At 45.3% G+C, this 286,082-nt stretch overlaps 6 protein-coding genes, 1 long non-coding RNA gene, 1 other non-coding gene and 2 pseudogenes across 24 annotated transcripts; 8 read left to right on the top strand and 2 right to left on the bottom strand.

The window, feature by feature from the left end:
* LOC110295685 (E3 ubiquitin-protein ligase RFWD3 pseudogene) overlaps positions 1 to 1,490 on the top strand; it is a 2,031-nt pseudogene extending 541 nt beyond the window's left edge.
* Positions 1,491 to 54,607: 53,117 nt separating this feature from the next.
* LOC147003926 (katanin p80 WD40 repeat-containing subunit B1-like) lies at positions 54,608 to 61,732 on the top strand (annotated as a pseudogene).
* Positions 61,733 to 70,158: 8,426 nt separating this feature from the next.
* Positions 70,159 to 74,526, top strand: Timcc (TIM double twin CX3C motif chaperone). Its single transcript, XM_085840416.1, has 3 exons — positions 70,159 to 70,322; positions 71,112 to 71,252; positions 73,193 to 74,526. The coding sequence occupies exons 1-3, from the start codon at positions 70,236 to 70,238 to the stop codon at positions 73,379 to 73,381; spliced, it is 417 nt and encodes a 138-aa protein (XP_085696542.1). The 5' UTR covers positions 70,159 to 70,235; the 3' UTR covers positions 73,382 to 74,526.
* Positions 74,527 to 75,975: 1,449 nt separating this feature from the next.
* On the top strand, positions 75,976 to 83,720 carry Snrpg (small nuclear ribonucleoprotein polypeptide G). Its single transcript, XM_021165593.3, has 4 exons — positions 75,976 to 76,113; positions 80,401 to 80,423; positions 81,201 to 81,325; positions 83,547 to 83,720. Exons 1-4 carry the CDS (start codon positions 76,082 to 76,084, stop codon positions 83,595 to 83,597), a joined length of 231 nt encoding a protein of 76 aa, XP_021021252.1. The 5' UTR covers positions 75,976 to 76,081; the 3' UTR covers positions 83,598 to 83,720.
* Positions 83,721 to 91,868: 8,148 nt separating this feature from the next.
* Pcyox1 (prenylcysteine oxidase 1) lies at positions 91,869 to 102,584 on the bottom strand. The gene is made up of 6 exons (XM_085840415.1): positions 102,403 to 102,584; positions 101,346 to 101,552; positions 99,847 to 100,021; positions 97,672 to 97,883; positions 97,209 to 97,361; positions 91,869 to 94,840 (listed from the first exon to the last, which is right to left on the bottom strand). The coding sequence occupies exons 1-6, from the start codon at positions 102,512 to 102,514 to the stop codon at positions 94,182 to 94,184; spliced, it is 1,518 nt and encodes a 505-aa protein (XP_085696541.1). The 5' UTR covers positions 102,515 to 102,584; the 3' UTR covers positions 91,869 to 94,181.
* Positions 102,585 to 110,893: 8,309 nt separating this feature from the next.
* On the top strand, positions 110,894 to 110,964 carry Trnag-ccc (transfer RNA glycine (anticodon CCC)). The gene has a single exon. It is a non-coding gene; the product is annotated as a tRNA-Gly (tRNA).
* Positions 110,965 to 111,209: 245 nt separating this feature from the next.
* Tia1 (TIA1 cytotoxic granule associated RNA binding protein) lies at positions 111,210 to 140,551 on the top strand. 7 transcript variants are annotated; one of them, XM_021164411.3, is made up of 13 exons: positions 111,229 to 111,531; positions 121,080 to 121,176; positions 123,620 to 123,718; positions 126,212 to 126,266; positions 126,435 to 126,467; positions 127,661 to 127,748; positions 131,869 to 131,944; positions 132,475 to 132,583; positions 132,959 to 133,054; positions 133,170 to 133,254; positions 134,024 to 134,147; positions 135,171 to 135,316; positions 137,993 to 140,551. In XM_021164411.3, exons 1-13 carry the CDS (start codon positions 111,506 to 111,508, stop codon positions 138,117 to 138,119), a joined length of 1,161 nt encoding a protein of 386 aa, XP_021020070.2. In that variant the 5' UTR covers positions 111,229 to 111,505; the 3' UTR covers positions 138,120 to 140,551. The 7 variants fall into 7 exon arrangements, 6 of the variants coding, with proteins under 6 accessions (XP_085696540.1, XP_021020070.2, XP_021020072.2 ...); XM_021164413.3 differs by lacking the exon at positions 126,435 to 126,467; XR_015047606.1 differs by lacking the exons at positions 134,024 to 134,147; positions 135,171 to 135,316; positions 137,993 to 140,551 and adding an exon at positions 131,126 to 131,191 and having other exon boundaries at positions 111,210 to 111,531; positions 132,475 to 132,716.
* Positions 140,552 to 146,427: 5,876 nt separating this feature from the next.
* CUNH2orf42 (chromosome unknown C2orf42 homolog) lies at positions 146,428 to 177,810 on the top strand. Of its 8 annotated transcripts, none has more exons than XM_085840406.1 (10): positions 146,428 to 148,562; positions 151,848 to 152,080; positions 153,093 to 153,927; positions 155,306 to 155,416; positions 157,521 to 157,625; positions 161,256 to 161,360; positions 165,657 to 165,764; positions 169,485 to 169,585; positions 172,758 to 172,920; positions 177,175 to 177,810. In XM_085840406.1, exons 3-10 carry the CDS (start codon positions 153,105 to 153,107, stop codon positions 177,381 to 177,383), a joined length of 1,725 nt encoding a protein of 574 aa, XP_085696532.1. In that variant the 5' UTR covers positions 146,428 to 148,562; positions 151,848 to 152,080; positions 153,093 to 153,104; the 3' UTR covers positions 177,384 to 177,810. The 8 variants fall into 8 exon arrangements, with proteins under 8 accessions (XP_085696532.1, XP_085696537.1, XP_085696534.1 ...); XM_085840411.1 differs by having other exon boundaries at positions 151,848 to 152,101; positions 155,336 to 155,416; XM_085840408.1 differs by having other exon boundaries at positions 146,429 to 147,088; positions 151,848 to 152,101.
* A 49,405-nt stretch (positions 177,811 to 227,215) lies between these two features.
* Positions 227,216 to 228,911, bottom strand: Pcbp1 (poly(rC) binding protein 1). The gene has a single exon (XM_021164671.3). It carries the CDS (start codon positions 228,636 to 228,638, stop codon positions 227,568 to 227,570), a length of 1,071 nt encoding a protein of 356 aa, XP_021020330.1. The 5' UTR covers positions 228,639 to 228,911; the 3' UTR covers positions 227,216 to 227,567.
* A 479-nt stretch (positions 228,912 to 229,390) lies between these two features.
* On the top strand, positions 229,391 to 283,924 carry LOC115031344 (uncharacterized). Of its 4 annotated transcripts, none has more exons than XR_015047605.1 (7): positions 229,391 to 230,155; positions 230,613 to 230,692; positions 234,118 to 234,232; positions 266,207 to 266,271; positions 267,044 to 267,198; positions 280,704 to 280,864; positions 283,602 to 283,924. It is a non-coding gene; the product is annotated as an uncharacterized LOC115031344 (long non-coding RNA). The 4 variants fall into 4 exon arrangements; XR_015047604.1 differs by having other exon boundaries at positions 229,391 to 230,250; XR_015047602.1 differs by having other exon boundaries at positions 229,391 to 230,692.
* The last annotated feature ends 2,158 nt before the right edge of the window (positions 283,925 to 286,082 follow it).

The raw sequence follows: 286,082 nt of genomic DNA, 5'->3' as shown, positions 1-286,082 counted from the left end.
CGCTGCTCATGATTCAGAGACCAGGAATCCACCATCAGGTACTGACTCCGACAGCGATGGCTCTGCAGAGGATGAAGAGGTGTTGTCCAGGCAGAAGAACCTGAAGCCAATATTCCAGAACAAGGAGTTATCTCAACAGACCAAGAAGCTACATCTGTCACAGGAGATGATGCAGGCCCTAAAGAGTCTCCCCAGAAGCCCAGCATGCTATCTGCTATGGAAAATGAGGAAGGTGAAACTTGCACAATATGTTTGGAACAGTGGACCAATGCTGGGGACCACCGGATCTCAGCACTACGCTGTGGGCACCTCTTTGGATTTAGATGCATTTCTAAATGGCTCAAAGGACAAACATGAAAATGTCCTCAGTGCAACAAGAAAGTGAAGCACAGTGACATCGTTGTCCTTTATGCCTGATCCCTGCGAGCTTTGGACACTAGTGAACAGGAGCGCATGAAAAGTGACTTACTGAATGAGCAAATGCTCAGGAAGCAGGCTGAGTTCGAGTCTGCACAGTGCCGGCTCCAGCTTCAGGTCCTTATTGATAAATGCACTAAACTCAATAGCCGTGTCCAGGACTTGGAAAAGTTTGCTGTGTGGCATCAGAACTCAGCTGTGCAGCAGTGCAAGTCGCTCGCAAGCACTTTGTGGGAAATGCCTATCCTCCAGCCAGAGCCCAGGCAAATACAGCTCAGAAAAGACCTTCACCATATCTCAGATGGGAAAATGCCGAATCTTGGCCTATTGTGATGGTCTGAGCTGCCTGGTGGCTTCCCAGCCCTCCCCTCAGGCCTCCTTTCTTCCAGGCTTTGGTGTTAAGATGTTGAGTACTGCCAACATGAAGAGCAGTCAGTATATCCCTATGCACAACAAGCAGATTCGTGGATTATCTTTCAGCAGTCAGTCCAAAGGCTTGCTCCTGTCTGCCTCCCTTGACTGCACTATTTAAACTGACCAGCCTAGAAACAAATACTGTGATGCAGACTTACAACACTGGGCGTCCTGTCTGGAGCTGCTGCTGGTGTCTTGACGAAAACAATTACATCTATGCTGGATTAGCCAGTGGTTCAATTCTGATCTATGCCTTACGGAACACAAACACCTATATTCAGGAATTAGTTCCTCAGAAAGCCAGATGTCCTCTGGTATCCCTGTCATATTTACCCAAAGCTGCAGTGGCTGCATTTCCTTATGGCGGGGTGCTGGCTGGAACATTGGAGAATGCCTCCTTCTGGGAGCTAAAAACAGACTTTTCTCATAAGCCTCATGTGCTGTCCTTAGAGCCAGTGGGCTTTGTAGACTTTCAGAGAGCAACACCTGACACTGTCTTGTGACTTACAGACCTGTTGTGGAATGCTGGCAGTGGCTTGTTGCTGCAGAACCTGAAGGCTGATGAACCTGTCCTGGACATCTGCCCATTTGAAACGAATCAGAACAGCTATCTGGCCACCTTAACAGAGAAGACTGTCCATATGTACAAGTGGGAGTGAGCATGATCTTGAGACTTGCAGACACGCCGCTGCTAGTTAACGTTGCATTGATTTAGCACCTAGTACCCCTGAGCAAAGATATCTGTTTACATGCTGGGACTGGAGCGTCTGGATCATGGTTCACTGGGTTAGTGTGGTCACGTATCACTGAGACACCAGGATTGTGTGTGCTGTTGGCACCAAATGAGTACCCTTGGGAATCTTGCCTGGAAATTTTTTTACTTAAATTCTATAGGATCTTACAGCCCTCTCAACTGCTATTTAGGATATGAGTATGCACCAAGCATTTGGGGGTTGTGATAACCAACCAACCTAAATTGTCTTGTCAGTTAGGCTAATTGGCTTAAAAGTGGTACATGAAAGGTCTGTCTTGCTTCTTGGGTGCAAAAGATACGCGAGAGAGTCTTCCACTAAGCATAAAGGGCACCATTAATATCTTGTGTAGAATTTGACCTATTTCCAAGTCTGAATGCTCATAACCTTTCAGTGACTTGATTTCTCCCATACCCCTGCACTGCTGTCTGCCCCCAGTGTCTGGTACTTCTGTGAGGTATGCTTTGTGGCAACAGGTTACATCCCAGGTATCCATGCCTACTAGAATGTTGATAAGTCCAATGATGGAAGTGGCTGACTAGCTGGCCATATGTAAAGGCATAGCTTTAAGCTTTGTGCAGTAAGTTCATTGCATTGTGAGAGGTGAGGAAAGGGAAGAGGTGTTTGGGCAATTGCTAAAGACTTGAGTTTTTCTAGTTAGCTTGAGATACTCAGGGGCCTGGCTTTTACTCCACCTCACCCCCCAAAGTCAATGCTGAAGGATAGATAATTCCCAAGTAAAGACTTTCCCTCCTGTTCTACTTTTTTTCTGAAAATGAAGTGATTATTCTCAAGAAGTTAATAGTGGCTAGAGATCTGTAGGTGACAGAAAGGAAGACACTCAGAAACTTCCATTCTGGTGGTCCCAAATTGTCCAGCATTTAGAGGTATGCTCAGGTTATATTTGTCTACTTTGCCTTAGGCTACTCCACTAAGCCACTGCCCCTAAGACACCTTGTCTCAAGGCATAGGCAACATGTCTGATTCTCTCAGATGTTCTTTGATGAGGCACTTTTTTTTAATAAAAGTTCTTTCATGCCTATCAAACTCAGCTATTTTGGGGACCTTTACTGCCAGCGAGGGATTATTAAGGGAAAATTGTTAATTTTCCCAGGATTCCAAGTTGTGGCTTTATCTGCTTAATGAAACCTATTTGAAGATGTGTAATTTGTTTTGTTTTTAAAACTTAAAATAACCTTTAAAAATGTCAGCTTCCAGCCAGTTGAGGTAATACATGCCTTTGGTCCCAGCACGCTGAAGGCAGAAACTGGTGGATCCCTATGAGTTCAAGGCCACCCTCACTACAGAGTAGGTTTTGGACAGCCAAAAGCTATAACACGGAGAAACCCTGCCTTAAAGGAGGTCGGGGGAGACAAAAGAAAAATGTTAGCTTCCACAGTGTAGAGGAAAGTCGCCTTCTCTCCCTTTCTTCCCCCAGGTGCTTTTGATAGAATGATGCTTAAGAGTAGCTGCCTGGGCCTGGAGCTTCAATTTCAGGATAGGATTCAAATGAAATAGAATTCAATTGACTAAAGCAGATGGCCACAAAAAAAAGCTGTGCGTGTCAGGTTAGTCAGGGGCAGGGTTAGGATATGACTTGCCTTGAAGGACATTTAAGGCTAACTGGGGATTTGCTACCACAGAAGCTAAGCTAAATACCAAGCCTTGCCGTGGCCATTTGCATTTCCACAATAAATTTGGATTGGGGTAGGGGAGTGCCAGGACCTCAACCTAGTTAAGGTTTTTGCTCTACCACTGAGCTGTATTAGAAACCCAAATCTGTGTTTTGGAAGCAGATTCACAGTATGGACCGATTGACCAAAGACAACCTTATTGCAAGAAACTTCATCTCTAAACCTGGGCTCTAGTCTTAGCACCAGCAAGATCTGTTTTGTTTTTAAACCTTGTCATAGGGCATTGGGATTTCTGAATATCTGCTGTCCTGTGTGTGTTTCAATGTTTTAATGTTAACAAAATAAAGAATTTGTAATGTGAAAAAAAAAAAAGAACCTCTACTGCTGGGCAAGGCTATGTGACAAGTTGAGGACCAAGGGGTGTGTCACAGAGTCACTCATAGCGCTGGGCTCCATGTAAGGCTGTAAGTCAGATACCATGTAACAGAAGACGCTCCCACAGAGCCCCAGAATGTTCGCCAAGAGACACATTGTCCTGAAAGATGTACTGGGGAGTCTGAGGGGACCATGCTCTTCCAGGCATGCCACCAGACAGCAGCACCAGAGAGGGACTTCCCTCAGACCCCAGCAACACACAGTATCCCTCACTCAGGAGTGCAGCTCCCTAGTGTGTGTGTGTGTGTGTGTCAGAGAAGTACAGAGAAAGCCACTCACAGCAGCACACCTCAGTAATCCCAGCTCTTAGGAGGGTGAGGCCGGAGGATGGCAAGTTAAAGGCCAGACTGGACTACAAGGTGAGACCCTGACTCAAAACACAAAGGGCACTCCAGAGCATAAGCCACCCTCCTGGCTTCTGCATCTTACTGGTCTTTTCCACAATGGTCCACCCTCCTGTTCACTTCTCCCTGCAGAGTTGTGGACTTCAGCCCTATGGTTCCTCCAAAGGGCAGCCTGACAGAGAGTCTCTGTGCCCACACAGGAAAGCTCTGTGTGTCCCGCTGCCCACCACAGCCTCCGATAAAGCCACACTGGGAAAATCTCTTCCAGGTAACAACCATAGCTGGGAGAGTGTGGTTTGGCCTGGAGTGGTCCCCAGATGGGGAGCCTCGGCCTCCTCCTGCAGCCCACTTCACACGCACAACTTAAATAACCCGCTTTCATGTTGCACTCTGAAGGAAGCCAAGGTCTGGGACGCTCCCAGCTTCTGAGATGAGGCTTTCCTGCTCTGTTCAATGGGTCAGTGTTCAGTGGGTTTGACTGACCCAAAACCATGCTATCAATCAACAAAAACGCATTGAGCACTTAACTGTTTCATTTCTTTGCAATGAAAAAAAAAAAAAAAAAAGCATTCACTTCTACCCAGATACCAGCAAAACTTCAAATAAAAAGAGACAAGAAGGGAAACAGGGACCTGTGACTCCAGACCTGGTGAGTCTGTAATTTAACTTGTTTCAGGGTTATAACCCTGAGACCCAGAAGGTTAGCTTTGGGTAGACCTTCAAACCCTTGAAAGTTGAGATTGGGGCTGTAGAGACAACTCAGTCAGTAAAGGGTTTGCCTTGCAAGGATAAAGATGTGAGCTCAAGCTCGAGAACGCCCTTAATGAAAAACCAGGTGGTGGGCTAGAGCAAAGGACCCTTCCAAAGGACCCCGGTTCGATTCCCAGTGTGTGCACTGGACAGCTCACGAGTGCCTGTCACTCCAACTCAATGGAATCTAACCTCTGGCCTCCACAGATACCTGCTCTCATGCGCACACACGTAATTTTACAGATAAAATACTTTTTTCATTTCTTACATTTTTCTATGAATGAGTGTTTTGCCTGCATGTCACCACATGCATGCCTTGTGTCCATGGAAGCCAGACGGTGTCAGATCCTGTGCTGTCTAGTTCTGTGTCAACCTGACACAAGCCAGTGTCACTGGAAAGTGTCACTTGAGAAAATGCCTCAGAAGACAGGGCTACAGACAGACCTTTTCTTAACTAGTTTTTGGGGGAGGGCCCAGTCTATTGTGGGTGGTATCATCCCTGGGCCGGTGGGTTCTATAAGGAAGCAGGTTGAGCAAGCCATGAGGAACAGGCCAGTAAGCAGAGCCCTCCATGGCCTCTGCATCAGCTCCTGCCTCCAGGTTCCTGCCCTGATTCCAGTTCCTGCCCTGACTTCCTTCAATGAGAAAAAGTGCTGTGGAAGTGTAAGCCACATAATCCCTTTTCTCCCTAACTTGTTTTTGGTCATGGTGTTTCATCACAACAATAACAACTCTAACTAAGACAAGTCCGCTGGGCTGGGGTTGTGAGGGAGGGTCACAAGCCCCCGTGCGGATGCTGAGACTTGAACATGAGTCTTCTGAAAGAGCAGCCAGTACTCAAACCACTGAACTAAAATACACTTTTTTTTTTTTCTTTTTGGTTTTTTGAGACAGGGTTTCTCTGTGTAGCCCTGGCTGTCCTGGAACTCACTCTGTAGACCAGGCTGACCTCGAACTCAGAAATCCACCTGCCTCTGCCTCCACCTCCCAAGTGCTGGGATTAAAGGCATGCGCCACCACGCCCGGCTAAAATACGATTTTTAAAATGGTTTTAATGTATTAATATGTATGTGTGTAGGTGCTTTGCCTGCATGCTGTGCACCACATGCATCCCTGGTACTGTGGCTCAAACCTGAGTCCTCTAGGAGAACAGCCCCTGTTCTTGACCACTGAGCCCTCTAAAATAAAGTGAAGAAGACAAGGAGGAGGAGGCAGGTGAACGTGGTGGCCCATTCCTTTAATCTCAGCACTCAGGAGGCAGAGGAGAGCAGATCTCTGTGAGTTCCAGGCCAGCAGGGCTACACAACTAGACACTACCAAAGTGAAATCAAGTAACAAATGAGAACCAAACCCTTCCCATCCCTGTGCAGGTGGAGAAAGGACAGTTCCTGGGGCTGGCTGGCAAGCCAGTCTAGTCAAATCTGTGAGCTCCAAGTTCAATGACAGAGTCCGTCCCAAAACAGAAGGAAGAGTTCGACTGAGGAAGTCAACTTCTGTCCTCTACATGAACAATATGGGGGTGCATGCACACCCATACCCATACAGAAACACACACACAGGCAAGTACACTGGCAGTGAGAGGGGGAGGGGGAATGAGGGAGGAGAGGGGGAACTGAGCACTGGCACCCATCTCTCTCTACTCCCTAACTGCAATGTCCTTCTCTGTCCTGAGAAACTGCATCTCAGACCTTGAACCAAAATAAGCTCTTCCTCCCTTAAGTTGCTTTGGTCAAATATTTTGTTGAAGCATCAGGAGGAAACTAACTAACTAACTAACTAACTAACACAAATACCTGAAGTCTCTGGGACCACCCATGGGGAACTAGAACAGGGTTCAGGTTCCCAGCATGTAAACAGTCTACTCTCAGCCTCAGAGGTGCCTTCTCCCCAAGAAAGCAAGCCTGCTGGGTCAACCTGCCTCCGTGATGGTCCACAGTTACAAAGGCTGCTTCCTGAGCTCCCCTGCTGCAAGGCTGTGATGAAAGAACAGCCGCCTCCAGCTGCAGTGCCTGGGAATCCATGCAGCATTTGCAAGTTGCATGCTAGGCAAACTATTCTTATGAGCACAAGAGGTTGGCAGCAGGGCCATTTTGCCTTACAAAGGACCCTTTGGGTAAGTACGGATCACCCTCCATCCATCCATCCAAGATATTCTCAAAGCTGTCCCACCACCCAAGGCTGTTCCTGTGCGATTCATTTCTTCCGCTCCCTTACTTTCATTAGCTCAGCGCCACGCTAGGAAGACTCTCTCAAGTACCTACCTATATTTCTCTCTTCCATCTGACCTAGGCTGACATGAGCAGGACCTACCAGGGAGGACCAGATCTCATCCAAAACAACCCAGGCTCCCAGCAGGAAGGACCAGGAGTGGCCTTTGCCGATGGCCCACATTCTAGACGAGATGCTTGAGGAAGGAATTCTCAAACGTCTCTAGAGATAGAGCAAGGCTTTTTTAAATAATAGGGTTTTTTTTTCTGCTTATATGTATATGAAGCACATGCTTGCCTGTGTTTATGGAGGTCAAGAGAGGGCAAGAGGGAATTGGAGAAGCAGGTAGTTGTGAGCCACCGGAACTAGAGATATAATAGGTTGTGAGCCGCCATACTGAAGTGCTGAGAACCAAACTTGGGTCCTCTGCAAGGACAGCAAGAACTCTTACTTACTGCCAGCTCTCCAGCACTGTCAGGCAGCAATCTTAAAACTCAGGCATTCTAACATAGAAACTGAAGACAGGTGAAGACACTTACATGCTGAGGAGCGATGGTAGGGAAATATTAAAAATGTACTTTCCAGAGCCAGTGAGATGGCTCACTGGGTAAAGGTGCTTGCCACCAAGGCTAGGGACATTAGTTCATCATTCCTGGGCAAAAGGTGGAAGAGGACTGGCAAATTGTCTCTTGACCACACATGCTCGCTCCCCCCACACACACACACAGTGATTATAAGTAAGAATTATGTATTTGTCTGGGGATGTCCCTGGGAAGAGATGGGGGAGATATAATCAGATATAATCAAAATACAATGTATAAAATTCTCAAAATAACAAAATTTTTCTGTAATTATAAGCAGTAAATAGTTTCTGGGGAGGGAGGTTCTTCTGTGGGGCTGCCTTCCCTTCTAGCTATGCAGAGAACTCGGATGTATGCAATCTTCTGAGTTGTCACCATGCCAGGGCGTTTTTGATGATGCCACAGCTTGTCCCCTATAAGTAACCCTAGCAAAACAATCAGCTCACTAAGTTATACTTGGACAGATCACTTCTTTGGGCCATCATCAGTGCCTATCTGTGGTAAGTAGACATTTGTTCATGTCTCCCCAGGAGAAGTCACACCTCTGCCTCCCAACTTTAATGCCTGATCCTTTGGCGGAGATTAAAAACCCAAACTATAGCAGTCCTCAGACACTGGCAGGCCTGCACCCAGGGCTTCCCCCAGGAGCCAGCCCTCAACCCAGTTATACAGAATGGACATACACCTCTTGGAAACAGCTCCTTAGACCTGACTGTGCATCGGAATCAGCCGGGAAGCTTTAAACAAATGCTGTGTTTCATCTCCACACAGACCAAGTCAGAGTCCCGGGTGGCCCCGCCATCCCAGGCTTTCAGACTGGCCAGACACTGAGTGCCAATGTCAAGCCCGGCGTCTCGAGCTTTAATGGTGCGAACAGCATCACCAGCCTCTGGAGAGTGTTTTGGGAACAGCCCACCAGCAGTGAGCGAGATGTGGAGAAGCAAGCTGCGGTTAACCTCACCTTTCATTTTTACAGGTGCTCAGCCAAATGACCTCACCTGCAGGCAGACACATTCCCGAAGCTTTCCAGACTGGGCATCCCTGCAGACACAGTCGAGAGAATTCCCAGGATGGGCACCCCTGCCACCACAACTTTCCTTCTATCTCAGGCCAACTCTTGGCAGAGAGAGAGATTCTCACCCTAACTGCCCCTCACTGGCTTAATGGCTTTCACCAGGGACAGTTTCAATGCAGACCCTTCCCTGTAGTGCCAGAGACTCCTTCCTGCAGAATACTGAAAATGAGCCACAAATGGCTTCTTCCCTTCCTTCTCCAAATCAGCAGTTACGAAACTCTTTCCAATACTCTGGCTTTTAACAACAATGATACTAAAGGATAAGGACCCAAGTTTGATCCCCATAGCTCCTGTTTTTAAAAAGCCTGGCATATTGGGGCTGGAGAGAGCTCATGGGTTAAGAGTGCTTATTGCTATCTATAACTCCAGATCTAGGGCATCTGATATCTGTTCTGACTTCCACCCCCCCAGCCCCACCCCCCAACACACACTCCTGCACACACGTGGTCACATGTATATACACTAAGCTACACACACATAAAAATAAAATTAAAAGTGGGGGGCATAAGAGTAAGCGCTTATAAGGGGGCTCTGAGGAGGCAGAAGAGGAGGCCCCCTGGGACTTACAGATTGGCCAATCCCAAAGCTTAATGTGGGGCTGGGGAGACAGCTCAGTTTGCTGCGTCATGGACATGAGGACCTGAGTTCAGGTTCCTAGAAGCTGTATATAAAGCCAGATATAAAACAGGCACCTGTAACGCAGTACTGTGCAGGGAGATAGGAACACCCCTGGGGCTTGCTGGCTGCCAGGCTACCTTCTGGCTCCATGTATGTGATAGCTACTCTTGGTTGTCAACTTGACTACACCTGGAATTAACTAAGCTGTTGAGTATAACTGTGAGGGAGTCTTTCTTAATTAAATCATTGAACTGTGAAGACCCACTTCTAACCCAGATCTTTTGAGGAAAGAAGATCCATCTTTTTTTTTTTTTTTTTTTTTTGGCTTTTCGAGACAGGGTTTCTCTGTATAGCCCTGGCTGTCCTGGAACTCACTTTGTAGACCAGGCTGGCCTCGAACTCAGAAATCCACCTGCCTCTGCCTCCCAAGTGCTGGGATTAAAGGCGTGCGCCACCACCGCCCGGCTAGAAGATCCATCTTTAATCCAGGTCTTTTAAGGTGGGAAGATCCACCTTTAATCTGGACCACACCTCCTGCTGGCAGTCTATGTAATGGACATGAAAGAAGGAAGCTCGAGCCTGCTTGTTCTCCATCTTGCAAGCAAGTCCATTCCTTCACTGGCATTAGAGCCTACTTCTTCGAGATTCTGATGTGTACTGAAGACCAGCTGTGACATGCAGCCTCACGGACTGAACCCTAACCAATATAGTGGAAGACCCTTTCTCAGGGGAATAAGGTAGAGAGTGGCAAAGCAGGACACCTTGATGTCATCCTCTGGCCTTTTTGAACATGCTCCCATGCTACCCCGCCCCACACGCACATATGCATGCACAAACTACAATCCCACACAAATCTACACCCAGAACCAATCATGCTGAAGTGTCTGATGCTAGGCTCACACTCATGCTGTAAACAATTAGTACAAAACAAAACAAAAGATGGCCAGCCTGGTCTACAGAGTGAGTTCCAGGGCTACACAAAGAAACCCTGCCTTGAAAAACCAGAAAAGAAAGAAAGAAAGAAAGAAAGAAAGAAAGAAAGAAAGAAAGGAAGGAAGGAAGGAAGGAAGGAAGGAAGGAAGGAAGGAAGGAAGGAAGGAAGAAAGAAAGAAAGAAAGAAAGAAAGAAAGAAAGAAAGAAAGAAAGAAAGGAAGGAAGGAAGGAAGGAAGGAAGAGCCGGGTGTGGTGGCGCACGCCTTTAATCCCAGCACTTGGGAGGCAGAGACAGGCGAATTTCTGAGTTTGAGGCCAGCCTGGTCTACAGAGTGAGTTCCAGGACAGCCAGGGCTACACAGAGAAACCCTGTCTTGAAAAACCCAAAAGAGAGAGAGAGACAGAGAGAGACAGAGACACAGAGACAAAAACAGAAAGAGAACCAATAGGGTGAATTTTATTATTACTATTTATTGAACTATTATATGAATTTATTATTACTATGAGGAGTTGTTGTTGTTGATGTTGTTGTTGGATCAGCTTACTGAACTATAGTAACCAGTTATCTCACACCTGAGAGCTGGTAACCTGGCAATAGCTCTGTCCCAAAGCTGGGTCCAGTGGCCCCAATCTGATGCTTGAAGGTTCCTAGGGAGCTACTGCTCCATACTCAGTGACAAAAGTCTGGGAACACTAGTACAGTGCAGAAACCAGGGACAGCAAAAACAGCCCACAACACCTCAGGGGCAGGAGGGAAGCCTGAGCTAGCCAACAGCAAACCACCTCTCTTCCTCCACACCCTGTGTTAGTATCTGGACTGCAGCCAAAAGGTGGTTCCCCTGCTGGGGATGGGTCTTCCCACACCAGTTACAGGCAATCGGGGCAGTTCTTCAGGTGGAGCTCCCCACACCGGTGATTCTAATCTGTGGCCACTTAGCATTAAAAGCAACCATCATACAGCCCCAAAATGTCCGCAACCTGTGATGAGGGCCGGTGTGTCAACAAGGCTTTTGCAACTGTGGTTAAGTGAACTGTGGAGGTTACCACAATCATCTACGTAAGTCCTTGCTGAGATCACAGGGGTCCACATAGCAGGGCCAGGGTGAGCCAGATGCCGGAGGAAGAGGCAGGAAAGAAACCTCAGAGGCAGCGACTGGATGGGCGGCAGCAAGGACCTGAAGCTGGAAGAAGCCACGACGGGATCCTCACCTCCCAGCATGCCTTTCACCAATTCTACTTATTCAGTCACTGGTTTATTTGCATCAGTGTGGACTCCCATTTAGTTCACACTTTGAGCTATAGTCCAATACTCCTTTACTCGGCCCTCTTGAAGTGGACGTTTCTGGATAGGTCATGTGGAGTCACGTGGTGTTTTGCTGACCGTGAGAAGACACGTGATGATTGGAGCGTGTATAAATAGGATTGAGTGGACAGTGAAGGTACTAGCTTCGCAACACTTGGTTGGTCTTGAGGCTTCATCCTTGCTGGTCTTCACCTCATTGAGAGAGGCACGGCAGAGAACTTCTCCAGGCGTCCTGGCTGGTCCTGATCACTGTAACTAACTCATTTCAATTTGGCGGAGGCCTGGCAGTTTCTGCTACACCATGCCACCACTGCTAATCCGTGTTTTGCTATCCTGACACTACTAAAGTGGACTGCGGATATCCTGACAAACAGAGATTTGAATCACCTCCAAGGAACTACTTCTAAACAGCTCCACATCCCCTTGTCCTATTTACCAATTTTTCTCCCCTACCTTTTGACAGTGGAGTGGAAGGTGGGGGTGGTCAAAGCACTTTAAAACTAGGTTTTTAAAAAGATTTAAGCCTAGCTGGCGTGGTGGCGCACGCCTTTGATCCCAGTACTCAGGAGGCAGAGGCAGGCAGATTTCTGAGTTCAAGGCCAGCCTGGTCTACCAAGTGAGTTCCAGGACAGCCAGAGCTATACAGAGAAACCCTGTCTCAAAAAACAAAACAAAACAAAAAAATCTAAGCCTACATCCTCCACATTCTTTTTAAAAACAGCTATCTTTTTTCTATACAGATAACCAACACATCAGTAGGTATTTCTGTGCTGGGATCACACAAAGGTTCTAAAAAGCAGATATGCATTTGGGAAAAGATTTTTCTCCAGCCCTGTAAATTTGGAATAAAGACTACATCTATCTTGGAGTAGACATGGAATACTATATCTCATTACAGCAATAATACAAAAGGAACCATTACTCACACTGACAGACAGACAGACTGCTGTCTGTCCTCAACATGTGTCGTGGGCAGGCTCCAAGACCTTCTCATGTATAGCAGTAGCCTCAGATGCTCAACTCTTTAGTGGTGCAGTATTTGCTAACAGCAATACTCTATTTCCTTGTTTGCTGCTGTCAAATGTGCATGTGTGCATGCAGCTGCATGTGTCCCTGTGGTTGGAGGCCAGAGGACAAATTTTGCCATCATCTTCAGGTGCCATCCACCTTGTTTTGTGAGCCAGTGTCTTTCCTGGCCTAGATCTCCCTGATTCCGCTAGGCTGGCTAGCCTGGGAGTCCCAGGGATCCCCGTTTCTGCCTCCCTATGACTGAGATACAAACATAACACCCCCAAAAACGGCTTATTTGGATCATTTATTAAAGGCTAAGGCTCACACTCAAACCCAACGTTTTGTGTGGGACCCGGGACTGGAACTCAGATCCTCAGGCTTGCCCAGCTGACACTTTAGCAACTTAATTGTCTCCCCAGACTTCCCAATAACCTCTGAACGCCAGTTCTTTCACTTCCTGAGCTCTCTCCTAAGTCCTTCTATACTGTATTGTTTAGAAAACAATGACCAGGGAAGAATTCTATGCAGATGTAATTTTTCTTCAGAGTTTTTAATCTTCATTTGTTTGACTCTGAGTCTGCAGATGTGGAGGGCTGACTGTAGACTTCACACTCAAATAGGCAGATGGGGCAGTAATGTCTGTGAAGTGTTTGTCAGTTCTTCTCAATGATTTAAGATCATGTCATAGTCTGTTTGAGGTGATAGTCAGCAAGCCTGACAATGACCTAAGTTACATCCCCAGAGCCTATGAAAGGGTGGAAGGAGAGAACCACAAAGTTGTCATCAGACACACACACTGAGATACACAATGGCCACTCGCACACCCAAGAGCATGCACATACACATACACTTGTAAGCAAAACTTCCCAGACAAAAGTCGAGTCTGCAAAGGCAGAATGGCCGATTAGGGCTTCCGGACTGCAGAGGGTGGAATGCCACAAAGTCCACAGCCATATCATCTTGGGCCATCTTTGGTGTGTTTAACAGCCATTTACTGCCCTCCTCTGTGCCTGACTTAACACTGCTGAGGCCATTTGGAAAAATCATTTGGAACACACCAACAGACCCCTTAGTTTCCAACCAATGCAGCCAGCATCTAAGGCCTATAGCAGAGTTCTCCCGCTTTGCTGTGACCCACCTACCCATAGACCTAACCATGGATGGATTGGAAGCGTATGTTACATTATGACTTTCTCTATTCTGTTGCTTGTTTCGTGAGATTACTACCTCGTTGGAGCATAGAGTTTAAGGAAACCTAATCTGTGTTCCCCAGCCATCACGCCAGAATGAACCATCTCTGTTCCTCTGTGGTAAGAGCTGTTTTGTGCATTCACATTAAAAACAAAAACAAAAACAAATTCTAAAGAGTTAGGGGCTAGAGAGGCGCCCCAGCCTTAAGGAGGACTTGTTATTGCAGAGAACGCAGAGCAATCCAGTGCCCCCTTTTGGCCTCTACAGCCACCAAATACTCCACCTACACTTACATACAAAATACCCACATATCTAAATCAAACAAACAAACAAACAAACAAACCTTTTAAGAAGAATGCTTAATGTGGTCTCCACAGATGTCAGTGGTGAGCCCCAGCCACACCCAAGGATTGAGTAACACTGCAGCTATGGACTCCTTTCTTCACAAAGCCCTTATAGAAAACTGCTGCACACTCTTCCATGGTTCCCTGGAGAAGTCCGTGCTCTGTCCAAACACGGCTTGCCTTGTGGGCAGCAGAAAGCTTTCCTATTTTCATTTCCATTCTCGGCCTTCCAAAGAGAGAGAATGCAGGTTTTCAGGATGTTTTAACATCCAGTGTTCCCACTGGACTGAGGGACAGGGGGGTTTCACATGGGTTGGTGCTTGAGAGAAGGCAGAATGGGCAAAGGCCCTTGTCTAAGCACCAGGAACATTGGCCTGTGATACCCTTATAAACAAGGCTGTCTATTGTAGCACACACTTCTCAGGAAAATGGCTGTCACAGCCTCCTCCAGGGGCTCTGAAGACAGCCTGTGACACAGAGAGGAACTGGGCGTGCAACTTTGGCTGTTTCTCTCACCAATTGTGGGACCTTGAGAAAGCAAGACACCCACCAGGACACATTTTCCTCATTTACTAAGTAGCCACCATGTCCGGGCTATGTGTACCTCCCTGGAATATGGCAGCGCTAAGGCCTCTCCAACTCCACTACCATTATCATGGTGGTGTTTACTTAGTAAAGAGTTTTAGTACCAGCAGAAGCTCTGGAAATCAGAGAAAGTCAGTTTCAGCTCTGCCGCTGTACCTCAATTCCCCTGTTCATAAAATGGGGGAAACTGCGTAAGTGATGACGATTAAATTTATAAAATTATAAGATGCACACGGGACACTTGGCGCTGAGAGTGCTGGACTCAGGAGCATGAGCTACCGCAGTCACATTGTGAAAATCTACTTATGTACGTGGTCCAACTCATCACAAACGCTGAGGTCTGGAAAGCTGAGGCCAGTCCTGACTCCACTTGACCAGACATTCAAGTGTTAGAGGCCCAGCTCCCTCTTGCTTCCTCCCTCCTCTATTGCAGAGGGTTCCTCAATCACTCTTGCTACATTCATTGATCAAAGTCCCAAGTTGCAATCCACCACTGTAACTGTTAGTTCATCCATTTGACACAACCTAGAAGCACATGGGAAGAGAGTCTTAATGTGGAATGATCTATCTCAAATTGACCTGTGGACATGTATAGGGGGGGGGGTTGTCTTCACTGGTAAGAGATGTACAGAGATGCAGCTCATGTGGGTGGCACCATTCCCTAGGCTGGGCCCCAAACTGTAAGAACAGCTAGCTGAGTAACAAGCAAAAATGTATATATTCTCTTTGCTCTTGACAGAGGCTGTGACTAGCAGCCTGACTTCCTGCTGTGATCTACAACCTGGAATTGAAAGCCCAGTAAACTCTTTCTCCTTAAAGTTGCTTTCAGAACATTGTATCACAGCAACTAAAATGAAACTATGACAGAGACCTAAAATATCTGACAGAACTATCAGGATCAAGGACTTCTGGCTCATGGGTACAGCCGGTTTAGTCTGTGATCTATAGCTGGTCTTTGCGACTTTGAGGGGGTCTTCTTTTTCCCATCCTTTATCCTCCCAGTTTCATCCCCTAACACTAAATAGAAAAAGAAGCAAGGAGAGAGGAGAGAGAGATCTCTGATTCTAATCTCTTTCCTTTTGTTTCTTCTTTGGCCATGGCTACTAACAAACCACAACCAACCTCCCTAAATGACCAACAATCCCCCCCCAACCCTCCCATATATAAAAAATTCCTGGAATTCCAAATGTCACACAATCACAAAAACTATCTGCAGCTGACAAAACAATGTCCCTGCTAGAGCACGAGGCGAATCATAGTCAGCTGCTGTGGACAGTCTGAAGCGGCCCACATCCCACACCTGGGATTCAAATGGAAGTACATTCTTGCACTTCTGTGTTTTTTAAAGAAACCAAAATTCCAGAGTTCCCAAAATGTCACTACATTTCTCCCTTTCTGTTTTAAGCCATTAACTGTGTTGTGTGTAGCAGGAAATTATAAACAGAACATTTTCAATGAAATAAGCACTTTTCAGGTCAGGGGCCAAGTTTTTCAAGAGACCTCTCTTGCTTAATTATAATCTTTATCAGTTTTGATTGTATCCATAGCTTTCCATTCCCTGAGGAAATATAAACAAATCCACATTCCCAATGGAACGCTTTTGCTGGGATCAATTCTGATGTAAACACATCCGTATAGTATATAAGCTGATTAAATTCCACAGCTTTTTCTATAACCCAGTGTCTCTCAGCTGCTGTTATTCCTTTCTCATTAACATTCAGGAAATTTAAAGTTAGCTGAACACTATTGATTCTACCTCTGGGTTTTTGTTGGTTTTTTTTTTTTCCTCTTTGTTTAATAAGCACTTCCTTTAAGGTACAATTATATGTTTCTACAACTGCTTGTCCTGTAGGATTGTAGGGTTTACCAGTAATATGTCTGATATTATAATATGCAAAAATTTTTCTATTTTATTAGAGAATATGCAGGAGCATTGTCAACTTTAGTTTGTAAAGGTATCCCCAAGAAAGCCATTACTCCCAGTAAATGTGTAATTACAGAATCCTTCTTTGCAGAACTCAAGGCAGAAGCCCATTGAAATCAATGCTATGCTGTACAAACTTTAGTTTTCCAAATTCTGCAAAGTGAAACTGTCTTAGTCAGGGTTTCTATTCCTGCACAAGCATCATGACCAAGAAGCAAGTTGGGGAGGAAAGGGTTTATTCGGCTTACACTTCCATGCTGCTGTTCATCACCAAAGGAAGTCAGGACTGGAACTCAAGCAGGTCAGGAAGCAGGAGCTGATGCAGAGGCCATGGAGGGATGTTCTTTACTGGCTTGCCTCCTCTGGCTTGCCTAGCCTACTCTCTTATAGAACCCAAGACTACCAGCCCAGGGATGGTCCCACCCATAAAGGGCCTTTCCCCCTTGATCACTAATTGAGAAAATGCCTTACAGTTGGATCTCATGGAGGCATTTCCTCAACTGAAGCTCCTTTCTCTGTGATAACTCCAGCTATGTCAAGTTGACACAAAAATAGCCAGTACAAAACACATCCATCTGACAGATTCCGTTGATTTTGGTGCCCTTAGGGTTAACTCTGGTGAGTAATGGGGCTTGATTATATAAAGAACATGTAGGACAATTTTTTATAATTTCCTTAGCTAGTCTTCAAGTAATGGGATAAAACTTTTTAGGCAGCTGGGCGTGGTGGTGCACGCCTTTAATCCCAGCACTCAGGAGGCAGAGGCAGGCGGATTTCTGAGTTCGAGCCCAGCCTGGTCTACAAAGTGAGTTCCAGGACAGCCAGGGCTATACAGAAAAACCCTGTCTCGAAAAACCAAAACAAAACAAAACAAAAAAAAAAAAACAAAAAAAAAACAAAAAAAACTTTTTAGGCTTCAGCTGTTTGCATAATGTTTTACGTGAAATTTTGAAGTCCCTAATACACTTCCTACTAACAACGGTCAGTTTCATTTCCTTGTGCTAATGGACCTGGGAGACCTGTGTGTAAATGAATATGTCTGATATATAACGGATAATTTTTATTCCTGATTGTCTGTTGCAGCTACATGAATAAAAAGGTTAATTTTGAATAATCAGCAATAAATCCAGCAATTTCTATATGCAGAACAACTCTTTCTGCACATTGTGAGTCAGTAATTATATTAAGATAGTCCAGAAAATCTAATACCATAACAACTTCATGTATATCTGATTTTTTTAACTGAAGCATATAGGTTTTGAATTACTTTGCTTATTTTGTCTGACTTATAGGATGCCATTCCCAATTTATTTGCATCAGTATAGAACATAGGTGCTTCAGGAATTGGTGTTCCTTCTACAATACATGGGAGAATCCAATTAGTTCTTTTTATAAACTGAAGGTTTTTGCTTTTAGGATATTTGCTGTTAATTTCTCCCAAATAGTTGTTACAAGCTCTTTGCCAATCTTCATTGATTACCCATAATAACATAATCTTATATGTATTAGTATAAGATATTACAGTTTCTATTGGGTCTGTTCCTGGTGATTGACATATGCTCATTCTTCCTTTTAGGATCAAATTAGAAACTTTTTCTACATAAATCTTATCTTTTTACTTTGTGTGAGAAGAAGATCCACTCTATAATACTATCTTCCCTTTGCATACTGAGCCCAGTTTGAGACTGAATTGAAGGCAAAATAACCAAAACACAGCCCAGGATAGGATCTATTCCATCCACATGTACATCTTGCAGTCTCTGTTCTACCAGAGCTAACTCTCTCTCTCTCTGCTTCTTCAGCTGTTAACCATCTTGACTTGTTTTAAGTCCAAATCTCCTGGTAACATTTGAAACAAATTACTTCACTCTTGAATAGTTAATGCAATGGTAGGCTGTAGCCAATTAATATCTCCCATTAATTTTTGAAAATCATTAAGAGTTCACACAGCTGATCCTTTCTGATCTATACCTTTTGTGGTTGAATATTTGTTGTCTGATTTTACAACCCAAATAGTTAACAGAATCTGATCTCTCTAATTTTTCAGGAGCAATCTGTAACCCCCTGCATGGCAGAATTCTCTGTGCTTCTTTAAACATTTTCTCTGTGTTGTCTGTGTTAGAATCCGCCAACCAAATATCATCCACATAATTGTGATCCTTCTCTCTCCCAGGATCATTGGCTACCAGCCCACAAAGATGAAGGGGGCAAAGTCAAAGAACAGGGTTTCATATAGCCCATGAGTATAACAAAATAACTACAGGATCAGCTTCAGAGACACAGCTCAGCCTTATTCGGGGTGAACCAAGGGTTATATCTTTTTTAGGGAGGTGGCTAAGGATTTCTATGGCGGGTACATATCATTGGCTGAAGGCTAAGGTACTGAGATACCTCATTAGCATGGGGAGGCATTGCAAGAATCTCAGGTGCTTGCTGAACAGGTAGGAGTGTGGAGTTCGAGATCCCTCAGGCAGAGAAGAGGAAGCCTCACTGACAAAGGGAGTCTGCCATTTTGTCCCAAGCTCAGGGCTTTCTGGCAATCTCAAACTTCTACCTCAGCAGTAAGGTTTCCTGACATATAACGATAAATAATTGATAAAGGAAATTGCCTACAGATTATTTCTAGTGGTTGTTGCACAAAATATTGACATAACATCGGACTGTTTAACATTCTCTGTGGAGGAGCCTTCCACTGACACCTTTTTATAAGTTGAGCATTATTATAATATGCACTGTGAACGCAAATTTTTCTCTCTCCTGCTCATGCAGTCCATGATTATCCATTAAATCCATTACTCTCACAGGCCAGGCCTTAGGTAATAAATAAAGGAATTCCAGGATGTAATACATACTACTTCCTCCAACTTTCCTCCAAAGAGTCTCTGTCTCCTACCTTTCACCAATTCACAATTGTGCCTCCCGTGCCATGAATCCATCACGAGGTTAATCTGCCTACCAGGTCTTGGGATCTAATCTCTGAAAACTCCATCACAGACACAGCCAAACATGTACATTTCTAACCTAATCATGAAGATGACCAAAGCTACCAGGAAAAGTGTGGCAGGTGGTTCAGTGGTGACAGTAGCATGTGACCAGGACCATTCACATTTTCATATCAGCAGAGCAGGAACTGGTGGGCAGGAAGCCTTAGGAACTATTTTGACCCCCCAGGCCCTGCCCACAAAAGCCCCACCCCCAATGAAACAATTTTCAAAAGTTAAATAGACGAATCACCCTCGCTTTTCTCTCCACAATAACTTTCAAAACATCCCATTTCCCAGCTGAGGAAACCGAGCCTTGAGTGGTAGCGATTTCCCCAGTGTCATATAACTGGCAGCTTCCAGAGAGAGCAGGTTCCCTGACTTCAGGATACACTTAGCTTCCTGTGCCACAGGTCCAAAGCTCAGGCATGCCAGGTTTGGATGGCCGCGAACCTTGCTTGAAACGCCTGGCAGGCAGTGCTGTTCCTGACCCCCAGGTACTTGGCATTGGATGGTTATATATATATATATATTTCCTTTCTGCATGGAGGGGGAAAAAGATTTAGCATATTTCTGTTTAACAAATAAACATGTGATTCCAAAGGACTCTGCAAGCGATTATTGCCTCCAAATAGCACAGAGGCCAGCCCAAGTGGGAGACACAGAAAAGCATTGAGTGGGGCGGAAACATCTGAATTTTATGGCAAAGAGGCCCTTCAAAATGTAAGTGTTGCTAGCATGATCCCAGAGGGATGGAAGGGATACCTTCCAAGGCTCTCCCACATTCAGAGGTGCTCTGTATCCCAGAGGACCTGAAGGTCGGGGGGAGGGGGGTGGGGGAGTGTGATGAGCCAGAAGGTTGGCCCAGGAGCCCTGTGTGTACACAGGCAGGCATGGTGGCCTCAGCCCCCAAGAGCTTGGCAGCTGTATTCTACAAGAGAGGGAAATGTTCCCAGAGCCATCATTACCACCAGAAATGACTTGGTTGGTTTAATTGCTGCACATAAATCACTCTGTGTTTGTTCCAAGGGGTCAAGGGCATTGCCTATTGGCTGCTGAATCTTCAGCTCCTCTACCAGTGTCTAGCACAGAGCAGAGGCCGGTTAACATTCTCTAGTGATACACGTGACCCACCATCATGACAAATGGTCCTGTATTCCCACTGCCACAGGCTGGACACCTACAGCCTGGTGTGGTTAACATTATCTTCCTTACTCATGTTTGATGTTTGTCTGCTTTAAATAATAAATAGTATAAATTCATAACTTTTCCCTAAATCTCAGTTCACTCAGTCCATTAGACTTAGATGCATTCATAATAATTACTCTTGGCTGTTATTCAGTGACTGATTGGTATGTGCCTGTCTTAGTTAGGATTTCCATTGCTGTGAAGAGACACCATGACCAAGGCAACTCTTATAAGGACAACATTTCATTGGGGCTGGCTTACCGATTCAGAGGTTCAGTCCATTATCATCAATATAGGAAGCATGGCAGAGCCCAGGCAGGCGTGGTGCTGGAGAAGAAGCCAAGACCAAGAGTTCTACATTTTGTTCCTAAGGCAAACAGGAGAAAACTATCTTTCAGACAGCAAGGAAGAGAATCTCAAAGCCCACCCCCACAGTGACACACTTCCTCCAACAAGGCCACCCCTCCTAATAGTGCATGCCACTCCCTGAGCCAAGCACATTCAAATCACCACATGACCCTGCATATATATCACTGAGTTCTTTAAACAACTCTTAGATTTGTGTTATGATCTCTGTGATACTGAGAAAGAACTGAGACTTGGACTGGGGAGCTGGCTCAGAGCTCAACGCATTTTCTGTGCAAGTATGGAGACAGATGTTCAAATATCAGGACCTGACTAGCATGTGAGTGTGAGGCCAACCTGGTTTACAAAATGGGGGAAGACAAAAATACTTAGAGAGATCCTGTCTCAAAAAAAAAAAAAAATGGTTTTGGCTGGACATTTGGAAGGCAAAAGCAGAGGATCTCCACATCAAGCTGGCTAGTAAGGCTACCCATATCCATCAACTCTGGGTTTGATTGAAAGACCCTGCCTTAACAAATAAGGTGGGACAGCAACAGAGAATGACATCAGCCTTGGGCCTCCACATGCATAGCACATCCATAAACATGTAGGAAAAAATAAAAAGAAAGAAATAAAAAGAAATCGGAACTTAGAGATGCTACAAAGCTTTACCTAGATTCTCTCTCTCTCTCTCTCTCTCTCTCTCTCTCTCTCTCTCTCTCTCTCTCTCTCTGCCTCCCACCACTAAAACTCCACAAGGACAAACTTCAGCCCCAGTCCTCTCAGGAGACCCGGGGTTATTCAGCCTTCTCCAAGGGAGCCGTCAACTGCACTCACCCCTCCCTCAAGGCAGGCAGGTCCAAGCCCTGAGAGGGAGCATGGCCGAAGCAGCCCTTGCCTGCCCAAGAAGAAGAGGGTGCAGCCTGCTGAAAACATCCAGGGTTTCAGTTAATATATAACCTTCCCTTGGTAGGGCTTCCCTGTTCTCCTTTAGAAAAGTTTTCAGAGCTCTAATCACAAGGCACCAATTCCAAGACTCCCCAGGCTTAAGCATCTTAGTGAGTCACTCATGAAGTCCAATCCTAGAGAGGATGGATACCTTCTGGTGATATTTTAAGTAACGGTGGTGCTGTGGGCACTGCTGGGATGGACATGGTTTGAATAAGTATGACCCCCAGAGACTCATGTGTTTGAATGCTTGGCCATAGGGAGTGGCACTGTTAGGAGGTGTGGCCTTACTGGAGGAGGTGTTGCCTTGTTAGAAGAAGTCAGTCTTTGTGGAGGTGGAGCTTTAAGGTCTTAAATGATCAAGCTATGCCCAATAAGAAACACATCTAGCCCTCTTCTGCTGCCTATGGATCAAGATGTAGAACTTTGACTCTCCAGCATCATGTCTGCCTGCCAGCTGCCATGCTTCCCACAATGATGATAATGGACTAAACCTCTGAAACTGTAAGCCAGCCCCAATTTAATGTTCACTTTTATAAGAGTTGTCGTGGTCATGGTGTCTCTTCACAGCAATGAAACCCTAACTAAGACAATGGGTTAGTTTTTACCCCATAATACTCGTACATTAGAAATTTGGTCCTGGTATAGCAATGCTAAGAGGTGGGGAGACCTTTCAGAGACGGGGCATTGGGTATGGAGGAAAGGAACATGGCTCCCCTTCTCCACTTCTGTCTCCCTGTCTCAGCATGCAATCTCTGCCTCTAGCAGGTTCTCTTATGGCAATGCCATGAAGGGATGTAGCCAAGGAGTCCTCACTGGATTCCAGATAAGGTCACCCAGTCTTAGATCTTTGGCCTTCAGAATTGTGAGAGGAACGAAAACCTCTTCCTTATGAAACACCCGACCTCAGCAACAGAAAATGCACACTCCTCTGGGCTCTCTAAGGACAAACTTTCAGGAGAATCCTTTCCTATCAGATTTATGCTCCCCCATAAGAGCTTGAACACTTCTTCAATCAGCATCCCTCTCTACCCTGAACCCTAAGACCTCAATGAGCCAACCATCCCAATAACCTAAAACATCATCATCATCTCTGTCCACCTGGAAAGATAAGGTCAGGGGCCAGTTGAGGACCCCTTGGCTACAGCACTGCACGGTGAGACAGGGAGACAGAAGTGGAGAGCAGGAGCCATGCTCTATACTCAATGCCCCATCTCTGAAAAGTCTCCCCACCTCTTAGCATTGCCACATTGGGACCAAATTGCTAATGTACGAGTGCTCTGGGACAAACTAATCTAAAGGGGGTCAGAGTCCGGCTCAAAAGGGTTCCCTAGTTTAGGAAGAATGTTTTCCAGAGAAGAGCTACATGGCCTTCTAGAGTTCTACTCTTTCTCCCAGAGGAGCCTCTGCATACCATTCCTAGTGGCCTCCTCAGAGAGGAGGCCATGTGATCACCCTTAGATCTCTACCAGGGCTGACCTCCAAAATCAATCTCACTTTGACTCCATTGGCAGAGCACTCCAGTGTGTGTGCCAAGGAAGTGGTCCTTTGGCTGGGGTGGGGGCAGCAGGGGACTGTTAGTAGGCAAGGAGAAGCCTTGTAACTGCAGCTGGGTCCAGTCATGGCATCTGAGTCTGGAAACCAAAGGCAGCATGGGTTAGAGAGAGGGGAGGGAGGCTTATTTAGAAACTACATCACACCATCCAAATTAAACAGACCATTTGCTCAAGTCCAATTTCCACCTCTGATCCTGTCTCCACTGATTCTTACCCTGTGTAAGAGCTCCCTCCCTTCCCAGAGTGCCCCCCCCTTCTCCATGGGTTCAAAGAATTCTCTTAATTATCTATAAAAACGTATTGTCAGCCATGCTGCTTTCATGGGGCTCAAGCCTTACAGCTTAACTGATTTCTTCCCTGTCACGGTGACCAAATAGCTGGCAAACCAAGGAGGAAAGATGTCTTCTGGCTCATGGTACGAGGAATACAGTCCATCATGGTAGAGGAGGCATGGCAGCAAGAGCCACGCCAGTGTGAGTGAAAGACTGCTTGCTTCCGGGGCTGGAGAGATAGCTCAGTGGTTAAGAGCACTGACTGCTCTTCCGAAGGTCCTAAGTTCAAATCCCAGTGATATATGGTGGTTCACAACCATCCATAATGAAACCTGATACCTTCTTCTGGGGTGCCTGAAGACGGCTATAGTGTACTTACATATAGTAAATAAATAAAATCTAAAAAGAAAGAAAGAAGAAAAGACTGCTTGCTTCAATCTCAGCGGGTCAGGAAGCAACTAGGAGGATGCAGGTGCGCTGCTTATGGTTTTTTTGTTTTGTTTTGTTTTGTTTTTCGAGACAGGGTTCCTCTGTGTAGCCTCGGCTGTCCTGGAACTCGCTCTGTAGACCAGGTTGGCCTCGAACTCAGAAATCTGCCTCTGCCCCTCTGCCCCTCTGCCCCTCTGCCTCTCTCTGCCCCTCTGCCCCTCTGCCTCTCTGCCCCTCTCTGCCCCTCTGCCTCTCTGACCCTCTCTGCTTCTGCCTCTCTCTGCCCCTCTGCCTCTCCCCTCTGCCCCTCTGCCCCTCTGCCCCTCTGCCCCTCTGCCCCTCTGCCCCTCTGCCCCTCTGCCCCTCTGCCCCTCTGCCCCTCTGCCTCTGCCTCGTGCTGGGATTAAAGACGTGCGCCACCACTACCCGGCACGTTCTTTTTTTATTTCTTTTTGTGCATATCTGTGTGTGGTGTGCTTGTGTAGATGCATTTCTGGTATGGGGGGGGCACACATGTGTGCTTGAGTTTGTGTATCTGTAAGCATGTGTGCATTTGAAGGCTCGATGTAAGGAATCATCCTCCATAACTCTCCCACCTTGTTCACTGATGCAAGGTCTCTCAATCAAACCCAGAGCTCACTGATATGGCTTGTCCCGCCAGCCGGCCTGCTCTGGGGAATAATGCCCTATCTCTGCCTTCTGGGTCTCTGGGGATCTGAACATGGGGCCCCACTTGTATGGGAAGTGCTTTAACTGTTGTGCCATCTCTCCAACTCCTTTTTATTCAGTCTAAGACCCCAGACCGTGGGATGGTGCCACCCACACTGACAGTACATCTTCCTCCTTAGTTACACCTCTTTAGAAATGTCCTCATAGACACACCCGCTCAGAGCCATATCTCCTAGGTAATTCTAAATCCAGCCAGGCCACAGTGAAGACTAACCTTAGAAGAAGTCATCGTCCTTTTACCCTGGGAACTTATGTTCCATCCACCAGGAACCATGATTCATATCTTGCGAACGTTTGCCTGTTTTGTGTAGAGATCTTGTTTTGTGTTTCTGAGGAAACTGTGAGCTCCCTGGAGCCCAGAACTGGGCTGTGGGTATATTTTGTTTGTGACAGTGAGTGCCCTGTGGTTCTGAACTCTTAGGAACTGTTCAGGTGTTTGGAGCTGTACTGAGCTGAAGGGAATTAAAGAGAGACCACAGCCAAGCATGACGCCACCAGGCTCCGGCTAGGGAAACGGATGGTGGATTCCAATGTCAGGTGAGTCAGAGCAGGCAGGCCCAGAATGTATGATGAATCACACACAGGCCAGTGCCTGATACAGCAGCTCTGCAGATACTGCGCTGGAGAGCTCTGTCTGAATGCTCAGAGAGGAAGAAGAGGGTGGCCTCCCAGATATTTGGATGAAGACTTAACAGCAACTCACAATTCACAAACTGAACTAGGCTAATGCCTGGTGGAGCCTCACTAGGTCAGGGGCCTGGCCCCAAAGGATTGCTCCTTATTAATCCACAGCAAGGACGGAGTGCAAAGCATACCCAGCAGTAGGTGTACTGCTGTGGCCCAGGAACCCAAGGGCCTGGGAGCTGCACGACTCCCCAGGTCACAGCAACAGCCACAATGCCTCAGTCTCCCACCTCCAAGTCCAGCTGTTCCCAAACTCAAGCAAAGAAGGCAAAGAAATACAGGTATGATGGCACATGCCAGCACTAAGGGGGACGAGCCAGGAAAGATCACAAGTTTGAAGCCAGCGTGCTACACAGTGGAACCCTGTCAAAAGAAAAGAATTTTAAAAAGTGAACATTGTGGTAAAACTTGGTGAGGGAACAAGACAGTACCCCTTGTGTGGATGTGCACATGTGTGTGGGCAGGTATGTACATGTGTGTGCAAATCTTTGGAGGCCAGGAGTCAACCTCAAGTGTCATTCTTCAAGAGCCATGTGGTGGCTAGTCTTCATTGTCAACATGATTACATCTAGAATTTGCTAAAACCCAAACAGCTAGGCGCACCTCTGAGGAAGTTGTTTTCTTTTTCTTTTTTTCCTTTTTATTTATTAGATGTAAGTACACTGTAGCTGTCTTCAGACACTCCAGAAGAGAGTGTCAGGTCTCGTTACAAATGGTTGTGAGCCACCATCGGAAGAGCAGCCATGCTCTTAATTGCTGAGCCACCTCTCCCGCCTGGAGGTTGTTTTCTTAATCAAATCATTGGATGTGGGAAGACCCACCTTTAATCCAGACCATTTGAGATGGGAAGATCCACCATTAATCTGGGCCATGTGGTCTTCTGGCAGTCTATATAAAGGACACAGGAAGAGGAAGCTTACTCTCTTTGCAGGCTTGCTGCTGCTCTTGCTGGCAAGTCCATTCCTTTACTGGCATTAGAGCCTACTCTTGGGGGATTCTGGTGTACACTGAAGACCAGTCAAAACATACAGCCTCATGTACTGAACAACTACTGGAGTCTTGGTACACTGTCTTCCATTGGTAGATAGTCATTGTTTGACTAGCTGGACCACAGCTTGTAAGCTGTTTTAATAAATCCCCTGTGTGCGTGTGTGTGTGTGTGTGTGTGTGTGTGTGTGTGCATGTGTGTGTGCGTGTGTGTGTGTTCATTCTATCAATTCTTTCCCTCTAGAGAACACTGACTAAGACAGTCCATCCAACCACACTTTTTTTTGAGGCAGAGTCTCTCCCTAGCCTGGAGTTTTCCAAGTAGCTGGCAAGCCCCAAGGACCCACCTATCTCTGCTCCTTCTTGCTGGGGCTACAGACATGTGCCACCATGCTTAGCTTTCTTCCTTTTCTTTTTTTCCGTGGATTCTGAGCTCAAACTTGGGTCCTCGGGCTTGCAAGTCAAGCATTCCACCAACTGAGACATGTCCCCAGCCCCCCAGGACAATATCCCTTTGCAAGATCACTGTGAATTATAATAGGAACCTTCTACAAATCAGGCAGACTTGGTGGAGTTCATGGTGAGCAGTACATGGAGTATTCACCAGAATTCATGCTGTTGGCCCTGGCTACTACAACCACATAATGGGGCTCAGCCAACTGTGAGGAGACCCTCATACAGAAAGTTCTAGAGGCTGGGCGGCAAAGACCCAAGTATCAGCATGGCTGCTTTTTCCTGAAGCCTCTCTTCTAGATGCTCCCACAGCGTCACATGCTTCCCTCTGTGGGAATGTCCTACAAGGACACCAGTCACGAGCCACAGGGAGTCTTGCTAACAGCATCATATCACTCAATTAGCTCTTCAACATCTCCAGACCTGGAGGGTCCAGTGTCCCCTCTTCAACATAGGACATTGGAGAAGGCACAGTTTGGCCCAGAGCACCCAGTCATGTCTTCCTCTGAAAATGCTGGTAGGAGTTGTCAAAATGTTCCCCCTCTCTCAAGGGTATGTGGGCTAGTGTGTTTGAACATTGATCTAGAATTTACCATGAAGGTGAGGGTCTGCAAAGTCCAACAGCCATAACAGGACACAGCCTTGAGGGGTCACCACCTAGCACTCAGGAGGAACTGCCCTGGACTGGTCTAATGACCTTGTCACATTCTCTCAATGTGCTCCACCCAGCTCCCTGTGCAAGTACAGAGTAAGTGGAGAACTTTCTAGAAGAAACAGAGATTCATCTGCCCCTGTTGCCATGGAACAAGACTTCTGGGTTAAAGAGTGAAGGGCAGCTAACTGGATGTGGTAGGATCACGTGTGTGATCCCAGCACTCTGAAGATCGGAGGCAGAAGGTTCAGAAGTTCAGGGTTATCCAGGACTACATAGGGGATTGAAGGCTATCCTGGGCTACATCTGGCTCTGTCTTTTAAATAGAAGAAGAAGAAGAAAGAGGAGGAGGAGGAGAAAGAGGAGGAGAAGGAGGAGAAGGAGAAGAGGGGGAGGAGGAAGAGGAAGAAGGAGAAGAAGAAGAGGAGGAGGAGGAGGAGGAAGGAGGCAGCCAGCCTGGGATCCATGAGAAGCTACAGTGAATGAGAAAAGGAAGGCTCCTGGCTCCTCCACTCAAGACCTGAGGCCGCCAGGGCTGCTACCAGCCCAGACTCCAGCCTACCCTGGGGGGGGTGGGGGGGGGAGCGGGTGGGGCACGAGGGGCGGGGGCGGCGCCTCCCTCTGCTTCACACTTTCTTCAGATTCTTCAAGAGGCTGCAGCAGCTTCCTGCAGACAGAAATCTGCCACTGCCTGCCTGCGTTTGGAAACTCATGAGAGCAAAGCAAACACAGCACCCGACTGTTCCCCGTCTGGGAAACCATCTTCTGATTGGTTTTACTTTTTCTTTTAGTCACAAAGACAGCACGTGAACCCTACTACACGGAGCCGGTTGTTTGCTGTTTTTCAAAATAGACAGAGTGGATGTGTTATGAACTAAGCCAAAGTTGGGGGAAGAAGAATTGATAAGCAAAACCAAAACAGATTTAAAAAAAAAACAACAACAACAAACAAAAAATCCTAGGGCTGAAGAGACCACGTAGGGGGTTGAGTGTGCGCTGCTCTCAGAGGGCCCAGATTCAGCTCCCAGCACCCCATTCTCAACTGCCTATGGTGTCAGCTCCAGGAAATCCAATACCCTCTTCTGGCTTCTGTGGACACCACACATATACAGAAATCCACACACAGACACAGATGCAGATACATACACATTAAAATAAAAATAAACAAACAAAAAAACAAACAAAAAAAGAACCTCTTCCCCCCCCCCCGCCCCCCCACAGGGTTTTTCTGTATGGCCCTGGCTGTCCTGGAACTCACTTTGTAGACTAGGCTGGCCTTGAACTCAGAAATCCCCCTGCCTCTGCCTCCCTAGTGCTGGGATTAAAGGCGTGCACCACCATTAACCTCTTGTCAAGGAATTTGAGACATGGGTAAGTTTGTCTAGATCCTACCAGAGCAACATGGAGCGAACATCAGAAATGCCTGTGACCCTGGCTGACTCAGCAGAGCTCATGCAAATGAGCATGTAAATGAGCATGCAAATGAGCACATCTCCCCACCTACCCAGTGGCACAGCTTTGTGAACAGGGTGGAACTTGGGTTGTTTGCTGACTCTCAGGTCAAACAGTCCCTTAGTTTGCATTTGTCAGAAGGCCTGGGTCAGAAGGCCTGGGTTTCACTGAGGGAGCGAAACCCTCAAACTGCCCACATGTTTCTCATTCAACCCCCACTTCCTCCCACCAGGGGTTTTCCTTTGCAAAGTCGGTGGAGCAGGTATGGAAGGTGACTCCCCAAACCTGGACATAAAGGTACCTTTGCTTCCGGCTGAGGCAACACCATGATCTAACCCCAGGGCCTTCACAGCCCAGTGGAGCCCAGGAACTCGATCTAGCTATGGCGACACACATTGCCCTCAATGTCCAAGTACACACGAAGTCAGAATAGGTCAGGTTGACCAATTCAGTGCTATCCGGGTACTTGGAGATGAGAAGGGTAGGGCTGGAGAAATGGTTCAGCCAGTAAAGTGTTTGCTGTGTAGACGTGAGGATCTGAGATCACTCCTCAGAATCCATGTCTAAAACAAAATTTTTCATTTAAAGAAAAAAATGGATGAGGTAAAACACACTTGTAATCCCAGCACTGGGGAAGCAGAAACAGATAGATCCCTGGAGAATTTCAGATCAGTGACAGCTCCTATCTCAAAACAAACAAACAAACAAACAAAAAACAAGGTAGGGCTAGATGCCTACACACACACACCTACAAACACACATAAGGTGAGAATATGTGAAATTTCATATGTAGAAAGCAGTGTGCTCTGAAAACATGCCAATAAACAGTGTGCCTTTCTGTTCTCAGGATAGGGGCGTGCTCCATAATGGGCCCCATGAGCCCTCTTGTCCCCTGCAGAGGGCTCCTACCCAGGCTATTCCACACTGACCAAGGGACTACAGGTGACTATACTCTTCCTTGAATGTGGACTTCTCTGCCAGAGGCCAAGGATAATATTTAATATCCACAAAGGTTTAATCAAAAGGGCTTGTTTTCCACCCCATGTAATCAAAAGGAAAGGATTCCTAAACAGAGCCAACATCCGTGCACTCAGACATCTCAGCAACATGACTGGCTTTCAGAACCCTGGAACACTAATGGGCTCGAAAAGGCAGGAGTGGGCAAAGCCTCCTCCGCAGTTACCACCAGTTCATTTTTCATTCATTAAAGAAAAGTCTCATACTGGCCAAACTCAGGGTGCTATTATTCTAATTGGGAAAAAAGCCCAGACCTAATACATGATAGCCCTAAGGAATGAACAGAATTGGATGAATCAGCCTGACTTGCTGGGATAAGAAACTGAGGAAGTGGCCCAGACCTGGGCAGAAGTCCCAACCCTACAAGAGAACAGGTAAAGAGAACATTCTAGCAAGCCCATCCTTCCTGCTATGCCCAGCCCCAGCCTCAGCCCTTGCCCCAGGCCTCCTGTGTATAGATGAGGTGGATGGCTGAGCCACTGCCCCACCTGGTGAAGTCTGTCAGAAAGCCATCATATGAGTAAGCACTGAGAAAGACCTGACTGCACAAGCCAGAAATACAGAGAAAGCAGTGACTGGCTATAACATGGGGAATACAGAGAAAGCAGTGGCTGGCTATAACATGGGGAATACAGAGAAAGCAGTGGCTGGCTATAACATGGGGAATACAGAGAAAGCAGTGGCTGGCTATAACATGGGGAATACAGAGAAAGCAGTGGCTGGCTATAACATGGGGAATACAGAGAAAGCAGTGGCTGGCTATAACATGGGGAATACAGAGAAAGCAGTGGCTGGCTATAACATGGGGAATACAGAGAAAGCAGTGGCTGGCTATAACATGGGAACTAGGAGCTCAAGAAGAAGACACATGAGAAGAGGAACGAGCAAGAAAAAGATCTTTGTATTGGGGAGCAGGACAGGGGAGGGTATAAGGGACTTTCGGAGAGGAAACTGGGAAAGGAGATGATAGCATTTGAAATGTAAATGAAGAAAATATCTAATAAAAAAGAATTCTAATAATTAAAAGGAAAAAAAGAACTTTGTAAAACAGAGTCACCTCCAAAGACTCATCCCAACCGTTGGTAGCAGTTTTCTACATCGTGGTCGATTCCAGAAACCATGAAGACCGATACCCTTCAAGTCTCCCTGGATCCCCCCATCTCCCTATTGATGGCACTTTGTGCAGCTATGAATTCCAAAGGCATCATTCTCTGAATTAGCACACTCAGGACAAGAGAAGCAAACCTTGGAGATGGTCCAAAGCCTCCTGCCACTTGAGGGTGACTCATTACAACCTCCTACAGGCAGGTGGGATGGGGAGTCCTGACTCAGTCTTCCTCACTCTGGAAACCAGGCTCCTTGGCACGGAAGGACTCCTTGCTTCCCCAGAGCAGTTGTTCAAGGACTCGTCTCAGAAAACTGTACCCAGAACCACTGAGGCAACTCTCCAGACCCAAAGTTCACATCCTCAGCTCTGTAGAGCATTGGTTCTGAACCTGTGGGTCCCAACCAGAGTTCCCAAACAGCAGATATTCACATTACAATTCATAACAGTAGCAAAAGTACAGTTATGAAGTAGCAGTAAAAATAATCTTATGGTTGAGGGGTCACCACAACATGAGGAACTGTATAAAAGGGTCGCATCTGTAGGAAGGTTGAGAACTGCTGCTGTAGAGTAAGAACTTGAACAATCAGGCCATGATCTGAATGTCATCCTGTCTTAACATTTCCTCCACCAAAGAAATGAGTGCATTGCTCGTGAATTCTGTCTCAGTCAAGTCCTCAGGACACCGGCATAATGAAGCCATGTTTTTTGGTAGACTCTAGCCTGAATGGGCTCTAGCCCTGCATTGTCTGGTCTTTGTTCCCTTGTAAACCTCATGAGCTGAGCCTTTATTATTTACATTTCTCTCAGTACTCTGGTCTTCAAACTCTCACGGAATGGTCCATCGACCTCTGCTTACAGCATCGCAGGGCTTTTCTAGCCCACGGCTCCAAACCCAGCCACATGCCTCCCACAAGCCAGTTCCTAAAGCCTATTTGGCACATGCTAAGATTTATCAGCCAGTCCTCAGTACCAATATTCGACATGGATTTGGTCATTGCTATGTTGAAGTATCTGATGAAAGAAATAACATTTTTAAAAAGGGTTGGGTTTTTCTCGCAATTTGAGGGTACAGTCCATTGCTGCAGAAAAGCATGGTGGGAATCAGCTGGTCACACTGCATCTTCAATCAAGAAGCAGAGAGTCATGGAAGCTGATGTTATTTCCTTTTCCTTTTAATTTGGTCCAGGACCCAAGCCTGTGGAACGGTACCACTCAAGTGAGTCGTCTTACCTCGGTTAACCCAATCTAAATGCTTCCTCCCAGAGGATGGTCCCCTAGGTGACTAGATCTCGCCCAGCTGGCAATAGCCATCATCACACAATGTGTTGCTACTGAAAACGTACAACGGGACAGGTGCTTGGAAAACAGCCTGGCCGTTCCGCGCACAACTCCACATGGAGTTACCATAAGGCCCGAGAGAAACACAGCGCTCCTCTCCTGAGGCAAACAAATGCTCATAGCAACACGATTCAGCAGTCGAAAGTTAGAAGCAAGCTGCATGTCCAACAGGCGAACTGGTGAGCAAATCACACTCAAAACAGAAACAGCAGGGCTGGAGAGATGGCTCAGTGATTGAGAGCACCAACTACTCTTCCAGGAGATCCGGGTTCAATTCCCAGCACCCACATGGCAGCTCACACCTGTCTGTACCTCCAGTTCCAGAGGATCCGACATCCTCACACAGACACGCGTGCAGGCAAAACACCGATGTACAATGAAATAAAGATAAACTGAAACTTTTTTTTTTAAAGAAAAGAAATGGCAGTGAGGAAAGATGTACTTGCAGATGCTCAGGTGACCTGAGTGCTTACAGATGCTGAGGCCTGTAACTGGGAACTCTACTCTGAGTGACAGGAGCCATGTGCAGAAGCCTGCACTGTACAGTTCTGTCCCTGGGAACACCCAAAAGATTCTGTAGATTCATGATTGTTTCGGGTTAGTACTGGGGTGATGGGATTTCCTTCTGATGTAACAATATTCTAAAATGGACTGGGGCTGGAAACCGACCTCAGCAGCTCATGTCTACTCAGTTCCTAGCACCCACCTCTGGTGGCCCACAACCAGCTGTGACTCCAGCCCTGGGGGACCTGATGCCCTCTTTTGGCTTCCTCAGGCGCCTAACTTGGGTGTACAACCCCACTCACATGAGTACACATAGTTAACTGCTTTTTAACCATGGCCTGGAGAGATGACAAGGTGGTTAAGAACCACTGCTGCTCTTACAGAGGACCCAGTTTGGGTTCCCAGTACGTACATGGCAACTTAGAACCAGCAGTTACTCCAGTTTCAGGCAATCAAATGCCCTCTTCTGGCCTCTGTGTACACTAGGCAGGCACATACACAGAGTCGTACACACATATGTGCAGGTAAAACACCCATACACATAAAATAAAATTTAAAAGCCTTTATGTCTTAAATACAATCTTCAGATTCCTTTAAATTTTTAATTGACCATGATGATGAGGGTATAACTATGTCATATACTAAAGACCAGTGAACTGAATGTTTTCAGTGGATGAATTATACCATGTGTGAATTACACCGTGTGTGAACGCCACCCCACTCTTACTGCTCTTTTCAAAAGACATCATGCCACCAGAGCCATGCTGTCTTCAGATCCGTGCCTAAAATTTGCCCATTCTCTGGCTTTGAGGGAACTGATCCTGGCTTGAGATTTCTGGGGCCTTTCGACAGTTTGAGTTAATTGGCCATTTATGTGCATGGATGGGCAAAGTCCTGCTTTGATCATTGCTAACACCACCACACTGAATCACGGGAGTTGGGAATTTAGAAAAACATCCACCACCCTGCAGCCAGGTTTCCAAGAAAGGAGGCTCAGTTTTGGTCCTCTCCAACTACTCCTAGCCCACCCTGCACTTGGCCTTCGCCTATCCTGTTTGGCACCCCACTCCCTCCCCTTCGCCCAGCTCAATAGCCTCTTGCCTCAGAAAACAAAGCAGTTGTAGCCATTCCCAGCTTTCCTGCCTGAGTCCTGGCTCCTCCTCATGGAGGCCAGGAGCCCTCTGTAGCTCACTCTACAAAGCTAGAGGGGTTGCTCCTTCTGCCTGCTCTTCTTATCTGCTTTCCAAGTGAGCCAGCTTTGGAAGGAACCCTTGCCTCCACCCAAGGTTAAAATGGCTATGCCTTTCTCCCCCTACCCCCCCAAATTTCTCTAGTGTGTCATAACACTTGGATCTTAGATCTTTATATCCAATATCTTCAGGCTGAGGTAGAATGAACGGGGGGGGGGGGGGAGTGTGTGAAAATTTTTCCTACTGAGTGAATACTTTATATCTTTGTTGGGTTTTTCTTGAAGAACCTAGCATGTAGCCAAGAAAATGGCTCAGCAGATGAAAATATTTGGACCACAAGCCTGACAAACTGAGTTCAGTCCCCAGAACCCATAAATAAATGAATGAATAAATGAATAAATAAATAAATAAATAAACAACAAATGCAGTCAGACATAGTGAGTGACATGTGCCTTTAGTCCTGGCATCAGGAAGCAGAGGCATGCAGACCTCTGTGAGTTCGAGAATAGTCTGAACTACATATTGAATTTCAGCCCAGCCAAGGCAACATAGATCTTTTCTCAAAATAGAAACAACAAATAAATGCATATCTGTAATCCCAACATTCCTGAGAGACAGGAAGCAGAGACAGAAAAATCAGGCCAAAAGCCCACAGGCTTCAGGCTTCAGTCGGGCTGGCACAAGAGAGACTGCCTCAACCAGGTGGACAGAAGAATTCACTCCTAAAAGTTGTCCTCTGACCCCCCACGTAAGTGCCATGGCATGCACAAGCTTACACACACACACACACACCAATAAAATAAATCTTTTTGTTAATTAAAAACTAATTTTAAAAAGAAGAGTCAGCATGTAACGTGTGGTCTTTTTATTCCTGTCAAGCCTATTTCACAGATGCAGAATGAATACAACAAGGGATCTGGTAGCTTTCCTGACTTCTAAGTAAGCTCTGGAGCTGCAGACTGTGCCAAGGCTCGTCTTCCGCCTTTGTGGGTATGTTCTTCCTGACCCCCACGTGCAGGTATTCCAGCCCACCCACTGCTTCTCTCCTCGATTGCTTCCTCCATGGCACAGCCAGCAAGGCACAACTTTGACTCTTCCAGAACACATAGAACCAAGTCACTCATTCTATTATATCGTGTCACCTGCCTATTTTCATAAGAGTAGAGTGCTCTCCCAGAAGGACACCCACCCAGAAAGTAAATTTATAGTTTTTGTCCTTTTCTATAAAGAATGCCTAGCTTCCTCAAGACATTAGCTGTGAGATGAGATTTAAAAAATAACCTTAATTGATGTGGTCATTCTAAAAAATAGTACAGAAGTTCTCAAAAATATAAAATTAAGGAACTGGAGAGATGGCTCAGTGGTTAAGAGCATCTGCTGTTCTTCCAAAGAAACACTGGGTGGCTCACAAGCACCTTTAACTCCAATTCCTGGAGAGCTGATGCCCTCTTCTGGACTTTGCAGGCACTCCACTCTGTGTGCACACACCCATCTAAAGACACAGTGTTAGCATCAGGTGCATCTGTGTACAACTCTAAAGCTAGCTTCCACTGCTATGGCTACGATACATGTCATATCTAGGCGACAGCACTGCTACTGAGTCTGTTGCCATGGTACCTGACACACATCCCTTTTGCGCATGCGTCACATGCTTCACAGGTAAAAGACACTAATCCATAGCGCTTTTTTCCTTCTCTTCTTCCCTCTCACCTTCTCAGAGGTCGTCTCTACCAATAAAACCTCCTTTGTGAGACCTGTCGCCGGTGTGATTTGTCCAGGACTGTGTCGCATATTCTATAACATGCAGACAAACACATAAATGAAAATAGAAAGTCTGTCCATCAATGGCTATTTATTGTGTGTCCTGTGCATGTGTGTTAAAATGTTTACTCCCAGCCTGGCGAGATGGCTCAGTGGTTAAGAGCACTGACTGCTTTTCCGAAGGTCCTGAGTTCAAGTCCCAACAGCCACATGGTGGCTTACAACCACCCGTAATGAGTTCTGGACGCCCTCTTTGGTGCATCTGAAGACAGCTACAGTGTACTTATGTATAATAATAAATAAATCTTTGGGCCGGAGCAAGGGGGTTGACCAGAGAGAGCAGACGTCCTAAAATTCAATTCCCAACAAACACATGAAGGCTCACAACCATCTGTACAGCTACATTACATTACATATACATTAAATAAATAAATCTTTAAAACGTTTACTCCCAAAACTATATTGAAATCTAGGTCAGAAGAAAAGTCAGTGCCAAGATGAGAACATTTACAAAATACTCAGTATTCACACACCAAAACTTCTGAGTAGTCTTAGAATCACAGCAAAATTCTCCAGTCTGCATGGAATAATGATGGCTATTTGGGCATTTGTTTTTCTCATTTTTTATTAGTCTTTGATAATTTCATACAATATATTATAATAGTATTCACACCCATCTCCCAATCCCCTCAGATCCACTTCCTTACCCACTCATCTTGGGGTTGCCCCTCTCCACTTTTTAAAACCAATTAAGTATAACTTGTGCTGCCCGTGTGCGATTGGATGTAAGGCCTTCCACTGGAGTGCAGCCAACTTTCCATTGGCCCCACTTTTAAGAATACTGACTCTCTAGCCAGATGTGGTGATGCAGAAGGAAAAGACAGGAGGAGAAGGGGAGGAGGGGGGAAGGAGAGGGAGAGGGAGAAGATAACAACAATGACCCTCCTTCTCACAGCAGGAACCCATTGCCAATAGCTCCTCGGGTAGAGAGACAAGCTTCATGCCTGCCACCCCTCCCCACGCTGGCATTGTATCTGGCTTGAGATTGCACAGGTCTTGTGCACACTGTCACAACCACTGGAGTCCGTCTGTGCAGCTGCCCTGCTGTGTTTAGAAAGCATAGCTTCCTTGTAGCTGTCCACAGGCTCTTACAATCTTTCCGACCCCAGTCCTACAATGAGCTCTGAGCCTTCTTTTTTCATTTTCCTTTTTTGTTTTTTTGTTTCTCTGTATAGTCCTGGCTATCCTTGAACTCACGTTGTAGACCAGGGTAACCTTGAATTCACAGAGATGGGCCTGCCTCTGCCTCTGCCTCTGCCTTCCTAGTGCTGGGATTAAAGATGTATGCCATTATCCCCAGCCTGATTTAATTTTTTCAGCCAGTATTACTTGGATCATTTATTTATTCTTATTGTGGTAAAATACATATAACAGAAAAATCACTTCAATCATTTCAGATCACAAAAACCCAGGACACTCACACTCATCACCTTATTCTGTCTCAAAACATATTCCTGCCACCCAAAAGGAAGCTACTCTGACCTCTCCTCCTCCAGCACCTGGCAGATGGCCTGCTTTCTCTTCTCTAGGAATTTGTCTGTTCAGGATTTAAATCTGATATAAATGGATTTGTAGAATACATGGTCTTTGTGTCTGGTTTCTCCCACTTAGAAATCATGTTTTAGGTTCATCCATGTTTACTCTAACATGTAGCGTGTCTTCATTCATTTTTGTGTCTATATCGCATGCTGCCTTTCCCTTCACTGGCTGCCAGACATTTGAGTTGATCCCAACAAATATTGCTTATGCAATCAGAAAAAGGTTATTTGTGTCATCGCATCCCTTGTATGAGATAGAAGAAGGTTGTGCTGTAGGTGTCTTTTCACTATCAACCAAAGGCAAAGATATTTTCTGAATTCTAAGACTCATAGGATTGCTGTTGTTTATTGTAGAGAGAATATGTTATGTCTGTCTGGATGTGGCACCTGTCAATAATAAATCTGATGGCCTATGGTTTAGACAGAAAATAGGAGGTGGAACATCCAGGAGGCAGAAAGGATTCTGGGATAGAGCCAGACACCGGAGATTTGCCTGAGGAGATATGACAAGACAGATGCATAGTACCTGAATGCAGATAACTTGGTGGAATGTAGGTTAAAATAAGTGGGTTTTGCTGGGCGTGGTGGCGCACGCCTTTAATCCAGCACTTGGGAGGCAGAGACAGGTGGATTTCTGAGTTTGAGGCCAGCCTGGTCTACAAAGTGAGTTCCAGGACAGCCAGGGCTATACAGAGAAACCCTGTCTCAGAAAAAAAAAAAAATGGGTTTTAAGTTACAATCTAGTCAGAGAAGAGCTTAGCTGTACAGCCAAGGTATTTGTAAATATATAATGGACCTGAGTCTTATTTCTAGGAGCATAGGACTGGGAGGTAAAACCAAATGGTACTTCTACAGTTTATTTCTTAGTTTAGGGTTCTTTTTTAAATATACATATGTCTGGGTCTGGGGGTTGACTCTGTGGTGAAGAGGACTTGGCAGCCTTCCAGAGAACCTGAGTCCAGTTCTCAGCACCTATATAGGCTCACAAGCACCTATAACCTCAGTTCCGGGTGATCTAACAGCCTCTTCTGGTCTCCCAGGACGCCTGCACTCGTGCGCACTTATACTCACACAGGTACACACCTACACAGAATCCTAGAGATAGTAAAAAAGATAAAACATGAACTGGACTTATCAGTAGACACTTGGGTGTGTGGTGAGGATGAGGTTTTACTGTAGTTTGTACCATTCTGTACTGGGCATATGTTTCAAATGAACACAAATTGCTTCTTATAGCTACACACGTTTTTAAAAAATACTTGACTGGGAAAGGTCAGGTTGATCTACAGAGTAAGACCCTGAATTAAATAAATAAATAAATAAATAGGCAATAAAATAAGGAGAGGGAGATGGCTCGCAAGTAAAACAGCAGCCTGATGACCTCAGCTGGATCCTGGAACACTCAGTGGAAGGAGAAAGCCAACTCCCGAGAGCTGTCCTCTGATAGAAGGTGGACTTTGCTGGCCAGGAAGAGAGCCTCACCAACACAGAGGCCTCCAGCACTTGACCTCAAACTTGCTGCCTCTAGAAGAAAGAGAAAGTGACTTTCTCTTGTGTAAGCCATGCAATCAACAGTGTTTTCTTTGAGCAGCCTAAGCTAAGATACTGCCTCATGTAGAACTTGTTAGAAAAAAAGAAAAGATGAGAAAATACTGTTAGCTTTATTTCATTCAAAACATTTATGTGGATCTTTCAAAGAAAAGGCCCTTTAAATTATTTAATTTTATAAAATCAAGTAAACACACGTTACTTAACATCTAACATCGTGTGTCAGCCATGCTATGCTGAGCTCTGAGGGTGTGGACATAAGCAAGATGGCCTTGGGAGCTGACACCACAACCTAGTGAGAGAATGAAAATATTTTGCTTCACTATATTTTATATAGTGAATAAAATGGCAAATAGTGAGAGAACCCATGTATAAAAATGATAAACCCTGTAGCTAAGACAGACTGGAAGGCCTGGGAAGACAGAAGAAGACATTCAAGAAGCTGAGTGGGCAGAGGCCTTCTGGGTCGCAGACCATAGACTCTTGCGTTGAGTGGAGATGTTCAGTTTTTCTCCCTAGAGCTATCCCCTGGGACAAAGGCATGTGGAGCTGCAGTCGCAAATGGTCCATATTCAGGAGACTGTGTGCTAGTTCCATTCTGTTGCTGTGATAAAATATTCAGACAAAAAGCAATTTAGGGAAGAAAGGGCTGTTCGGATTACAATTCCAGCTTGCAGTCCATCATTGAGAATTTAAGATAAAACTCAAGTGGCCAGTCATAGAACGACAGTCACTGGCAAAGAAAAGCAAATGAATGCATGCACGCCTGCTTCCTTGCTCTTGGCTGGCTTTCTCCTCTCTCACACTCTGTAGACCCATTTGCCTAGGGAATGGTGTTGCCCACAGTGGGCTGTGTCCACCTACATCAACTAACAATCAAGCTAGTCCTCCATAGACACGCTCACAACCTGAACTAAAGAATTCCTCATTAAGATCTCTTACGGGCAATTTTCAGTCGTGTCAAGTTGAGAGTTCAAACTAAGCAGCTCATTCAGTGTGGCTAGAAAGAGAGGTAGGACCAGAATTTCGAGGCTGGGATCTTGGTACATTGAGTTCCTTTATCATACCACTGACTGTGTCAGCCCAAGTGTCATTTAAGCTAATTATTAGACTGACTCTCCTTCTACAGCATTCCCAGATGGCACTGACAGCTTGAACAGGATCGTGAGAACTCTGACCTGAGCTTCTGTGGGCTCAGCAAATAATGAGCCTACCCAGATGCCCCTGTTTTTCTGTGCTGGGGCCAGTTCTTGTGACCTGGACTTCCAGTCATTGCTAGGTACAGTCACAGTGAAAACCCTGGGGCTCCAATGTAGCCAGGTCTGAGCTCCATGCTACACCTGGGTCTGAACTCCAACTGGCTCTAGACTGTACCCAGATCGGGTTTTCCTCAAGTTCCGCCCTTGCCCTGCAGCCCTATCCCAGGGACTTCCAAATCTAGATTTCACGGCAAGAGAGCACCGTACTGTGCCGTGTGACGACCCCCACTTACCACTTCCACTGGCTGCACCAAGCTGCCAGAACTCCACATTAAGCCTCCTTTCTTTGAACAGGAAGTGCCTTTGGCACAGCCTAAAAGTAATGTTCCAAACCCTGGAGGAGCAACGCCCACAGCTGGCTGCGCTTCCTCTGCCCCTCCTTTGGGTAGAAGGGAGCCACAGGGTGGAATAAGGCAATCTGTGGTAGAGGCAGGGGAGCAGCCCTTACTATAGCTTTTCTCTCTCTAGAGTTTGGCATACCTTGGGTCAGGTTTGCTAAGTGGAAAGCTAGGACCTCTAGGCTAAGATGGGAAAAAGCCCTCTGCAAGGAAGGCCCAGCAAGCAGCATAGGTCTACTGCGACTACTGATGGGGTAAGGGGAACTCTGCCTCCACATTAAGGGAGGGGGAGATTGTTCAGCCAGTAAAGAATGTGTCACTCACGCATGAGGACCTGAGTTGCATCCCCAGCTCCCTGTAAAAGGCCGGAACATGCCTCTAATCCCTGTGCTAGGGAGACAGGAAGATCCCTAAAGCTATTGCCCAGCCAATGGAGCCTACTCAGTGAGCTCCAGTTTCAGTGAGAGACTGTCTCAAAAATTAAGGTAGAGGGGTTAGAGAGATGCCTCCGCGGTTAAGAGTGCTTATTGCTTTTGCAGAAGACCCAGGATCAGTTCCCAGTACCCACATGGCAGCTTACAACTGTAACTTCCGCGCCAGGGGGATCTGGTGCCCTCTTTTGGCTACTGTGAGCACTGCAAGCATATGGTGTACAGACATGCATGCAACCAAAACACCCATATACACTAAATAAAAATAAATAAATAAATCTTTTTTTTTTTAATTTAAGGTAGGGGCTGGAGGAATGGCTCAGCGGTTAAGAGCACTGGATGCTCTTCCAGAGGTCCTGAGTTCAAATCCCAGGAACAACACGGTGGCTCACAACCATCTGTAATGGGATCTGATGCCCTCTACTAGTGTGTCTGAAGACATCTGCAGTGTACTCATATAAGTAAAAATTTTTGTTTTAATTTAAGGTAAGGAGCAGCCAGGCGTGGTGGCGCACGCCTTTAATCCCAGCACTCGGGAGGCAGAGGCAGGCAGATTTCTGAGTTCGAGGCCAGCCTGGTCTACAGAGTGAGTTCCAGGACAGCCAGGGCTATACAGAGAAACCCTGTCTCAAAAACCAAAAAAAAAAAAAAAAAAAAAGGTAAGGAGCAATTGTAACTCTAGCTCCAGGGGTTCCAACTCTCTCTTCTGGCTTCTGAGGATCTCTCTGGGAACTTCTCCAGCACCCTGCTTAAGGTTTTTTGTGTTACCATGCAGTTTTTGAGTGATCTGAATGTATATGTTCACTATTGTTGTAAACAGACAGATAGATGGTGGCTGCAATAGTTGTTAAAGACAACGTGGTCCTATCCCCACATCTGGAAATGGTTTTGGCTGTTGGCTGGATGCTTTGGTGACATCTTTTTATTTTTCCATTTTGATAATGACAATATTTTTTTTCATAGACCTGGCTGTCCTGGGGCTTACTCTGTAGACTACGTTAGCCTTGAACTCAGAGATCTACCCTACCCTTCCTCCCAAGCACTGAGATCAAAGGTGTGCACCACCTAACATAGATGTTAGGAACTGCACTTTGTTCATGATAGAGGAGAAGTGCTTTTAACCACTGAGCCATCCTCCATCCTCCAAACTTCTTTTTAAAAAAGAAAGAAAAGATAGATGATAGATGATAGATAGATAGATAGATAGATAGATAGATAGATAGATACACACAAACACAAACACACACACAAACAGAGAGAGAAAGAATTTTGGTTTCTTTAAAAACACAGAAATGTTATGGGAATATGTTTTTATTTTATTCCCAGGCGTGGGATATGGGGCTACTTTTGATTGTCCACAGCTGCTGACTATGATTTGCCTCATGCTCTGGCAAGGGTGTGATTTTTCTGGCTGCAGATAGATTCTGTATGTGTATGGTGTTTGGAATTCTGAGAACTCTTGAGAGGGTATAAAAATACTAGAGTCCCAAAAGGAGTGCAGTGGTAGTGGCGGCTGCTGCTGCTTGCTGGTTGCTGGTTGATGGTTGCTGGTTGATGGTTGCTCCTTGCTGGTTGAAGATATCCTGACTACAAAGATAAAACTTGTCCCCAAGGAACTCAACATCCTTGGTCAGCAGGAAGTAGTCTAACAATATCAACACCCACTTTCCTCGATAACCTTGTCTCTCTCCTACCTGTTGTCGAGGCATAGAGTATAGTGGTAGAAAAAGAGAACCCATAAAATAGGCAAAAGTCTGGCTACACACACACACACACACACACACGCACACACAAAATATATAGTATATATTATATATAATGGTATATATTATATAATATAGTGATATATATTATATAATATATAATGCTATTATATAATATATAATGCTATTATATATTATGGTGGAGAGTAATCAAAGAAGACACCTGACATCAACCTCAGACTTTATGTATATGTATACATAAAGTATACATGCACACACACACAAAAACAAAAAAAAAAAACAAAAAATAAATAAATAAACTAAACAGTAACAGTGGCTGTGTTAAGATGTTCAGCTTTGGGGTAGTTTATTCTGCAACAATAAATAATTAAAATGATCTCTTGATTTGTTACTCAAATAAATGTTCAGCCCTGGTCTCCTCCCTCGCCCCATTCCCCAACCCAGGTATACCTTATCTACTCTGTGACTTTGCTTTGATGAGACAAACTGTCTCAAAGCCAGAGTCAGACTCACAAGCTTGTCCCTTGGCAAGCCTGCTGCCACGGACTTGTCACCAGGAACAGCAAGGCCAGTTTGCCCTCTCTGTTCTATGCTGTGAACACCACCTACTTCCTAACTTGGCAAATCTACTTATTGGTCAGCTTCTGCCTGAGTCAACTTGGAGTTTATCACCCACCTCAGCCATGCCTAAATTTACCCATCAGTCTCATGGACTGGCCTCCAGTGTCTACCCACCTTACCGTGTCCCACTCTGTTCATGTCCCAACCTTTTCCCAGTCCATATTTTTGTCTTAATAGCTTTTGGCCACACCCTGAAGATCCAATGGTTGTCATTTAATTATACATTCATTACCTGTCTGTCTTCACAGCTGTGAGTTTCTCTAGGGCCTGAAATGGGTTTAGTTTGTCTTTGAGCCTCCAAGCTTCTCAGTATCAGAGAAAACAAGGGTATGGAGGAAGGACTCAGTAGGATCGGCTTTCCATTATCTTAGTTATTATCCATTTCCCTAAATCATTTTAAGTTACAGCAATCTGGGTCTCACAATGTGGTGGGACACACAGGCAAAATTGAGTTCACTGTGACTCAACCAAAGCACAGAATATTTCAGTGTCTCCCCAGAGTGCCTCAGATGGGGACTGGTGTCAGGCAGAACAGAGAGAAGGGGTGCGGTTCAAAGTGCCCCTAAGAGCTGTCAGTCTGCTTCTAAGATGCTGTCTCACAGAAAAAGATCTCTGTGAGCTTGATTTTCCTTCAACAAATAGCTACCCTGTCAAACATGATTGCTGAAAAAAAGAACCCACCACCTCATTATATTTTTAATAAATTTTCTGAGACGTATTCCAACAAGCCAATTTGCTTTCTCTCTTGGCAAAATGCTGTATACATGAAAATAATTTTGTTACATTGTAATGTTCCATAAAAATGTTAGCTAATAGCCGGGCGTGGTGGCGCATGCCTTTAATCCCAGCACTCGGGAGGCAGAGGCAGGCGGATTTCTGAGTTTGAGGCCAGCCTGGTCTACAAAGTGAGTTCCAGGACAGCCAGGGCTGTACAGAGAAACCCTGTCTCAGAAAAAAAAAAAAGTTAGCTAATGAACTTCCACACCTTGGGTGAGATGGGTTGTGGGGTTTGGGACAGTGGGAGAGTGCTTACTTAGCATGTATTCCACCCCTGGTACAGCAAAGCAAAAAATAAACAAATAAACAAACAAACAAAAAGCTTTCTGTAACTCTCTTTAAAGTCATACAGATCTGGACATCAAATCCAGTCTCTCCCTTAACTGGCCATAAACCCTGTCTTAGAGTTTTATTGCTGTGAAGAGACACCAGGACCAAGGCAACTCTTATAAAGGCAAACATTTAATTGGGGCTGGCTTACAGTTCAGAGGTTTAGTCCATTATCATGATGGTGGGAAGCATGGCAGCATGCAGGCAGTATAGTGATGGAGAAAGATCTGAGAGCTCTACATCTTGAGCCAAAGGCAGACAAAAAGAGAGTGGAATTCCACCCTGGGCACAGCTTACGCATAGGAGGCCTCAAAGCCCATGTACAGAAACACACTTCCTCCAACAAGGTCACACCTCTTCAAATACGGCCACACCTACTGATAGTATCACTCCCTATAACCAAGCTTTCAACCTATTCAAACCACCACATTCTACTCCTTGGCCCCCATAGGCTTGTAGCCATAGCATTATACAAAATGCATTTAGTCCAACTTCCAAAGTCCCCATATCTATCACAGTCTTAACAACGTTTAAAAGTCCAAAGTTCGAAGTCTTTTCTGAGATCCATGCAATCTCTTAACTATAATCCTTATAAAATCAAAATCAAAAAGCACATTGCATATTTCCAGCATCACGGGATATACATTACCCAAACCAAAACCTCATAGTGGGGAAATACTGGGCCAAAGCAAGACCAAAAACCAGCTGGGAAACTCCAAACTTTGTTTTTGTTTTTTTTTGTTTTTTGTTTTCCGAGACAGGGTTTCTCTGTGTAGTTCTGGCTGTCCTGGAACTCGCTCTGTAGACCAGGCTGGCCTTGAACTCAGAAATCCTCCTGCCTCTGCCTCCCAAGTGCTGGGATTAAAGGCGTGCGCCACCACGCCCAGCTAACTCCAAACTTTGTAACTCCATGTCTGATGCCCAACTCCTTTCAGTTTTGCTGACTGCACTCCCTGTTAGCCGCTTTCCTCTGGAGGCATCCCACAGCTTTGGCATCTCTTACATCATCCCACAGCTTTGGCATCTCTTACATCATCCCACAGCTTTGGCATCTCTTACATCATCCCACAGTTTTGGCATCTCTTACATCATCTTGGGGTCTCCAGGCAACTGTAACTCCACAGCTTCTTGTTCCAATGTCTGGGATCCACACATGATCTTCTGGGCTCCTCCAAAGGACTTGGGTCATTTCTCCAGCTCTGCCCTCTGTAGCACTCTAGGCTCTGACTGACTCCGCTCCACTGCTGCTGCTGTTCTTGGTGATCTTCCCACGGTACTGGAATCGCCAATCTCCTGGGGTCTTCCACTGCTGTTAGGCTATACTTTCACAAATAACTTCTCATAGGCTGTCTTCATGGTGCCAAGCTTCAACTTCTTTGAATGAGCCCTCCAATCCTGCACCTTCGACTGCCATTGAGGCTGCACCTTCACCAGTGGCCTTCCCTGGCCCCTCACAGTGCCAAGCCTCAGCTGCTCTCCATGATCTCTTCATGCTTTCAATACCAGTACCACTTGGGGAATTCTTACACATTACCAAGTCCAGCTGCAGCATAAGTTACAACCCTGGCTGCCTCTGGAACAGTTTCTTTGTGCTCTCAGAAAACACTTCCAGAAGATTTCACCTCAGTGATGCTGGTCTCTTCTTAATCGCTGCTAATTTATTAGCTCCAGCTAACCAACATCAATTGTCCTAGTAGCCCCTTCTATTCTTGACTCTAAAGTCAGAGCCACATGGCTGAAGCTACCAAGTTCTGCTGCTTGCTGGATCTGGAACCTGCTCCCTCTTGTTCTGTTATATCTTTACAAGTTTTCTGTTTTTGATGATTTTCTTCTGAGAGCTGGCTCTACCTGTCGCCTGAGTCAAGCAGGAGAGCTGGCCCTGGTGGTGAGGGCACAGAAGAGCTGGCAGGCAGACCAACTCAGCTACCATCCAGGTCCAGATCCAGGACTTTGAGTTAGCCCACCCCAACATCTACCCCATCGGTCAGCTGCTGGAGTGTGTGAAGGGGGGCAGCCCTACAGATCCAAAGCTGCAGGATCTCCATGACACAAGGCAACAACAGGATATCTGAGAGGAGCCCCAGTGAAGATCCAGTATTAATGGTGTAACAGAAGCCAGAGGCCTGGAACCAGACCAATGACTCTCTGCAATGAACATTTGCAAGTAAAAATGTGTGGACAAAAGGGTGCACACCACAGCTTTCATGGGAAATGTTTGGTTGGTTGGTTGGTTGGTTTCTTTGGAGAGGGGGTAAAGGGGTGTAGGGCAGATATGGAAGGAGGAAAGATGAGCAGGATTGGGGCGCATGATGTGAAATTCACAAAGAATCAATAAAAAGTTAAAAAGAATGAAAGAAAGAAAAGAAATCCCCTGCAACTGGCATTACAGACCATTGTGAGCTACCATGTGGGTGCTGGGAACTGAATCCAGGTCCTCTGCAGGATGATAAGTTCTCTTATCTTCTCTTAACCATGGAACCATCGCTCCAGAACCAAAATGTGTTTTCTAGGGATGTGTGTTGGTGCACAGAAAAGGCACACAAAGATGTGACAGAAAGGGTGACTGTTTACTCTTGCCATAAGATAGAGAAAACAAACTGGTCTGTAAATGTCCGTGGGTGTTTGTGTTTGTGTGGATGCACAGCAGACGGAGGTCAGAGGTCAATCTTGTATATTGTCTCCCAGAAACCCTGTGCCATGTTTTGGTTTCTTTCCTTTTTTTAAAGATTTATTTGAGCCGGGCGTGGTGGCGCATGCCTTTAATCCCAGCACTCGGGAGGCAGAGGCAGGCGGATTTCTGAGTTCGAGGCCAGCCTGGTCTACAGAGTGAGTTCCAGGACAGCCAGGGCTACACAGAGAAACCCTGTCTTGAAAAACCAAAAAAAAAAAAAAAAAGATTTATTTGTTTATTTTATTTATTTGTGTATGTGAGTACACTGTAGCTGTAGAAATGGTTGTGAGGCTTCATGTGGTTGTCGGAAATTGAATTTTTTAGGACCTCTGCTCACTCCAGTCAACCCCACTCAGTCCCCACTCGCTCAGGCCCAAAGATTTATTTATTATTATATATAAGTACACTGTAGCTGACTTCAGATGCACCAGAAGATCAGATCTCATTACGGGTGGTTGTGAGCCACCATGTGGTTGCTGGGAATTGACCCAGGTTGCTCAGGACCTTCAGAAGAGCAGTCAGTGCTCTTAACCACCAAGCCATCTTGCCAGCCCCATGTTTTGGTTTAAGATTTCTTATTTTGCCCTTTCTGTCTCCATTTCCAGCAGACTGTGTGGATCTCCCTGAGCATCTCTCACCACGAATCCCTTTGTCTCATCCTTACTTCCCACAGGCAGTCTCTGGTAACCTATCAGCCACAACAGCTGAAGCAGGTTGGCTAACTACAGATCTTCTTCATCTCTCTCTCTCCTCTCCTCCAAATCCAATTCTCCAGTCTCCTCCCCAGCTCTGTAGCCAGCCACCTAAGGCAGCATCCCCTTCTTCTCTGGCCCTACCTCTAGCAGATCACACAAATCTCCACAGCCTCCCTCATCATCCCACCCCTGCGTCTCATATTAGTAACTTAACACCACATAGGAAAGTCCTAGAATGGAAAGAAGAAATAACACCCAAAAATCACATATGGCAAGAGATAACCAAACGCAGGGCTGAAATTAATAAAATGGAAACAAACAAACAAACAAGTCAAAGAATCCATGTAACAAAAAGTTAGAGAAAAATCAGTAAAATTACAAGGGATCTGGCACCATCTTCTGACCTCTGTGGCATCAGGCATGCATGTGGTGCACATACATACATGCAGGCAGAACAGTCAAACACATAAAATACAAATAAATATTTTTTCTTTTACTTAAAATAGATTTTTTTTTGCTTACGATATTTCTAATTAGGGTTTCCTCTCTCTTTATGCCTCCCAGTTCCTCTCCACCTCTCTCTGCCTTCGAATCCATATACTTTCTCTCTCCTGTTAGAAAATAAAGAGGCATATAAAGAGTAATTATAGCAATACTATAAGAGCAATCAAAACCAAACAAATTGCAATATAGCAAATCAACCAAACAAGATGGTTGTGAGCCACACTGTAGGTACAGGGAACCAACCATGTGTTCTCAGCCAGTGCTCTTCGCCCTGAGTCGTCTCTCCAGCACCTCTATTTGGTGGGAAGGAGATAGAGAGGGGGATTGAGATCTCTGGGTCTCTATGACTAGACTAGGCTGGCTGGTCGGCTGGTGAGTTCCAGGCCTGTTCCTGACTCCCTGGCACAAGGCTTACAAATATGAAACACCCTCCAGCCTTTTAATGTGGGCTCTAGGAGTCCAGCTCAGAGCACCATGCTTATGTGGCAAGCACTTCACCAACAGCCATCTCCTCAATCCCTAAAATAGTAAATTTGCATAGAAAGAATATAACCACATATTGCATAATTTAACATTGATAAATGTATGTGCAAAACTTCTGGAAAAAAAACACAACGAAGTAAAACAGAAAAAAAATAGCATTGGAACCTAACTGAAAGATCCTTTGGAAAGACTCAAACCTGTGTTCAGGGGCTGGAGAGACAGGTGACTGAACAGTTAAAGGTTCTTGTAAAGGACCTGGGTTCAGTTCCCAACACCCACATGGTACCTCGCAGCTGTCTGTAACTCCAATTCTAAGGAATCCAAGGCCTTATTTTAACCTTTTGACCTTTTGACTTTATTCAGCACTGGGTATATGCATGTGGTATAAATACATATATGCAGCCAAAATAATCATATAAGTAAAATAAATCTTAAAAATAATTTTAAAATGTCTGTTATGTCCACTCATAGCCTGCTTGTCAAACCATCTGCTGCCCGCAGAGAATTCCAGCACCATTAAACCCAGTAGCACCCCTAGCCCAGGGCTGAGCATGTGACTCAGTGAGTGGAGCATTTGCCTAGCATGCACTTCTGTGCCCGGTGCACCATAATCTGGACATAAGCTGATGGAGGTGCATCACTGTACTCCCAGCAGAATTCAAGGTCTTCCTTGACCACACAGCCTCATAATCCACACCGTGCCTGTGCCCTGTGACGTTAATGAAGCCCATCTACCATCTGGAACTCCCAACATGAAACACTGAAGAAAATTCTAGATTTGCCCTTGGAGACTTCAAAGTTTCCTTTTACGCAAAGAAGTTCAAAATCTTTCCAATGAGATGCCCTCCTGCCCCCCCCCCTTTCTTTGTTTGAGTACTTGTTCGTTTTTTGTTTGTTTGTTTGTTTGTTTTGTTCTGCTTTGTTTGGTTGGGATTTTGTGGCCCTGGTTTTGGGTGTTCTAAACCCACCCATGGACTGTCTGTTGACTAACCCTGCCCTGCTCCTCTTCCCAACAGAACCCCACCCCCCACACCCCCAAGCCGGGTTCGCAAAGAAACACCTAGTCACAGTACCCACCCCACCCCCTCTGTCTCCCCTGCCTCAGCCTCGCCATTGTGTCCAGGCAGCTGCAAAACAATGGATTCTTAGCAGATGATGGAGTCGCCCATCTCCTCAATCCAGCAACCCCAGCTATTCCTGGCATCCGTCTATGCTCAGCATTTTACAGGCTTCCGTGACATTTGCAAGCTAGCCTCCCACTTCTCTCAGCCTGTGCAGAAGGAAAAAGGAAGGACAGAAGACCACTCTTGTCACTTGTGAACTCATCCTTCTCTGAGAAGAGGAAGAAAGATAAATCTCACCCCTGAACTAGGAAGCCTGAGCTGAGATCGGGGGAGGGGGGGGTGAGGAAAGGGGATGGGGTGGAGGGGTGGAGGCAGGGATGCAGTCCCTGCTGCCTGACCTTTCCAGAAAAAGAAAAAGTAGACAGAAGCCTCCCCGGAGGAAGGTAATTAATTAAAGGAGGAGAGATGTCTGAATGGAAAAAGCGCTGCCCACCATCTCCTGAAGCTTGTTATTCCCACATGCCCTCCAGAGTTGAGACATTTTATTGACAGTCCTCTTGGGTCTGAAGCTTCAGGCTTCTGGAAGAGCCTGCCCCGCCTTCAGCATGTCATAAACTGTAGCCATCAGATGGTCTTTGCCCACCGTTCATCTGGGAACTGAGAACACACCCACCCTTTAGCCCGCAGGCAAAATGCTCACCTCATCCCAGAGAACAGCCATGGCTCAAAACGGTGATTGCGGACCTGGCAGGCGAAGGGTACCACAGAGATGTTGCTGGAGCCTCCATGACTGTGCCATCCATGGAAGGGTAATATAACTTTATGACAGGCTTCTAGAGACTACCATCTGGGCTTAGCCTCTCTCCGCTGGTGCTGGCTGCTGAGCCATTAGTGACGTCTCGGGTTCTTTAAACCCGAGTTTCTTCTGACTAAAAAGAAGAATCCCTTCCCTCCCTTCTGGCGAAAGGGGCTGTAGTGGTTTGAATAAGGATAATCCCCCGTGGGCTCGTAGATTTGAATGGTTGGTCACCAGGGAGTGGCACTATTTGAAAGGATTGGGAGGTGTGGCTTTGGTGGAGAAAGTGTGCCACTGGAGGTGGGCTTTGAGATTTCAAAAAGCCAAGCCAGGCCCAGTGGATCCCAACATAGAACTCTCAACTATGTCTCCATCAGCATGTCTACCTGTGTAGAGCCATGCTCCCCACCATGATGAAAGTGGACTAACCCTCTGAAACTGTATGCCGATCCTAATTAATTCTTTTATAAGAGTTAGTGTGGTCATGGTGTCTCTTCACAGCAAGAGAACACTGACTAAGACCAGGGTTTTACAGTTCTCATAGTAGGTGTTGAGAACCACCTCATACCACCACCTCCAGGGTTCCTCGGGTCTGCTTCTGCATAGAAGAACCAAGGAAGGTTCTGATTGGCCCTGTTTAGATCACACACTCATCTCTAGCCCACTCCTTACTGTAGGCAAATGAGTGCAGCGTCCTGATTGGCTAAGCATCTGCTTTTGCACGCTTTTCCACCAGGCGCAGCGTCCTTATTGGCTAAGCATCTGCTTTTGCACGCCTTTCCACTAGGTGCAGCATCCTGATTGGCTAAGCATCTGCTTTTGCACGCCTTTCCACCAAGAGATATAACATCAAAATTGGTCAATGTCAGGAAGGAGCAGGTACGGAACCTGTTACCAATGAGGATGAAAGACACTCACATGAGATGCCCAGTCCAGGCAACATCTAAGAGATTGGATCCAACCTTCAGACGGATGTATAGACATGTGCATCCAATTATGCCTGTATACCTCACCCTAAGTCCCTTTGTATCCCACAGCTGCATGAGTTCAGTAAAACCCTCAAGGCTTCACAGAAGCATCAGAGGCTCACGGTTAAGTGTTCTGTCCAAGAGTACAAAGCTAATAAGAACCAAAGGGCAGACTGAGGCAATGCCAGGGCCGTTAAAGCACTTTCTACACAGCATGAGAACCAAAGTTTAGATCTCAGTGAAGTCTGCATGGACATTGTGACCCACCTGTCATTTCAGCCAGGAAGTTGGAGACGAGGATCCCTAGTGTAAGCGGGCTAAAGGGACTATATCGGTAATGTCTGGGGGTGACTTGAGACCCTGTCTCTATGATTAAAATAAGATAACTACTAAGAATAATCCCCAGCAACAACCTCGTGTCGCCAAACCCATCCATGTGACCACACATCCACACACATGTGTCCCACACACATGCAAACACACATACATGCATGCATGGATGACATACATGCACATACACATGAAAATGAAAAGACACACACACACATGCACAAGGCCATATCATTTCTCTGCACATCCATCCCCAGTGGACCCCCTCAATTGCCACGCACACCTAACTGGCTCCCACCATCCTCCCCTCCTCCCTCCACTATTCCCAGGGCAAAAGTCATCAGGACACACTCTTCATACCAACCTCTCCTTCCAAACAGCACAGAGTCATAACTGTTATTTCTTGTCTCCTAGGCAATGTGACTCAGCAAGGCTCCAGCCCTGTGATGCTCTGAGCTGCAGGACTGACCTGGAATGCCATGTCTCCCCCTTCTCTCACAAACACATTCTTTTCATGCCTCCGTGAAGCAAGGAAAAGCCAGAAAGAGGCCAGGGCCTCAGATAGCCCTGCCTTCCCATCTCCATATTGTTGTTAGGAGAAGATCATTTTTGTCAAACCACAATAGAGAATACGCATTAGCTAGGTATACAGAACCAGTGCAGACTGAACCCAGGCAGACTTCCACACTTCTCTGGGACACTTCCATACCCATGCTCTGCGCTGCTCACCCCGCACACTTGAACTGGCTTCCTACATCTCCATCTATCCCCAGGCTATGACTCCTGGAAGGAGGACCACTCAACCCTCCTGAGGCTCAGACCTTCACCTGATATTGAACTCCACTTCTTCCCAGACCAAAACACCTCAGATGTTCCTCTTCTAGCCTTGATTTCTCGCCCTGACCCTTCCCTTGCCTGTACACAAGCTTAGTCTTACCCAAACCTTTGCTTTGTGCTTAAATACATTTTACTTGCATTTCTTTGTTTATTGGGGTGGGAGACATGTATATATGGAGATCAGAGGGCAACCTGTGAGACTGATTCTTCCCTCCCACCATATGAATCCTGGAGACAGAACTCAATTAGTCAGCACTGGCAACGAACACTTTATCCACTGGGCCATCTCACCAGCTCTTACCCAAGATTTTAAAACGCAGTAATCTCTTGTGCATGGCATGATGGCTCATGCCTATGATCCTAGGGAAGCTGAGGCAGGAGCATTACTGTGAATTTGAGGCCCTTGTGACCTATATAGCAAGTTCCAGATCAGCCAGCATTGTAGAGATCCTATCTCAAAAAAACAAACAAAAACAGGGGATAGCTCATAGACTTGATCCTCTCGGGCTACCATCCTTCCCTATAATCTGGCTAATGATAGCCTTCCTGGCTTCCTGCAAATGTCATCATTGAAGTCACCAGTGACCTCCTTGTTTTCAGATCTTCTGCTGTTGTTCTGAGCCTGGATCTGATGCAGCTCAGGTTTAGCCTCCAATGAACTACAAGGCCAAGGACGACGAGGAACTTCTGATCTTCTCGGGGGAGGGGATGCTGGCACTGCACCATCATATCTGGTTTACTTTGAGGAACTACGAATTTAATCCATGGCTCTGTGAACGCGAGACAAACACTCTGCCCACTGGGCCACACTGCCTTGTAAGTACACTTGACCATGAGGAGCACCCCCACTTCCCAGAAACTGCCTCTGCCCCAGTCACTGGTGACACTGCGTATTCTTTCCACTTCTCTGACCACACTGTTTTAAGTTTAAGTCTTCCTTTCCAGCTCTTCTCTACGAATATTGATGGCCTCTGGCTTTCTCTGGTGGCCCTTTTCCTTCTGACTCTAGACCCTCAGTAAACAATCTCATCCACTGGCTGTCTCCATCAGTCTTTCAAGCCAGCCCTTCCGGATTGTAGCTTCTACAAAAGATACTAGTACATCCTATCCAAAGCTTGGACCTCTGCCTGCGACCCACAGGCACCACTTGCCCAGCTTTCAAAGTAGATCCTTTGTGAAAAGTCCCTTTACATGCATGCTACCCACTGGCTGGGTTCTCTTCCACCAGGACACACGCATGGCCATATACGCTGTTCCTGCCACCACGGCCTCCATGCAACAGGGAAGAGGACCAAGGCCAATACCAATGTCCTCTCTGCCAGTGTCCTGAGCTAGAATGATTGATTGTCTTGTGACAACAGTGCCCTCTTGAGGAATGTCTTTCAAAGACATTGCTGCCCTCAGTGGGCAGGGCTCCCCTCCATTCTAGCTTTTGGCTCATTCCCGTGCTTTGTCATCCATCCACTGTGAGATGCAGTTCCTTTCTTCGATCTGGTAGGTTTGAGGTCATTGTGGAAGCGATGCTATGTGACTTCCAAGGCTTGGCAAACTTCTGCTGGACCTGGGACTCTGGGTTCCTGGGACCCTGTCACACCTTCATCAGTGGCAGTGCCGTGGGCTGGTATTCTGTGAGGAAGCCTAATGCAACCATGCAACAAAGCCTGCAGAAAATGCCAGTGAGGAGAGACAAGGCAAATCAGGCCATTCTGATGCAGCCCTAGCTACTTACTAAATTGAAGAGACGATCTAAGTCAGAACAGTCCAGCTGAGTCCTCCTCAAATTCCTGCCCTATGGAAAAAAATGAAAGACAATAAAATTATTATTGCTTTAAAGTATTAGGATATGTGGGTGGGTGAGTAGGTGGGTATGTCTGTTGTGTGTGTCTGTGTGTGTGTCTGTGTGTGTGTCTGTGTGTCTGTGTGTGTCTGTGTGTGTCTGTGTGTGTCTGTGTGTGTCTGTGTGTGTCTGTGTGCACTGGTACATATAAAGGCCAGAGGTCAGCCTAAGGTATTATTCCTCAGCTACTTCTTAGCCTGGTTTTTTGGGACACAATCTCTTACTGGGACCTGGGCAATCACCAGTTTGGCTAAGCTGTGGCTCTCAGGCCTCAGGGACCTTCTGGTCTCTGTCTCTGCAGCAGGAAGAGCACACATGCACATCACAGTGACCATCACTTTCATCTACACTCTGGAACTCAAACTCAGATCCTCATGTTTGTGTAGCAAGCAGTTTAACAACTGTGCCATCTTCCCAGCCCATACACCACTACGCTGTGAGATTATTTCATCTACTCAAGTACTAGCCAGGCCTGACTCTGCTTAGCTTCAAACGGGTGTGGATACATTCAGGGTAACTTAGCTGTAGACCAAGATGATTTTTTTTCTTTTATTTACGTGCATGTACATATATCTGTACATGTGTGCACCTTGATGTGGGTGCCCAGAGAGGCCAGAAGGGAGTGTTGGGTACCCTGGAGCTGAAGTTACAGGCAATTGTGAGCCACTCTCTGTAGGTGGTGGGAACTGAACTCAGGTCCTCTGCAAGAGCAGTGTGTGCAATCAACTGCTGAGCCATCTGCTCAGCCCACAGAGATGATTTGGCCTGCAGCAAGCAGCACTGAGAACGGTGACCATGAAATCAGTTCTCTGTGTGCCTCAAGAGGAAGCAAAACAGAAAAGACTAGAATGGGAATCTAATGGCCAAGGTAAGGTAATGTTGTGAGACTGTCAATCAATATTTGCTTGTGTGCACTAATTTACCGTTAGTGAAGCCTACCCATTGAAAAAGTCGGCTAGAAATCTGAATAGAGAGTTCTCAACTGAAGAAATAAAAATGGCTAAGAAATACCATAAATGTGGTCATCATCCTTAGTATCAGAGAAATGAAAATTAAAACAACTTTGAGGTTTTGTCTCATCCCAGTCAGAATGGTCAAAATCAATAAATCAGGGCTGGAGAGATGGCTCAGGTTAAGAGCACTGACTGCTCTTCCAGAAGTCCTGAGTTCAAATCCCAGCAACCACATGTGGCTCACAACCATCTGTAATGGGATCTGATGCCCTCTTCTGGTGTGTCTGAAGACAGCTACAGTGTGCGCATATACATGAAATAAAAAAAGTTGTTTTTTTTTTTAATCAACAAAACAATTGACAACAGATGCTTCTAGGTTTTGGCGAGAGAGGTCAAACCCTGATTAACTGTTGACAGGAATGCAAATTGGTGCAGCTACTCTGGAAATCACTATAAAGAATCCACATCAAACTACCATATGATCCAGGCATACCACTCATGGGCATCTGCCCAAAAGACTGGAGATCCTACTCCCTAGATCCTTTCTAAGCAATGCTTCCTATTTCCTTATTTACAATATCAAAGAAAAAGAAAACAAATTAAATGTCCTTTGACAGATGAATGGATAATGAAAAATGTGGTACATATACATTATGGAATATTATTCGTCTGTAAAGAAAAGTTTAATCGTGAAATTTGCAGACAAATGGATGGAACTAGAAAAGACCATGCTGAGTGAGTAACCCAGACCTAGAAAGACAAATGTTCCCTCTCTTCTGCAGCTCCTGGATCCAAATACCCAGACACAATTATAAAACATGGAGTAACGACAAAAGCCAGGAAAGCATAAAGGGGCCATAGTGTTGGGGAAGCTTGGGAGGGAAACAACAGGAACTGCTTACCACCAACCCTGATGTCTCTCTCTGCCACATCTATGGGTGACCCATCATGATCTGCAGCAAGCCTCAGAGAGTGAGCGGCATGGCCCCAACAATGAAGATGGCAGGGCCGAGTATGAGTTCCAGGCAGAGATCCAGAGTTCTGAGCACTACAATGAGCTTGTCCAGCCCAAGACCAGCATCAGTCGGACACAACCCTGCGGAAGTGAGCCCTTCCCAGCACTCCCAGAGGATGACACAGTCACAGCAAAGGAGGCCTCAAAACCCAGCCCACCCATGGATATGCAGTTGCTGGTACCAGATCTCGAGGTCCCAGCCTGACCTCCATTGCTGCACCCAAGACTGAGCCTGTCACCTTCCCTGCCATACAGAATGAGCCATTGGCCTAATCTGACTTCCTGCCTGCTATGAAGGTGCCCAGCAGGCAGAGCTAATAGATGAGAATGGCACAGGTAGGGGAAGGCCACAATACCATCTGTGTGCTGCTCACCGGCCACAAGGATCTGGACACTATGTTCGCCACATATACTACAGGATGTATCAAGACATCAGCGAACTCTAGTCCATCAGTGACCCGTCTGTGGTGGTGGACCTCCTGTACACTGTCAAAAGAAGGCCTCCCAAGCCAGGCAATGGTGCGCACACCTTTAATCCCAGCACTTGGAAGGCAGAGGCAGGCGGATTTCTGAGTTCGAGGCCAGCCTGGTCTACAAAGTGAGTTCCAGGACAGCCAGGGCTATACAGAGAAACCCTGTCTCAAAAAACCAAAAAAAGAAAAAAAAAAAAAAAGAAAGAAAAGAAGAAGGAGGTGGAGGAGGAGGAGGAGGAGGAGGAGGAGGAGGAGGAGGAGGAGGAGAAGGAGAAGGAGAAGGAGAAGGAGAAGGAGAAGGAGAAGGAGAAGGAGAAGGAGAAGGAGAAGGAGAAGGAGAAGGAGAAGAAGAAGAAGAAGAAGAAGAAGAAGAAGAAGAAGAAGAAGAAGAAGAAGAAGAAGAAGAAGAAGACGAAGACGAAGAAGAAGGTGGCTTCCCTGTGGAAGCTGGACCTGTGCACCACCACTCTGCCACAGATGAAGACATGTCTACAGATTGGGTATGAGAGTATGTCCAGACTGGGTGTACCACACTGAAGCTGATTCTGTAGCAGTTCCTGGCCCTCATCACTGACCTTTTGGCAGCCCAGCCCTCTGTGGGTGTGGACATCAGCCAAGAGGAGAGACTGTATGAGTACCAACTCTGCTTCAAATAACTTAAGAGCAGCAGTGCCCTCATCAAGAGCAAGTTGGGTCTGGAAGGCCTCAATGGCAGTGTCTTTTGTGGGCTGCTCCCACTCATAGCCAGCTTGAACTGGAGAGCTCATGGTGGGAGCACCAGCAGCTCTCACAGGCTTAGCCCCAGTTTGCTATATACCCATGGCCTGTGAGCCCCAGCCTGACCCTGACTCTTGCCCTAATGGCCACCTTTCACAGTTGTGGACTCCCTCTCTAACAGCCACTGGAAGTCTTGCACAGCCCTTGCTTCTTAAGACAACTCCAGCGTCAGAGCTGCTGCTATAACTTATCAGGCAGATTTATAAATTTATAATTGTCTCCAACTTCCTTCAAAAAAAAATGGCAGCCACCACGCCTGGCTCTAAACCCTATTCTTACATCACAGATACATGTAGCCACCATCCTTCATCAAAGAAGTTTCTCTTTACAACAAACAGAGCCCACCACAGAAAACCACAATTCAACACAATGCAGAGATCAATGAATCATGGGGAGCCCAGACCCCACAAATACGTCTGCATCACAGCTCCAGAATTTATAGCTCGGGAGCATGGTGGAAAAGGGAGTGAAAAGAATCTAGAAGTCAAAATACCAGGAAATCTGCTGTGAAACAGTCTCTCCTAAAAAGGACTACATAAACAAGACCAGAACAGCAGCGACATCAATGACCCTGTTAATGTGGAAAATTGTGTGGTGTCCTGCTCCTAGACAAAAAAACAGCAGGCAAGTATTGACAGCTGGGGAAAAAGAGAGTTAGCATCTCCCAGAGATGAGCCCTTTCATGGTTCCAATGCAGGGTGGTCAGCCTTGTAACCATATACACACAAACAACAAAAACAAAACCCAGCAGGTCCTGATATATGTATGCATTGTATATGTATATAAGTTATATATGCATGCTTGTATATAACTATACATGTTATATGTGCATGTATGTATATACATATATACATATATGCAACAAATAATCAAAGATATGGTGGTTGTCAACTCTAGGGGAGAATGGAGGGTTTGAGAAGGGTCACAGGGGGGACTGGAGGGAGGGAAGGAAGAAGGGAAGGGATATAATTCTGTTCCAATTAAAAACATTTTTAAAAGAGTAGTAAAGGTAACAAACTAATGTAAAATGACTGAAAATGAGATGTCATATAAATAAAACTTTAAAAAGAGACATTCAAAAAAGAAATGGGATCCATGAACTGGACGTGACCTATGGTAGAGAAATCACTTAGCATGCACAAGACCCTGAGGCCAATGCCCAGCTCATAAAAAGGGGATGGACTTGTTCCTGTGAATTGTGTAAAAACTTTAGAGTTCTGAGAAGTGAAATTGTTGTTACAATCCAAGAAGTTACAAAAACCAGCCTCTCCAAGGCCAGTGTACCATCTTAGTACACCAAGGGGCTGTGAAACCTAGGGCTCTGCATTATTCTCCTCAATGCTGAGACAATGTGCATAGCCAAGGCCACTGAAGGAAGAAAAGAAGGAAGGGAGGGAAGGAGGGAGGGAGGGAGGGAGGGAGGGAGGGAGGGAGGGAGGGAGGGAGGAAGGAAGGAAGGAAGGAAGGAAGGAAGGAAGGAAGGAAGGAAGGAAGGAAGGAAGGAAGGAAGAGAGGGAGGAAGGAAAAGAGGGAGAGAGGGAGGAAGGAAGAGAAGGAGAGAGGGAAGAAAGAAGGAAAGAGGGAAGGATTTATTTCAGCTCACAATTTAAGGATATTGTCCATTTCAGTGGGGAGCCCTAGCACCAGGGGCGTGAGGCAGCCCCTGGTCACATTGTTCTGTTGTTCAACTTGCTTTCTTCTTTTTGTTCAAGCTGGGAATCCTCCGTCAAGCAGGCCTACCTACAGTTAGGTTGGGATTTTCTACCTCAGTTAACTTAGATACTCCCTTAAGAACAAATTCAGAGATTGGTCTCTTAGGTGGTTACGGATCCCATAGAGTTGACAATCAAGGTTAACCATCAGAGATCCCAAGAGCCAGTCACAGGTAGGTCCTCCATCTTTGCGGCACAACTAGGAGAAGGCAGGGTTCATCTGCCTGTGAGAGCAAGAGCAAAAGCAACTCCCATGACAGCGCTTGCCATGGCTCTGCTGTATTCTGACTGTAGAGGGTGGCACTGTGGACGTCTCAGAGCTAGCTGTTGCATTAATGGGATTTCTTAGGTATTTTCAGGGTACATTTCTTTTTAAAACTCCTGTATAGGAATCACTTGGAACATACCTGAAATGCAGATTATTAAGCCACTGTCCAAACTTATAGAATCAAAGGGTTGGGACTCCAAGTTCTGCCTAGGCAGCAGAGCCAAATTCTCTCAAAAAGAAAAAAAAAATCAAAAGACGCTCTTTCCCGTGCATAATATCTCATACAGTATATACATGTCAAATGAATTTATAACTCTAGCTAGCCCATATAAAAGACACACAATCCAGGTATTTTATTTACAAACTATAAGCCTAGATGGGACAGTTTTGGATAGTTCTGACTTATATCCCAGCCATAACGTCCCTTGTTACTTGGTGTTTCTCCTGGCCATGTGCTCACAGTCCATCTCCTCTCATGGCAGCCTCCTCTACCTCTGTGCTCTACCTCTGTGCCCTCTCTCTGTATCTACACACACACACACACACACACACACACACACACTCGACTGATCCTCAAGTCCCACTTTTCTCCCTCTACTGCCCAATCACGGGAAGTATCCTTTTATTGACCAATTAAATGGGGGAGCAAGGTTTACCTAGCATCACTTGCCTTACATGAGGATCTAGGGGAGGGGTGGCACCAGATTTTGAGAGCCAGTATTTAGCATTAGAGTACAAACAGCACCAGGCCACCATCTGTGCACAGACTAAATTCTAGCTCGCCTACTTTGTAGTAAGTCTCTAAGGCTCACCTGCTGAGATGTCTATACTCCACTGTACAAGAACAAGAAATGAGACCAGGTATAAATGGATAGTGATAGAAATAGAGCCCGTTTATTAAGAAAGATAAATGGGGGAGGGAGGGGGAGGCTGAAGAGATGGCTTGGCAGTTAGAGTGAGTGCTGTTTCTCCAGACGACCCGAATTCAGTTCCCACCACCTACGTCCTACCCCTCACAACACCTTTGGCTCTGCAGGCACCTGCACTTATGTGCATAAGTGCATGTATGCTAATGTGCACATCCATGAGCATTTGTGTGTGTGCTTGAGAGTGCGTGCGTGAGCGCACACACAGGAGCACAGAGTGGGAGTGGACCAGGGAGTAGGGACAAGTCCAAGACTCAAAGGCCCTGAGCCTCCAACTTTTCTAGATCATTTACATAGCCCCTCCTTCCTTGGAGATTGGGTGGGAGTTCTCGCTCTACACGTGCTATTTTGACGAGTACAGTCTGTGGTGGGTGAGGTTTCCTGTCTTCCTCTGCCATTGTTTTTATCTTCTTCACGTGCCAACCTTGATATCTCTGTTCTATTCCTCTCCACTGTTTCACCTTAGGAAGACAGCCCTATTCAACTGTCCAGTGTTCTTTATGGGCAGGGCAGCTGGAGGAGGAGTGGGAGAGGACTTGCTTCCAGCCAAAGGTGGTAAGAAGAAAAATTCCAGCTGCAGCAATCAGATTGTCAGCACCAAAGACCGAGTCAGAGCCAGAGGCCGTTGTGGAGGCCCAACAGCGTTCTATGATCCAAGTGGAAAGAACGTGTCACAGCGGTTAGCAGGTGAGGCCTGTCATCAGAACAGTCAGGTAGCTGTGACTATCAGCAGTCCACCTGTAGGGATGGAAAATAAATCCACACGGCTGCTCCCTGCCGTGGGCTGCCTTTCCCATACCACCCCGTGGCGGGCAGGTACATCTGGGCAAGTGACAGGGCCATGAGTATTTGTGGAGAACCTGATTGCTAGCAAAAATAATAATCATTTTAAGTGTTGTTGGGTGAGCTGTCATTTCCCATGAACCGGTCAGTCCCCACTCTCTTCTGTGCTCATTAATTAGAATAGATTGTTCTGAGATAATTATTTTTTTTTCACTGCTAAGGTTAGAACTCGGGGCCTTGCACATGATAGGAAAGTGTTTTACCAGCCATGGAAGAATTTGTTCATAATTAAAGGATATGTCTAAGTAGATAAAGTCATGCATAGCAAGCATGACAGAGTTGGGATCCCCGAAACCCATGTTTCCACAAAATGTTAGGCAAAGTGGCTAACTAACCGAGTCAGAGCCAGAGGCCGTTGTGGAGGCCCAACAGCATTCTATGATCCAAATGGAAAGAACGTGTTGGTTCCTGGAAACCCAACATGCAGAAGGCAGAGACGGGGGTCCCAGGGCAAGCTGGCTGACTAGTCAAATCAGTGAACTGTGGGTTCATCAAGAGACCTTCATTGATAAATAAAGTGGAGAATAATTGAGGACAGCACCAGTGTCGTCTTCACTACGTGTGTGCCCATGCACATACATGTACCTATTCACATTCAAACATGCATACTCAGGTCACACACACATACACTTGCCAAAAAAAAAGTGTTAAAAGAATTTCAATCCAGTCAAGTGTAGAAAATTTGGAAGCCCATGTAAACATTGGAAAAAAAATTATAATTGCAGGCTGGTGAGATGGCTCAGCAGGTAAGAGCACTGACTGCTCTTCTGAAGGTCCTGAGTTCAAATCCCAGCAACCACATGGTGGCTCACAACCCTCCATGCTGCCAGTAATGAGATCTGACACCCTCTTCTGGTGTGTCTGAAGTCAACTACAGTGTACTTGTGTTAAAATAATAAATAAATCTTAAAAAAAAGAAAATTATAATTGCTTATAATGTTACCATCTGTATATGGTGGTAACACTTAACACACTGAAATGTGGTTCAACTCTAGGCTCTTCGTCCATGCTGTGTAATAAGCATTTATTTCCATTCTCTCTGAGCCAGTGTCTCATGTAGTCCAGGCTAGCCTCACACATCTGTAGTCCCAGCACTCAAGAGATTGAAGCAAGAAGAACAGGTCCAACCTGAGCTACACCAAAAACTAACTAAATAAAGGTTCCATGGGTGAGAGCACTTGTGTCTGCATAAGGATCTGAGATGGAACCCAAGGAGCTCACAGGGAGGTGCTAGATGTGGGGGCTGAGGAAGTGGCCCAGCTGGTTACTGTCACTGGATACCAGGCATGCATGTGGCACACAGACATACATGCAGACAAAATACTTATGCACAGTAAATAAATAAATAATTTTTAAAAACTTAAAAAGCCAGGTATAGCTGTGCAGATGCATACACACACGAGTGTGCAGATACATCCAACTGTGCAAACGCGCGCGCGCACACACACACACACACACACACACACACACATACATTATGCTTTCTTTGCCCTATGCTAAGAACCCTCCATGCTGCCAACAGGGAAAGAAGAAAAGCCCAGCCATTGTCTCCAGTCTCACATCTTCCATTGTTCAGTAGAAAAGCAAGTCTGCTAAGCATATAGCTGGACTGAGATGGCCCTGCCTGTCCGGGGTTCCCGAGCTACAGGCTGAGGCTGTTTGTCCTAAGGCCCAGAGTTATTGAGGGGTGGGTAGAGTTTCTCCACCCGCCCCAGCACAGACCATCAGCATGGCACCTCTTCCCACCTACCACACACCCCAGAGCTCCAGTTACATTGACTTAATGACACAAATTAAATCAACCTATTTTCAGAAATGGATGGCAACTTTCTATTTCTTATATGTGACCCACAGTAGTTCCAGCCCACCTGGGGTAGGAGCTGTCCGCCTGCTATCTAATCAGAAACCTCTTGCAGTGTGAAATCACTGACATCCTGATACTGCCTCTAGCCCTTCTGTTGCTATTCCTGTTGAGTTGGGTGTGTTTGTGCCATCTGTTCAACGTGGTAAAGTATTCACCATAGATTAAAAGAGTCCTCAGCAACTTTGGGTCCCCTTGCAAGAGGCCACTTCTAGTCCCTTAAACCCAGGACTCATCCAACCCACTGAGGGGGTCCCTGCATGTGTCAGACAGGGAAGTGAAGCCTTGAAGAGGTGAGAATAAAAACCTGCTTCAGCCTGGCAGTAGTGGCAGCCCATGCTTTTAACCCCAGCACTTGGGGGGCAGAGGCAAGAGGATCTCTGTGTGTTCAAGGCCAGTCTGGTCTACAGAGCTACTTCTAAGATAACCAGGTCTACACCTGTCTTGGAAAAAACAACAACAACAACCACAAAAGGAAAAGAAGGGAGGAAGGGAGGAAGGGAGGAAGGGAGGGAGGGAGGGAGGGAGGGAGGGAGGGAGGGAGGGAGGAAGGGAGGAAGGGAGGAAGGGAGGAAGGGAGGAAGGGAGGAAGGGAGGAAGGGAGGAAGGGAGGAAGGGAGGAAGGGAGGAAGGGAGGAAGGGAGGAAGGGAGGAAGGGAGGAAGGGAAGGAGGGAGGAAGGGAGGAAGGGAGGAAAAAGAAGAAAAAAGAAAATCTGGTTCAGATTGACTTTGTCAACCTGGATCAGACTTTGAGTCTAATGCCAGGCAGTTCATTGTCAGCATAGTTAAAACACAATACAATTTGGGAAGAGGTTTCCAGGCAGCAATCTTTCCAATCCTGGTGCACCGTAAAGCTTACTTAAGGTGTGACAACTTAGAAACTCATTTACAAAGTACATGTGACCATGAGGGTGGGTTCTACAGCTAAAGGCCTGGAATCTAATGCTGTCTCATAAAGGTCAGCAGGCTAAAAGATACGCGTGACATCTCCCCTAAGGATGGATAAACAGTCCAGGGAAAGAAAAGTCTGGGATAACCATTCTGGAGAACTGGAGTGAGGTCTGCCTCTACAGCAGAAGGCTGGTGAGGTCTGGTTCTGCAGAAAGCCAAAAGGTCACCAGGTCGTTAACAAGATCCACGCCCAGCCTTCTGGGCAGGAAAATGGATATTTTATCTCCTCTGTTGAGACGAGGTCCCTGTGTGTTTAACATTGTTGGTTTCCCTAGTGATCTGTGGGAGCAAGGACCTTTGTGTCCCACAGTACCCTACCACACCTAACCAGTCTTCAGAGAACCCTGTTAAGGTTTGGATCCATGTCCACCAAAGGCCCCTAGTCTGTGGTGCTGCCAGGAGATGGTGGACCTTTAAGAGGTGAAACCCAGTGGGAAGAAGTGAAGTGCCCTTGAAGGACTCCAGCCCCTCCTCTCAGCTTCCCAGCTGCACACTTTGCCATGGTATGCTGCCTCCCTCGGGGCCAAAGGTGGCAGGCGATTGGCCTTGAGCCGAAACCACCAAATCCCTGAGCCAAGGAAAGCTTCCCTCCCTTCTGAGTTGATAGGCTCAGCCGCTGACTCGCACAGCCTCGGAAGCAGTCTCCCCTTCGCTCCAACACTTCCACATTTGGTTCAAGGGGGTCTCAGCATCTTTGATAGGCCACGTGGGGAATAAAGTTGATGGGAATCACAGAGATGGATGAACAGTTCATCGTACGGGTGAAGAAATCAAGGCTCAGACAGAGAAAAGCCTAAGGTCAGCCCAGAAACAAAGGCTTCCGCCAAAGTTTCATGAACAGACCTTGCTGCACTGAGAAGCAGGCAAGAGTACAGCAGACGGACTCAGGTCTTGAGTCTGCAGAGGCTAGAAGAGGTAATCAGATCGCCTGGAACTGAGATCTAGACAGTTGTGAGCCACATGTGGGTGCTGGGAATGGACCTGGGTCCCCTGAAAGAGCAGGATATGCCATTGGCTGCCGAGTTTTCTCTCTAGGCTCCCACTTCCTTTATTAAACTTTATTAAAGGACAAAACAAACCTTCCCTCCCTTAAATTGGTCCTTTAAGATTTATTCATTTTATTTCATGTGTATGAATGTGCTTGCATGTATGTCTGCATTCTGTGTGTATGCAGTACCCGAGAGGGCCAGAAGAGGATGCTGGTCCTCTACAACTGGAGTTTCAGATGTTTGTGCGGGTGCTGGGAATCGAACCTTGGTCATGTGCAAGGGTAGCCAGTGCTCTCGCCTGCCAAGCCAGCATCTCCCCAGCCCCACAGTTCACCTCTTGTCAGGTATTTTGTCCCAGGAACAAGACTAGAATGTACATGCTGGTCACAGCCCGCTCCACGCACTGTTATCCAGGCCATCGCTGTGTCTGCTCTGACGGCCACACTAATAAGAGAGTGAGAGAAAGAAACACAACATTTCCAACAGCAATAATAACTGTTTACCTTGTTTCTTACAGACACCATCTCAAAGCCACCGCCACACGGACGGAATTAATCATGCCGTCCACCCTTTGCAGAGGGAGGAAGGGTGGCTCCTCCATCACTGTGGAGGCTGCATACTTAGAGGCTGAGAACACAGACAGCAGTTTGATGTTCAGCCTAAGATGGAATCTGCAGACTGTGTTTCCTCGGCTCCAGACTTCATTAACTCTCCTGGCCATAATACATAGTGAAAAGGCACAATCCGGGAGCTGGAAAGATGGCTAAGCAGATCAGAACACTGCTTTCACAGAGGACTGACTTCAGTTCCCATTACCAACACCAGGAAGCTTACAACCACTTTCAGAGGATCCAACATCCTCTTCTGGCCTCTGCAGGTGCCACACACAGGTGCACACACACATATACACATGCACACAAACTTTTTCAAAGATAATTTTTAAAGGGTGGTTGTTTGCTCTTGCAGAGGACACTGTTTACTTCCCAGAATCCACACAGTAACTCACAAATGCCCCAGTTGTAAATGATCCAAACCCTCTTTTGGCATCCAAGGACTCCTGAAGGCATTTGATCCAGATATTTGCATGCATGCGCTCTCTCTCTCTCTCTCTCTCTCTCTCTCTCTCTCTCTCTCTCTCTCTCTCTCTCTCTCATACACACACACACACACACACACACACACACACACCTGGAATAAACTCTTTCACAAAACAGTTATTTGACCATGATGTACTAATCCAGGGCCTTTGCTCCACCATGATCTTTTCTGCTTCAGCTACTCCAGCACTGGTTGCACTAAAGCCTTGGGAACCAGAGACCTCTCACAGAGGCATCAGAAACACTGACTGCTTCCTGCTGCTGTGTGGCTTCCTGCCACTCACACTGAGTCTTGGAGTGCTTTCGGTCTGCCTAAGCCCCTCTGTCACAAGGTGCACCACATGATCATTACCCTCTGAAGTCTGGCCACCTTCTTAGGATTGCAAAGTTATATGTATGCCCTTTCCCTGGAGTATTCAACCTATCTTAAGTTTGGTTCTGTTGACAATTACCCCCTCCCTTCCCTAGCCAGGTCTTGCTCAAGTCTTAATATTTGATTCTAATCTCACTCCTCTTCCGTTTTCTATACAGTCACTGGATATATGGATGGGGTAGAGACCACATAACCCACCCCAAGAAGAAGAGGAGAAAGCTTCCCTTTAAAACCCAGAGAACACCAGGAAGGTGATGTCATATGCCTTCAGTCCCAGCACTCAGGAGGCAGAGGCAGAGGCAGAGGCAGAGGCAGAGGCAGAGGCAGAGGCAGAGGCAGAGGCAGAGGCAGAGGCAGAGGCAGAGGCAGAGGCAGAGGCAGAGGCAGAGAGGCAGAGAGAGAGGCAGAGAGGCAGAGGCAGGGAAGGATCTCTGTGAGAGTGAGGCCAGCTTGGTCTACATAGTGAGTTCCAGGACGTCAGGGCTGGTAAAAAGTGAAACCCTGTCTCAAAGCAAATAAATAAAAATACTAAAATATAAAAAAATAAAAATTAGAGAGGTGCTTTATTGTGAGAATAAGATGAGGCTGGAGAGATGGCTTAGTGATTAAGATCATTATCTACTCTTGCAGAGGACCCAGGTTCAATTCTCAGCACTCACATGGTAGCTCACAAACACCGGTAATTCATGTTCCAGAGGGTCTGACGTTCTCTTCTGGCCTCCATGGGCCCCTGCATGCATGTGATGCACACACATATAATCAGGCACACACATACACATAAAATAAAAATAAACATATTTTAGAAGAGAATCAGAGGAGAGAAGAGGACAGCTGCCATGAGAGGAGTGGGTGGGGTCAAGGAGTCTCTTCAGAGACATCCCAGGAGTGAAGGACGTATGAGACTTTTATGTCAATTTTGAGGAACATTTTACACCTGTCATTCGGTTCAACACAGCACCCATGGCCAAGAGCACAGAGAAGCCAGGTATGGGTTAGGACCTATAATCAGGGAATACTCTGAGAGCACTGGCACAGACAGCTAGCTTCTTAACTCTTGGTCCTACAGAGAGCTGCAGAGAGGCATGGCCTGTTGTCTTCAAGCCGTGAGATTCAGTCTTTAAAGAGTGACCACTGTCTTACAGGGGCAGGTTCCTCACATGTCAGGAGTCACTTTTCATAAACATCAAAGAACCACTCGTCTTGCCATACTGAAACTAACAAAGTTGTCTTACCAAAGGCTTCCCACCAGATCTCAGTGTGACTAACAGCATTACTGTAGAAGCGGCTGCTAAAACCCCCATGATACACGTTAGAAATAAAGGAGAAAGTGAGAAGTGTTAAACTGTGCCTTTAAGCCGGGCGTGGTGGCGCACGCCTTTAATCCCAGCACTCGGGAGGCAGAGGCAGAAGGATTTCTGAGTTCGAGGCCAGCCTGGTCTACAAAGTGAGTTCCAGGACAGCCAGGACTCTATACAGAGAAACCCTGTCTCGAAAAAACCAAAAAAAAAAAAAAACCTGTGCCTTTATTAGAAAGAATTTTCTATGGAATCTGGAATCATGAAGTGAGCTCAAGAGTCTTGCCACAGTCTGGTGTCGTCGGTCGCGGCTGAGGCAGCCATCTTGCCCTGCTAGGATTTAAATATTCCAGAGTCTTCACCTCCCTCTGCTTTGACTTTGTGCACAGTGGGAGAAAAATGGACAGTGAAGGGTCTGCTTCAGACCCCATTGAAAGTACTTGCAAAAGCACCTGGTCTGTTGGGTGACCGCTGCCATCGCTCTGGCTCCGGCTTGAAGTAGTGGACACATCTTATCCCCAACCCTGGTATCTGAGAGAGGGAAAGCCCAGCCATGGAGAAACACAGCTTTTCTCAAAGGACAATGGGTTGTGTGGCTTTTCCTACCCTCAAAACAGAGCTAGCCTGCCACCTCGTGGCGAATCGCAGAAAGTGCCTAAAATCTCAAGCACTCTTCACACGCTAGTCTTTTTTTCCTTCCAGGCTATTCCACAAAGCTTCAACCTTTTTTTCTGTTTTGCCCACCGAAGCTTCCCGTACCTGCCTGTCATTCTTTTCCTTCTCCAGAGTGCCAGGCAAGGGCCTTCTAGTTCAATACAAAAATTCAATGCTAGCTCGCCGAGAGAGATTTCCCGAAACACTCGAACTTTCCCTTATCTCCAGTGGGACCACTGCTTGGGCTCTTCTAACACAGCCTTTAGCAGCCCTCTTCCTAACCTAATGATGCTCCCCTCTGCATCGGCCCATGGGAAGAAGGGACCACTTGTGTTTCAGAGACGACTGCATACGACAGTAGAAATGGGAACACGAGAGCACATGGCTGACAGAACCAATCCATTTCAGAAACAGCTCGCCTTTACTCAAAGGTCTCGCTATCTACAGCCCCTCCATACTCCCACACTACTCTTGAGACAATCTAGAGTACCGTACTTACCCTTTACTCGCAGTAACTAGTAACTCGGCAAAAATGTTCACCAGCTGGGGAATTGAGTAAGCAAATTGTGGTATGTACATTTAATGAAATTCTGTTCGGCAACAAAAAGAAACCAAGACAAAAATAGCAATAATAAAATCTGATCGAGCTGTAAAAGAGCTGCTAATTACATTCGCTTTTTGAAAATTGGGATTGACAGAGGGAGAGAAAGAGAGGAAGAAAAGAAGTCAGATGAGCGAAGAGATCTTTGGGAACCAAAAGCCTGGTTCCACGGAAGAACCAGCGGCGCGCCCGCTGTCTCCTGCCTGAAGTTGCTTAACCTAGACGCCAGGGGGCGATGAGGGTGAGGGAACGGGAACGCTTACTGAGGACAAGGGCGCAATGGCCAGGGGCCAGGGCGAGGTACTCGGAATACTGCACGGTGACTCGGTGGGGGGTCCGGCTCAGCACAAAGGGGTGGGACTCACTAGCTAGGGGCGGGGCGAAGCCGAGGGCGGGGCGAAGCCGAGGGCGGGGCGAAACCGGAGGGTGGGACGCAGTGGTTTGAGAACCCGGCACGGGCGCAGGGGGCGGGGCGCAGCGGGTGCACACGCGGGCGCCGGCGCGGCTCAGCTCAGGGTCGCCATGGCGGAGGTGCAGCAACTCCGAGTGCAGGAGGCTGTGGACGCCATGGTGAAAAGTGTGGAGAGAGAGAACATCCGGAAGATGCAGGTAGCGGCGCTGTCCGGCGCCCGAGCGGGATTGGAAAGTCGGGCGGGGGTGGCGCGGTGACGTTCGAGCTCCGGGCCTCGCGTGGGGCGGTTTCCTCCCACCTGGCCTCGGTGACGAGCGTTCGGCCGCCCCTGAGGTGATCTGGCGCGAGGCTCGGAGGGCCCGGCCCAGGAGAACCACCAGACCGAAATCCCTTAGGGCCGTCCTGCGCTGATTTAGATGCCACGAACCCTAAACGCCCGAGGGCGTGGGCCCCGTCTCCCTCACCCTACTGGCCTCGCTTAACTTCACCCCTTAATCACCCTCTACTGTTTCGATCGCTTGTGGGGCGTTGACTAGCCAGACCGACCTCTGAACTCTCTTACAGAAATACAAAAACTGGTTTTCAGAACGTGGTTTCTTCCGGTTCAGTCTTGGGTACATTATCTATCAGTGAGCTCATAGCAGCAGACTAGGTCTCATTTAACCCAGGTTGACTTCCAACCCCCGATCTTCCTGCCTTCACCTTTGGAGTGCGAGGATTACAGGCATGGGCCACCACCCTGGCTTTGTGCTATGCAGAATAGAACGCAAGGCTTTCTTAGAACTAGGCAAGAGTGCTCCCAAGAACATATATCCCCATCCTACAAATGTTAGGCCTGGTAACCGACCCAGTCTTACGAAGTCCTGATGGTACGGCGGGAAAAATAAAACAAAACAGGTAGAGAAGCATGGCCTCCAAGGCTTTGTCCTTCGAGAGCTGTCCTTATAGTCTTTCCAGTCTCACCAGGCTCTGTCTTCCCTCCCCAGGGCCTCATGTTCCGGTGCAGCGCCAACTGCTGTGAAGACACACAAGCATCTATGCAGCAGGTGCACCAATGCATCGAGCGCTGCCATGCACCTCTGGCTCAAGCCCAGGCTCTGGTCACCAGCGAGCTGGAAAGGTTCCAGGTCAGGAATGCCTCACAGCTCCCAAGTCCTTGAACGGCAGCTCCTTGGCAGGGGATGAGAAGCACTCGTTCTGCCTTAGGTCCTCGGTTCTGCCAACACTGGTGGGAGCCCGGGTGTCCCTGAGGGTTGACATTCTGGAAAAAGCCCTGGGTGTGCTGTTAAGTTGTGCTATATTTGCTACAGAAACAGTAATACAAAAGAAATTTACCAAGGGAGTTTCTAACCAAGCTCCTTTATGCCTTTTTGATGTACCAAATACAATCTATGTTGAGTAGTATAAAATTCCTTAAAATGTATATTAATTTGGGGCTGTAGAGATGGCTCAGCATTTAAGAGTACTAGCTGCTTTTCCAGAGATTCGGTTCCTAGTACCCACCTAAACGGTGGCTCACAGTTATCTGTGATTCCAGTCACAAGTGACCTGAAGCCCTCTTTGGCCCTCTGCGGGCACTGCACACATGTGGTGCACAGACATATTTAGGCAAACACTCAAACACATAAAAAATAAAATCAAATCTCAAAAAAAAAAAAAAAAAAAGCTATGGAGCTGAGGAAATGGCTCAGCAGTTAAGAGCACGGGTTGCTCTTCAGAGTCAGGTTCAATTCCCAGCACCCACATGGCAGCTCACAGCCGTCTGTAATCTCAGTTCCGTAGGACCGGACACCCTCACACAAACATACGTTCAGGGAAAACACCAATGCATGTAAAAAAAAAAAAAAAAAAGTAAAGGTATAAACTCACTTTAGTTATTTTTTTCTCTGATTGCTTCATACAGGTAATGTATTTTAATAATTTTCTATCTCCCCTTGCTTTCTTAGATACCTTCCAACAGGTCTTCCTGGGTTGTTTTGTTTTGTTTGAAACAGGGTTTCTCTGTATAGTCCTAGCTGTCCTGGAACTCATTTTGTAAACCAGGCTGGCCTCGAACTCAGAAATCCGCCTGCCTCTGCCTCCCAAGTGCTGGGATCTTTCTTTTCTTTTTTGAGACAGTTTCTGTCTGTGCTGGCTGTCCTAGAACACTGCATAGACAAGGCTGGCTTTAAACTCAGAGATCTGCCTGCCTCTAACACCCAAGTGCTGGAGTTAAAACTGTGCACCACCGCCCCTGGTAACTGTAGATAACAATGTGGCCAAGAGAAACCAAAATGTTAGCTACCCCAGGCAGTGCTTGCATTCGTTCAGACCTCATTCCTGAATCCCAGCTCACATCCTACTCTTCTCTTACCATCTCTACCCTAGACTGATAATTCCATCCAAGCAGGGACACTTTACGCTTGGTTCATTTCTGTATTCCACACTAGAAGAAAGCCTGGCACATAGCAGATGCTTGACAAGTGTTTGAGCTGTCTTTCTGTAGCAAGAACAGGCAGTAAAGAATTAAAATGGGTGCTGGGGAGATGGTGGGGGGGATGCCATGCACACGCGAGGCCCAGAGTTGAGATCACCAGAAACCATTGTCTCTTGGGCCTGGCAGCCCACCTGTAAGTCTAGCCCTAGAAGACAAGAGACAGAATCTCTACAGCAGGCCAGCAAGCAAGACTAGCTGGATTGGTTGAGAGCCCTGCCTCTGTGAATATGTGGGAGAGCAAGGGAGGATGGTTCCTAACATGTACCTCAGGCCTCCACATCCACAAATAAACATCTAAAAATCCACAGCCCCACACACATGAAAGAGTGGGAAAGGAATCGAGGTGTTTATAAGCCCAACAGTAGTCGTTTGATTGCTGCCAGCATCTTGTATAAAGCTCATTTTTTCCATTCCTCTGCTCAGTGCTTAGTCTGGGCCTTCCCAGTGGCACCTTCTGTTTGAACCAAGAGAGTGTTAGACTTAGTACTGGCAGAGATGATCTGTATCGGGCTGTAGCCCAAGGCCTGGCATGGGACCAAGACTCAGACAACAGAAGCCAGCCTCTCAGCCTTCTCTCTCTTCTCATCACAGGACCGCCTGGCCCGCTGCACCATGCATTGCAATGACAAAGCCAAAGACTCAATGGATGCAGGAACTAAGGAGCTTCAAGTGAAGCGACAGCTAGACAGCTGTGTGACCAAGTGTGTGGATGACCACATGCACCTCATCCCAACAATGACCAAGAAGATGAAGGAGTCTCTGTCATCCATCGGGAAATAAAATTGTTTGCCAGTGACCATTGGGACTGCGGGCAGGCTATTTAAAAGGAAGAATGGAAGTTTAATATGTTAAGCAACGTTTACGAATGAGGAAAACTTAGACACAGCAAGTTCCAGGCAAATGCTGCTCACTTCTGGACACTAGTCCCTTTAAATCCGGATCTTAGAAGGTGAAGTAGGAAGAAGCTGGTGCTAAGATTTGGATCGCAGATAGCTCAGAGGAGAGGAGATCCTAAATATTCATATGCAAGTATCTGTTCTGTAGTAGAGATCAACCTTGTACCAAGAGCTGAGTTTCTTACTACAAACATCCAGGCTGGCAGCTCTCTTCAACCAGCTGGTAAAATCTGAGGAGCGGTGCATCTCCTCAGAGAAGCTTGACAAATCCTGTTGACCAGAAGTATCACCACAGCACCTTGCATATGCTGGGAAACAAAACCCAGTAGTAGGCTAGGAATTCAGAGGAAAGGATTTCCTTTTCAAGTCTATATTTTGCTGAGTTTTGTCTTATATGCAGGGCACACTGGATCTAAGATACAGGAGGCGGAGTGGTTTGAGTCACTTTTTCTAAAGGTTCCTGGTATTATGTACCATCAAGATGGGAATGTCCATTTCTTCAAATTCTGTTACTCTAGAAGCCCCTGAAGAAGCCGGACAGTGTCACACAGTAAACATGGGAAACAGCCTTCTTCACTGACTTGTGCAGCAAAGTGACACATCCTTATGAAAAGCAAGGGGGTTGGCTGTCACTCACATGCCAGTCGCTGAGAATAAACAGTAACTAGGAATTGTTGAGAAGTGTGAACCCAGTATTAATCAGCTCTGAATCTACAGAGCCTTATATCAACAAGAAAGCCAGAAAATGAGCAACTTGGGCCACAGAGAGCTAGGACCACTGTAGAACAAGAGAGGCACACACTTTCTTGCCAAATGCCATTTTTGCCTGGGTGGTTTTTATTTTTATTTTCTTTGCAGTGCAGTGTTGCTGGCCCAACATAGCACCTTATCTTTTGGATAAGTACTATGTTGTATTTATACCAATTAATTACTTGAAACAGTGATACATCTGTCTTTTGCTGTGTCAAGCCTGCAATATATTTTCCAAGTGGTTTGGTTTTTAAATAAAGTTTCATTGTCTCCACCTTTTTCTTATGGGTAGTAATGTATCAGTAAATGGGAAACACCAAGAGGAGTCTCAGTACTGTAAGACAGGCTGAGGATTACCCTCCTGCTTTGAATAACTTGAAAGCTGTTAATGTTGAAAAGATAACTTAGGATTAAAGGTACATATGGGGGGGGGGGGCTGAAAAGATGGCTCAGCAGTTAAGAAAACTGACTGCTCTTCCGAAGGTCCTGAGTTCAGATCCCAGCAACCACATGGTGGCTCACAACCATCCTAATGAGATCTGGCACCCTCTTCTGGAGTGTCTGAAGACAGCTACAGTGTACTTACATATTATAAATAAATTTTAAAAGGTAGATACTGTAATCTCAGTACTGTAAGATAGCTGAGGATTACCCTCCTGCTTTGAGGTCAGCCTTTGCTAAAGACTATCATTATTCATGTTCGTTTTCTAGTTTCAACTAGCACAGCAAGTGGTGGGGAGAGTGTATAGCTAAGCATTCTTGTGCTATTTCTTGTTGATGACAAACTAGTCATGAGGAGAACCTCAATTGAAGAGCTGCTTCCATCTTACAGGTCTCTGGACAGCATGTCTGTGGGTCATTAATGACTACCATGAGACCCCAGTGTACTGAGGGCAGTGCCACCACCCTGGGAGGGTGCACACCTTTATTCCCAGCCCTCAGGAGGCAGGGGCAAGCTCAATACCTCAGGACTTGTGTAGGACTCCTTAGCTTTTATATATGGACTGTAGTGTGCTAAGTGGGTTCTGAAGGCAGCGTTAGAACTGCAGAATTGATGAATCAAAAATACCCCAGACCCTGGATTCACGTCCTCGAGAGAATCAGCCTAGCCACCTTCCTGCTACTGATGCGGGACAAACTATTCAGTGCTTCAGGAGCCCTCGGCTTCGCCTGGATGTGCTTAGGAAATTAAGGACAGCGTGGTGCACCTGCCGTTGATTCTAGCACGGAAAGCAACAGTTCAAAGCCAGCGTTGACTACACAATGAACTCGAAGCCAGCATTACGTCAAAAAGAATGAGGAAGGGGCAGGGGAAATGGCAAAAATGTAAAGAGAAAAAAAGTGTAGTAAATGGGAAAAGGAAAGAAAAGAAGTGACACACAGGCTGGAGAGACGCTTCAGCAGTTAAAACCACTGGCTGTTTTCCCAGAGCTCCGGAGTTCAATTCCAGCACCCACATGGTGACTCACAAGCATCTACAGTAGGATCTGAGGTTCTCCCCTGGCACGCAGGTGTACATGTAGAGCACTCATACATAAAATAATAATGAAGGGGTCTATTTTAAAGTGACCTGCCACTTCAATTTTACACAAAGGAAGCTTAGCCGAACACCGACTCTCCGTCGTGGCCAGTCACTGGCGACGCAACCGGAAGCGTGGCTCTGGTCCGCTCGTTCAGGCACCCCCATCAATATCGCGAGATGAAAGGTAATGTTCTCCGAAGGCGATTGGCTCGCGCGGCAGTGACGTCAGACACCAGCGCCAAGCCTGCCTTGCGCGCGTTTCTGAGGCCGCTCACTCCTTCGCCGTTGTGCCTAGCCTGCAGAGGAGTCGCCATGAGCAAAGCCCACCCTCCCGAACTGAAGAAGTGAGTAGAATCGGCCCTATCGAGACTTCTCCTGTCTCGCTCGGGCTGCCGCCGCTGATCCCGACGGTCGCGGGAGCCGGAAGTGGCGCTGAGGTCCGGTCGGCATGGTTACTGCAGTGCCGGTGCCTCTGTCTTCCCAAAGCTGGGGCTCTTCTAGGCGGGCAGCCAAAGGCAACCTGGTTGGGGGCCAGGGCAGCGGTCGCGGTGCATGGTTGTGAGGAACCGGAGACTCGTGGGCTTAAAATGATCGATTGGAGTCGGGCGTGATTGGCTCTGATCTATGGGGCCAATACTCAGGAAGCTTAGGCAGGAGGATTACCGCGAGTTTCAGACCAGCCTAGGCTTAAAAAAAGAACGATACTGTGTCTCAAAACAAAAAGTTTAAGGTGAGGTAGCGTTTTGTGTTTCAATAAATGTGCGCGTTCATTTGCGTTCATCGAGAGAGCTAGGTTTAGTTTTGGTTTTTTCCCCCCCTTTTTTGGTGCTCAGAGACATGTTTAGTTATATGTTTGTGCACGTGAGTGCAGCTCCTGCGGAGGCCAAAGCGGGCATTGGATCTGTTAGAGCAGGACTTGTAGGAGGTTGTGAGCCCTCTGGCGTGGTTAATAATAGCTGGACTCGTGTCCTCTGGACAAGCAGTAAGCGCTGGGCCATCTGCAGCCCCAAGAACTAGGTTTCTGATACACTGTCCTGTATTCAAGTTACATTTAAACGTTGTGTAATATCTTGCTCTGGCAATAAATCCATGGAAAAACATCCATTTTCAACTTGTAGAGAGCTAGTTTCTGAAGAATTTTATTCTGTATCCAGTAAAATCATACAGACCCTTTGGTCTCAGACACTTCTGACTGGCCTGAACCTGTCGCATATGCACATAGTCATTGGGTGCTTCAATACAAGATTAATACTGGGTCTTTACTGGTGTAGCCAGAAAATAATCTGTCTTGTGTATAGCCTGTTTGCTACTGTAAAGTTCTGTCAAGACTCCAATGCAGGGAAAAGATAACATTTGCTGATTTTTGTATTTGAGTGCACATTTTAATCAAAGCCCTCTGTGTGAAACCCCTGCAGTTTTGTTTGAATCTGTTAAAGATCTGTTAAACCGGGCCTAGAGAGTTGGCTCAGAGGTTGAGAGCACTGACTTCTCTTCCTAGAGGTCCTGAGTTCAATTCCCAGCAACCACATGGTGACTCACAACCATCTGTAATGGGATCTGGTACCCTATTCTGGCTTGCAGGCCTATAGGCAGAACACAACATAATAAATAAAGATGTATTAAGTCATAAGTCTGACATTTTAAAAAGAAGTTATTCTGCACTGTTTGTTTTGATGATGAGCTAATAAATGAAGTCATATGGTCTGGATTTAGCAGGAATTGGCAAAATGGCATTGGTTTTGAACAAAAGCACTGTTCCCTACCTGTAATCTTGAGTGTCCTCTGATTCTTAACTGATATACTTGGGCCTTTCAGAGACTGGAACTAGTGATTGTGTCCATATTTTTATTGGTGTGTTTGGAGCAGATCATTTCTGGCCCCGTGTCTCGGTAGTTTCAAAGTTGGGCTCCTCCCAAGTCCTAAAATCTGTTGCCACAGAAAGTCTTAACCACTGATGAATTCTGCTATACTAGTTTATATCACCACAAAGTCAAGTCCAGACTTCCTAACCCAGCTTTGAAGCCCCACCCCATCTGCAGTCCAGCAGCCATATTTTGCATGGTATATGACTAAAAACAATTTTCTGAACGTTAGTGTCTCAGTTACTGTCCTCTTGCTGTATAGAGGCATCGTGACCAAGACAACTCTTATAATAAAAGAAAGCATTTAATGGGGACTTGCGTACAGTTTTAGAGAGTCCATGATCATCATGAAAGAAGCAGGCAGGCAGTAGTTGAGAGCGTTACATTCTGAACCTCAGCAGCAGGCAGGGCAGATACTAGGCTGGCTTTTGAAACCTCAAAACCCACTCACTCCCAGTGCCACCTCCTCCAACAAGGCCACACCTCCTAATCCTCCCAAACACTTAATCAGCTGCAGACTAAACTGGAAATATGTGACTCCATGGAGGCCATTCTCATTCAAACCTCCACACTGAAAGTCAGTTCTCCATCTGTATAATATGGTGATATAGTACCGGAGTCGTAAGTGTTAAATATGTTCCTCTGTTGATTTACAAAATAACTCCTAGTAATTTATAAATCTATTTCCACCTTCAGATTCTTATGGCTTAAATTTATATTTAAATTCTATCATGGTCTATACATTAAAACTCAATGAAGCAGCCGAGCAGTGGTGGCACACGCCTTTAATCCCAGCAGTTGGGAGGCAGAGACGGGTGGATTTCTGAGTTCAAGGCCAGCCTGGTCTACAGAGTGAGTTCCAGGACAGCCAGGGCTGGACAGAGAAACCCTGTCTCGAAAAACCAAAACAAACAAAACAAAAAACAATTCAATAAAGCTCAACCTGGTGGCATGGGTATGTAATGTCTGCTACTTGAGAAGCTGAGGCAAAGAACTACAAAACCAGGGTAGCTAAGAAACACTGTCTTAGCCGGGCGTGGTGGCGCACGCCTTTAATCCCAGCACTCGGGAGGCAGAGGCAGGCGGATTTCTGAGTTCGAGGCCAGCCTGGTCTACAAAGTGAGTTCCAGGACAGCCAAGGCTACACAGAGAAACCCTGTCTCGAAAAACCAAAAAAAAAAAAAGAAACACTGTCTTAAACTGAAAAATAGAAGAGAAAATACTTGAGTGGTAGAGTATTTGCCTAGAATGCTTGAGGCTCTAGGTTCAGTCAGTACAATAAGGAAAGAAAGGAAAGGAACTTTGTTATTTTCTAGCCTGTTGCTGAAAGACAGCTGATTTGACAGGCTGATGAGATTGCTCCAAAGGTAAAGGCACTTGCCTCCACAGCTAATGACCTGAGTCAGCCTCTGGGACCACATGGTTGAAGGAGAGAACCAACTCCTTGAAGTTGTCCTCTGACTTCTGTATTGGCACCGGGGTGAACCACACAAACAAATTTAATTTTTTTTTTTTTTAAGATTTATTTATTTACTATATGTAAGTGCACTGTAGGTGTCTTCAGACACACCAGAAGAGGGCATCAGATCTCATTTCGGGTGGTTGTGAGCCACCATGTGGTTGCTGGGATTTGAACTCTGGACCTTCGGAAGAGCAGTCGGGTGCTCTTACCCACTGAGCCATCTCACCAGCCCCAAATTTAATTTTTTTAAACATTTATTTTTATTTATTATATTCTACCTACATGTATGCCTGCATGACAGAAGAGGATGCCAAATCCCCATTATAGGTGGTTGTGAGACACCATATGGTTGCTGGGAATTGAACTCAGGACCTCTGGAAGAGCAGTCAGTGCACTCAACCTCTGAGCTATCTCTCTAATCTCTGTAATAACAGAGATCTCTGTATTAACACACACAAATGTAACTAAATCTTTGTAATTACATTAGTGTAAATTCCCTAGCCCATGTCAACAGTTCCAGATTTGGGGCTGGGAAGATAATTTGGCAGTTAAGGGACCTGAGTTCAGTTCGCAGCATCTGCACTGGGCAAGTCACAACTGCCTATGACAGCTTTAGGGTATCTGATGCTCTTCTGGCTGCCAATGACAACTGCCCTGGTACACACACACTCATACCCAAACAGTACAGGATCCTTACTGCTTTAAATGTTATGTGTCTGGGGTACAAATTGGAGGTTTGGTTTGGTTTGGATTTTTACATTGGTTTGTGTACGTGTGTACATTTGCCAGGTGTGGAAGTCAGGACATCTTAAGGGATTCATTCTCTGCTTCCAGCAGTGAGTTCTGGGAATCAAAATCAGGCTTGGCAGCAAATGTTCTTACCCACTGAGTCATCTCACCAGCCCAGATTTTAGCAATTTAAGCAAAGGAAAAAGACTTTACTTTGCCTGGTGGCACACTTAATTTTCTACACTGGGGAGTTCAAGGCCAGCCTGGTCTACACAGTGAGTTCCAGGATAGGTAGGGCTACATAGAAAAACCCTGTCTCAAAAAGACATTTTATTTTGTATGTGAGGGTGTGTGCATTTGAGTGTAGGTGTCCTGGGGTACCCTCGAGCTAAAGTTGCAAGAGGTGGTAAGTCACCTGACATGGATGTTAGAAGAGATCTCAGGCCCTCTGGAGGAACATCGAACCCTCCTAACATCTCATCCCAGCCCAAGCAAATCACTTTAATTTTACTGATTCTGTACTTGTTTGTGCTTAGAACTTTTTACATAAGTCCTAATTTTTGCTCTTGCTTTTCCAGGTTTATGGACAAGAAGTTATCATGTAAGTTTGCATCCACCTCAGCTAACTACTTAGTTTCTTTTTGTTGTCTTGGCAATATATAATCTTTGGAAATGTGTTGTAGAAAGTTAAGACATCTAATTCTCCACTAATCAGATTTGTCAGAGTTCTAATTAGACTTCAAATTGCCAGTACCTCATACTTTAGATTACATCATCTGTGCCTCCCTGGCCTTGAATTAGCAGTGTCCTACGTTATAATATTTAAAACTTTATCAGCCCCTTTTCCTTTAAATACGTTACCAGGGAGTTGGACAAGCAGCACTTGATGTTTCTTGTGGATGTGTAGGTTTAACTAGAAACCTCCTGACCCATGCAATTGAAGTATACTGAAATTTCAGAATTTTAGGACTTCTCTACCATTCAACAGATCTTAACTCTTGTAACTGGTTCATTTGTGTAAAGATACTACTTTACGTATAACTTTACTTACAAATACATTTATGTATAAATGTTGAGGCGGTTTTACTTGGGGGGGCAGTCATTGAGACCAGATCTCGTTATATGACCCTGTCTGGTCTCACAGTTCTCTTGAAGCAGCCCTCCTCCATTGTTGCCAAGTGCTGGGATTACAGCCATGAGACTCACCGGTAATGTCTTCAGGGTCTTAAAGGTTAAGATGTAGGCAAAGAAGAACTAGAATATTAGGATAGAATTAGCCCATGGTTGGGCAGATAGTAGGAGTGGTGGTCACACATCCCACCTGATCGATGATGGATGGTTGAACTTGGTTTACTGAGACTTCCTTTTTCTCTTACAGTGAAGTTAAACGGTGGCAGGCATGTCCAAGGAATACTGCGGGGCTTTGATCCCTTTATGAACCTTGTGATTGATGAGTGTGTGGAGATGGCAACCAGTGGGCAGCAGAACAACATTGGCATGGTGGTGAGCAAGGGCAGCATCTGCAGGGTCTCCTCCTCCTTCACATTCCTCATATCAAAGTCTCAGATTAAAACCAAGTTAGTTGCCGAGGAAAGGTAAATGAAAGGGAAGACTGGGCGTTTGCACCTCCCCTTTCCTTTTACCTGTGGACACACCCAGCTGTGGCACTACTCCAGGTACCTACAGACAAGATCTCACCTGCAGGACCCTCTCAGCACAGGTCTTGGAACAGAGAGCTGAGGGGATTCATTTTTGAGCTTTCCCTGTAAGAGATGGGCACACACACAAAAAAAAAAAAAAAGCATACTTCACACAGGTATATAAAGGAAAAAAATATATATTAAAAATTTAAAAAAAAAAAGAGATGGGCACACATATGCAGACTTTGACTACAGTAAAAATTCTCTAGCATGCTTATAATGCCCCAGGATGTCTTGTTAAGATACGGGTTTCAAGAGCTGGAGAAGCTGGGCGGTGGTGGCGCACGCCTGTAATCCCAGCACTTGGGGGGGGGGGGCAGAGGCAGGCAGATTTCTGAGTTCGAGGACAGCCTGGTCTACAAAGTGAGTTCCAGGTCAGCCAGGGCTATACAGAGAAACCCTGTCTCGAAAAACCAAAAAAAAAAAAAAAAAAAAAAAAAAGAAAGAAAGAAAAGAGCTGGAGAAAATGGCTTGGCTGTTTTAGTTTGTAATTATTTTATGTGTATGGGTGTTTTGCCAGCACATATGTCTGTACAATGTATGTGCCTAGTGCCTGTGGAGTCCAGAAGACGGTGTTGGATTCTCTGGAGCTGGAGGTGTAGATAGAGCCAGTGCTGTTAATCACTGAGCCATCTCCCCAGGCCCTGGCTCGGTGATTGAGAGCACTTGTTGTTCTTGCAGAGGTTTGGAGTTTGGTTCCTAGCATCCACACTGCAGCTCACAACCATCCCAAAGCCCAGTTCCAGGGGATCCAGTGCCCTCCTCTGACCTCCTTGGGCACCAGCCACACATATACTGCATGTAAATGCATGCAGGCAAATTTTCCATGTATAATACAAATACATCAGAAAAGAATGTACAGGTTTGGGGGCTAGGAGTGTAGCCTGCTGTTCCCCAGCTTGCCTGGTACACAGGCCACTACTTTGTATTCCTGGCACAGGCTAATCACAATGACAGCCGTTCATGACAGAAAATAAGGTAAACCAGAAGGAAAGGCAAAGCTTTGTCAGGGCCCTCCTGTCAGGCTTTGCAAGTGCTAGTACAGTCTTACGCAGCTGAGCTTTCATGGTAGACTTTCTTTCCTGCATTCATTAAGCAATGGCTCTGGCCACAAAAGGAAGGTTTTGTTATTCCGCAATAAGAACTGGATTTTAAATTGCTGTTTGTCTTGCAAGACACGTATGTCTTACGTACTGTAATCATCATAAAGTGATGAGCACAGATGTATTGACAGGATTAAGACTTGTGAAGACTTTGTTGTGGTGGTGAGAGGTCATATCTCTCTTCCCCTTCATCCCTGAGCTGAGTGCCCAACACCTTGGACTTTATGGTTTGTCAAGGTTGTGTGTAGAAGGGTAAAGGTAGGCCCTTATTATTCTACTCATGTATGTCTGTGTTTTCTCAAGACAGGGGTCTCTCTGTAGCCCCGGCTGTCCTGAAAGACACTGTGTAGACCAGGCTGGCCTGGAACTCACAGAGATATCTCTACCTGCCTCATCATTTCAAATCAAAAGTTTATGGTATTACTTATTTCAGAGTTAAGTGTGTTGATGTATATCTGTAATGCCACTTCTTGGAATTGGAGGAGGAGGAGGGCGGCTATTCTCTGTAACAGAGATTTATAATCCTTGTGTGAAGAAACAGCTGGCAGACGGCACATACCAGTAACCCTAGTTCCCAAAAGCTAGGTCACAGAGACTTGGCATCTTATAAAGTTAGTCGTTACTTTGCAGTCTGGAACCAATCTCTTCTAATAAGCCTGGGAGGCTTCCTTTGTCTTTTTCCTTAAAATGGGATTTCCCTGTGCAGTCCTGACTGGCCTGGAACTCCCCGCAATCCTTCTGCCTTTGAGTTACTGGAATTAAGGGCATGTGCCACCATGCCACACTCAAGTCTTGATTTAAAAACTAACTTGGTCCTTGTGGCTTGTTGTGGTCCTTGAGAAAAGCCTCACTGGTGTGTCGTGTTGGGAAATTATGAGTTGTCTTTTAAATGAATTATTTTCAACTGACTTCTTTCTCTAGGTCATCCGAGGAAACAGCATCATCATGTTAGAAGCCTTGGAAAGAGTCTGACCTGTGCTCAGCAAGCAGTGTCCACATCCCTCCCCAAAAGCCTGTTTGATTGTGATGTAGAATTAGGTCATGTACATTTTCATATGGAACTTTTTACTAAATAAACTTTTGTGATACTCAGAAGTGTGTTTCTGCTGTTGTGGATGTAAAATAGGTACTCTTTCTCACCACCCTTTCCAAGGAGTTTATGCATTCAAGTGGAAGCATCTTGCTCGGTGTGAAGGAAGACTAGAAGTCTATAACATTGAGGAGATGAGCTACAGATGTGTGGTTTATAAACATTAGTACTTTTGACCTCCTGTGACTTCAAATTTGAGTTAGGTTCCTAATGTGGAATTCTTGGGACGGGGTGTTTTAAGTTTTAGAATATTTATTTGTATGACATGAGCTGTCTTGGGATGGAATCTGCCTCTTGCTTTTCTATTTTTGTGAAGAGATGCCATGACCAAGTCAATTTATAGAAGAATTTAGAAAAAGACAAGTTTATTGGGGGCTTATCATTTAGAGGATAGATCCAGGACCATCATGACAAGAAGCATGGCAGCAGGCAGGCAGACATGGTACTAGAACAGTTGCTGAAAGCTTATGTCTGTAGGCAGAGATCTAACTGGGCTTTTGAAATCTTAAAGCTGGGCTGGAGAGATGGCTCAGCAGTAAGAGTGCTGACTGCTTTTCCGAAGGTTCATGACTTCATATCCCAGCAACCACATGATGGCTCACAACCATCCGAAGTGAGATCTGATACCCTCTTCTGGGGTGTCTGAAGACAGCTATAGTGAGCGAGCAGGGACAGAGCAAAAGCAAAAAGTGTCTGAAGACAGCTACAGTGTACTTACATATAATAAATCTTAAAAAAAAAAACTCAAAGTCCATGTCCAGTGACACACCTTCTCCAAGAAGGCCACACCTCCTAACCCCTCCCAAACAGTTCTACCAACTGGGAACCAAGTATTCAAATAGACAATGGCCTCTGTGCCACCACAGATCCAAACCTAAACAAGTTTATAATAAACAAGTATATTTCCTATTTGTAACTTTATATTTGTTTCCTTGTGATAATACTGTTTTATTAATTCTTGTGGGTGTATATGTGTGTCTGATGTATGGAGGTCAGAAGACAGCTTGGCAGCGGTCAGCGTTCTTTTCCACCATAGGGATTCTAGGGATTGAACTGAGATCCTCAGGCTTGGCACCAAGCATCTTTACCAGTGAGCCAATCTGGCTAACCTGTGCAGTGTTTTAGCATGCTTGTGTTTTGACTGCCAAGTTACATGCGTTACAGGTCTTGAAGTATTTCAGATTAGAATGCTCTATTGCAAGTGTACTTTTAACAGAACTTGGGTATAGCCCAATGATGGCGTGCTTAAGAAGCTGAAGGCCTTCAAACCCTTAACTGACCACCACATACCTAGTAAAATAACACCAACCTTAGAACAAAAACAGTAACGTGGGGCGGCTTGTATCTGACTTAGTCATGAAATGGGGAGTAATGGGGGGTGGTTAATCTTGTTGGGGTTTGGGTTTTGAGACAGGGTCTTGCTATGTAGCTCTGACTATCCTGGAACTTGCTATGTAAACCAGTCTAGACTCAAACTTAGAGATAACTTGCCTCTGCCTCCTAAGTGCTGGGATTGTGTGGTGGGAATTGTGTAAAGTAGAAACAGACTTCAGAGAACAGCCTTCCCATGAATGGCAGGCAGTTCCTCGTGAGAAGAGTGGTGAGGGTGTTGTCCTTCAGTGGCCACCCAGCTCAGGACTGACCACAGACTGGAGACTGCATTCTAGCCCTCAGCCATTCTAGGGATGAAGCTATGGGAAGCAATGACAGTTGTACCACACATCTGTTGGGCAGTCCGGCCCATTATTCAGACAACTCTGAGAGTCACTTAGTCTTTTAATACACATAAGGCACATCCTGAGTAGCCAAACTTACGTGTCTAAAGTCAGCCCCAGGTCCCTTCTATGACTGACCTGCTCTTGGCTCCCTCACCTTAACTGTAAATATGGTAGGGTTCTACTTTGAAGAAGAAAAGAGGTAGTTCCCACCAGATATTTTTTTGTTTGTTTTGTTTTTCCAAGACAGGGTTTCTCTGTGTAGCCCTGGCAGTCCTAGAACTCACTTTGTAGAGCAGGCTGGCCTCGAACTCAGAAATCCGCCTGCCTCTGCCTCCCAAGTGCTGGGATTAAAGGCGTGTGCCAGCTCCACCAGGTATTTGGCTCCCAAGTTCCTCTCCCTTCCATGCAACAACCGCCAACCCCAGGGTCAGCCATCGCGACACCCAATTACCTGGTAGAATAAAAACTCTTAAAGCTTATAATTATAAGCTTATAACCAATCAGATTTATGTATCAATAAAAATCACAATTTACAAGATGCCAATACAATAATTTCCCCTTTCCCTGACCAATCACAGGTCTCCTGCTGTTCTAATGTAATTCGTCAGGGAAAATCCTGCAACAATAAGGTCCAAAGCCAGGCATGTTGAATTATGCCTTTTAGTCCCAGCACTCGGGAGGCAAAGGTAGAACTCTGTGAGTTCAAAGGCTAGCCTGGTCTACATATTCCAAAATAGTCAAGGCTCGGGGGCTGGTGAGATGGCTCAGTGGGTAAGAGCACCCGACTGCTCTTCCGAAGGTCCGAGGTTCAAATCCCAGCAACCACATGGTGGCTCACAACCATCCATAACGAGATCTGGCGCCCTCTTCTGGAGTGTCTGAAGACAGCTGCAGTGTACTTACATATAATAAAAATAAATAAATTAAAAAAAAATAGTCAAGGCTCCATTGAAAAACCATGTCTCGGCCGGGCGTGGTGGCGCACGCCTTTAGTCCCAGCACTCGGGAGGCAGAGGCAGGCGGATTTCTGAGTTCGAGGCCAGCCTGGTCTACAAAGTGAGTGCCAGGACAGCCAGGGCTACACAGAGAAACCCTGTCTCGAAAAAACCGAAAAAACCAAAAAAAAAAAAAAAAAAAAAAGAAAAACCATGTCTCAAAATAAATAAAATAAAATAAAAAAACCTAAGGAACTAGAGAGATGGTTCAGTGCTTCAGAAGGTTTGCTGTTCTTCCAGAGGATCTAAGTTCAGCTACCAATACCCACACTGGCCTGTTATCCCCTCTTTTGACCTCTGTGGACATCCCCACAAATGCATGCATATATACTGAAGTAAAACAAGGTTAAGAGACTGTTAGAGGGGGCTGGAGAGATGGCTCATTGGTTAAGAGCATTGACTGTTCTTCCAGAGGTCCTGAGTTCAATTCCTAGCAACCACATGGTGGCTCACAACCATTGTAATGGGATTCAATGCCCTCTTCTGGTGTGTCTGAAGAGAATGACAGTGTACTCGTATACATTCAATCAATCAATCAATCAATAAACTATGAGAGTTACTTAGAGCACTGTTTGTACTTCTCATTCTCGGGCATGGTTTCACTTGCTACCTGGGACAGAATAGCACTGGGTCATTTCCTGGGTTGGTTGCTATTCCCTGTTGTCAACTTGACTATACCTAGAATGAACTACAGTCCAGAAATGGAGGGTCCACCTGTGACCCAGATCTTGAGGCTGGAAGACACAGACTTTTGATCCAGCTCTTAGGGCATAGTGGCCATGAAAAGCCTAGGCCCAAGCAAGGTGGTACATGTCTTTAATCCCAGGAGACAAAGGCAAGCAGATCTCTGATTCAAGACCTGCCAGGGACAAAGCAAGTTTCAAGTATAGAAAAGTTTAGGTCCAAGAGTGGTGGAACACACCTTTAATCTGGGCCATACTTTCTGCTGGAGCTCAATATAAGACAATGGAAGAAGGAAGACTTCCTTCTTCATCTGCTTGCACTTACTTGCCAGCACATCTGTTGGAACCTAATTCTTCAGAATTCCACCTTATTCAGAAAATCCACTGAAACACTCAGCCTCCTGAGACTGGGCAACCCCTAGATTCTTGGACTTCCCAGACACAGCCGCCCATTGTTGGGTTAGTTGGACTGCAGACTGTAAGTCATTCCAATAATGTATTTCCTTTACTATATAGAGACATTCCATAAGTTCTGAGACTCTAGAGAACCCTGACTAATACATTTTCCTTAACAATCTGACCACATAAGCTTCACTGTCAACTATGATCTATCCCTTTAAAAATAAAAGGCTGACTGCCAAGTCCACTTCTGTAACATCTTGGTTGCTTATTCACCTAGTTAGTGGTTTTAGAGTATAAAATGAGAATACAAGCTAGATCTAGGACAGAGACCTTTTAGGAGTTACCCTGGCTTTCTTTGGACCACTGATGAATCTCTTCTTCCACTCTCATTGGTATTGGAGTGCTTGTTCCAAAACAACTGAGAAAGCCAGCAACTCAGAAACAGACCAATCATTGGCTATGCCATTTCCAGGTATGTATCCAACAGACACATAAAATATACTCACACATCCATGTTTATTATAGTGCTATCCACAGTAGCTAAGTCATGGAATTGCCCAGGTGTCCATCAATGGGTGTGTGGACCGTGAAAAACTGGAACATATAAACAGAGGCATTTGATGCACCTATAAAGAATGAGGGCTGGCGGTGTGGCTCAGATGGTAGAGCACCTGCCCAGGATACATGAAGCTCTGATCTCCACAGGAAGAAGTTCCTGCAATCAGCAGAGCAAGGGCAGCTTGGGTAAGCCCAGAGAAGTCACCCAAACTCACGGCAAGGTCTTCACCGTGATGCAGACAGAGTACTGGGGGTTCACAGTAAAACACATCAGATGCAGACCACATTGGTGTCTGAGGTCCGTGTTACCACTAAAGGCCATTTGTATGTCCCGTAGTGTGTGCTGCCACCGAAGGCTATGATGGCGTCTGAGGTGGGGGACGGGGGCGCGGGGGGCGTGCTGCAGCAGAGGGCCGTGGGGGAGGGGGAGCAGGCGCGCTGCAGCAGAGGGCGGTGATGGTGGGAGGTTGATGTTTGTGGTCTGTTCTTCCAGAGACCATGTTGTGACACATGCTGATGCTGGAGGCCATGTTATTGACAGAAACCACGTGGAAGTCCTTGATCTGTGCTCCCACTGACTGTAAAGGGCAAGGAAGCTACTTTTGCTGTTGTATCGATGACTGCAGACTCACAGTTGAGAATAAAGGACATAGAAAGCTTCTGTGACAATCTCTACCCCGACCCTGCCCCCTAAAAAGTAACAGCCAAGACAGGAAACTATCAAAGAGATTTCTTAAAAATTGTGATAAAGATGCTGAAGTGTAACTCTGCACAATTGATGAATTGATGGCTTCTGGTAGGGGTGTGGGTGAGGAAGGACTCAGTTTTCTTTTAAGGGGCTGGCCACTGGGAGTGTGACCATGGCCTTTAACTTATGTTTTGGTTGTCGGTGGGGGTGGGGTGGGGGTGGTACTACTTCTCCTCCTTCTCGTCCTTCTTCTTTTCCTCTTCCTCCTCTTCCTCTTCTTCCTCTTCCTCTTCCTCCTCCTTCATTTTTGAAGGGAGGTCACAGGGTTGGGGTGGGCAGACCTGAGAGGACAGGGAAGTGAGTGTGATGGGTACGTGATGTGAAATTCCCAAATAATCAATAAAAATATTATGTTGGAAAAAATGCATCAGATGCTTGCTGAGAGGGCGTTTCTGTTTTGTTTTGCTTGTTTTTGAGACAGGGTTTCACTAGAACTCAAAGGGATTCATCTGTCTCTGCTTCTGGGTGCTGAGGTGATTGATTGATTGATTGATTGATTGATTGATTGATTTTTCAAGACAGAGTTTCTGGATAGCCCTGGCTGTCCTGGAACTCACTCTGTAGACCAGGCTGGCCTCGAACTCAGAAATCCACCTGTCTCTGCCTCCCAAGTGCTGGGATTAACATGCCTGCCAGTCACTGACACAGAGAAGTGACCTGGCTCAAGGACATGCTGACCACATACCCTGTTTTGTTTTGTATGTTCTAAGTAAGGTTTGCTAACCTTAAGAAATTCCACAAAGCTTTATGTAGAACCCATCAAATCAAAGGTCACTATGAACTGTTATGTCTAAAATGGCTGGAGTCAGAGCTGACCACCAGGCAGCCCTTCCCGCACCTCTGTATGGGCTCACTATGGTTTTTGTGGCTGACATTGAAGAATGCTACTAATAAGCACAAAAATTATAATTAATACTCACGCTCTGTTATCTCAATGTTCTGAAGCTCCCCTGCTCACCACCGTCCACCACCCCCTTACCTTACTCAGGACCAATCAGCTTAAAGGTTAGCTGATAATACTTTGCCTAGTGAGCCAGCTGCTCCCCTCCTTGCCCTTTAAACTTCTGAACCTGCTTTTTCCTATAAAAAGTCTACCCTGTGAGCAGAGTAGCACCGCAATTAGCCTCCCGAGTCTTTTTAGTGGTGCTGGATTGCCAGCATTGTGTATGTGTTCGGAAAACTATTCTTGCTTAACTGAGATCAGTGTTTGGTTTGTTTGGCGATTCCTGAGCCCCAACAATACCGTAAGGCGTAGAACTGAAAAAGAAAGAGAACCTGGAGAGACGGCCCCATGTCAAAAAGCACTGGCTGCTCTTCCAGAGGATTCAGGTTTGGTTCCCAGCACCCAGATGGTGGCTCACAATCATCTGTAACTCTAGTTCCGGGTGATTTGATGCCCTTTCCCCACCTCTGTAGGGAACAGGCAGCAGGCACTCACATGGTGCAGACAAAAACATATACACATAAAATAATAAACATTTTTTTTTAAAAGACAAAGCCCATCAAACTGTCCTGAGAGAACTCCCCTTCCTTCAGAGGGCTAACTTGGGAACTTGCCCTCTGTATCTCTCTCTGCCTCCTCTTGAGTAGTTTAACTCTTCTCTGCCCACGGTCAGTACCTTTACTCCCACACCTTTGGCTTATCCCTGTAGCTCCAGGCAGAGCAAGCAAGTCAAGAGTCCAGAGTGAACATGCTAGACCCAAGGCCACAAGCTCACCTGCTTTGGTGCCTGGGGCAGTTCCAATTGCCAAGCTTCTGTAAAGCCTGGGGTGAGGGGACAACTGAGAGCAAGGGCAAGAAGCTGTCCTGTAACAGCCCAAAGGGCATCAGTCTCTCTCTGATCCCTCACTACCCCCTCCTATAGCTGTCCTTCGAGCTGCAGACACTCCTGGTGACACCAGCCAACAGATGTGATCTTCCACCCAGAATCTGGATTGAGACCTCCCTGGGAATTTTCTGGCCCAGTCTTTACAACTGAAGCTGTGCTTATTGGAAGGGAGAAGGTTGTCAATCTTCACCATCTTTCCTTGTTGAAATATGAGCATGCTCAGTAGGTTATATCTTTTTTTTTTTTTTGAAACAGGGGCTCACACTTTGCTCAGTATTTATTCATTTATTACTACTACTACTGTTATTAATTTAGACAAGGACTCAGTGTGTTACCCTGGCTGACCTAGAACTCACTATGTAGACCAGGTTAGCCTTGCACTCACAAAGATCCACCTGCCTCTATATTGAACTCAAGAGATTTGTCTGCCTCTGTCTCCCAAGCGCTGGGATTAAAGGCATGTGCCACCACATCTGGCTAAAGGTTTTTCTTAATTTTTTTTTTTTTTTTTTTGGTTTTTCGAGTCAGGGTTTCTCTGTGTAGCCCTGGCTGTCCTGGCACTCACTTTGTAGACCAGGCTGGCCTCGAACTCAGAAATCCGCCTGCCTCTGCCTCCCGAGTGCTGGGATTAAAGGCGTGCGCCACCACGCCCGGCCAAAGTACACATTTATGTCAATTTAAAAAATTAAGCTGGGCGTGAGCCGGGCGTGGTGGCGCACGCCTTTAATCCCAGCACTCGGGAGGCAGAGGCAGGCGGATTTCTGAGTTCGAGGCCAGCCTGGTCTACAAAGTGAGTTCCAGGACAGCCAGGGCTACACAGAGAAACCCTGTCTCGAAAAACAAACAAACAAACAAAAAAACAAATGTGTACTTTGCCTGTAGCTCTAAACCACTGAGACAACTCTCTGGCCCACCAGCAAAAATTTAAATTACAAGCCTAAGTATATCCCATTGCAAATCAAGTCCACAAATGGTAGAAACTCAGTTATCCTGTATGTCCCTGCATCTGCAGCGGCCCCCCCCTTAGGTGGTGCTGCTTTTGCTGGTCTGAAAATATCAGAAAGAGCTGGTGGATGTGAGGGCACACACCTTTAATCCCAGGACCCAGGAGGCAGAAGCAGGCTGTCTGTATGACTTGAGGCCAGCTAACGCTACATAGTGAGGCCCTGTCTACAAAAAGAAAAAGAAAAAAAAAGAAAAGAAAAAGAAGAGAAACAGACCAGAAGTAAGTTGTAAGTTTATTCGACTTCCAATTGTTACAATTCTTCTATTTTATAATTATTGTTGTTAATCTCTTACTGTGCCAAATTATAAATTAACACTTTACCACAGGTATATTGTACATGTGGAAAATAGAACATGTGGGGCTCACTGCTTCCCAGTTCCGGGTACCCACTGCGGGTCATGAAACACTCCCACTCTGAGGAGGCGGGACTGCACAAATCCACCGTACGAATCCAGGATCCACCATAGGAATCCACGAGTGTTATATTTCTGAGTGTTGTGTTTTTGACAAACCACATTCCTTAACACCACAGCAGAAAAAAATACAAATGTCTCTAAATGAATTAGAAAAAAGCCAACCTTCTGATTAAACTATGAATTTAATTTCTGTCACCATATCAAATATATCACCGCTGCTTTCTCCATACATTATTAATTCCTACAGCTAGAGTAGGGAAAAATAATTTTTAAGAATCAGGCTTTTTAAGACCCCTTTATTGAAGCAACGCTATAACCTGGTGAAGAGTGTTGATTTTTATTCCTTGAGATAGGGTTGCCACAGCCTACCCTGAGGTAGCTCAGTGGTAGAGCATTTGTCTGGGATACTCAGGCTTTGAACTTCTGACCCTCTCGCTTTGTCATAAAAGTACAGATGACAGGCAAGTACCACCAAAGCAGGCAAAATTACTTTTTTTTTCCCCCTCTTAATACTAGTGGCTATGATATTCATTGGAGACCTCTGAGCAGTGGACTAAACGCTAGATTTCTTGAGCTTGTCTATGTAAGAGAAATCTGACTCCCACGTGCAGCTACAACTGAGCGCCACTGTATTAAGATTTCAGCAACAGCGCTGGGCGTGGTGGCCCACGCCTTTAATCCCAGCATTTGGGAGGCAGAGGCAGGCAGATTTCTGAGTTCAAGGCCAGCCTGGTCTACAAAGTGAGTTCCAGTACAGCCAAGGCTACACAGAGAAACCCTGTCTCGAAAAAAAACAAAACAAAAAAAAGAGATTTCAGCAAGGGTCCCTCACTGCACATGCCCAGCATCTGATGTGTGTCCCTCTGAACTCACGTGGCCATGAAGACCTGGTTCTAAGGCCAACTGCTCTGGGCTCACTCAAGCTGCCTCTGCTCTAGTGTTCGTTCCCATGGAGACCACAGCTGAATAACCATGGAGCAGCCAGTCACCTCTGGCACTGGTCTGCTGTGGTTTTGATTTGTGTTGCTTAGCACTTTTAAGGCACTCAAAGCTCTCTACCTGACACCCAGGACCTGCTCACCCTTGACTGCATGCGAGGAACTTGAACTTGACAAAGCTATAGAGCCAAGACCCCATCCTTAACCTAGGAAATTCCATTCTCTAGATGTCGATCCTGAAGCTCTTGAGGCTAGCAATGTAGCTCAGTGGTAGAGCATTTGTCTGGGATACTCAGGGTCCTGGGTTCAATCCCCACAGTACAGAAAAACAGACCTCCTCATATGAGGGCCAGTTTCTCAAGTTAATAGTTTATATATTTGGTTCCAAATCACAGGATATCTCTGCTTCTATCTCTGAATCTATCCCTGATAAAGCCAAGGCAGAAGCAATCAAAAGTCACATTCTTAAAGTCAGGACTTCAGGCTTTGAGAACATTCTCATCAAAAGAGTATAAACTGCCAGGATCTGGGAAACACCTGTATCCCAGCACATAGGAGGCTGAGACAGGAGGATTGCTGTGATTTCAAGACCAGCCTGGGCTGCATAATGAGTTCCAGCCTGGGGTGCAGACTAAGACCCTAGTTGTAACATCCCCCAAAGAAGAAAAGAGAGACAAAAAAGATTACAATCTAAACAAACCCAGGCCCACACCAGCCCACCGGCCCAACCCCGGTGTTTATGAAGTTCCAGGTGACTCGTAAAACCAGACAAGCCTGGGAAAGTCCAACGTTTCCCCAGTTATCCAGCCAGGCCTAATGTGGAGGGCCTGGAATCAAATCCCAGGCTTTCCGGAGACTGAGGCAGGAGGATTCCACCTGGACAACTTAGTGAGACCCAGTCTCAAAAGAAAAACCACAAAGGAGGGCTAGGGATATAGCCCAGCTCAGGAGGAGAACAATTGCCCAGCATGCACGGGGCCTCAGGTTCAATCCTCCTGTACTGCCCCCAAAACCAAAGAGTGAAGACATTCTGACGGAAGAACACATTCTCCGAGGAACAGGAACGCTGTGTTTTCTCATGACCCACATGAGGAGTACCAGGAAAGGTTCAAATTCCTCTCTGCTGACTCGGTCCTTCGAGAGCAGGACACTCCAGGGAGGGGCAGTGCTCAGTTACAGCTCCGTCTTAAGCCTTTCATACAGGTCGTCCTGATCAATCATTTCCTCATTGCCGTTCCAGCGGTGGTAGGCAAGGAGAGCTGCGTTGTAGCCGGCAATGGCACTCATTTCCATGCAGCTGGCGGCAAACTCGATGCCATTGAGGTAATAAAGCCGGTCGTGGAGGATGATGGAGGGACACTTCTGAGGAGGCTCGTAGTGAGGATAGGACAGCCACGGCTTCCGCACAGCATAGTCATAGGACAGGAAGAGCTTTGAAATTTGTTCTTTGGTGAGGATGTCCCTGGAGAAGGTCTTCCACACGTGCATGCCATCCACCGCGGGTGGGGGACCCTCCTTCTGTCTTACAGAGGCCACAATGGACAGACTGTTAATAAACATATCGGAGTCATCAGTGACAAGAATTGCTGAGAGGCCAAACTGATCCTTGGGTCTGGAGCTGAAGAGAGTGGAATTGAGTTCTCCTTTGATGAAAGTTGTCACCAGCTGTTGATATGGGTCATTGAATTCCTCGATGGGCGGATCAAAATTTCGGAAAGTTATGCTGGACATCTTCCGGTTCAAAGGAGCAGCCACGAGGACAATGTCATAGAAGTCAGAATGGGTCTCAGATCCTGTTTTATATACCACTTCATACATCTTGGTGGGGTTTCCTAGAGGGCATGGGAAAACATGCAGTTCTTAGTGCTTCTAACGCTCAATTTCAGGCCTTCTACAAATAATTCTGCAGCAGTGTTGGTCTTCTTTGTGTACATGTACAAGAGTGTGTCTGTATTTGGAGGCCAGAGGCTAACCTCAAGTGTCACCCCCAGGAGTTACCCATCTTGAATTCTGTCTTTCTATTTTTTTCAAGATTTATTTGGGCTGGAGAGATGGCTCAGCAGTTAAGAGTGCTGACTACTCTTCCAGAGGTCCTGAGTTCAATTCCCAGGAACCACATGGTGGCTCACAACCATCAATAATGGGATCTGATGCCCTCTTCTGGTGTGCCTGAAGACAGCTACAGTGTGTACTTTTCTTTTTTTTAAGATTTATTTATTTATTTATTTATTATGTATATGGAGTTCCGCCTGCATGTGTGCCTGTAGGCCAGAAGAGGGTACCAGATCTCATTATAGATGGTTATGAGTCACCATATGGTTGCTGGGAATTTAAATCAGGATCTCTGAAAGAGAAGACAGTGCTCTTAACCCCTGAGCCATCTCCTCATTGCCCAGTGTGTACTCTTATAAACAAAATAAATCATAAAAGGGATTTATTATTATTATTATTATTATTATTATTTATAGAAATGTTTGTTCATGTGTATGTCTCTGTACCAAGTACATGTCTGCTGCTTGTGGAGGCCAGGAGAGGGTGTCGGATCGTCTGGAACTGAAGTTACAGGCCACTGTGAGCTGCCACGAGGGTGCTGGGAACTGAACTTAACTTCGTTCATCAAGTGCTCTTAACACGGAGTCATCTCCCCAGCCTCCCCTTGTTTATCTCTCACTGTAGCTCACCAATTAGGCTAAGCTGGCTACCAGTGAGCCCCAAGAGTTCCCCAGCCTCTACTTCCCCTCGGCACCACAATTACAAGCACTTGACCAAATGCCCAGCTTTGTATGTGGGTGCTGGGATCAAAGTCAAGTTCCCATGCTTGCATGGCAAGCAAGCACTTTACTGAAAAGGCTCTCATCTTCCCAGCCCTGTTTGTGTTTTTGAGACAGTGTCTCATGTTGCTCAGGCTGCCTTCAAACTCACTATACTGCCAAAGATAACCTTCAACTTCTGATTCTCCTGCCCACACTTCTGGAGTATTAGGATTATAAGGTCTGTGCCATCACCTAATTTCTGTGGTGCTGGAGATCAAACCCATGGCTTCATGCTTGCTAGGAAAGTGCTCTACCAACTAAGATACATACCCAGCCTGTGACGTTTGTGTACGTGTGTGTGTGTGTGTGTGTGTGTGTGTGTGGTGAGCACTCAGGTATATATGCACACCTATGTATGTACATGTATGCATCTGGGTATGCACACAAAGGCTAGAGGAACACATGGGATCTCCTGTTCTATTGCTCTTTGCCTTATTCCCTTGAGCCAGGGTCTCTCATTAACCCATAGCTAGCAGCAAGCCCCAGTGTTGTCTATACTCTTGGCATTCCAGGCACACACAAGGGACATCTAGCTCTTTTTTAAGCATAGGTACTAAGGATTTGAACTCAGGTCCTCATGTTTATGCAACAAGTGCTCTTACCAACTGAGCCATCTCCCCAGGCCAGGAAATCTTTTCTTCTGCCATCTTTTACAAAGTTCCCAAGCAGTGGAACTTCACACTGCTCATGCAGAAACGTTCCCAGCTGTGCTAAAGGGCGTGACCATGGCTCATGGGATATGGAAAAATCCTCATCCTCTAAGGGAATGTTCCATGTTTTGTTCTCACTGAATAGAAGCTATGAGAAGTTATAGACCTGTGGAACTTGACATCAAATCTCCACTACCCATGCAAAAAGCTAGGGGTCTTTTTAGTTTGGTTTGGCTTTGGTGGCAATAACTTTAATGCCAGCATTTGGGAGGCAGAGGCAGGTGAATTTCTTTGAGCTCGAGGCCAACCTATTTTCTCCTTGAAAGTTCGGCCTCACCTGTCTCACTAGTCCACACAGTGAGTTCTAGGACAGCCAGAGTTACTTTAAATAGAAAAGCCCTATCTTTTAAGAAAAAAAGGGGGGGGGGGGGTGGGAGGGTGGTTAGAGAGATGGCTCAGTGGTTAAGAGCACTGGATGTTCTAGCAGAGGGCCTACGATGGATTTCCAGCATCTATAAGGTGGTTCATAACCATCTGTAACTCCAGTTCCAAAGTATCTGACGCCCTCTTCTGGCCTCTGAGGGCATTACATGCCTATGGTACACATATAGACAATAAAACACACCCACACACATGAAATAAGTTTTGAAAAAATTGTGTGTATGCATGTGATATTTCCTCCTTGAGCTATTTTTTTTTCTTTAGGAATAATGGAAAAAATCAAAGTTCGGCCTCACCTGTCTGTTTGGTCCTCGTCTTCTCCTCTATTGATATTACGGAGCCAGATATAAGATTGCTGCTAGAGGCCTGAAGGAGCCCCGAGCAAACAATTTTATTACCACCTTCCACTGCCCAGAGGTTGGAATCGGCAGCCGTCAATGACACCGCCCCTGTCAGGAGGGTGCAAAAACATGCTTTAATTCTGTCTTGGTCACGTAAGTCGCCCTGTCCTGACCACTTAGATACTCTGCCCCAAATGCCTCCAGACACTGTCAGATGACCCTCAGGGGCAAAGGTCTTGCTCAGGTGAAAGCCACTGAAACTAACAGAAGCACAGGACCCTCCGCTGCTAACAACTCACAGATAGAAATAAACCATGTTGGTAAAAATGCCCGAGACACTAAGAATTAGACCACCCCCCCACGGGTGGCTCGGTCCCTTAGCTACGGCTCGCTCGGATTTCTTCCAATTCTGGCTTACCTACAAAGGCGTTGATGTCCGTGCTTTGACCATAATTGACCTTCATGACAGGAGCAATCATCTCGTTGAGAAACGTCTCGGAGAAGCCTGCTTTCTTCAGGTTTTCACGGAGGGTTTGGTTAAGCAGTCTGACGTAGTCATCCCCTCCGATGGCGTGCATCAACTTTTCTACACTGCTAAAGGCATAGTCATGGGACTGGTACCGGTAGATCCTTGCAAAAAAAGAGAAATGGCTATTAAACGCCACTCAAGGGCATGGAGCTACAAACAGCATCGGAAGATGAGACTGATACCAGGCTTTGCAAATTGTAGGACACCCTGGGATACACAGTGAAATTCCACCTAATACTAATAATGACAATGACAATGATAATGGGGCTAGATATGGCTCAGCAGTTAAGAGCACTTGCTGCTCCTGTAGAGGACTTGGGTTCTTGTTTGGTTCTTTTCTCTGAACGGTCCGGGATGTTCTAGAACTCCCTCTGTAGACTAGACTGGCCTGAAACACAGAGATCCTGCCTCTGCCTCCCAAGTGCTGCGATTAAAGGTTTGTGCCTCCACCACCTGATTTAGGACTAGGTTCTGTTCCCAGCATCCACTTGGAAATTCACAATCATCTGTTAACTCTTTTTTTTTTTTTTTTTTTTTTGGTTTTTCGAGACAGGGTTTCTCTGTGTAGCCCTGGCTGTCCTGGAACTCACTTTGTAGACCAGGCTGGCCAAAAACTCAGAAATCCACCTGCCTCTGCCTCCCAAGTGCTGGGATTAAAGGCGTGCGCCACCACGCCCGGCTGTTAACTCTTTTTCCAAGAGATCTGATGCCCTCTTCTGACCTCTTTGGACACTAGGCGTGCATGTGATCATGGACATACATAGATCATGGACATACATACAGACTAAGTGCACACAATTTTTTTTTTAAATCATGAATTGACTTCCATGTTTCCTTTTGATGAGTTCCTACCAGTCAAGGGAGGCACAGCTTAATCTCAGCCCTCTGCCCTCCCCTCTGCCTTCTACCTCAAGACATCTGTGCACTTAAATATGTTCAATGGGACATTTTCAAAGAGATGTGCATGTCTTGGGGATATAGCTTAGCTGACAGAGTGCTCACCTTGCAAACACAAAATCCTGGGACTGACACCCCCAGCCCCACCCCCAGCACCACATAAAACTTATGCCTATAATTCCAACATTCAGGAGGTTGGCCAGCCTGAGATTCACAATTTCAATTATAGGTGATCTGATGCCCTCTTCTGGCCTCTGGGGGCTTCTGCACACACTTGTGCAAATTTACACACATGGGCTCACACACATACACATAAATTAAAAAAGAAAAAAAAAACTTAAAAATTTTACAAAAAGGCCTCACTCTAGGTTCAGTGGAGATGGCTCAGTGGGCTAAGCTCACTCCACTGTGTGTGCATATGCACTTGTACACACACAAGATAAAGACATGGCTGAGGAAAACACTGTATGCCAACTCCTGTGTGCACACACACACACAGAGGCAAATGGATGGATACACCTACAGAGAAGTGCACGCACACCAAACCCCAAAGCCACACTTCACCTCAGTTTACCTTTCCTCCAAGCTCTTGTGCTCAGGATCTCACTCACCAGCACGAGGCAGGCACTGAGACTGAGTCTCCAGTCAGCCTCGGGGGCAGCTCCAGCTTTAGCATTTCCTAGGTGGGTGGCTTTCCACACTTAAAGCCTGGACCTCTCCATTCTCCCCATGTGCAGAAAGCAGCCTACAGCACTGGCTGCCGAGCCAACTGACTGCCATGAGAACTCATGCTTTTTTTTTTTTTTTTTTTCTGGTGGTTGTTGTCGTTGTTCAGACTCAACTTCCGAATCGTGCTTTGCTCATGTTTCTTTAGTGTTGCCAGACACTCTGAGATTCTATACAAAGTCAACTCCTTAAATGAGATGGTCGGGCATGCCAGGCAAGTGTCCTACCACTGAGCCACATCTCAGCCCTCGCCAAGTACAATTTAGAAGCAAACACGTATGACATGTTCAGCTCCCAAATGGGATGATGATCTGTATGATGTCTGCGAAAACATTTTGCTTAATGAGGTGGTGATGAGGTAGAGCTGGTGCAGGAGACTAACCCTGTCATGCTCCCGGGCCGACAGATCTTAGGTCCACCAGAGGCTGAATAGTTAGTTACCTCATGAACTTGTCCAACAAGTCTTCTACCCACATGTGCATTCTGAGGGACTGAAACCCATAGCGCCACACCAGCTTAATCACGTTGATTACAAACCAGCTGCTCTCCTCAAACACCAGAGACTTTCCATTGTACACTCCCACCAGGCCACCTGAAGCGGGAACACTGGAGAGACCTGCCAAAACAGAGGGAGAGGCTCGAGACGCGGCTCTGTGGTTAAGGGCCCTTGCTGCTCTTATAGAGGACCTGGGTTCACTTCCAAGCACCCATGTCAGGCAGCTGACAACCACCTGTAACTCTTGCATGGATATATCCCCCCCCCACCACCACACACACACACACACACACAGATACGTTATTTTAAAAATAAATAAATAAATCTTGAAATGAAACAAAACAAGACAAAGCTAGAGGAAAGGTAGGCCAGTGATTTCTACACTGGCCCAATGAAAAGGGAATTTGGGAGACCTGTTAGGGACTTTCTGGACTGAGTGACTTAGGGGCCATTCCCAGGTCTCAGGAGTCCCATTAGAGTTCTATTTTTAGAACAGTGTGGACACAGGACTGACTGCTCGATCCACAAACTGACACAGCAGGAGATGGGTCAGACAGTCTCATACCTGTACCAAACTAAACCCACTAGTCTCAGTCATGGAGAAGGAAGCCTCTGCCAGGCCTGGGAAGGGCACCCGAGGAGTGAGAGAGATCCCATCCTACGCAAGCCTCAACTTTGCAAAACTGGGAAACTCAGGTAAATGGGAAACGGCCAGCGTTACACAATATTCCCTACGAGAAGGCTTGCACGGGCCTGCCAGACTTCTCCGAACATGGCCCGCTCCTCTGCCGACAACGTGTCAGTCATGTGTCCCTGAGAGTACATGTCTGAACCCTGTCTGAGTGACTTCAAGCCAAGTGTTGGAAGCCCGTGGATCTCATTTTCTCAGCAGCAGAATGAGCTAAGGCTTCTGCTAGCTCAAAGCACTCTGATTTCTCAACCCAAAGCCTGAGGTTTAAGAACTGACAACAGGGGGCTAGCAAGATGGCTCAGCCCCAAATGGACTGCACCTGAGTTCAATTCCTGAGACCCACACAGTAGAAGAAAAAGAACTGACTGGATCAATTGTCCTCTGACCTCCATACACACCCTGTGGCACTCAGACCAACACCCCCACCCCGCAGTTATACAAAATAAATAACTAAAATATAACTTTAAAAAAAATTTTTTTTAATTTTTTTTTTTTAAAGAATTAACAACAGCCACCCTCACTCTACCCCATGGCTGTAATTCCAGAGAGCTGATGCCACACAGATAGCCTAGAGTCTCATTACAGGAGAGTGGCTCGATGCTAAGCTGGGACCAACCGCTCAACCCCACAGCAAGAGAAACAGTTTCACCAACTTCTCTGTAGAAGACAAGGCAGACACATCAGTTCTCTGTGTTAGGAAAACACATCCGGCCAGTCACACATAGTGTTGCTTAGTGCTATGAAATCACATACCCAGCTCTTTGACAAATCGCTTCATGTGCAAATTTAGGGGGTGAATGACTGAACCCCCTGCCTCGTAGTCATGACCTTGCACCTTCAAAGTGGCCAAACGGCCCCCGACCTCTTCTCTCTCAAATACGTCAATCTTCACGTCCTTCCCAAATTTCTTCCTTAGGTAATAGGCGGAGGACGTACCACCGATTCCAGCACCGACTATTGCTATACGGAGGGGGGAAAAGGAAAAGAGGAACCGTTTGTTTCCCCTCCTAGCAGTGTTGCTTTTGTTTTTGAAAAGCCATTAACCAATAATAGCCATTACTCAAGACTAAAACTAACAGCTTGGGGAAACCTGAGGGAAGGGGTCTCTTTAAAGACAGACGCCCTGAACCTAGGCAGGTGCTATAGATGAAGTTACAAACTGACAGTTGGTCAAAAGATGCCCAAAGGTTCTCCCAGGTCTTTGTGGAGGCACCACCGGACCCAGGGACCCTGCTGTGCCCAATTCCTGGGGAAGTAAGAATGGGCCCTTCCAGCACGCATTTTAAATAAAGTAGACGCCATCTTCGCCCAGCTTTGTTCTTTGTCTCTCTATGGCCCCAACACCATTAACGATCCCGAAAGACACAGCTTCAGATGGGAACAGACACCCAGGAATGAAAATCCGAGACATCCAAAGCCACGAAGAGACCGGGTTCTCCGACTAGCTGCAGCAGTTGCAGTAAGCAGAGCGCAGGTGCGGGGAGGCGGTCCCAGTCCTTCTCAGGGGAGGGGATCTGGAGGTAGGGGAGAGAGACTGGTCCCTGTGCAGAGTCTGCGTGCCCCAATCGGCCGGACAGACAGACTTAGCTCCAGGGACAGCTAGAGGCGGGCTCTTGAGGGCGTTCAGCTGCTAGAGCCGAGGGCCTCCCAGGCTGGAGCTGCACGGATACCGAGTCCCTGGCTAGCACACGTCTCCAGTGGCACTGCTCCAGACTCGGAGCGCACCGCCCGGTCTCGGGACCCCGATCTCCACCCAGCCGCGGGAAGACCGACCTAGGCATCGCCGCGCCTTTGTATCCCCCGCACCTACCGATCCTGTTCGGCGGGGCCCGGGGCTCGGCGCTCGCCAGACTGCCCAGACCACATAGCAGCAGCCCCAGCCAGAACAGTGAGCCCACCAATGCAGCGGCGAAGCGCCCCATGGCGTCCCGCAGCTGCAGACTGACCACGGGTCCGCCAGCAGACCCTGCTCTATGCGTCTGCGCACGTTCGCCCCGCCCAGGCCCCGCCCCAGAGCACACGACCACGCCCACTCGCCCCACCCAGGTCCTTTGCTCCCCAGGCTCTCCGATTTTGAGTTATCTAATCCTGGTCCTCTGTGCCCCCCCGAAGTCCACTCTGGTCCCAGAAGCCCACATCCAAGGCGCAGGTTGAGGGCCACCTCAGCTCTCCTTTCCCGCTTCTCCTGAAGATGCATCCTTCTTCACAAGTGCCCTCTACAGTCCCCCAAATCCCGAGCTTGTAAAGAATGCACGTGGCCAATCTCAGTCTAAACCAGGCAAACCGGCCACAAACATTTCTGAAGTGAGCACTTTGTTCCAGGGACTCAGCTGCGTGATAAGAAAAGGAAGAGAGATGGGGTATTGAGAAGTAAGGGGAGCAAAACACGGGACCCACGTCCATACGAATAAAATTAGAACACCAAAGGGACCTCTCACATACGGTCTGTTTCCAAGTTGAAGACACTAGAGAAGACACAAAAATAAGAAATGCTGTCTACCTTCCTCCAATTGCCTAAAAACAAAACACTGAGTGTGTATGGGGGTGTGGGGGTGCTGGAGACATGGCTCAGTAGTTAAGAGCACTTCCTGCTATTTATTCCACCGGACCTTCCTCTGGCACACTTGTAAGCATAACAAAATTTTAAGCACTGGAGAAATGACTCAGTGGCTAAGAGTGCTACTGAGTTCTGTTTCTGAGGCTTACAACTGGCTGTGCCAGCAGTGCCAGAGGAACTGTCACCCTCCTCTGACCTTCCAGAGCACCAGAACACACACAAACACATAAATAAAAATAAACATACACACAAGGACAGAGGGATCCTTCCTCCCTTCTCTACCTGAGGGATGTGGGTTTATCACCAAAGGCAATTTTAGACATTTTAAGTAAAATTCCTAGGAAGCCATTAGTTTGGCCTGAGCTACTGGACTGGATGGATGGACAGCATGCCAACTCAATGGGGAATCCCCATCGGAAGCTGCATGCTACCAGAGATGAAACTAAATTTTCTGGTTGACCTTCATAGGAAAGGGAGCTGATGACATGCCTCTGTTAGCAGATCCAAGAACGATGTCCCCTATGCTTCAACCTTCCCAAAGAAGGCTCTTTGTTCCCAGCTTCTGCCTTCCTCTGCCCTGGGCAGTCTAAAGAGCCAGGCTTCTCCTCCAGATGTAGGAAGAGCTGTGCTATGTTATAGAACAAGGTGTTCTCACTTCTAGCCAGCTGAGACCTGTCAATATCTTGTAGTTTTTGGTTTTTCCACATATTTTTGTTTTTTAAAACAGAATCTCAAGTAACCCTTTCTACCTCCTGTGTGCTGGGATTTCACAAACTTTCACCAGTCAGAAATTCACATCACAAGCCTGACCCCGGAGCCTTTCTCCTGCTATATATTTGCCTTCTCTTGGTTTCCAGCCCTAAGAATGCAAACTCTTCTTCGACATCTTATGCCTTGTCTCTAAAAACTGACTATCCTTTGAAGGCATCCTGTATCCTAAGCCAGCTTCTGGAGAGCCGTTCATTCCTCGGAGATGCTTTCAATTTTCTGTTTGTTTTCCTCTTATTTACTGAGACAGGGCTCACTATGTAGCCTCGGCTGGGCTTTAACTCAAAGAGATCTGCCTGCCTCTTGTCTCCTGAGTGTGGAGATTAAAGGGCTATGTTTGGGTTATTGTTCTTTTGTTGATGTGGTTTTGTTACAGGGGTCTGTCCTAAATAAAGGAATCATAAAAATGAAGAAAATTATTTTTTTCCTGTCCCCTACACTGATGTCATACTATAAGACACACATGCACGCACGCACGCACGCACGCACAGGGTGTACTCGGAATGGATTCTGAGGAGATGGTTCACTCTGTAAAACGCTAGGTTTGCAAGCATGAGAACCTGAGTTCAGATCCCCAGAGCCCATGCAAAAATCTGGATTCAGAAGCTCGTGATTATAATTCCAAAGCCGGAAGACAGGATGGTCCCTAGGGCTTGCTGGCCAGGCAACCTAACCTAATTGTCAAGCTCCCAGTTTAGTGGGAGACCCTGTCTCTAAGGTAAAAGTTGGCTAGTCAGGGCAGTGGTGGCTCATGCCTTTAGTCCCAGCACTTGGGAGACAGAGACAAGCAGATCTGAGTTTGAAAGTAACCTGGTCTCTTGGAACTCAGTCCAGGAATAGAGTCTTGTGAGGAGAATTCTGAGTGCAGGTGAGAACACTCCAAGAAAAACAAGACCCTGTGACCTCAGTTTCTCCAAAACATGGAATTGTTCTTGGAATGTGTTTCCATGCTCCTCCCAGATATAGCAGATAGGAATGAGTTTATGTCAATTACTCAGTATTGCTTGTTGTTGTTCAATTAAATGTTTAAACTACCCTTTCCATGCCTCGATAGAAAAACCATGTTTTTGCCACATGTGGCTCTTCCTTGTGATTATTTACAGTTTGAATTCATGAGAACTTAACTCATGTGGTTTCTTTCTTAATCCTCATATAAATTGTTGAAATTCCAAATAAAGTTGGCTATTGCATAAGACTTTAGTCTGCCTTGTTTATAAGCCCCAGTCTCCCAGGTCCTATCACGTCTATATGGTGACACTGGTCTACAGAGTGAGTTCTTCCAGGGCATCTAGTGGTACATAGAAGAGCCTTGTTTCAAAAAGCCAAAAGAGCCGGGTGTTGGTGGCGCACGCCTTTAATCCCAGCACTTGGGAGGCAGAGGCAGGCGGATTTCTGAGTTTGAGACCAGCCTGGTCTACAGAGTGAGTTCCAGGACAGCCAGGGATACACAGAGAAACCCTGTCTCGAAAAACCAAAAAAAAAAAAAAGCCAAAAGATACACACACACACACACACACACACACACACACAGAGGGGGGTTGAAGATGCATTGATGCATTTGAAGAAGATACTCAATCTTGACTTCTGTGAGAAAAGCTATAGGCTCTAACATGATCCCTTTTTCTCCTGCCCCACCCCCAAACAAACACAAAAGAAACAATATATGATCATAAAGAACAGTATTAATGGAAGGAAACTGAGTTGGATACAAAGTAATGTTGAACTTAGGGCTATCACTATAGTTCAGCCAGTTATGGTGCTTGGGGTCCAAGCCTGGTGCCCAGAGTTCTATATCCTGAACCCACATAAAGACTGGAGAGAACCAACCACTTCCACATGCACACTGTGGCCTCATTGAGTCTGTAGGATTTGGGCAAAAGCTGATAGGACGTGAGGGCACAGGGCTGTGTAGGTAATAGGAGAAAAAGCAAAGAGAAAGAGCACGTGGCCTGTGTGACAGGGTGACAGGGTGATGACTCAGTTCCAGAGTGCAGAGGTGGAAGGGCTTAGGGACCAAAATGCAAGAGCTGTACTTAGGCGCACAGAACTCGGACAATCTCTACACTGCCAAGGAAACAGCTAAAAGCTGTGGCTTTTACTTCATTTTCCAAAGCACATTATGCCACAGGAGCTCAGTGCATTAAATGCACATAAGCCCTTGGTAAATATTTGTCATGTGATTAGAATCGGCCCTGTTACTGACCTTGGGCCTAGTGTCATATTTGGAAACCGACTTCCACTACTGAAGTCATATGAAAGAATGAATATACAGGAAGTCCCGTGGGAGGCAGCTGGGGGGCGCTCTGCAGAGTGGGAGCCAAGGTACTTCCATTCTGCACCCTGGTCCTTTCAGAAGAACAATCCAGATGATAGACTGAAAGGAAAACACACACACACACAGAGAAAGAGGCAGGTGAACCCAAGAGCCTGTTTTTAAAAATAACAACAGAACAAATTGCAGTAACAATAAAGCAAAACTAACAGAGAAAATGTTATCTCATGCATAAGGTATAATTGTTGTTTCTTTTGGGGCTAGGGTCTCTCAATGTAACCCAGGAAGGCAGGCCTCAAACTTCCATTCCTCCTGTCTGAACCGAGAGAGGGCTGGGGTTGCTAGCATGGGCCAGCATTCCCAGTCTCTGAAGAGTAATTGTAAGGTAACACAGCACACAGTCCCTCAAAGGAACATTGTCTCCACCAAGAATTCCCTGGAGGATGGCTCAGCGGGTAAGAGCACTTGTTGCTTTTCCAGAACACAGGGTTTGATTTACAGCACCCACATGGCAACTGTCATGTGGGTGTTCCAGTGGTAACTCCAGTTCCAGGGGATCTGACATGCTCTTCTGGCCTCCTCAGAGACCAGAAATTTATAAAATAAACCAATAAAGACTGAATTTAAGAAAAAAAAAAAGAACCTACAGGGTTGGCAAGATGGCTCTGTGGTTAAAAGCACTGACTGCTCTTCCAGAGGTCCTGAGTTCAAATCCCAGCAACCGCATGGTGGCTTACAACCATCTGTAGTGAGATCTGATGCCTTCTTCTGGTATGTCTGAAGACAGCTACATTGTACTTATAAATAAATAACCTACAGAGTCTGGGAAGGGTTACTTTAGGGCAGTGTACTCCACAGAGAGGCCATTAGCAAACACAGATAGGCTGCACATGGACTGACTTCCTGCTTCTCTGGTCTTTGAATACCTTCGCCCTACTGAGCCCCTGCTCAGCTCCTTCCCTGTTACCTCATTCTTGCCCTAAAATATTCCGCCACCTCTATACAAATTACGTTCGAACTGGTGGAATTTCCCCTATTGCAATAGTATCTTACTGATTAAAATGTGTCTCTATTAGTTTGTGTACTGCCATGTTTGTCTTTGAGAACACAGAAAACAAAAGTTCTGCCACTGATCACAGAGATTCTTCTGCCTCTGCCTCTGTCTCTGCCTCTGCCTCTGCCTCTACCTCTCTGCCTCTGCCCCTCTTGCCTCTGCCCCTCTGCCTCTGCCATGCTGGGATTTAGCACCACACTCAGCCAAGAGAATTTTTAAAACCAAATACATTAATAACTAGGGACAAATAAGTATTTTCTTATACTAGGGCAATCATTAGGATTGTCATTAATTTTTACCCAAAATGCAAAAGAGCTCTATCAGTCGACAGGATCTTTCAGCTTTTGCAAATTTTCATCCAAACATTTGTAACTACAATAGCAAGTTGGCTGCTGCACTTGAGCAACACTATACAGGTGCACAGAGTTCTGCATGGTAGAAAATGTATCCCTCTGGAAAAAAAGAAGCCCAACCTAAGTTTTGGAAGGCGGGGTCCTCCCGAACTTGCCGGAGAAGCTTCTTGAGCACGTGATTGGACAGTTTCCTTTGTGCATTTTTTCTTAAGATGTTTTTCCCAGTATGACACATGTCTTTGAGATGAGTGTTTGTGGGAGAAGGTGTGTGGCCTAGGCGCCAAACAGAAATGACAAAACTGAGACCGGCTGAGAAAACCTCCATAGTTTAGTAAAGCCTGTTTGTTGGCTCTGTGCAGCCTCACATCTGGCTCTGAAGACCTAAGGGCCTTGGAAGTATACTTCGCTAGAGTGTAGATTGAGCGCCACCTGGAGGCTGTTTTCTGCCAGAGCCACTCCACCTTCAAGGGCCTCTGGCAAAGAGCAGAAACCCTTCTAGAACCTAACCACCCCAACACTGGGCATGCCCAAACATCAGAAGAGGTCAGCTAAATGACAGATGCTATTGAATATTTGAAACATCATTTTAATCAAAATTTGAATTTTGTTATAGCTAAAGTTAGGACTCTTAGGTTGTTTATATCCTGAAAAAAAAAAAAAAAACATAAGAAAATGCAGCCAGAAATGAGGCACATGCCTGCGTTACAAACCCCAGCACTTTGGTGGCAGAGATAGAGGCAGGTGGATCTCTGTGATTCCGAGGCTAGCCTGGTAGATCCTGATAGCATGCCCCAGGCTAGCCAAGCTACTGTTTCAAAAGTGGGAGGGGGAGCGAAGGAGAGTGAGGAAGACAGAGAGAGAGAGACCACTTTTCATCTCTTATATTAGCAAAAGCAAAATAAAATTAATAATACTTCAATATAAGACAAAATGGAGGGAGCAGAGCAGAGGAGGGCAGCTTAGGATCTGACTTTGAACCACTTTTAGGGGATGTGAATGATGGCCACATTTTCACCTTTGTTGCTTTGTGTTGTCTATAATTTATTTATGTTTCTTTATTTTTGAGGTAAGATCTTACACTATAGCCCAGGCTGGCTATGAATTCAAAATAATCCTCTCACCTCAATCCAGGGATGCTGGAATTATATGTGTGAGTCCCCACAAAGGACAAGATTTTTGCCTACTATGACTTTGTACAAAAATATACGGGAGGCAGAGGCAGGCGGATTTCTGAGTTCGAGGCCAGCCTGGTCTACAAAGTGAGTTCCAGGACAGCCAGAGCTACACAGAGAAACCCTGTCTCGAAAAACCAAGAAAAAAAAATATATATATAATTCAATAACTCTATGTTTAGGAATCTATCCTACAGAAAAAAAAATTAAAGAAAAGAGAAGGAAACAAAGAAAGAAAGAAAAAAAAGGAACTCGCTTTGGCCTGGTGTGATGGTGGATCATATATGCAATCCCAACATTTAGGAGGCTAAGTCGGGAAGATTGGACTCCGAGGAAAGCCTCATCTACACGTCAAGGTGTCTCAAAAATATACCAATGTATAAGAATATCTGCACTGAAAATTTCACCCTAGATGTAGGTGTTTGTTTGTTTGTTTTAAGTTGCCAAACAGTGGTATATACCTTTAATCCCAACACTCTGGAAACAGAGGCAGGCAGATCTCTGTGAGTTCAAGGCCAGCCTGGTCTATAACGTGAGTTCCAGGACAGCCAGAACTACTTTTTGGAAACCCTGTCACCAAAAAGAGAAGAGGTCTGTTTCAAAAAGACACACAGTGTATGATTCTGTTTGTATGAAACACTCAGAAAGCAAAACCATAGAGTCAGAACAATCACTGGGCTGGAAATGGGTAAAGCTTGTTATCATTGAACACCTATGCTGATAAACTAAAAGCCATTTTAAATAGATTCCCACCCACCCCCAGAGTGTTCAAAATACTTTTTTTTTTTTTTTTTTTTTTTGGTTTTTCGAGACAGGGTTTCTCTGTGTAGCCCTGGCTGTCCTGGAACTCACTTTGTAGACCAGGCTGGCCTCGAACTCGGAAATCCGCTTGCCTCTGCCTCCCGAGTGCTGGGATTAAAGGCGTGCGCCACCACGCCCGGCTTCAAAATACTTTAAACATTTAAACATTTGCCATATTCTTCTTTAAAATTACTGTTTGTTTTCTTTGTTTGTTTGTTTGTTTGTTTGTTTGAAGAGAGGCGCTTGTCCCTAAATAGCATTGGTTGGCTTTGAACTCCTGAACTTCCTACCTACCTCTGCGTTCTGAAGTGTGGACAATATTTGTTATCTGTCTATAATATAGACTCTATATAATCTGAAAATATGACGTACTCTAGAGATAATTATAGAAGTAGAACTCCCAAATGTGGGGTGGTGGTGGCTCATGCTTTTAATCCCAGCATTAGGGAGGCAGAGGCAAGAGGATCTTTTGAGTTTGAAGCTAGCTTAGTCTACAGAGCTAATTCCAGGACAGCCAGTTCTGCACAGAGACCCCCTGTCTTGAAAAGCAGAAAAGTTGAAAGAAAAGAAGGAAGGAAAGGAGGGAGGAAGAAGGAAAGAGGAAGGGAATCCCAAATATGGCAGAGTACATAATTGGTTCTCAACCTGTGGGTCGCGACCCCTTGACCACCCCTCTATCGCCGAAAGTACTTACATTACAATTCATATCAGTAACAAAATTACAGTTATGAAGTAGCAACAAAAGTACTATTATGGTTGGGGTCACTACAATGCCAGGAACTGTATTAAGGGGTCGCAACATTAGGAATCTTGAGGACCACTGATGTAAAAGAACGACCTTGGATATAAAAACTTTCACGTCTTTAATAAATGCTTTACATAATATGTAAAGTGTAATAAGAAAGGATAAAAAGTACCGGAACCACATTCCAGAGCCATAACTCTGAACCCTAAGCAAGGGCTGACTGCTGAGATTCTTCTCACCAATTTGCAACAGTAACTGTTTTTCGATTACATTGGGTATACAAAAGAAATCCAGACATAAATATGATTCCTGCTCGCAAAGTATTGCTTATTGTCAAGTAGACATTATTTTCTTACCACAACTCTTACTTCTAAATAATAAGCAAAAATGAAAGTCGAGATTTTTCTCAAACAGCCACTCAACAGCATTGGTATGAGAAAGAATGAATCGTTTCATAAAGCGACGAAAAAAAGTGCAAGTATCAATTCGTTTTAATTTTTATTTACATAAATCAAGAATCCAATAGGCAGAGATACTAACATATCTCCTATGAGTTTTCGGAGGCTCAGGATCTCAACAGCGCCGCTGGTGTAGTGGTATCATGCAAGATTCCCATTCTTGCGACCCGGGTTCGATTCCCGGGCGGCGCATGCCTTTTGTTCTCTCTTTAAATAAGTAGTGTGCAAACAGAAATTTTTCCTGCTAGAAAAACACCTGCTATTTTATTTCTTTAACCTCCCCAAGGATTTTTAATTTCCACTATATAATTCACAAATGAAACACTCCGCTCTGAAACTACAGAAACCCTAAACTACTGGCATTGCGTCTGCGCACTCTGAGCCATCCCTTGCCTGGTGGCAGCGCGGCTGCGCACCAAGTGAACCCCGGCCTTGAAGCCTAAGCCCGGCTGCCAGGAGGGTGAGCATGCTAGCTGGCTGTGCGCATGCGCGGCACGGGTCACTCGGCTGCCGGCTTCTAGGCGTCCGGCTTGCCGCCATCTTGGATCGGGGTTTCATTGTTCGCGGTAGGCCGGGCCTTTTTTTGTGTAATCGCTGCCAAAGAAGAAAGCGAAGTAGCCTCCGGTCAAGCGAGGAGGCCGGCTCTTCCGCAGCCATAGCCCGCCTCAAGGATTTGGGAGGTAGCGAAGGGCAGGGAGCTGGACCCTGAGGTGCCGCCGCGACCGCAGCAGCCATGGAGGACGAGATGCCCAAGACTCTGTGAGTCTGGAGCAGCGTTGAGGGAGGCGGGATGGTGGTCGCCCCGTAGGGAGGCCGCGGCCCTGCGCCTCTCTGCAGCCTATTGTTCTCCGTGGACGCCGCGCTGTGGTGGTTCCTCCCTCCCGTGCGCACGCCAGGATGCTTAGAGCCGAGCCGGGCTGAGAGGACGATGGCGGGAGAGGGGCTCGGCCCCTGTCACCCCTCGGCTGGCTGCACCCGCGGCCCCCAGACCTGGAGGAAGGACTTTTCATTCAAAGCTCTCCTCAGGACTCCGCACGTCCTCCTGGAGCCCCATGCTTGCGTCCTTTTTTCCCCGCCCCCTCTTTTCGATGAATCTTGTCCAGATTTCCATCTGGAACGTCCTTTCTCTTTTCTTTTGGTAGGATTTTTTCAGTTTTAATTCTTGAAGGCTGAGGTTAACTTTATACTTGCAGTTGAGAACTGGAAAGAAAAAAAAAAAAAAAAGCCAGACATCTTTCTCGAAGGTCTTCGGCTTTCCCTCTGTAGTACTCCCCTGACCCTCGACCAAAAAACCTAACTGGACACCCAAGGATGTTGAAACCGGTCTTAAAAAATGGAAAACTCACTCGGAGGGATGCATCTACTGAGGGAAAGTGGGTTTCATTAAAACATATTTACCACCATTTGCTACTAGTGGTTGACATTTTTATTAATGGAGCAACTGTGGTCAGTCAGGTGTAAGCAAGCATCTTTAGTATTTTGTAACTCGAGTCTAGGATATTGTCTTTGTCATGTAACTTCCCCTTGCATTCTTTGTTTTTCAACGCACGGGATGAGGCGGTTGTGCCTTTGTTGGGTTTCACAGGGCAAAAAGGAAAAGCTCAAGAATTTGTGGGGTTTTGATTGTTTTTTTTTTTTTTTCCTCCCGGTATATTTGAAGATTGCAACTTGATGTATCGTGCATATAGTTCCTATAAATGAAGTAGGATGAACATGTATCCTGTCACGGGCCTTAACTCTGCACCTACTTCCTGTCATAGCTTTTTATTTTTATTTTTAGAATCCTGGTACTTTTAGAGCTATGTACACTTAGGGTTCTTTTTGAAATTTTCTAGTTATTAAAATTGTTCTGAAGTATAGGTACATTATTCTTTTCCCCCTCGCCCGTTTTCAATTTCTTTTTTTCTTTTGTTTGTTTTGTTTTATTGAGACAGGGTGTCCCTAAGTATCTCTGGCTGTCCCAGACTCACTATGACAGACCAGATTGGCCTAAAATTCCTCTATTTCCCAAGTGCTAGGATTACAGACTTGTCCCACCACACCACATTTACACTCTTCTTGATATATTAAATATCTTGTTAGTTTATGGGACCTGGAAGTAGATTTGTCTGCCTCTGCCTTCTGAACAATGTGATTAAAGTCTGTGCCATACACTTTGCCCCAATTTAAATTTCAAGTTGCTATTTTTAATATATTATGTGAAATATACTTACTTTTTTTTTTTTTTTGAAACAGGGTCTTATATGTAACCCAGGTTATCTTTGAACTATACCTATACTGGCTCAGAACTGTTAGTTCTGTCTGAGTCCCAAGTGCTGGGATTCAGATATTGCCTACCCAGTTTGCATTTTTGTTTCTTCTCCCTCCCTCCCATCCTGGCTGGCCTGGATCTTCCTTTGTATACTAGGCAGGCTTGCAAATTTGTGAAGGTTCTCTTTCCTCTGTTTCCCAAGTGCTAGGATTACAGACTTGTCCCACCACACCACATTTACACTCTTGATATATTAAATATCTTGTTAGTTTATGGGACCTGGAAGTAGCTTTTTAGTAAGGATGCAATACTTAGAGCTTGGCCATTTGCTTTTGAAAAGATTGTATCTATAGGCAAATACTCCCTAAAACCTATTAAACACATATTTATTGGAAATTTTCCCTTTTTCACCTTACACATTTTAGAATTCATGCTGCTGTGCTTTTTGGTGTCTTTATAAGATACTTGAAAACTTTTTAAAGCTTCATTTCTGTTGTAAGAGTATTTTGCCTGCATGTGTGCATCTGCCTTCAGAAGTCAGAAGACATTGGATCTCCTGGAACTGGAGTCAGATGGTTGTGAGCCATGTGGGTGCTGGGCATCAAACCAAGGCCCTCTTCAAGAACAGGTGCTATTAACTGCTGAGCCATCTCCAGCCACACTATAAAAATCTTATATATTTTTTTTATTTTAAAAATTTGCAGAAATATATGGATGATAACATTACCATTTTAGTATGTACGTGGAAATATGCAATAAGGACATGTTATCATTTCCAAAGCAGGCATTTAAATAGCACTATATTGAGACCAGGAAAGTACTGACTGGAGTGGATTCATCCCTGGGAAGTTGGGTAAATCCTTAGTGGGTGTCAGATGCTTACCATGCTCGCTTAGTCCTTATTATCACTAAGGGAAAGGCATTTTATAACCAAAGGAAAGCTAAGCTTAATGTTCCAACAACTGACTCAAAATCATATACTTTAATAAAAAAAAATTCTTGTCTCACTCGTCTTTAATTTCAGCAACTTGTAAGGCAGAGGCAGACGGATTTCTGAGTTAGAGGCCAGTTTCTGGTACAGAGTGAATTCCAGGACAGCCATGGAAAAAGAGAAAGACCCAAAACAACCCTGCAATTTTGTTACCTGTTACAGCAGTGCCTACTTTTTCTTGACGCCTTTCAGTAAAGCATCCCATTCAAGAGTTTCCTTCTGAAAGTGTCTGTGATTTAAAGTTCCCCATTATCCCTCCCCTGGTGCTCCACCCCTTCTGTCAAAGCTTCCATCCTTCCACTCAGCCAGTACTGATTAAATCTTGGTAGGTACTAACTCTAAAAATGTTCCCAACAGTGTTTTTAAGTTTTAAGTGCTCACGTTAGTGATCCTGGAAGCCAGGGTTTTCTGTTTTAATGTGTATTCTTAGCCACAGTCTGGTCCATGGGAAGTATCACACTTGTTTTAAAAATCTGGTACAGTTGAAGAAGTCAAGCTGTCCCTTTGAGAGTAGCCTGGTTTACCTCACCTGTGTTCCTAGTAACTCCGAGGCAGCTGCTTCATAAGCTTAGTTTTCAGCCATGACACCTTGTTAAGTTAGAGATTGTCAGCAATACTTTTAAAATATATTGTAAGGGGGCTGGTGAGATGGCTCAGCAGGTAAGAGCACCCGACTGTTCTTCCAAAGGTCCTTAGTTCAAATCCCAACAACCACATGGGTCCTTAGTTCAAATCCCAACAACCACATGGTGGCTCACAACCATCCGTAACAAGATCTGACTCCCTCTTCTGGTGTGTCTGAAGACAGCTACAGTGTACTTACATGTAATAAATAAATACATCTTTAAAAAATATATATATATATATATATATATTGTAAGAAAAATCAAATGTTTATTCAGCAAGATAATTCTCAGGAATATTCAAAGTATAGTTTAGAGGTAGTGAATGGTTGGGTCATGTACACATTTTATTCTTCCCATGTGTAAGTTTGAATTTGTCCATAATAAAAAAATTAAAAATATGTATAGTAAGTCTGAGTTGGCTTTGGTCACTTTAAAACTTTGAATTTGTAAACTAGAAACTGTATACTAAACTAGAAAAACATAGTGTTAGCTGATGGATTTCCTCAGATCCACCCGAACATCTTTTATGTAATTTACTGTCAAATGCAGATGGTTCTTTTGAGACAGCTGTGTAGTTACTGTTTGGTCTTTACAGCTGCTAGGATTGTAGGTCTATCCATTTTATAGCATCACTAACAGCCTGCAGCTAAATAATTGCTGAACGCTGATCTGGGCTTTCTCTTTCTACCCCCTGTGTAGTTGTCATTTTTATCCACGCCCACTTCTCTGCAGACAGTTTGACCTTATAATGTCTATGAAATAGTATCTCTTTTTCTCTTTTGGACTTAGTTGTATTTGCTTGTCTTTTTCCACTTCTTTTTTGTTCTTTTTTTAACCCCCTCGAGACTGTGCCTTACTATATAGCCTAGCTTGGCCTTGTGCTTGTTTATTGTTTATTCTTTTTTTTTTTTTTTTTAAAGAATTATTTATTTGGGCTGGAGAGATGGCTCGGCAGTTAAGAGCACTGACTGCTCTTCCAGAGGTCCTGAGTTCTATTCCCAGCAACCACATGGTGGCTCACAACCACCTGTAATGAGATATGACACCCTCTTCTGGTGCATCTGAAGACAGCTACAGTGTACTTACGTATAATAAATAAACAAACAAATCTTTTTTAAAAAGATCTCCATTTAAAAGTATTTATTTATTTATTATATGTAAGTACACTAGCTGTCTTCAGACATTACAGAAGAGGGGATCAGATCTCATTAGAGATGGTTGTGAGCCATCATGTGGTTTCTGGGAATTGAACTCAGAACCTCTGGAAGAACAGTCAGTGCTCTTAACCTCTGAGCCGTCTCTCTAACCCTACAGTTTCTTTCCTTTTGAGACAAAATCTCACTTTTGTTTGAAAGGTTGCCTCAAACTTATAATGGTCGAGCCTAGCCTCCAAAGCGTTGGGAGTAACATTTTATTTGGGGTGGGAGATGGAAGTCAAAGGACATCCTTTTGAGCAGGTTCTCCCCTTTTATACGTGAGTTCCAGTGATTGAACTCAGATGTTTGGCAGCAAGCATCGTTACCTACTAAGCCATCTTGCCAGCCCTCACCCTCACGGTTTTTATTATTATTATTATTATTATTATTATTTGTTTTTGTCTTGTTTTTCAAGACAAGATCTTACTTTGTAGCCCTTGCTGTCCTGAAACTCCCTGTGTAGACCAGTCTAGCTTCTCCTGTCTCTGCCTCCCAGATTAAAGGCTTGTGCCACTCTGGTTTCTTTTTCTTATCTTCTTTTTTGGTTTTTCAAGACAGGGCTGTCCCTGGACTCACTTTGTGGGTCAGGTTAACCTCCAACTGCCTCCGCTTCCAAAATGCTGGGATTAAAGGTGTGTGCCACCATGCCCAGCTCTCTAGTTGGGTTTTGTTTTGTTTTTAAGATTTATTTTATATATATATATATATATATATATATATATATATATATATATACACATATATATATATACATACATACATGTATATATGAGTACACTGTAGCTGTCTTTACATACCAGAAGAGGGCATTGGATCCCATTTGGTTGTGAGCCACCATGTGGTTTCAGGGAATTGAACTCAGGACCTCTGGAAGAGCAGTCAGTGCTTGTAACCACTGATCAATCTCTTTGGATGTTTCTAGTTCTTGAAAGAAAACTAAAAATTTTCTCATAAAGTTTAGGAATCAGGCAAAATAAAAAATTCTCTAGCAAACTGCAAGTGTTCAAGCATCATTCTAAGGATTAAAAGTATCAGACCCTGTTTTTCTTCCTCAGCAGTGCATAAATAACCAACCAAGGTTTAAGGTTCAAGGCCTGCTTTGGCTACAAGAGACCTTGTCTTAAAACAATTATACAGAATTTACAAAGAACTAATAAGATGAAAACACAAGTCTTGGAGAGGGAATCATTGATCTCTTGTAACCCCTTTTCCACTTGCTTACTCTCTGTATCAATGTTTTGCCTGAGTGCACATACTCACACACAAGCAGGCCTGCACAGTTCAGAAGAGGACATTGCGTCCCTGGCAGCTAGAGCCTGTCAGAGAGTTGTAAGCTACCATGTGAGTTCTGAGAATTGAACCTGTCTTCTGCAAGAGCAACAAGTGCTTTTGACTTCTGAGCCATCTCTAGCCCCTCGTTAGGGCTTGAGATATTCTAGTCAGGGTTCTTCTAGACCAGTGGTTCTTAACCTTCCTAATGCTGCTACCCTTGAAATGAGTTCCTCATTTTATGGTGACCTCCAACCGTAAAATTATTTTCTTTGCTACTATATAACTAATTTTGTTACTGTTATGAATCGTAAATATCTGATGCTCAGGATATTTGGTATTGTATCCCTGAGAAAGGGTTGTCCAGCCAGCAAAGGGTCATGAAGCACAGGCTGAGCACCAATGTTTTAGACTGTAGTTACCTAACCCATTTTTCAAAATCTCTGCTTAAAAAGAATTTATCATTAGTTTAAAATCTACTTCATGCTTTTCCCTCACATTTTCAGGTTTTCCATTATAAAATAAAATATTTTAATATAATGTACCAAGAGACAAGTTCAGTTTAATGTTCTGCTTTGTAAATTCTTTTGTAAGTTAACTATCTAGAGCTGTATAAATAAAAATGAATATTTCAAGAGTTTTTGGATTCCATTTTCATAACTTCGATTTTAGACGGGAGTGGGGAATGTTGAGACAGGGTCTCTTATAGCAGTTGTTGTCCCTGAACTCTGATCTTTCTACCCCTGCCTCCCAAATGATGGGTTTACAGAAGTGTTCCTATACCATATTGATTTTTACAACTACCTGAAAACTTAGCTTTCCACTTCAAAATTCCATATGGCTCAGGGGATAAAGTTGCTTGCCTAGCACATCCTAGCTTCAGCTGTGGCACATTGACAGAACTCTGTCCTGACAGAGCTGGCCTGTTGTCACTAGTAGTGTTAGTGCCCTTACAGTCAAATCTAGCTTGTTAATCATTTAGAAAAGCTACAGAAAAATTATAGGAAAGGTATACTGAAAACTAGCTGCCTTTCCTGTGGAATTACCAGTTAGTTCCCATTTAGCCAGCTGTACATTATTTATATTTCCATGTGGGTTTTTGGTCGGTTGGTTGGTTGGTTGGTTTTTACATTTTTAGATTGCATTCATTTATATATTTGGTGTGTGATGTGTTGGGGGGGGGTGTCAAAGCAAACTGGGTTGGATCTGTTCTTCATGTGGGTTCCAGGACTCAAACTCGGGTGGTCAGACTTTATGTCAAGTGCCATAACTCACTGAGCCTTCTTGCTAGCTCAGGTTTGGTTTTTTGAAATCAGTCTTTGTATAGCTCAGGCTAGCTTTGAAGTTCTAGAATTATTGGCATGTGCTGCCATAGTCAACCAGCCATTGTTTTTGTTCTCTCTCTCTCTCTCTCTGTGTGTGTGTGTGTGTTTCAGTCTCTTTTTCTGTCTCCTTCCTTCCATCTTTCCTTTTTCACTAAAGTGTCTTAGTTCAAAATGGTGACACTTCAATCTCAAATATTGTATATAAGAGCAAGAACATTCTCTTAGGTAACCATAATATGCTTTCATCTTGAGGTTATATTCATACACTGATGTGTATGCATATGCATGTTGTATGTATTGGTAACACTCAAAAGCAGGGGTTCTAGTAGTGCCTTTCCCAGCTTGGTTAGATCTTCAGCTCCAGATACAGTGTTACCTAATGTATTCGTTTACCCAAGTGTGTGTGTGTGTGTATTTCTGTGTGTGTAAATAGGTAGGTAGATGGATGGATGATTGTGGGGTTCCTCTTCCAAAAAAGTGCAGGCCCCAGAAGCTTGAACCCTTGTATGATTGTGTTAGGAGATTGTAGACCCTTCAAGAGGTGAGTCCTTGTGCCGGGTGTGGTGGCACACGCCTTTAATCCCAGCACTTGGAAGGCAGAGGCAGGTAGATTTCTGAGTTCGAGGCCAGCCTAGTCTACAAAGTGAGTTCCAGGACAGCCAGGGATACAGAGAAACCCTGTCTCCAAAAACAAAAACAAAAAAAGAGGTTAGTCCTTTATGTGTGTGTGTAACTCCAGCATTTCAGAGGTGGAAGTAGGAAGATTAGGAGTTCCAGACTAGTCTGAACTATCTAGCAAACCCTCATTTCAAAAAATCAAAAGAAGTGAGTCCTCGTGAAAGGCTGTAAAGTCATAAGAGCACTGTCTTGGGAAAAGATTAGTAGACTTAGTTGTTACAGCAAAACCAACCCAGGGTCAACATGTGATACAGTCTCAAAAATGCTAGGGTCGTGTTTAAACTTCCACCACTTGGAAGCAGAGGCAGACAGATCTCCTGTGAGTTTGAGGACAGCTTAAGTTCCAGGACAGCTAGGGCTATATATAGAGACCCTGTCTAACACACACACACACACACACACACACACACACAGAGCTTTCTGCAGGAAGCGTGTGGAACTTTGCTTAGAAAATATTTTGGAAAGAGACAACTTTTAGCCCACATTCAGAATCAAATGATAGTCTGCCTCATCCCATCCCTGAATAGATAGTACTCCACATCTTCCAGGGGTCAGGCACCTCAGCACTGCTCCTGTTGTTGCTTATATGCTGCCAGCTGTGTTTTCTTCAGGCTTTGTTTCTTTTGTTTTTCCTTTTCAGGGTCTCACTGAGTAGCCCAGCCTGCCCTTTTCTCACTGTTCTCTTGCCTCAGCCTCATTAGTGCTAGGATTGCAGATCTGTGCTGTTAAATCTGGCTTAAGGAAACAGTTCTAAGTAAAAATAAGACAAGATATAGACTATAAATTCTTTCATTAAAGGCCAGATATGATAGGGCATATCTGTAAGCTAGCACACAGAAGACTGAGGCAGAATTAATGGCAGCTTGAGAACACCATGGTCCACATTATCATAATCCTATCTTAAGGGAAAAAAAAAACATAGAAAAGAAAGCCAAACATTTTAAAGTACAAAGATGTTCTTACTTTTTTGCTCCGGCACAGGAAGGATCTGCAGATTGCACATTTGTTTGTGCTTTCTCTTGAGAACTAGTATTTGTTCAGCTAATAGACTTGAAAGAGCAAACAGCATTGTTTATAAAAATTTGAGGGCAACTTTAGCAACTAAATTTATTGAGATAAATTGGTTCAGTCCACATGCTGTTTGCATAAGGAAGATCTGCCCTTTGATTTCATTGCTCTCCCTGTCCCCACATTTGAGACAGTGTTTTCTTATGTGTTCCATACTGGCTTTGAACACCTCAGCCTCATAAGAGCTGAGATTACAGGCATGTGCCAATACATCTGGCTGCCTGCCTCCTCCTCTCCCTTACTCTCTTTTTTTCTTCCTCTCTTCCTCCCTCTCTGAAGCAAGATTTTGCGTATCCCAGACTGACCTCAAATTGTGTAGACATGAATTTCAGATATTTTGGCAAAGAGGGGCCCCTTGGTCCCTAAGGCTTAGTATCTCAACTTTCCTGAACTCCTGCTCAAAAGGCTTGGAAAGTGCTTCACTTTCCTCTTGTAGGTCTCATTTTTTGAGTAGTCAGCTCCAGCATGACCAAATTGCCATTAGATACATGGTCTCCTTCCAAGTCCATCTTTTCTACCCACTCCTTAGTGTTACTTCTCAGTGCTTCTGCCTTGCCTTCTTCCTCCAGCATCCTCATGGTCTCAGTGGCTCTGTCCTGAACACTAGGAAAAAAGAAACCATGTTTACATTTTGTGGGCATGTAGAGGTACCTGTTTTATCTTGAAAGAGTCAAAGATATGTCTTTGGCTGCTCCCAAAATTTATTTTTCAACAAGCAAAATTCAACAAAAGATTTTTCACTCCTGGAACAGGAGCTCACTCTGTAACCATAACTGGCTTAGAATTCAGTATGTGGACTAGACTGGCCTTGAACCCGTGCAGGTTGGGATTACAGGTCTGAGGCACCATGCTTAGCCATAAATAAATCTAAAATGGTAAATTGTTTGTTTCCCTCTGTTCCAGATACGTCGGTAACCTTTCTCGAGATGTGACAGAAGCTCTCATCCTCCAGCTCTTTAGCCAGATTGGACCTTGTAAAAACTGCAAAATGATTATGGATGTAAGGGTATTTCACTCGGTCACTGCTCTTCCTTCCTTCCTTCCTTCCTTCCTTCCTTCACATTACTAATGAAAGCTGTCATTACTGCAGAACTTCTTCATTAATGTCTAGATTCCTGGGGATCTTAGTGAATTTGTAATTAACCTGTTTAGTAGGCAACCAAGTTTCTTTTGCTAAGTGAATGGTGTGTGTGTCTGTATGCACTCTTCTAGGTTCTATTGAGGCATCAGAATTGTTTTACATGTAGTGTTAATTGGCTGAATGATCTATAAGTTCACTTATTAGATTGGGAATTGGGGTAGACTTATAATGAAAAAATATATAATGAAATACATTTTTAGCTTCATTTTTAAAGGTTTTCTTGAATGCCTTTCAGACTTTAATGTGTAGAAAACTTATTCATTTGGTTGGTGTTAACTACAAATAGTAATGAGCTTTTAAAACAAAGTTAATTGTACATGTGAGCAGGTGAATGGATATGTATGTAGAGGCCAGACGTCAACATTGGTGGTTCCTTGTGTATACATAGTAGACAGGGTCTTACACTGTAATCCAAGATGACTTGGAACTTGCTATGTAAGCTATTGTCTTCCTGACTTAGCTTCTCAAGTGCTGATAGGCCACCACAGCCTGGGAATTATCTGTTTGTTTATTTATTTGTTTTTTGAGGGATGGTCTATGTAGTTAATTCAGACTGCCCTGAAACTTGAACTGTTCTGACTTTTGAGTAAAAGAATGATAGATATGCTATCGGCCCGCAGAATCTCAATTATTCTAGAATACAAGTGTGTTTACTGAATTCTATGCCTATCTCTATGTTCTGAATTTTGAATTAGTTTCCTTTAATAATTCTTAAAAAGTCTTAGAATGAAATACATGCATTGTAAAGTCATTTATTATTCTGCACTTTTAAGTCCAGATTATTAGATGTATTTTCTGCTTTAATTTATCATAAAATATCTTGAAGCCAGGTGTCATAGTGCATGCCTATAATCTCAGAACTCAGGGAACAGAGGATCACTGCAGGTTGGGGGCCACTCTGATTACCATAGTAAGTTCTAGACTGCCCAAGGCGCAATAGAAAAACTGTCAATAAATACATAAACAAACAATATTTTGCTTTATGCTGAAGTTTTCCTCAGTGATAGATTGCTTCCTTAGCATGCACAAGGCCCTGGATTTTGGGCTCCAGCACTAGGGGGAGAAAAGTCCAGGTTTTGTTTATTGTATCCCAGTCACCAGCAGAAAAGAAGGGTTTTTTGTTTTTTGTTTTTTGTTTTTTTTTTTTTTTTTTTTTGTCTTTTGAGAGATCTTACTAAGTATCCAGACTGGCTTTAGACTTCACCAAAGATGTCAGCATCCCTGATCCTGGGATTACAGATAGAGAGGTTTGGTTTTTTTTTTTTTTTTTGGTTTTTTTGAGACAGGGTTTCTCTGTGTAGCCCTGGCTGTCCTGGAACTTACTTTGTAGACCAGGCTGGAACTCACTCTGTAGACCAGGCTGGCCTCGAACTCAGAAATCCACCTGCCTCTGCCTCCCAAGTGCTGGGATTAAAGGCATGCGCCACCATGCCCGGCTGGATAGAGACTTTTTTCTCTCAGATTGAAATCTTTTATTTCATATGAGTGTTTTCATGCCTCCTGCCCAAGGAAGTGAGAATATGGTGTTAGATCCCTTACACTGCAGTTTATGGATGTTCCTGAGCCACTGTATAAGTGCAGGGGAACAAACATCGGTCCTCTGTAAGAGCAACAAGTACTCTTAACCTCTGAGCCAACTCTCGAGCTCCCAAGGGAGGAAATTTTAAAATTCTTCTCAATAGGCAAAGAATCTGTACCAGAAGTTCGCATTCTAAAACATAGTGTAGATAGTATCAGAACCTGTTAGTGCCCAGAGCCTAGTTTAGTCTGGAAAAGTTTACTTAAGATTTTCTATTGTTCCGCAAATTAGAAACAGCAAGATGTCTTGAGTTTGTAGTAATAAAAAGTAATATAGAGGGTGGAAGTGCACCTTATGGAAGAGCATTGATACAGTGGCTCTAAGGCTCTGGGTCTGACATAGCACTGCAAGAACAAACAAAAAGGGAGATATGAAATAATCATACTTGGTATTTCCTTGTTTTTAGTTTTTAGTTTTTGGTTTGTTTGTTTTTCGAGACAGGGTTTCTCTGTGTAGCCTTGGCTGTCCTGGAACTCACTATGTAGACCAGACAGGCCTCAAACTCAAAGAACTTCCAGCCTCCATAGTGCTGGGATTAAAGGTCTGTGCTACCATCACCTGGTTCTGGTATTTATTTATTTTTATCTGAAAATGTACATATGGAATGAGCAGGTCATTCTCCATGCCTTGCTAACTGTAGAAGTTTATGTGACAAAGGGGACATTTTTATTTCAAATGGGAGAGTAAAGCCCAAAACTGACTTGTGAATTTCTTGTTCAATAGACAGCAGGAAATGACCCATACTGTTTTGTGGAGTTCCATGAGCACCGTCATGCAGCTGCAGCCCTGGCTGCCATGAATGGGCGGAAGATAATGGGTAAGGTAAGCTGTCAGAGTTAGAGAAGGTGACGCGCTGGAGAACAGTTTTCTTCATCATCTTCCTTCTGCCTCCCAGGTGGATCTACTAGTGTATGCCACCACACCCAACCTTATGCAGTGTGTGGGGTGAACTAGGGCTTCAAACAGCACTCTACAACAAAGCTACATACCCAAGTCTTGAAATAGAAAGTTTTAAATTGGATTTTACCGTGTATCTGTTTTAGAACCATTATATTTCCTTTGTGGCAAAGGGTCACATTTGTATTTGTATTAAAAAGGTAAAATTTGGCTGGAGAGATGGCTTGGCGTTAAGAACATTGGCTATTCCAGAGGACCTGGTTTGAGCCTTTGCCACCTGCATGGTAACTCACAATTATCTGTACCACTGGTCATAGGGGATGTTATGTTTTCTTCTTGCCTTTGAGGATACTGCACACACATGATGCACAGATGTACATGTAGGCAAAACACCCATACATAAGTAAATAGAAAATTTAAAAAGAGGAGCTCAGCATAGTGGCACATACATTGTTTTTGATTCTTTGTAAAATTTCATATCATGTGCCCTAATCCTACTCACACCCCATCCCTCCACATCCCTTCTACCCTTGGAGCTTTACCCCCAAAACAGCAAAACAAAACAGCAACATTAAAAGAAAAGAAACCTCGCTATGGAAGCTATGGTACATCTCACAGTGTCATGGAAGCTGTGCTATGTCACACAGTGTCACCCTTTTGCCCACACAGCTTTACTTGCAAATGTTCATTACAGTGAGTCATTGGTATGGTCCGAGGCCTCTGGCTTCTGCTACACTATCAATCCTGGATCCTCACTAGGACTCCTCTAGGATATCCTGTTTTAGAGATCCTACAACTTTGGTTCTACAGGCCCAGCCCCTTCCTGTCCTCCAGCAGTTCATAGATGGGATAGATGTTGGAATGGGCCAACTCAAGGCCCTGGTCTGAGCCTAGTGGTGGCTGTGTTGTTCAGCCTGCCAACTCTCCTTTACCAGGACCAGCAGGGCCAGCTCTTCAGCTTGGCCTGGTTGAGGGGCAAGGCCAGATCTCCTGCTTATAGCCAAAAGTCAGGACTGACTCACATGTTCAGGGCTGGCTCTCAGGGCCAGCTTGCCCTTCATGGCCAAGTGAGGTATGGGGCCTAGCCTTTTAATCAAAACAGTCAGGAAGCAGAAGAAGGCAGATTTCTATGAGTTCAAGGCCAGCCAACACTACAGAGTCTAGAATGAATGAGAGAAGGAAAGAAAGAAACGAACAAATTAGGCTAAAGCCTCTAAAAACTGGAGACCTATGTTAACTCCTTTTCCCCATGGTGCTGTGCATATGCTAAATACCAGATAGTTATGGAACTACTCAAATTTGGATGAAACATAACAGTAATATGGAAAACTATTGGAGAGGAACCAAGGGGAAATGAACTTTAAATTGTGGCTTGGAGTGGTGGTGCACGCCTTTAATCCAGCACTAGGGAAGCAGAGGCAGGTGGATCTCTTGAGTTTAAGGCCAACCTGGTCTATAGAGGGAATTATAGGACTGCACAGAGAAACCCTGTCTCAAAAACAACAAAAAATGAAACCAAACAGAAAAACAAACAAACAAGTGGTGCACACCTTTAGTCGAAGATTGGGGAGGCAGAGGCAGGTAGGTCTCAGTGAGTTGGAAGCCAGCCTGGTCCACACAGTGAGTTTCACGACAGTAAGAGCTACATAATGAGACCATGTCTCAAAAAAATAAAAAGACAAAACAGAACTAAAAAGTTAAAAAAAGTTATTTGTACATTAGCAGAAATGTGCAGAGATTAGGATTTGTCAAATACACCTAAATTAGCTGGACCTACATTCTTAGGCAAGAGAATTGCTAGTTCAAGGCTTGCCTAGGCTATAGAGTGAATTGATACTTAGCCTGACTGAGTTGGTGACTCATCTTAGAGTATTATGCAGAAAGGAGCAGAGCCAAAAATGCTGCTCAGTAGTAGACTGCTTGCTTGTGTAGTATTTGTGAGGCTTTAGGTTTAATCCCCAGACCTAGCCTACTCCCCCCAAAAAAGAAAGGATGAAAAACATTGGCTATATGGAGAGCTCAGTGATGAAGAACACATTTGATGCTAATCCAGAGGGTCTAGATGTGATTCCCAGCACCCACATGATAGCTCACAGTCATCTATAACTCCAGTTCCTGGGGATCCATTGCCCTCTTTGGCTTCTCTACAGGTGTGTATATCTGGTAGTCAGTACAAATGTGCATAGACATAAATTAAGGCAAACCACCTATACACATAAATAAAATAAATCTTTAAAAAGAACAGAAAGATCTGTACTTACAAGTTATAATTAGTCACACTAGGCCAAAAGAAGAATGTTGAAACTGTGATGAGCACAGGTGTCCCCTGCACCATCTCTCTCTGCTGTGTTGCAGGAAAATGTGATTTTGAGCTTTATCTTTATGGAATATATATATATATATATATATTTTTTTTAGGAAGTGAAAGTGAATTGGGCAACAACCCCTAGCAGTCAAAAGAAGGATACAAGCAGTAAGTACATTTGATGCCCTGTGGGCGTTTGTTGTCTTATACCCCATAGTTCTGTTGTAAAGCATATAACATCATACATGTTTGCAGTAATATTTTGATCGTTATCCTGATATGATTGAATGTGTTTGTGTTAATAAATTTAAGAACAAATCTAATCTTTGTCATCAGGTAGTACCGTTGTCAGCACACAGCGTTCACAAGGTAATTGTATCTTCTTAAACATAAAAATGAACTCTCTTGAAAGGGTATTCACTAACCACCTCAAGTTTTTTAATTTGATATTGGTTGGGGGGAGCGGGGCGGAAATATATAGTATTTTTATTTGTTTCTGGCAATATTTTTTTCCTTCTTCCCATTGTTGACCAAGTGTGGCTTGCCCACGACTTTGTTGCTAGTTCAAGCTCTCTGTCCCCCTTGGTAGCAGCTGATGCCTTAGAAATACTTTCACCACCTAAAGGGCAAGATCCCCTACTTCCCTGAGGTCACCTGGGCTTCATACCCAGATCTTCCAGTGCTCAAGTTGCTCCTGAAACAGTGTTTCCGGAAGAGCAACCCAGGGTGTTGCTTAAGGCCTGCAAGTAGGGGTAACTTCTCTTTCCAAATCTACTTTGTCAAAGTTGATGTCTGTGTTCATTGTAAAGTTCCTCAGCAAGGTTGGCTTTCCAAAGCTGCACGGATGGGATGGTTATTCTCTCCAATGCTTTTTCATGGTGCCGATGTAAAGTGAAGGGATTACTGTTTTCCTTCTGTTGCCTTCAGTCTGAGCTCACTTGCACATGGATTCACATAAACTGAATGGTGTAATGTCTGGGCAACCAAAACTGTTGGCTTTTGAGAAAACTGTCAAATACTTTAACATCAAACTGTTGCAATGCAAGGTATTTCTTTGATTGTTCTTCACAAAATAATGGCTAAACCAAGTATTTCATGTAGCTAGCTTCAGTAAGGTGCCTTAAATAAGGCAAATCTAAGTCTTCATAACTCTCAGTACAACTAGTTAATTGTAATTTATAAAGCCTAGATGTAGTAATAAAATGAGTAACATTAAATAATTACTGTTAGAATGACTAAGTTTTACTTTTTTTTTTTTACAGAACTGAAAGTTTTTATGTTAGTAGTTTGTTTCCTAGACCCTTATAATTATTGTAATGACTGTAAATAGACAGTGACTGCCAGCTTCTGGCAGCTTCAGTGCTTTTAGAAGACTACTGTGTGGTTAACTTTGATTTGTTATGTTTAAGATTGATAGGATTTTATAGCGAGGATAGTATTTTATTTATACCTAATTATATAGTCTGTGCATTATTTTAAGAATACTTTATTGGGTCAGTTGTCGTATTTAAGTTCTGAAGTTGTATTTTTCTTTTCACTCCCCTCCTTCCTTCCTTTGTAAGATCATTTCCATGTGTTTGTTGGTGACCTCAGTCCAGAAATCACAACCGAAGACATCAAAGCAGCTTTTGCACCATTTGGAAGAATTTCGTAAGTAGCAAAAGATAAATATAACACTTAATTAGCAGTGATTTTTTTGTTTATGTAATAATAACTATAACTTTGTTATGACTGTGAACCTTAATTTTAACACTTTAAATATAGCATATTCCATTGTTTAGAGATCATCCAAGAGTCTGAAAGCAAGTGCAGTCCCACTAATGAGTAATGGTCTTCAGAAACCTTAGACCTTGCTCAGTCAGAAATACTTCCTCAGACTGCTGCCATACACAGTTCAACCTCCTGGAGGTGCTGTGCTGTGATTGAAGGTCTTATTCAGGCGCTTGTATGATTCCATGCAGTTTATGTTAATTTAACAACACAAAACCTGAACAGTTTAGATTGAAAAAAACAGATGTTAAATATTCCTTCCTTGGCATTTAACCCCTCTTCCCTTTTAAAAACGTAACAGTAGTGTTTTGTACTATATTATAAAATACTGTCTCCATTAAATTTGCTAGTAACCATGCACTTTAGGCCCTTTGTCAGTATTTATTCAGGGCAGGAGTTATCATAGGAGAACTTTATCACAGTAAGAATAATAAGCCATTTCAGGACTGACGCAGGATCAGTTGCTGAGTTTAGGGAAAGTATTGAAGGGTTTCTAATTCCTTTGTTATTGTATCACTAAAACAAAACAAAAGGAATTCTATCTCTAGCTGGTTTGAACAGAGCAGCAGGTAAAGGTGAGGGGATTGAGAAGTATATACGCAGCATTGTGTGAGTTTTCAGTGGAGAGTTACAGTTGGCTGGTGGAGAATCACCGTGAGGGTAGGGCAGCTTACAGATGGACTCTTCTGTTACATGACATTTTCCTTTGAGAGAACTGGCTAAGAAAATCGTGAGGCTTTAATTTCTTGATTGTTTTTATAACCTGTGTTAGGATTTCACTAGTGGTTGGTTTCTTTCAAGCATCTAGACTAGGCACGTCTGACCAACTTTGCCTCTCAAGCTGTGAGGGTTCCGCTCTGCAGAATCTTGTGTGTTTTCAGTTTGGTGTAGAGAATCTTGGTCAGTTTCATCCTGTCTTCAGTCACAGAAGACACAAGTTCTGATCTGTGTGCTGCTTTCTGTGTGAGTCATTTTAGAAAGAAGTAAGCATCGACTGATACTTCAGGGCAGATACTTCCAAGGCATTAGGAAGAAAACAACCCCTTCTGATAGTGTGAACAAATAAAGTCACCACTCTGGTGGATTTTTAATTTTTATTGAATTAACCTTTTCTAATAGAATTTTAGATTAAGATTTAGATAAGGAGCTGGTGAGATGGCTCAGTGGGTAAGAGCACCCGACTGCTCTTCCAAAGGTCCAGAGTTCAAATCCCAGCAACCACATGGTGGCTCACAACCATCTGTAAGGATAAAAATAAATAAACCTTAAAAAAAAAAAAAGAATAAGTTCTGGGGGGGGGGGAGTGTATTGGGGACTTTTTGGATAGCATTGGAAATGTAATTGAGGAAAATACCTAATTAAAAAAAAAAAAAGATTTAGATAAGGAGTGGCTAATAGTGATTGAAGGGCTACTAGAGTGGCTCAGCAGATAAGGTGCTGCTACCAAACCTGATGACCTGACTTCAGTCCCCAAATTGCATATGGTAGGAGAGAATTAACTCCTAAAATTTGTCCTCTGGGGCTGGAGAGATGGCTCAGCGGTTAAGAGCACTGATTGCTCTTCCAGAGATTCTGAGTTCAAATCCCAGCAACCACATGGTGGCTTACAACCATCTGTAGTGGGATCTGACGCCTTCTGCTGGGTGTCTGAAAACAACTACAGTGTACTCATATACATAAAATAAATAAATCTTTAAAAAAAAAGAAAAAGAAAAAAGAAAAAAAATTGTCCTCTGACCTACACACACACACACACACACTAAATGTTTTACAAAAAAAAAAAAAAAAAAAAGCCACAGGTGGTGGCATACATCTTTAATCCCATCACTTAGGAGGCAAAGGCAGGTGGAGCTCTTGAGTTTGAGGCCAGCCTGGTCTACAGAATGAATTCCAGGGTAGCCAGGGCTCCACAGAATAAATTCTGTCTCAATAAAATAAAATAAAAATAAAGAATATAATTCCTTAGCAAATACTTTTAGAAAGGGCCTCCATCAGTAAGATTAGAACAAAAGAGCTTAGAAAGGTCACAGGGCAGTGGCTCACACCTGTAAACCCAGAAGGTAAGAGAAATAGGTAAAATTAAATGACATTCAGACTTAGCAGTTTCATGTCTTTTAGTTATAAACTTGTCTTCTTGTTAATATAACTACATCATATTTTTAGTCTAGTTTCTTTTACATGTTTGTGTATGTGTTTTTTATATGTGTGAGCGTATGTGTGCTCCTCTTAGACAAGCGATTGATATGAAATATTTTAATCCGTTACTTTCCACCTAATACACTGAGGCAGAGTTTCTCACTAGAACCTAGAGCTTACCAGTTCTATTAGTCTAGCTGGCTTACCCTGAGTATCCCTACCTCTGCTCCGCACGCATACTTACTGTCCTGGCATTTATGTGGGTGCTGGAGATCTGAACTTAGGTCCTTTCACTTTGCATGATAGCACGCTCTCTGCTGAGCCATGGCCCTATCCCCAGCATTTGGGTTTTCTTATGGATTCACAATTGTTAGCATATTAATTCTTTTCTTGATAAAACCTTGTCGTTGAGTTAATATGTGTTTGAATGTTAGCTTATATTGGTAGTTAGCTTTCCTAAATGTAAAAGAACTATTTGACAATTGGTAACACATAGCATGTTTCTATTTTTGTTTGTGTGGTTGTTTCTTGTCTTAAGGAGACAGGCTGGTAGCAGTGTTGAAAGGTCTCTACAGCAGATGTCTCTATAGGTGGTTTACACCATGCTTAATTTATAGAAGGTGTGGGGTAAATGGTGATCTATTAAATATTTAATATGAAAATAAAAATATTTTCCCTAAATGATATAGCTTAAACCCTTTCTGTTTCTTGAGTTCAGGGTCATATAGCAAAGTTTGATACAGGAATAAGTCAACTACCAAATTAAATGCATGTGTGCCATGTAGGTAATAGTTACTGAGAAATGACTTATAGTAGCTTTACCTAATCATCAGAATCTTTTTTATTACACTTAATAAATCACTTCTAAACTGATCTAAAATATGCTTGTGTATACTTACAATTACCTTGCATGGCTTTCTGACTTGGGTTCTTGTGGTAAACATGCCTGTTTTGTTCATGTGTCTTGAGAGAACAAGCATTGTGACATATACTAGGCTGATTTAAAATAGATTGCCTGTGAAACACAGTTTGAGTCCAGTTGTTTTTGAGGTATGGAGTTTTAGCTATCGTGGCTGGGTTTTTACTCAATCTCAAATAATAGGGCTCTGGTTATTTTGCAGAGTGTCTCTGAAGAATGGACAGAATTGCCCTGGCTAACTACAAGCTACGGTTCACAGTGGATAAATGTTGGCGTGCTTTTTTACTTTCTGACTTTTTAAAACTTTGTTTCATATCTTGTAGTTTCCAATCAATCTTAATATAAATGCTGTTAAGAAATTCAGTATAAAAATCTTAGTTTAAAAGTAAAATGTGTTTGTGTATCCTTCGATGATTTAGCATTTCTAAAAATGTCAAGTTCTCAAAATTTACACTAGCCCAGAATGTGGGTGTATATTCATCTGAGAAAATGAAGTAATTAGCCTAGGGAATATATACAGCTTTTTAATCCTTTAGTTTTCAATTTTGTATTTTAATTTTTTAAACGACTATGTAACAAACATATGGTGCCGATTAGTAAATAAATTGCATGGTTAAAGAAAGCCAAAGTAGCTAAGAACTTTGTAATTGCTAAGTGCTTCATAGGAACGTCTGCTTTCACCATGCTTAATATTTAGATGTTCATAAAACATTTTGAAATGGAAAACTCTCTTTATAATATAGATTTATATTTAAGACATTGATTTGCATGTCTATAAAATTAACCCTCATTAGCCAATAAATACGTTTATTAGAATAAAAGGTGAACTTTTATTAACGGTTTACTGTTAGTGAAGGTGAAATGTAAAAGTGAATTGTATTTGGCTCTCATTTTATGCCCAGAGGACGGTTTACAAAACTCAATTTCTGGTGGCTTCTGTTTCAGAGATGCCCGTGTGGTAAAAGACATGGCTACCGGGAAGTCTAAGGGATATGGCTTTGTCTCCTTTTTCAACAAATGGGTGAGCACAGTCATAAGTGCATGTCCTGGACCATAGAGGAGGGTGAAGGAAAGCGTCAGGTCGCTGTTATCTGCTAGTGTTCAGTTCACTAAGAATAAGCACCTTCTCCAGAAAGCAGCCTGTTCTATTCTGGTTGGTTCTTTAGTCACTTAGCACCAACGCATGCAAAATACTAATACTGTATTTCAAACTGTGCCAAGTAAAAATGCTTATCACCAAAAAGAGAAAAGGAAAAAAAAGCCCCCAAAATGTTTTGTCAAGATATCTGACCATTTGTAATTGCTCAGTTATGCCCCAAACTGTGAGATATATATACTGCTGCACCTACGTATCCTTACCCTTTTTAGCATTCTCCAGGAAATGAAATTTAAAAGCAATGTTGCAATTTTGGAAAGCTACTAGATATTGTGTGTTCCCTAAGGACTTTTTCATTTTTTAACATCTTTAAAAAGCATCATGTTTTCTTTATGTAAGCTGTTTGTAATGTTAACTAATCGGAGCTTTTTTGTTGTCTCTGATATGTGGAACAGGATGCAGAAAATGCCATTCAGCAGATGGGTGGCCAGTGGCTTGGTGGAAGACAAATCAGAACTAACTGGGCAACCCGAAAGCCTCCAGCTCCAAAGAGTACATATGAGTGTAGGTGCATTGGAGAAGAGAAGCAAAGGTGGCATTGTGGAGAGAAAATACACTAGATTGTAAATGTTAGCGCTGTCCCCGGAGACTTATTGCAGAAATAGATGAGAAGCAGATCAAGACTACTGTTCAAAATGTACTTAGTTTTCATTCTTGTGATTTTAAATAATTATCTTTAATGTCAAGTCTCCTGTTAAGTAGAGCATATGGGGTAATGTTTATGCATTTTGCGGTGGTGGCTTAATCTTAAAATAAAATGTAATGTGTTTTATAGGTATTTTGATTGAGAAAAACTGCCATTGTAGTAGTGTAGTTAATGAGTTAATCCTTCCACATATGGGTGATGATTTGAAGATAGAAAATGTTCTCTCTCCTCAGCGAACACCAAACAGCTGTCATATGATGAGGTTGTGAGTCAGTCTAGTCCCAACAACTGCACTGTGTACTGTGGAGGGGTGACGTCAGGACTGACAGGTATGGGAGTTTGCCTGGGTGGCACCTTGAAACTAGCTTAAACTGAAAAGCTTCATATTTGTAGGTTTTAATAGTACGAATTCTTTTTATGTTCTTTGTTTTTGTTTTCTAACAGAACAACTAATGCGTCAGACTTTTTCTCCATTTGGACAAATAATGGAAATCCGAGTCTTCCCAGATAAAGGATACTCATTTGTTCGGTAAGGGTCGTCTCCTTTAGAGCTTATTTTCTTCAGAAATAATTTTGAACATTTAATATAGTGGTTTTCTTAAGAATTTGTCTTGATCACTTGAGACCCCAGCTCAGGTGTCTACACCTGATAATACTAAAATCTTGAGAGAGAAAGAAATGTCTTTAGCAGATAGCCGTGTACTCATTTTTACTATTCACTTTTTTATAGACAGCATCTCACTGCTGCCCAGGCTGGCCTTGAACTCACAGAGCTCTACCTGCCTCTGCCTTCCAAGTGCTGTATTTACAAGCTATTTACTGGTACATTTTTATAAGTCCCTCTTTCCAACTCAATGCCAACAAAACATACACATTGTTAAAACAAATTTCCTATGCCAGGTGTGGCAGTACGGGTCTGTAGTCACAGTACTTCTTAGAGTGATGATCAGAGGCTCATGGTCACCCGTGGCTTCATTAGAGAATTCAAGGTCAGCTTGGCCTACATGAGACCCTGTCTTTTTATTAAAAAAAAAAAAAGGAAGAAAGAAAAAGAAAAATCTCCAGTCTCCATAGCTGTAAGGTCTTTGAAAAAAAAAAAACCAATATAGCAAAGGAAATATGCACTTTTTTTGGTGGGTAGGTGGGGATTATTTCAGAATTCTCTATTTCTTCCATGTTTGCTTTGCTTTTTTTTTCTCCCAAAATGGTCCAGTTTATTTTTCTTGATTTTAAAAATTGTGTTCATAAATACTTAAAAGAGAATTTATATTGAAAATTCTTAATATTGTTTCCAATAGGTTCAGTTCCCATGAAAGTGCAGCACACGCGATTGTTTCTGTTAATGGTACTACCATTGAAGGGCATGTGGTGAAATGCTATTGGGGCAAAGAGACTCTTGATATGATAAACCCCGTGCAACAGGTGAGAGGGTCCTTGACACTGGGATGGAATTGCTGGGCTAGCATTGAGCTTGCTTTAAAATGATGCTTATTGCTAATCCTTGTTAACCAGTTTCTAGCTCAACTTGAAAGTCTATAAGGGTTCTTCCTATGTGTATTATAGTTCCGAGTGGTGCAGTCATGGATTGCAGAGGTGACATGATGAGTGTAAGCACTTCAGTTGACTCATGTTCACACAGTGGATTTTAAAATGCTCCGCCAAGCCTAACAGGGTATTAAATCTTTTCTTAATACTTAGTAGATATGTTCACATTGATATGGAAAACTCGTAAGCATGCTTGACCCGACTGAACAAAAAATGAAGCTATAAATATATGTAAGCATTAGTATTGTTGCTTTTTTTTCCTAAGCAACTTTAATGGTCCAAACTCAGCCCCACAGAGTCTTCTATAAGGGCATTGTGAATGGAGCATAAAGGTACCAATGAGAAAACCCTAAACCATGGGCGTAGAGATCTTACATTTCCTTTTTTTTTTTTTAATGTTTATTTATTTATTATATGTAAGTACACTGTAGCTGCCTTCAGACACACCAGAAGAGGGCATCAGATCTCATTACAGATAGTTGTGAGCCACCATGTGATTGCTGGGATTTGAACTCAGGACCTTTGGAAGAGCGTCAGTGCTCTTAACCGCTGAGCCATCTCCCGAGCCCCCGAGCTCTTACATTTCCAATCCAAAGGAAACAATCATAAACAGTTATGAACAACAAGTCCAATCTTTATCATGAGTTTTTGTCTGAGCCTTTCAAAGACTGCACCTCATAGTTACAGTAGCATATGTACATACATAATGGCACTTTTTTGGTGGTCTTTATCTGTGTGATGATGGGCACTCGTTCTAGCACTGAGCTGTGTTCCCCAGTCCTATCCTAATATTTCAGTTGTGGTAATGGCCCTGTGCTTTGACTGTGTGGTGTATTAAGACTGTAATATAAAAAGAACTTCAAGTAATACTAAATTATCTGTTATAATTTTAATTGATAGCAAAATCAAATTGGATATCCACCAACATATGGCCAGTGGGGCCAGTGGTATGGAAATGCACAACAGATTGGCCAGTATGTGCCTAACGGTTGGCAAGTACCTGCCTATGGAATGTATGGCCAGCCATGGAGCCAGCAGGGATTCAAGTAAGCATATTTGCTCTTTGCCTTTCTTAACCTTGGAAAACATTAAAAAGAAACTTGCAAGTATTGAGTATATCATGTGGCCTCAGCGTTAAGTGTAATGGTAGCCTTGAAGGTTTACCCCTGGCCTTCATATCTTCTATTGTGCTTGTACATCTTCGCCCCCCTACACACACACATGCAAACAAAATAAGATATTTTGCCTAGAAATATTTTGCCTTGAAATGTAATCACAACACTATATATTTTGGTAAATATTTAATAATGAATTAACATTTTTAAAATTACATCTTATTTATTTGTGTGGCACATACACCACTACATATTCATAGTGGCCAGGGGAAAACTTGGGAGTTCTCTCCTTCTACTGTATGAGTCGTGGGGATCAAGCTTAGGTTGTTGGGCTTAGTGGCAGCCTTGACCCAGTGAACCATTTTACCCAGTCCCTATTTTTGTTTTCTGAGGCACAGAAGCCCATGCTGGCCTTGAACTTGATATAAAACTGGGGATGACCTTGAACTCTTAATCCTCCTGCTTCTACTTCCCAATTATAGGGGTTTGATACCACATCGAACTTAAATCAACTTTCTAGTGAAAATAGCTGCTTATCTTGAACACACAAATGTTTAAAAGCTGTGGTTCTTTGTCTGTGAGTTTCCTGCCTGCATATATGTTTATCACCCTGGTCCCTGGCAGTGATCAGGAGAGGGCATCAAATCCCTTGGATCTGGAGTTAGAGATGGTTGTAAGCCACCATGTGGTTACTGAGAAATGAGCCTGGTCTTCTAGAGCAACAAATGCCCCTAGCCCCTGAACCAGTTCTTGCAGCCCCTGAATATACATTGTTCACCCATGTCTGTGGGTTGTGGCAGTCCAAAGATGCCCCTTTCTCTCTGTGTGTCTGCTCCTCTGAAATGAAGGCTGCTCGAGGAGCTTTCCTCCCCTCACCTGTGCCGTGTAGTCTATTGCATAGGCTCAGTCTGTGTGCAATGTTATGTGTCTGTCTGCCCACTGACCAGGTTCCAGTTCATGAAACGCATTTGGGCAGCAAGATTGAGTCCTCAAAGTAACGAGTGCCCCACAGGTGACATTTGTCAGAATTGATCACGTGATGATATAGAACTCTAGCTTCTCCCTCCTGTGTTTCTGGTGTTTGCCAGTGCAGCCCTGACCATGCTCACATGTCTCTGCGTGTTCTTTAGGTCTTCCTTGTGAACAGATGAAATGAAGGATCAAAACAAGTATTTAGATGCATTCATTGTGCATATATATACATATACATATACATACACACACACATACATACATACACATATATGTGTGTATGTATACATATATACACACACACATGTATATATAACTGTATATGTATATATACATATTTATATGTACTTGGATGGCACAGGCCAGAGCATCTCTAATTTTGAGAGAGAGAGAGAGAAAGAGAGAGAGAGAGAGAAGAAAAAAAAGAAAAACATTGGGCCGGGCGTGGTGGCGCACGCCTTTAATCCCAGCACTCGGGAGGCAGAGGCAGGCGGATTTCTGAGTTCGAGGCCAGCCTGGTCTACAGAGTGAGTTCCAGGACAGCCAGGGCTATACAGAGAAACCCTGTCTCGAAAAACCAAAAAAAAAAAAAAAAAAAAAAAAAAAAAAAAAAAAAAAAAAAAAAAAAAAAAAAAAAAAAAGAAAAACATTGTGTGTCAGATTAAAGATATTTTTTTAATTTATTTTTTTTGTTAGATATTTTCTTCATTTACATTTCAAATGCTATCCCGAAAGTCCCCTATACCTTCCCCCCGCCCTAAAGATATTTTTTAAAGAGCTGAGAGGATGGCTAAGTAGTTAAGATCACTTGCTGTTCCTGCAGAGGACCAGGCTTCAGTTCTCAGCACCCACATGATGGCTCACAGCCATCTGTAATTCGAGTACCAGGACATCCAAACCCCTTTTCTGCCCTCAGTCAGCACCAGGTGTGCAGTGCACATACTTACAGGCATGCAGGTAAACTCAAAACACATAGAAATAAAACGAAACATTCTTCTTAGCCAGGTGCGTTGGCACACGCCTTTTTTTTTTTTTTTTTTTTTTTTTGGTTTTTCGAGACAGGGTTTCTCTGTATAGCCCTGGCTGTCCTGGAACTCACTTTGCCACCACCGCCCGGCGGCACACGCCTTTAATCCCAGCACTCAGGAGGCAGAGGCAGGCAGGCGGATTTCTGAGTTCGAGGCCAGCCTGGTCTACAGAGTGAGTTCCAGGACAGCCACAGCTATACAGAGAAACTCTGTCTCGAAAAAAATAAGAAGTATTTTCTTAGCTGTAATTTCTAGTAAAAAAAAAAAATCTAGAAAAACTGCCCAAAGATGTATGGTGATGCTTTTTTTCACCCCTGTGTCGTCCTGACTCCAGCTCTGTATACCAGGCTGGCCTCCCAGCCTGAACTCAGAAACCTGCCTACTATGCCTCCCAAGTGCTGTTGTTAAAGGCATATGCCAACACTCCTGACTGAGGATCCTTATTTTTAAGAGAAAATACTTTTGTGGGTTTTTTCCCCCTGGCTTATCAGGTTTCCTCATATCTGGGTTCAGTAAGGTATGTCCTGTGTATGTGTTACCCCTCCTGACCTGACAATGTCTTGACAATGGATTCCCTTCCCTCTGCTTCTCTCTATTTCTCTAACAGTCAGACCCAGTCTTCTGCACCGTGGATGGGACCCAATTACAGTGTGCCACCACCTCAAGGGCAGAATGGCAGCATGTTGCCTAGTCAGCCTGCTGGGTATCGAGTGGCCGGGTATGAAACCCAGTGAAAACAGACTACAGACCGGAAGCCAGTGGCTTGAAGCCACAGGGAGGGTAGGAAAGCAGTTGTTTACGTAAAGATTTATCAAATCAGTCAGTACAAATGCCAGATACAATGTATTTATTTAAAAGATTCATTTTTTTAATCATGAAATTACTTTTCATCCACATTGTTTTAAAAAGGAACACAATGGTGGATGTTTGCCAATTTTTGCCTTCATTATCTTTTTTGATAAAGTTTCTCAGATCCTTGTTTCAAAGACAAATGCAGGGATTACTGCCACTTTTTTAAAAAATAAGAGGCAGAAAATTGCACAATGTTGAACTTTTCTCCACTAAAATCGTGTGCAGTTTTAGTTTGCATTCCTGATAGGATTTAAAACATGTAATATAGATGTAAAAAAAAAAAAAAAAGCCAAACTTGTGCAAAGTCTAGAAGTTCTCTGACTTTCAGTGTGCACACAGTTGTCTTAGGTTTAAAGAATAATAGACATTGCGTGAACTATACCATCTCCACTATTATCCCTTTGGAATTTTTAAATGTAAATTATTAGTTTATATCATTTTATATCCACATTTTTTCACAAATTTGTCCTGCCTTATGAAATATCTGTAAAATATTCTTAAATGAAAAAAATGATGTTCACTTAGATTGAAAACTTTTCTCAGATGGACCGATAATTGCATTCATCTTGTTTTTATAAGAGAAGGTGCCTCAAGGATTCCCTGTTGGATTTGTTTAAAAGGACTTTTTATCTTCTGTGATAACCTTTGCCATGTACCAGGAACTAGGAAAACAAGAAACTTGTTCTAAAGAGATCTGCAATGTGATAAGTCCTCGACACATCAGTCTCGTGCGTCAGCATTTATGCTTACATGCATTGTTGTCTAAGATACTTCAGCAAGTCATATTGTGCAGTTAGCAAACTTTGTATGTCATTTCCTCCTACAGGTGTCATGAAGAGTTGACGTAAGACAGATTTTACATTTGCATGTGAATATCACATACATACTTTGGTAGTCTTTGATACAAACTCATCTGCTCTTGTTTTTCAAGCATTTTGAGACACAAAGTTGTATGTAAAGGAATATATTAATTAGTTGTTTTTTTAGTTAGATTTACTTAAAAAAGTAAATCCACTTTAATGTGTACAAATGATAGCTGTGAAACTGTAGAATTTTTCTCTGTCAGGCTTGGGATTCACTAAGAACTCCAAAACTAGCCTGAAGGACCAGCCGGGCAAAACATTTTTTAAATATTCAGAGGCCAAAATATGAACAAACAAATAAAAAAAAAAAAACTCTTAAAAGTCCTACCTCCTTAAACAGCCTTCAAGGCAAAGCCCCTGCGCATAGGCGTGGCTTTGGTCTTGGTCCCTGGTCTCTTGGAGCCCCCATAGTACTAATGAAGTTTGCTCTTCGATGGCGTTGTTCTAGCCTTGGGGTTCCTAATATATTTCAGAGTCTCTTGGTTTGGTGTGGTTTCAGTGATGACCACACCTCCTCACAGTAGAGAGGAAGGAGCCCTGTGCACTGTGGGTTTGAAGCCTGCAGAGAGCTCCCAGCATTTTACTTAGGCCTGTGGAATTGGAAGCATTTCCTGGCCTGTATCTTTCAGGTAGGAGCACACAACTCTAACCTGTTTTCTAAGCCAGTCCCCTTGTACAACAGAGCCCAGGAAGACAGTCTCAAATGTGTGCTTCTCTGGAGCTCAATTCTATGCAGTTGTGCTAATGTTTCATTAAGTCACTGTGTATTTTTAAGTACTAAAACATTGAAATTTGCTTTATGGAAGATGAATAAATTTTTTAAATACTTGGAAATTTTATTTCTTTGTAAACTTCTACAGATCAGGACAGGCAATAAAAGCAGCTTAAATAAAATACTAAAAACAAAAAGACAAAACCCCACACATCAGGATGCTATCTTTAGGTTTTTCTGGATTTGTCTCTATTTTAGCATCCTTAGTATATGTCTCTGTTTAAGAATTTTACTTCCTTTGTAACTTTAGACTGCAGGATCTTTTGGGCACAAGTAATTGATTGTGTGCAAAAGTGTAGTTTCTCTCTTCTTTTGACTCTTTCAAGTAATAAGGACTTTTATTAGTAGCATATTCTTATTGCACAGATCTTAAAATTCATGTTTATTTGCTGTTAAAAAGGTGGTGGTGCTGTGTTCCTGATGAAAGACTGACATATCAGGAACATAGCTGTTGTTACTTTAAATAAATCATTAAGTCATTTCTCAACCTAAAAAACTTCATCCTGGTATAAGTATCAGGTAAGGAAATGAAGGTTTTTAAAGTGAACTTTCTTGCAATATGCATTCAGGTTTTATTCTCTGGTACTGTAAAGAACCCGAGTGACTCTCAGTGGGTCATGGAGCCAGTATTCTTTATCCTGACTGTTTGGATATTAAAATTCCTTTATGTTTTATATGACCTGTGGGGTCTTCTTGCAGTGATTATTGTGTGTGAGATTTTTCCCCTGGCGCTGGCGTATTCATATTATATTGTTAACACTCAGGTTCACCTTATCCCAGAAGCCATGGTCTGCATGGGTTCCAGAGGCTCTGCACTCTGCAGACTTAGCCAACTGTGAAGTGAGTTTGGTCTTCCTGGTGTAAAGGAGACTCACCATCTAGATTGTCCTTCTCTTGCTTTCCCCTGTGCTCATCTTCCTTTTAGATTTGTGCTAAAGGTCCCTTTCATTGTCAGAGGACTGGATTACATCTACAGAAGGAGTAGATAGACTTAATAAGGGCTATCCTTGCTACTGAGATGATAGTTTAGTTAGACAAACAAAATATATTCATAGGAAAATTTAAAAAGCAAAACTTTTGAGTGATGATTACTAAAAACTAATTTTTATTGGTCTAGTGACCTGGTTTAGCAGGTAAAGGTGATTGTCGCCTAGCCTGATGACTTGAGTTTGAACATACTAGGTAGAAGTAAAGAATTAATTCTCACAAGTTACCCTCGTCCCTCCATATGTGTACACCCTCCCACCATGGCCACATATATCAATAAATAAAAACTTAAAACTGCCGTTTCTTAAAGTTCTTTTTTATTATATGCATTACATATGTGTGTGCTTGGGGGTGCAGGTGCTCACGGATGCCAGAAGAGAGGGTGTTGAATTCCTGGAGCTGGAGCTCTGGGTGCTTGAAAGCTACTTGACATTTGTGCTATGAATTGAACTATTCAAAAACAGTATATGCTCTTAACCACTGAGCCTTCTTTCTAACCTCTCTTTTCTGCTTTTTTTTTTAATTTTTAATATTTTTATTACATATTTTCCTCAATTACATTTCCAATGCTATCCCAAAAGTCCCCCATAGTGCCCCCCACGTCCCTACCCACCCATTCCCATTCTTTTGGCCCTGGCATTCCCCTATATTGGGGCATATAAAGTTTGCAAGTCCAATGGGCCTCTCTTTCCAGTGATGGCCGACTAGGCCATCTTTCCATACATATGCAGCTAGAGACAAGAGCTCCGGGGTACTGGTTAGTACATCATGTTGTTCCAACAATAGGGTTGCAGATCCCTTTAGCTCCTTGGGTACTTTCTCTAGCTTCTCCATTGGGAGCCCTGTGATACATCCAATAGCTGACTGTGAGCATCCACTCCTGTGTTTGCTAGGCTCCGGCATCGTCTCACAAGAGACAGCTATATTTGGGTCCTTTCAGCAAAATCTTGCTAGTGTATGCAATGGTGTCAGCGTTTAGAAGCTGATTATGGGATGGATCCCTGGATACGGCAGTCTCTAAGTGGTCCATCCTTTCATCACAGCTACGAACTTTGTCTCTGTAACTCCTTCCCTGGGTGTTTTGTTCCCAATTCTAAGAAGGGGCACAGTGTCCACACTTTGCTCTTCATTCTTCTTGAGTTTCATGCGTTTAGCAAATTGTATCTTATATCTTGGGTATCCTAAGTTTTGGGCTAATATCCACTTATCAGTGAATACATATTGTGTGAGTTCTTTTGTGATTGTGTTACCTCACTCAAGATGATGCCCTCCAGGTCCATCCATTTGGCTAGGAATTTCATAAATTCATTCTTTTTAATAGCTGAGTAGTACTCCATTGTGTAAATGTACCATAATTTCTGTATCCATTCCTCTGTTGAGGGACATCTGGGTTCTTTCCAGCTTCTGGCTATTATAAATAGGGCTGCTATGAACATAGTGGAGCATGTGTCCTTTTTACCGGTTGGGACATCTTCTGGATATATGCCCAGGAGAGGTATTGCTGAATCCTCCGGTATCTTTTCTGCTTTTTGTTCATTTTGTTTTGAGACAGGTTCTCACTATATAGTCCTGGCTTGCTTGGAACTCAGAGCTCTGCCTGCCTCTGCTTCTGAGTGCTGGGATTAAAGGCCTGTCCTAGTGTGAGGAGACACCATGACCAAGGCAATTTACAACAGAAAACATTTTATTGGAGCTTACTTACAAAGAAGGTTAAGTCTGCAAACAGTGTGGCAGTTAGTTGTGTTGCTGGAGCAGTAGCTGAGAGGGAGAGGGCCTAGCATGGACTTTTGAACCTCAAAGCCTGCCCCCAGAGTCACAACTCCAACAAGGCCATACCTATTTCTTCCTAAATAGTCCACCAACAAATCCAAACAGCCAGGTATGTGCACCTGTGGGGGCCAGTCTCATTCAGCCTGGCACAGAGAGCTATTCCATTTTATTCTGTTTGCTGTAGTCTGACTGGAATTTTTAGGGTTCCAAAAAAAAAAATCATCCAAAAACTTGAATTTTCAGTCTTAATAAAACGTAGGTGTTAGCCGGGCGTGGTGGTGCACGCCTTTAATCCCAGCACTCGGGAGGCAGAGGCAGGCGGATTTCTGAATTCAAGGCCAGCCTGGTCTACAAAGTGAGTTCCAGGACAGCCAGGGCTGCACAGAGAAACCCTGTCTCAAAAAACCAAAAAAAAACTGTAGGTGTTGCAGCTGAGCCAGATTTTCTCCCTTTACTTGGGACCTTAGTCATTGACTTATGGTAAGGGAGGTCTGCTTTTCATCCAGAGATGCTAGTAAGAACATGTAGTCACAGTACTCAGGAACTTAAGGTAGGAGGATGGCCATGAGCCCGAGACCTGGCCCCCACGGGCACCTGTACATACATACACGTAACTTCATAGACATACACGTAACTAAACTTCTGTTTCCTTTTTGTTGTTGTTGTTGTTAGGTTTTTATTATATGTTTATGGAGTCGATACATTTATTTAGGGGCTGGAGAGATGACTCAGTGGTCGAGAGTACTGGCTTCCCTGCCAAGGTTCAATTCCTAGCATCCATATGGTGACTCACTACCATTTATAACTCCTGTTTCAGGGGATTCAACACCTTTTTGAACTCTGAAGAGCATGCACGTGGTGTGTAGACATACATGCAGGTCAAACACCCATACGCATGAAAATGTGTGGGTGAGCGAGAAAGAAATGGGTATAAGAAGCTAGGCAAGATGTTATACACCTGTAATCCCAGCACTCAAGAAGCTGAGGCAGGAGAATTAGAACATTTGATTGAGTCTCTGCAGATTTTTTTTAAAAATGATTTTGACTTAGAAGCTATAACAACATTGTTCTTGTACTTGCACTATACTTCCTGCATACAGTTCATAGAGAAGCATATTTCCGTGGGTTTCTCAAAAAGCAGAGAAGTGTCCCTTCAGCCTCCACATAAATCTCCATGTCCTGACTTCTCTAGTCCTGAGGATCAAAGGCACCCTGTGCCAACTGAGCTGCATCCCAGCCCATATAGCATGTATTTGTTGGGCTTTCTCCAGGGACCCTCTAGGGTGCTTTTGCTGTACTGCCATACATTTATTAGTGTATCTTTGTACAAGTGTTCTTCATTGCTGTCTGTTTACTCCTACTTGGAACCTACCTTAACTTGACCAAGTACTAGCAGGAGTATGAACGGGAGGTGCTGCCATAGCTCTGGGGATTAAACCTTACTGGGGATGCAAGGGAATGAAGAAAAGACAAAAACAGATGCACAGAAAAGCTGCTTGTCCTGTGGGCTGGACTTATGAATTAACAGCAGCTCCCCAGAACTCAGGGTGTTTATTATATGCAAGTGAGCAGAAAGGCATGGCTTATGGATTACAGGGGTGACAAGGAGACAGGTTTAGCTCATACTGGTAGGAACAGTCTCTATAGGGAACAGTTCAAGGGTAAAAACCAGAGAAAAGAGCTGTGGTGTACATTTTCTGTGCACCAAGCCTCAGATCCCCGAAGAAAGCTTTGTCATTCTTGAACCTCACGTGGATTGGGGAGACAGCTTTGCCATTTTTTCCATGGGATTATGCCTGGGGCCCTTGACATTACCGTGTCAGCAGCTCACACATTCAGGGCTCCAGCCACTTCCTTCAAAGGAGGGACCTTCTCCAGATTTCATAGTTCTTTCCTTTTGGGCTATAATAATGAATTCTTGATTTCTTTTGTTCTGCTTTGTTTTGTGTTTTTGAGACAGGGTCTCTCTCTATAGTCCTAGCTGTCCTGGAACTTACTCTGTAGACCATGCTTGCCTCAAACTCAAGGATCTACCTCTCTTTGCTTTCCCAAGTGTTGGAATTAAAGGAACGTACCACCACCCCAGGCTTTCAATAATGAAGTCTTAAAGAAGCTGGGTGAGGATAGGGGATATGGAGAGGTGGATCAGCAATTAAGAGCACTTGCTGGTTTTGGAGAGGACTTGGATTTGGTTCCCAGCACCCACATAGGAGTTTACATATGCAAACCTGTTCTCTGCTCTTCCAGGGGCTCTGGTGACCTACACAGGCCCTGTAAGCATGTATACTAGAACGTACAGGCCCAACAATCATATAAAATAAGTGATCCTAAACCCAAAAGGGGCTGAGTCCACCCCCTAGCAGTGTGATTAGGAGACTAGCCCTGGGTCCACATAGGCTCAGACCTACTTGGAAAGAGTTCTGAGCGCCCCTTGCTTCCTCATCTGCTACACAAAGGAATCCAACTCCTCTCCTCCAGTTTGCTTCTTAAAACGTGTGTCTAGATGCGTGGGACTGACACCACACTACTTCTCTCTGGTCTTGCAGCCCTCACATAAGGTTTGGACTACATTTACCTTTTTCAAATGGCACATAGGAGATCACCGAAACTACAGCAAGCCTTACAGTGTCTGTCATAGTTTAGGTTTTACCCAGTATCCTAGAATCCCATCTCCATTCTTCCGCAAACCCCTCAGTGCCACACTGACCTGTTTCTGAATGAACAATTTATTATTAGGGTGGAGACAGATCAAAGATTGATATTGGGGCTGGAGAGGTAGCTCAGCTGTTAAAGAACTTGCTTCCAAGCACCCAAGTGGTAGCTCACAACCATCTGTAATTCCAGTTCCAGAGGATCTGATGCACTCTCTGTCCTCCACCAGCACCAGGTATGTACATGCAGGCCTAATACCCATATACAGTTTTGAAAATTGTTCAATTTTAAGGGAAATGACAAAAGATTTAACTAATACAGGTTGGAACAAAGTAAACACTGGCTAATGACTAGTAGGTTGACAGGAGTCAAAGAAGTCCAGTGTGCAGAAAGCAACTACTATGTGTAGTCAGAGCAGGGAGAGAAGGAAAAAGGGTAAGGAAAACAAACTTGAAATCACAGCTGAACTCCTGATCCTTAGAAGGAGCCAGGTCCTAGAGGAACAGGAATATGCAGGCCTGTGAGGAAACACTTGAGGAGGAGGTCCACTAACTAGCAGGCACCCGGTGTTGCCTGATACCACTGGGACATACAATGCAATGAATGGCTTAACTCAATATCCTGTTTTGTTTTGTTTTGTTTTTTTAATGTCAGTTGAAAATTGCAGCCTGGGAGAGCTTGGTGTGAGGACACCAAGTTGGCTGGTTCTGAAGACAGGGAGGTGAGCATCACAAGGTCTTTCATGAACCACTGCACACTGAATGAGAAAGGAGAAACAGCATCCAGAAAGATGTTGTCTGCATGTCTCTCTATTGGAGGGCTTGACATTGAACTATAGAACAAAGGAGAAATACTTCCCAATGCCAGGCAAAGAAACGAGGGTTGATGCTCTCTGGTCACCACTTGAGGCAGTTGCTAGGAACTAACTAGCCATGTGATCCAGGTATAAATATGAATGCTTTTAAACTTAACAGCAAATGAAAATTGTGGCGAGAGGAAACATCTCTTTTTTTTTAGTTCCTTCAGTTTCTGAAACAATAGTAGAAAAATCTGATCCCAGAAAAGGGCCACTTTAACTGAGAAAAGTAAAATTTGGCCAGGGCAAAGCAATTGTGCCTACAGCGCACCACCAGTAGGTGTCCAAGCTACAGGAACACACCGGCCTCACCTAAGGCACCATTGCTTTCTGAGTGTTTCTGAAGATCTGTAGGGCAGTGGTGGCACATGTCTTTAATCCCAGCACATTGGAGGAAAGAGGCCCGCGGATCTGTGTTCGAGACCAGCCTGATCTACAGAAGAGTTCCAAGAAACACAATATTGGTGCCGGGGATTTACGATTCTGAAGAACAAATATACAGAAAGTCTATTTCGGCTCTTTCCAAGGGGGGAGTCGTTCAAATAATGTGTTAAGTGCGAAGCGAGAGAAAACCATACAAGCTCAGGCAAGCTCTGCTTCCGTTTCCAGTAAAACTGTTTTCAGCACAGAATTGTTCAGGTTCGATGTACTCGGGACCACCGGGAAGCCCTTGCTGGTGTGTTCTGTACCTTTAGGTAAAGCCACGAAGTGACAGCACCCTGGGCCTTCTGTGTAGTTTTCCGAAAGAGTGCAATCCTCTGAAAATACTACAAATCCCATCGTGCCACTTCAGCGGGGGTGAGCGGGCCCTTGGCGCACGTGGGCGGATCTGACCAATAACGACCGTCGTTACAAGCCAACAGTTCGGACGTGTTTGTAAAAGTCCGTTTGTAAAAGAAGAGACGCGGCGAGGGTCGTCACCAACGAGAGATTCCTAGAGTTGCGAGGCAGGTAAGGGGGCAAAGTGGGAGAGGCCAAGCACCGGCGGAGCACGGCTTAGGGTGGGAACAGAGGCGGAAAACGTGTTCGGGGAACTGCGTGTCGGACTGCTGACATTTTTGCTGGGCCCTCACTTTGACGCCGCCGGAAGTGAGCGTTTTGCGCAGGATGCCGGGAAGCGGGTCGCACGGGAAGTGCGTTTTCCAGCCGGCCGTTCCCGGAAGCTGAGCTTAGGCGCGCTCCCCTAAACAACACCGAGGGATTGTGGCCCGGACTCTGTTATTTGACAGTGACCGGGCTGATTCTACAATCAGTAAAGGTCTGCGAGCTGTGACGTCTCGAACCAACCAGTTTCATTCCTAAAATGGGTAAATAGCGCCTCCACAGGATCCCTTGAGTGAATGCATGCACTCGAATAGTTCTTACTTGGCGGTGTTCACGTGCCCAAAACAGCGTCCCCACACCGACCAGCTCAGCGGCCGCATGGGACAGGGGGCAGCCTACCGCTCCTCGGGTTCCCTCAGCCAGCGCCAGGCGCTGCTCACCCTCTTGCTGAGAAGAGACAATCATCGGGAGACCCTTCAGGTTTCCAGCGGAGCTCCTTCACAAGTCGCGTTCCTTGTGTATCCTTTTTAAAGACTGAGTCTGCAAGCCGGGCGTGGTGGCGCAGCCTGTCATCCCAGCACTCGGGAGGCGAAGGCAAGAAGATCTCAAATTCCAGGACAGCTAGGCTACATAACAGACCTTGTCTCAAAAAGAAAAGAACAAACTGGGTATGGTGACGAGCTCCTTTAATACCAGAACTCTGGAGGCAGAGACTGGCGAGTCTCTGAGTTCGAGGCTCCCCTGGTCCATCCCAGGACAGCCAGAGCGATACAAAGAAATCCTGCCCCCTACCTCCCGCCCCACCACACCCCCAAAAAAGGAAAATAAGAAGAAAACTCTGTAATAATTCGTAGTAATACATGTTTTCAAATTCGAATAGTAAAAAAAATGAGATTAAACCTCCATTTCTCGGGTCTCAAATTACTGCTGAGGAAATAGACAACTATGCTGTGTCCTTAAAGTCTTTTTAAAAAAAGATTTCTGTGTATGCGTGTGTGTATATCCAGCGTGTCAAAGGAGTTGGACTTCCCAGAATTAAGAGTTTTAGGCAGATGAGCCCTGATGTTACAGCTTGGAACCAAACTTGGGCCCTCTAAAAGAGCAATACACACTTTTAACCACTGACCGTCTCTGCAGCCCCATTTCCCCGTTACTTTCCTTTCAAAACCAAGCATAGCATACACAAAGCACTAAGCTTTGTTACTGGTATACAGATCTCAACTGTTTTTAATGGCTTACAGTCGCATCTTACTCAGCACACTGTACTTAGTTCTTTAATGGAAGTCCTTTTCCTATTCTGCAGTTACAAAATCTCATAGAGGGATATCTGTGATTTGGATGCCAGCCTGGTCCACATATTGAGTACAGCCAGGTGTACATAGTAAGTCCCTCTTTTCAAAAAAAGAGGTGGGAGCTGGAAAGATGACCCAGTAGTTAAGAATAATACTGCCCTTGCAGAGGATCTGAGTTGAGTCCCCAGCACCCATGTCTAGTAGCTCGCAAGCACCTGTAACTACAGTTACAGACAGATGCAGTGCAGTGTGTACCTGCCTCAGGTACATAATAAGTTTCAGGTCACAGAGTAAAACCTTATCTTAAGAATAAATAAAAGAAATAGTAGCTGGGCGTGGTGGCGCACGCCTTTGCTCCCAGCACTCAGGAGGCAGAGGCAGGTGGATTTCTGAGACCAGCCTGATCTACAAAGTGAGTTCCAGGACAGCCAGGACTATACAGAGAAACCCTGTCTCAAAAAACCAAAAAAAAAAAAAAAAAAAAAAAAGAGAGAGAGTATATGGGTCTCAGTATATACATGGGTGGTCTTACTGGGGATCAAGTCAAGGGTTTTCTCCAGACTGAGCCAGTGTTAGAACTTGGCTGTACTGCCTTCAACCCTGTGGAAGTTTATAGGAAGACATTTGTCTATACAAATACTTGTCCCAGTGATCTGAGCGCTGTGTATTGTAGCCAGAAACTTGGGACTAAACTAATATTCTGTGGCTGATAAGTGGACAAACAAGACATGGCTCACCTACACCTTGAAATACTGAATTAAAAAAAAAAAAAAAAAAAAGACTTTACAGGGATTAGAGAAGTGGCCCAACAGTTAAAAGTGCTTGCTTCTCTTCAGAGTTCCATTGCCAGCACTCTGGGATGTCATTATCAGGCAGCTTCTCAACTGCCTGTGACTCCAGCTTCGGAGGGTCTTATACCCTCTCTGGCCTCCACAGGCGTTTGCATTCACGTGTGCACATACAGGCAGATACACAACTAAAAATAAATCTTTGAAAGCATTTTAAGGAACTGGGTGTAGAAGCTTTTATCTTTAATAATTAAGCTAATCCCAGCACTCAGGAGGCATCTCTTTAGATGCCAGTCTAATCTACATAGGCCAGTCTGGTCTACATAGTGAATTTCAGGCCAGTCAGGATTCCTTGGTGAGACCTTGTTCCAGAAACAAAACCAAAATACTATGTGTTTTATTTATAAGCTAATACAAATATTCATGTATATGTGTATTTGGAAATTTGTTTCTCCGCTGTACATAATTGGCAGTGTGTTATACATTCTAATTTACATCTAAATATTTTTTTCAAGAATTAAGAGGCAGAGAAGATGGTTCTTAAGTAAAGTTCTGGCCTTACGAGCACGAGGACCTAAGTTCTGATCCTCAGAAGCCATATACACAGCCAGGCACAGAGATGAACCCTGTAATCCAAGTGCTTAAGGAGCCCTCGGCTTTGCTTTCCAACCACTCTAGACAAATCAGTGAAAGACCCTGTCTCAAAAACGGAGGTGAAAAGCAAGAAAGATGGCTCAGTGTCAAGAGCATTTTGTTCTCGAGGAGGACCAAGATACATTTCCCAGGACCCACACAGTGTGACTCACAACCATCTGGAACTTCACAGACACTACACATACGTATAGTGCACACACACACCACCCCCCACACACACATGCAAGCAAAGCATTCATATACATAAACCTTAAAAAAAAAAGTGAAGCAGTTGTGGTGGCACAGGCCTTTAATCCCAGCACTCAGGAAACAAAGACAGACAAATCTGGGAGCTGCTCCAGGACAGCCAGACAGCCAGGGCTACAGATAAAGACCCTGTTTCCAGAAAAAGAAAACATATGAACAGTGAGGACACCCCCTGTCAGCTTCTGGACTCCTTACTTGGGACTGCACACACACATTTACAATAACACAGAAGTATTGAGTCAAGTGTAGGGGTGGAAAGAGGGCTCAGCAGTTAAGAACACTGACTCCTCTTCCAGAGGTCCTGAGTTCAATTCTCAGCGACCACATGGTGGCTCACAACCATCTAAAATGGGATCTGATGCCTTTTTGTGGTGTGTCTGAAGAGACCTACAGTGTTCTCATAAAAATAAAAATTAAATATTTTTAAAAAATCAAGTGTAGAAGTACATGCCTGAACCCAGGCCAGCCAGGGCTGCATAGCAAGATTCTGTCTCAAAAAATAAAAAAAGGCCAGGCAGTAGAGGCACATGCCTTTAATCCCAGCACTTGGGAGGCAGAGGCAGGCAGACTTCTGAGGCCAGCCTGGTCTACAGAGTGAGTTCCAGGACTACACAGAGAAACCCTGTCTCAAAAAATAATAATAATAAAAATATAAAAAAGTGTTAAAAACATTGAACTTAAGAGACTGAGGAAGTAATGAGAGCAGTACTTGCTGAGCACTCTCAGGGCTCTGGATTTGCTACCTCAGTACTGTATAAACTGAGTGTGATGCTGCATACCTGTGATCCCAGTAGTTGGAAGTGAACGCTAGAGGATCAGAAGTGCAGAGTCATCATAGGCTGTACAGGGAGATTGAGACCAGCCTGAGGTTATGGTAGCATATGCCTTATAATCCTGCCACTCAAGCATTGGAGGCAGAAAGATGAGGCGTTCAGGTCATCCTAGGCTACATCGATGTCAAGGTGGAGTGGTTAAGAGTCAGAGGACCTAGGTTTGGTTCCCAGCACTTCCATGGTGGCTCACCACCACAGACATCCATAACGCCAGTTCTAGGGAATCTGGTGCTGTCTTCTGACTTCCATGGGCACCAGGGGTGCAATTGGTGCATAGCTATACATGAAAGCCAAATAAACACTCATATACATAAAAATGAAAGCTGGGAGGTAGTGGCTCATACCTGTAATCCCAGCGCTTGAGAGACAGAGGCAGGAGGATCAAGGGAAGCCTGGTCCACAGAGTGAGTTCCAGGACAGCCAGGGCTACACAGAGAAACACTGACTCAAAAAATAAGTTTTTCAATGAAAAAAATAATAAAATATAAGGCACTAAAAACATTATGTTTTACCATTAGGGAAGGTGAATGGGACCAGTTCTATACTGTGGCTTCTGTTCTGTCAACCTTGTGCAGTGACATTACTGTTATTTTATTACTTTCTTGTTGAAAGTATAAATGTTAAATTTCCACAGCAATATCTGACAGATATTTCTCAAATGTCAGAATTTCAAACATAGACCCCATGGGACCTTCGAGTGCATTGATGTTCTGGCACTGTAGACTGGCCCCGGGGACTTCCCATGGACTAAGCAGTCATCAGCTAATGAGCTAGCCCAGCTCCTACTCTGCCTATTTCTAAGTAGAAAGATTCATCTTTGTCCGATGACAACTGTCCTCTTGTTTTGCTATAGGCTGCCAAGAGTTCTACCTAGAAGAGTTGGAATCTGACTGGAATCCTGAGCAAGAGCTTTGCCAGAAGGGATGGAATGTCTGCAATGTTACATCAGAGCTCAGCCTTCAGAGGACTTAGGCCAAGTGGCACACCTCACTGCAAATGAGCATGCCTGGGTTTGTGCTGTCTGATCATCACAAGCTAATGAAACACATGTTAGGTCTTACGGACACAGGTTCCACTGTTCTCTGGGTGCCTTGGCAGCTGGTACAGGTAGGACGGGGAAGGACTGGGCTGTGCTTCAAGGAACCAGTGGAAGTGAAGGAACCCATCTTTCCTATGCTCCGGTCCTTTCTGAGACAGGTTCTCATGTAGCCCAGGTTGGCCTTTGATTGCCTTCGTAGCTGGGACTGACACTGAATTCATGATCCTCTTGCCCTGCCTCCTGAGTGCTGGGATTACAGGCATGTGCCACCATCTCCAGTTTATGTGCTGCTGAGGCATCATTCTAGTGCCAACAATTAGGAGCCTAAGGCAGGAGGCTCTGTGAGAGTTGAAGGCTAGCCTGGGCTACTCTCTTAATTAGGGTTACTGTTGCTATGACAAAATACAGGACCACAAAGCAAGTTGGGGAGAAAACAGTTTGCTTGACTTACACTTCCAGATCACTGTTCATTTTTGGAGGAAGTCAGGACAGAAACTCAAACAGGGCAGGAACCTGGAGCCAGGAGCTGATACAGAGGTCATAGAGGGACGCTGCTTACCAGCCTGTTCAGCCTGCTCTCTCATAAAACCCTGGACTGCCATCCCAGGGATGGCATCACCTGGAATGGTCTGGGCCCTCCCCCACCAATCACTAATTAAGAAAATGCGTTATAGCCATACCTTAGGGTTGTATTGCTGTGAAGAGGCACCATGACCATGGTGAGTCTTATAAAGGACAACATTTAATTGGGGCTGGCTTACAGTTTCAGAGGTTTAGTCCATTATCACCATGGTGGGAAGCATGGCAGCAAACAGGCAGGCGTGGTGCTGGAGGAGCTGAGAGTTCTGCATCTTGATCTGCAGGCAGCCAGAAAAAGACCTACTCAACACTAGGTGTAGCTTCAGCATATATACTGACATAAAACTGGCCAGGGCAGCTACACAGCTCGCTCTCTCTCTCTCTCTCTCTCTCTCTCTCTCTCTCTCTCTCTCTCTCTCTCTTTCTCTATGCTAACTCTGTGTAAATGTGTTCTCCTGCTGATGGTCTTGTCTTTCTTAGGGGCTGTGAACAATGGAACCAAATTCTCAGAGGACTAAAGTCCCAGCTTTCTTATCTGACTTGGGGAAGGCCACACTGAGGGGAATCAGGAAGTGTCCCCGATGTGGTACCTTCAATGGAACCCGTGGGTTGAGCTGTAAGAACAAGACATGTGGAACCATATTTCGCTATGGTGCCCGAAAGCAGCCTAGCGTTGAAGCTGTCAAAATCATCACCGGCTCTGATCTACAGGTCTACTCTGTGCGACAGAGAGACCGAGGCCCTGATTACCGATGCTTCGTGGAGCTAGGTGTTTCGGAGACTGCAATCCAGACCGTGGATGGTACAATTATCACTCAGCTGAGCTCTGGCCGATGTTATGTCCCCTCGTGTTTGAAAGCTGCCACTCAAGGCATTGTGGAAAATCAGTGTCAACACATCAAGCTAGCAGTGAACTGCCAGGCGGAGGCCACCCCTCTGACCCTGAAGAGCTCAGTCCTGAATGCTATGCAGGCTGCCCCAGAAACCAAACAGACCATCTGGCAGTTGGCCACAGAACCTACAGGTCCCCTGGTACAAAGAGTCACTAAAAACATTATGGTAGTGAAATGCAAAGCCAGCCAAAAGCACAACTTGGGCTATTTACACACGTCCTTCATGCAGAAAATCAGCTCCAGAAGCTTGCCAGAGCGCCGCTTCTTCTGCTCCTGCCAGACTCTGAAGTCACACAAGTCCAACGTCCCCAAGGCTGAGGCAGCCCCAAAGTGCATCCATTTCTTTGCTTGTCTCTGTGCCTTTGCCAGCGACGAGACATTGGCTCAGGAATTCTCGGACTTTCTGAATTTCGATGCCAGTGGTATGTGGAGATTGACAGTTACTTGGTTGTTCTAAAATGGCAGTGATGGTGTTCCATCAACGCCTTTGGGATGTTCTAGTAGCCCGTAGATTCAGGTGCTAGATAGCACAGATGGAAAGGACTGCCTTCTTTTTAACTGTATGTGTGATGTGTGTAGGTGTGTGTGTACTGTGGCATACATATACATACCTCAGACAACTGTGATGTCACTTCTTGTACATTTACAAGGACTTCAGGGTTTGAACTCAGGTCCATAGCAAGTGCTTTTACCTGCTGAGCCATCTCACTAGTGCACCTTTAAAAAAAAAAATCATAGTGTTAGATAGGCAGCAGTGGTACAAGCCTTTAATCCCAGCATTTAGGAGGCAGAGACAGGCAGATCTCTAAGTTCGGGGCCATCCTGGTCTGCAGGGTGAGCTCCAGGACAGCCAGAGCTACACAGAAATTCTGTCTCCTCAAAAAATCCCCCTCAATAAAAAAATGAACAAAAGAAAAAACATAATATTTTGGTATCATAACCAGCTGTCCTCAAAATCAGTCCTTTGCCTCTTCTCCATGCTGAAGTTGCAGGCCAGAGCCACCTGCATTTCTTCTTTAAATTCAGCACATGTTGGGGTGGGTAAAAAAAAAAAAAAAAAAAATTCACATGTACTGTAAAAGTTTGGTTAGATGGATGAGACTAATAATTAAGACAACTGAAGATATATAATTTATTTATTTTTTGGTTTTTCAAGACAGGGTTTCTCTGTGTAGCCCTGGATGTCCTGGAACTCATTCTGTAGACTAGGCTGGCCTCGAACTCAGAAATCCACCTGCCTCTGCCTCCCGAGTGCTGGGATTAAAGGTGTGCGCCACCACCGCCCGGCAGATATATTTTTTTTAAGATTTATTTCTTTATTATATATAAATACACTGTAGCTGTCTTCAGACACACCAGAAGAGGGCATCAGATCTCATTACAGATGGTTATAAGCCACCATGTGGTTGCTGGGAATTGAACTCAGGACCTCTGGAAGAGCCGTCAGTGCTGTTAACCTCTGAGCCATCTCTCCATCTCTGAACATATTTTTTGAGACATTGGATTTAGCAAATGGGTGTGTGTGCCTGTGTGTGTATGTGTATGTGTATGTGTGTCTATGTCTGTGTGTGTGTGTATACTGGAGATGGAACCCAGAACCTTATGCATTCTAGGCAGGTCTTCTGCTCTCCAACCACTTCCTCATTCCTAACTAGATCAAAATGTTTGGGGGAGTTTTCCAAGCAATTGGTCTATCCTTTTTTCTGGAGTCAGACTTTTATAGATTACTTTTTCTTTATTTAGGGGTCCATACTTCCTCTTGTATAGTAGCAGTAATTCAGAAACCTTACTTTTTTTAAGGTCTTAAGGAGATAATTGTGCCCCATTTAGGCTGCCGTGCAGAGTCATCTGTCTCAGCTTGTGAGTCTGCTGCCTCTAAGCCCCGGAAGAGGAAGAAGGATGAAATGTCTGGTGAGAATTTTACTCATTTCTTTAGTGTGTAGAGATTGTCTTGTTTTTCACTGAGTCTGAGGAATCATGGGAAAAGACTCTTGTTCCTGAGTTTTTAATAACATTGTTTTTTAAAGTAAAAGCCAGGCCAGGTGGTGTACACCAGAAACAGAGGCAGGTTTGAGGCCAGCTAATCTACCTAAAGAGTTCTAAGCCATCGAGAACAACATAATGAAACCCTGTATCAAAGAAAGAGGGGGAGAGACAGAGGGAAGGAAGGAGGAAGGGAAAGGGGGGAAGGAAGAGATGAGAAGAGAAGGACAGGATGAAAGAAAAGCAAGCTGGGCAGTGGTGGCACAGGCCTTTAATCCCAGCACTCTGGAGGCAGAGGCAGACAGATCTCTGTGAGTTCAAGGCCAACCTGGTGCACAAAGTAAGTTCCAGGACAGCTAGGGCTATACAGAGAAACCCTGTTGCAAAAACAAAACAAAAAACCAAAAACCCATCATGTGTTGGGGACATGGTTCATTGGTAAAGTAGGTGCTTAGCATGTACAAAATCTCCAAAACACCACACAGATCATTATGGCTAGTGGAGAACTTCAGGTCATGGGAGCAAGGTAGAGTGCAATAAAAAAAGATATCCAACATCCTGTTCTGGCTGCCACAGTCTCAAGGTGTGTTCACCCCACCACCACCTCACACGTACAGACATCCAAGCAAAGAGGAAATGAGCTAGCTGGAGTGTTGTTTGCAAGTACACTGGATACTTGGCCGCAGAGGCTGGAGGGTCAGCATCCAAAATCATCCTTAGCTACATCCAAGGTTGAGGCTATCTTGGGCTGCCCTGTGTGAAAAACAAAAACAAAAAAATCAAACAAATAAATATCATAAAATTACTCACAGAGAAGAAACTGGAAAAGAGCTCACCAGAAGCATGTTGGTTATCAGACAGGTAAAAACTGCCAGTGGATTCCTTTCTTCTACTTCTGTTTTCTGTCCCAATCTCTTATAAACAGTAGAAAAAGTTAAAATTTTGTGTTTAATGGTTGATACTGGTTCATTCTAGAAACTGTAAAGCCATCCTGGATGTTACCAAAAGACTGTTTATGTTTTAGGTACGCTAGAAATTTCTATCAACTCTTATCACTTTACGGAATTAAAAATTATTATTTTATGCTTGTCTTGCCTATGTATGCACATGCATGTATGTATGTTCATGTATGTTTATGCACCATGTGTGTTTCTAGGGAATATGAATCCCCCAGAACTGGAGTGGCAGGAGGTGTGAGCTATTGTGTGGGTGCTGGGAAACTGAGCCCAGCTCCTCTGCAGAGGAGCCAGTGTTCCTAACTGGTGAGCCATTGCTCTAGCCCCAGTTTTGCAGACTCCTTTTAAGACTTTTTGTCTGGGCTGGAGAGATAACTCAGTGGGTAAAGATTCTTGCTATCAAGTTTGAAGATCTGAGTAATTGGGGACTTTTATCCCTGGGACCCCCATGGTAGAAAGAAAGAACTAACTCCCAGAGATTGTCTTCTGACCTCTGTGTGTGCCCTGTGGCACACCCACGTGCACAGAATGTAAAAATGTCAGGAGACATGCAACTGGATGCCCTCCCAAAAGTCACTGTTGAGTTCAATTCCCAGCACCCACATGGCAGCTCACAACTGTCTGTAATGCCAGTTCCAGGGGTCTGGCACCCTCACAGACATACACGAAGACAAAACCAGTAAGGAGCATAGTATAAAAACAAATAAATCATCAAAAATAAATTAAAATGTAACAACAAAGTTATTTTGTCTTGTATGTAGGTAAGTTTACCTTTAACTCCTGATCCTGTCTCTACCTCCCATCTGCTAGATCACATGCCTGGCTGTAGACATGGCGTCCTGTTGTTCGTTGTTTTGTCTCTGAGACAGGATCTCACCCTAGGCCTGAAGCTCGATTTGCAGTGGAAGATGACCTTGAATGTATTCCACCTCCACTGCCTGCTGGCACTACAGGCTTTTGCCATTGCTCTCAGTTTATGGGGCACAGAGCTCAGTCCAGGGCTCAGTGCATGTTAGGCCGACTTCCACATCATTCCCAAGGCATGTCTTAACTATTGGAACCTATTTGTCATCTAGGTGCACAGGTGAACAGCTCACTGATGCCGCAAGATGCAGTAAACAGCAATCTAAGGAAGAGTGGCCTGAAAAGGCCTGTGGTTACGTCATCATTGAAAAGGCAGGGTAAGTTTCCCTTCCTAGAAGGGGCTTCAGGGGTGGAAACCACCCAGGGTAGTCAGAAGGAGTATCCAGAAGAAATGTTGTATATTGTCTCCTATGATGTGGTGCTAACATAAACAAAAGCATCGAATGGAGTCCCCGCAACTAAGGTCTCTCCTGTTCCCCTAGGTTCAAATCCTGCTCAGAATTATGCTAGGAGAGACAGGTGGTCCAGCAGCTTAGAAGAGTATTTGCTGCTCTGTTGTGAGTTCGGATCTCAGCTCTCTCTTGGACAGGTTACAAACACCTGTAACTCCAGCTCCAAGGGATTTTATATGTTGTCTGACCTTGGAAAAACACATACATACAAAAGAAAAACAAATCTAAGACTAAATTGATGGCTCAGTGGTTTAGAGCACTTTCTGTTCTTTCAGAGGACCCGGGTTCAATTCCTAGCACCTACACCACGCAGCTCACAACTGTAACTCAGTATGGAGACCTGGCTATTTGGAAATTTTGGTTCAGCTCTGCAAATAACTCCATCTCTAGGCAATACAGTACCTCTCTGGCCTCCAAGAGCCCTGAGAAGACACATGGTACATATACATGCTGGCAAAACACCCATACATATAAAATAAATGAACCTCTAAATTATTGTTTTGTTTGTCTTTGTCTAAATACACCTGTTGTTTTGCCTGCATGTATGTCTGTGCACCACTTATATTCAGTGCCCTCAAAGTCCAAAAGAGGTTGTTGGATCTCCTGAGACTGGAGTTATGGACAGCTGTGGGCTGCTGTGTGGGTCCTGGGAACTAAACCCAGCTCCTTTTGAAGAACAGCTAGTGCTTCTAACTTCTGAGCTATCACTCCAGCTTCTAAAATAGAATCAAAAAATCATAAATTATGCTGCCTATCTGGTGGTGTGTTCCTGCAATCCCAGTACTCAGAAAGCAGAAGCAGAAGTATAACCCCAGCGGAAAGCCAGCTGGTCTGCATCCTGAGCTTCAGGCCAGGGAGAGCTACATGCAAGACCTTATCTCAAAAGAACCAAGACAAGGGGCTGGAGAGATGGCTCATCGGTTAAGAACACTGACTGCTCTTCCAGAGGTCCTGAGTTCAAATCCCAGCAGCCACATGGTGGCTCACAACCACCTGTAATGGGTGTTCAATGCAGTCTTCTGCTGTGTCTGAAGACAGTGACAGTTTACCCACATATATGAAATAAACACGGCTGGAACGAGCGAGTGGGGCTGGAGTGATCGGAGCGACAGAGAGGGTCAGCACTTACCAGGAGTTAGCAGAATGTCTTGCCTGTGGCTGCACATATGATTAAATGCAGAGCTGTGTGTATGACATGTGAGTTTGTGCAAAGCCAGTGACAGCAAATGAGGCCATTAGGTTGTGTCCGTTTCATTTTCCCAGGTGAGTATCTATTCTGGACATCTTAAAACTTTCTTCTGGGAAGTCTTGGCAAAAGGTATACAATCTCCTATTTTATTTTCTGAGATTGGCTCTCACTATGTACGCCAACATGGCTTCAAACTGCAGCTCTGACCACCTTAGCCTCCTGAGTGAACATTCAGGCTATAGGCGTGCGCTATCACACCCAGGGAAACTGTATTTCGTACAACTGTATAAGAATATACACTTATTGGTGCACACCTTTCATCCCAGCACTCGGGAGGCAGAGGCAGGCAGATTTCTGAGTTCAAGGCCATCCTGGTCTACAAAGTGAGTTCCAGGACAGCCAGAGCTATACAGAGAAACCCTGTCTCTAAAAAAACAAAACAAAACAAAACAAAAAAGAATATACACTTAATATCAAAGAGTTGACTATACTTTTAAAGAAAAAAAAACTTTAAAATTACTGAAAACAAAATTTTAAAGTCCTAAATTACACTTTTATTTGTTTTTGTGATACAAAAAGTTGAACCAGGACCTCCAGATGGCAGGCATGCGCACTACACTGAGTCCCGTGGGCGCCGCTCTTCATTCTGGTCTCATTAACCTCTATCCCTTGTTACTTATCTCTTAGTAGTTTATTCCAGGGCTTTTAGATTTTTGCCATTTCCCTTTTGTTTGATGATAAGTATTCATTCCTTTTGCATTTCTGAATATAAACATTTACTGTTAAGTGTGAAGAGACTATAGCAGCTCATAATGAATTACCTCCCTTTTTTATTTTTTAATATTTTTGTTTTATCAAGACAGGGTTTCTCTGTGTAGTCTTGGCTGTCCTGGAACTCCCTCTGTAGACCAGGCTGGCCTTGAGCTCATAGAGATCTGCCTGCCGTAGCCTCTTGAGCAGTGGGATTAAAGGCATGTGCCACCGCTACCTGGTCAGTACCTCCCTGATTTTAATTACTTTTTGTACTTAATGTGAACAGGAGTTTTGTTTGTGTGTGTGTCTGTGTACTGTATGCATGCCTTATGCCTGCAGAGGCCAGTGGAGCATCTGATCTCCTTGGAACTAGAGTTGTAAGCTGGACAATTGTAAGCTGCCATGGTTCTGAATAGCAAACCCAGTTCTTCAGGAGCAGCCACTGGATTAACCTCTGAGCCATCTCTCTAGACCCTGGTCTGCTTTGCCTTGGTTCGTGTTGCCCTTGTAAATCAGGATGGCCTTGAACTCACAGCAGTCTACTTGCTTCTGCCTCCTGACCACTAGAATTAAAGGCGTGCACCACCACACCTGGCTATTCAACTTATTTTTCTCAAAACTCCCTGAGTAGCCACAGCATCTGATGGCCCTGGACTCCTGCTGCCCCTGCCTCTGTTTCCTAAATGCTGACATGGGTATATATCATCATTCCTGTGTCACAGCCACTTTTATTACAAGGATGTACTGTTAACACGCAGTATACATGGACCTTTTTTGTTTTTTTAAGTTCTATGAAGCTGGAGAGATGGCTCAGCGGGTAAGAGCTCTTGGTACTCTGGCAAAGGACCCAAGTTCAGTTCCAGAATTCACACTGGGTGGCTTACGAGCATCTGTAGCTCCAGCTTCAGGAGATCCAGTGGCCTTGCTGGCCTCAGAGGCCACTGCATGTACATGATATATATGTATATAGAGAGATATGTAGTTAGGGGTGTGTGTGTGTGTGTGTGTGTGTGTGTGTAAAATGAATATTAAAATATATCTGTTATTACACTGGGTATCATAAAATATATAGTTGTTGAATGTCAATTAAAAAGAAAAGGCCCTTAAACCTATTTCACGGTGCTGGAGAGATGGCTCAATGGTTAAGCGCACTGACTGCTCTTCTGAAGGTCCTGAGCTCAAACCCCAGCAACCACATGGTGGTTCACAACCATCCGTAATGAAATCTTACTCCCTCTTCTGGAGAGTCTGAAGACAGCTACAGTGTACTTACATATAATAAATAAATAAATCTTTTAAAAAAAAAAAACTATTTCACGTAATTTCTCTGTATTTAATCTTTGTGGGTTTTTTTTTTTTTCTGTATAAACTACTTGACTATTTCAAGCTTCAGTTAATTGTTTATTTTGAGCCACCTGTGGTTGCTGGGAATTGAACTCAGGACCTCTGGAAGAACAGTCAGTGTTCTCAACCTCTGAGGCATCTCTTCAGCCCGTTTATTTTGAAAGAAAAGTAAAATTAATGAAAAATTTTGTTTTGTTTCCTTTTTCTAGTCTGTGGTCAGCTGTTAGATGAGGCACAAGTGACCCTGTCCTTCCAAGACTGGCTGGCCAGTGTCACAGAGCGCATCCATCAAACCATGCACTATCAGTTTGATGGTAAGTATGCCTGAAGTGGGAGATACCACAGTGGTATGTGGCAGTTCTTCTCTGATTTGTAGGAAAGCTAAGTGAGCGTGGGTCCCCGAGCACTGAGCCACAGGAAAGACTGGTGTGGCCATCCTGGAGCTGGAGGGTCGCCCTGAGGCTGAGCACAGCCTGAGTTACAGACCGAGACCTTGCTCTTTTGTTTTAAAGAAGAGTGAAGGAGTGATGTAGCTTTATGTTAAAGCACGTGCCCTGCATACACAAGTCTCTGGGTTCTTTCCCCAATACTAAGGAACGAAACAAGCTAAGCAGATGGCTTAGTGGTAAAGGCATGCGCTGTCAAGCCTGGCAACCTGAGTTTGATCCCCAGGACTCGTGAGGTTAAAGGAGAAACCAATTCCCACAAGTTGTCCTTTGACCTATACATGTACACTGCGACCCACGCCTTTTCCTCCCCCATAAATAAATAAATGTAATACAAAAACAGCAAACAAGCAAACGAAGAAGACATCAAAGTTGAAAGAAACAAAGAATCATTATCAAATGATTAATTTAATCATAATTGGACTACAGGACCAACAAAGTGGAGGTAGAGATAGAAGAAAAAAAGAGCAGCAGATTAAACCTGTAAGTCTGCCTGGGTCTTGTCTTTGTGTTTGTGTCTGGTGTGCCAAAGCTTTAGATTGTAAATGAATACTTCTCAAGTGTCCTGGAACCCCCACGAAGTCAGAGCAGAGGTGGGCGAGACTTAGTGCTCATTCCTCGAGCACATTGTAGGGGGATGGAGTGGCAATTTATCTGCATTGTCAACTTGACTAGATTTGGGTTCACTCAGAAACACAGCACTGAGTGTTTCTGAGGATGATGACAGAGGGGTGTTTTTGGGTTTTTTGTTTTTTGTTTTTTTGGATTTTTTTTTTTTTGGTTTTTTGAGACAGGGTTTCTCTGTATAGCCCTGGCTGTCCTGGAACTCACTTTGTAGACCAGGCTGTCCTCGAACTCAGAAATCCACCTGCCTCTGCCTCCCAAGTACTGGGATTAAAGGCATGCGCCACCACTCCCAACCTGATGACAGAGATTTAACTGAGGTGACAACATCCCATGGGCACTGTACCAGCATTCACCTCTCTGCTTCCTGACACTGGTCGTGATGGGACCAGCCACCTCACACTCCTGCTGTCCAGTGCTCGAACCTCTCTGGCTGTCATGCTCCTGTGATCCTATACCCTTAAACTGTGAGCCACACAGGCCCTTTTTTTCTTAAACTACTTTCATTCGTATTTGTCCAGCAGAATTCCTAGTACAGGTTTCCTGATTTGTCAGGAGATGAAAAGCTCCATGCTTTTTTGAGGCATCTTTATTATATGACCACTAGAACCCACCTAAAAAAGGTTCCCTCTGGGTTTGAGAAGGATGAACTTGTAATCTCAATGCTAAAAGGGTGGCCACCTGCTCTAGTCTAATTGGCAAGCTTCAAGTTTTGATGAGAAAACTTGTCTCAAAAATCCAGTTGTGGGTGGGCAGTGAGATGGTTCAACAAGGAAAAACACCTTCCCAACAAACCTGATGGTCTGAGTTTAATCCCTGGAGCTCATGGTAGACAGACAAAACTGGCTTCTGCAGGTTATCCTCTGACACCGCACTCTCCCCCCAACACATGTGCCATAGGCTGCATGTGTGCACATGCAAACACACACACTCTCTTTCTCTAAATTAAAACATATCAGGACTGGAGTGATAGCTTAGCAGTTAAGAGCATTTATTGCTCTTTCAGCGGACCTGAGTTCCATTCCCAGCATCCACATGGTGGCTCCATCTCCCCAGTTCCAGGGGATCTAACACCGTCTTCTGACTTCTTCATGTACATACTTATTATACATACCAACATGCAGGCATAATACTCATATACATATAACAAAATTTAATAAAATGTTTTAATAAGCAAAAGGCCACACAGACAACAAAGACGAAACACAGTCCTGAGAAAACTTGTCAGTTCACCTCTGGCCTCCACACTGCTTTCAAATACATGTATGTGTTCCTGCACACATAAGCCCACAACACATCTGTACACGCTAAATACTGAGGTTTAGCATTGACATTCTACAGTCAAATAAAAGTAGGCAGAGCCAGCCGGGTGTGATGATCTGCAGCTAGAATCTGACAGGAGAACCCATTCAAAGTCTTACTCATGGGTGGTGGTGCACATCTCTAATCCTAGCACTGGAAAACAGAGGCAGCTGGATCTCTGTGAGGTCCAGGACAGCCAGGGATACACAGAGAAACCCTGTCTCAAAAAACATAAAAGCAAAAATTAGTAACACTTGGGAAACAGGTAGTTTGACTTCTATGCTTTCCAGGTTGAGGAAAGCCACTTATAGTGACTCTGTCTCAAAAACAAAACAAAACAAAAATATCGGAAAAAAAAAGTTTCAAATATAAGTCTTTTCTAATCTAATTCTATTATAATTGTTTTGTCTTTTTTTTTTTTTTTTTTTACTTGTTTGGAGTTCCTGTCTTTTGTTTTGTTCTGTTTTCTTTACATGTATGTTTATGACTCTGTGTGTGTGTGTGTGTGTGTGTGTGTGTGTGTGTGCTCACGCACATGTGTATGCACCATATTAGTGCAGTAGATAACAGAAACTGAAAGACTGTCAGGCTTCCCAGATCTGGAGTTCCAGGTGGCCATGAGCCATCTGTCATGGATGCTTAATGCCAGCTCAGGTTCTCTGGAAGAGCAGCAAGGGTTGAGCTATTTCTCCAGCCCTCTTCTTTACTTTTTTGTTTTTTGTTTTTGAAAGCTATATAGCCAGAGTGATCACAAACTCAGAACCCTGCCTCCGCCTCTAAAAATGCTGGCTTTATAGTGTCCCACCTTGCCTAACAACTCATTCTATATATATTATTTAACAATTTAGAAAAAAATAGATTTATTTTATTTGAATGGGTATTTTGCCTGCAGGCATGTATACATACCACATGCATCCCTGGTATCTACAAAGGTCAGAAGAGGTAGTCAGACCTCATAAAACTAGAGTTATGGATGGTTGTGAGCCATCATGCGGGTACTAGGGACCAAACCTGGGTCCTCTGCAAGAGCAACAAGTGTTCTAAACTATGAACTAAATTTCTTTTCAAGTTAACCAGTGGTCTTTCTCTCAGAGCCAGGCATGCTGACGCACCTGTAGTTCTAGCACTCGTGGGACAGAGGAAGGAGGAGCCCTAAGGGTTGAGGTCAGTCTGGTCTCTGTAGCGAGTCAAATCCAAACCCTGCCTGTGCTACAGAATAAGACTATGTCTAAGCAACGTCCAAAGCTCTGTGCTTCTCCGTGGAGCTCTAGATGGTTTTTTTTGTTTTGTTTTGTTTTTTTCGAGACAGGGTTTCTCTGATAGCCCTGGCTGTCCTGGAACTCACTTTGTAGACCAGGCTGGCCTCGAACTCAGAAATCCACCTGCCTCTACCTCCCGAGTGCTTGGATTAAAGGTGTGCGCCACCATGCCCGGCACTCTAGATGTTTATAATGTCTAAATGTCTGCTGGAATTAAGAGAAGCTCCGAGCTCAGCTGCCTCCCTGAAAATCTGTTGACTTTTTCTTTATCCAAATTACTTTTATTTTTGTGTGCCCTGGAGTCATGGTTAGACTGATGCTGACTGGACCTGCAGCAACCTAACCCTGTAATCTTAGCACTCATGTCCTGGCCATGCAGGGGAGAGCAGCTTCCTGCTTTGCTTAGACTGAATACAGCCAGCAAGTGCGCGGGCATAGAGGCCAGGAGACAGTCAAGTGGAGGAGGCAACCAGAGGCTCTTTAGCTCTTCTGACATGTTCTCATTTCATATGACCTTCAAGGGGAGAAGTCTGCTCTGGTGGTGGCTGCACAGCTGGGGCTCTGAAAAGTCATCCTGGGTGGAGGACAGGAGTGTTACACGCTAGGGATGAAGGGCAGGCTGATAGAGCCCTTGGCCTGCGAGGGCCCATCAGTCTTTTTACCTTTGAATAAAAAAACATCAAGGGAGGGGTGGTGGTGGTATTACATCTTATTTGGTTGGGAGAGGAGACATGTATGCCATGGCCAGTGTGTGGCAGTCAGAAGACAACTTGCAGGGATTGGTTCTCCCTGTTCACCATGTGGGTTCCAGTCAGGTGATCAAGCTGTGCAACAGCTGTCCTTACACACTGATGTCTCCCCAACCTGCCCACACCAGATACTTAGGATCACAGCCCCATCCACTCCTTTCCTTTCTCCTGTCCTTGTACATCAAGAAAACAACCAAGTTTATTAAATGACATTCTTCTCTTTTCTGCAGGCAAACCAGAGCCCCTGGTGTTCCACATTCCTCAGTCCTTTTTTGATGCCTTGCAACAGAGAATATCCATAGGAAGTGCAAAGAAGCGGCTCCCCAACTCCACTACAGGTGTGGGGTCTCCCCGGGGAAGAGTGGTAGTAACTGTGACCGGAGAACTCTGAGAAATCTCTGTGGAACTCTCAGGGTTAGCATGTCTGGGCAAGTTAATGGGGACATGAAACGTTTGGCTATTAGCTCTTAGAACAGTGAGTATCCCTCCAAAGACAGATACTTCTCCCAGTTAGAGTAAATACCAGGAGATGTCGACCTGGGAAATGATGAGCAAGGACTGGTTGATACTTCTCAGTGTGGTACAGTTTCCTCAAAAACATCTGAAGCCCCAGCAGCCAAAACCTAAGGAGGTATCCATAGATATGGCATCCTTCAGTATGCAGATGGAACTGGGACCCCACTCTCTCGGCAGAGCCCTAACTGATGGGCAAGACATGATTGTTCACTAGCATCTTCCAGGGCCTTTCCAGAGGGGAGCTTTTCAGAAACTTTGGTCTAGACAAAACATTTCCAGTAGTACATTAAGACTATAATTCCAGCTGGGCAGTGGTAGTGCATGCCGGTAGTTCCAGCACTTGGGAGGCAGAGACAGGTGAATCTCTGTGAGTTAGAAGCTAGCCTGGTCTGTAGAGTGAATTTTAGGACAGTCAGGGCTACACAGAGAAACCCTGTCTCAAAAAATAAAAACAACAACAATAAAATATAGTTCCAACCTGGCATGATAGTACCTTTCATCACAGCAGACAGGAGGCAGAAGCAGTTGGATCTTTTAGTTGGAGACCAGCCTGGTGTACAGAGCAAGTTCCAAGACCACCAGGCTACACAAAAGAAACTCTGTCTCAAAAGGAAAAGTAAATAAATTAAAAAGATACACACAATATATATTCCTTAGCAAATACTATTAGAAAGAGCCTCCACCTGTAAGATTGAAACAAAATATCCTCAGAAAGTTCACAGGGGGGCTGGAGAAATGGCTAGGAGGTTAAGAGCACTGACTGCTCTTCCAGAAGTCCTGAGTTCAAATCCCAGCAACCATCTGTAATGCCATCCAATTTCCTCTTGTGGTGTGTCTGAAGCCAGCGACAGTGTATTCATATAAATAAAATAAAATAATTCTTTAAAAAAAAAAAAAAAGGTTGGGCGTGGTGGTGCATGCCTTTAATCCCAGCACTTGGGAGGCAGAGGCAGGCGGATTTCTGAGTTGGAGGTCAGCCTGGTCTACAAAGTGAGTTCCAGGACAGTCAGGGCTATACAGGCTAAAACCCTGTCTCAAAAAAACAAAAAAAAAAAAAAACAAACAAACAAAAAAGAAAGCTCATGTAGGAAAACAACAGCTAAAAACATTATTAATTCTTTCTTCTGGTTACTATGACAGAATACCCCAAAATGCAGCTTAGGAGAGAAAGGCTTGTTTTATGTCACTGTGGTGAGGAGTTTGTGGCAGTAGTAGGTGACTGGTCACATGGCGTCCACAGGAAGCAGGGAGAAATGAGTGTAGGTGCACAGCTCACAGTCTCCTTTTTGTTTTGCTTAAGACTCTAACCATAACATGGTACAACCCATATTCAGATGTGGTCTTCCTAACTGGTTAATCTATAAATTCCCTGAAAAACATATGCAGAGACTTGTTTCCATGGTGATTGTAAATCTCATCAAGTTGACAGTGTTATCAGTCACAGGACACCCATTGGTAACTTGACACCAGTGCACATCACTATAAACCTTGACATTCATCTCTAGTTCCCAAAGGTACATGGCCATCTCATTATACAAAATGCTTTTGGGTCAACGTCATAAATTCCCATAGGCTCTTGACAGTCCCAGTGGGTCTCATCTAAGACTCAAGTCAGTCTTAACTGTGGACACCTATAAAATGAGAACCTACACTGAGTATGCGATTGCATAGAATAAACAGCCCTATTCTAAGGTATGTTGCTTTCTAGTGGCTCTAACCAAACCTAACAGTTACAGCTGCTCTCAGCCCTGCCTTGTCTCTAACTTTCAACTTGCTGGTGCATTTGTTACTTGAAAAACTGTACACTTTGATATCATCTCTGCTCCTTTTCTGTTCTTTCTCGCCCAGGAACCTGAGTAAGCCCTGAGCCATAGCCATTGTGTACAGTCTGAATGCCATCTGTCTTAAGATGAACATCATGCTGTCCATTCCTTAACAATCCACCTTCACCCAGGCTCTTGTGACACAGCCAAAAAAAGCCAGATTCTTTGCTTGAACATAACATGAGTATCTACTGGCCTGGTTCCTGAGAGTCCTCATTCCCCTCTGAAGGCACGTGAGCCAGGCCTCTCTTGGCACTTCAGTCTCCCAAGTCCCCATCAGAGTGCCTATTGGGTGGGCTCTGTTGTCCCAATGCAGAGTGCCGTAGGCCACAGAGCCAAGCTCTTCCACATTCTTCCCACAAACCAGTTCCAAAGGCCCAATAACCAAATCATCACGATTATCAGAGCAACAGCCTCACTTAATAATTCTGTGTTAGTTACTTGTCACTGTGATGAAACCCTGAGAGGAAGTACCTTGTGGAAGGAAGCCTTTGTTCTGGCTCACTGTTTGGATACAGTCCATGTGGTAGAGAAGGTGTGACACCAGGAAGGTGAGGCGGCCATCGCACTATCTACAGCTAGCAAGCACAGAGAGATGAATCCTGGAACTTAGCTTGCATTCTCTTTATTCAGTGTGGGACCATGGCCTGTGGAGCGATGCCCACCTCAGCATAATCTAGAAACTGTCTCCTACACCTGCCTAGAGGTTTGTGTTGTGTCGTTGATTCTAAGTCCAAACAAGTTGATCATCAAGATTAACGATTATGCCAGGCATGATAGCAAATATGTTTAATCAAAGCACTCAGGAGGCAGTGGCAGGTAGAGCTCTGGGAGTTTGTGGCCAGCCTGATCTAAAGAGTGAGCTCCAGCTCAGTCACGGATACACAGGGAACCCCCCTCGAAAAAGACACCAGCAAACATGAAGATTAACCACAATTTTTGAAAAAGGGAGACTTTTTTAAAAAAGATTTATTTTTATGTATGTGAGTACACTGTAGCTACCTTCACATATACCAGAAGAGGGCATCAGATCCCATTACAGATGGTCGTGAGCCACTATGTGGTTGCTGGGAATTGAACTCAGGATCTCTGAAAGAGCAGTCAGTGCTCTTAACCTCTGAGCCATCTCTCCAGTTCCAAGATTTTATTTTTAGAGTAACTTTTTAGAAATAAAGATGGGGGGAGAGAGAACCATCAGGTGGTCAACAACCAAAAGTAATTACAACTAGAAAGGAACGGTGTGTCCTTAGTAAGTTGTTCCGTGATTTAACAGTGACTCTGTGAGGCTCAAGTCTAGATTTGAGTAATGCAAGCTATGAATGCACATTGCTTTGAGACCCGAAGACCTTCATTGTTCATAGCTTATCTGTGTAATTTTAAAGAACTCTGATTTGACCCATTAGATCTCATGTTGTAAGAGGTTTTTAGAATGGAATTCTGTGCACATAACTCTACCACACATAGGAACAGTAGCTCACGGGCCTGGGTTTATTTGAAAAGAAGCCAGAACAACAAACTATGTAAACAAGTTTCTGCGGTCTAAAAAGGGGGGAAGCCTCAGCCTTCTGCGTTGGAGATTCATTTCCTCTGCTCAGCCAGTGCCTTCCAGACTTGCAGAAGGTCGGGGTCCAAGGAGAATGACTGCACTGCAGTGAACTGCCTGCACACTGGGAGGACACTACCTCAGTACTCACATCTGTCCCTCCCTTCTCACTGCAGCTTTTGTTCGGAAAGATGCCTTGCCACTGGGAACCTTTTCCAAATACACCTGGCATATCACCAATATTCTGCAAGTCAAACAAATCTTAGACACCCCAGAGGTAAGAGTGTATTCCTCAGGAGCTGTGTGTGTGTGTGTGTGTGTGTGTGTGTGTAGGAACATATGCCCACTTGTACATCTGGATACGGAGGCTAGAGGTTCACATTAGATATCTTTTTCAATCACACTCGACCTTATTTTTTGAGACATGATCTTTTGTCATTGTTTTTTTGTTTTGTTTGAGATGGAGTTTCTGTGTGTAGTTCCGGCTGTCCTGGAACTTGCTTTGTAGACCAGGCTATCCTCAAACTCAAAGAGATCACTTGCTCTGCCTCCTAAGTACTGGGATTAAATGCACATGTCACCACCACCTGGCAAGAGACATGGTCTTTCATTGGCCTGAAGCTCAAACAATGTAGTCAGACTAGCTGGCCAGCAAGCCCAAGCACCCAGCTCAGCTGTCTCTCCTGCCCGACATTGTTTTTGAGTCAGCATCTTTCTTTGGCCTGGAGCTCACCAAGTAGGTTAGCTGGGTGGCCTGTGAGCCTCAGGGTTCCACATGTCTTTGTGTTTCCAGCACTGAAATTACAAGCAAGTCCCAGCACACCTGAGTTTCTGGGGACAGAAGTGAAATTATTCAGGTCCTTCTGCTTGCATGCTGAATGTGTTCCTCACCAAGCCAGCTCTTGAAGCTCCTGTCTCATGTTAAAGGATTATTTAGTTCTAGTCTGTGTAGATCTGTGTAGATCACCAAGCCAGCTCTTGAAGCTCCTGTCTCATGTTAAAGGATTATTTAGTTCTAGTCTGTGTAGATCTGTGTAGATCACCAAGCCAGCTCTTGAAGCTCCTGTCTCATGTTAAAGGATTATTTAGTTCTAGTCTGTGTAGATCTGTGTAGATCACCAAGCCAGCTCTTGAAGCTCCTGTCTCATGTTAAAGGATTATTTAGTTCTAGTCTGTGTAGATCTGTGTAGATCACCAAGCCAGCTCTTGAAGCTCCTGTCTCATGTTAAAGGATTATTTAGTTCTAGTCTGTGTAGATCTGGGTCGGATTTTGGTAACTCTTAATACCTTAAAGGGGGAGGGGGTGTTTTTGTTTGTTTGGTTGGTTGGTTTTTTGTTTTTTTTGTTTTTTGTTTTGGTTTTGTTTTTTTGGTTTATCAAGACAGGGTTTCTCTGTGTAGCCCTGGCTGTCCTGGAACTCACTTTGTAAACCAGGCTGGCTTCGAACTCAGAAATCTGCCTGCTTCTAGAAAGTGGTTTTTAAAGGGCCAGTGAGATCACTCAGCTGGTAAAAGCTTGATGGCCTTGAATACGACCCCAGCCCATGTAACCTGGAGTTGAGGGGGACACACCTTCAAGCCCAGGTCTAAGATAGAGGCAGAAGAATCAAATTTCAAACTTACCTTCAGCTGCATATCAAGTCAGAAGCCAGCCTCGGCTGTATGAGATCCTGCATGAAAAAGCAAAGCAGCCACAGCAAAGCATCTCAGTTGAAGATACTGGGTTTTGCCTTTGGGGTCAGAAAGCAGGATTTGGGGCCATGCATAGTTGGTGTAGTGCTTTAATCCCAGCCCTCAGAAGTCAGAGGCCAGCCTGTCTACATGGCAAGATCCAGATTAGCCAGAGATACCTCGTGAGACCCTGTCCTCCCTATCCCTGCCTCCCCTAAAAACAAAGCAGTATTCTCCTCGTGAATTCATGATACTCTGGTGTCTATGAAGATCCTAGACTCCACTGGTTGTTGCAAGAATGGGTATTCATAATAGTAGATGACCTTCTATCTATGAAGTCACTAGGTCTTGTTTAAGCAGGCGCTCCTCCTCAAACTGTAACTTGATAACCTGGGCTTATTCTCTTTCGCCAGGACACACTGAATATTTTACTACATCTACTTGCTTGCTTATTTATTTATTTATTCATTTAGTGTGTGTGTGTGTGTGTGTGTGTGTGTGTGTGTGTGTGTGTATACACGACTTGGCTCCCTCCTCCTATTGTCAATTCTAGGGTTGACCTCAAGTGGTCACCCTCACCCCAGGCCTCATTACCCACTCAGCTGTCTCACAGACCCAACACTGCATTTTAAAATAGTCTGTTGAAGTAGATCGGAAGTTTTGACAGATCACTCCCTTCCTACAGAAGTAGAATATTTCAGAAAATTCACCACAGTGTGACTGATACATGAAGGTTTATTTAGCTAGGCTTACTAGCTCATCTAGTACTTGGTAGGCAAAGGCAGAAATCTGGAATTTCAGGGGTATACAGTGAAATTGTCTCAAAAACAAACACAAAAAGATTAGCAGCAAAGCATCATTGTGTTTCGCAGTGAGGTTTGACAGCTGTGCGGCTTAGTCATGAGCCCTGGAAGACAGGGTCAGTGAGAGAGCATGTGTTGATTGAGTGTGATAGAGTAGTGCTCTTCTTCCTCCTCTACTCTCTCTGTGTACATGTATGTGAACACATGTTCACATGTACAACACATACATACATGGGATACAAAACTATTTTTAAAAGAAAGTTTATCGATTTCGCCTGCACTTAAAATAAAAACAGTATCATGGGGTTGGAGCAGTGACTCGGTGATTAAAGCACTGGCTGTGCTTCCAGAGGACCCAGGTTCAGTTCTCAGTACCTACATGGCTGCTCACACCTGCCGTGTAACTGTAACTATAACTTGAGTTCCACAGTATCTAACACTCTTCCTCTGGCCTCTCAAGTGCCCGCATACATGGGAGGCATATGTAATATATACACAATGGCAGGTTCCAAACAAGCCTGAGGCAGGCCTTAGTACCTGCGGCTCTTCCCTGCACCCTCGCCCCCTAAATTCTCCAGCCCAGGGCTGGGCTTCCCTTCTCCCAACGTCTCTTTTCTCTATGTAACTCAGCCATTTTGGTTATGAACCCTGTTGGTTCTGCTCTTGGTTCTTCTCTTGGTTCCCATGTGTTCTCTGACCCTCTTCGCCCACCACCTTGCTTTTCCTCTCCTGCTCCCCACCCCCTCCTCTCAGGGCCTGATTCGGTTCAGATGCCTCTGGCTGTTCTCTCCTTCATAGCTACATAAAATTTCAACAATACCTAGGTGCGGTCATGTCCTTGTTTTCATTCACACACATATATATATGAATAATAAAATTAATATTTTTAAAAGATAGAATCATAAGAGACCTAGTGGCACCAAGATACATGTATGTCAAGTTCTCTGTGTCTCTCTTTCTTGCTGTCTGTGTCCAGATGCCCCTGGAAATCACACGTAGCTTTATCCAGAACAGGGATGGGACTTACGAGCTGTTTAAATGCCCCAAAGTGGAAGTAGAGAACATAGCGGAAAGCTACGGCCGCATAGAGAAGCAGCCTGTGCTGAGACCTTTGGAGCTGAAAACCTTCCTCAAAGTTGGTAAGTGACTTTCAGAGCACCTCTGCCTGAGCTCTTTTAGGAAGATCTGGATCTGGTCCTTAATCAAAGCATATGCACTTGTTTTGTAGGAACCTGAAAAACATTTGTCCCTTTTGAGCTGGTGATTTCTAAACAGCAGATGAATGTGTGTGTGTTGTGAAGAGATCATGAAAAAATTAGTAAACCATCTCCCCCTGCAGCCTGCCCTCCTCCCAGAAGCATCACAATTACGTCTATGTAACACCCTCCCCCATCTCACTGTGTAGCCCTGGCTGGTCTGAAACTCACTGTGTAGACTGAATGGAGAGGGGGAGATGCGGTGAGTGGGGGAGGGGGCGGCTAGAGAGATGGCTCAGAGGTTAAAAGCGCTGATTGCTCTCCTAGAGGTCCTGAGTTCATTTCCCATCAACCACACAGTGGCTCACAACCATTTGTAATGAAATTTGGTGCCCTCTTCTGGTGTGTCTGAAGACAGCTACAGTGTACTCATATACATAAATAAATCTAAAAAAAAGAAAAAAGGACGGTCGTTACTGCTTCTAAGTAACGTGAAGGAGGTTTATTGTAGATAAAAGGAAGAGCTAGTCTGCATATTTTATCACATGTAAATGTTTGATCCTCTGAAGTTTATTCTTGTGTATGTAATTAATATTGCCAACCACCTTCTTTTTTCTTCCAGATCATTATTGGTTGGTGTTTTATATATGATATAAGAAACTTTTACTAAGTCAGATGAGGTGGGACTTGCTTTTAATCAGATGCATTCAGATGGCAGAGGCAGCAGGCAGATCTGTGCATTCCAAGCCAGCCAAGGTTACCAAAACCCTGTCTCAAAAAATAAAACATGCTTCCTTGTGTTTTTGTTCCTGATAGGAAACACCATTAGGTTGTGTCCTCTTCAGCCAGTACTGCAGTGCATGGTGGGTGGGGTTTGGGCTGTACCGTGGAACCTTGCAGATTTGACTTTATGCCTGAGTGTCACCCCTCTTGCTCATCTCCCTCCCCAGTGCTGCCTGCTGTCACTGGTTATGCTGCTCTGTGTCAAAGCCAGCAGTGGGGGAGGGGTGTATGTTTCACAGTGGGCATGTAGAGAGAGGTCAGAGGGCAATCTGTGGGAGTTGGTTCTCCTCGCACCATGAGGGTCAGGTCATTCGGCTTGGAAGCAAGTGCCTTTAACCTAGCCACCTCACTGGTCCCTGAAGTTCTCTTCTGAAGTTACAGCAGTGCCCTGTTCTTCCTTTCATTCCCCTACTTCTTTCCTTTTTCAACCCCATCAGGGCTACTTATTCTCTGGTTGGTGCGGGTTCCACCTGGGCAGTTAATACCAGGCACTTGTTTTTAATTGGCTTTCTTTGCACTTAATAGACTTGGGGATGGGTGGGATAGAGTACTGTGGAACGTGGATAGAGGACAGCTCGCAAAAGTTGCTTCTCTCCTACCACCAAGGGCTCCCTGAAAGTGCCCTTAGCCCCTAAAGCACCTTGTTGGCACTCTTCTGTTTGTTTCTTTTTCAGCATTGCTTGTGACAGGGTCTCACTGTGTAACCCTGGCCTAGAACTTGCTATGTAGGCCAGGCTAGCCTCCAGCTCACAGAGATTCACCTGCCTCGGCATCCAAATAGTGCTGGATTACAGGCATGGGCTACTAAGCCCAGTCTTGGTTTCTTACTTAAAGCTGAAGAGAATAAATGTTCTGCATTAGAATTTTGGTAAACCTCTGTTAAGAATGTGTAACAAGCCGGGTGTGGTGGCACATGCCTTTAATGCCAGCACTCGGGAGGCAGAGGCAGGCGGATTTTTGAGTTCGAGGCCAGCCTGGTCTACAAAGTGAGTTCCAGGACAGCCAGGGCTACACAGAGAAACCCTGTCTCAAAAAAAAAAAAAAAAAAAGTGTAACAAACTGAGGACGGTGGTAAATGCTTTTAAACCTAGCAAGGGGAGCCGTGTGTGTGTTTTAGTCAGTCTTTCTTTCTTTCTTTCTTTCTTTCCCTCTTTCTTTCTTTTTTTTTTTTTTTTTTTTTGGTTTTTCGAGACAGGGTTTCTCTTTATAGCTCTGGCTGTCCTGGAGCTCACTTTGTAGACCAGGCTGGCCTCGAACTCAGAAATCCGTCTGCCTCTGCCTCCCGAGTGCTGGGATTAAAGGCGTGCGCCACCACGCCCGGCTCTTTCTTTTTTAAGATTTATTGATTTTATGTATGTGAGTACACTGTCACTGTCTTCAGACACACCAGAAGAGGGCATCAGATCTCATTACAGATAGTTGTGAGCCACCATGTGGTTGTTTCTATTCCTGCACAAACATCATGACCAAGAAGCAAGTTGGGGAGGAAAGGATTTATTCAGCTCACACTTCCACATTGCTGTTCATCACCACAGTAAATCAAGACTGGAACTCAAGCAGGTCAAGAAGCAGGAGCTGATGCAGAGGTCATGGCAGGATGTTACTTACTGGATTGCTTCCCCTGGCTCGCTCAGCTTGTTTTTTATAGAACCCAGGACTACCAGCCCAGGGATGCCACCACCCACAATGGGCCCTTCCCCCTTGATCACTAATTGGGAAAAATGCCTTACAGCCAGATCTTATGGAGGCATTTCCTCAAGGGAGGCTCCTTTCTCTGTGATAACTCCAGCTTGTGTCAGGTTGACACACAAAACCAGCCAGTACAGGGGGTTTGCAGAGCTCAGACTCCAAGCATGTGGGTTTCTGCGTTCTTCTATAGCTGTCCTCACGCAGACTGCATCTTCCTGAGAGTTCTGACTTTGTTAGTCAGTTTCAACCATGCTTTTTCAGTCATCAGTTGAGCTTCCCAAATTTTCTATTTTCACTGACATTTAAGTGAAGTCGTAGCAGCTCTGTATCTTGAAATGGAAGCTGTGATGTCTGCCAAATGAGCCGAACAGTACCTTGACACACACAACTCTGCAGCCCCGTGTCACAAACCTCAGGTTCATCTTGGGAGTGGTTCCTTCCTGACCACTGTGAGAAGCTGACAGAGTGAAGGGATGGGGCTAAGAAAGGCTGCCTGTTTGGGAATAAAATCAAGAGTAAAGACTATATATGCATTACTGTCAGGGTATTTTGTCTTTCTTTCTCTTTGTTTTGCATTTTTGTTTGTTTGGTTTTGGTTTTTCTGTTGTTTGTTTGTTTGTTTCGAGACAGGGTTTCTCTGTGTAGCCCTGGCTGTCCTGGAACTCACTTTGTAGACCAGGCTGGCCTCGAACTCAAAAATCCCCCTGCCTCTGCCTCCCAAGTGCTGTCATTAAAGGCATGCGCCACCACTGCCCGGCTTGTTTTACATTTAGTTATGTTTAAAGGGTGGTTTGTATTTCTGTGTGCTCATCAGTGGTTCCCTGGGAGCTGGAGCTGTTAAGTGGTTGAGAGCCACTGAAGCTGCTGCGAAACAGGTCCTACAGAAGCAGCAAACACTGGTCAGTCACTCGGCCAGCTCTCCAGTCACTCAGCCAGCTCTCCAGCCCCTAGGTGACTTCTTTTTTAAGCGTTTTCTCCTGAAAGACTTCCTTTTTAAAAAAGATTTATTTGTTTGTTTGTTTGTTTGTTTGTTTAATGCATATGAGTACCCTATAGCTGTCTTCAGTGATAAGAGGGCATCAGATCCCATTACAGATGGATGCGAGTCACCATGTGGTTGCTGGGATTTGAACTCAGGACCTCTGAAAGAACAGCCAGTGCTCTTAACCACTGAGCCTTCTCTTCAGCCCCCAAGACTTCCTTTTTATTTTTTGTTTTGTTTGTTTGGGTTTTGTTTGCCTTTGCAGAATGGACGTGAACCCTCAGTCCACCTCCAAATCGCAGGAGCTGGGTACACTGGCATATACAGTGCCCAGCTAAACTCTCCATTTATCTGGCAAAGGGCAGTCATTTCATTTCAAATCCAGCTGTGAGTCTAGCCTTCAACACCAGTAAAACCTGAATTGTTCTTAACTCTGCTGTCATAGTAAAGGAGTTGTGTGTGCCGCAGCATGAATGCGTAGCTTGGAGGACAACTGGGAGGTGGATCTTTCTGGCCAACCTTCTGTAGGTTCAGGAGATTTTACTCAGGTCGCCAGGCTTGTGTTCCCAGTGCCTTTACATTGAACCATCTTGCCAGCCACACCTAGAGTTATTATCTACTACGCAGTAAATATGAGTACATCCTGAGCTCCAGTGAAGACCCTGTCTAAAAACCATAAAAGCCAAAACAAAGAAGGGCATAGGTTGATCCATACTAACTGGCCTCCCCCTTTCACTCTGTAGGTAACACTTCCCCAGATCAAAAGGAGCCAACGCCCTTTATCATTGAGTGGATCCCAGATATCCTCCCACAGTCCAAGATTGGTGAGCTTCGAATCAAGTTTGAGTATGGTCACCACCGGAATGGACATGTGGCTGACTGCCAGGACCCAAGGCCACCCATGGACCAACCTCTGGAGCTGGCCCCTCTGACTACCATCACTTTCCCTTGAGGCAAATCCAGAGCATTTTGCAGAGTTTGCACATCCCAATCCCTGAGGACTATAAATCCTAGCAGCACTTACACCATCCTTGCTAACGAACCGCACTTGGCTAAGATGCAGTTACTCAGCCCATCCATGTGTGTTCTGTAGAAGAAACTCTTGTAAATAGCCTTGTGTGTACAGTCTTCATACAAGTCGAGCACTTATTTCTGACCAGAGTTTTAGAAGAAACAACAAAAATCCAGCTTACTGGCTTCTCGAGGATTCACCTGCAGCTTTGTTTTTCTGTAATTCTCCAAAAGTCACAGCACTGGATCTTAGCCAACAGTGTTAGAAAGTTAACGATGCCCTGGGCCGAGCAGGGTCCTCTCTCTCTGGCCGAGAGCTCCAATCACTCTTTATTCTGATAACAAAATAAAGTACAATGTCACTAGTTTTTCCAAATGGTGCCATTGATGTCATGATTTTACAATTAGAACCTTTGGGAGAATTTATCTTGTCAACAGGAAAGTAGGCAGTGCCAGGGGATCACCACCACCTCCACCCACCCACCCACCCCACACAACAAAATTTCTCTGTATAGCCCTGGCTGTCCTGGAACTCAGTAGACCAAGCTGGCCTCGAACTCAAGAAATTCATCTGCCTCTGCCTCTGGCTCCCAAGTTCTGGGATTAAAGGCATTTTTTAATTTATTATTATTATTTTATCATTATTATTACTCAAAATTAAGAGCAACTGAGCACTCGGGAGGCAGAGGCAGACAGATCTCTGAGTTTGAGGCCAGCCTGATCTATCCAGTGAGTTCTAGGACAGCAAGAACTACAAAGTGAGAACCTGTTTTTTTGTTTTTTAAAAGCAGCTGGTAAAATTCAAAAGTTCTAGGCTCACTCATCCCAGAACTGAGATGATGGGGGAAGCGAAGATTTGCCTTCTAGGAGAGGAGGAAGCATTTTCTTTTTCTTTTTTTTTTTTTTTTTAAAAAAGAGTTATTTTATTTATATGAGTACACTGTAGCTATCTTCAGACACACCAGAAGAGGGCATCGGATCTCATTACAGATGGTTGTGAGCCACCATGTAGTTGCTGGGAATTGAACTCAGGACCTTTGAAAGAGCAGTCAGTGCCCTTAACTGCTGAGCCATCTCTCCAGCCCCTGAGGAAGCATTTTCGAAACACCTGCCATGACTTCCGTTTACACTATGCCAGTCAGTTTTCCCACTGAGTCTTCATTTTTCCCTGGATTATAGGACTTATTCTTCCTGAAGTCTCACTGGGGCTACAGATTGAGTTCTACATAGTACTAAAATTATGTTTAGTTTACTTCTATGTATATATTCTTTCAACTTGAAATATATTGGTTTGATATGCAGGGTTTTTTTTTTTTTTTCTCTCATGCTTTGCCTACATGTATGTATGAACACATTGGTGCCTGGTGCCTTGGGAGATCAGGAAAGGTTGTTGAAGCACCTGCAACTGAAGTTAGGGATGATTGTGAGCCATCATGTAGGTGCTGGGAACCTAGGTCCCCTAGAAGAGCAGCCAATACTCCTAACTGCTAAACCATCTATCTCTCCAGCCCCTTGGTAAGAATGTCTTATAATTGATAACTCTGTTTAATTGCAAATGCCGAAACACCCAGCTCCAACCTGCTTGGACAGGGTAGGGGGCGGGCAGGGAGGAATGCCTTGTGTTTACAGTAAAGGCTGGACAAGCACCTTGTGGAAATAGGGTGTGGCCAGGCCATACAAGCCCTTGGGACAGTTCTGTCCAACTGTCCATTCAGTTGGGGCTTAACTTGGGGCAGGCCTGTGACTTTGATATTACCGTTTTCACGGTAGGGCTTGATGCACAGTAATCTGTCAAACCAGTACTTAGAGGACTCACTCTGGGATCTTGTTAAAATGTATATTCTAGCTGGTCACTATGGTGCACACCTTCAAGGGCAACCTTGTCTACATAGAGCCAGGTCAGCCAAGGTGAGACCCTGTGTCAACGAAAATGTATGAATTGTAAGCTTTAAGGCAAGGTCCAAGACCTGCATTTCTAGGAAGCACCCTGACACTGTACGAAGTGCTATGTGAAAAACTGCATTTCAAATAACAAGGTTGGTTCCCAAAAGGGTGCGTGACTTCCTTCCTGCCTTCCCTTCTCCGGCTTGGTGTGGGTCCAGCAGCTATGGCTGCGGCCTGGACTGCGCTCCTGAATGACTCGGGATACTCTACAAATGGACTAGTTCGTAAACTCCACATCTGCATAATGACACAGAGCATCACATGCGATCTGCTCAGGTGGCTGAAGATGGTGCTTCCTGTCCCATCCTGAGCCACAATTTCGGTTAATGACAAAGGCAGAGGATGAGTATGGTCCTCAAACTTCCCGTGACCCGCAGCGCGACCAAGCTGCCAGGCAGTTTCAGGAGACCAAGTAGAGCAAGTAAAGAAGCCACGTTTCCGCCCACAACGGTAGAGGGGAGAGGCCGAAACAGCACGCGGTCACGTGGCCCCGCGAGGTGACGTCGCCACGCTGCCGCCGCACGTCGCTTCCAGCCACACCGCCACTGTTCTTCCGCCAGGCGGCGCCGCAGGTTGGTCACGCGCTTTGTGCGCAGCCGCGCTGGCGCTCCGGACACGTCACCACCTTCGCGTCCTTTCTGGAGAGCGCGGGAAGGAGGGCGCTGCGGGTGGTGACGTCACCGGGGTTCCCTGCGAGCTCGCGTGGGAGGAGCTGGGGACGTGGCGCCGGCCGAGTGTGGAGCTGGAGGGGAGGAGACAAGGGAGACGAGGGGGATGGGTAGGGGAGAAGGGCCGAAGGGAGTAGGAAGGGGTGGAAGGTGTAAAAGAGGTGGGGGGGAAAGGGGTGAGGAAAGTGGCTGAAGATGGGAAGGGGGTGTGGAGAGGGGGTAGGGGAGAGCCGAGAAGGAAGGAAGTGTGGAGGCGAGGGGGAGGCCGGAAGAGTTGGGGGAGGGGATTGTTTAAGGGGAGAGGCGAGAAGGAGGGGTGGGAGAGAAAGGAGGAGATAGTAGGAGGGACTTAGAAAGCCTGCCCTCCTCTCCCCTCCAACGCACCTTACTCTAGGCTCAGCTCTTGAGGCCTCCGAGGTGTCTGTGGCTCCTTCCCGCAGTGGACCTTCCTCCAGGGCAGCCACGTCCTGCCTCCTTTAACCACCATCACCTCAGGAACAAAAGGAATGGTACCGCAAAAGACTTGGTAGACCCTAACCTTAACCAAACCCGGGAAGGTTTTGTGTTCTGTTCCCTGACTGTTAATAGAAGCTTTTCCCCTTTACCCCCCCCCCGCCCCCAGTAAGCCTCGAGCCTCTGGGTGGCAAAGGGGTTAGACATGGGACCTGCTTCAGAACTCAAGGTGGGTACCAGAGTTTACCCGAACACCAGACTATTTCTTTGTCACTGGCGGCACAGCACTGACGAGTGACCTTGAGGTACCCTTTTGCCCCACAGTCCCTGACTTCCAGAAAGAATGGAATAAGAAGCTGAGGTCTGGGAACCATCATCTGAGCTGAGAAAAGTGGATTCCCTGTCCCCTTAGTAGGGACAGAGTTGAGCTACGGCTACTTCTCCAGCTCTGTTATTAGGGTTTGGGCCTTGTGCAGAGTGAGTACCCAGCTCCTCCTGGAGGGTGTAAGGGATGCTGCGGCCTGCCTGCCTGCCTGCCTGCCTGCCTGCCTGCCTGCCTGCCATGGTCTCCTTTGGTCACTCCTGTCGTGTTTATTAGGACAAGGCTATCTTGGGCTTCAGATGAAAGACAGCATTTGAGGTATAATAAAAAGTAAGAACCCAGAGGGGAGGCAGTCCTTCATGGCCTTCAGCAGGGTGGGCTAATAATGGAAGGGCTCTGTATTAGAGTATTTATCGGGGTCTAGCAGTAGTCACCCCTTCTGGACCTGTTATTCCTACAAACCCACAATGCCTGTTCTCCATGCTCTGAGCACAGCATCCTGTACATAGGTCTTACTAGAGAAGGCTACAGGCTGGAAGTTGAGTTGACACACAGCTTTTTAGCCCTAATTGTCTGGTCTTTAAGATAGGGTCTCACTATATAGCCTAAGCTAGCCTCACACTTGGGATGCCTGAGCCTTCTAGGACTGGAATTACAGGTATGCATTGTCCTGATCTCCCCTCTGGTCACGATAATGGAAGAAGTGTGGGGGCAGACAGTGGAATGTGTGGATGTTTTGTAGTAGTTCTTTGGAGCCCAAGTTTTTTTTGTTTTGTTTTTTTAAGATTTATTTATTTTATGTATACGAGTATACTGTAGCTATACAGATGGTTGTGAGCCTTCATGTGGTTACTGGGAATTGAATTTAGGACCTCTGCTTACTCCGGTCCAAAGATTTATTTGTTATAATAAATAAGTACACTGTAGCTGACTTAAGACACACCAGAAGAGGGCATCAGATCTCAGTAGGAATGGTTGTGAGCCACCATGTGGTTGCTGGGAATTGAACTCAGGACCTTTGGAAGAGTAGCTAGTACTCTTACTCGCTGAGCCATCTCACCAGCCCCCAAGGTTTTTTAGTAGATGCTTTTTTTCCTTTTTTTTTTTTTTTGGTTTTGTTTTTTTGGTGGTGGTGGGGTTTTTTGTTTTTTTTTGGGGGGGGGGCGAGACAGTCTGTGTAGCCCTGGGTATCCTAGAACTCACTCTATAGACCAGGCTGGCCTGGAACTCAGAAATCCGCCTGCCTCTGCCTCCCAAGTGCTGGGATTAAAGGTGTGCGCCACCACCGCCCTGCAAGTAGATGCTTCTTGACAGGCAGCTTCTGTTTCATGTCCAGAGACTTTCTGAGCCTGGTTGATAGAACCTGTGTAGATAGAACAAGACCTTTCCTCCTGCCTTGGCTGGAAAAGCAATGGTTCCTCTACTGAGTCAGCCATCGTGCCGTTGAGACCTGTAGGCACAGGCCCTCAGGAACAGACTGCTGAGGGTTTGAGCAGGACCTGAGTCTAATCATGTGTGTCAGGAACTGCCTTGGAGTGCTGGGGATACAGCATAGCTGGGGGGAAGCTTGCCCAACATGCTCAAAGCCTTGGGTTCCATCCCCGACATCATAGAAACTGTGGTGCCTTCTGCATGTAATCCCAACATTGAGGAGATAGAGATAAGAGCATCAAACTCTTCAAGGTCTGACCAAGCCAGCTCTGTCTGTTAGTCAACAGGGTCTCAAGGGAGGGAGGGAGGATTGCAAAGACAGAGACACTTAGACAGCTTTATCGCATGACCCCAGCCAGCGCTGAGGCTTTTATACCATTCTAGGCACTTGCAGAGAATAGGGTCAGTTCTTAGATCAAAGACAAAGGAATGAAACAAGATAAACAAAGCCCCTTGGTCACTGTTTCCAGGGGCTTATCAGGGTGACCAAAATCAAAGGAATCCCACACATTTCTTGGCTGAGTTTACCTTGAGCTTTGCATCAGCCCAAATGTGAATATTCTTATCTGAGCCTACTTCCTTGAACCCAGTGACAAATACTTGCCAAATTTCTATGAGTGGCCCCAAGAGCTCTCTCCACATAGGTCTGTCCCAGCTACTTAGGCACTTCAGAACCAGCCTGTGCTACAGGTAACCCTGGTTTAGGAAAAAAAAAAAAAAAAAGTCTGGAGAGCTGACTCAGCAGTTAGTAATATCTGCAACTCTTTACAGGACCTGAGTACAGTTCCCAGCACCCATATGGTGACTAACAACCATCTGCTTCACCCTGACATTACAGGCATTAGGAGCATACATGTTTCACAGACACAAATGCAAGCAAAACTTCATACAACACTTTCCAAATATTAAAAAAAGAACCATGAAGATCTAAAGGGAGTTTGGTCATCCTAAGAATCAAAGCAAGTGCTGCCTGGGCCTAACCAGCTCTGTCTGGGGAACTTGATTTTGATAATGTCCTTGGCTTGGTGGCTCTTGTGGCAGGAGAGAGGAGCTCCGGTCCACTGTCCTCAGTATGTCAGCAACAGCCAGTGTTTAGTTTACAGACTCTCAGCTCTGTGAACTGGCTAAGTAGATACTTTCTCACCTTGGACCAGCATGAAAGTATTTCGGCCATATTGGGCCCTTCAGATGAGCTCTGGCTGGGCAGCTGTGGGAAAGGACAGAGAGGGAAAGCGGGAAGCCTCCCTCCCAGTGCAAGCCAACCAGCATCTACTGCAGCCTCATGTTCAGGAACATGATATCAGCACAAAGCAGAGAGTAGGGAATTCTAGATGAAGGGGCAGGCTGACTTCTCTGGGTCAGGGAGGGAAAGCTGGCTGGGGGTGGGGAGGCGTTGCAGACGAACACAGTACCTTGAGGTGGAGAGGAACCTTTACCACCACACTGGGAAAGTTGCCATTGGAACTGATACAGGCCTGTGGTCATCTGAGCTCTCAGCCACTAAGTCCATGGAAAGACACGGCTGTAGTGGGAGAGGGAACATGGCCCTCCCTGAGCACTTGTGCAGCCTTCACTGTCAGGCCCTGGGCTGGACATTGGCCACAGCAATGAAAGCTTTGTTCCCAAAATGTTTCTATCCTTGTGAGGAGAAACCGGGCACAGAATATGAGAATGAGATGCAGTGTGTCAGACAGTGACAGGTGCTGTTGAGAAAGTCAAACAGTGGGGCAGGAGGAAGTGTGGAGCTGGTTCCCTCCTTACTGCTTTTAAAGCAGGATGTGGGCTTTCTTAGTGAGCAGGACTACACCAAAGGGCAGCACACCACAAGCCCTCAAGCTCTTGCCCAGGTAGCTGGGATTGGAGATCTGTTTGAGTCTACCAACTTCTCAGCCACCATGGTTTCATTTAAGCCCCTTATGACAGCTTATAACTGATCTCAGTGCTCTGGAGACTGGGGCAGGAGACCCAGAGTTTGAGGTCAGCCTAGGCAACAGCAGAGGGGATAGGGATGTGACTCGGTTGGCAGTAGTGCTTGCTTTGCACATACAGTACCCTAGGTTAAATTCCCTGCATCCATAAGCTGTCCATAGGAGCACACACTGAGAGGGATCAGTTCAAGGTCATCTTTAGCTTCACAATTAGCTCAAGCTAGCTTAAAGCAAATTCATCAACATTTATAACCCTGATGCTTTGAAATAAGGGTCTTCAAGCCAGCAGGAAAACTCTGCCTTTCTTTGCAATGCTAGAGAATGAATCCAGGGCCTTCTGCATGCTTTGTGTATGGTCTACCATTCAGCTACCTCCCCAGCCCAGGATAGGGAGATTGAATATATGCGATACAGGCTGGTGAGATGGCTCAGTGGGTAAGAGCACCCAACTGCTCTTCCGAAGGTCCAGAGTTCAAATCCCAGCAACCACATGGTGGCTCACAACCATCCGCAACGAGATCTGGCGCCCTCTTCTGGAGTGTCTGAAGACAGCTACAGTGTACTTACATATAATAAATAAATCTTTAAAAAAAAAAAAAAAAGAATATATGCGATACAACCATAGCCCCAAGCTCCTGGCTCTCAACTCAATATGGGTAGGCATGATAACATATCCATGGACACAAGGACACAATATTTTCCAGTTCCTCAAAGGTACCCTGACTGCAGCCTCAGGAAGTCAGGCAGGCATGGGTGTCCACCAGAAAGGGTCAGCTCCCATATACCTTAAGGCAGCTCCTATAAGCAGCAGGCTGTGTGCAGGACACACACTCAGCTCCTGTGACTCTATTTCATTTTTTTCTATTTGGGGAGGATGGGGTGGGTTGGGGGCACAGTGGTCCTGGAACTCACACTGTAGACCAGGCTGGCCTCTAACTCTCAGGGATCGACCTGCCTCTGGAATGTTGGCATTAGAGGGGTATGCCAACACCGCTCAGCTTACTTCAAACGTTAAATGAATTTTGTTTGAGAAAATCTAGAAGTAAAGAAGTCCCAAGGCCTTCGTGAGTTGGGAGCTGACCATGTTTTCTCTAGAGATAAATTTATAAGGATGACTCACTAGGAGAAAAAATAAGCCATGACCTCCAGCTGGAACTCGAGTCTCTGAAAGCTAGGTGTGGTGACAGGAAATGGAACGTCACCCTGAGTATAAACACAAGTTCCATGAAAATGCGTGTTACCTGTGGGCGGTGACAGAAGTGAGCAGAAGAGCTACTGGGCCTCAGAAAATACACCGGAGGAGATACACTGGCTTCCTAACAGAAGGGGAGCTGGAAGATAGGGTCCTAGCTGACTCTACTAGATTCCTTCTGTGCCTTTTCTAACTCCCCTGCCTGTGAAGTTCTAGTCCTGCAGGCTCAGACATTGTGTAAAGAGAGGATTCTGGGCCCTTCCCTTAACTGTCTTGCTGGCCACCTTAAGTTAGTTGATGATATCCTTATGTAAACAGGATCCTCCTGCACAGAGGACTTCCTGGGAATTACACACAGTGTGCAGGAAACAAAGTGTGGTACCTGCCCCACCACCACCACAGTAACATGTAGTCTGAAAACCAGAGCACATCTGCAGGGTAGCTAGTGCTTTAAACTAATGTCTGGGCAGCACTCATGAGAAACCATCACACCTATACTTGCCTAAACTGTCAGCTGCCTCTCTGTAATCCACTGCTGGAGTTACAATGGCCATGACCCATGTCTTCCCGCTTCCCACTGGCACTGCTTTAGTTCAGCAGTTCCATCCTTTTTCTGGACTCTTGGCATAGTTGTTAACTTGTCTTCCTGTATCCACTCTCCCCTTACTATAACTCTACTCCATAAATTTGGAGTGTTGGACTTTGAACTATCCTGTAACAAGATGCTTGTTTCAAATTCACCATGCTCCCTTGCTTAAACCCCTCTTAGGGTAGAGCTCGGGCACACAGTGCTTTTCTAGCCTGCAAGAAGCCCCAACACCCAGGAGCTGGAGGCAGAAGGATCAGAAGTTTGAGGTCATCCTATGCTACATAGTGAGTTTGAGGCTGGTCAAACTCACTATGAGTGAAGGAGATGTCTCAGAAACAAAAATGAATCTTTCAAAGGCTCCTCCAGGTTTTACTGATAACTGTACCTGTTACTTTTACTTTAAATTTCTTCATGATACACAGAAGATCCTGGTTCTTATGGAATGGAATACAGCTCACAGGTAGGGTGCTTGCAGTGTGTAGTCAATGGCCAAGATGTGAACTCCAGCACCACAAGAAAGCAAAACAGCCCCTGAACCGGCTTTACTCTGTCCATTCTCCAGCCATCCTCCCCTTTCCCGCCTTGCTCCCTTACCCTCAGCACTCAGGAGGTGGAGCCAGACAGACCTCTGGGAGTTTGAGGCCGGTCTGGTTTACATATTGAGTTTTCTAACAGCCAGAGCTACATAATGAGAACCCTGTCTACACACATGCAGAGAGAGAGAAGAGAGAGAGAGAGAGAGAGAGAGAGAGAGAGAGAGACCACTTTTGCACTTCCTACAGTGCTCCAAGGCTAGGTGTGTTTTCCTTTGCTGGGGTTGTGATTTGTGATTGGGTAAATGAGTAGGTGAGCCCTGTCTGCTCCTGCACTCCACTGACAAGCCCGAAGTTGATCAGGCTTGGTCCCAACACCCCCAGGCTCACTGCTTAGCCTGCATAGTGAATAACCCAGCACTACTTTTTGCCAGGTGGGAGACATGCAGGCCCCACGGTGATGGGAAGTCAGCACTGGAATCGAGAGGCTTGGACTCAGGTTTTCCACCTCCTCGTGTCCTATGTGGTCCACGACTGTAACACAGAATCAGAGCTACTCGTAATCCACACAAATCCTGCAGCCAGGCTCCTGGATCTAGATCATATCCTAATGAAAGAAAGAGTGTCACTATGGAGGTAGTTTGTTTCAGGTTTTGCTGCTTTTGTTGCTTTTGTTTTGTTGTTGTTATTTGTTTTGTTTTAGATTTTTGTTGGTTGTTGTTTTGTAGACAGGGTCTCTTGTGTAGCCCAGGCTGTCTTAGAACTCATAGTCCTGCCTCATCTTCCCCAGTGCTGGAATTACTAGCATTGGACACCATACCAAAGGGCTAGAAGGGGTTAGGGATGGAGGTGAGGGTTAATACCTGCTGTTGAACGGTATTTTGCAAACTTGACAGAGTCTCTGTGTCTCAAGGCCACCTTCTGGCATCTTCCAATCTTTCAGTGTCACAAGCCAGGATGTCCTGTCAGGAAACCTGAGTAACACCAGTCTCTCTTTCTGTGGGTGAGCTGTGTGTGGGTGAACGGGGGTCACTTCCTTGGAAGCTCCTTGCTGCTTCTGACAGGCTTTGCTGAGCCCTGCAAGTGTGCTGGGGAGTGACCAGCCTCCAGAGCCTTCTGCTCTTTGTCCTCAGCAGTCTAAAGGCACTCCAGGGAAGGAAACGTTGAGGTGCATCCTCTCTGGGGAGGAGTGGATTGTTCTAATGTCTGCAACCTGGCCACACTTAGCATCTGTGAGAGCAACTGGCTTTCAGACCACATGGAGCACACCTGGCAGAGGTCTCAGATCACATGGATGAGCTGAGGAATTGTAGCTGTAGAAAGCTAAAAGCTGGATGCTATGGCTGTCAGGGTCAGATTAATGAGTTATTGAGGTTGTGTGAATTAGAGTTTATACTTCAGCTATCTGTGATCTTTGCAATATAAAAGCTAATTCCCCAAAAACACTTAAGAAAGAGCAATAAAGAGAGGCAGAGGTAGGCAAATTTCTGTGAGTTCTAGGCCAGCCCTGTCCACATAGTAGGTGCCAGGAGGAATTACATAGTGACATCCTATCTTAGAAAGAAATGGGAGTTGAGAGGGAAGCAATGGTCATAAATTATGTTGTCACACACAGTGTGGTGACCTTAAAATGGCTAATACCATGAAAATATCTACGACTTGGTGATGTGATTGGTTTACTGAAAATGGATTTTTTTTTTTAAGCAAAGTATTCCAGACAATGATAGCCAATTGACAACCCCCTAACAACCCTCACAGATGTCAAGGCAGGAATTTGGTCTCATGTTTCTGCCCCCAACTCCTGGCCTCAGACAGCTGCAAATACATATTCCATGTAGCTCCAGTCTCTGAAATACCAAATGGAAATTTACTGGGGCTCTCTACTCAGCCAGACTCTCACACAAACTGGCCTGCCCCATGGGACTCTCCACAGGGCCAGATATTTTATGAGAATGGGCATTCCCAGTTGATTGGGTCAACAAAACGAAACTAAGGAACTGTGTCTTAAAACTAATGTATCCTGTTTAATTGTACACAAGGGACACTCCACTGCAAAGCAAGAGCCAGGCAAATCTCAGGTTTGTAGACTCGGTGAGAATATTGGAGGCTTTTGTGGAGCTTTGTTTTCTTTAAAGAGGGATGACCAGCTGGCAGGGGGCTGGACGCTGCCTTGCAGGAGGAGGGCACCAGCAGAGGAGACAGGAAAACACAGTCAGCAAAACTGCAGAGAGCTTTCCAGGGCTTTTGGAGAAGGCACAGAAAGGAGAATCAAGGACAAGCAGCGGGTTGTTAAGACTGTCGACCTCAGAAAGGCAGCCCAGCACCTCTGCCTCTGGAGTTTCTCAAGTCAGGGAAGAGAAGCAGCTGCTCGTGGCCCTTCAGGTGTGGGCTGTCCTGAAATGGCCATGCGAAAAGCAGCAAGAGTCTAGAGGCCACTGCTGGCTGCACAGAAGGGGCCGTGGAGGGCTCTCAAAGATATGTGACTAAGGAAAGCAAGAGCTTGCACTAGTTTTGCTTTTAAACGTTTGTATATATTTCCATCTTTGAATCAGTAATTTGTTTGCATGACTCAAAATTTAAAAACAACAGCAAACAAATTAGTATATACCTCCCTTTGCCCATCCTTTATCTGGGAATGGTTATACAGGGATAAGTCCCATGTGCATGTTATGCAACTACAGATAACAAAAGTACTGTGTTTCAAAAATAACTCTGAGAAAGATTTTGTGTGTTATTGTTGTTTGTTTTAAGTCAGGGTCTCAGTAGGTATCGCTAGCCAGCCTGGAGCTCACACAGATCTGCCTGCTTCTGAATGTTGTGATTAAAACAATTGTGTCCAGCAAAGCACAGTGTTGTTAGTGGTGATTTTTGAGATAGGGTCTCATTATGTAACTCTGGCTGTCCAAGAATTCACTGTGTAATACAGGCTAACCTGGAACTCACTCGCCGAGACTTGCCTGCCTTTCCTCTGCCTCCCTAGTACTGGAATGAAAGGTAGCTGTTAGAGATCATGCCCACCCAGGGATTTGGTGTTTGTTTGTTTTTAGAAAATCCTTTGTAGCCCAGGATTTACCTTGAACTTGACAGGTAGCTGAGGGGGTGACCTTGAACTTCCAAGCCTTCTTCCTTTATCAGCTAGGTGTTAGAATAGGTTTGGGCCATTCCTGGTTTAAGTGTTGATAGGATAGAATTCCAGCTTTTCTATCAGCCAAGCAATATTCTCTGCTTAAAAGAAAGGAGTCTAATGCCTTAACAGAAAAGGACGCTTGGGAGATAGATATGCTAGCCCTGATCTGAACCTTACATTCACCTGAGTTTATTGACTTGGCCAACAAACTGCAGGATTGGCTTGTCTTTTCCTCACCAGCAGTGGCCTACAGATTACAGACACACAGCACCCTGCACCCCACACCCCTAGGACCATGAAGAGAAACTCTGTCTCAAAACAAAACAAAACAAAAAGATCTCAGGGCTGGAGAGTTGGCTCAGTGGGTAAGAGCACCAACTGCTCTTCTGAGTTCAAATCCCAGCACCCACATGGTGGCTCACAACCATCTGTAACAAGATTTGACACCCTCTTCTGGAGTGTCTGAAGACAGCTACAGTGTACTTACATATAATAAGTAAATAAATCTTTAAAAAAAATCTCACCCTGTCAACTTGACATACCATCTTTATTATAGTCTTTATCTTAATGTATAGATAGATTTCCTTTTAGGTTTTATTATGATCTGTGAACTGTCTTCTCCCTGTATGGCAGTCACATGTAGGTGGGGTCAGAGGACAATCTTGAATTGGCTCTTCTTTCACTGTGAGATCTGCAGATCAAACTCGGGTCCTCATGCAAGAGCAGCCACTTGTACCTGCTGAGCCATCTCACTGTCTCCATGTTGTTCTTTTGAGACAAGATCGTAGCAGTCCTGGCCCGACTCCCAAGGGCTGGTGGGATCTCAGGCATCATCCTCCAAACCAATGTTGGTTCTATCAATTTCCAGAGAGCTTGAGTTAAGGTGGGAAATTGTGTTTAATTCATGTCCACAGACCACAGCTTAAATAACAGTTATTCATCCTGTTCTAGAGGCCCAAAACCTGAGGCCAATGTCACTAGCTCCAGTCAAGTTGTGACAGCAGGCCCACTGTCCACTCCACAGCTCCTGGCACAGGACCTGTCTCCAAGTTACAGACCTCACCAGTGTGCCAGCGCCAATCTGTGACAGGGGACTGTGGTGACTTGTCTCTGTGAGCAGGCCTCACAAGTTCTAAGAACTAGAACATGGATCTGTTTGGAAGCCAATTTTGGCCTAGCATATTTACATCTTTAGCATAGTTGGCTTTCTAATCAGACACATGAATGCAGGAAAGATTAGGAGTTCAAGGACATCCTCAGCTTGTTTGAAGCCAGTGTAGGCTCCTTGGGACTGTCTCTCAAAAAAAAAAAAAAAAAAAAAGGGAAAAAGAAAAAAGAAAAAGGGGGCCGAGAAATGACTCTGTGATTAAGAGCACTTGCTGTTTTTCCAGAGGACCTGAGTAAGTTACCAGCTCCCATGTCAGGTAGCTCACAACTGCCTATAACTTCAGCACCAGGGACCCAGTGCCTGTGGACAAAGCCTGCACTCATCCCTGTGTGCATAGACCTACACACACACATGTAACTAAACAAAGACAAATCCTAGAAAAGAAAGACCTGTATGCCTTTGTCTCACCAAACCTGGAATGCCACACATTAGTAATGTGAGGTGCCCGGGGGCTGAGACAGGAGAGTTAGAAGTTCCAGGCCTGCCTGGGCAACTTCATAAGATTCAGTCTCAACATGCAAAAGCAAAGAGCTGGAGTTACAACTGTGTTCCTGCAGCTTTCCAGCGTGGACAGGGCCCAGGTTAGTCCTTAGTACTGCTAAGGAAATGTTTGCCTGTCTGTCAGTACAGAGCCAGTCATCATGCTGGTGGTAGAATATCTAGATGTGTGAGAAGTAGATTTAGTGAGTGATGACATCTGCAGAATTCCAGGCATGCTGACCGGTCTCCATTTGTAGCCTTTCCCCAGAGGCCACAAAGGTTGAACGGGGCCAGACATGGTGCTGCATACCTTTAATCCCAGCACTTGGGAGGCAGTTTCAGAAAAACCTCTGTGAGTTCAAGGCCATCCTGGTCTCTAGGCTAGCCAGAGTTACATAGTAAGACCCAGTCTCAAAAAGAAAGAAAGAAAAAGAAAGAAAGAAAGAAAGAAAGAAAGAAAGAAAGAAAGAAAGAAAGAAAGAGAGAAAGAAAGAAAGAAAAGAAGAAGGAGGAGGAGCAGGAGGAGGAGGAAAAGAAAAAGAAAAAGAAGAAAAAGAAAAAGGTTGAGTTGGGCCCTGTCTCAGGGCAAACTAGAAGGTGTCTCCTTTAGGCCAACTTGCTTGTCACATGGATTTCATTCCTATAAGTCTTTCCAATTCCTAGGATTCTCAACCTTTCTCCCTTTCAGTTTTTTCTTTCTTTCTTTTTTTTTCTTTTCACTCTGGCCCTGCCTGCTCCCACCCAGTGATTTATTTATTTATTATATGTAAGTACACTGTAACTGTCTTCAGACACTCCAGAAGAGGTCATCAGAACTCATGGTTGTAATGCCACCATGTGGTTGCTAGGATTTGAACTCAGGATCTCCAGAAGAGCAGTCAGTGCTCTTAAGTGCTGAACCATCTCTCCAGCCCCCTCCCTTTCCGTTTTTTAGGGCTGGGAACTGAACCTTGAGCTTTGATATGCCAGGCAAGCACCCTATTAATTAAATGTTCTTCTAGAAAACCCAGGTTCAATTCCTAGCATTCACATGGAAGCTCACAACTGTCTGTAACTCCAGTTCCAGGGTATCAGATACCCTCACACAGACATACATGCACGCAAAATACCAATGCACATAAAATTAAGTAGGTCATTAAAAAGAAAAGGTATTTTATGACTAAGTTGCATTCATTCTACTTACTTCTTTTTTTAATTTTTAATATATATATATATATATATTTTTTTTTTTTTTTTTTTTTGGTTTTTCGAGACAGGGTTTCTCTGTATAGCCCTGGCTGTCCTGGAACTCACTTTGTAGACCAGGCTGGCCTCGAACTCAGAAATCCGCCTGCCTCTGCCTCCCGAGTGCTGGGATTAAAGGCGTGCGCCACCATGCCCGGCAGGATTTTAATATTTTTTTATTACGTATTTTCCTCAATTACATTTCCAATGCTATCCCAAAAGTCCCCCATACCCTCCCTCCCACTTCCCTACCCACCCATTCCCATTTTTTTGGCCCTGGCGTTCCCCTGTACTGGGGCATATAAAGTTTGCATGTTCAATGGGCCTCTCTTTCCAGTGATGGCCCACTAGGCCATCTTTCGATACATATGCAGCTAGAGACAAGAGCTCTGGGGTACTGGTTAGTTCATATTGTTGTTCCACCTATAGGGTTGCAGATCCCTTTAGCTCCTTGGGTACTTTCTCTAGCTCCTCCATTGGGAGCCCTGTGATCCATCCAATAGCTGACTGTGAGCATCCTCTTCTGTGTTTGCTAGGCCCCGGCATAGTCTCACAAGAAACAGCTATATCTGGGTCGTTTCAGCAAAATCTTGCTAGGGTATGCAATGGTGACAGCATTTGGAAGCTGATTATGGGATGGATCCCTGGATATGGCAGTCTCTAGATGGTCCATCCTTTCGTCACAGCTCCAAACTTTGTCTCTGTAACTCCTTCCATGGGTGTTTTGTTCCCAATTCTAAGAAGGGGCACAGTGTCCACACTTTGGTCTTCATCCTTCTTGAGTTTCATGCGTTTAGCAAATTGTATCTTATATCTTGGGTATCCTAGGTTTTGGGCTAATATCCACTTATCAGTGAGTACATATTGTGTGAGTTCCTTTGTGATTGTGTTACCTCACTCAGGATGATGCCCTCCCTATTTACTTCTTTTATCTAGCTACTTCTTTAATATTAATCCTAAATTACCAAGACTGCCTTTGACATTACTATGTAGCCCAGGCTGGCTTTGAACTTTTTCCTGGGGGGAGGGTTGTTTTATTTGTTTGTTTGTTTGTTTGTTTGTTTTTTTCAAGACAGGGTTTCTCTCTGTAGCTCTGGCTGTTTTGGAACTGTGTATAGCAGGCTGGCCTCAGAGATCCACCTGCCTTTGCATCCTGAAAACTAAGATTAAAGGTGTGCACTGCCTCCCAACTGGCTTTGAACTGTTGATCTCATTGCTCCAGGTTCCCAAGGAGTAGGTGTTATCAGCCTTTTTCCTTCTTGCTCATTTTTTTTTTCTTTTTTGGAACAGGGTCTTATATAGCCCAGGCTGGCCTCTACCTTGCTATGCAACGGAGGGTGACTTGATCTTGAACCCTGGATCCTTCTGACTACATCTCCCAAGTGCTGAAATTTCAGGTATTCAGGCAGATAACTGGGAGTTGGGGCATTCAACCAACTGGGCTACATCCCCAGCCAAAGCCTGCTTTTGAAAACAAAATCACAGCTGGGCAGTGGTGGCTCATGCTTTTAATCCCAGCACTTGGGAGGCAGAGGCAGGTGGATTTCTGAGTTTGAGGCCAGCCTGGTCTACAGAGTGAGTTCCAGGACAGCCAGGGCTACACAGAGAAACCCTGTCTCGAAAAACAAACCAAAAAAAAAGAAAAAGAAAGAAAGAAAAAGAAGGGGCTGGTGAGATGGCTCAGTGGGTAAGAGCACCCGACTGCTCTTCCGAAGGTCCAGAGTTCAAATCCCAGCAACCACATGGTGGCTCACAACCATCCGTAATGAGATCTGACTCCCTCTTCTGGAGTGTCTGAAGACAGCTACAGTGTACTTACATATAATAAATAAATCTTTTTTTCTTTTTTTTTTTTTTAAGATTTATTTATTTATTATATGTAAGTTCACTATAGCTATTTTCAGACACTCCAGAAGAGGGCGCCAGATCTTGTTACGGATGGTTGTGAGCCACCATGTGGTTGCTAGGATTTGAACTCTGGACCTTCGGAAGAGCAGTCGGGTGCTCTTACCCACTGAGCCATCTCACCAGCCCCAATAAATAAATCTTTAAAAAAAAAAAAAAAGAAAGAAAGAAAAAGAAAACAAATCTACTTCACATGTTGGTCACTTGTTTTGAATTTGCATTCAAACTACATTATCTGTTTCCTACCTACAAGAAAGAATGGGAGCCCATCCCATAATCAGCTTCTAAACGTGGACACCATTGCATACACTAGCAAGATTTTGCTGAAAGGACCCAAATATAGCTGTCTCTTGTGAGACTATGCAGGGGCCTAGCAAACACAGGAGTGGATGCTCCACAGTCAGCTATTGGATGTATCACAGGGCTCCCAATGGAGAAGCTAGAGAAAGTACCCAAGGAGCTAAAGGGATCTGCAACCCTATTGTTGGAACAACATGATGAACTAACCAGTACCCCGGAGCTCTTGTCTCTAGCTGCATATGTATCGAAAGATGGCCTAGTCGGCCATCAATGGAAAGAGAGGCCCATTGGACTTGCAAACTTTATATGCCCCAATATAGGGGAATGCCAGGGCCAAAAGAATGGGAATGGGTGGGTAGGGAAGTGTGGGGCGCTATGGGGGACTTTTGGGATAGCATTGGAAATGTAATTGAGGAAAATATGTAATAAAAAATATTAAAAATTAAAAAAAAATTTTAAATTAAAAAAAAAAAAGAAAGAAAGAAAGAATGGGAGCATTTTGTTCCTTGGCACTGTGCAAGCAGTCTCCTTGGTTTGTACCCAGTAACTTGTCTAGGATGTTGCCTCCAGTATTGGGAGTGAATTGAGAGGCTGCCAACTGAGTAGCAAAATCTTATTAATCCACCTTAGTAACCATTTACTGCTAAAAATCATGAAGATTCACGTGGCATGTACTAAGTGCTTCAGGTGTTACCCTCAGATTTGCCCTATAAAGTGAATATTATTATTTCCATTTTGTTGATCAAAACATGGAAACAGCTGGAGATGCAACATCATTGGTAGAGTTCACTGCATAAGCCTGGCGTAGTGGTGTACACTTGTCCTCTCAGTATTTTGGAAGTGGAGGCAGGAGGACCAAGAGTTCACAGTCATCCTCAGCTACGTGGTAGGTTTGAAAGTAGCCTGGGATACTTGAGACCTTGTCTCAAAAGCAAACAAACAACAAAGTAACAAGAAATAGGTGGGCGGACAGGCGCATGTAGAGTGCTTACCCAGCATGTCCAAAGCCCTGGCTTCAGTTCCCAGTACCATACAAAAAGAGAGAAGCAAAGAAATGGGGGGAGGGGGGGCGCGTGCTTTTCCGTCCTTGGACTTATGAAGGCAGGATGGGTTACTGTGGCCTCTACTGGAGTTTCTATCCAAAGAAACTCCATCAGGGTTCCAGTTCCTGCCACAGCTGCTCAAACCCTTGGGCTGAGCGGGTGCTGGCAGGGTTTCCATCAGTCCTGGAAGGACAGAGGCTTTGTTACGCTTGACTAAGCCACCTATCTTGATTGAATTATTCGAGACTCAGTGAATTGAGACCACGCTAGTCTTTAGACATAAAAAAGTAGGTAAAGAGAAAAAGAAAGGAAGACGAAGAAGGCTGTAACTTGCAGGGTCACACAGCCTAGTAAGGGACTGAGGAATATATGTGAGTTAGGATTCCAGATCTGTCCAGCATCCACATTCTAGGCTCCAGCCCTGTTCAGTCCAGTTCGCACACATGGTCACTGAGCACTTGAAATGTGGCCAGCCTTAGTTTACTGAACCAAGTACAAAAGATAAAGAACACGTGCCAAGTTGGCTTTGCATGTAAATTAGTTACATGTTAAAATAAGTTTTGGAGCATCAAGTAAAATATTTTTAAAATAACTTTATTTTTGCCATTCCATTCTCATTATTGAGTGTGGATGAGGGAGTGCGTGCAACTGCAGGAATGTGAAACATGACTTCTTGCCTTTTCCCTTACACAAGCTCCTGGGATCGAGCTCAGGTTCTCTGGCTTGTAGTTCTGCTACAGAGCCACCTTGGTAGCCCAAAGGAAAGGATATTATCGTCATCTTTTGTTTTTACATTATTTATTTATTCACTTATTTCTTTTCCACACTGGGAATTAAGCCAAGGGCTCTTCTCTTATCCCTCAGCCTTCCTTTTACTTTGTTTGCCTTTTTAAAAAAAGATTTTATTTATTATATGTAAGTACACTGTAGCTATCTCCAGATCTTAGTACCGGTGGTTGTGAGCCACCATGTCCTTGCTGGGATTTAAAGTCACAACCTCTGGAAGAGCAGTCAGTGCTCTTAACCCCTGAGCCATCTCACCAACCACCCTTTTTTTGCCTTTTAAGAAAGGATCTGGCCCTCAACTTCTGGAGCAGGAATTTAAACTTTATATCTGCCTGTCTCCACTTCCCAAGTGCTGGGATTTCTGGCCTGTGCCCACATCATGAAGTTTGCCACTGTATATATTTTTGTTTGTTTGTTTGTTTGTTTTTAAAAGGAATTCTCTTATCAAATGTTACAACATAGATAAAACACTGGGCTAAGCAAGACGAGCCTGAGCAAGGACGAGTATCCAAGCTCCTGCTTACACACACTATGTTGACTGGGCAAATTCCTGGAGGTAGAGGCAAGAGCAAGAAAAGGGAAGTGAGCAACAAATGGATATGTAGGAGAGGAGGGGTGCTGAGCTGGGGCGGGCCTGGGAGGGCACAGCGCAGGCGCAAACGTCTTTGTCTGCTTAAGGCGGAGTTGTTGGGTCCCAGACTTACTGCACAGAGCGTGCTGGTCTGGCTTTGTACTACCGTGTTTACTCAGGGAGCGTTGAGAACCCCCTGCCTCTTCCTCCGCCTCCACTGTCCCTCTGTGAGCACGAAGAGGGCCTCACAGCAAACATGCAGTGACTGCACACCCTCCGTGAGGCCGCACAACAGAACACACACTCAAACACTGCCTGCAGGCGCACACCACACAGAGATACAGCTCACACACCATCCAGTTTCTCAGGCACACCACACGAACTTGTGTGCACTCTCACTTTACTTTAGTTTGCACTCTCGGCGGGCACGCTCTTACCAAGTAGCTTTAGTGAGCACAGAGGCCAAAATCCCTTTGTTTCCTGGTCTTGCATCACACGCCTACAAGATGCCTGCCTCCAACCCCCAGCCAGAGCACCCCATAGTGCTTCTTGGCTCCCTGCAGGCTCTGGCCTCACTCATCCCGACTTTCTCCTTACAGGAGCACCAACCTGGACCACTTGCTGACCTGCTTGGGCCCTGAAGGCCTCCTCTTGCGTTAGCTGAGCCTCTCTCACGCTTCCCATTTTATTCTTAGTAAGGAGAGAACCTGCTTAGCTTCCTCTTCTTCCATCTGCTGCACAGCTTAACAGTCCTTTGAAATTGCTTGGTTACTGTGTGCCCATGTAAAGGGACAGACAGAAGTCCTGTCTGCTAACCACTGGCTTCCCTCCCCAGGGACGGCAGCAGAAAAGATAGAGCTTGCTTGGCAGCGGCTGCAGTGTCTCAAAGGCACCTGCTCTCTCTGGCTGTCCTCTGCAGGCTCTGCTGCCAAACTACCTTGACTAAGGGATCCTGTGGGACTCACTTGTCACCTTGCCAGGTCAAAGCACCAGCCTGACTGTCCCTCACAATGTCCTATCCACCTCTTATCAAACCAGTGGTTGTTGAGCCAGTCCCCAAATAGCAAACAATCCAGGGAAGAGCCCCTGGGTTCCAGGAGGTGGACTTTCATTTATTGCTCTGGTCTAGAGCACTGGAGCCCTAGGATAGGATGTGGGCCTTGCCCCATATTTCATTTCTGAGTTCTTCATAATTTTAAAAGAATTATTTATTTATTATTATTATTTGTATATCAGTACATTGTAGCTGTATTGAGTTACAGCAGGAGAGGACATCTGATCATCTGATCACTTTACAGATGATGGTTGGGAGTCACCATGTGGTTGTTGGGAATTGAACTCGGGACCTCTGGACGAACAGTCAGTGTTCCTAACCACTGAGCAATCTCTCTAGCCCCTTCATTTTGTTTTATTTCCTTTTTTTCATCTTGCTGAGGTTGCTGTTGTTGGTTTTGTTTGTTTGCTTGTTTGGTTGGTTGGTTGGTTGGTTGGTTGGTTGGTTTGGTTTGGTTTGGTTTGATTTGGTTTTTCAAGACAGGGTTTCTCTGTGTAGCCCTGGCTGACCTGGAATTCACTCTGTAGACCAGGCTGGCCTCCAACTCACAGAGATTTGCCTGCCTCTGCCTCCCAAGTGCTGGGGTTAAAGACATGCCCCAGTTTAAAAATAAATAATTTTAGGTTGGGCATGGTGGTGCACGCCTTTAATCCCAGCACTTGAGAGGCAGAGGCAGGAGGATTTCTGAGTTTGAGGCCAGCCTGGTCTACAAAGTGAGTTCCAGGACAGCCAGGGCTATACAGAGAAACTCTGTCTAGAAAAACTAACTAACTAACTAAATAAATAAACAAACAAATAAATTTAAATAAGAAACAAAAACAAAATAGAGGGACAAGGAGGCATAGGACTTTAACCCTAGCACTCTCCTGTCAGTCACAAGGCAGAGAGGCAGAGCTCTGAGTTCAAGACCAGCCTGGTTGACAGAGTGAGTTCCAGGATACCCAGGACTATACAGAGAAACCCTGTCTTAAAAAAACAAAATAAATAGACAAAATAAGGGGCTGAAGAGATGGCTCAGAGGTTGAGAGCACCACCTGCTCTTCCAGAGGTCCTGAGTTCAATTCCTAGCAACCACATGGTGGCTCACAATCTTCTATAATGGGAATCTGGTGCACTCTTCTGGTGTGTCTGAAGAAGGCTACAGTATACTCATATAAATAAGATAAATAAATCCTTTTTAAAAATAAGACAAAATAATAAAAATGACTTATTATTGTGGGTGGGTACCAACGCATGTAGGGGTCGAGGATAACTCTGGATCGGTTCTCCCCCCTCTCCGTGCCGTCTGGGGGCTGAGCTCAGCTCTCCAGGCATGCTCAGCAAGTCCTTCCACACTGAGCCACCTTGCTAGCCCTGTTTTGTTTTGTTTTGAATTTCAACTAGCCATTTTAAAGATCAATATTTATTTCTTTAGATAGGAACACATTACATGTAACCCTGACTGACCTAGAACTTACTATGCAACCAAGGCTGGTCTTGAACTCACAGACATTTGCACGACTCTGCTTCCTTTTTTTGAAGGCTTGGTGTCAGGGTCTGTTACCCAGTGAGCTATCTTGTTCTCCCCATCCCCTTTTGCCCTGGTTGTTTAATGCCACCTTCACCAGCAGGTACTGCACCAGGGGCTGCCCAAGTGTACAGCACTGGTTCCAGGGCTCAGCTGCTAACGGAGCAACGGGGTCCTGGAATACACCCTTCCTGGGCTCAGCAAGTTCTGCTTCCAAAAGAGGAAGCCTGACAGAGACCTGAGCCTCTGCTCCCCCTAAGAGGGGGAGCTTACTTCAGCCTAATGTACCTACTCACTCTAGTGGTGCACACCTTTAATCACAGAGTTTGAGAGGCAGGTACAGGAGATAATCTGTGACCTCAAGACCCAAATAGTCCCAGGCATACATAGTTCTAACATTACATAGTGAGACACTGTCTCAAAAATATTTTCCTATTCATGAGTCAGGAAGCTGAAAGAGGGTGGCAGATCCACTGGATCCTTACGGATTCTTTTGCACTGCAGACCTGGGTGTGGAGAGCTGAATGGCACCCAGTGCTGTTAACTACTGAGCCTCTCTGTAACCCCACAAACAACATTTCTAAGATTCAGTTCGTTCACATGGGAAATGCAGGTGCTAACCTGCTCAGCAGAGTGTCTGGGATGATGAAAGACAATGCTGTCAGTACTGTGTTAATCCTCACCTTACTCAAGGAGTCAACCCTAAGAGTCACACTCCTCCCTTATCCCCTCCTACTGTCTTGAAACTAGAACAGTAGATCAGGCTGGCCTTGAACTCAGATTCACCTGCCCTTTAGTGTTAGCATTAAAAGCTTGTGCTACCACCATATTTTAATATTTTGATTTTTTTTTTGAGACATTATCTTGCTGGGTAGTCCTGGCTGCTCTCAAAGCTGCTGTTCTTTGTTGTTGTTGTTGTTTGTTTGTTTGTCTTTTTGTCAACTAGGTACAAGCCAGGGTCATCTAGGAAGATGGAACTTCAGTTGAGAAAATGTCTGTTAGATTAGTCTGTGGGCCATTTTATTGGTGACTGATGTAGGAGGGCTGCCTTCAGTAGGTGGTGCCACCCCAGGGCAGGTGGTCCTGGTGGTATTAGAAAGCAGGCTGAGCAAGCCAGTAAGCAGTGTGTGTCTCCATGGCCTCTGCTTCAGTTCTTGCCTTGATGGTGGAGTGTAGCCTGTGAACCAAATAGACCCTCTCCTCTCCAAGGTGCTTTTGGTCACGGTCTTTATCACAGCAATAGAAAGCAAACTAAAATACTAGCCATGCATCAGGGTCCCAGCACTGGGAGGCAGAGAATGGTGGATCTCTGTAAGTCCGAGGCCAGCCTGGGCTACAGAGCAAGCTCCAGGGCAGCTAGAACTACACAGTGAAACCCTGTCTGGAAAATGCAAAATAACAAACAAGAAGTACTACTTGGAGCTGGAGAGATGTTAATAGCAGTGGCTATTCCTGCAGAAGTCTTTGGTTTGATTCCCACATGGTGGCTTTCAACCATCTGTAACTCCAGTTCTAGGGTATCCAATGACCTCTTCTAGCCTAGTAGGAGCCAGGCATGAAAGTGGTACACAGACATGATGTAGGTCTCATACACATAAAGTATATATATATATATATATATATATATATATCCACATACATAAATATACTAGCTATGTAGCTCATAGCTATGTCCTCTGCCTCCTGAGCTAGAACGAAGTGTGGGGAAACATACCCTACTATCTAGACAGGTCTTGTTGTTGTTGAAGTTCGGGAAAGATGAAAAGTAGAGGGGTTTCCTAATTTCTTCCACAACATCAAGTATTGAGCTCAGGGTCTGATGTGGTCTGCTTCTAAACTACGATCCCAGCCCCACCTCTTTTTTTTTTTTTTTTTGGTTTTTTGAGACATGGTTTCTCTGTGTAGCCTTGGCTGTCCTGGAACTCACTCTGTAGACCAGGCTGGCCTCGATCTCAGCCCACCTCTTATTTTGAGGCAAGGTCTACTATGTGGATCTAGTTGGCCTGGAACTCAATAGAGATCACCCTGCCTCTGTCACCTAAATGCTGGGGACTAAAGGTGCACATAGCATGCCTGGGGGTTTCTTATTTCTTTTTAAATTTTATTTTGACAGGGTCTTGTTTGATCCAGGCTGACTCAGACTGTTACATCACTGAGGTGGACTCTGATCCTCTGGGTTTTAGCTCCCTGAGTTCTGGGATTGTAGGTATGGGCCGCTACAGTCAGTTTATATAGTGCTGAAGATGGAAGCCAGGGCTTCAGGGACCCTCTGTCAGGGCTTTTGTTGTAGTGAGCCACACCCACAGCCCTGCCTCCTCCTCCCCCTTTTTTTTTTCCAAGATAGAATTTCTCTAGGACATTCTCTAGCCCTGACTGTCCTAGAACTCACTCTGAAGACCGGGCTGACCACCTGCCTCTGCCTCCTCAGTGCTGGGATTAAAGGTGTGTGCCACCACTGTCAGCTGCATTTTTAAAAGACAAGTTTAATATTTTTATTTTAACTTTTATTATTTTTAATTATGTGTTTGTGTGTGGGTATGTGCATGTGAGTCCAGGTGTCAGACGTGCCAGACAGAGGCACTGGATTCTCTGGAGCAGGAGGCATAGGCAGTTTTGAGCTGTTTGACCTAGGTGCTAGCAACACCTCAGATCATCTGTAGCCTGTACCCAGTCTTCTTCACTTCCCAGAGCTCTGCCTCCTCGGCTTTCTCTAATGAAAACTTCTAGTCAGACTTAGCAGGGCGGCTCACACCTGTAATCTCCGGCATTTTCAGTGCTGAGGTGAGAGAATTACTTCGAATCCCAGGCTAGTCTGAGTTCCAAAAGGAGACCTATTCCAAAAGAGGAAACAGATAAAAAAGGCAGAAACCCAACCTTCAGCCCAGTATAATAGCTCACACGTGCGGCACACACCAGTCTTCCGGAGGCCGTGGCAGAAGGGCTGAGAGTTGTAAACCAACATGGGCTCCCGCATAGAAGTAGGCTCTCTTTTTCCACCATGTAAGTCCGAGGAACTGAACCCAGGCTGTGGACAGAGAGTACCGTTATCACCTGAGACATCTTGCCAGCCACTCATCAATCTTGTTAACCTGAGGCCCCAGACTTAGAGCCTCGGAGTCGGCCTCAGTCTCCACTGTCTTTCCCACCGAGATTAAGCAAACTGGAGTCCCCAGGGACTTCAAGAAGAGGTGCCCCGCCTAAGTCCCCAGACTGGCTTTATAAGAGATCTCATTAACTTCCCTTTTTTAAAGCACAGAGGAAATCCTCACATTCCTACCAAAAGACAGTCAGGGGGTTTCCATGATTGCTCTGTTGTGGACAACCTTCCACACACCCGTGATTGTTTCCTCGAGATAAGGCGTGAGAGGTGGAAGGACTGAGCCCAGCCTCGCCCCCAGCTCATCTCACGAGAGTGGAGCCAGCTGCACTGCACAGAACCTTCTACAGCTTTACAGCTTTGACAAGTGGGGTTTTAAAATACACTGGGAGACAAGAAAATCGTATTTGCTTTTGCTAAGGAGACTAGACAAGTTGAAGAGCATGCCTCAGTGGTTGTTTCTGTGCCTGTTACAATGTTATACTCTCCCACTGGGGTTCACTTGGTCTTCGAGACAAGGGTTTCTCTCCACTGTAGACCAGGCTGGCCTCAAACTCAGAGATTCACCTACCTCTGCCTCCCAAGTGCCGGAATTAAAATTGTACATCACCACCACCTCCTGGCCCCTGTTTTTTTTTAATTCTTCTTTATTATTACTATTAAAAAAAAAAAACAAAAAAGCCAGGCAGTGGTGGTGCATGCTTGTAATGCTAGTACTCGGGAGGCAGAGGTAGGTGGGATCTCTGAGTTCAAGGCCAGCCTGGTCTACTACAGAGTTCTTTTTTTTTTTTTTTTTTTTCGAGGCAGGGTTTCTCTGTGTATCCCTGGCTGTCCTGGAACTCACTCTGTAGACCAGGCTGACCTCGAACTCAGAAATCCACCTGCCTCTGCCTCCCGAGTGCTGGGATTAAAGGTGTGTGCCACCACACCCGGCTCTTGGTCTACAGAGTTCTAGGACAGCCAGGACGACATAGTGAGGCCCTGTTTCAAAAAAAGAAAAGAAAAAAAAAAACAAAAAAAGAGAATGAAACAAAAGTGTATGTGTGTGTTTGTGTGTTTGCTTGTATGTGTCACATGCATGCATTGCCCTCAGAGGCCAGAAGAGGGCATCGGATCCTTTGGAACTGGAGTTACAGAGGGTTGTAGGTCAGTCACCATGTGGGTGCTAGGAATCAAACCAGAGTCCTCTGCAAGAATAGCTAGTGAGTAAGCTTTGTTGGTCACGGTGCTTATCGTGCCCCATACATCCACCTTCCCACCACTACCACATGCCCACCACCTCTGTAAGGAGGCCCCCCATACCCACCACCTCTGTAAGGAGCCCCCCCCCCACATGCCCTCCACCTCTGTAAGGAGGCAGATTCTCTTGGGATCTTGCTGCTTCCAGTCTGTTCTTTTCCTTCAGGCGTTTCCCCTGGTAAAGGGGTAATGGAGAGCTCAGATCTGTAGAGGCATGGGCCACTCTGGCTGAACTAACCTTTGATTGACAGGTAACAGGCCAGAGCCCAAGCAGTGGTTTTAATCCTGAGGTTCTCTGTGAGGAGGCAGGGGGAGGGGCCTCTTGCCCCTAGCCCTGGGGTTTGCTTTGACTTGAGAAACCTTCACCAGAATGGGCTCCAGCTTGGCTATTCTTGTAGTCAGAGCTCAGTTAAAAGGAACATTATTACCCTGGCCAAAGAAACTAACCTGATACATTCCTTACAGATACATGAAGGCTAGCTGGAGGCAGGAAGACAGATAGACAGACTGGCAGTAGCCTGAGACTGGAGACTCCTCAGGTGACTTTATCCACTCGCTGAACACAGACAAAGAGGTCAGGAGAAGGTTACTCAAGGGGAGAGACAACCCCCCCCCCCCACACACACACACAGACACATACATGGTAACACACACAGACACACACACACACAGACACATACATGGTAACACACACATGGTGACACACATACAATGGTAACACACACACACACACACCACACACACACACACACACACACACACACACACACACACACACACACACGGTAAGAATGTTTATTGCTCTTCCAGAGGACCTCAGTTCAGTTCCCGGCACTCATGCTAGGCGCTCACAACCTCCAGTAACGCCGCTCCAGATGAGCCAACGCCCTGCCCTCTCTGGCCTGAGGGCAATTGGACTCATTAGCACACACGTACACATAATTTCAAATAAAGTAGAGATGTGATGAATAAAACAGGTTGGGTGGGGAGGGGGCAAACACTTGTAGTCTCAGAGAGTTCAAGGTCTCAATTGGCAGAGTGCTTGCCTAGCACAAAGCCCTGAGCTTCAGCTACATAGCAAATTCAAGGCTAGTTTGGGATACATGAGACCCTGTCTCAAGACAAAACAAAACAAACAATTCCCTCTATCCTGCTTCCATCCTCCCCCAAAAAGAAAGAAACGAAGCAGTTGAAACCCCTCACGGTCGAAGCAACAGGCTGCCATAAAAAGTTGTTGAGCGGGCCGGGCGTGGTGGCGCACGCCTTTAATCCCAGCACTCGGGAGGCAGAGGCAGGCGGATTTCTGAGTTCGAGGCCAGCCTGGTCTACAGAGTGAGTTCCAGGACAGCCAGGGCTATACAGAGAAACCCTGTCTCGAAAAACCAAAAAAAAAAAGTTGTTGAGCTACTTGCACCTCTGCTTCTTGATCATTAGGACTGTCTACCTATGTGTGCAGTGAGAGATACCAGACACAGCTCCACCAGGTCAAGTGCATTGAATTGCATGTGTATATTGTGTGTATAGGAAACAGAGGAGCGAGCTTAACTTGCGCCAGTCGGTTCTGTTCCACTGCCTGAGGCCCAGGGATGGATCTGAGGCAGGCTTTTTGGAAGCAGCTTTGCACCCTAACCCATCTCTTGTATGGCCTTTATTTCCTTTAGGGAGAGCCCTAAGGGTCCTAGGGAGTGAGTGGTGCAGCCCCACCCTGAGCAGTCCCTCACTGATGGACTACTAGGGTTTCAATTCTTCTGGGACACAATGCGATGGGCACTGCGGATTGGCCCGCCTCCTTTGTAACTGCTGACTGTGATGAAACCCAATGGAACAGCCTGAACTCCAGGATGAATTTCCAGCCATGACCCTTCCATTCACCCTCCTGAGTGACAGGACACTCCTGACAACTTTTCCACCAGAAAATAGCCATCCAGGGGATTGCTGTGCCCACAAAGTACTTCCCTTCAAAGTCTCAGGAGGGCAGAGCTCTGGGCTCAGGGTGGAGCCCAGTCTGTACAGCGCTTGCCTGGTATGTCTGGCTTGCCTAGTTACACAGAAACTGGGCTTGGTGGGACATGCCCAGTGATCTCAGCTCCAGGGAGTTAGCGGCAGGAGGATCACAAGTTCAAGGTCATCCTGGGCTACTAAGAGAGTAAGGGAAGCCAGCCTGGAATGCATTAGAATGGCAGGTGGGGGGTCGGGGGGGAAGAAAGGAAGAGAGAAGAGGAGAGGGAGGAGAGAAAGAGAGGAGAGGAAAGGAGAGAAGAGGACAGAGGAGGTAGAGAGGAGGAGGGGAAGAAAAGAGACCGGGTTGCAGACACCTGACCCAGGCGGACAACTCAGATTCTCTTGGGAATTTGAAACCTGAACGCAAGACTCAGCCTAGCGGCCAGCGCAGCAGCAGCAGCAGCAGCAGTAGCAGTATCCAAGCCACCGTGTTTTAGAAAGAAGGTCCGGGCTGCCCAGGATCCTGCAGGATCCTGCCTGTCTGCTGTAGTAGCTCTTCTTGTCCTCTGAGCCACCCCAGTGTCCTTCCAAAACGTAGCTCTTGGTCCTGGTGGGCAGAGTCGCTTCCCAACCCTGAAAATCAAACAAAACATTAAGCCACACGAAACAAGTGAGAGGAAACCACTCCAAACGGCCTTGGGAGGCGTGGGGGTTGAGTCGGGGTGGGGAGGGGGCGCGCGCGCGCGGGATGGGGTACACTTCGGACTTGAGGTTTTAACTCTTTTTATACCCAAGTAGTGTTTTGCGTGGCTTGATTTTAGTTTTGCGTTTTACTCAGAGTCTGGCTTTGTAACCCAGGCCAGCCTTCATGGGTGCAGGTATGACAGGCAGCGCCCCAACTCCAGAGCACACTCTCTCTTCTCTCTCCGGAACTTTTTCTTTCTGACAGGGACCCATTTGTCAGGCTGCGTCTGAATTCTTCAGCCAAAGATGACTTTGACGTGTGATCTTCCTGCCTTCATCTCCCACACACTGGGATTCCAGGCGTGAGCCACCAGGCCTTGTTCCAAAACAAAACAAAACAAAACAAAATACCGGTCTCATGAAGGCCAAGCTAATTCAGAGCCCCCTGTGTAGCTGAGGCTGGCCTTGAACTCCCCTTGATGCTGGAGTTAACAGCGTGGACCTCCGTGGCAGGTACCAAAGCGCTTTTGAATCTTTGTTTTCATGGCAAACTGTATAGCTTTGGGAAGGCTCTACCATGATCGTTAATTTCCCAGACTTTAACACAGGCATGGCTCACTCATGAACTTGATTTGTTACTTGTCGTTTGGCAGGGTTTTGTTTGGTTTTGATTTAATTTTTGGCTGTGCTAGGGGTGGAACTCATGGTCTTGCAAACATTAAGTCAGGACTCACTGTATTCTAGGTTAGTCTGAAACACATGTCAAGCCTCCAGCCTCAACCTCTGAAGTGTGTTGGGATAACAAGCATGAGCTATCATGCTGAGCTCCTCAGCTTTTTCTTTTGGTGGTGGTGGGGAGTGGTGGTGGTGAGGAGCAGGGGTTAAGACAGGGTCTTAGTTTGTAGACCAGGCTGGCCTCAAATTCATAGAGATCTACTTGCTTCTGCCTCCTGAGTGCCACCACCCCTGGCAAATTTATGTATGTATGTATGTATGTATGTATACATGCATTCAGTGTTAGGGATAGAACCCAACACCTTGTGCATGCTACTCAAAGTGCCATTTAATACACCCTCAGCCCCAGCCAAATATTTATTGAGGGCTGGAGAGGTGACTCAGTGGGTAAAAACACTTCTTACAAGCCAGGCATGGTATGGTAGTACACGCCTTTAATCTTAGCACTGGGGAGCTAAGGTAGGTAGCTCTCCAAGTTGGAGGCCAGCCTGGTCTACAGAGAGAGAGTTCCAGGACAACCAGAACTATACAGAGAAATCCTGTCTCCAAAAAGAAGAAGAGGAGGAGGAGGAAGAGGAAGAAGAAGAGAGGAGGCAAGGGAAGGAGGAGGAAGAGGGGAGGGAGGAAGAGGAAGACAAGGAGGGGGGGGAGGAGGAAAAGAAAGAAAGAAAGATGCGCTGCTGTTCAGAGGACCTTGGTTCTGTTCTCACATGGATGCTCACACAAGGGTCTGTAACTCCAGTTCCCAGGACCTTCTTCTGGTGAGCGGATAAAAACACACCAGCAAACACCCACATACACTGTGGGGGAAAATGTTTGCTTCTGTTAGTCTCCTGTATAAGAAACTGACCTTGAACTTTGTAACCAAGGGTGATCTTGAACTCCTAATCATTCTCCCTCTGCCTCTTCAGTACTAGAATTGTGGGACTGAGGACAAGGCCAGGGCTGGAACCAGCTGTATCCCTAGTCTTAAGGGTCTTTTCACTGACACAGTAAATAAGCGCTCAGCCTATGCAGGGCTATGCTTCTAGGGTGTATTTTTCCAAACCCTTTGTGCTAGTTCCTTCCAAAGACCTCCCCCTCGCCCATCCACCCGCCCTTTGCCCTTTCCCCTGCAGCCTTCCTATGGGAAGGCCCCACTTAGCAGGAACTGCTAGAAAAGTGCAAAGCATTTACTCACAGCCCTCTGGCTCCACAGGTCCATCTTCCTGCCTTCCAGATAAAGAGATCAAAGTTCCCCAACAACTGACTCTCCAGATGGCTTGTGTGAGTAGAGGGCAGGGGAGGAGGAAGACAGGATGGCCCACTGAAAGGTAGGATGGGAAGTTCTTCCCTGAAAGCTGAGGTCTCTATCTCAGCAGGCAGCTAAGGATCTGTCCTAGTTCAGAGCCCATTCATCTCTGCTGCAGGGTCAGATGTAAGACCTCAGAGTCTCACCTCCATCCCTGAACTACCCAAGCTGGAAGGATCCCCTGAGTTCCGTTGTGAGTGGGAGAGTCTCTGGGGGCAGCAGACAAAACTGTGCTGTCTAGTTTCTTGTTCTTTCACTCTGTGTGTGGTGTGTGTGTGTGTGTTTGTATATATGTAAACAAAGGAACAGCAACGTGGGACAGAATGTCCCCTCAAGTACCTGTATTTCTTAAAAAGAAATTAAGAAATAGCCCACAGGGCTGGAGAGACCCCTCAGCAGTTAGGAATACTTTTTCTTGCAGAGGAACTGGGTTTGGGTCCAAGCACCCACACGGCAATTTTTGACTACCTGTAACTCTAGTTCCTAGGGATCCCGTGTCCCCTTCTGCTCTCCTAAGATACCAGGCACACACGTGTGCATATACACATATGTAGGCAGACACTTGTACACATAGAAAAAAATTAAATAAAGTTAAAAAGAACAAGGCAATGGTAGCTCCTGCCTTTAATCTCAGTATTTAAGGGGCAGAAGCAGGCAGATCTCTGTGAGTTCAAGGCCAGCCTGGTCTACAGAGTGAGTTCCAGGACAGCCAGGGCTGTGTATGTAGAAAGACCTCTCCCCTCCACAACAACAAACATCTATAAGGAGTCAAGCCAGGCATGATAGGACATGCTTGCACTCCCAGCTCTCAGGAGGCTGAAGTAGACCCTTGTCAACCAGGAAGGGTCTCAGGTGGTTGTGAGCCATCACACCAAACTCTTCCAGTGGAAGAGAGGGCTGCTCACTCCTCCCTGAGGTAGAAGCATGGACTCTCTGTCCCCCTTTCCCAAGCAGGACTCCTTCTCATTGACCCCTAGCCCTCACTTCCTCCAACTCCCAGGAAACTGTGCCAGGTGTAAAGGGAGAGGGGAGGACTGCAATGAACTGTGACAGTGACCCAACCAGTTTTAAGGAGGATGTCTTCCCGGATGCTGGGCAGACACATCTGCTGTGTTCACAGTCCAAGGTCCACCAGCCCTGGCTGCCTCATCTTGTCCCGTGTCTCTGTCCTACACTATGAGTTCAAGGCCATACTGGCCAACTTAAGAAGATGAGATTCAAACTGGAACAGCTGGCTTCAACCTTAGAGAAATCCTCCTGCCTCTGCCTCCCAAGAGCAGGGATTAAAATTATTTGCCACTACACTGGGCCTCCTGTGAATTATTTGGGGGGTTTCTTTTTCTCTTATTTTATTTTACTTTGTGGTTAGATGGTGTTCAACACAGGGCCTCAAAGTGTCAGGTAAGTGTGACACCATTAAGCAGAGTCCCACCACACTGTCAGGTAAGTGTGACACCACTGAGCAGGGTCCCACCACAGTGTCAGGTAAGTGGGGTACCACTGAGCAGGGTCCCCCAGGTGTTTGTTTGCTCTTTTGTTCATGGTTTTCTAGTTTGTTTTCGAGACAGGGTTTCTCTGTGTAGCCTTGACTACACACTGTATTCCTGGAGCTCACTGTAGACCAGGCTAGCCTGAAACTCATGTAAATCTGCCTGCCTCTGTTTCCCCACTGCTTGGATTAAAGGTGAGAGCCACTACACTCTTACTTTTGAAAGTCAGGTCTCCACAGGCCACACTGGCCCTGGACTTACTACACACCTGAGGGTGTCCTGGTTCTTCTGAGGGGTTGCTAGGACTACAGGGACCACAGGCATGGCCACCACAGCTGGCTCCTTTTTTTTTTTTTTTTTTTTTTTTTTTTTTTTTTTTTTGAGACAGGCTTTCTCTGTGTAGCCCTGGCTGTCCTAGAACTCACTCTGTAGACCAGGCTGGTCTCGAACTCAGAAATCTGCTTACCTCTTCCTTCCAAATGCTGGGATTAAAGGCTTGTGCCACCACTGCCCAGGTTACACAGCTGGCTTCTTTGGTTTGGTTTGGTTTTTTTGAGACAGATTTCTTTGTGTAGCCCTGGCTATCCTGGAACTCGCTCTGTAGATCAAGCTGGTCTTAAACTCAGAGATCCTCCTGCCTCTGCTTCCTGAATGCTGGGATTACAAGCATGTGACACCACAGCTGCCTTCTTTGGTTATTTCACAACTAAAAGTGAAATCACCTTTGAGCTATAATGAAGATGACTGGATTGAGCCCAGGGCCAGCCTGTGTCTACCACTGAGGTGCAGGTGCATCCCTGGTCTTTTTCAATTTTCCTTGAGACCAGATCACACTAGGTTCTTTGGGACAGTCTTGACGCTACCCAGCACTCAGGAAGCAGAAGCAAGTGGATCTCTGTGAGTTTGAGGCTAGTCTGGTCTACAGATCCAGTTCTAGGATACCCAAGGCTATACAGAGAAACCCTATCTTGGAGAGAGAGAGAGAGAAAAAAAAAAAAAAAAAAAAAAAGCAAAACAAACCAGGATAGCCTTGAAATTCTGGGCCAGCCTCCTGAGTGCTTGGCTCACAAATGTGCAGCGCCACACCTGGTTTAAGGCCATTTTGTTGTTGTTGTTACTGTTTTATTTTTCTGAAGCAGAGTCTTATCCTTTTGCTCCCACTTCTGAGCACTGGGATTACAGGAGTGCAGTGCAGCGTGTCCATCTTTGAAGATGACTTCTGTGAGGCTGTGAATGTTTTTTTGAAACAAGATCTCATTTCTTAGTTCCAATCGCCTACAACTCATTATATTGACCATTCCGGTCTCGGCCTTCCTGCCGTCCTCCTCCTCCTCTACCTCCTGATATCACCAGGCCTGGGTTGTACCGATGATTTGTCTGGTTGTCTGGTTGTTCTGTTCTTTTGAGGCAGGGTTTCTCTGTGTAGCCCTGGCTGTCTTGGAACTCACTCTGTAGACCAGGCCTTGAACTTACAGGGATGATTTTTTTATGATACCTCCCATGTCCTTGGGGAGCAAGCACAAGCTCTGAAGGAGGAGGCAGAGCGATGTTGGCGCCAGTGTGTGATGGAAGCCTGAGGTGCTCTCTCACCTCATCAGAAGGCTGGAGACTTGGCCTGACTAGATTCCCTGGGTTCAGGCCAACAAAGTTGAGCCCGGCAGGGCACTGTCTGTATGCTGAGGTGAGACCAACTTAGAGCTGTAATTTCAGCAAGGGATTTGGGAATCTAAGAAGTTGAAGCTTTGTTAAGAGACCCTAATCCGTGTGACCTAATCCTTCAGACAAGAGGCAGTCATAGAAAAGGAAAGTAGAATGTGACAGTTTGACAGGATCTTCTCACTAACCACAAATGTACAGCATTATCACTTAACTGCAGTCCTTTCAGGACCCCTTCTCGGGGCCTACTACCATCCTCAAGCCTTGATGGTACTCACCTGTAACCTCAGCACTTGGGAAGCAGAGGCAGGAGGATTGCTGAGAGTTCATGGCCTGCTTGAGCTGCATAAGGAATTCCAGGCCAGCCAGTGCTGCAGAGGGAGATCTCAAAACAAAAACAAAAACAAAAAACCCAAACAGCCAGGTATGGAGCCTCAAGTCTGTCATCCCAGCACTCAAGAGGTTGGGATGGTACAATGCAGAGTTCAAGGCAGGTGCTGCCTGGCTGCAGTGTACAGAGATCCTGTCGAAGTAGGAAGAGGAGGAGGCAAGGGGGAGAAAAAGGAAGTCATTTACGGTAGCCAGCTCATCAGCCTAGGCCTGTTGTTTTAGCACGTGGGAGAATGAAGCAGGAGGGCTAGGAACTCAAGGCCATCCTTAGAGATATTAAAAGTTGGAGGCTAGCCTGGGCTAAAAGAGACCCTTCCTCAAAAACAAAATAAAGGGCATGTGAGATGGCTGGCCAAGTAAAGGTGCTTGTCATGCAAGCCTAAGAACCTGAGTTTGAATCCCTGATATCTATAGAGACTGTCAGATGTGGTACTGGATGTCTATCATCCCAGGACTCCTACTTGAGAAGGGAGCAGAGACAGGAAGATCCCCCCAGAAGCTCATAGCCAGCCAGGAGTACAAGGTACAGTGACAAAATCAAGAAAGACTGTCTTGGGGGCTGGTGAGATGGCTCAGTGGGTAAGAGCACCCGACTGCTCTTCCGAAGGTCCAGAGTTCAAGTCCCAGCAACCACATGGTGGCTCACAACCATCCGTAACGAGATCTGGCGCCCTCTTCTGGAGTGTCTGAAGACAGCTACAGTGTACTTACATAATAAATAAATAAATCAAAAAAAAAAAAAAAAAAGAAAGACTGTCTTGACTAGGCAGGGAACCAACTCCCAAAAGTTGTCCTCTGAACCTCAGATACATATTAATGCTCACACCGCACACACATATTATAAAGTGGATATTACACAAAGTGGATTTTCACGTTAGGTGACGAGGCCTCTCTACACAGACATTTTCCTCATTTCAGATTCATTTCCCACATTCTTGCTGGGGTTTTTGTTTGTTTGTTTGTTTTTGAGACAGTGTCTTTGTATGTAGCCTTGGCTCATTTCCCACATTCTTAACCACACTGGAGACTTTTCTTTGCTAGGTTGGTAGATTAAAACAAACAAGCAAACCACTCACAGGGCGGCATCCCACTTTTCCCTTCCCTAGTGGAAGGGGAAGCAGAGATGGCTCAGCAGTTTGTGCTGTGCGCTCAACAAGCGGCCTATCTAACTGAGAATATTTGACTCAGCTTCATTGCTGTGTGCTCTTCTGGGCACCACTTGTGAGTGTGGAGGTCAGGTGACAGTCTGTAGAAGCTGGGTCTCTGCTCACACGTGGGAGCACATGGATTCCAGGAATCCAGCCCAGGTCATCAGGCTGTGACAAACATCTCTCCTCTCCACACCATCTTGCTGGTTCATATTTCACTATTTTAATTTTTTTTTTTTTTTTTTGGTTTTTCGAGACAGGGTTTCTCTGTGTAGCCCTGGCTGTCCTGGAACTCACTTTGTAGACCAGGCTGGCCTCGAACTCAGAAATCTGCCTGCCTCTGCCTCCCAAGTGCTGGGATTAAAGGCGTACGCCACCACGCCCGGCCTTATTTTAATTTTTTAATTTTTTTGTATTGTTGCTTTTGTCTTATTGAGGGACTGCAAATGTGTGCCCTGTATTCAGTCCCAAAACACTGTAAAAGCAAAGTTCCACATTAACTTCCCTTTTACACTGCCTGGCAATTTTTCCTTTCATTAGTAGTGGTATTTGAATGTGTCCCAGGCTGGCTTGGAATTTGTTATGTAGCCAAGATGGCAGATGTGTACCACCATACCTGCAAGATCTTTGTAAGAATTTTTATCATTGCTGGGCTGTGGTGGCGCATGCCTTTAATCCTAGCACTTGGGAGGCAGAGGCAGGTGGATTTCTGAGTTCGAGGCAAAAAAAAAGAAAGAAAAATTTTTTATCATTGTTGTTCCTAAGGTTTATTTCTAAAACATATGGGGGGGAGGGGGATAGGGAGGACACTTTGACACCTTGATGCCTCAGGCAGAATATCAATGTCACTGACTTGATAGAGTGGGTAGTAGGTAGGTGACCCATTCTTCTGGAGCAAAGGCCAAAAGCAAAGGAACTAAAGGTGAGGTTTGCTTCCATAAGGGCTGCTCCTTCTAGAAGCTTTCCAGAAGAGAAGGCATGAGAAGATCTAAATGGGAGGAGAGAGGAGTCTCTTCTCTCCTCAGGTGGTGACAAAAGGTGCCCATAAGCTGAAGAGGGAATGACAGTGGAATAGGTTAAGCATCCAGGAGAGCCACAGGGGAGTCTGTAGTCTGCGGAAGTGGGGCAGGCTGCCAGCTCTTCCTCAAGTAGGCAAAGGGCACAAGAACAGTGAGTTCCCAACCTCCGTTCTGAGCCTGGTTCTCTCCCCACAGTGGATACCTACAAACGCCTCAGGAGTCTCTGAGGTGCCTGGAAGCTTTCCAAGCTGCCCATGTGTTCCTACAGAGCAGCCATGCTTCCCAAACCTCGGAAGTAAAAAGTGAAGGGCAGTGGTCTGTCTGTCATCCCCGGGTGAGGGAGGTGGAGGCAGAAGGATCTGCACCTCAGGGTCACTCTCTATCTACATAGTAAGATGGAGGCCAGCCTGGGGCAAAGGCCCCTGGATGGGGGGGTGGGGGGTGGGGAGACAAACATCAAAGAACAAACAAAGCGGGGCAGCGGTGGCCCACACCTTTAATCCCAGTACTTGGGAGGCAGAGGCAGGCAGATTTCTGAGTTCAAGGCCAGCCTCAGCTACAGAGTGAGTTCCAGGACAGCCAGGGCTACACAGAGAAACCCTGTCTCGAGAAAAAAAAAAAAGGAAGGACAAACAAAAACCCACAAAAATCCTGATTTGAAGTCCGGTGAGAAGGCCTAGTGGATAAAGAAGTTCTATTCCGGAGCTGGTGAGATGGCTCAGTGGTTAAGAGCACCGACTGCTCTTCCAAAGGTCCCGAGTTCAAATCCCAGCAACCACATTGATGGCTCACAACCACCTGTAACGAAATCTGATGCCCTCTTCTGGAGTGTCTGAAGACAGCTACAGTGTACTTACATATAATAAATAAATAAATCTTTAAAAAAAAATACTGAGTTAATACACAGGGGAACTGAGTGAGTGTTCAGCCCTGGGGAGAGGCAACAAGGAGAAGCTCTGCTGCTGGGGCTGGGGCAGTGGGTTCCAGAAGGGGTGTGACTTTATCCTCCAACCCCCACAGCAGGATGAAATTCTGCCTTGTTCTGCCCCAAGGCAGAATCCGAGTTCCTAACTTCCACTATTGGCTTCCCTGGCAGAGATGCAGGCAGTGCTTCAGGGCTATGATGGAGTTATGTTCTCTCAAACATCAGTTCTGGGACCCTGGGACATGGGGACCTACTTTACAGAGCAAGGCTGTTATATGTATTGACGTCTTTTCATGGACAGAATTTCTGAGTGATTAAAGAGAGCCCTGGGCTCCTGAGATGCTTTCCAGAGTGTGAGGACGAAACTATTCTCACAAGAATGCTAAGGTCAAGCCGGGCGTGGTGGCGCACGCCTTTAATCCCAGCACTTGGGAGGCAGAGGCAGGTGGATTTCTGAGTTCGAGGCCAGCCTGGTCTACAAAGTGAGTTCCAGGACAGCCAGGGCTACACAGAGAAACCCTGTCTCCAAAAAACCAAAAAAAAAAAAAAAAAAAAAAAAGAATGCTAAGGTCAGGCCTTGCTTGTTTTCCAGGCCTTTACTCCCAGTACTCAGGAGGCAGAGGCAGGCAGATCCGCTGTGAGAATGTGGTGTTCGTGTGTGCTGTGAGTCTCTGTGTATAGGTGGTGAGTGTTTGTGTGTGTGTTTCTCTCTGTGTGTGTGTCTGTGTGGTGTGTAAGTCTCTTTGTGTGTATGTATGTGGTGTATATATGCTAAGTCTGTGTGTATATATGGTGTGTCTGTGTGTGTGTCTATTATGTGTATGTGACATGTTAGTTTTCTATATCTCTGTGTGTATGTGGTGTATAAATCTTTGTGTCCGTGTATGTGGTGTGTGTGTGAGAGAGAGACTGAGAGACAGAGAGAGAGAATATGTATGTAGTGCTGTAAGTCTGTGTGGTGGGGAGAGCCTGTGTGTATGTGAGCCGAACTTTAGCCTGGGACAAGGTGACCCCTGCTGCTGGGCTGGGAGAGCCATGAATAGCAACTCCCCTCCCCCAGAAGGTGGGGCTCAGTGGGAAGAGTTAGAGATGTGAAGATTGCTGTAAGCTTCCCACCCTGCCCCAGGGCCAACCAGATGCTTTCATAAAATTAAAACAATTCTCTTTGCTGGTACAATTAAGGACTGTGGAGGTAGAGGCAGGAAGACCAAGGTTCAAGGGCAGCTTTTGCTACGTAGGGAGTTCAAGTCCAGTCTTGAACTAAAATAAAAGCAGAACAATGAAAAACCGACTTTCCACATAAGCAAGCAAGCAAGCTTGCAGACAGGATTACACTGTCGGTTAAGCTCGGGACTCTAACAATGCCTTAGCGTATGTGTGTAGTTTGTGTGCTTAGGGACCCTTGAAGGCCAGAAGAGGGCATTGGATCTCCAAGGCGTTACAGGCCTTGTGTGCCTCCTGGCCTGGCTGCTAGGAACAGAATGCAGGGCCTCTCTCTGGTAGACCAGTAAGCCCTCTTAACCAGCGAGCCACTTCTGCAGCTAAACATGTGACCTTTTCAAAGTCTAGTCATAAAAAGCTCACGGCACAGCTACACTTTTTTCTCTCTTTTGCAGCTTATAAAAAGTATGGAACACTCATGGCTTCTCTGGAGCAGGCATGAGGTTCGTCTCTGTATGGATACAGAGATACAGCTCTAGCACGTGGTTTGCCAAGGCCAGCACACAATTGCATTTTTCTAACATGGCTGGGTGTGACTACAGGTGGCTTTCTGAAAAAATAGCTTCAGGCTGGGAGGAGTTTGGACTGAGCACAGCTCAGGTGTGGCTGGGAGGAGGGGACTTGACCAGGAGACACAACCAGCCAAGAGCGCTTTAAAAAAAAAATTTTTTTTTTTTTTTTTGAGACCAAGCTTTGGTATGTAGGTCAGTCTGGCCTTGAATTCTTCCTGCCTCAGCTTCCGGAGTTCTGGGATTACAGGGACCACGCCCAGTCAGAGAAACCTGTTTACTGGGAACTCACTTCTAAACATAGTTTCTTTTGTTTTGTTTTGTTTTTCTCTGTGTAGCCCTGGCTGTCCTGGAACTCACTCTGTTGACCAGGCTGACCTCAAACTCAGAAATCTGGCTGCCTCTGCCTCCCAAAAGCTGTGATTGAAAGCGTGCACCACCACCACCCGGCCTTTTTTTAAAAAAAAAGAATTATTTATTTTATGTATGTGAGCACACTGTAGCTGTCTTCAGACACCCCAGAAGAGGGCATCGGATCCCAATATGGATGGTTGTGAGCCACCATGTGATTGTTGGGAATCAAACCCAGGACCTCTTAAAGAGCAATCAGTAAACCGGGGGTGGTGGCGCTCGCCTCTAATCCCAGCACTCGGGAGGCAGAGGCAGGCGGATTTCTGAGTTCGAGGCCAGCCTGGTCTACAAAGTGAGTTCCAGGACAGCCAGGGTTCTACAGAGAAACCCTGTCTCGGAAAAAAAAAACAAAAAACAAACAATTATCCTCTGAAGGCAGGTGTGGTAGTGCATGCTCTTAGTCCCAGCCCCTGGGAGGCAGGAAGGTGAGGATTTCTATGAATTCAAGGCTAGCCTGACCTACATAGGTTTGGGATGGGGGTGAGGTGGGGGAGGGGAGAAGGAAAAGAAAACAATCAAGTTGTCCCCTCACCTCCATGTGCATGTCATGCCTCACACACTCACGCACACACCAGCACACACATAACAAAAACAAACAAAATGTATAGGATACAATAAACAAAAGGGAAGTCTGAAGGCACAACAAACAGCCTTTTATAATCATAATAGCTGCAGTTTTTACAAGGTTTGCCACTGGCCAGGTGTTGATTCAGTAACTTGTCCTCGGTCAGAAGGTTGGTCAGAGAGCTAGTCTGTTGATTGTAGAATTCCCATTATTCATTGTGAGGCCAGGATGCCTCCTTGGTACCAAAGACCCTCAAGTTTATCTGGGACAGCAATATGTAACCCGATTCAATGCTAACAGCCAGTGCAAGCACACAGCAACTCAAATTCAAAACCACCGGTTGCAGGGCTAGGATGTGGTCAGTTGGTAAGGTTCTTGCCTAACATTTTCAAGGCTCTGGGGTTCAAGCCTAACACAGAGTGGGCTAGGCATTGAGAAAAGAGATCAGGCCGGGCGGGGTGGCGCACGCCTTTAATCTCAGCACTCTGGAGGCAGAGGCAGGCGGATTTCTGAGTTCGAGGCCAGCCTGGTCTACAAAGTGAGTGCCAGGACAGCCAGGGCTACACAGAGAAACCCTGTCTCGAAACAACCCCCCCCAAAAAAAAAAGAGAGCCTGTCTCAAAACAAACAAGGAGGAAATGGAGGCCTGAATATCTAGAGTTCAAGGTCATCCCCAGCATCTTAGTGATTTGGAGTTCAACGTAGGGTACAGGAGACTCTTTCTCAAAACCAAAACCAAACCAAACCAAAACAACCCCCCACAGCCCCTCAAATCCCAAGCTGAATCTGGCTAGTGCCAGCTCTCTCACTTCTACTCTTCTCCCTGGCATTGACAGAAGGCTTGTGTGTCAGAAGTCGGCCTGGTGTCAGGAGGCAGAGCAGAGATGGGGGCCACAAAGGCAGCATTATATTCCAAGGCAGCCAGAGAATGGTGGATATTATCTCCTGCTGTCTTCTGACTTGGAAGACTGAGCCCTAGAAGGAAGGAGCAACTTGTCCAAGGTCACTGGAAGTAGATGTCAGAGCCAGGGCCTGAGCTTGGGATCCCTCATTGGAGCCAGGATTCTAAGCAGAGTGCAGAGTCCTTAGCAGAGCCAGGATCCTCAATGGAGTTCAGAGTCATTAGTAGAGTCGGGAGTCCTTGCAGATGTGGAAGCGCAGAGGCAGGAGTCCTAGAAGCCCAGGCAGGTGTTGACAGAGCACTCACCCATAATCAATCATATCTCTATGCAAGGATGCCCAGAAGGATACTAGGGAACTGTAGGGAGGGCTGAAGGGACCCGCCGTGACAGTCACTTTGACAGCAAATGAGGGGAACAGTTGTAAAGGAAGATTGGGGAGGGGTATCTTCTTTTCTTCTTAGTCCAGGCTGGACCCCATGAGTTTTCTCTTGCATGGGTAAGGATGAAATTTACTTTAAGTAGGGGAAGAATAGAATCTGGTTTAAAGCTTCGGAGGTGTGGGATAGGGTTGTAGAGTTGGTAGAGTGTTTAGCTCATACATAGCAAGGAAGCCCTAGGCTCCATTCCCAAGCCTCCTCTGTCAAACCAGATGTGCTGAGTGCCTACAGTGCCAGGACTGAGGATGTAGAAGCTGGAGATCAGAAGGTATAGAGTGTGGTTCTCAGCCTTCCTAATACTGTGCCACTTTAACACCATTCCTCATGTTGTGGTGACCCCCAACCATAAAATTATTTTGTTGCTACTTCATAACTGTAAGTTGCTATGGTTATGAATTGAATGTAAATATCTGATAGACAAGGTAATTGCTATAGTATCACCAAAGGGGTCGGGACCCAAAGGTTGAGAACCCCTGTTCTGGGTCCTCCTATGTATCAAGTTTGAGGGTGGCTTGGGTTACATGAGACTCTGTCCCCCAAACCAATGATTTTTAGTATGTCCCTTCAATGGTCAGATAAAGAGAGCCGAAGACTCAGTATGGAAGGCACCTCTCCTGTGACAGCCTGTTCCTCTGTCTGCCTTCCTGTCTTGCTGGCAGGAGATGCAAGCACAAAGGAGATACTGGACAGTATGTGGTGTGTCACTCCAGAGATCCAAGAGTGTTGCGGTGAGGTTGCTTCAATTCAGAGGCCTCGAGCTATCTGCGCATAATGCTAGCTCTAGGGAGTCACGGAGAGTCAGTGGCCGTCCTAAGGATGAGCCTGAGGGTTGTGACTGAGGGTAGTGACTCAGTGTCCACACTGGGGCTGGCAAAGGTCATGCATGAAGCAGAAGTAGTCAGGGATGAATGTGACGGGGCCAAGTGAGAGAGGGGACTATGGTCTGCAGGGAGATGGACCTCCTAAACCTGTCTTAGTTAGGGCTTCTATTGCTGCAAGGAAACACCATGGCCAAAAAGCAAGTTGGGGAGGGAAAGGGTTCATTTGGTTTGCGCTTCCAGGTCGTAGTCCATCATTGGAGGAAGTCAGAACAGGAACTCAAACAGGGCAGGAGCCTGGAACCAGGGGCTCATGCAGAGGCCAGGAGGTAAGTGGCTTACAGGCTTGTTTCTCATGGCTTGCTCAGCCTGCTTTCTTATAGACACAGGACCACCAGTCCAGAGATGGCACCGCCCATCATGGGCTGGACCCTCCCTCTCCAATCTCAATGGAGACTCCTTCCTCTCTAATGATTCTAGTTTGTCTCAAGTAGACACACAAAGCCAGACAGTACAAAACCCATGACACAACTCCTCTGGCCATGACACAACAGGTATCTGTCACCCTGTCCAGGTTCCACTGTGTCATGGTTGTAGTCTAACAGCTGATGAGCATTATAAGAAACAGTGCAGGCTGGAGAGATAGCTCAATGGTGAAGGAAATACATACCCTGTTTTATTTTATTATTTTTTTTGGTTGTTTTTTTTTTTTTTGGTTTTTCGAGACAGGGTTTCTCTGTGTAGTCCTGGCTGTCCTGGAACTCACTCTGTAGACCAGGCTGGCCTCGAACTCAGAAATCCGCCTGCCTCTGCCTCCCAAGGGCTGGGATTAAAGGCGTGCGCCACCACGCCCGGCTGGTTGTTTTTTTTTAACACTTTAATAATTTATCTTTATTTTATGTGCAGGTGTTTTGCCTGAACGTGTGTCGGTGTGGGGGCATCAGATATTGGAGTTACAGACAGTTGTGAGCTGCCATGTGAATGCTGGGAATTGAACCCAGGTCCTCTGGATGAGCAACTAGTATTCTTAATTACTGAGCCATCATTTCTCCAGCCCCAGTGTTCTGTTCTTAGTTCAATTCCCAGCACCCACACCAGGCAGCTCCCAACTGCCTCTAACTCCAGCTCCTGGTGAACTGATCTGAAACATCCCTCTGCCCTTCTCTTATACACACACGCACAGCCGGGCGTGGTGGCGCACGCCTTTAATCCCAGCACTCGGGAGGCAGAGGCAGGCGGATTTCTGAGTTCGAGGCCAGCCTGGTCTACAAAGTGAGTTCCAGGACAGCCAACGCTACACAGAGAAACCCTGTCTCGAAAAAACAAAAAACAAACAAAAAAAAAGAAGTAAAAACAAAAAAATACACACACGCACACACACACACACACTCGCACACACACACACGCGCACACACACATACACACACTCACACACACACTTGAGGTTAAAAAACAAAAAGCAAAGAAAATAGTTAAAAACAAAACAAAAAACCCTAGGGGCACAAGTTTTTAGTCCCAGCACAGAAGAGTGGGCCACTCATTCCTGAAATTTCCAAACAAAACAACCCTGCAGCTGCAGTGGGGACTTGCTGAGTTGCTCTAAGTGAAGAAACAGAGGAAGGGAGCTCTGAAGTGGAAGTCTCCAAAGGAGTGGGGACAGAGGAAGTTCAAGTCCCATGGTCAAACTGTTTAACATTCCTGCCCAGACACCTTCTGTACCCTGCCTCCTCCGTACCTTATACATTCTGCTTCTTCTTCTTCTTTTTTTTTTTTCCTGAGACAGGGTTTCTCTGTGTAGCCCTGGCTGTCCTGGAACTCACTCTGTAGACCAGGTTGGCCTCAAACTCAGAAATTTGCCTGCCTCTGCCTCCCAAGTGCTGGGATTAAAGGCGTGGGCCACCAAGCCGAGCATTCCTTTCAATAGCAACAAAGTAGCCAGGTCTGGTAGCACAAACCTATAATCCCAGCCATTCAGAGGCAGTCAGATAGATCACAAATTCAAGGCCAACCTGGGCAACATAGTGGAACTATCTTAAAGGGTAAATTATTTAAAACATTTAAAAAAAGAGTGGCTATCTTCAAACACACCAGAAGATGGCATCGGATCCCATTACAGATGGTTGTGAGTCACCATGTGGTTGCCAGAATTGAACTCAGGACCTATTGGAAGAGCAGTCAGTGCTCTTAACTGATGAGCTATCTCTCCAGCCCTATTCAAGCCATTCTTAGTAAACAAATTTCTTTTCTTCTTTTGAGTCAGAGCCTGACTTTGTATTCCTGGCTGGCCTAGAGCTTGCTATGTAGATCAAGCTGGCCTTGAACTAAGAGATCTGCCTGCCTCTGCTTCCTCAGTGCTGGGATTAAATGGGTATGAGACACTAAACCCGCCACAAACAAAATAAAAGGAGGGCTGGGAATGTGGTTTAGTGGCTGAGTCCTGGACTTGAGTACTTGAGGTGTTTAATACCTAGTGATATGTGTGTGTGTGTGTGTGTGTGTGTGTGTGTGTGTGAATACCAGCTAGGTGTGGCCACTCATTCCTGGGATTCCAGTGCTTCAAGTTACAGGCTGACTCAAGGCCAGCCTAGGCTCCTTAGTCAGACCATCACAGAGAGCCCCTAGCCTTTCCCCTGATGCGTTTCGCATTCCACCCAGTTTCCATGCTTTCTGTGATGGCGTCTGACTATCTGAGTGGCCTCCATCTGTCTAGCTTCCTCTGCTCTCAGGCCTGCTTCTGATGTTCCCCATCACTGGTCTGAACCTTTGCTCTCCAAGCATGCACATTCCTTTGAAATGTCTGCCCTGCCTTTAGCTTGCTCATTAAAATGACAGCATGGTGGGGAGGGGAGAAAAGTAGGGTGGTGGTGGTGGAGGGGAGGTGGGCAGCAGAGGTGTGTGACCAAAAACCTTAGGATTTAGATTAATTTACTTTTAAAAAAGATTTAAAGTGTGTGTGTACAAGGGAGAAAGAGAGAGAGAGAGAGAGACTGAGAGACTACTTGTTCAGTTCAGGTGCCTGCTGAGGTCAGAAGAGGAAGAGGAGGTGGATGGAGTTATAGGTGGTTGTCAGTCTGATGTAGGAGCTGGGCATAACAACCATGTCCTCTGGAAGAGCAGAAAACACTCTTAACCACTGAGCTGCTGAGTGTGGTGGGGTTTGCCTTTAATCCCAACACTCTATGTAGCAACAAAACCAAACCAAAAGCCCAAACGAACAAAAACTACAACAACCCAGGGAACTAAATCTCCAGCCCTTCAATTTACTATTTATTTATTTTAGACAGGATCTTACTAGTATAGTCATGGCTGGCCTTGATATAGAGACCAGGCTGGCCTTAAATTTAGAGATTTGTTTGCCTCTGCCACCTGAGTGCTGGATTAAAGGCACGTGCCACCACCATGCCTGACTCAATTTACTTTTTTTTTGAGACAGGTTTCTCTGTGTAGCCTTGGCTGTCCTGGAACTCACTTTGTAGACCAGGCTGGCCTCGAACTCAGAAATCCGCCTGCCTCTGTCTCCCGAGTGCTGGGATTAAAGGCGTGTGTCACCACGCCCGGCTTCAATTTACTTTTTTATTCAGCAGTGATGGGAACTGAAATTCCTCCCAGTCTGCCTCTCAATTTCTCTCTTCTTTCTCTCCTCCCCTCTCCCCAATCCCATCTCTTTCCAGGGTTTCTCTGTATATTGCCAGCAGTCCTAGAACTACCTCTGCCCACCAGCCTGCCCTTGAACTCAGAGATCAGTATGCCTCTGCCTCCCAAATACTGGGATTAAAATCGCTTTGTTTTCCATAACCCTGGTTTGGTGACTCTCAGGATTCCCAGGTGTGGATCTGGGCCTCTTGGGGCCATCTCCTGAGTGCTGGGATTACAGGGTGCTCTGCCGGTGCCGGTGCCGGAACCTGGGAATTCTCAAAGCTGGGCAAGCACGCGGTCAACTGAGCTCCAGCACCAGTCCTCTTTCTTTTCAATGTGTGTGTGTTTGTAAAGAGGAGTATGGACACTGTACCAGCGGCCACACAACCAAATAAAATGTCTTTCTTTCCCCCAGCAACTGTTAACTAACTGCCTAGATAATCCTCAGGGACCCCGTGGCACTCCCTTTACTTTTCTAAGAGGATCTCTTGTAGCCCAAGTTGGCTTTGCACCTTCTGTGGCAGAGGATGTCCTTGAACTGCTCCTGTATCCACTGGCGTGCTAAGATCAAAAGCATGAACCATTAGACCTGGCTAAAAGTTGTACCAAACCTCTTCATAGGTGTAGGGGTGGGAAGGTAAGGGATTTCTTTAGAGATGAGGTCTTGTTATGTAGCCCTAGGTAGCCTGGAACCCAATTTGTAGCGCAGGCTAGCCTTGAACTCACAGAAATCTGCTTGCCTCTGCCTCCTGAGTGCCTGGATTTATGGCTTGTCCAAATGCCTCACTGTTTTGTTTTGTTTTGTTTTTCCGTCCTGTTTGGTTGGTTTAATGGTTTAAGAGGGGGGGGGGGTGTCTCAATATACAGGTTGGTCTTCAAACTTGAGAACTTCTTGTCTCTGCCTCCTGATGGGCTATGCCATCATATCTGGTTTTATTATTTTTTTAAAAGTCTGATGCCAGGCAGTGTGATGCACGTCTTTAATCCCAGCACTTGGGAGGCAGAGGCAGGACAGCCTGATCTGTAGAGTGAGTTCCAGGACAGCCCGGGCTACACAGAGAAACCCTGTCTCAAAAAAAAAAAAAACCCACAAAAAAACAAAAAGACAAAACAAAACAAATTCTGTCTTCAGCAACTGCCCCTCCGTCAGCCTAGAGACTCTGACTTTTCTCAGTGGCACTGTGTAGTGAACTATCCTCCTGCTTCAATGATTCCTTTCCAAGTATGTATTGTATAGTGTTGGGTGCTGAACTGAATGCAGGGCCTTGTGTATACCACACAACTGCTATACCTCTAAACTACTTGTGAGGCCTGCTGTGCCAGGTAGTGATGGACAGGTGAAGAGACACCAGCACCCAATGCTACTAAGCCCCTCACCAAAATGGTGCCTCCCCTTGGTCTCTATTTACCTGCTAGCTGTGACATCCTTTCATTTCTAGTTACTGGTGGAATATTTCTGCCTGTGTACAAATCTGTCCCCAAGCCGGGGCTACACTGTTCTACTATGTCTATCTTCATGGTCCCCAGTGTGTATCCTGGGTGATGCAGCTTCTCAGCCTGTAGTAGAACCTCCTTCCTTGGATGGCTTTAGTGGCTGCTCCTGCCTTTCTCCAAGGTGGGAGCCATCCTATGCTTAGCTGCCCAGATTATCCCACAATTACTAGGCATGTGGTGAGGAGGGCTTGCCTGAGTGTGGGTGCTTGTTAATACAGGTGAGCTGCTTCCCTCTCCCAGGGACTCCAGCCACTCGAGCTTATCTGGCCGTGTTTGAGGACTCAAGTTTGTTGTCCACTGGCCCTGATGAATGCTCAAATTTCTAGAAGACACTGTACTAGGTCCTCACTGGCCTCATGTCCCCTCAGGCAAATATAAGTACGTATCTTTTTTTTTTTTTTTTTTTTTTAAGACAGGGCCTAACGATCTCTAAACTCACACTCTGTAAGCCTGGCTGGCTTCAAATTTTTATAATTTTTTATAATAAAAATATACTTTTTGAGACAGGGTCTATGTAGCCCTGGCTGGTCTGGAACTCACAACATAGGGGCCTCAAACTCAAGAGCTCAGCTTGCTGAGTGCTGGGAATTATACACACCCTTGGCTAGAAAGTCATGTTTGTCCCTATCTTTTAGTCTGTATATTCTAGGCAACACCTAGAAGTAGGCCCTCTGCAATCTAGTTTATTGCGTTCTAAAACTTTTTGTCCCAAGTTTGGGAAGTGTGTTCCTCCTGTAAGACCTTCAGTATTCAGTGCTTTGCTTAAGGCCACGAGGCAGAACCAAGTCTGTTTGATAACCTGGGCTCCTCAGCAACATAGCAGTGAATGTAAATCTCATTACCAATGAACCTCAGAAAGAGGCCTGCATTCCAACCCTCAACTCCCGTTCTGCAGAGAAGTATCAACAAACGTTTATTGTGGACAACCCCACCCCCCACCAGGGATTCCTTTGCCTGGGTTTGAACTGCCCCCTCTGGCACCTAATTGTCTATTGTTTTACTGTTTGTTGGGTCGAGTGCTGCTTGTCAACACTTTTTGCCCTTATGTCCAGCCCAGACTCAGCTGATGGACACTTGGTTCCTAGGCATTGCCACAGCTGTTCTCAAGCTCAAGAAAAACTCAAGAGATCTAATGGGTGTTAAAGATGCAGTTTTCTGGTTCAGTGTGTAGTGGGACTCAGGAATCCGTATTTGAACACCCTGGATTGGTCTACATTCCTGGGAGGACTGTCCCACTTAGGCAGGATTATTCCCTGCAGTAATTACTATTGCACACAGCTGAGGAAAATCACAAAAATACCCCTTTGTTTCCGGGCACCTCGCTTGACAGGTGTAACCTTCTGATGGGCTACTTGCCACAGGTGCATGGCTCCCTCCCCACGTGGTCCTTCTGTTGGGGTCAGCCCAGACTCAAGGCCCTCCAATTCCCCCCCACATCCTGCAGCTGTGGCCCTCCTTTCCCCCCTTGTGCTTCCCCTTCCTCCTAGTCCCTGCCCCCACCCCCACAAGCCTTCCCACAGATTATTTTATTGTTCCTGGCCAAGTTTGCCCCGCGGGATGGGGGTAGCGGACAACGGGCTAGACACTCTCCATCCACCCTGTCCTACTGAACGGGCAGTTTTTCCACCTGAGAAAACCCTGTATCTTCCACCAGAGATATGGGCAGCGGCCTCTCTGGAACTAGGTTGGATATGTCACTCCCAGGAAGAGACCCATCTTTTGTAAACATCCCAAAGCAGGCCCAACCTGCCGTTCCTTTGTTGGGGCAGAGGGAGGGGAATCTCAGCGATAAGGCAAGAAAAGCCTGCAGGAACAAGGGCGGCCCACCCTTCTCCCCCTGGCCGCCAAGCACCCCATACTTAAACAGGGAAGGGTAGGGGGAAAGAAAGCAGCAACCGAAGAATTTAAGATAGGAATTCCCAGCTATCAAATACGAAGCATTTTTAACCAATCCATTTTTTTAATTCTTAAATTCTTGACATTACAGAACTAAACTGAAATTTATTAACATTCCACTCTTACATTTCTTATCGACAAACAGAAAATAAAATCCATGAGCCAAAAAACCCAAACGAAACTAAAAAACAGGGAAAAGCTTATAAAACTAAATATGGATCCCAGCATTAACGGCTGAACAGAGAATGTGATTTTTCTTTAAATTCTTAGCGGATGATAAAGTGTAGAAACTGAACACTTACAAATTATTTAAAACCTGGAATTACCGACCAGAAATTACACAGTTGGATCATGGGAAAACAGCAGGAAGGGGGTTACGAGCGAACCTACGCTGTTCTAGCTGCACCCCATCCCCTTCTCAGAGGAAAGCCTGGCATTGATTAGATACTGGGCCAGGCTAATACTGGCAGCCGAACCAGTAATAGTGACCTGCCTTCCAGAAGAGCCTTCCACCGGGTTGGCAATTTTGATCTGGGCCCCGGACATCTGGCGGATCTCATTGATGTTGGCGCCTTGGCGCCCGATTATGCAGCCGATTAAGTTATTTGGAATGGTGAGTTCATGGGTGGTTTGAGTAGATGCATCCAAACTTGCCCAATAGCCTTTCACCTCTGGAGAGCTGGAGTCAATTCCGGCGAATCCCGTCCCGCCGTGCATCATGGCAAAGTGAGACTGTTGTCTTGCCACCTGGTTCAGCTTGGCCAGATCCAGCGGAGAAATGGTGTGTTGTCCTTGAATCGAGTAGGCGTCTAGAGGTGGTCCCTCCAGGTCGTGGGTGGCGTGGGGGTAGCCCGCCGCGTCGCTGCAGCGATCTTGGCCGCCCGCGCAGATGACTGGCGAGCTGGCCGGCATGGGCTGGTACGGGATGGTCATGACTCTCCCTTGCGGAGACTGGGAGAGCGTCTCCAGCATGACCAGGCAGATCTGCTTCACACACTCGGTGACCGACTGCGGCACGCCGGCGATAGTGATAGCCCGCTCGGTCGAGTTGGGCAGCATATCCCCCGCCACCTGGACCTGGGCCCCGGTGCTCTCGCGGATCTCCTTGATCTTGCAGCCGCCCTTGCCGATCAGGGAGCCACACTGGGTGGCGGGCACGACCAGCCGAAGTGTGACCGGGGGCCTGCTGGCCGCCGTACTGTTGGTCATGGAGCTGTTGATATCTTCCTCCAGCTTGTCGATGATCATGGCGAAGGCCTTAAAGATGGCATTGGTAGGCCCAGTCAGCGTGATGATCCTCTCCGGGCAGTTCCCCTCCGAGATGTTGATCCGCGCGCCGCTCTCCTCGCGGATCCTCTTCACCGACTCCCCTTTCTTCCCGATGATGCTGCCTACTTCCTTTCCGTGCATCAGCAGCCGAATGGTGAGAGTCACGTTGAGTCCGCTTTCAGTCACACCGGCGTCCATGGCGAGCGGCGTTCGGGAGTTGGGCTCGTTACGTGGTCAAGTCCTGGGCGGCTGGCGGGGGAGGGGAGGAGTAGGCCCGAACTGCCGGCGCGAGGCGAGCGGGGGGCCGCGGGAGCGGGCGGGCGCGGGCGGGAGGCCGCGGCGGCGTCGCAGGACAGGCGGCGGCGGCGGCGGGGGCGAGCGGGACCGGGAGCGGCGGACGGGCGGGTGGGCGAGGGCGCGGCGGTGGCGACTCCGGCGGCAGCCTCGGCGGTCTGGGCGGGGCGGGAAGCCCGCTTTCAACCCCGCGTACCCTCTGACCCCGGAAGTGCTTTCCGCGCAGGACCCCTAGGAGGAAAAAAAAAAAAAAAAGAGGACCGGCTTTTTTAGGTCACAAGACTGCGCCAGCGCGCGCGATCCTTGAGAAAAATAACCCCGTGGCACCGCCGTCGGGGAGAAAACGGACAACGTGGGCAAAACTGGGGACCGGGCAGAGATTGAGAGGGAGCACGTTTTTGTTAACCCTAGCGGCTCCGGCAGGGGCCTGGGAAAATGTACTAGTTTTGTGCCGGGGACAGATAATTGTTTCCCGCTCCGCCCAAGGATTCGATGGCGGAGCGATACAGGCATACAGGCATCGGCCGGGGCCGCTGCAGGCGGGAGCTAGGCGGCCCCGGGTTGAAAACGTGCGCGGGAGGGGGCCAGGGCGCATGCGCGCCTGCGAGGGGGGGCGCGAGCGGCCCGCAGTGGCTTCCGGGGGGGAGGGGTGGCGAGGCGCGGCCCGGCGGCCGTGCACGCGCTCTGCTGGGCACGTGGGGCCCCTTCGTCCCCGGCGTCCGGGCGCCTGGTCCCAGCCCCCACCTTGGCCTCCGTCCGGCGGCTGCGTCCGCGACGCAGAGAGACTCGAGCGAGAGTCACCCGCCCGGCCGAGGGCCGCTCGGGCTGGTGGCGTTAGGAACGGGGGCCGCTGGAATGGCGTCCATTTACATAATGCTTTGTTTGCACTTGGTCGGCTCCGGTTAGGGAAGCCCTCGGAGGCGCTACCTCCTGCCCTCGTGTTTTATGTCCCACGACAGTTCCCGAGACCTTAGAGGAGCGGTGCGCATTGACGGGGTGCCGGCATGGCCCCCCGCATGTCCGCGCTGGCTCGCCCGCCGCCTGGACCACGCTCTCGGGAGGCGGCCAAGCCTGGGCGCCGCCGCCATCTTGGGAGGTCGCCCTGACCGAGGCCTCCCGCCGGGAAATGGCCCTCGAGACGCTGGAGAGCGCCTTGTGCTTTCTTTGCCGGCTCCTCGTGCCGCCGCCATAGTCAGCCTGGAGGAGGTCGTGTGAAGGAACGTGTTGTTTAATACTTGACCGAAAGGACCAGCGTGGCGTTCCTCACCCCACCCCCACCCCCGGAGCGGGGAGGGCTGGCGGCCATGTTTCCCAACAAAATGGCGACACGTGTCGCCATCGAGAAATTGGGCAGGGTCTGAAAGCTCTAGAACGTGCCTTTCATCAGTCTCAGAATTTCCCATAGGATGAAACAGCTAGAGGTGCTTTTGGAAGAAAGTTAATGCCCTTGTTGGGCCGAAAAATAAATAAAATGCAGGCCGGACACGGGATTTTTTTAAAAACTAAGTAATGGCAGGCAAGTGTGTGCCTGTGCATGTGTGTGTGCGCGCGCGTTGTGTGCACAGTATCTAACCAAGTACCCAAGCATCTAGAGAAATTTTCTAGTTTTTTCTAGACGTTGTACAGGTGGTGCTGTAACTGATTAAAGATTGTTATGGCTAAGAAGCCATAGAATGGCTATGTCTCACTATTCAACTGTCCAGTGATCGTAAAGTTCACAGTTATGTCCACTTTTCCACCTTTATAGTCAAGAGGAACAGATTGTGGTTGTGGGTGTGCCACAGCAGATTCCATTCTAAACATCCCATGCAATATAATTATTTTTAATTGAAAATTCCATGAAGTGGGTATTTATTTCTCTTTTTTTTTCCCCAACAGAGCAAGACAATCCCAGAGAGATGAAGTGACTGACCCAAGGTTACACAGAGTGGAATCTGTATCTTCTGATTTCTCTACTGGTGAGCACCTTTTGCAGATTTTTTTTATTTGAATCAGAGTTTTAGAATTTAATTTTGCTGAGCTGGTTATCAAACATAGGATCTCTAACTTTTTAGCCAAGCCATCTACCACTAAGCCACAGTTGTGTGTGTGTGTTTTTTTTTCAGTGCAGAGTCACTGTGTGGCCCATCTTGTACTGAGCTCTGGGTCCTCCTGTCTCACTTCTCAAACACTGGAATGACAGGATGTGCCACCATTGGCGGGATTTTAGAATTTAAATGTTGAGGGCATGGTAGGAAACACCTTTAATCCCATCACTGGGGAAACAGAAACAGGTAGATCTTTGAGAGTTTGAGGCCAGCTGGGGCTACAAAGTGATACCCTGTTTCACAAAAAGAAAGAAAAGAACTGACTTATGTGAACTTGTCATTTCTAAAGGAGCCACTCAGAACCCCCCTGCACCTGTTTGTATGTTCCGTGCCTTCAGTTATTCCTGGTGTTAGTGACATTTGTTTAGGCTCAAATATTATTTTACAAAGCCTCTGGATGAGGACAGGAAGTGGAAGTGATTCAGGCTTGCCCAAAAGTTCAGTATCTGTTCACCTGGCCTCATCTGAGGCCCCTTTCCCTCCACCTGGCTCCAGGGGAGCAATCGAGCAGTTCCCTAGAGACTTGCCTGCCTTCCTCAGTTGCTTGTGGATGGATTTCTGGTTTCTCCATCCCAGTCCTTTAAGCAGATAAAATAAATTACTTTACCTGACTCCAATCATCCATTTCTCTTTAAATATTGACAGAGCATGGAGGAGTATTAGATAAATCATAACCTGTGGACTCCTCAACTTAATGTAGGTAGTGGACAGCGCAACAAACATACTGGAGTGGCTGTGGCTGTGTGGGTGTCAGGGAGAGAAGAGCTTTTTGATTGAAATTACATTTAGATCATATGTCAAACTTTTCTTTTTTTCTTATATATTTTTAAAAATTTTGTCTTCTTTGGTGTTTGTTTGTTTGTTTGTTTTTTTGAAACAGGGTTTCTCTGTGTAGCCCTGGCTGTCCTGGAACTCACTTTGTAGACCAGGCTGGCTTCGAACTCAGAAAACCGCCTGTCTCTGCCTTCCAAGTTTTTGTTTTGTTTTCATTTTTGTTTTTTGAGACAGGGTTTCTTTGTATAGCCTTGGCGGATTTATTTTATGTATGTGAGTGCACAGTAGCTGTCTTCAGACACATCAGAAGAGGGCATCAGATCTCATTACAGATGGGTGTGAGTCACCATGTGGTTGCTGGGAATTGAACTCAGGACCTCTGGAAGAGCAGCCATCTGTCCTGTCCAGCCGGTGTCAAACTTTTCACATTAAAATTATGTTACCTCTGTCCACAGCTTTAGCAGACACACATCAGCGATGACAATACCAGCATGCAGACCTCAGTGTGTGCCAGGCACTGTCCTGAGCATTGCAAGGTTGTGGAACTCAAGGCTAAGCATAGTGTAAAAAGAGAAATATTATAAGAAATTTAAATGACTCACACATATGTATACACACAGATATATAACAAAACTATCATAAAAGAGAATTGCTACTAGAAATATACTCTAGAAATTTCTGTCCCCTTTTTTTTTTGGTTTTTTGAGACAGGGTTTCTCTGTATAGCTCTGGTTATCCTGAAACTCACTCTGTAGACCAGGCTGGCCTTGAACTCAGAGATCCGCCTGCCTCTGCCTCCTGAGTGCTAGGATTAAAGGCGTGTGCCATCACTGCCTGGCATGCCCATTTCTTTATATTCAAAGAAAACAGGAGCCATCATAAATAATTAAATGCCCATACGCAGGTGATGACAGATGCACATATTTAGTCTTTTCAGAACATGAAATAAATGGTGACATTTACATTTTTCAGACATAAAAGACGAGTATAGGCCATTTGAGTTTGAAAGCTATATCTTAAACCCCTAAACTACATACAGATTTTGGTGGGTGCCTCTTCCTGCATAGTGACTCAGTAGATTAAGGCATTTAAAATATTAGTGCTAAAAAAGTCATGTAATAGAGGCAGGCATGGTGGTATACATCTTTAATCCCAACACTCTGTAGGCAATGGCAGAGGCAAGTGGTTCTCTGAGTTTCAGGCTAGTCTGGTTTACATAGTGAATTCCAGGCCAGCTATGACCTCTGTCTCAAAAGGAAAAGGAAACAAACAAACAAACAAAAAAACAGGTAACAAAAAATAAAATTAGATGTAATCAGGGAGTGTCCTGATTCATAAAATTCTGGTTTTATTAATTTACCAATTTTAAAACTATTACCTGGGGCTGCAGCCTGGCTTAGCAGTTAAGATGCCTCTTTAAAGTGCCTGCTTTTGAATCTTATAACCCAGTGGGTGGCTCACAACTTTCTGTTGACTTCAGTTCTAGGACACTGGGTGCCTTCTTGTAGCCTCAGGAGGAACCAGGCATGTGACACACAGACATTCATTGAAACAAAAACACCAATACACATAAAAAAGTATTTAAAAACCACATGTAATATACAGCTAATTTTTTTTTTGATCCAATTAGGCTTTTCATCCAAGTCTACCTGTTTAAAGTCTTTTCTTTTGCCTGAAATATTTTCTTTTTTCTTTTTCTTTTCTTTTTTTTTTCTAGACAGGATTTCTCTGTGTAGCTCTGACTGTCCTGGAACTCACTCTGTAGACCAGGCTGGCCTCAAACTCAGAAATCTGCCTGCCTCTGCCTCCCAAGTGCTGGCTGAAATATTTTCTAATTTCCTCTTTTAAAAAAAGTTATTTTTAATGTTTTTATTTTATTTGAATGTTTTTGTCTACATGTGGAAGGTGTACCATGTATATGAAGTGCCTACAAGGCTAGAAAAGGACATAGGTCCCCTGGAAGTAGAGTTACAGATGCCTGCGAGCTGCTGTGCTCACAGGTATTAGGAACTGAACTTGAGTCCTTCTGGAAGAGTTGCTATCTCTCCAGTCCCCCTGGTTTTTCTCTTAACTGAAGACCTCTAGGACTTAGTGTCCTTTTTCAGGGAAGCTTTCCCTTTCCCAGGTCTCTCAACGTTCTGCTTGCTCTTCCCTTCTTCCGGAATACTATTCCTTTCCTTTCAGAGGCCCATATTTTGCTGCAAAGTTGTACAGTGATCAGTCAGGTTTTAACGTATGCCCTGCAGGCTACAGGAGGCATGGGTGATCCTATGATTCAGCAAAGAGGGCTCTGGTCTTTAGAGACTGAGGATCTATCTGTCTTACCTCTGGGATTCATTAGCTTGGAGACTTGTATAATCCTACTGTCTGGGCAGCAGTGTTCCCATAACAAAAGGCCAACTAATCTCCAAGTTCTTCTTTAATTTTATCTTGGGTGTGATATTGTTTGATGGTCTTGTTTGTTTATCCTTTTGATAAATCCAGGCATAAGAAATAATGAGCAAATTCTTTATTCCCCTTAGGCCTGCACTCCATGTTCTGAGGAGGAATCCTTGAAGCTACTGAGATAATGGAACAATGGAGTAGATAGTCCATTATAACTCATCTGGGATTCTTCTCATCTTCAAGTGACCACAGGTTGGTTAAGGGGCTTAACAAGGCTGGGAAAGTCAATCAGGCCTAAAGTTTGTAAGTTGAATGGCAGGGTTTATGCTTCATGTTATTAAACTCACTTCACAGAAGAGCTATCTGTGAGTGAGAAAAGACTTGCTGAAAGTTAGACAGTTTGTTAGGGTGTGAAGTAAATCTCTTGACTCCTGTTCCTTTTTTGTTTGTTTGTTTATGCCTGTGGCTATAACTTTGACCATAGAAAAGTATTAAACTCAGAAGGACCTCCCAGCTAATCTATTTTTTTGTCTCAGGACATTTATTTGAATGACCTTAGACCCTTGACTTTGTTGGGTTAAGAGACTTTTGTCCACACTTCTTCTTAAATGTTTGCATCTATGGGTTTGAGAAGGGGTGGAGATGATTCTTCACTCAAGTCCCTGAGGGCGCTGCGTGGGTAGGGACCACAGTCTTCTCTCTCTGATCCAGCAAGTATAGTACAGCTATTTAAATTTGCTAACATGTAGTGTTGTGTTTTGTTCTAAAAACTGTTTCAACTTTTTCTTTTTACCCTTCAGTTTTATCCACCTTTTCTTTTGTTTTTCTTGTTTTCTTTTTTTTTTTTTTTTTTTTTTTTGGTTTTTCGAGACAGGGTTTCTCTGTGTAGCCCTGGCTGTCCTGGAACTCACTCTGTAGACCAGGCTGGCCTTGAACTCAGAAATCCGCCTGCCTCTGCCTCCCAAGTGCTGGGATTAAAGGCGTGTGCCACCACGCCCGGCTTCTTTATTTATTTCTTACTTATTTTTGAGATGGACAGGGTCTCATTATGTAGTTCTGGCTGGCCTGAAACTTGCTATGTAGATCAGACTGGCCTTGAACTCACAGAGCACAGAGATTCATCTGCTTTTGCCTACAGGATGCTGGGATTAAAACCCTGTGCTAATATGTCACATTTACTTTTATTTGTTTGAAGATTTATTTGTAGCTGGGCAGTGATCGTATCCAGCCTTTAATCCTAGCACTTGGAAGGCAGAGGCAAGTGGATCTCTTAGTTTGAGGCCAGCCTGGTCTACAGAGTGAGTTCCGGGACTACAAGAGCTACACAGAGAAACCCTGTCTTAACTACCCACCTGCCCCCCCCTCCAAAAAAAAAAAAACCATCTTTATTTGTATATGTACATGTGTGTGTGTGAATGTATGCTCACATATGTTCCAGTGTTTGCAGAGGCCAAAACAGGCTGTTAGATCTCCTGTAGCTGGAGTTACAGATTTTTTTTTTTTCCCTTTGGTTTTTCGAGACAGGGTTTCTCTGTGTAGCCCTGGCCTGAACTCACTCTATAGACCAGGCTGGCCTCAGAAATCCGCCTGCCTCTGCCTCCCGAGTGCTGGGATTAAAGAGTTACAGATTTTTTTTTTCTTTTTTTTTTTTTTTTTTTTTGGTTTTTCGAGACAGGGTTTCTCTGTATAGCCCTGGCTGTCCTGGAACTCACTTTGTAGACCAGGCTGGCCTCGAACTCAGAAATCCGCCTGCCTCTGCCTCCCGAGTGCTGGGATTAAAGGCGTGCGCCACCACGCCCGGCTAGAGTTACAGATTTTTATGAGCCTCTCACAGTGGGTACTGGATCCAAACTCTTGTCCTCTGATAGAGCAGCAAGTTTTTTTTTTTTTTTTTTAAAGGTGTATTCTTTTTTTTTTTTAATTTATTTTTTTTTTTTGAGACAGGGTTTTTCTGTATAGCTTTGGCTGTCCTGGAACTCACTTTGTAGACCAGGCTGGCCTCGAACTCAGAGTCCACCTGTCTCTGCCTCCCGAGTGCTGGGATTAAAGGCGTGCTCCACCACACCCGGTTTAAAGGTGTATTCTTTTTTTTTTTTTTTTTTGGTGTTTTGGTTTTTCGAGACAGGGTTTCTCTGTATAGCCCTGGCTGTCCTGGAACTCACTTTGTAGACCAGGCTGGCCTCGAACTCAGAAATCTGCCTGCCTCAGCCTCCCAAGTGCTGGGATTATTCTTATTTTATTTTTAAAAATTTTTTTAAAGATGTATTTATTATTATATGTAAGTACACTGTAGCTGTCTTCAGACACTCCAGAAGAGGGCGCCAGATCTCGTTGCGGATGGTTGTGAGCCACCATGTGGTTGCTGGGATTTAAACTCCAGACCTTCAGAAGAGCAGTCGGGTGCTCTTACCCACTGAGCCATCTCACGAGCCCAAAGTTTTATTTTTTTAACTTTAATTATATGTGTATATGTAGATCTGTGTGGGTTTATACACACCAGTACAGTTCCCACAGAGACCAGAAGAATAAGTTGTTGGATGCCCAGGAAGTGAAGTTGCAGGCGATTTTATACTAAGTGATGTTGGTTGCTAGGACTCAAACTCAGGTTCTCTAAGTTACTCACCATCTCTGTATTACCTAAAAACTTAAAAAAATTATTACGTGTGTGTGTGTGTGTGTGTGTGTGTGTATGCCTGTTTGTCTATATGTATACCATATGTGTATGCAGTACTTGGTAGAAGACAGAAGTATGTGTTAGATCTTCTGGAACTGGAGTTGTAGGAGGCTGTGAGCTGCCCATTGTGGGTGCTGGGAACTCAGGTCCTCTATCCTCTATATGAGCCCAAAGTACTCTTTTTTTTTTTTTTTAGATTTATTTATTTATTTTATATATATGTGTACACTGTAGCTGTCTTCAGACACACCAGAAGAGGTCACGCACACAAGTAGAGGGCATCAGATCCCATTACAGATGGTTGTAAGCCACCATGTGGTTGCTGGGAATTGAACTCAGGACCTCTGGAGAGCAGTCAGTGCTCTTAACCTTTGAACCATCTCTCCAGCCCCAAAGTACTCTTAACTACCACTGACCTATTCCTCCCTTCTGTATTTTTTTTACATAGGGTCTCACTGTGTAAACCAGGCTGACTTTGAACTCAGAGATCTGCCTGCCTCTGCCTGTGGAGTGCTGAAATTAAAGTATATGCTACCACATCTGACTAAATAAATAAATAAATGAATGAAATTAATGAGGGCTGAAGAGATGGCTCAAAAGTTAAGCATGCTTGCTGACTGCCCTGTCATCCATGGGCATCTTGCAACTGCCTATAATTCTGTTTCTAGGTCATCTGACACCAATATCGGATGATATCTATGTGCACTAATATACATGTGGTACTTGACCATACACACAGACGTGAATAAAATGATTACAGTAGGGCTGGGGCGTGTAGCTCAGTGGTAGAATCCTGACCTAGTGTGCCAAGGCCCTGGGTTTGATCCCTACCACTCTGCAGCCCACCTACAAATAAAGTACCTGAGAAAGTACAGCTTAGAAACATGTCCTGCCTACATTGCAGGTTGCAGCAGTTTGGCCTCATGTCCGGGTGACCTGTTTTTTGTTAGGAGGTCATATGTTAGTATCATGCAGAGGTTAGCGTGGTTACATTCTTGCTCCAAGTTCTCCCAGTTGGTTATGATGCCCACAGATACCCAACTAGTAAGGTATGTGTATGGGTATGTAGAGGGAACTTAAAGGGAAAGATGAGAATACAATAAAGTAGAAAAGATAGAAAGGAAGGAAGAGAAGGAAAGGAAAATCCTGAAAGAATAAGGCAAAGAAAAGAGAAGACATGATTGGTGAGAGTCATCAGTCTTCTAGCCATGTGCATGGGCACTAAAGACAGGAGCAGGCAGGACCATTTCTAGGTTGGGTTTGGATTTTTTTTTTTTTTTTTTTTTTTATGGTTAGAATGTTTGATTTTTTTCTTCTTTTTTTATTTTTGATTTTTAATATTTTTATTACATATTTTCCTCAATTACATTTCCAATGCTATCCCAAAAGTCCCCCATAGCGCCCCCCACTTCCCTACCCACCCATTCCCATTCTTTTGGCCCTGGCATTCCCCTATATTGGGGCATATAAAGTTTGCAAGTCCAATGGGCCTCTCTTTCCATTGATGGCCGACTAGGCCATCTTTCGATACCTATGCAGCTAGAGACAAGAGCTCCGGGGTTCTGGTTAGTACATCATGTTGTTCCAACAATAGGGTTGCAGATCCCTTTAGCTCCTTGGGTACTTTCTCTAGCTTCTCCATTGGGAGCCCTGTGTGGATTTTTTTTTTTAAGTTGGCTGGCTGTGGTGGTATACACCTTCAATCCCAGCACTCGGGAAACAGAGGCAGGCAGTTCTCTAAGTTTGAGCCTAGCTTGGTCTACACAGTGAGTTCCAGGATAGTCAGGGCTAGAGAAAGGAAACTGTCTCGAAAGACCAAGAGAGAGAGAAGGAGAGAGAGAGAAGGAGAGAGAGAGAGAGAGAGAGAGAGAGAGAGAGAGAGAGAGAGAGAGAGAGAGAGAGAGAGAGTGTAAGAGAGCAAGCAAGTGAGGGAGGGAGAGAGGAAGGGAGGGGGAGCTACTATTTTTATGTGTATGGCTATTTTGCCTGCGTGTATGTCTGGTGCCTGTGGAGGGCAGAAGGCCTTGGGTCGACGCCTGGAACTACAGTTATGAAGATTGTGAGCTGTTATATGGGTGCTGGGAACCCAGATCCTCAGGAAGGGCAGCAGTGCTGTTAACCACTGAGCCACCTCTCCAGCCCTCGAGTTTCTATTTCCCTTAGCAAGTGAGGATTTTTTTTAAAGATTTATTTATTATTATATATAAGTACGCTGTAGCTGACTTCAGAAGCACCAGAAGAGGGAGTCAGATCTCATTACGGGTGGTTGTGAGCCACCATGTGGTTGCTGGGATCTGAACCCAGGATCTTCAGAAAAGCGGTCAGTGCTCTTACCCGCTGAGGCATCTTGCCAGCCCAGATTTTTTTTTCTATCCCCTGGAGAGAAGATTTCTAGGCCAATAATTTTAATACTAGCCTAAATTAACTTGGTTTATGTGGGATGGAGATGTATATCTGTATTTTCAGTACATGGGAGACTGAGGCAGGAGAATAATGAGTTTGAGGCTCGTCTGAGGTATCATGTGACGCCCTATCTCAGAAAAATAAGGGGAAAAATCACAGAAAATATTTTAACTTAAAATTTGTTATATTTTGTCAGTAAATAATCACTGATTGTTTGATGTGCCTTTAATATTGGGATCTAAGAAAGAATAAAGCCAAGTGGTAGTGACACGCCCCTATAATCTAATGGGAAGCTGAGGTGAGGATTCCTGTAAGATCTTTTCTCAAAGCACTTACTACTTATCCTTCCTGTTCCCCACCCCACCCCACTAAAGGAGATTTTTGTCTTTGCTTTTCAATTTTCTTTTTTTATGTATGTGAATATACTGTGGCTATCTTCAGATACACCAGAAGAGGGCATCGGATCCAATACAGATGATTGTGAGCCACCATGTGGTTGCTGGGAATTGAACTCAAGACCTAACTGCTGAGCCATCTCTCTAGCCTCCCTGATTTCCAAATTAATGGTCCAGAGAAGGAAAGAGACCCAGGACAGCATGTTAAGTCTTAGGATATAAAATAACAGAGGGTGCGGTGGGAATGCAGATCAGAGCCTTCCTTTAGCTTTGGGAGGGATCTGATGACATTTGAAGTCCCACCAGTAAAGCGGGTAGTTGGGAGAGTGACATCGGGCAACCGACCAAAGTCAGAGAGAGCACAGTCATCCCAGTCACGGCCATCTCAGGAGGGAATGGAGGAGGTTTGCGTTACTAATTTTCAGTGATTATTTTTCTGCTATTTCAGAAGTATGGGCTATTTATTTACTTATTTGAAGCCAGGTCAAGACCCGGGCTGGCTTCAGACTATCTAATAGAGGATGGTCTTGAACTCCTGATTGTCCTTAACTTCCTGAGTGCTAGGATTATATGCACATATGCCACACCCAATTTACGTGGTTCTGGGATAGAGGCTTTGTGCATATTAGTAGGCACTTCACTAACTGAGCCACGTCTCTAACCCTAGGTTATTAAGTTTAACTGCCCGTGCCTGAGTGTAGAAAGTGAAAGTGTGTGTTTTGGAGAAGTACTTACTAACAAGATAAAAATATCTGAGATGTTTTATTTTGAGACAATGTTTCTTTGTGTAGCTCTGAATGGAGGGGAACTTGACCAGGCTGGCCATGAACTCAGTGATCCACCTCACTCTATCCTGAGTCCTGGGATTGAACGTGTGTACCATCACGCTGAGCTTGCTTTATGAATTGGAGACATGGTCTCAGTGTGTAGTGCAGGCTGACATCACTGTAGCACATGCTGGCCTGGAACATACCATGTAGCCTTTGAGTGCTGGGGTGTAGGTGTTCTCCACCATGTCTCGCTGTTTGTTGCTGTTGTTTTAAGTAAATGAGTCCTTGCCTACCTGTTAATATGTGCACCACATGTGTCTGGTTTCCAAGGTCAGACGGATGATTTCCCTCTAGAACTGGAGTTACAGATGGTGGTAAACTACCATAGTGGTTTGAACCAAAGCCCTGCGTAAGAGCAAGGCTGTTATACTGACTGACTGTCAGGGTTTGGTTTTAAGGAAGAATGTGTATGTAAGCTTAGGTCTTCATATAGTTGGCTAGGATAAAAATTACAAAGAAATTGCTTTTCTTTTTTTTTTTTTTTTTTTTTTTTTTTGGAGACAGTGTTTCTCTGTGTAGCCCAGGCTGTCCTGGAACTCACTCTGTAGAAATCCACCTGCCTCTGCCTCCCGAGTGCTGGGATTAAAGACGTGCGCCACCACAAGAGCAATTTCTGCCCAGTGAGAAATTGCTATTTTATTCAGAACAATAGAGGTATGTTTCACTAGGTAATTTCTCTGATGCCACCTACTAAGCACATGAGTCAAACATTGTCAGCGACTTGTTTTTAGAGACAAACAAACCAGACAAAGCATTAGTGCAACTTTATTCATTGTTAAAATCTATTGTCTCTAGGACTGCAGAGATAACTCACTGTTAAGGGCACTGGCTGGTATCCAGAGGATCTGGGTTCAGTTTTCAGCACCCAGGTGGCACTTAATGGTCTGTAACTCCAGTTCCAGGAGATCTGAAGCCTCTTGCTTCCACTGGCATTGCATGAGTGTGATGTACAGACATACATGGAGGCAAAACACTCATTTGTAACAAAGTAAAATCTAAAAAGAATTCCATTGACCAGATCAGCAATAAAGGGTTGGCTCTTATAGGTGGTGGAGCAGAGGCGCCTTGGTTTCCAGAATATTTGTATATACACAGTGAGTGTAGGGTGTGGAACTCCAGCCTGAATGTGAAATTCTGATTTGTTATGTACTGTACCTGAAACTTGGAAGGACATTTTCCACAGTATTTGTAGTGTACCTACTTCAGACTCTCCAATCACAAGCCAGATGTGACCTTCCTATTTGTGTCAGCACGTCAACTTTTTTTTTTTTTTTTAAAGATTTGTTTATTTATTTTATGTAAGTACACTGTAGCTGCCTTCAGACACACTAGAAGAGGGAGTCAGATCTCATTACGGATGGCTGTGAGCCACCATGTGGTTGCTGGGACTTGAACTCAGGACCTTTGGAAGAGCAGTCGGGTGCTCTTACCTGCTGAGCCATCTCACCAGCCCCCACACGCCAACTTTTATTGTTGTTTTTGAGCTAGACTCTCACTGTAGCACAGGTTGAATTTGTACTCACTGTACTCACTATATTCTTCTTGTCCCAATCCCTTGATTATTATTATTATTATTATTATTATTTTTTTTTTTTTGGTTTTTCAAGACAGGGTTACTCTGTATAGCCTTGGCTATCATGGAACTCATTCTGTAGACCAGGCTGGCTTGATATCTGCCTGCCTCTGCCTCCTGAGTGCCACTACCTCCTGGCCCAGTTCTTTTATTAATCACCTTTCTTTCTTCTTTTTTTGTTCATTTACCTATTGAGACTGAGTTTCACCACACACACACACACACACACACACACACCAGGCTGGCCTCAAACTGTGGATCTTCCTGCTTCTGCTTTCCTAATGCTGGGATTATAGGTGTGAAGTTATGATATTTAAAACACTTTTTCCCTTTGCCTAACTCTGTTCTGTACTCACCCAGGACTTCCTCAGTGGCTTTGTCTTCTTTCATGTCACTTACATCCTGCCATCCTCTCTTGTTTCCCCTATTAGGACCTTTTTAAGAACTTTTTTTTTTTTTTTTTTTTTTTAGCGATCCTATTATTAGGGCTGAAGAGACATCCCAGTAAGCAGAGGCCAAGGGTTTGGATTCCTAGATCAACATACACTCCAGAGGAAGGGGTTGTGGTAGCCATTCTATAATCCAAGGGCAAGGGAGGCAGAGATGGGATCCCCGAGGCAAGCTGGCTAGGTATATGAGCTAAGTTGGACATTAAGAGACCCTGTTCAGTGAGGAAGGCTTTTATTTATTTATTTATTTATTTATTTATTTATTTATTTGAGGCAGGGATCTTGCTGTGCAGTCTTAGTTAGCTTGGAACTCAATACACTGTCTAGACTGGCCTCAAACTTATATACCTCTGTCTCATGAGTGATGGGGATTAAAGGCATGTGCCACTATGCCTGTTGAAGAAATACTTGATGTCACTCTCTGGTCTCCACATTCAAGAGCACACGCTCAGGCTGGAGAGATGGCTCAACAATTGAGAGCAGTTCTTCTCTAGTAGTCATGGCTGCTTTTGTACTTGCTGTTACAGTGTTGAGTCTCTCAGAGTGTCAGATTCTATGCCTATGGCAAATGATACTACTCTTGTGAGGACTAAATGATGACTATATAAATTCTGATAACAGGAAAATAAAAAGAGGAAGAGGATAGAAATTATATGAGTGTTAGAAAATATATATCTCTGGTTTTGGAAAAATTGTAAGAATGTAAGTATAAGTATATATTATGAGAGTTAACGAAAAGGCTTGTTGTTGGTGTATTTGTTTTGAGACTAGCTGGGTCTCACTCAGCCTGGCTGGCATTAGGTAGCTAAAGAACACCATAGGTGCCTGATCCTCTCGCATCAACCTTCCAAGGGCTTTGTACCACCATATCCACTTTACTATATTTTGTTTTTAAAACTTTTTTTTTTTTTTGAGACATGGTTTCTCGTAGCCCTGGCTGTCCTGGAACTCACTCTGTAGACCAGGCTGGCCTCAAACTCAGAAATTCACCTGCCTCTGTCTCCCAAGTGCTAGGATTAAAGGCGTGCGCCACCACTGCCTGGCTGTTTTTAAATGTTTATTTTTATGTGTATGCATGCATATGTGCCATATAGTACACATGGTGCCACAGGATGTGTGGAGGTCAGAGCATAACTTGTAGGAATAGTTTATATCCATCTACCATGTGGGTCCTAGGAGTCAGGCTCCTTGGTCAGTCTTCACAGCAAGTGCTTTTATGTACTGGGCTATCTGAATGGCCTCAGTTTTTCTTTCTTTTTTTTTTTTTTTGGCTTTTCGAGACAGGGTTTCTCTGTGTAGTCCTGGAACTCACTCTGTAGCCCAGGCTGGCCTCGAACTCAGAAATCCGCCTGCCTCTGCCTCCGGAGTGCTGGGATTAAAGGCGTGCGCCACCACACCCGGCCAGCCTCAGTTTTTCAAAACAGTTGGTTGTGTAATCTAGATTGCCTTGAAGGTTCCATCTTTTTGCCTTAGTTTCCTGAGTGCTGAGTTACCTATGCTTCAACATGCTTACCTGGTGCCTCCCCTTCCCCACTCTGTCTCTGTTTCTCTCTGTGTGTCTGTGTGTGTGTGTGTGTGTCTGTCTGTCTGTCTCTCTGTGTGTGTTTGTGTATGCCCATGAGATGGGGTGGGAGGGGTGTGTGTGCATGTGTGCATGGAGTATGTGCACCTGTGCATATGTGTATACAGACCAGAGGAAGGCTTTCCTTGTCTTCTTTTATCATTCTCTACCATATTTCTTTTTTTTTTTTTTTAAAGATTTATTTATTTATTATGTGTAAGTACACTGTAGCTATCTTCAGACACTCCAGAAGAGGGCTCCAGATCTCGTTACGGATGGTTGTTAGCCACCATGTGGTTGCTGGGATTTGAACTCTGGACCTTTGGAAGAGCAGTCGGTGCTCTTACCCACTGAGCCATCTCACCAGCCCCTCTACCATATTTCTTTGTGACAATGTCTCTTCCTGAACCTGTAGCTCTTTTTAGCTGGATGGCAGTCACCTAGCACCAGTGAGATCTTTCTATCTCTTTCCTGCAAAGTCAGGATTTACAGGTCTTTATCCTTGTTACACAGGGACTGGGATCTAAGCTCAGGTCCTCATACTTAGCAGTTCTGAACCACTCAACCATTTTCCAGTTCCTGGACTAGATATTTTTAATAAATATTTCCCTTTCTCTCTATGCTAGTAAACCTTTATAGTGAAAATGAAGAAATGAAGTACTAGAATCAAATCCAAACTAGTCAGGGAGCTGACATCCAGGTAGGTATCCTGGTTAATTTCTATTGTCAATTTGACATAAACTAGAATCCTCTGAGGTGAGAGTTCCTCAGTTATCTCAGTTGAAGAATTGCCTCAGTCAGATTGGTCTGTGTCTGTGAGAGAGGGTCTTAATTGATGGGAATGGGCTCTGCCCAGTATGGACAGAGGTGGGCCTGAGCTGTATAAGAAAACTAGGTGAGGGCTACAGAGATGCCTTATTGGTTACGAGCACAGTGGTTGCTCTTCCAGAGATCTTGAGTTCAATTCCCAGCAACTACATGGTGGCTCACAACCATTTATACTGGGATCTAATGCCCTCTTCTGGCCCACAGGTGTACATGCAGGTACAGCACTCAAGAAAAGGGAAGAAAACTAGCTGAGTATGAATAAATGAATGAGCACGTACATTCCTCTATAGTGTTTTCTTTAGCTCTTGCTTGTGTGTCTGCCCTGAATTCCCCTAAATGATGGACCATGACCTGGAAGTAGAAGTTTAATAAACTCTTTCCACCTATGTTTGGTCACAGCAACAGAAGATCAAACTATTCCTTTCCTTTAGTGAGGGTGTGATCAGAATGACAGGTGTAATGCTAGCTTTTGTCACAGTAATGTTGACCAGACCCTGTGCTGAGCACTTTATGGAGTTGCTCTTGTTGGTACTTGGAGAGGCGGAGTAGGTGAAGACATGGGAGGTGTGGGGGGACACAGGCTCTGGTAGCAGGCCTCTTAAACAGACAGTTCAACGTTACCAGTAACTGTGGGGCCTTGGGCAGTTCTATAGAATGAATTACATGGCCAGGTACAGTGCTTGATGTAGTATTTAATAAATAGGATGTACTTCCCGAATGTCTGTCATAATTACAGTGTAGTTCTTACAGACCAATAAGCATAGCCCAGAGAAAGGTAAATCCATTTGTATATGTCACACAGCATACAGAGGATGGACTGAAGTTTGTCCTAGGCAGTTAGACATAAGAGCTTTTGCTGTTAACTATTCTGCTGTATCACTTTTTTTTTTTTTTTTTTTTTGGTTTTTCGAGACAGGGTTTCTCTGTGTAGCCCTGGCTGTCCTGGAACTCACTTTGTAGACCAGGCTGGCCTCGAACTCAGAAATCCACCTGCCTTTGCCTCCTGAGTGCTGGGATTAAAGGCGTGCGCCACCACGCCCGGCTTTGCTGTATCACTTTTGAGGATGTGAGAGACTATACCATAGAGCTGTATCTTGCTGAATTTAATGAGTCTGCTGTTTCGGATGTGCATGGGTTCTGTCCTCCTGACCTTCTTGTATGATTTTAAGCATCTTGCTCTGCCTGTGTCTCTGTTCTGAGCAGGTTCTTCCCAAGATGCAAAGAAATGAAAGGGTGCTTGGTGTGCGTGGTGACTGAAGGGCTGGGTGTTCCTGAACCAGAAGTAGACACTGAGTAAGACCTGTATCTCAGTGTTATAGTGTTCTTTAGACTAGAAGTAGGACCTCATCTCTTGTTATATTTACCATTGTTGTTCTTTTTTGTTTGTTTGTTTGTTTGTTTTTTCGAGACAGGGTTTCTCTGTGTAGCCCTGGCTGTCCTGGAACTCAACTCTGTAGACCAGGCTGGCCTCGAACTCAGAAATCCGCCTGCCTCTGCCTCCCAAGTGCTGGGATTAAAGGCGTCATTGTTGCTGTTTTTATGTACCTCTTAGGCATGTGTGTGTGTGTGTGTGTGCACATGGAGGCCAGAAGTAGGTGTTGGTCCCCCTAGAGATGGGGTTATAGGCAGTTGTGAGTCACCCCATGTGGCTGCTGGAACTGAACTTGGATCCTCTAGAAGAGCAAGTCCCTTTAACCACTGAGTGTCATCTCTTCAGCTTTTAGACTGTTCAGATGCAGCTAGTAATGCTGAGAAGCAATCAGTGAGCACAGAGAACTCTGATGTGGACTTCACATGCATTTGTCTTATTTAATCCTTAAACCTGTGAGTAGTCACTCTTGTTTTATAGTGTATGAAGAGGGTTAGGAGGCTCACTACAGCCACATAGTTAGTAGTGATAGATCTGGGATTTGAGCAAAGTAGTCTGGCTCCAGAGTCCCTGCTCTTAGCCTCTGTACCCTGCCGCCCTGCGCACGTGTACAGGTGCACATGTGCAGTGCTGGTTGGATACCCCACATCTGACTTGAGATACTAAGGACTAAAAACAGTTTTTATTTCTTACTTTTTTTCAACATTTGCAAGGTTTCTTTTCTCTCTCCACTCTCCCCACTTCCTTTCTTTCAACCAGTTTAGCATCCCCTAATCCAAAACTCAGAAAGTATGTTGCATACTTCTGTGGTATTGGAGGCCGTAAGGGGCTGGGAAGAGGGCCCAGTGGGTTAAAAACACCGGTTTTCTTTTTTTTGTTTGTTTTTGTTTTTTTTGTTTTTTGTTGTTTTTTCAAGACAGGGTTTCTTTGTATAGCCCTGGCTGTCCTGGAACTCACTTTGTAAACCAGGCTGGCCTCGAACTCAGAAATCCGCCTGCTTCTGCCTCCCGAGTGCTGGGATTAAAGGCGTGCGCCACCACGCCCGGCAACACCGTTTTTCTTTTCCTGAAAAAGGAAGATTTTGGTCACTAGAAATAAAAACCTACAACAACTGTGCTTGACTTTGTCCCAGCTTACACCTAGGACTTCACTTTTAGCCTTCTTGCTCTCATGTAGTAAACAAAGTGCTGGGTTTAGAGGGTCTCTGAGGTCCTTTTGGATGCTGACTAAGCATTAGTAGGAGGGTAGCACTACTCAGCACCCGGGATTGGAGCAAGACTCTTATAAAGTCAAAGGTGGTCTGATGTTTCAAGGCATTGGACATGCCAACTTTCAGGACAAGGAATGAGCACCCTATGAGCAAGGCAGCTCTGGCTCTTTTTTGAGGCTTATTGCCAAGGGAGCTCAGCCTCTGGTCAGTAACAGCCAGGGACACTTTGTCTGAGGTTTCAGTAAGGACAAGTAAAGCAAGCACGTCCCCATCCCCCTCCTTTTCTTGTCATGTATCCTTCTGTGTGTGCAGCACTGTTTTAAGTACTTGACTAATGTCCTATATATCTTTATAGTAAACTTAGGAGAGTAGTGACTGCTCAGTAACATTTGCAGATAACAAAGCTGAGGAAGGCAGAGTTCAACAGTGTGTTCACATTTGCTCAGATGGTAGTGTCCCATCTGTGCCCCTAGCCGCTGGGTTCTATTGCTTGGGGGATCTGAATAAAGCAGGAGAGAGAGTCTTCAGTGTTGTCAGTGACTTTTAAGTTCAGGATGATGATATTTTAGAGTTGAAAGAACCTTGGAAGTGTTTAAATGGTTTCCTTTCTCTGACTGCTGTCCTTTACAGAGTTTCCACTCTCCCCTGACAGATGCCTGCCTGGTTCTGTTCCAGGCTTCTACTGAGGGCAGAGGGCATTACTCTACTACCTCCCCAACACATTTTTATTTTGAGATGGTTTAGCTCTGCAGCTCAAGCTAGCCTGGAATTCCTGGTCCTTCTGCCTCAGCCTCCCCAGTACTGGGAATACAGGCATGTATCATCATGTCTGACTTATTTCCTTATAATATTTTTCTCATTGGCAAAGCATTATTTCTCTTCTTTTATTTTTTTGAGACATGGTTGGTTCTGCTGCCTGACTTTACAGTTTTGTCTTAGTTACTAAGTACCTGGGATCACTGTGATGTCAGGCTCTGTTTTTTGTTTTGACTTGAAATTTAGTTGAGATGTCTCATTAGTTTTAGGCTAGCCTGGAAGCCCACAGTATTAGTTCATCTTTCACAGGCAGCCTTAGCTTGTCTCCAGGCACACTTGCAGTCTCCCCTTTTTTGCTTTCACTTGGGTCACCATGCACAAAGCTCTCTGACCTCCGAGTACTTTGCAGCCACAGCTAACAAATGTGTGTCACTTCTTGTCATTATTTAAGTACAAAGCCTTTTCCACACTGGAGAAGGAATCTTAGGGTGTGAAGTTCTCAGCTTGGAAAATGAATGGAGGTGGAGCCTCTTCTGTCTCACAGAAGCTGGGGGATTGTAGTGAAGGCTCTGCTGTGGGTTTGAGAAAGTCACAAAATGGCTGGAAGTTACTTGGGCTCTTGGCAAACTGCATTTACTTCACTACGCCACTAGGTGATGAGCAACTCAAAGACCTGGGCAGGAGGGACTGCCGTTTAATGGCTGTCTGAAGTCACAGGTCTCTTCACTGAAAGATGTAAAGGATGCTGAGATTACTCCTTATACGTGTTGTATTCTTGGCGTCTAGCTTTAAATACTAACTTGAAAATTTCTTTGAGTGGTTTTCATAGGAGAGGGCCAAGAGTGTAAATTAACACTTAAATGGAGGGCTGGCAAAGTAGCTTAGAGAGGGATCCCTGGGACTTAGAGGGTGGCAGGAGAATCAACTCCCACAGACTGTCTTTTGACACATAGCATAGCACCCCCCCCCCCAGTAAATAATAAATTTTAGGAACTGGGGGTAGGGACCAGGAATGGGGGGTGACAGTGATTGGGATATAAAGTGAATAAATACATTAATGGAAAAATACATTTTAAAAAATAATATTTAAACTAAAAAGCAGAAAGCAAGTGAATTTCTGGAGGACACTGTGATGTTTTCACATATTGTGTATACTTGTGTTCAAATTGGGCTGAATAGCACAATCTCCTCAGACATTAATCTTTTCTTTGTAGTGTGAAAAATTTCAAACTCTTCTCTTTTAGCTTCTAGAATATAGGGCATATTATCACTCTTTGTAGTCTTTCTATTTATATAATATAGCCCAAACTGTATTCCTTTAAAAAATTTATTTATTTATTATATGTGAGAACACTGTAGCTGTCTTCAGACACACCAAAAGAGGGCATCCAAACTCATTACAGATGATTGTGAGCCACCATGTGGTTGCTGGGATTTGAACTCAGGACTTCTGGAAGAGCGGTCAGTGCTCTTAACTGCTGAGCCTTCTCTCCAGACCCCAAACTGTATTCCTAATTGTAACCTCTCCACCTCTCATTTCTTCCTATCTCTGGCTGCAGACCACCATTTCATTCTTGCTGTTATGAGGTCATTGTTCCTTACTTCCATGTGTGGGGAGATTGTACAGTGCCTTTCTTTCTCATCCTAGCTTGTATCACTTAATGTAATGATCCCCTGTTTTAGTCATGCTCTTGCAAATGACAGATTTAAAAACTTTTTTTTATTGACTGAAAAGTATTCTGTAGTATAGTTTATATTTTCTTCCCTGTTTCTCCTCTGACTGTTCCACTTCCTTTCCTTTTCTCCTTTTAAAAACAATTAATTTTGTTTCTTTCTCTTTGAGCTGGGGATAGGACCCAGGTCCTCATGGATGCTAGGTAAGCATTCCACCAGAGAGCCCTGGCTTGCAGTGTGCAGTTCCTGTCAGTGCTGTCGTGAACAGGGCTATTGATGTCTTTTTCTTTGTGTGTGTCTGTCTTTTGGTCTGCACAGAGTCTTCCTTGTGTAATCTGACCTCAGAGCTTACATCTCTCTGCCTTAGCCTGCTAAGTATTGGGATTATCTGCATATCTCACCATACTCGGGCCCTGTGTGAGTAGTGTCTTCACAGCCTTCAGTATTCTTCACTGTTGATCACAGTCTATAGAGTAGCTTTCTGGCATCTGGGTTCCTAGTGATGCAGATGAGGCATCCAATGCCAGCAGTATGTGCCAGTGGCCTGTACTGGCCCTTCCTCAGTCCTTTGTAAGCAGTAGCCTATTATGGCTAGGAGCTTGTGAATTTTATTTATGCCTTGAATTTTTTCATAGAGTGGTAAGGTATGCCTTTAAAAAAAAACAGATTTATTTTATGTATGTGAATACACTGTCCCTATCTTTCAATACACCAGAAGAGGGCATCAGATTTCATTACAGATGATTGTGAGCTGGGAATTGAACTCAGGACCTCTGGGGGAACAGTCAATGCTCTTAACCACTGAGCCATCTCTTCAGCCCTGAGGTGTGCTTTTTTAAAAAGTAGCCTTGAATTAAGAACTTAAAACTTGGGGGCTGGTGAGATGGCTCAGTGGGTAAGAGCACCCGACTGCTCTTCCGAAGGTCCAGAGTTCAATTCCCAGCAACCACATGGTGGCTCACAACCATCCGCAACGAGATCTGGCGCCCTCTTCTGGAGTGTCTGAAGACAGCTACAGTGTACTTACATATAATAAATAAATAAATCTTTAAAAAAAAAAAAAAAGAACTTAAAACTTTTCTTGGTACAGATGTTTCCCAATCTTCTTATGTTACGGGTGAGGAAAGTGAAACTGAACCCAGAAAAGTGCAGTGACGTGTCTCGAGTCACACAGCTAGCCACAGTGGAACCTCAGGCACATAACCCAACTCCTGCTGAGCTGTCCTCTGGTATTGTCACTTCACAGCAAATGGTCATTAGGAATAAACTGAAAAGTTTTTACTGAGACAGACAGGAATTTTGCCACCCATTAATGGGGAATCAGGAAGAGGTAGTAATAACTTTTTTTTTAAAGATTTATTTATTTATTTATTTATTTATTTATTTAATGTAAGTACACTGTAGCTGTCTTCAGACACACCAGAAGAGGGCATCAGATCTCATTACAGGTGGTTGTGAGCCACCATGTGGTTGCTGGGATTTGAACTTCGGACCTTCGGAAGAGCAGTCGGTGCTCTTATCCACTGAGCCATCTCACCAGCCCCCGTAATAACTCTTTATACTCAAAATGTGGCCCATTTGAAGGATCATGGATCCCTTTGCCCTGATGTCCCAGTTATTGGATCCTCCCTGTAATTCTCAAACTCAATAAATCCAGAAAGTTGCTTCAGCTTTGGAGAAAAGAGTTATTGAGTAGACTGGAGTGGGATAAGTGTGTTCATGCCCTGCTGTAAATAGTGGACAACCTAATCAGCTGCCAGAGCTTGGAGACAGACACTGTAAACCATGTCTTATCAGTGGTCTAGTTTCTGTTTGAGTTCCAGCTGGGGACTCTTCTGATGGGAACCACCTGTTCCTGGTCTGCTGCTGCGCTTTGGATTTCCCCAGTCCTTCAGTCCTTTCAGTTTTGAAATGAAACCTGCTCTCCTGGCTAAGGTCAGGTCCAAGAGGACTTTGACAGTTCACACCAGCTTGTTTTTTTTCTTAGAGCCAGCTGGTAAGTGAGCCTGTGGTTTGAGAAGTGGTAGTGAATCAGCTGTTGGGTAAGGACTGAGCAGTGTCATTGCTTTGGGTAACCAGGAAAACAACCAAGTATGTTTGCTCAGGAAGCTGAAAGTTAAGAGTGCAGTCGCCAGAGGGCTGCACAACCGCAGCCTTGCTTTCCAGAGGAGGACGTCTCCCACCCCCAACACCCTACCCCAGGCTTAGCTACTGTTGCTAGCCCAGACTCACCTTGAATTCCTGATTTTCCTGCCTCAGCCTTTAGTATTAGGATTACAGGTGTATACCATCATGCTTTATTACAAAAAAGGTGTTTGGGTTTTTTTTTTTTAATCTTTCTTTCTTTCTTTTAAATTAGTACACTGTAGCTGTCTTCAGACACACCAGAAGAGGGCATCCGATCTCATTACAGATGGTTTTGAGCCACCATGTGGTTGCTGGGAATTGAACTCAGAAACTCTGGAAAAGCAGTCAATGTTCCTAACCACTGAGCTATCTCTCCAGCCTCTTGTTTGTTTGTTTGTTTGTTTGTTTTTGAGACAGGGTTTCTCTGCAGACCAGGCTAGCCTCCAATTCACAGAGATCCACCCCCCTCCTGAGTGCTGGGATTAAAGGCATATGCCACCATCACCTGGCTACTACAGAAGGTTTTATCTCAGCTTCTTGTCTCCCCATAATACCTCCTTACCTCCTTTCTGTCTGAGTCTCTGGCCTCTCTCTGCTGCTTTGCTGTCCTTGCCCTTCACCATAAACGTGTCACCAGGACATAACTCTTCATTTAACTCTGTCTAGTAAGACTGGTTCACCCCATGACCTCACTAGGTTGCCCCAGCCTCATTTCTTAGCAGCATAGAACCATCCTCCCTTTAGGATTTCTGCTGGAGGAACAATGGCAGCTGCTCTTGTTCTGCATGCTGGCATGTCTTCCTTTGTCTTCCACATTCAGAGGTCCCAGTTAAAGATCCAAGACAAGCCTGGGCACAGAGGTTCAGGAGAGAGTATGGCATTGGGAGGCTATGTTAATGTGTTCAGATGTGGGCAGGTGCAAAGCCATATTTAACCATGAAGGCCATGTTGGGTGGGAGGGTAGCCTTCTTCCCTGGCTCATTCTCTTTGGGGATAGAGTGTAGCTCAGTGGTGAAGCACTTGATCCTTAGCACCACAAACATCAGGATGCTTGGTAGTTAGTAATTTATATGGAATGTAGCAATTTCTGACTCCTTCTCTCATTCCTGTTCCCTGGAGAGAATGTGTCCTTGGAATGTGTAAACCCAGAAAAAAACCTTAAAAGTTATTTTATGTCTTTAAAGTTTATCTCCACAAATGACATGTTATATACCATTCTAATACTTTGTCTCAAGAATGGGCCTTCAGCCACTATTGTGGAGTACATTTTTTTTTTTAAGATTTATTTATTTACTTAACATGAGTACAGTGTAGCTGTCTTCAGACACACCAGAAGAAGGTATTAGATCTCAGTACAGATGGTTTGAGCCACCATGTGGTTGCTGGGAATTGAACTCGGGACCTCTGGAAGAGAATTCAGGTGCTCTTAACCACTGAGCCATCTCTCCAGCCCTGTGGAGTACATTTTTTGTCCAAGCACTCAGGAAGGTAGGGACGGGGAGATCTGTAAGTTCAAGGCCAGTCTGATCTATATCGTAGCAAGCTTCAGGTTAGACTCTGTCTTAAAAACAAAACGAAATAAAACAACAAAAATTGGGCCTTGGCAGTATCCCATGTTAGTAAATAGTCATTTCATTCTTTGTGGCCTCTGTGTAGTATTTCATAGAATGGATAGTGCTGTTTTTTTTTTTTTTTAATAAAGATTTATTTATTTATTATATGTAAGTACACTGTAGCTGTCCTCAGATAACTCCAGAAGAGGGCATCAGATTTTGTTACGGATGGTTGTGAGCCACCATGTGGTTGCTGGGATTTGAACTCAGGACCTTCGGAAGAGCAGTCGGAGCTCTTAACCACTGAGTCATCTCGCCAGCCCAGTGCTGTGTTTTATTTAGCTACTTTCCTATTGAGAGACAAGAAAGTGTTTCTCTGTTGTAGATGATGCTTACTGTGATTTAAATGTTGGCTTTCTGTTCTTAGTTATTGATATCAGCCTTCAGCCAGCTTCAGTTCCCACCTACACGTGGGTGATTTACAGTCTCCAGTTGTTCACAGGGAGAACTTAATGGTAGTTAATGAGTATCTCTGTCTCTCTCTCTCTGTCTCTCTCTCTCTGTCTCTCTCTCTCTTTTCAGTGCTGGGGATTGAACTTAGGTGCTCACATATGCTAGGCAAGTGCTCTGTCACTGAGCTGCATCAGCAGCCCAGGTATCTTGGCATTCATAGTAAGCACAGTGTGCTCCTTCTCTTTCTCCCATCCTCTGATATGCAAGCCCAGCAGCAACTAGACACGCACCGCAACTGACCCTCAGTAGTCTAGACATTTGCCTTCTTTGTTGCCCCTGCCTTATGCCTTGGTTTTCTAATTCCTTAGGTTAAATGCTGTTTAAAATGCTTATAGTGGTCAGGGAGCACTGAGTGATGTGTGCTGGTGCAGTCACCTCTAGTGGGCTCCGTCTGTGCATCCAGTCTTCTTTTGTTTTGAGACAGGGTCTCCCTGTGCAGCCCTGGCTGGCCCTGGCCTTCCTAAGTAGATTAGGCCGCAGAGATTTGCGTGTCTCTACTTCCCACATGCTGGGGTTAGAGAGATTTGCGTGTCTCTGCTGTCCACACGCTGGGTTACAGAGATTTGCGTGTCTCCGCTGTCCACACGCTGGGTTACAGAGATTTGCGTGTCTGCGCTGTCCACACGCTGGGTTACAGAGATTTGCGTGTCTGCGCTATCCGCACACTGGGTTACAGAGATTTGCGTGTCTGCGCTGTCCACACGCTGGGTTACAGAGATCTGCGTGTCTCCGCTGTCCACACGCTGGGTTAGAGAGTTGTGTGCTGTTGTGCTGTCTGGAGTTTTCTTTGTTACCTTTTGGAAAAAAGGTTGTCCTGCCCCATTCTGTCCCTTTTGCTGTACCCATGGTGACTGCATCAGCCTGAGAAGACTGTGATGTTACTTCTCTGCTTGAGATGGTAGGGGACTGGAGATGGCTCAGCGGTTAAGAGCTTTGGCTGTGGCTTGGGAGAAAACAAGGCTTGAAGAGGAGCAGTTGAGGCCGAGTCAGTGACTCCAGAGTAAGTGTTGAGCCCTAGAGGATTCTGAGGGAGTCAGAGCTGCTTACTCGCTGCTTGGGACAGGCAGAGAGTTTGATGTGACAAAGAGGCAGGATGGGAGTATTCCTTAAAATTTTGGGAAATTTCCAGATGGTGGTGGTACTTAATCCTAGCACTTAGGAGGCAGAGGCAGGTAGATATCTCTGAGTTGGAGGCCAGCCTGGTCTTCAGAACAAGTTCTAAGATAGGTAGGGCTACACAGAGAAATTGTCTCAAGAAAAGGAAAAAAAAAGAATATTGTATTTGAAATAGTAACCAAGGGGCTAGAGACATGGCTCATTATTGAAGTGCTTGCTCAGTGCTCTTACAGAGGACATGAGTTTGGTTCCCTGCATCTACTTCTAGCAGCTCATTAGCAGCTCATAAGCACTTGAACGCTAGCTCTAGGCTTTCATGGACTCCTACACCAGCTTGTGCACACACTTACTTACATAGACACAGAATTAAAACAGAAATCATTAGAAATTGTAATAAATTCTACTAGTGAACAGAGGGGAAGGATGACTGTTGGAACTTTGCAGTAGAGGTGGCGCCATATTTCCACAGTTGAAGAGCATATGTCTTACACATATGGAGTGGCACATGCAACTGCTGTGAGGATAGAAAAGCTGCAACATCTAAGAAGTGTGGGCCCTATGGAGAATGTAAATGTTACAGGAATCTTGAGGAAGGGAAGCAGACTCGAAATATCAGTAATTAAGCTGGTCTTACTAAATAGCTTTTTTGGTGACTCAAGGGGAATCAGTGCTTAAGAAATACCAAGTTCACAACCAAAAGGGGCTTCCTGAGTGGAGGAGACTGAACTAACTTGTACCTTGTGCTTAAAGACATATAAAGTAATAGATAGAGCATTGGCTGCTCTTGCAGCAGACCTGGGTTCTGTGATCAGCACCCACATGGTGCCTCACAACCACTTGTAACTCTAATTCCAGGGGATCTGGTGCCTTCTTCTATGGCTATTGCAAGTGTGTGGTACACTGACATACATGTAAATACTCATACATATAAAATAAGGATATAAGGCAAGTATGCTGGTGGTGGGGGCAAACACCTTTAGTCTCAGCACTTAGGAACTAGAGGTAAGCAGATTTCTGAGTTCAAGGCCAGCTTGGTCTTCAGACCGAGTTCCAGGATAGCCAGGGCTACACAGAGAAACCCCGTTTCAAAACAAAAAAACAAAAACACACGAAAAAAACCAAACCAAACATAGGATATTGCTTTCATGGGTGGCTGAGAGAATGGAGTAGTCAGCAAGATAGGAAATAGAGGAGGCTGAATCCTGAGGTCACCTGAGAACAGCATGGTGGATGCAGGGGAAGGAGGGCTGGACAAACATCTCAGGCCAGGTCACAGATAACCACAGGGATCAATGACACAGCCTCGTCTGCCTCTGCCTTTCTCCCCTTCCGATTTCTTTAAAAAAAAAAAAAAAAAGATTTATTTTATGTATGTGAGTATACTGTCACTGTTTTTAGACACACCAGAAGAGGGCATCAGATCACATTACAGATGATTGTGAGCCATCCTATGGTTGCTGGAAATTGAACTCAGGATCTCTAGAAGAGCAGCCAGTGTTCTTAACCACTGAACCATGTTTTCAGTCCTTTTGTTTACCTTTAAAAACATTTCTTGTGTTTATGTGTATGTGGAGGAACACAAGAGCCATAGTGCATGTATATGAGTCATAGAACAACTTTTGGAAGTTTGTTCTCTCTTTTCTCTGTGTGAGTTTCCAGGATCGTACTTAGGGCTCCAGGGAGGTTGCCTGATGGTCTTTGTATTTGGTGTATTCTGCTTGCTTTAAAATCCCCAGAAACATACCTTTCCTTTCCCTCCTCAGTCTTTGCTGCCAGGAGCTTGCTTTCTGTTTTGTTGAGGAGGTTGTTGTTATTTGGTTATTTTAGAGACAGGGTCTCATTCTGTAGCTCTGGCTCAGTCCTACAATTCATATAGATCAGGCTAGCTTTGAATTCACAGACATCCTTTGCTTCCTGAGTGCTGAGATTAAAGGCATGTACTACCATGCCAAGCCCAAATGTTTTTAGGATATATTTTTATTTTTATGTATGCATATTTGCCTGCATGTCTGTATGCCATGTACCACCCTAGGAGACAAAAGAAGGGAATCAGATCCTCTGGTTCTGGAGTTACAGACAGCTGTGAGTTGCCATGTAGGTGTTGGGAACTGAACTTGGGCCTTTTGCAAGAGCAACAAGTATTTTTAACTGAATCATCTCTCAAGCCTCTACACACACACACACACACACACACACACACACACACACATATTTTAAAGATTTATATATGAGTATAACATTGTCACTGTCTTCAGACACACCAGAACAGGGCATTGGACTCAATTACAGATGGTTGCAAGCCACTGTGTGTTTGCTGGGAATTGAACTCAGGAAAAAGAGTCAGTGTTCTTAACTGCTGAGCCATCTCTCCAGCCCCTTAAATTATATTTTTAATTTTAATTTTAAATTTTAGATGTGTATTTGTTAGTGTGCATGTACCGTTGCATATGTGTGGCTCTCAGAGTACTGCTTTGTAGAATCAATTATCGCCTATTATATGGGTCTTGGAAATTAAACTCAGGTTGTCAGTCTGGGTGGCAAGTGCCTATATCTGTTTGAGCCATCTCTCCAGCTCTTCAAAACAACAGATGTAGCTACTTTATCTTTTTAAAAAAATCATTACATTTTTATTTATCCATTTTGTGTGCATAGAGTGCATAGGATGGGGTGGCATGCAGGTGCCATGGTGCCTTGTGGACATCAGAGGACAACTTGCAGGAGTTGGATTTTCTCCTTCCACCATGTGGATCCTGGGGATCAAATTAGAAGAGTCAGGCTTGACAGTGCCTTTACCTTGTGCCATTGTGTCAGCCCCTCCGCTGCTTTGTCTTTAAACATGCCTCCTATGTGGATGCCTGCCGTAGTCTTGGAGCTCCCTTAAGGGAGTTGGAAGGAGGGAGCATTTCCTAGACTATCTCCTTCTGGCCCAGGCTTAGGAACCGATCTCCATAGTTGCAGCAGTTTAGGGCTGGATTGAATGTGAATTTGGAATTGCTCTCTGAATTTTGAGGAGGGACAGGACACAGGAGTAGTAACTATAGAGGGAAATCTATCAGTGAAACACAGGAAGAAGTAAGGAAGAGGCCAGACTTCGATAGCACATGCTTGGAGTGGCTGAGACAGGAGGATCTGGGCTATATAGTGAAAACCTGTCTCAGTAGTCTAAGAGGGGCTCCCTATCCATCCATTTGTGGTGGGTTTCAGGTTTGCAGTAGGCTTGAGTGTCTGCCTGGAATGGTCTTTGAGTTTATGGCAAGAACTGGCTCTGATGTGCCACAGGGCCATGAGATTGGCTGTCACCAGTCCTCTTGGAGGTTTATTGTGTATACCTTGGACTCGACTGTAAGCTGAGAGGAGTCAGAGTAGAAACAGTACTTGTTGATACAGAACACTCCGAAGGCTGGAGAATGTGACACAGATGGGATAGTCTTGGTGGTTATCTGTCCTAAAGATTTATTTATTATTATATCTAAGTAAAGAGGGTGTCAGATCTCATGGTGGTTGTGAGCCACTATGTGGTTGCTGGGATTTGAACTCAGGACCTTCAGAAGAGCATTCAGTGCTCTTAACCACTGAGCCATCTCTCCAGCCCCTGTTGCTAGTTTCCAAAGATGCTCTATCTTTCCCTGTTCTGCACTCTGTATCCTTTGATGACCCCGCTTCTTTTTTCTGCTTAGATTCCATAGTCCACTCATACTTACATTTTAGATTACTAACTCATGCCCAACTGGACTCTGGCTGTGCACAGTTCACTAATACTAAGGCTTCCAGCCAGTTTGCTCCATTAGCTTTGCTGATTTTGAAGCTTTTTTTTTTTTTTTAAATTAACTTTTGCTGGTCATGGTATGGGATTTCTGAGTTTGAAGCCAGTTTGGTCTACAGAGTGAGTTCCAGGACAGTCAGGGTCACACAGAGAAACCCTGTCTCAAAAAAAACCCAAAATTTTATTATAAAACAAAACAAAACAGCAACTTAGAAATAAAAAAAAAAATCACACCCTGATATTAACCAGATCCAAAGTCCATAGATCTCAATGAACTATTATACAGTTAGAATAGGCATTCACTAATAAATACATTTTCATGTGCTTAGCAGATTGGAGCTATGGTGGAGGAGATATTTTCTTTATTTACATTGGAGAGTATGGAGAGTGGAGGCTGGATTCAAATGTAGAAGCCTGTGCTTCCCTCTTAGATACTCTACTTAACAGGGATGGAGTGATGACCAGGGTGTGTAGGCTGTCCATCCTTCAGGTGGTTCTGACACCAGGCATCATCTGAGGAACATGTATCAGAGGTACATGGACTTTGGGGTCTTTGTCAGCTCCTTACCCAGGAAGGACCAGGAAGCCTTTTTGGTTTTTAGGGCTGGAGAGATAGCTCAGTGGTTAAGAGCATGTACCTCTTCAGAAGACTCAGGTTCAGTTCCTAGCACTCACATCAGGTGATTCACAACCACCTGTAACTCTAACTCCAGGGGTACCCAATGCTTTTGGCTTCCACAGGCACTAACACTCATGCATGAACCGCACCCCAGAATAAATAAAATAAAAAATCCTAGGAATTTAGTGTGTGTCATGTGATAAGTCAGAAAAAGTTTAAGGAGATGAAGGAGCCAAATGAGCAGATAAGGGAATGAAGAGTGCGCCTGGGATGGGGTTTAAGAAACACGGACAGACCACATATTATAGGACATGGAGGGCCTTAATGCCAGGTCCCACTGCAAACTAGTGCTTTTGAGATTTACCAGAAACTTTGCATTAAGAAAGCAGGTTTATAGGGGGAGGGGGAGGAAGGACAGGGCTTTTGGAGAGGAAATTAGGAAAGGGGATAACATTTGAAATGTAACTAAAGAAAATATCTAATAAAAAAAAAAAAGAAAAGCAGGTTTAAATGTAGACCCTGGTGGCTGTGCAGCATACTTGAGACTTGCTTCTAGGGTTTTATATGTTTACTGTGCTCTAGTGAAGGACTTCCTTCTTCAGTCTGGCTGCCCTCAGTCCCCAGAGCCCTCTTTGATGTTATTTCAGCTTATCCTATGAGCAACTAGATGCCAGTTACCTTTTTTAAGGGCTCTCCTCGCAGCTTGCACAGCCAAGTTCAGGGCTCAGTTTAGATAGAATTCATAGTCTTCCTTAATTCCACTTGAATTATGGCCTATAAGGCCCCCAGTATCTGCCCACGCAGCACAGTACTTTGCTCCTTTTCTCTCTTCACCGTACAGCACAGGCTGGTCTCATGATCCTTCTTAGCCACCCTCATGTTAGAATTACAGATTCATGCCACAATACTCAGCTTAGTTCCTCTTACAGAGGCTTTCGCTCTGCGTTATGACTTCACCTAGGAAGAGAAAGGTAGTGCTGTCCAGCTAGAGTGCTGGATGGGAAGGACAGTGCGTGCCTCTGACCCAGTACTTAGCACTGAGACTGGGGAGATGAGCACTGACTGCTCTTACATAGGACCTGGATTCAACTTCTATCACTACAGATAGCCTGCAGCTAGCTGTAACTCCAGTCCTGGGAGTTCAGTGCCTTCACATGATGTACACACATAATGCAGTCAAAACATATACACATAAAATAAATAACAATCCCAGACAGCATGTCTCAGGTCACTAAAGGGTCATCAAATAAGATAGGGTAGAAAGACTCTTAAAAGCAGCGGTTGGGGGTGCTGGAGAGATGGCTCAGCAGTTAAGAGCACTGACTGCTCTTCTGAAGGTCCTGAGTTCAAACCCCAACAACCACATGGTGGCTCACAACCATCCGAGGTCTGGCGCCCTCTTCTGGGGTGTCTGAAGACAGCTACAGTGTACTTACATAAATAAGTCAAAAAAAAAAAAAAAAAAAGCATAGGTTGGGAAGGATCAGAACAAAAACTATCTTTTTGTTATTTTGTGTTTTTGAGACAGGGTCTCTCTGTATGTAGCCCTGGTTGTCATGGAACTCTCTGTAGACCAGGCTGGCCTCAGACTCACAGAAATCATTCACCTGCCTCTGCCTTCCAAGTGCTAGGATTAAGAGTGTGCATCACCGTACCTGGTATTAGTGAAAAGAATTCTCAAAAGGAGGCGTCTCATGATTTTAACCTATAGTCATGAGATAATATTTGCTCAGTGTATACATGTTCAACAAAGATGGCATGGAGGCAGGGAGACTGCCAGAGAAGGATTAGTGCCTGGTTTTTCTCTGACTTACTTATGGCTTGTGCCCTTCTCAGTAGATATTTTCTTCTGAGTATGTTGGAGGCCTGGTGTGTGTGTGTGTTGTCTGCCTACTGAAAGACCACAGAGGGAGCAGAAGTCAGACAGACTGAGGCCCCGGTCTTGTACTATGTAGAGACTCCTGTCTTACAGCTTAGGAGGATGGAGTTTCTCTCTAGATGAAGCCTGCATAAATAGTGGTCAGCAGAGTAGCTGCACCGTGATGAACCTTGCTCTCAGGTCAGTAAGTAGCATAGAATAGAGCTTGATAAAAATGTGTTGGTCTTTTTTTTTTTTTTTTTTCTTTTTGGCGGTCTGTCTCAGATAGCTCAGGCTGGCCTTGAACTCTTATGTAGCTGAGGATGACCCTGAACTTCTGACGTTGTCTTCCATCTCTCAAATGCTGGAATTACAAGTAGATGCTACTTTGTCCACCTTTTATATGATGCTGGGGATTGAATTCAAGGTTTCATGTATGCTAGGCAAGCACTCTACCAACTGAGCTATACCCTTAATCTCAGTCTTTATTTTAAAAAAGTATTATTATTGTGTGCATGTGAGTGTGTGTGTCTGTGTGTATGTGTGTGCGTGCATGCGCACAGCATGCGAGTTGGGGGTCAGAGGACAGTTTGTTTATGCAGACTCTCTCTTTCCTTCCTGCAAGTTCTGGTAATTGAAATTGAATTCAGGTTGACAGACTTTGTGACCAGTGCCTTTACCCACTGAGAATCTCAGTGATCTCCAGTAAATTTTTTTCTTAAAATAGTTTCTCTCTCTCTGAGGCTTAGACTGCCTTGGAGCTCACCTAAGCTAGCCTCAAATTTATGTTAATCTTCCTGCCTCAGCCTCTCAAGTGCTGCAGTTGTAAGCTCACACTTGGCTCCAAGCACCTTTCTAGACAGCCATAGTGAAGGCATCCTGCAGTTCTGGAATAGCTGTGGCAAGGCAGTAGGTGGGGTGGGCTGGGCTGAGCAAGAGTCAGCTTTACTGAAGTAGCTAATGGCTTATATGGAGGAGGAAAGAAAGGAGTAGTTATGCTAGGTCTGATATTTGTGCTTACCACCCACAGAAGAACCAGATACTTGTTTGTGTGCTAGGGGAGGAGCTCAGGTCCCCTGAGGCCATTTGCCTCCTTGTGATGTGTCAGTCTTGCTTTCTGCAGGCATCTACAGCTCAGGAGGGAAGAAATAAGGAGCTAAATAGCCTGGCTTCAAACCCTAGGGGTCTCAGTGTGCTTCCTGGGACCTGTCTTTCTCATCCCATCCAGCTTGCTTGAGGGTTGCCTTCACCTTTTTCAGACTCCCTAGCCTGGCTTCTGGGAAGAGGAGGGAGCTTAGGGACTGTGAAATAACTTGAAGGGTTTGTTGTTGCTGTTCTTCAGTCCCTTCTGTAGCACACTGGAGGTGGAGGAAGTGGGTGGGAGGGCCATGAGCATGGTACTCTGCTCAGACCTCTGTTAATGCTCTGCCTTTCTATGGGCTGGCCCTCTCTTCCAGCTATTAGTAGATTATGAGCACAGACCCTTTTGTGATTTTGCTTGTCTTGAGGCCAGGTCTTGCTGTGTCACCCAGCTGTCCTCAAACTTGAGATTCTCCTGCCTGGGTCACCCGGTGACTAGGAAGACAAGCAAACATCACCATATCTGGTTGATTTTATTTATTATATTTTTTTTTATTAAATTTTTTTCCTTAGGTCATGGTGGCTTGGGTCTTTAACCTCAGCACTTGGGAGGCAGAGGTAGATGGATCTCTGAGTTTGAGGACAGCTGGGCCTACATAGAGAAACCCTGTTTTGGGGCTGGAGAGATGTCTCAGCAGTTAAGAGCACTGACTGCTCTTCCAGAGGTCCTGAGTTCAATTCCCAGCAACCACATGGTGGCTCACAACCACCTGTAATGAGATCTGATGCCCTCTTCTGGTGTGTCTCAAGACAGCAACAGAGACAGTATACTCACATCTATAAAATAAATAAATCTTTTTTTTTTTTTTTTTTTAAGAAACCCTGTCTTGAAAAACCAAAAAAGAAAAGAAAAATTCATACAATATATTTTGATTGCAATTCCCCCCCCAAACTCTTTCCAGATCCTCCCCACACATCCAATAACAACAAAAAGAAGCCCAAACAAAGCAATATGAGACAAAAAGTCTTAAAATGTTTTGAATTCATTTTGTATTTGCCATTTACTGCTGGGCATGAGGCTTCCCCTGAAGTGTAGTTCATATACTCAGTGAGACTGTTGGAGAAAACGAACTTTTCTGTGGATGTCAATTACAGATAGCATCTTGTTTAGGTGTGGGAGCCTATGCCCACTTCCCCTCCCAGCACTGGGGGCCCATCTGCTTTAATGGCTGATTTTATTTAACTTGAATATTAAAGATCCCTTTTGGGGGCAGGAGAGATGGCTCAGCCCTGAGCACTGGTTGCTCTTCCCAAAGATGTAAGTTTATTTCCTAGTACCTATAAGGTATCTCAGAACTGGCCACCACTACTCCAGCTCTTAGAGATCCATATCTTCTGGCCCCCCTGGTGCATTGTGAATATACAAGTAGGCAAAATATCTATACACATTTAAATAAAACAAAACAAAGCAAAACAAAAACCCTTTAAACAACAATTACACCTTTGCACGCCTGGGATCATGGCATATACCTCTAATACCAAAACTCAGGCAGAGGCAAGAGGATCTTTGTGAGTTCAAGGCCAGCCTGGTCTACATAGCCAGTTTTCAGCCAGTCAGGGTTACATAGATCCTATATAATAAATAATATATAATTAATATAAATAAATGTAAAATTAACAAAAGACACCTTTTCATGTCATCAAGTACAGAATAGGTTATAGGGAGCAGATGAAGTCTTTAGTATATTGACATGGGCAAGGACCAAAGCCTTGTTGGACCCATGGGAAAGTGGTAAAGCCTTTTCCCATATGGACTGGGCTCAGATTTCTTCCTCCAAGTACTAGCTAACAATTGACCAGTATGGGCAAAACCTAGCAACTGTGCCTCCTTCTTCCTTGTTTACGTCCTGAGACAGCTGTCCTACAGACTCTTCCCTCTTGTGCTGTACCTAATAAATGCTCTTAGATACCAGGGTGCAACTCCATCAGAGAGTGCATGCCTCTCCTGATTATTTGTACGTATGTACATACATACATACGTACACACAATGTATATGATATCTTTCCTTTCTTTATTCCCTCAGTCTCCTGACCAGTGTTCTAGGACTCTCATAGTGCATTTATTTCATAGTATATAATCAATGCATTTCATGTTTAATTTTGATTGTTTGTTTGTTTGTTTGTTTTTTCGAGACAGGGTTTCTCTGTGTAGCCTTGGCTGTCCTGGAACTCACTCTGTAGACCAGGCAGGCCTTGAACTCAGAAATCCACCTGCCTCTGTCTCCCAACTGCTTGGGGTTAAAGGCACGTGCCACCACTCATGTTTAATATTTTAAAAGTCCTATATCTCTTCCCTTTTTGTTTTATCAGTAATATTTTATACTGTTTGAGTCCATACTTTTCTCATTTATTTATTACCTCCTTTCAATAGAATCCAAGCTCCAGGGGATGCCTTTTCTTCTCTTTTTTAGTACTTCTCAGCTCGTTCGTTGCATACACTTGATGCTTAAGCATTGAGTGGTTGAATGTAGACTATTGTTTGCTTTATTTTGGGTGATTATGCACACAGTGTTCTAGTACTCACATCTTTGCACCCCTCCCACTGTCACCTTATAAGAGAGTCTGAGCAGTGGAGCAGCAGAGCTAGAGGATTGCATGTGCACCACACCAGTTCAGGGAATCAGCTTCCCTCAAGATTGGCACATAACTGTAATCCCAGCACTCCGCACGGAGACAGGAAGATTAAGAATTCTAGGCTAGGGGCTGGAGAAATGGCTCAGCGGGTAAGATCACTGACTGCTCTTCCGAAAGTCCTAAGTTCAAGCCCCAGCAACCGCACATGGCTCACAACCACCCATAATGATATCTGATGCCTTCTTTTGGTGCACCAGAAGTCAGCTACAGTGTACTTACATATAATAACAAATGAATCTTTGGTTCAGAGCAAGGAGGGACTGAGCAAGTGGGACGGACCAGAGTGAACGCTTTTAACTGGAGCAAGCAGAGGTCCTAAAAAATCAGTCCCCAACAACCACATGAAGGCTCACAACCATCTGTACAGCTACAGTGTACTCATATACATAAAATAAATACATCTTAAAAAAAATTCTGCTGGGCGTGGTGGTGTACGCTTTTAATCCTAGCACTCGGGAGGCAGAGGCAGGTGGATTTCTGAGTTCGAGGCCAGCCTGGTCTACAAAGTGAGTTCCAGGACAGCCAGGGCTATACAGAGAAACCCTGTCTCGAAAAACCAAAAAAAAAAAATTTTTTTTTAGGTTAGCCTCTGCACATTGTAGGTTCAAGATCTATCTAGGCTACATGAGATGATGTCTCAAAAGCCAAAACCAAACAAATAAAAATCCCAAACAAATAGAAGAAGGTAACGTTCAAGTTGGGTTAGCCTGGACTGCACAGTATGTTTGAAGCCAACCATTCTCCAACTAAGCCAGTCTCACACACACAAAAACAAAAACAACAAAAGAGCATACTGTGCTTCCCTTCATATGTGGTTTCTAGACTTGTATACATAAAGTCATGTATGTGTAAGGCTCTAATGCGTGGGCAAGGAGCTGGAGAGTAGTGGTGGGAGTGTGCTTAGTACACAGGAAGTGTACTTGTGTGAAAGTGTTCTAAGTCCTACAGTCCCATGTATGATGAAGCACTCAAGGTTGTTGATTTTGAAACCATGTTTCACTGTCTAGCCATGCTAGTCTGGAACTCACTGGGTAGAGCAGGCTGGCTTCCAACTCACCGAGATCCACCTGTTTCTGCCTGCTGAGTGCTGGACTTAAAGGTGTATACCAGCATGTTTGGTGGCTTCCCTGTGGCTCTCAGAACACTGAGTCTTGTCTTTCTGTGTGCTCTCCCACTGACAGGTGGAAACAGTCTGGTAACACCACGCTTCCGAAGGTGATTGTGGAGCTAGATTGCTTAACCTTGGGTAAGTCATTTATCTTCCTGTGTCCCTCAGTTCTCCATGGTAAGGAAGGGTAATAATGGCACTGTTTGAAAGGGTTTAATGAAGGATCATCAGTTAAGCTAAGGAAAGTGCTTATTCTAGTAAACTGAGACAGTTACTCCTGTAGAACTCACTTGCTTTTGTAGTGCTGGCATCCACCCATGGCTTTACATAAGCCAGACAAGTGCTAATAAACATGAGTTGGTTTTCACCTCTTTGACTGTAAAAGGTTGAACCAGAGGTCTCCTGTTGTCTGAATTTGTCTCAGGCTCAAAGCTCTGTAGCTAGCTGAAGCTGGCCTTAATGCTCTTTTTGCCTCCCAAGTACTGGGACTATTGGCCTGCCTCACCATTTCTGGCTTAAGGTTAACATCTTTACATGTGCACACTGGGCAAATATGTAGCCACATCCCCAGCTTTCTAATTGATTCTCTTATTAATGCTCATGAGCTATAAGTTAGCCCAAGTTCCTTTCAGCTTTGTTTATGCAGTTGTTTTCTGCCTGTAGGTTTTATATTTTTTGGCATTCAGATATTTTGCCTTAGAATTGTTTCTGCTTTGAGACCAATGTTTAGGAATAAAGTGTGCTTTTCTATCTTGAAATTATAAAAAATGGCTTTTTGTTCTTTTGAGTACTGTATGTGTTTAACTTATTAATTTGAACATTTAAATTCCAACAGTTGTTTGATCTGGAATTTATTGTTAGGTCAAGAGTGGTTAAGTCTTGAGTCTTGATTTATTTTTTTTAATTTAAGGGCTGCAGAAGTGTTAAGAGTGCCTGCTTGTCTTCGAGAGGACCGGAGTTCAATTCCCAGCATCCATACCTGGAAGCTACAGGGAATTCAACACTCTCTTCCTGACTTCCTCAACCAGCCCCACACATATGGCTTATAAACACACAGGGAAAAAAGTAAAGGAAATCTTAAAAACAGTTGTGTATTTTTAAATTTAGTGTGTGTGTGTCTGTATGTGTCTCTGTGTCTCTCTGTGTGTATGTGATAGTTTTCAGCCTTTTCTCACTGTGCTACCAGCATGTCTGTCATGAGGCTTGGCGGCAGGCACTTTACCTGCTAAGCTCTCTCTCTGCCCTCCACTTTCATTTGCATAGCTGTCTAAACCTTCATTGAAGAGACATTTTCCTTGTGAGGTCCTGGTTGGCTCCACACTCTGAATTCCTCCTTCCATCTGTCCAGGGCTGGGGTGAGTGGCACGTGTAGATGTGCCCTGATGTTTGTTCCCCTTCTTCCAGCACATCAGAGAGTAGACCAATGTCGGAATGTGGTCAAGAGTGAATGTGGGCCAGGCCTGGTGGCACACGCCTTTAATCCCAGCACTTGGGAGGCAGAGGCAGGCGGATTTCCGAGCGAGGCCAGCCTGGTCTACAAAGTGAGTTCCAGGACAGCCAGGGCTATACAGAGAAACCCTGTCTCGAAAAAACCAAAAAAAAAAAAAAAAAGTGAATGTGGTTGTGAGTGCTGTAGTAAGTGCACTGAGGCAAGGAGACTGCTGTCCTTGGCTCTGCAGACTTCCCGTGCAGACCTGGATAAAGCACTGCGTTACTGGGCTCACCACTCATGCAAACAGAATATTCTGCTTTGTTAATAAACAAATGACAGGTTTGGTACCAGCTTAGCAGAAAGCACTGGTCTAGCATTTCAGTGCCCTGGGCTTGATCCCAACACCACAGAAACAACTAGCTGACTGTAGCAGCCACTTCCTCCAGCCCACACATACTGGGGAATATTGATGAAGGGGTATTGAATGGTGGTAACCCCACTGGATCCCAATTTTGTCCTTGACAGCTGGAATTTTAATTCCAGTAAGTGTCTTGCCTGGATTTAAAGTAAAAGAAAGCCAGGTATATTTGTATAATCTTATTACTACTGCTGCTGGCCACAAACAATGAAGGGAAGCTGACCTTCACGTGGAACACGCCGTGTTGGCAAAAGTTCTGAGCAACAGATAAATTAGGCCCCTCTTGATGAAGTTCTTTCTGGTTTGAGTAGCAAGCTACATATATACTAGTAGACTTCATGTCCATTCAGAGCCTGTGAATGAATGCAAGTGGTAGATTTTAGAGATTTTTTTCTTTAAGATTTTTTTTTTTTTTTTTTTTTTTGAGACAGGATTTCTCTGTATAGCCCTGGCTGTCCTGGAACTCACTTTGTAGACCAGGCTGGCCAAAAACTCAGAAATCTGCCTGCCTCTGCCTCCCAAGTGCTGGGATTAAAGGCGTGCGCCACCATGCCCGTAAGATTGTTTTTGTGTGTATGTGTTCACACATGTGCAGTGCCCACAGAGTTCAGAGAAGGTGGTGTTGGATCTGCTGGAGTTGGAGTTATAGGTGACGGTAGGGTGGAAACTGAGCTCTGCTCCTTGGCAAGGGCAGTGAGCACTCTTAACCACCAAGTCTTCTCTCCAACTGGGAAATAGAGTTTTTGCAAATTTAACTTAAGATGACACTGGCAGCTCCTGATCCAGTGATGGTGCTCTATAAGACACGGTTGCCATGGAGATGGAGGCAGGGACTGGAGTTCTGCATGCTGCTATGAGCTACTCCAAGGACAGCCAGCCATCACCAGGAACAAAACTCTTCCCCTGCTTTTTGGAGTGTGGCCTTGCTGACATCTGGTTGTAGCCTGTGGTCTCCAGGCTGTGGGATCAGCTTCTGCTGTTTGAAGCCTGACAGCGGTTAGAATATCTCTAGAGACTAAAGCACATACCAGCACTATACTCTGTGCTCTGAAAGAAGATGGAGGACCAATGATGCCAAGCATGGGAGCTCTCTAGCCAGTACCCTGCACTTTGGCTCCTGCTCTCACTTGTTGGCACCTTTACCATGTACACTGAGCTATTGAAATTATTCTAATGTCAGGACATCTTACTCTGGCAAGTAGACACACTTGCTAACATCAGGTGTCTCCTCAGCTTTTTTTTTTATGTGTATGAGTATTTTGCCTGCGTGTGTGTATGCACACCATATACATTCTTAGTTCCTATGAATGTCAAAAGATGACATTGGATTCCCCGGGACTGGAGTTAAAGATGAGAGTGAGCTGTCACGTGGGTGCTAGGAAAGGAACCCAGGTCCTCTGTAAGAACAGCAAGTACTCTTATCACTGAACCATCTCTAGCTACTGGAGCTCCATCCTTAACTTTTCCTTTCTATGCAGTAAAACAATTGTGGTGACAAGGTGACCCCAATGCCCTACGTTTTTTGGATGCTTAAAAATTATTATTACTTATTACTATTGTTTTGGCTCTTTGAGACTGTTTCTCTGGGAACTCACTAGGCTGGCCTTGAACTCTCAGAGATCCATCTGCCTGCCTCCTGAGTGCTGGGATTGAAGGGGTATACACCACCACCTGCATTGTTATTTGTGTCTTCTAGAATCCTGTCCCTACAGCTCATGCCATGCGCTTGTTGGAGCTTTCAGGCTGGCGCAGGGAGAGAAGTTCAGAGCTGTGGGGAGAGAAAGAACTTCTCTCTAGCAGCACTGGGCCTGAGGGCCTCAGCCCCTGCTCAGCTCCTTACCTGCTAGCAGGTCTTCTGGGAACCTATGCTGGGCAGTGGCACCAAGGCTGTCTTCAGTCTAGACTGCTGTGCTTGGATCCTGCTTTCGTCACAGTGGGAATTCTAGCAGTGCTACATTGCTTTTGTTTCTTACCACATCCTGGGTCTGAGCAAAGGCCAGGCACATCTAAACACTCTTAAGAAATGCTTATGGGGGCCGGGCGTGGTGGCGCACGCCTTTAATCCCAGCACTCTGGAGGCAGAGGCAGGTGGATTTCTGAGTTCGAGGCCAGCCTGGTCTACAAAGTGAGTTCCAGGACAGCCAGGGCTATACAGAGAAACCCTGTCTCGAAAAACCGAAAAAAAAAAGAAATGCTTATGGAGGATCCAGAGCAGGGAGTGGCTCAGCAAGGCATTGGCTGCTCTTCCAGAGGACTCAGGTTTGGTTCCTAGTGCCCACATGGCACTCAAAACCATCTTTTACTTTAGTCCTGGAGACAGACATCCTCTTCTGACCTTCACAGACTCTGCATGCACATGGTGCACAGACATACATGCAAGCAAGATACCACACATCTAAAATTTAAAAATAGAAAAAAAAATATTTTGGTGTGTGCTTTGCTGATTTTCCAAGCATCTGCTGCCAGGTAACCTTGCCCAGACCTGGTCTTGTGCCGCCTAGACTTTCTCCATTTCCTCTTTGTTTTTTTTGTTTTTTATAGCTTTCTTTATTTTTTTCTGTTTTGGTTTTTGGTGGTCTGGGGAGACTTGAACCCAGGACTTCAGACATGCTAGGCAAGAACTCTACCACTGAACTATATCCCAGGCCTGCTCTTTGTTTTTTGGTTTTTGTTTTTTTAAAATTTATTCATTTATTATATGTAAGTGCACTGTAGCTGTCTTCAGACACCCCAGAGAAGGGCATCAGATCTCATTACAGATGGTTGTGAGCCACCATGTGGTTGCTGGGATTTGAGCTCAGGACCTTTGGAAGAACAGTCAGTGCTCTTAATCACTGAGCCATCTCTCTACCCCCTGTTTCTCTTTGTACCACTTGCTGAGTGACTGGCCTTTTTTACTCCAAGATGCATCCATCTCCTGAAACTTCAAGCCAAGCCAATGCCCTGGGCCCTCTCAGACCATGCCCTCAGAATGATCTAGAACATGGGCATGGCTGCAGAATACCACTTGCAGAGTCCCAGGAGCTGTGAGCTGTGGTCTGTAGTCAGAATCGCACTGTTGTCCAGCTTGTTACACCCACGCCTGCCTTGGCCATAATGATTTGCTTCTGCGATCCTGTATGTGGGAAGCCTAGGAACCTCCCTGAGATGCTTCTGCCTGGATCACCCAGAGTGGGCAGGATACAGGGCCATTCTGATTCCTACATACAAGGGACTGAGTTGCATATTTTACATATAACAGACTTGGCCAGATTCTCCCAGCATCTCTCAGTCCCTCCCTGGCACACCCTGTCCCCAACCCTGAACTTTCCAGCCCAAAGGCTGGGTTGTCCTTCCCACAGAGGCTCTTCCCTATATAATCCAGACATTTGCTCGTCCCTCTCCTCTCCTCTTTATGAGCGAACATGCCTGTTTCTCCCTTTCTCCTCCCTCCTCCCACCCCCATGGCGACTCCCCTAGCTTCAATCCTTGGGGCCAGTGAACTTACCCAAGAGCAGCTTCCCAATAAACCTGCCTTTAATATAACCTAATCTGGCTTGAATTGGCTCATTTCACCAGTGGAGAAATAACCTATCGCTGGGCCTCACTGCGATCATTTTATAAAGAAAGGTTTGATACTGTAGGTGAGGGCCAGGCCTCTTCACAGTTAATATAGGACTCAAAGTGGTGTTCACGTGGTCTTGAACTCAGGTCCTCAGACTTGCTTCTGTGTCAACAGTGTGATCAGATCAGCTCTTGCAAGGGATGGGAAGACTGACTGGTAGGGGCTGCAAAAAAGGGCAAGGTCTGTAGGGCACACAGCTTGGCCTGGAGAGTAGAGTAGCTGAGGTGCCAGGGCGTCTTGTATCCTGTCACTAATAGCCTCAAGCTGTCCCTCCATTAGCCCACTTCAAGGACCCCTGGAAGGTTGGATGGGAAGAACAAGCCCTCACATCATTGGTCAAGAGTGCCACATTGTCTTTCCTTCACTATTGGGTTCTAATCCAAGCATCCTGCTGTTGTTGGGCAAGATGAAAACAAAAGAGCAGAGTGGCTTGCTCAAGGTGGCAGCTAGCAGAGGCTAAATCAGGACTGTTTTCTTCTGGTTTGGCCAGCTTTAAAGCTGAAGCTATTTCCCAGAGCTTTGTCTCTGATGAGATTCAGAAAGGAGGCTGGGAACAGTGGGAAGACACTGTGTTTCCCTGCCTCACAATTGGGCCCATACCAACCTGTTTAGCCAGTGCATCCTGTTATAGAGACCACAGTGACAAATGTGGGAGCGATACCAGTGGGCTGCACAGGAGACTGAAACCATTGCTACTGTTGTTTGTCTCCTCAGTGTAGTCCACACATGAAATCTCACTGCCGGATGACTGGCTCACACTTGAAAAGCCCTGTCCCACCTCACATGAAGTCTGATGTGTGCCAGTGAGTAAGCTCTGAGGTGGCAGAAGAGAGGGTGTGGCGTGCCATCCCGCCTGGCCAGAGCTGGCCACACCTGTCCAGAGACTGTTCCAGTGAATTGTCCCTGAGTAAACAAGGCTGGCGCTCTTTTGCCTTTCTGAGGAAGACCAGATGGCTGTAGGTGCTGGCACAGCACCAAGGGGTTCTTGGCCCTAGGCCAGCAGAGGAAACAGAGTGCCAGGTGATATAAAAAAGAAAGAGAGAGGGAGAGAGAGAGAGAGAGAGAGAGAGAGAGAGAACTGGTGTGACTTGAGAGGGACCAAGAATGTCTTGTTTCTGAGGTCTTTCCCTGGCCTTTTGCTAGTGTGTGGAATTTCACAGCTGAAAGCTCTCGTTTTAATTGTGTGTATGCATGCGTGTGTACCTGCCTGTGTGGGATGGGGGAGAGTATTAGGGTCCTCTTTTTACTTTTAATACAGAATCCCATAAAGTTGCCCAGGCTGGCCTTGAACTTGTGTTCCTCCTTCCTTAGCCTTCCAAGTAGCTAGAATTACAGGTCTGTGTCTTCAGGCCTAGCTCTTGATTTAAATCTTTGGTACTCAACTGAAAGTGAAGGCTGAGGATGTATCTTAGTGATAGGACACAAGCTTAGCATGGTCCAAGCCTCGAGTTCAGTGTCTAATGCCCGACCCTGTATAGGGGAGAGGAAAGGAAGGGGAACAAGAGAGGGAGAGTGGAAGGCAGGAAGGAAGGAAGGCAGGCAGGCAGGCAGGAAAGAAGGAAGGAGGGAGGAAGAGAGAGGGAGGGTGAGAGAGAGAGACAGAGGAATGAATGGATGAGAGAGTGAGAAGAGAGAGACAGAGAGACAGACAGAAGGAGCACACACTCCAGAAAGGGGTTTGATCAGGAAACCTCTGGAATGTGTGAGATTGATTTCACAGAACTAGCTTGTGGAAGGGATGGGTGACAGGGAAGGGTGCTGCGCCTTAGTTGTAGAGGCAGGAGAAACTCCAGTGAGTCTGAGGTAAAGGTAGCTGGGCCCTAAAAGGAGGATTCAGTTTTTTTCAGTTTTGCCTGTAGAAGGGCAGCCTTGAGGACTGCTGAGTGAGTGCTGGGCAGGGAGGGTTCCGCAAGGTACTGGGACTCAGTGTTGAGTGAGTGCTGGACAGGGAGGGTTCCGCAAGGTACTGGGACTCAGTGTTGAGTGAGTGCTGGGACTCAGTGTTGAGTGAGTGCTGGGCAGGGAGGGTTCCGCAGGGTACTGGGACTCAGGCGTCTGGAGGAGACTGATCACCAGACTACAACCCAGGAGTGCAAAACCCGTGGGTCTGTGGTTTGTTGTGATGTCCTCAGAATGTCCCAGATCTCAGGAAGGGGAGGCTCGGCTTCCTAGAAATGATGCACAATGATGGTGTAAAAGAGGCCTCCAGTGACAGCATGGGGCGGGCGGGGCACTTCCTCCGTGTTGCTGGTCACAGACTTTCCCAATGAGCTGTGCTGAGAAGGGGCTTTAAAGGAAACAGACTAGGCATGTGAGAAGCAATTGGGGCACCTGACACACAGCCCCCATGGGCTGTACCTGGAGCGTCTAGAACAGGGTCAGTCCAGACTTCAGCCTGTCCTCCTCCAGAGAGAGGTTTTCTGGTGCTCAAACGGCCTCAAGGGTTTGGATTCTCCCAGTTTTCCTTCCCTGGAATCTTACCAGGACCAGCTCAGGTCTCAGCTCCCTGCTGATAATATTTTCCTTCGGATCCACTCTGGCTTCACTCAGGCCTTGTAAGCTCTAACATTCTAACCCCTGCTCCTCCACCCCCACCCCCAAGGTTGACAACACGTGGATCACTTTTAATAGAGTAGTAGGACTCTGGAAGTTTTTAGAATACTATCCTTTCAACACCCTTAATCTCATATGTAGACTGTAATGGCAGCTGTGTCTGCTGCTGATTGAAGGGCTAGTACTCCCCAAGAGGTAGGGACCCCTGGCGTGCTTTCTGTGCCCTAAATGACAGTGCTGCCCACCTGTCTCTGCCTTCCTCCATCTTGCCTTTACTGTGCCTTTGACAGTGCCAGGCCCTGTCCACCATCCACCTCTCGTTCTCAGACTCTGGTCCAGTTGTGAGTTCCTCTTCAGGAGCTGTGGCCAGACTTCAGTGGAGAGAAAGTCCTGCCCGCTCTGCTGGCCATATTGAACTGCTTGTTGCTCTGGGGGCTAACCGGATGTCATGTTGGTCTGTCTGCTTTTTTGAGGAAGGCTTATAGCTTCACTGAGTTCTTGTCTTGGATTTTATGCTAGCTCTCCACGCCTGTACTGGCTGGTTTTGTGTGTCAACTTAACACAAGCTGGAGTTTTCACAGGTAAGGATCCTCCTTCGAGGAAATGCCTCCATGAGATCCAGCTGTAAGGCATTTTCTCAATTAGTGATCAAGGGGGGAGGGCCCAATGTGGATGGTGCTATCCCTGGGCTGGTAGTCCTGGGCTCTATAAGAGAGCAAGCTGAGGGCTGGAGAGGTGGCTCAGCAGTTAAGAGCACTGACTGCTCTTCCAGATGTCTTGAGTTCAATTCCCAACAACCACATGGTGGCTCACAACCATCTCTAATGGGATCTGATGCCCTCTTCTGGTGTGTCTGAAGACAGCTATAGTGAACTCATATACATAAAATAAATAATATGAAAGAAAGAGAGAGAGAGAGAGAGAGAGAGAGAGAGAGAAAGAGAAAGAGAAAGAGAAAGAGAAAGCTGAGCAAGCCAGGGGAAGCAATCCAGTAAGTAACATCCCTCCATCGCTTCTGTGTCAGCTCCTGCTTCCTGACCTGCTTGAGTTCCAGTCCTGACTTCCTTTGGTGATGTGGAAGTGTAAGCTGAATAAACCCTCTCCTCCTCAGCTTGCTTCTTAGTCACGATGTTTGTGAGTAACCCTGATGAAGACAATGACCTTGCCTCAGGAGAAGTTATCAAGAAACATCATAAATCCTCAAAAAGGAAGTAGAGAAGGCCTTTCCAAGCCATTTGCTTTCTTTGATTGAAGTTATTTTTATAGTTACTTATTTTATTTTTCTGAATATGAGTGTTTGCTTGCACGTATATGTGTGCTCTACATGTGAGCCTGGTGCTCGTGAAGGCAGCATCCTGGAGTTAGGGATGATGTGGGCCACCATGTGGGTGCTGGGAACCAAATGCTAATCTCCTGCAAGAGCAGCCAGTGCCCTCACCACCGAGCCAGCCCCAGAAGAGTTATTAAATCCACCAGAGCACAGTATTGATGGAATGCAGTTCTAGAAAGGCTTATCACAAAAGGACGGGCAGGTGGAGTCATGCCAAGAAACAGTAATACCAGTGAGGAGCAGGCTTTGGCCACTATGCCCTGACTGTGCGCTGGAGGAAAGCTCCGGAAGTTGGCTTTCTCCCTCTTTTTCTTTTTTTAGATTTATTTATATGTAAGTTCACTGTAGCTGTCTTCAGACACTCCAGAAGAGGGAGTCAGATCTCATTACGGATGATTGTGAGCCACCATGTGGTTGCTGGGATTTGAACTCAGGACCTTCAGAAGAACAGTCAGTGTTCTTTTTTTTTTTTTTAAAGATTTATTTATTTATTATGTGTAAGTACACTGTAGCTATCTTCAGACACCCCAGAAGAGGGTGTCAGATTTCATTACAGATGGTTGTGAGCCACCATGTGGTTGCTGGGAATTGAACTCAGGACCTCTGGAAGAGCAGCTAGTGTTCTTAACCACTGAGCCATCTCTCCAGCCCCAGTCAGTGTTCTTAACTACTGAGCCATCTCTTCAGTCCCTGGCTTTCTCCCTCTTTGTCACAGAAAGTAAGAATGGGATTTCATCTTGGCCGTAGGAGTCACCAGCTGCAAGGACCGAGGCTTCTCTTGTACCTTTTCCCTCCTGATCTCTCAGAATTTACGGGCGACACTTTTAGCAGCCCTGCCATCTTGTTGGGGACTGTTTATCTCAGCCTCAGCTCAAGACGTCACTGCACAGGGTCATCCGTGTCTGGTGGCTCTTTTTTTATGGAGCATATATAACATTATATAATTCCCACTTTCCCTATTAAATCTCCCTCCTTCTATAGTCTCTCTCTGGGCAGGGCCATGAAAATATGCAAGATAGGTGTGCCAATGCAAAGAAACTGGCATAGCTGGTACCCAGAGGAAGCCGTTCACCTTTGACTGAGACCATTTCTTAAGAGTCTACCCCTTCTCTGGACTGCTTCTGCTCTATGCCTGGAGTAGAATTTGCTGTGTAAAATAGGCTGGTCTTGGACTTGGAGTCTTGGGAACTTGTAGTCTCAGGGTTTTGCTTCCCAAGTGCTGGAATTGCAGGGGTATACCACCATGTCTAATTTGTCAAGTGCTTTTGAACCTGGGTCTCCAGCCCGGATTTTTTTTCTGGGTTTGTTACCCACAATGGCCACACACTATTGGCCTGTTAACCTTGATGGTGCTTAGATATCTTAAACTCAGTATGTCCCATCCACATTTCCTACTTCCTCTCAACCCATCCTCCTCCTCCAGACTGCCTCCTCTTGACTTATGAACATCATCCAGGGTCATTTGTGAACCATGTTTCCATTGCTCTTGCCCACCATTCCTACCAGAAATGGGAAGAACTTTTAAAACTCTATTTGTGTGTGTATGCGTGTACACGTGTGTGTGTGTGTACATGCGTGTATTCATGCACACACATTCACACATGCCATGGTGTGCTTGTGGCAGTCAGAGGACAGCTATATAATGTTGGTTCTCTCAGTCTAACCTTGTGGATCCCAAGTGCTGAACTCAGGTGATCAGACTTGACAACAAGTGCCCTTCTCTGTGGAGCTCTCTCTCCAGCCCTCCCAGTCATGTAATAGCTCTAAGATGTGGTTCTCTCTTCCTCCTCCTCTTCTAGACATCTGTAAGGAATCTGTAGGTAAATCCTATGGCACAATTAACATTAAACTAGAACAAGAAATCAAGCACCAGAAACTGGAAAGTAGGTTCTTGTTGGGGAACGGAGGCCAGGATCAAGTGAAAACTTCAGCCCAGTCAGGACACATATACATGATACAGGACTGGTGACTCCTCAGGAGACCATGGAGCAAGGCACATGGCACACCTGCCGTCTCAGCACTGAGAGGTTAGGGCAGGAGGGTCACGGTAGTGAGGCCAGCTTGGGTTACATAGGGAGGTTCTGTTTTTAGAACCTGACTACTGTATAAAAGGAACGAGATGACTGAGAGACTTTAATACATGACTAAAAAGCTGGTCATGGTGAGTCATATGGTAACCCCAGCAGCACTGAAGCTGAGGCAGGAGGATTGCATGAGTTCAAGGCCAGTTTGAACTCCCTATGAGTTTCAGGATAACCTGGGAGTGTTTCAAAAAAAAAAAAAAAAAAAAAAAAAGAGCAAACCAACAGCAGAGTAATTCCTTTAGGAGAAGAGAATTCGGGGTTGCTTTGTTTGTTCGTTTGTTTTTGAGGCAGAGTCTCACTGTAAATCTCTTCCTGGCTTGGAACTCGCTATGTAGACCAGGCTGGTCTTGAACTCACAGAGATTCACCTACTGCCTCCTGAGCCAACCACACCTGGTGATGATTAGGTTTTTAAAGAACATAGAAAGCTCTTACAAATCAGTAGGGAAAAGCCAATACCCCTGAAGAAATTGAGCCAAAGTCATAGAACAAATACAAAGGAAGTACGAAGAAAAAGACTATTTCACTTTGAATCTAGAAAACACAAACAAAAGTCAAGTGTTGTATTTCAGTGTAGATCAAGAACAAATATTCAAGAGAGTCTGGGAGGGGGGCTCGGGGGATGCTGCTGAGAAGGGCAGAGTGCCCAGAGTTGGGTATGCATTTTAAACATCAGTGCCAGCAGCATAAGTCAGTTGGGAAATAGCATTCACTGTGCAAGCAGCTCGGGGAGCCAGCTCGGGGTGCACATGGCTGGGAATGTAAATTAGAACGGTCTCTCTGAAGGTCAGCTTGACAACACCTATCGAAGTCGGAAGTGTAATGCCGTTAGTCCAGCTGGACTATATCTGAGGACTTTTGTTAAGGGCAAACTTGCAGATCTATGTCTATTCCATCTGCATATATAGATATTTGTTACATAGAGTTCAAAAAGCAACTAAAATGGACATGAGTGGCCAGATTATATGTCCATGCATTGATAAATGAAGTAGATCCATACTTACATGGAAGTATCACTACAACACATACATAAAATATGTAGCATAGGCATCTCACTTGAAATAAATAGAGCCATAGCTGGGTATGCATTTAAAAAATCAGAACCAGGCTGGGCAGTGATGACGCACACCTTTAATCCCAGCACTTGGGAGGCAGAGGCAGGTGGACTTCTGAGTTTGAGGCCAGCCTGGTCTACAGAGTGAGTTCCAGGACAGCCAGAGCCAGGGAGCTGGAGAGATGGCTCTGTGGTTAAGAGCAACAACTGCTCTTCCAGAGGTCCTGAGTTCAATTCCCAGCACCCACGTGGTGGCTCACAACCATCTCTATCCTGGTGTGTCTGAAGACAGCTACAGTGTGCTCATACATACAATAAATGAATCTAAAACAAAAGTTGCATTTAAAAAATCAGAACCAGTTGACAGCAACAAAAGGATGAGAAGCAGCAACAGAACTCAGTGAAGAAAGCCCTGTGTGAGCTGAGCCTGACCTGAGCCCTGTGTGAGCTGAGCCTGACCTGAGCCCTGTGTGACCTGAGCCCTGTGTGAGCTGAGCCTGACCTGAGCTCCGTCTCCAGACCCTGCAGGGGAGGAGAAACCCTGACTCCTGAAAGCTGCTCTCTTGACTCCGTGTGCACATGGTGGCCTACATTTACATGTGCATACAAACACACAAATAATAATCATAAAAATTAAAAATTGCACAACGCAAAAAAAAATTGCACAACACACAAATTATCTAATTTGGAAAAAAAACCCAGTAAAGAGTAGGATTCTGGCTGGGTCTAGTGGTGCGCACCTGTAGCCCAGCACTTAGAAGGTAGAGGCAAGAGGATCAGGAGCTTAGGCCAGCCTGGGCTACATGAGACTGTCTCAAAAAAGCAAACCACCACCACCAACAACAACAATAAAAAAAAAAAACCCAGGATTCTGACTGGAGAGTGGCCTGACCAAATGCTTTTCCTCAGTGGTGAGGTGATGAAGAGCCTTTACAGGCTCTCGGGCAGGACTGCATGTTGAGAAGGCTGCATGTTGCATAGGAATGGATGAGGCGGGAAATGGACTGCCGTGGAGACACAGACCTGAAGTCATAAGGTATCAGTTAGGCCAGGCAGTGGGATTATAGGCCAGGATCAGTCCAAGGACTGTGTGAGGGATAACCCCTGGTCCAGTAGTCTGACAGGCGGGAAGAGGAGAAAGAACACAGGGTAAGATGCCATACAAATAACCCAGTTAGATTTCACCCTGTGATATACAAGGGAACATACATGACAGCGAGAAAGGTGAGTTCTCTTTTAGAAAGAGAAGGGGAGCTGTTCTGTGCCTGCCGATTCCCACTGGGAGACATTTCTCTAAAGCAGAGGCAGCTCTCCTAGGAATCCCGTAACCTTGGCAGCCTGGGGGAGATGCTGTCTCTTCTTCCCTGCTGTAGGAGATGAGTCACGTTGGGGAGAGATGGGCCTCAGAACCCATGAGTGTGCAGCCCCAGCATGTGAAAGGTGCTCACCGTTGCAGAGACCTACCGTGTGCACAACTTCAACTGGCAGAAGTCCACATGCTTTCCAGCATCTCTTTCCTTTTTATATGAGCTGAAGCTGAGGAATAGAATTAGGGGGGCTAGAGGTGTGTCTCATGCCTGTAATTCCAACACTCTGAAGGCCGAGGCAGGAGGATTGCCATGAGGTCAAGGCTTCATAGTGAGGCCCTGTCTCAGAAAATAAACAATAAACGAAAACCAGACAAAAGTAGAATGAAGACACACAGTATTTAGCTTTAGTTTCTCCTTTCTGTTTTCCGTTCCCTGTTCCGTAGAGTTCAAGTTGGAGGAACGTCCTCACCTGTCTCTAGCCATGAAGTATTTGGAAGTGAAGCTGTCCAGTGTGAAGTAGCAGGGAGTGGTGGCTTAGTGCTTTATGTCAGTTTATTCTGGCTTCCTTCCTTCGAAAGTAATACAGTAAAAGTGGATTGACTTAGACCAGTGAGGAAAGGGCCTGTCTGCCTAAGAGGGGAGAACGCTTGTGTGAAGTCTGGAGGCTTGTTTCCTTCTAGATTCCCTTGCTCTCTCCACGTGTCTGTTCACAAGCTAGTGCAGATCCACGATAATCTTCTCCCAGGGGAAGATTAGGCCTCTCAAGTCACTTTGCTTGTCCCACAGGTACCGTCTTTATGATACTAATCTCTGGACACGTGCAGATAGCACAGGAGGTGCACGCTTCGGTCCATTCTGAACTTCCCGCACAGCCCTGGTGACTCAGTACCGTTGCCTGAGTTCTCCATACTCGAGGCATCCCCCCTCTCCCCACCAGGCACGTGAAGGTATGGGACAGCTTTTTCTTGCTTCAAGATGCAGCTTGGGGGTAGGACAAGTCTTGCTTAGATTCTACAGTGGAAGTGGGGGGGGGACACCCGGAAACCCATGGGAAGTGTCTGTTCTGTGACTCCTCAGGATTTTCCAAACTGTCTCATGGGTGTCATTGGTCCCTCAAAAGAAAGAGCAGTCCTCCTGGAGGACCAGGCTGCTCAGAGTCACTGAAGCAAACGAGGAGGCTGGAGGGAGTCAGATGTCTTACCAGCAACCTGGATTTTAGACAAGGTGGGTAGCTGTTATCCAGCCCTGTACAGTAGGCTCTCCACCTCTCTTCCTCCTGCCTGCTTGGTACTCAATCAGGTACTTCTGCCTTGTCCTGGCTCCTGCTCGCCAGTCTGGCTGTTTTCTGGACGTGTGCCAGTGGTGACTTTTAGTGGAAATGACTCCTCTCTACTGGAGCAAAGCAAACTTGGGAGGTGCTGGCTCTGGCTCCCGAGTGACTGGAGCCTGTCCCCTGGCCTTGCCCTGTGTCTTCTGGCATGGATTCCTGGCCACCCTTTCACCCTTGGCACATTTCCTCTAAGTCAGTAATTCCACCTGGGTAAGGATTACACATCAGCTCCTTCCTAGGAACTTTGAGGTCAGGAGAATTCGTGCCACGGGAGCTATTCCTAGGTAACCCCTGTCTTACCATGGGAACCGTGCAGTTCTCCTGCAGTCCTGTGGGTGTTTGGGGCATGGAGCATGCTCACAATGGGCAATGATTTACACTGTTTTTGTTTCTAGAGCTCTCTCACTTTTATTTTTTTATTTTTGAGATGGGAGCTCACCATGTAGCCCAGGCTGGCTTAGAACTTGCTATGTCTCTTAGGCTGATCTGAAACTCATAACATTCCACCCTTATCCCCCCCAGAGCTGGGATTATAGGTATGAGTCATCCTACCCTGTTACTACTGTAGTTGGAGGCTAGCCTGGTCTACCTATGAGTTCCAGCCCAGCTAGAGCTACATATTGACAGCCATCTCCCAAACAAACAAAAAGACAAAGAAAGACAATCTCTAAGACTGGATTTTTGCTTCTCTCTTTTGCAAGCTAAAATTTATTTTCCGCCCGCACCCTCCTCTTTTTCATTGATTTATTTGGGCATTACAAACTTTAGCACCTGAGAAGAATTTAGGGACTTCTCTCTAACCCTTTCTTCTCAGAACTAAAAGTTTAGTTCGCTGGAGGCTGCCTGGTTGCAGGCTGGCCACTGCTTCTGGTTTCTTCACACACTGGTAAGAAGGGGCAGCCCTGCAATCCCAGAAATTAGCATGCCGGTGACATCACTGGAGGCCCGGTTTTTATTTAAAGGGAGAGAGAAAAAGAGAAAGGGCAGAAGAGGAGAAGGAGGAGGAAAGAGAAAGGGAAAGGAGATATGGAAGGGGAAGGAGAAAAGAGAAGCGGAACTTGGCTGGCCAGGAAGACAGGAGGTGGGGGGGTGCTTTCTCCCAGTCTTCCTCCCTCTCTCTGGGGAGGCCTTTGAACTGGACTTTTCCTTCTTTTTAAAGACTATGTAGCCCTGGAATTGCTACGTAGACCAGGCTGGCCTTGAACTCACAAAGAGCCACCTGTCTCTGGCTCCTGAGTGCCGGAATGAAAGGTGTGTCACCATCTGAGGAGGGCTAGAGCTCTAAGTGAGGGTGCAAAAGTGAGGGGGAGAGAAAGCATCAGAATGGCCACTGTGTGAGGAGGTAGAAGGTTTTTATTGTAGGTAAGAGGGAGAAGAAAGCTAGAGACATCTGCAAGTGGCCAGAGCAGAGAGGGAAAAGCAGAGAGAGAGAGAGAGAGACAGAGAGAGACAGAGAGAGAGAGAGAGAGACAGAGAGAGAGAGAGAGAGAGACAGAGAGAGAGAGAATCAAGAATGGAGCCGGGATGGGGGTGGGGCGGGGAGGGCCAGGAAGCTAGTGTGGACTGTGCAAAGCATAACAAGTGCTTGTGAACAGGGCCTGGAGAAGTCTGTAGGCTGGCAAGGTAGGTAAGTAAGTGGCCCTTTCTGGCAGGCAGAAACTTATTTCACCAGTTCCTGAGAAATGCTGGCTGAGGGCTTGGAGCGACCCACCATAGCCCAATTGGAGCTGAGCCAAGACTGTCATTTTGAGACATAGGCACTGCTTTTTGAAGTTTGGGTATTGGAGTTTCTTTGGGCCTTTTGTGGATGACCCATTCAAAGCTGGCCAGGGTTTTCATAGGGGGCTCAGAAGGCTGGAATATAGGTCAGAGGTGGGGAGGAAAAGGGAGTGGGGATGGGGGGGGGTGTCAGGTAATGGCAAGAGACTTGTGGGAATTGTATCAGAAGCACCTGCTGTGTTGACCATTGGGTAATGTCACCTAAAGAACCTGAGAGACAGGGGGCGCTGTAATCATGAAAAGGATGGCCCCGGTGGGCTGAGGAGAGGTAGAGATGGGGTCCAAGGGAGACCAAAGGAGAGCCTTGGCGTCGCCTCGGCTCGCCATACTTTACAAGCCAGTTCTCCTCACTTGGTTGGACTGCTTCACAATAGATCTATAGCAGTGTCCCAGGGTTGCGGGTTCTGCAGGACCAACCACCCAGGCTAGGGGATGAGCCCGTCAGTTGCAGGTCACTGTTGCCTCCTGGGTGGTGTCTGTCAGCCAAGTGGACATCGGCTGGAGTGAAGTTAGAATGGGGACGGAAGGATTAGCCCGGCCGCTGTCTGAAATCTGCACCGAACTCCTCATTCCAGAAAAAGCAGCTAACACGTGTCCGGACAGCTGGGGGAGACTCGGGCCTCTGAGGCACAGCAAGGACAAAGCCCGAGACATTATCAACACGAAGAAGTATGAGACGAGACAGAAGTGTCCCGTGATGAGACAGAAGTGTCCTGGAGGAAAGAGATCAAAAGAGAGGAGGAGCTTGGGGACCCAGAAGCGGAAGCAGGATCGGATTTCTCCTGTCACCGATTGCAACGCATCCAGAGCACGTTTAATCTATATTTAGAAAACAACCAAAAGGAATTTAAAAGTTGAGCCTGTGACTAAAATTTTTAGCCCGTGACTATGATAATTTAAAAAAAAAGGTTTAGTAGCCAGTGTTAATTATAACTGTTACCAAGGCCTAATAACTTATCAGTTCAACTTTGAACTCTGAAGTCTTAGTGTTGTGTGTGGTCTATAATCTCATTTTTCACATGCCTTAAATCACTTCTTCAGAACTTTACAACTTAGGTTCACACACCTTAAATTATGTCTTTAGACCTTTACAAGTTACATTTTTTTTTTAAAAAAAGATTTATTTATTGTTATAGCTGTCCTCAGACACACCAGGAGAGGGTGTCAGATCTCATTACGGATGGTTGTGAGCCACCATGTGGTTGCTGGGATTTGAACTCAGGCCCCCTGGAAGAGCAGTCAGTGCTCTTAAGCGCTGAGCCATCTCGCCAGCCCAAGTCACATACATTTTAAACTTCTTTTTTAATCTGGAAATATCTGATCATTTCCGTGAGACAGAAGAGCTAGGTTACTGGGCACAGTCACTGGAGGGCAACTTCTTTTAGAGAAAGGAACAGTGACAAAGCTGTGGTCTGCAGCAACAGCAGCAGCAGGATAGCTTCAGTGGGCTTTTACACTGAAACCTGTTTTGTCAGTTTCTCTTTTTCTGCAAGAGGCTTGTTACTCTAGGAAAACCACACCTGGCTTTTACATGAGAAACTAATTCAGGCTGGCTGCTAATTGAGTTTCAGTTTTAAAACCCTTATTTTTTTTTAATTTTAATTAAAATATTTTACTCATTTATTTTGTCAGTATCAGAGGACAATTTGCAGAAATGGGTTCTGTCCTTCCACCATGTGGGCCCTGGGCTTGGTCACTGGGCTTGGTGGCAGGCACCTTTATACCAGGTGAGCCACTTCTCTGGCTCCTAAAGCCTTTTTTATTAAAGAGACTTAGGTAACTAAACTATTATTATTATTATTGATTTATTTTTATTTTATGTGCACTGGTATTTTGTCAGCATGTAAGTCTGTGTGAAGGTGTCAGACTTTAGAGAGATAAAGAAATCATGTAAACTGACCAGGGCCAGTTGTGCTGCTGAAGGTGGGGGCTCTGTCATTCATTGTTGGGGTTCCTTTACCTTCATGGGTGCCGGTGAGAAGGCTCAAGACTGCTCCTTGAGCCGGGCGTGGTGGCGCACGCCTTTAATCCCAGCACTCAGGAGGCAGAGGCAGGCGGATTTCTGAGTTCGAGGCCAGCCTGGTCTACAGAGTGAGTTCCAGGACAGCCAAGGCTACACAGAGAAACCCTGTCTCTAAAAACCAAAAAAAAAAAAAGACTGCTCCTTGATGCTGTCAAGGGTAGACTCAAAGATGGATGGGCCACAGCAGCCTGACTCCATCCAGGCAGGAGGAGGGAGAACAGCCAGCTCGGGATCCCATGAGGGGACTCTGCTTTTCCGAGGGAAGGAGAGAGCCCTGCTTGCCACATGGTATGAGGTGTTTGAGCAGAGGTTGAAGGGACCACATCATATGTAATAAAGCCCCTCTGTTTCTGTACTGCCCCAGGGAATGCGGCAGATACTTGGTCTTTTCTTTCTTTCTTTCTTTCTTTCTTTCTTTCTTTCTTTCTTTCTTTCTTTCTTTCTTTCTTTCTTTCTTTCATTTTTTTATTAAATTGGATATTTTATTTATTTACATTTCAAATGTTTCCTAGTTTCCCCTGGTATGTATTGTTGTTTTGAGACAGGGTTTCTCTGTGTAGCCTTGCCTATCTTAGAACTCCCTCTGTAGACCAAGCAGGTCTTGAACTCAGAGAGAGCTGCCTACTGTTACCTCCTAAGTGCTGGGATTAAAAGTATGGGCCATTATTCCCTAGCTATCTATTATTTTTATTTATGTGAATGTTTGCTTCTGTAGAGCCCAAAAGAGGGTGTCAGGACCCCTAGTGCTAGGATTACAGGCTGTTATAAACTGGGTGCTGACAGGCCTAACATGGGTGCTGAGGACCACATGTGGGTCCTTCGGAAAAGCAGCAAGTGCTCTGAACTACAGAGCCAGCTCTCCAGCCCCAAACACATGATATTTTGTGTGAGTTTGTGTGTGTGTGTGTGTGTGTGTGTGTGTGTGTGTTATTTTTGATAAAACATGAAGAGAAAGCCGGGCGTGGTGGCGCACGCCTTTAATCCCAGCACTCGGGAGGCAGAGGCAGGCGGATTTCTGAGTTCGAGGCCAGCC

The sequence above is a fragment of the Mus caroli genome, unplaced genomic scaffold (genome assembly GCF_978045245.1).
Source record: "Mus caroli unplaced genomic scaffold, Mus_caroli_1 scaffold_7, whole genome shotgun sequence".
NCBI lineage: Eukaryota > Metazoa > Chordata > Mammalia > Rodentia > Muridae > Mus > Mus caroli.
Note: the sequence above shows the minus strand (reverse complement) of the source record. Positions and strands in the feature narration are given on the sequence as shown.

Coding starts and splice junctions, on each gene's coding strand:
- Timcc (XM_085840416.1), top strand. CDS start 70,236: ATGGCGGAGGTGCAGCAACTCCGAGTGCAGGAGGCTGTGGACGCCATG. Junction 70,323..71,111: donor AGAACATCCGGAAGATGCAG/GTAGCGGCGCTG, acceptor TTCCCTCCCCAG/GGCCTCATGTTCCGGTGCAG. Junction 71,253..73,192: donor GCGAGCTGGAAAGGTTCCAG/GTCAGGAATGCC, acceptor TTCTCATCACAG/GACCGCCTGGCCCGCTGCAC.
- Snrpg (XM_021165593.3), top strand. CDS start 76,082: ATGAGCAAAGCCCACCCTCCCGAACTGAAGAA. Junction 76,114..80,400: donor CACCCTCCCGAACTGAAGAA/GTGAGTAGAATC, acceptor TTGCTTTTCCAG/GTTTATGGACAAGAAGTTAT. Junction 81,326..83,546: donor AGAACAACATTGGCATGGTG/GTGAGCAAGGGC, acceptor TTCTTTCTCTAG/GTCATCCGAGGAAACAGCAT.
- Pcyox1 (XM_085840415.1), bottom strand. CDS start 102,514: ATGGGGCGCTTCGCCGCTGCATTGGTGGGCTCACTGTTCTGGCTGGGG. Junction 101,553..102,402: donor GGCCCCGCCGAACAGGATCG/GTAGGTGCGGGG, acceptor CCCTCCGTATAG/CAATAGTCGGTGCTGGAATC. Junction 97,884..99,846: donor TTGTTGGACAAGTTCATGAG/GTAACTAACTAT, acceptor TTTTTTTGCAAG/GATCTACCGGTACCAGTCCC.
- Tia1 (XM_021164411.3), top strand. CDS start 111,506: ATGGAGGACGAGATGCCCAAGACTCT. Junction 111,532..121,079: donor GACGAGATGCCCAAGACTCT/GTGAGTCTGGAG, acceptor CCTCTGTTCCAG/ATACGTCGGTAACCTTTCTC. Junction 133,055..133,169: donor GGTGACGTCAGGACTGACAG/GTATGGGAGTTT, acceptor GTTTTCTAACAG/AACAACTAATGCGTCAGACT.
- CUNH2orf42 (XM_085840406.1), top strand. CDS start 153,105: ATGGAACCAAATTCTCAGAGGACTAAAGTCCCAGCTTTCTTATCTGAC. Junction 153,928..155,305: donor TCTGAATTTCGATGCCAGTG/GTATGTGGAGAT, acceptor ACTTTTTTTAAG/GTCTTAAGGAGATAATTGTG. Junction 155,417..157,520: donor GAAGAAGGATGAAATGTCTG/GTGAGAATTTTA, acceptor TTTGTCATCTAG/GTGCACAGGTGAACAGCTCA.
- Pcbp1 (XM_021164671.3), bottom strand. CDS start 228,638: ATGGACGCCGGTGTGACTGAAAGCGGACTCAACGTGACTCTCACCATT.